Source organism: Leptopilina boulardi, unplaced genomic scaffold, assembly GCF_019393585.1.
Source record: "Leptopilina boulardi isolate dan_hultmark-lab unplaced genomic scaffold, ZJU_Lbou_2.1 LbouV2_214, whole genome shotgun sequence".
NCBI lineage: Eukaryota > Metazoa > Arthropoda > Insecta > Hymenoptera > Figitidae > Leptopilina > Leptopilina boulardi.
The window spans coordinates 5,372,963-5,619,472 of NW_026137768.1; the positions used below are offsets into that span (position 1 = coordinate 5,372,963).

Below are 246,510 nucleotides of genomic sequence, written 5' to 3' on the forward strand. Positions count from 1 at the left end.
AAATTTTATTCACTATGGGGAATTTAAAGTTTAACTATTTCCGGTTCAATTCCAGCGGGAAAATTTGAACATGGACTAAAACTTGAGATTAATTTTCAATCGTTTAATTCTAAAAATGAATTTTTAATTGATCGCATATTTTCTAAATAATTAATTTTCTTTCTCAATGTATATTTTTTATTATCATAATCATCACATCGTTAATGAATCTATCAAAATTAGTTAATTACACCACTATATATTTGCGATTGCGTAGATTTAACAAATGTAGAACAGAAAGTAGTTGTCAGGCGCCTGCGCTTGGTTAACCTATTGAGTATTTTCTCTGGCTTTCGCGACGCGTTGTTTAATTGTAAATAAATTGTTCTCTTTTCAATTAAAAACCTTTATTATATGGCTTGGGAGAAGTTAAAAAATTTATAATGAGGTACAAGAAATTGCAAACAATAATTGAATTCGAATCACTGTGTAAAATATGCCGCTACTATGGACGACTGGTACATGAAAAAAATAGATTGAACACGAAGAATGCTACGATTAGTATCTAATCGTCTTTGGATTTCATTCCATCCACTTGGCAATTATCGTTATTATTTTCATTTTTATCGATGACAAAGAGATATTAGGAAACAACAAAAGGTATAATCAAAAAAATGTTCATCGAAATGGTTCGCCTCTCTTATCAACATAGAGCATTCTATTGCTATGTCATCCTTACAGTTTGGATTTTTCTACTTGTGGCTGGTAAATTTTCTTTTTGATTACTTAATTTTATGTCTATTTATAAAAATAAATCGATCTAATTTAATGGGTAATATAATATATTCTGTCGAAACTTTGACAGACCGCCAAAACAAAATATAAGCTTGTTGTATTTATAGCAGACGACAATTTTCCTTTGTATAGGAAAATTATATTTGCGGGATATTTGAAAATTATAATAATAGGTTAATATAATTTTTCCTAATTATCTTTTTTTTAACCAAATTATTTTTTTTACAAATATTATTTATCAATCTTAAATTTTTTCATCTATGATAATTAAAATTTTATCTAATTAATAAATACAATTTTTTGTTTTATAATTCTCAGCTTTTTGAGTTTCGTTAATTAATTAATTTTTTTTTTTTTTTTGGAAGAGAAAATTAAATAAAATTTCATTTTGACAGATAAATAATTATGTAGATAAAATTATACAAAAATTTGATTCAACAATAATTGAGTTAAAAAAATTAAATTAAAATAAAAATTAAATTTTTCATCAACAGGAATGTATAAATATATCGGAGTTGATGAGAAGAGTTCGATACAAAATAGACCATCCAGTAGTGAATTATCGATAAAAGAATTTCCAAGAAATTTTAAAGTTGATCTAAAGACAAAAAAGATTTTTCGATTTTGTAACACTCCAAATGATATTACTCAAGGAAGCGAAGGTAAAAAAATAATTTATAAATTAATTTTTTCTTTCTAAAATTAAAAAAATGATTTTCTAAATGATAATAATTTTTATATGCGTGTTTTTTTAGGAAGAGTAGACGGGAATGTCACTTTGGGAGGTGTGATAATTCTCACTCGACACGGTGATCGAGGACCTTTAGCTCACGTTCGAAATATAAGTACAGTTAATTGTGCTGGAGATTTTTCTAATAATCCCGAATTAGATGGAATTTATCAAAATTATCAGAATTTTTTACAAAATGTCACACTTTATTCGCGTTCAGCGTGGGCTCAATTTTTGGGACCTTTTCATGGATTTCCAATGCTACCGTCCAATTCAAGGGACTGCAAACTTGGCCAATTAACAACACTCGGTGTTGGACAATTATTGAAAATTGGTCTCGTCCTAAGAAATGCTTATTATCATCGATTGAATTTAGCGAATAATACTGTAACATCAAAAGATGTTATTGTTTTTAGTACACGCTATCGACGAACAGTCCAAAGTGCTGTTGCACTTCTTTACGCTTTCATTGGAAACGAAAGTTTTCAAAATTTAGCCAAAATCTCACTTAAAGAAAGTCAAAGTTATGCATTTTGCTATTCGGATTGTGCTTGTGCGGCCGCTGACAAATATTCGAAACTCAATTCAAAGGTTCATATTTTATAAATGAAATAATTTTTTTTTTATTCTTTAATAATGAAACTAAATTTTTTTTTCAGGAAATAACAAATCACTTGAAATCACATCCGGCAGTGTCGGATTTAATAAAACAAGCTTCCAGTATTATTCTCGAAATGCCAGAACAAACGACAAATCCAAATACTCTTGTTGATTCACTATTAACGTATGTTTGTCACAATGCACCTCTTCCATGTATGGATTTTGAATCACAAAGATTGTGCGTTAAAACTGAACATGTGACGGGTATTTTTGCCTATACCGAATGGGAAGCGCGTCAACATGGAAAAAGTCAAGCTCGACGAAGACATGGACTATTAAGAGCTTATGGACTTCTTCGCAATATTGTCAATCATATGTTGAGAATTATATCAGAGGGAAAGCCAAAGATTGTTTTATATTCGGGTCATGATAGAACATTGGAATATTTATCAACTGCCTTGGGAATATTTGCTGATCATGCAATTTTACCACATTATGCGTCCAGATTTATCATCGAAATTTATAAAATTAATCCACGAAATGAAAATCATGTTGCCAGTGATTTTTATTTTCGTGTTGTTGTTAATGGAAAGGATTTAACGCAAAAAATTCCCTTTTGTAAGAATGCAAATTTTTACAGCGCAACATTTATTGATGATAATGTGAGGGGTAAAAAAGAAACGAAATTATGTCCAATCGAAGCAATTATACGACTTTTACATGACGATTATTTTGTTCCATTTAATGCGACAAATTTCAAAGACGCTTGCTCGAATCACAAACATTAATTATAGATGACTAATCAATTTTTACATATCAAGGGTTTCATTAAAGACTTTTATTTATAATAATTAATTATAAGATGTAGATTAGATTTCAATATTAATATATATATTCAGTATTACATGTCAAGTATCGATAGCTTTTTCTTTTATTGACTGAATTTACATTTTTTTTTTCACTTTTTTCTCGCGAAACCCTCGATATAAGACTCAGAGAAAAATGTTCCAAGCACTATGAAAAGAATCGGTAAAAATTTTTTTTTAATAAGACGGTTTACCTGCGACATTTTCCAATTAAAATATTTAACGAAATTCGTTTAATTAAAAATTAAATAAAAAAAGTTTATTATATAATAGAAATATTTCTTTGATATTTTATAAAATTATGATTTTGACGCGGGTAAACATAATTCACAGCTTAATCTATACTTTTATTTAAAGACCGACTTCCAGGCACTAAATATTGATCTCATTTGCGTTATTATTAGAAAAAGTAGAAACTAAAAATTTCCACAAGTACTTATAGAATATGCAAACGAGGTTGCAATTTTTCATTTACAATTAAAAAAAAAAAAGAAATATGCAAAACCTCTAGTTTGCATGAAAAATATTTCTTATCAAAATATATATATATATATACTTAAAAGGGAACATTGTTTAGATAATGTTCAAGATCCAATGGAGCCTTAAAAACAAAAAAAAAAAAAAAATCTAGACTGTGTAAACTCTTCGCGATAATCTCACAGATATTTAGCTTTAGATGGCCACTACGTATATTTTATCACACGATTTATTGTAAATATGTAAATAATTATCTCTCGAGACAAAAGTTAGAAGGATTTGCTAAAAGCACTGATATTGCATGTAAACTTAAAATTTGTTACACTATTAGACTATTAAAATAGTCTCCAGATCTCAGTTATTTAACTGAATTATAAAATTTTTGAATATTAAAAAAAAAAACAAAACAGAAAAACAGATTTAAAATTTACAAATGCAAGCTTTTGGTGGAAGTATGAAAATAAACTATTATAGTTGGGTATAAATGCGTAGAATCTAATATGGATTTAACCCACGACCAAGCACATCCATTTTACGAAATGAAATTCCATTAAAAAAAAGAATGGATAATTATCTCCGAATTAAATTTGTATTCTTCCTTAATATTTAAATTATCTAAATTCGAATTTTTAATCGGTTTATATTTCAGCTTTCTATATATCGTTATATATAAAAAATTATCGCATTTGTCTTTTCTAATTTTTCAAAATTTATTATATTTGAATTTCTCTTTCTTTATTGAGAAAATACAGTTATTTTTGTATTTTTTAATTATTAATTTATGGAAAAAATCGAATTTAGATAATTTTTAGATTAGGAAAATAATAATTTATAGGTGGGTGATAATCAAATGATATTCAAATTTCAAAATAGTTGTACCTTCTTCCTGGTTGCTAACAACCGCTCACTCGTTAAGAAATACGATACGCACACGAATTACTAAAAAAAAAAAAGAAACTATAGAATTTAAAAACTGTTCTCTCAAAGATTTGTTTCAATTGTTTAGCACCGCACGAACCAAAACAAAAGCTGTTTTTATGTAAAAATTTATGATGGTATTAAAGACGTTAAAACGGTCTATATGCACAGAGTACTTTTTTACTTAATTATACCTTTAATTTTCTCAAATTTTCAAAATCATGATTATATCTCGTTTACAAAAAATAAAAACAGAAAAATTGCAATAAAATTTGTACTAATTGTATAACTTACCATAAAAAGATTTTTTCGTTTAAGGAAATGTTTTCAAAACTAGATCCAAGAATTCCATTATTTAGGTTATGTTTCTTTACAGTTTCGATAAAAAAATATTTTTTTTTTGCAAAATATATTTCCAAACGTACAATCAAGTTCAAAATTTATTATATTGATTAATATCACGCTAAGAAAGTAACCTAGAAACAAAAATTAATCATTATTTAACATTATTGTTTATTCTTTTGTTCTTTTTATTTATTAACATTTTTTAACGACTCCATTTTGGAAAAATAACATTGTCGTAAATTTCAATTGTTTTTCTTCAACTATATAATTCAATTTTTTCCAACAAATTACAGAAATTACTATAGAATTCACGTAAATTTCTCGTTTTTAATGATAATAATTTAAAAGCAATAGATAAAAATTATTCAACAAACCAGACCTCATGGTGATTTTCATTTTCAAATTTGATGCAATTGTCGATCACTTTTTAACAATATTTTCATCAAATAGCAAGCTCTTATAATAAATAGATGTAACAAACAAATTTTGACGAAAAACCATGAAAAAAAACTATTTTTTATAAAAAAATAAGAAAATTATAAAGAGCGAGGCGACTAACACAGAAAAATTTTACAAGAAATGACAGGTTTGGGAATCATGAATTCTGATTGGCTAAAATATAAAAATGGCTACCAAATGTAAAAAGAGTTCTGATTGGACGATAAACTACCGCACGTTATTCAAATTTAAATTATATTACATTGAAAATTTTAATTATTTATAAAATATATTTTGATTATATCAATTTTAATTTTAATAATCGATTTATAATTATAAATGAAATGTAAATTTATTGTGTATATCAAAGTAAATTATTTTAAAATTAATTTTACTGCATTAAATTTCTAGAAACATTTAATTTTCTTTACTTCCGGTTCAATTATACCGCGGCATATTTAAATTTAGAACAATAAAAGAAGTACATAACGTACAAAGATAAATAATAAATAAATAATTTAATTTGAAATATAATTAATTAAAGGTGAAAAAAAGTAATTGAATTCTAAATAAAAATCAATTACGTACATAATTATTTATACATTTTGTATTAATTAATTTAAAATGTATATAAATTTCTAATAGAAAAAATTATTTGTACAATATTTATTTTTATGAATTAAAAAAAATATATCAGGTCATTCGTTAACACTTTATTTACAATATAAAAAACATACATTTCTGATCAACATGCTTTGGTAAATTTCGGTAAAAGGAAGAGCCCATTTAGCTAGTGTTGAACAATCGGCACATTAACATTTTTCTAAAAATATCTGAGCACCTATCTTCATCTTCCTATATAAATATAATAATTAAGAGTATAAAAAAATTCTTATAATTAATGGTAAATCACAATATCTTACAACGTGCAAAGTGGAATAACATTGACTTGCTTATTATTAAAAACTAAACAGCATTTATCGTATAGTGACTAAATTCTTTTGTAAAAAGTGTTAATTTCATTAACTAGTACTTTTTCTTTTGTTCACCAAATTAAAAAATATATAATTCCTATAAATTAAAAATTAAAAATGAGTGTGTTTATGTGACTATAAATTTTTAACAATTAGTATAAAATAATTTCTTGTTTTCATAATATCAATTTGAAATAAAATTGGAATTAAATATTAAATTAAAATAATATTAAATAATTATTTAAAAAAAAGAGTATTCTTAATAATGAATTATTTTTCTCTCTAATCTGAATGATCTGCATCAATGTCTTTTTTTAAATTCATATTGTAAGTTTTTAAAAAGCGCTGCAGGTATTCATCGAAATTGGAATTCTGGTCGCCACTGGAAAAAAAATAGACAATGTTAATTGTTTTGTTTTTTTTTAAACTAATAAAACGTCAAAAATATTGTACTATTCTGAATATTAAATGTTAATTAAAAAATTAAGAATTTAAATAAAATAAAAAGCTAAATAAACTTACTCGAGGTTTTATCAACATCATGCTTTTTGTTTTAATCACAGTCCACGATTGCAACACTAAAAAAAATTTGTACTTTCAAAACTGAAATCGATTTTATTAAGCGAACAGAAAATTAAATAATTATTTATTGACACGAGTGAAATTTTACTGTAATAAATAAAGTTTGCAAAATAAAATTTTGTTTTAATTAAAAACGTAAAAAAAAAACGATAGAAGAAAAAAAGAATACTCACTTTGCATTTTGAAAATCTCGAACCGGTGGCGAATGATTTGACGCTGACGTTGGAAGTGGAACAAAAGATTGATCACCATTTGATAATATTGCTTTTGCTCCAATTCTTCTGCCACTTCGCCATCTTGTAATTAGCCATTTTATTCGATGAACGGTGATAACAACCAGGACAACACTTCTAAAATAACTTTTGAAATTTTTTCGATTCGAACCTTTTCTCACGCATGTTCTTTCTGTTTGCGTCAATTGTGCAAGGAACGCTAAAGTATTCTCCTCAGATCGTTGATAACACGTCAATATATTTAGTAAATAACGTTTTTGATAGACAAGCGCCTTGCGTCTACTGTCCGTTCTCAGGAATTTTCCATAAAAATGCTGTAACTAAAATAATTTTTATTTATTTAAACATTTTATTAAAAGAAAATATTTTTTTAAAACAATTTTTTCTTCTTATTTATGTAAATAAATCAATAAAAAAATTAATATTGAGAAAAATTACCTTGTCTTCAGTGAGTGGATTTAAAGTACCAAGTGAAGATTTCTTTTGTGTTAATTGTGTTTCAAGAGTTCTTACACGAAGGGCAAAATTCTCTCTCTCCTCTCTGACTCTATTCAATTTTTCCAAGAGTACAGACTTATCACGATTAACTCTTTCCAAATTATCATTTAATTCCTGCGAAAAGAAAATTATTATTTTAATATGAAACATGTGTTTTCTTGAAATTTTTTTTGAATTTTAAATTTCTTTAGTAAGAATAAAAAATTATTTCAACTATTATTAAAAACTTACTTTTATCATTTCGATAAATTTGGATGGCACATTTTTCTCACTAGTGATTCTCTCTCTCTTGAGACTTTCAGAGAGTTCGACTTGTATTCTTTGATTTGTTTGAATTTCATTTTGTAAATCGGAAATCACTTCCTTTAATCTTGATTCTTTATCTTTTGCAAAACGTAATTCAGTCTTTGAATGCTCTAAATCTGTTTCCAAATCTTTTAAAACAGATTTATTACTCTCCAAATCACGTCTTAATTTCTTTAATTCACCATGTTCATTGCTCTTATGTTGTTGTCGTTTAGCTTCAGCGTCAGTCATTGTTTTCAATTTTTTCTGTAAAAATTCAAATTCCTCTTTTTTCATTTTTAATTCAGCTTTCAATCTCTTGAGATCGGTATTTAAATTTTCCTTTTCACATTCAATTAAATCTAATTTACTCGTAAAATTCTCTTGCTTTTCAATTGCAATCTCTAATTGTTCTTCACATCTCTTTTTTTCCCGTTCTATTAATTTCAAATTATCCCTCAATTCATCATTCTCAGTTTGTAAATTTTCAAATTTCTCCGATAATTCCAAATATTTTTCTTGTTCTTGTTTTAATAAATCAGATGGAATTGTTTGTTCATTATTAGTTTGCACTTTTTCTTCGCGATTAATCGAATTGATTTGAATTTCCAAATTTTTCATCAATTGTCGTGTTTGATTTAATTCTTCACGTAATTTTGATTCATTTTTCACTGATGCTGTGAGTTTTTGCCTTAGTGCCGATAAAAGTTCCGCGTCCTGTTCTTGTGAGATATCAAAATTTTTATGTTCTTTCTCAATACGAACATTTAGTGTTTTAATAATATTTCTTTGACGCAAAATTTCTTCATCTAAATTCGTGACTTTTTTTCTCTCCTCCATTAATTCGGATTTAATTTGTAGAATTCGATTCTCATACTCTTCAACTTGTGATCTTAGCATTTCTCTCTCGATTTCTAAATCATCCTTTAATCGATAGATTTCTTCTTTTTCTTTATTGCTTTGCGTTAATTTCAATTTCATTTCATTCAATTTTTCCATTAATTTTTCCTGTTGTCTATAAGCGGCTGGTTTAATATTCAATGAATTACAGGAATGTTTCTCCATTCGTCGAATCGCTGCTCCTTCTTCTGGTTCACTTTCAATGGCATCCATTATTTGTTTATCCAATTGAGCCGAGAGATTCAATTCCCTATGGACCATATCTTCAATTCCTTCTTCTTCCAATTGAATTCCCTCTTCTTTCAATCGATCGAGTTCATTTAATGCCTTATCGAGGGATTCTTTCAATTGTCCATTCATTTTTTTCTCGTCTTTTAATTTTCTCCTCAATTCAACAACATTTCCTGATTCTTTCATTTTATTTTGAATTGTTTCCAAGGCACGATGTAAACTTTTACTATCATCATTCATTTGCCTAATGACCTTGTCCTTTTCTTTGAGGTACTCCTGCAAATGATGAATCTCTTGACTTTTATTATTGTACTCTTGATTATTTTTATTACTATCACTTGGCGAAGAAGCACCAGAAAAACTATTTCTTCTAGCCATTTCCTCTAATCTTCGAATAATATCATCACGATTATTTAAACCCTGTGTCAAACGTTGTATTTCCATTTGACAACTTGCTATTTCTTCTTTAAATAATTCATATTTCGTTCTGTATTCATAGAGTTGTTTATTTTCATTTTCAATTTCAATATTTCGAGTTTCAAGTGTTTCAATTGTCACATCTTTTTGGAAAATAAGTTCTGAAAGATATTTCACTTCTTGACATTTCTCCTCCAATGTACCATCATTATTTTTATTCCTTTCAATAATTTCGATATTCTTTTTTAATTTTGAATTCTCATTTTTCAATTCCATGAGAATTTTCTCATTCACCTGAATTTTACTCTTATAATCGTCCAATTCTTCAATTTTCAATTTCATTGTATTCTCCACTTGTTCCAAATCTTTTTTCAATTTACTTTCAGCCACTTGACTCATTTCAAATTGACTCTTAAAAAGAAGTTTATCACGCGTTAGAGATTCAATTGTTTCTCTTAATTCGTAACGTAGTTTCTCAAGATTTCCTTGAAGTGTTACTAATTCAGCTTCACGTTGTCGTAATGTTGACGATTTTAAACTCAATTCATCCTTAATTGCATTCAATTGAGTGTCGAGTACTTGAATTTGTTGTCGTAATAATTCATCAGATGAAGATGATGATTTGCTTCTTCTTTGTTTAGGTGAAATTTTTGATTTACTTTTCTCTTGAGTTTTATCAAGAGATATAGAATCGACTTCACTTCGTTCAAGTTGAGTGTCAATTAAATCTTTTGGATTGGAAAAACTTGATTGTGAATTACCCAAATCCAATTCGGGGACAAAAATAGTTTTATTAACATCAATTGTAGTTGGTGTGAATTCGAGAGTATTTTTCGAAATTCCTGGCATTGGAACACGAAACGATGAAATGTTATGTGTATTTCTAGTTGAATGTTGAATTTCACGAATTCCATCAGTTTCCTGATAGGGAAAACCAGAATTTTGTAATTCTTCACATTCAGAATTAATTGATAAAATATCGCTGAGTGTTCGAGCGCTATTTTTTGTCTCCTGTTGTTTTTCTTTCATTTCATCTAAATCAAGAGCAAGATAATATTCAAGTTGTTTTTCTTTCTTTTGCAATTGTTCTTTAAGATGATCGATTTCTTCATTCTTATCGGCGAGCATTGTATCAAGAAGTTGGGGAATTTCCATTTGAACACGTTCCTGTTTACCGAGTTTCGATTCAAAATGCTTCTTCTCCTCTTCAATGATTTCTAAACGATCTTTCAATTTTTGAATGACATTACTTTCCGACTGAACAATATTTGCAATTTCCGTTTCCTTGTCCATTAATAATTGATTTGTTCTCTCGAGATGATCACGTTGCTCTTTTAATTCTAAATCCTTGTCGGCGATCATTCGTTCGAATGAATGTAATTTGGTATTAACCTCGTGTAACTGAAGTTCCAATCGTGAGGTTGCTTGCCTCTGAGCAAATGGAGCGTCTTGTTTATGTTGCTCAAGTCTACCTCGCATTGCCTCCATTTGAAACAATTGTTCAGAAGCTGTTTGCTGTAAAATCTCTTGTTCGGCTATAAGTTCTTCGTTTTGATTTTTTAATGTTGTTAGCTGAATATTCAAATCTTTGATTCTTTTCAATGCCACTTCCTCAGCTCTCGAGTGTTTCATTAATTTGTCCTTTAATTTTAACACCTGATCGAGAGGAAGTGTGGGCGGTGCATTTGGATCGTCAGGTGTTGGACAACGTGCTGCTTCAATTTGATCACGAATTGAAACATCTTCACTTGGTTGACTGATACTGAGACTTGAACCACAAACATGTAGTGCTTCCAATTCTTTGATTCGTTTATCCACATGACTGTGCATTTCACGAATTTCCATTCGAATTTGTTTCAATGTCGAAGAATTTGAATTAAAATGCTCTGAACTGACTTTATGCTTTCTCAATTCCTCCTGAAGATGACTGATGTGCTCGTTCAACTGAAGATTCTCACTTCCCGATTTAATGGACTCCAATTCAAGCGCAAGTTCCTGTTGATTACGATTTTGTGCCGATATCAATTTTTCCAATTGATCGATTCGATTTAAAAGCACATCCTCTTGTTCAAGTTTCGCCTGCATTTGTTGCTCGAGATCAGTTATGATGTCACGCAAAACCCAAATTTTATCAACTGCCGCCTTTAATTCACTTTCGGCTTCTGATTTTTTCGCCTCAGTGTCCGACATCATTGATGACATTTCCCGCATTTGTGTTTCCAATGCCTCCACCTGAAAAATGATTTATTAATTTACAAAAATCAATTTCAATTTTCTATTAAATATTAAATATCTTAAGTAGTATTTTTTAATTTTCAATATTAAAATTCAAAAATTTAACGAATAAATTTAATAAATTTTATGAATAATGTAGTATTTACAGAATTTATAGTGATCTTCAATTTATTTACAAATAGAAAAACTTGACTCACATCTGTTCGGGTGTCAGTTGTTCGAAGTACAAGGGATTCTGTCGACGGTACAGGCGATAGTGAAGACTGCATTTGTGCAACAAACAGAAAACCAAAACCACAGTGCAGAAAAACTCGTGTTAATAATTAAAATTAGCAGTGATGCGGTGTTACAAGCATAATTACTAATCATATAAAAGTTAAAATTTACTGCCAAAAATATCATTAAATTTTTTTGTTTTTTTTTTAATTTTACCCGTAATTGCATTTTATTTACAAAGCTAAAATTATACGACACCGTTAGTGAATTTTATAATCTACTTTTTTTCCTTGTTCAATCGTAAATTAATATATTTACACCAAAACTAAAGCTATCAGCGTGTAATATCAATTAATAAATAATTTTAATTACCTAAATCTAATTGAAAAACGATTTTATAAAACCAATAAAAAGAAAATTATTTTCAAAATTAATGAAAAAAAACAATTATAATTATATAAATAATTATAAAATAAAAGTTTACAAAAATTAATAAAAAAAATTCTAAATTAGTTAATTAAAAAAATATTTCTAAACCAGTTAATAAAAAAATATTTTTAAACCAGTTAATAAAAAATTATTCTATACTCAAGAGAGTTAATTAAAAAAAAAAGAGTTAATTGCCTCCTTAAAAATTTGATAATTTTAAATCAAAGAAAAATAAAAACTTAAATACAAATAAAATTTAATAAAATATGAATGAAAAGAAAATAATAGTAAAATAACGTACCTCAGATGTCATTCGCTGATCTCTTTCTTTGGTCCTTTCCAAATCTCTCAGCTGATTTTCCAAATATTCAATTTTCTTTGTTGCCTCATCAATTTCAGTTTCCCGCTCGCTGGTTTGTTCTTCAAGGAATTTTTTCATTGCCCTCAGTTGTTTATCGGCAGCGGTTATCTATAATAATTCAAAAAACATTACAAACATATCCTTTTTCATTTACTGTTTTAAAATCAAATTTTTCTTTTTTTTTTTTTGAAGGGGTAAAAATCAAAAAACTTTCAAAAAAAAGTATCATAGAAACACATTTGAAAATTTGTTGAATTTTGAAAGAATAACTACAATTTTAGTAATTTTAAAAGCATTTAAATTCAATGATTCTATAACATAATAAAATTTATTATAAAACTATAAATACAAAGGTTATAAAAATTAATAAGGTTCTTATAAATTTAGTTATTCATCGAAAATCAATTTCAAATAAAAAAAAAAACATCGATAAACATGAATTACCATGCATTATTGATTAATATATAAAAACCATGCAGGAAGCTATTTTTTTTTAATTTTATTTTTATTGAAAACACCACAATCAGAAAAAAAATTATATGTGCTATTTTCACGAATCAAGCAAGATTTCTTTTATATTTATTTTTGTTTTAAGTATACAAAACACTCATGCAATGAAAATAAAATTGCTTTTTGAAAATTAAAAGAATGATTTATATCAATAATTAATTAATTAATAATGATAATGATAATGTCAGTTGTGATAATAATGATAGAAAATAATAATTATTTAATATTTACCATTAAAATTATTGTGTATAATGAAATTAATTTATATACACCTTATTAATTAATTCAACAAAATATGAATTATACAAGAAAATGAAATGTTTTTCTTTAAATTTTAAAATGAATGAAATGAAACTCAACCATCGTAAAAATAAATAAATAAAAATAAATTAATTAACGAACACCTTTCCCATTTTTTTAAAAATATTTTTGCTCGGCAAGGAATTTCTGAACTGAATATCAGGTAGAGATTTTTTTTTTTATTTTTGCTAAAGCGGTAATAGCTGTATTCAGACATTATAGTAGTAAAAAATGTCTGATTTGTTAAATAGCTGCAAAAAAAAAAGAGAATCGAAGACGTATATTATTAAAGCTCTAATAATAGAGAAAGGATTTATAATTTGAATATTAGTAATTCTATAATTTACCTTTCGACAGCAAACCCTGTGAATGTATGAGGGAGGATTGGGTTCTAATGACACCTGCTGGCAAGACAACATAACGCCAATCAATTTATTTTAATAATCTTCTTCGTAGCCAATGAATTTTTCTTTTGATTATGAGAGATTCTTTCTTTTTCTTTCACTCAAATAAAATAATTGTAAAAATTCAATATATATTATGTGCAAAAATCCCAAAAAAAAGAACGAAAACAAAAGCTTCTTCCAACTTTTTTTTTTTAAGAGACGAAAAATTCCAAGTTCTTTTAAAAAAAGTGATATAAAAGGAAAGTGTTAAAATTAAATATATGTATATAATTACAGTAACTAATTCTATTAAGTCAAATATAATTTAACGAACTCTATCTAATTGAATTCATTCTACATAATTTGACAATTATGAGCGTCATTTTCAATGAAATGAATGTCGGTTTGATAAAATGATAAACTATATTGTCAAAATTAATATAGATGCTAAATGTGAATGTAAAAATCATTTAAGAAGTGAAATAGAAAAAAAAGATCAAACGACAGAAGATAACAAGAAAACTGTTAAGCAAAAATAAATATTATTAAAAAAAAAACGGTTCCTCATTATCAAATAAAAAAAAACATGCGATTCAAAAATGTGTCTGCGATTAGAAAATTGTTAAGGGAAATGAATATATACAAGCCCAATAATTTTCAATCTACATTTATAAACTAATAACAAAAAAAGGTAATAATTTAATAGTAACTAGTTAATTATAATTCACTAATTTTAATTAAGAAAAAAAGAAAATAATTTTTAAGAAACAGATTTTTTTGCAAATAGAAAAAATTATAAAGATTGTAAAAATAAAAAAGTAAAAATTAGTAAAATTATAATTAACTGATTACAATAATTAAACAATCAATCGGTGAGCTAATAATGAACTATAATAAATAATGAACGGAAACTTTCACTTAAAACAAAAAAAAAGACTAAAATAATGAGAAATAATTCTTCGTTTATAATGGATCTCTAATTTTCATTTCAACTATTTTATATTTAAGCGTTTTGATACATATCACACCAAAACCGAAAAAAAATATATTCTTAAATTAGGTACAAAACACCACATCTAAATAATTTGACCCATGCATTTTGTGCGCCTTTATATAAAAAAAAACAAAATCTTCGAAATAAAAACTTACCTGATTTTGTAGATCGTCTTTATCCTTTTTTGAATCATCAGCAATTTTGTCGTTGTGTCTACACAATTCCTCGACTAATTGCAAAAGATAACTGCTATCAGCACTACCATTCATAATTACAGATCTCGCTGTAAATAACAAATTTTCAAATTAAATTATATTTACAAATGTAATTAAAATTTTACAAACAAAAAATTAAAAACCTCGATCTTGAAGCTGCGAAATATCTTGCAATTCATCCTCACATGTTTGATCTTGTTCACCATATCCTTCGGAAATAATTTCTTGTTTATTTTCAATCATTGATTTTTGTATATTATGAATTTTCATTTTTAATTGTTCCATTTCCTCTTGATATCCAACAAGCATATTCTCAGCATCTAAAAGTTTTTCATTCAATTCCTCATTGTTTTTTGTCATTAATAATAATTTTTTCGAAAGTTGATCGGCTTTTAATTCATCGGGTGTAAATGAAATATCAAGAATTTGTGCAATTTCAACTTTTAAACGTGTTAGACAATCATTTAATTCACGTCGGAAATTTTTTGCAATATCTAAATCCTTTTCAATTATTTCCGAAATACTCTCATTATCACTATTGACAATTGTGGCAATTTCACCGGTATTTGGAGGAGCAAAATGAACGCGTTTTATTTGCTGTGTACTTTCCTTTTGTGTTCGATTTTCATTAGGCGAAGATAAAGAACAATCGACAATTGGTGAATTTAATTTCTTTGGTGTTCTTCTGTCGACAAATTCATTAATAAACGATTTATTCACTTCGTCCTCACAAATTGTAAAGTAATTTATTAAATCTCCAATTACATTTTTTAATGTTCTGCAAGTTTTTAATAAATTGTCTCTGGAAAAAAAAATGTGATTATTATAAGATAATAATAATAAATTGTTAATTATATTAATTTTTTTTAAAAATAATTTACCGCTCGTTGAGTAAATTGTTCCTTAAGGAAGATTTTTCTCCTTCCGAATTTGAGGATTGAATCGCTTGATTATATTGTTCTTTAATTTTCTTCATTTCTTCTTCATATCGTTTAAGTGAACGATTTGCAATATTCAAATTAGAATTATGTTCCTCTTTTAAACGTTTTAATTCCAAATCGTGTTTATCCTTCAATTCCTGAATCTCGCGTTTAGCATTACTTGTGAATTTATTTCGTAATTCTAACAATTCTAATGGCCAATTTTCTTCGACGTCCGCATCAATTGTGAGTAAAGTCTGAAGTAACAGAGAAAACTCATTTTAAAAATTACAATAAAAAGTAAATAAATATTGAAAATTTGTCAATTTCAAATGATATTTACGTTCTAATTAATTTGATTAAAGTAAAACATTTTAAAAAATAGATTTATTTCAGAATTTTCAATTAATTTATAGAATAAATAATTTATTTCAATTTTATTTAAGTTGTATTATTTTTTATGAAAATAATACCATAAATATTTGATAATTGATTAATATGAATGATTAAATAAATATTTTTATAAAATATTAATAAGAAAATGAATCCCAAAATCCAAGTTAATGAATTTAAAAAACAAAGACAAAGCACAGATGAAAATAAATGGAAGGAATTTGTTGCAATGTAGCCCATTAAAAAAGCTACCTGAATCTGGTCCTGAAGTGCATTGACAATATCGAGCCGAGCAAGTGCCACTTGTTCTTCAAGTTGATGATTATAAGCGGCTCGTAATTTCGTCAACTCACTATTTTCCAACGCTGTTTCGTCCAAATCAGTTTGACAACACTACATGCGTTTAGGAATCACGCAAAAAAGTTAATTAAACACAAAAATGAGGATTACAATGTTAGAAAGTTAAATCGAAAAAAAACCTTATTAATAATTGTTAACAAAAAAAACATAACAAAAATGTTAATCGATGAATCGTGCAAAAATTTACCTCTATACCAAAAATATGAAGCAAAATTTTTGACAAAAAAAAATCTAAAAACAAAAAACCAGACAAATAGGACAAAAGAAGAAAATAAAACAAAAAATAACAGAAAAATAAGATATTATAATCTTTTAGGAAAAGGAACCATAAAATAAAAATAAAAACAAAAAATGTTTTAAATATGTAAATAAAAATTTTTAACTGCAAAAAATGAATGTTTTTTTAATGTTAATAAAAAAATGTTAGCTAAAAAAAATATGAAATTGTTAAAAATAATATATTTACCTGATTAACAGCCTTAAGAAGAGAAGTACGAGATCCATTTTCTTTAATATTTCTCAATGTTTCTTGTAGTGATTCAATTTTTGCCTTATATTCAGCAATAGTAGTAGTCTGTTCACCATTTGTTAAAGAAGTCTCAATTTTTGAGTGACTATCAAAATTTGTCACATTCGCACCACAATCACCACCACCGCCATAATATAAATCTTCCGTTAATTCTTCAATTTCACTATCATCCGACATTTTCTTTGATTGTTGACTAAAAATCTCTTCTGAATATTGTTTCTCCATTTGAAGGCATTTTTGTTCAAAATAAGTTCTCAACTCTTCCATTTCATCCTGATGTCTCTTTTCGGTTTCATTAATTTCTCCCTTATGTTTCGCGCAAATCTCATCAATACGTTGTACAAATTTTTCATTTTCTTTATTAAGACGATCGATACATTGTTTCAATGAATCAATACTTTCAGCTTCATCTTTCAATTCAGTAATTTGATTTAATAATTTTTCATTTTCGTTTCTTAATTTTTCAAATTGTTCCTTATATTTGTCAATTATTTTCTCCATTTCTTGATAATTCTTCAATTTTACTGTCACTTCTTTTATTTCATTTACAAGACGTTCATTTTCTTTGGTGATAAATTCGAAATCCTCTTGTAATTTCATGAATTCATTATTTGAAATATTGGCAATTGTTTTTGTACTATCGTTAGTTGAACTTTTATTTCCTGATTGTTCCAAATTTGTTAAATCCAAATTATTATTTGATTCCTCAATAATGTGACTTTTTTCAGAAATCATTGAATCATCAATTCTACTTTCACCCATTAGTGTTTGATTTAATCGTTTATATTCAGCACATTCTGCCCAAGCGGCAGCTAAACCATTTTTCAATTTTTCCCTTTCAATTTCAACTTTTTTTGCACGTTCATTAATCTCTTGGAATTTATTTTTATATTCATTATTTTCATTTTCTTTTTCGTGGAGAATTTTCTTTAAATTTTCAATTTCATCATTTTTTTCATTTCTCGATGCATCTTGAATTAATTTATCACATGTATTTTTCATTTCCTTTAATTGTTTTTCATATGAACGTTTCATATTATTAGCTTGTTCTAATTCATCATTTGCTTCACGAATATTTTTCTCGAGATCTTGAATACGACTTTGAAGTTTCATTTCTAAATGTGATTTTTCCTCAAGCTCAAGAAGATGATGTTGATATTGAGTTGCAAAATCATCGAGATTTTGATAAACAGTCGCGTCAAATGGCGATGAATTTGTACTAATTCCACTGATACGCGATAGAGTTTTTTCTAAATCGTAAATTTTTGTATTAAGCGATCTCTCGTGCATTTGATTATTTTCAAGAAGAGATTGAGCGGCCGCATAACGAGCTGTAAGATCATCCATTTTAAATTTAAGAATTTCGTTCTCTTGCTTCAAAGCGGCAACATCGGATAGAGCTTGCTCCAATGAACGTTCAATACTTTCTTTTGATTCAAGAACACTTGCCGCTGCCATATATTTAGCAGTCATATCGTCTAATTGAATTTTATGTAAACGTATTTGTTCATTTAATAAATCATCCCCAAGATCATCGACTTTTGAACGTTGTAAACTTGAATTTGTTCGTGATGATTGTAATTCACTGCGATTCATTAGCTCAAGTCTTAATGCCTCAACAGTTTTTTTATAATTCACCACCTGTGCCTGAAAAACTGCCAATTCTTTTGAATGAACATTTTCCTGTTTTATTTTTTCATCTCTTATTTTCTGTATATTCTTCTCGTATGTTTCCTTAATTGATTCCAATTCATGATCGTACTTCTTTTCCAATTCCTTTAAAATAAAAAAAGTAATTAAATTGAAGTTTGAAAATTAAAAAAATATTAATAATTACCGCAAGTTCTTTTTGATGTTCCAAAGCATTTGCATTAATTTCAGCTGTGAATTTTTCCATAAGGACCTGCATTTCTTTTTTTACTTTTTCAACTCGAGCTTCGGCTAATTTTTGTTGTTCTATTGTTTCAACGCCAGCGCGAATTTCTTTATTAAGATTATTAATTTGCATTTTATAATCTCCAATTTCGGAATTTTGTAATTCTTTCTCCATCTCTAATTTTTGTATCCTCTCGTAAGAATTTTTGATTTTTTCCTTAAGATCATTAATCACATTTTTTTGTTCGCCGACATTCGACTCTAAGGCACTAATCTAAATAAAAAAAAAAAAATTAAACATTAAAGTTTAAATCTAAAATTTATAAATAATCTAAATTCACAGCGAGTAATTTTAATTATACCTTTTCTTGTGTGAGTTTCTCGACATTTGGATTTTCTAACTGTACAGCATTGAGAGCATTTAACTGTTCAACTAAATTATCACGAGCACCCAAGGCTTGCACTAAAGACGAGGTTAAATCTTCAATAAGTTTATCACGTTGCTGAACGGCTAATTCAAACTCTTGAAGCTAAAAAAACAAAAGATTGTTAAATTTTTGTAACTACATTCACATTGAACTTTTTAAATTTCTAATTGTTATGATATAATTTGTAAAATAGTAATTTTTTTACAATTTCTATTTTATTTTGCATATTTGCGAAATGGAGTTAAAAATTTCTACTCACTTTAGAATGATAAATGGCTATGATGTTTGAATTATTTTGAATACTACTAGTATGGCTACTGTTGTGAGATGAATTTGGTGAGGAATTATCACCACGAAGATGTTCTATTTCTGCTGTTAATGCTTCCACAACAGCCTCTTTTCCCTGTACTAATTCCTCTAATTCTGCTACTCTACCAGCCATTACTTCCAATTCTCCTTCTCCCTCGCCTTCACTCATACTTACACTGCTATATGTTACATCGCGAGAAAAGACACTTTCATTTGCCTATTTTTAAACAATAAATAATAATTATTTCAAAAATTATTTTTAAAATAAAAATTTATAAAATAAATTTAATTATCGCCCTTTATTTAAAAAATATATAGCAAACACTTACACTGGCACCTTCGGGTCCTAAATATTGTCTTGGTAAACTATTTCGAAAGGAATCATCGTCAGATGCTTGTGATGTTCGTGCTAATCGTTCAGCTTTAAATTTTTCAAGCTGAAACAAATTCATTTCAATATATTGCTATTTTTTCAACATTTTATTCATTATTTTTATTTCGTTAATTAAATTTTATTAACATTTAAATAAAAAAAAAATTACATAATTACATTTTTTTCTCAATTTACTATTAAGTACTTTCTAAATGAACGTATTAATAAATAATACCCTTATTTATATTAATAACAAAATTTCATTATTAATTAAACTTTAAATAGAAAAAATAATAATAATTGAAATAAAAAGATTATGTAAGTAAATTAAAAAATAAATCAAATAGCCAGAACAAAATGTAAACTATTTTTTTTTAATAAATTAAACGCTAATTGGTATAATTTTTTTTCTTCTCTAATTTTACAAGAATTCATGTGCCACACAACAATAAAAATATCAATATATATATATATATATATATATATCTAGATGTCTTTAATCAATGTGTCTCTAATGACATTGGCTTACAAACAATAAGTTTACTGTTCAAAAAGTATTATGTACAGTAAACAAATTGATAAAAGCCTTTAAAGACAAGAAACATACTTTTATTAAGAAAAGCTCAACATTAAATAGGAAACGTAAGAAATAGTTATTTCTGAATACAAGGTACGACGAACTCGATTAGAGGATTTTCTATTTTCAGCATATACCATTGAAAGGGACAAATTGTATTTATAAATAGCCAACATTTAATTAATATGGCATTATATAAATATAAAAATATATATGAATATGCTAACCATTTCTTTTCCTGCTTCCACGGCGCGTCTTCTACGTTCTTCTTCATCCATAACGTTTTAATGGTTTTTTTTTTTTTATTTTTTTTATTTTAACAAATTATAACGAAAAATTTAAACTAAAATATTTACTTGACCAGATTATTAATAATTATATATTATCTATTGTCACTAATACAACTTTCTACATTTTTAAAGATTAATTTTTATTATATATATTCTATTGACAACAAAACGTTTTTTATTATTATTATCGTCACTTCTTTTTTGTCCGTTAATAAAATTTACAAAATGCCAAGCGTCTTGTAAATGTCAAAAACTATAAGTTTATAAGAGGAGAAAAAGAGATATTTAAAAAATCGAACTACAGTGCTGACATCTGTCATTTGAATTTCCTCCGAGAAAATGTCAAAATTTTCAAAGAAAAAAGATAGAAATTTATATAAAAATATTAAAATTATGTAAATTAATTAAAAATTTTCTTAATTAATTACCTTTGTATTAATTTCTTTGTTTTATTCCCCTAAAACAAAGATTTATATTTATTTGTAAATACCTCTTAAGGATAATAGATTTCATTGTAAATGTACCTTAAATTTGACCAGTGAAATCAGTCGTTTAAATAAAAAAGTCTGTTTACCACATTGTTGAGTGTGATTATTATATTATTTTTTGATATTTATTAATTATTTAACGTTTTAAATTCAATTTGAATTTCAAAACTTAAAATGGATATGCATGATATAATTCACGTGGAAATCTGTCAGAATGATGAAAGGTAAATATTCATTTATTTTGTTTAAATGCTTTGTCGGCTACTTTGCCTTTGTTATCACGCCGCGTGTTTTTAATTATAAAATTTAACTGTTTTTCATTGAATTATTCAAGTGATTTCTTACTTTGAATTAATTTACTAAATATTACGACTAATTAAAATACAAGACAAAGAGATTTTTTGTTAAATTCTCTTGTTTTTATTGTGCAATTTTAAAATTTCATAAATTTACCATGGAGGTTAGAAACATGTATTATTAAAAATGAATTTTTTAATATTACAGTATGTTATCTCGAAATGACATAGAAGAGATAGTGAGAGCCGAATTGAGTTCTTTGGATGAAGTTACTTTAAATGTGCCGATACCTGGGGAAAAATTCTCCAAGGATATTGTTAAAGATCATGTTCAATCAGTAATTTGTTCTAGTACCAATCCTGAGGTAATTTAATTTTATAAATATTGTTTTTCAAAACAGTAGAGGCAAAATTTTATGAATAAATAAATTTTTTTAATTAATAAAAAAATTTTTAAATATTAGAATAAAATAAAAAAAAATATGTTTCTTTACAGAGAATGCACATGAAAATTCATAGCAGTAATATGAAAGTTTATGTTTATCAATTAACTGAAGAATGTGCAGCAACTGAAACAATTCAAAGTGAATCTGACGAGATGGCTGCTGCATCTCATTGGATTCTTCCATCAGTGGAATTTCACGGTCTATGGGAAAATCTTATTTACGAATCCGATATTAAAGAGCATGTAAGTGATTTCTTATTGTAAAATAAAATTTTCAAAAAGATTTATTTAAATATAATTAAAACAAAATAAATTACAGCTTTTGCACTTTGTGGAGACGACAATGTTGTTTTCGGATCGAAAAGTCGATCCAAATATAATAAGTTGGAATAAAGTGATACTTCTTCATGGACCACCTGGAACAGGAAAGACAAGTTTGTGTAAAGCTCTCGCACAAAAAGCATCAATTCGTCTTGGAAATTATTACACTCGTGGCGAACTTATTGAAATAAATAGTCATAGTTTATTTTCCAAATGGTTTTCAGAGGTTATTTTTCTTTTCGTCTAATTTTTTTTTCTTTAAAAAATAATTTACAAAAGAAAACAATTTTTTTTCTGTTAACAGAGTGGTAAGCTTGTAATGAAACTTTTCGATGAGGTAAAAAGTCTTTTAGAAGATCCAAAAGCTCTCGTTTGTGTGTTGATCGATGAAATCGAATCTCTTGCTCACGTGCGTAAATCATGTACAAATGGAACTGAACCAAGTGATGCGATTCGAGTTGTAAATGCATTATTAACACAACTGGATCAAATAAAAAAATATTCAAATGTTATAATACTCACGACAAGTAATGTGACTGAAGCAATTGATTTGGCGTTCATTGATCGTGCTGATCTTAAACAATTTATTGGACTTCCCAGTGAGCAGGCAATTTACAAAATTTATCATTCTTGCATTAAAGAATTAATGAGGGTAAGTCAATTAATTATAATAAAAATTATTATTATTAAAGTACAAAAAAAAATTTAATTTAATTTTTATTATTTAAGACTGGATTCATAGAGTCAGAAGTTTTATGTGACATTGCATATTTGAAAAAATTTGGTTATGAAGAAAACAGTGAAACGAGACACAGTTTAAAATTATTGGAATTAAGTAAACAAAGTGTGGGAATGAGTGGACGAGTTTTGAGAAAAATTCCATTTTTGGCTCATGCACTTTATACACATTCGACGAAATGTCCAGTTCCTCGTTTCTTAAGAGCAATGCATCTTGCTGTCGAGAAGCAAAAAGAAGAAGATATCGCTTAAATAACAAAAAAAGAGATTTAATTTTTTTTCTCTTCCAAGTTCTAATTTATTTTTTCTTTTTTTAAATTTCTTTTTCTTTATTTCTAATTATTTTCTTCTTTATTTTCAAGCTTTAAGTTTTTTTTTATGCTTTTGACATGATTTTGCAACTATTTTTTGAGTTCTCGTTACTAAAAATTTATAATTATAATAAGTTATGTTTAAAGTTTATTTATTTTAATATAAAAAATTCAGAATATTCTATGCAAAAAAGTAGACTAAACAAAGAAGTATTCAGTATTTTTTTAACTACAGTATTTTTCTGTACATGTAATTTTGAAAATTTCAAAACTTACATTTTTAAGAAAATTGACACTTCTAACAAGGTGCCTTATTAGTGCTTTATGTCGTCGTTTTTTTATACTGGAATTTTTAGTCATCGCAACTACTAATCATAAGCTATGATAATTTATAAAAGTTTTTTATTTATTTTGCAAAAAAAAAAGAGAACCATATTTGTAAACTGCACATTTTAAAATATATATTATTTAAACTAAATAAATTTTCTCTTTATTTTATTTACAATCGATTTAAATTATATTTCATTTTTCCCTTAATTAAGAATAGTAATAGTTTTTTAAAAAGTGAAATTTGAAATTTCGCGCCTAACAGCGCTTTTGTTTACTACGGTTGAAAATTAAACTATAGTTCGCGCGCAATTTCTCTCTCTTCATTGCTTGCTCATTGGTTAAAGTTTATTTTTCCGCTGGCGCAGGTTAAGCTCCGCAAAACGTTAATGTTTTCAGTTATTTAAAGGCGACAATACGTGATGGTTGTGTTTTCCCGGTGAAGAATTATTTGTAGTGTGTGCCGATAAAAAAAAAAAAAAAATACCGCAAGACAAAAAAACAAAATCATTGAAAATAAACTTGATTTGTTACGTGATTGACGGTCTTTCTTATGGATTTGTTTACCTATAGTGAAATAGTGTGTTTTAGTTTTGGGAGTTAAACTGTAACAGTGAATACAAAAAAGAAGACCGGAGTGATAGCGGAATAAACTATTATTTTGTCATCAAATAATGTCGCAGCGCGACACTGTAATACACCTTGTTGCCGGAGGGTGGGTCACATTTAATTATAAATAATCATATTTGATTTTGAAACATGACGATACTATTGTTTTTCAACATTAGAAATTTTGTCTTGAAAAATAGTCCTTCCAAGTAACCGGTTTTCTTTTTAATCTTGAAATTCCATTGATTTTCAAACCCTCCATCTTTCCATGGACTTTCTCTACGTTTTGCTGACATTTATTTAATATTTAGTAATCTATTACTGAAAATTGATAAGAAAATTTAAAAAAGAGGTAAACAATGATAAGTGAGAAATATAGTCAGATCGTCTCATTGTTAATGTTTTATAATTTGTCTTTAGATTTTGACATTCGTAAAATAAGTTCGCATAATTTTGCGCTGCTTATTTTTTTTTTGATTTATATGAAAGTTTAGTTGAAAAACAAAATTAAATCAATCTGTCTATAGACATTAGAATCCAAGACCTAGGCCAATACTTATAACGTAATGTGCGACACAGATTCTATTGCGCAGTGTCGAAAATATTACAATTTTTTTTTAGTTTTTACAACGTGGTCATTTCTAAACATCGATTTTCAATCAAAATTTCTATTTTTCTACGCTTTTTTTTTTTGCCAAAATTCATATAAAATAATTTTGTTATTTTTGCCTCTTGCGTTAAAGTATAATCATCATCTGATCATTATTTGGTTACATCACATGATAAAAGTGCAGTGACCTAATTTTGATTAAAAGTCAAATAGAATTTGATTTTGGAAATTTAATTATATTTGAAAAAAGAAATTCCTTTTTATATGTATTAAAAATTCAAGAAGTTGTTGTCATTTAGATGATGGAAAAAAACACTTTTAATAGACAAAAATTTCAAAAGATAATTATAATACTGAGGGAAATTGCAAAAAAAAAAAAATTTATTAATAATGTAAAAACAATTTACGATATTCTTGATGAGTAATTCTATTCGATATGAAAAAAAAAATACGCAACATATTTTTAAGTTTCTTATCTAGACTCATTTTAGAAACTATAATTTGTAATTTCTGATTATTATTAGTTAATAATATTTGGTTTGAAATAGTCGAAATTTAATTTTATCTCGAAATTAATTAATTTATTTTACTTTTTGTAAAATAAGAAAACATTTTAAATATTTTGTGATTTCTTTTTATGCGCAGTATTCTATTGTAAAAATTTGTTTTTGTTAATTTTGATATTAAATTTGTTACTTGGAGGAATAAATTTGTTAAATTTGACAGGTAAATTATGAAATTTTAAGAATTAGATGCGTTTTTTTTAAAGAGCCGGTAAACAACAACATACTATACGTTGTTTGTGTTTTGAAGTGGCAGTATGCCGACTCGACAGAGAGTATACTACAGTCAGAGACTTCCTGAGCTATATTTAGAAGTATATATACATGCGATGAATTCTAGCCGGTTCGATGTAAAAGTGTAAGTTCAATGATTGTATATAAAGACATATGCGGAATTTTTGTACACCTGTATATGTAACCGGTCTTACCTTCTCTTTCAATCTCTCGACTCAAATATATATCTCACGTGGATCGATTTTACAAAAATTATATATGAGCCTCTAATTGGAGCAAAAAAAAAACACATTTGCCAATTAACTTATTTTGTTGTTTTTCTTTGTCAATTTAATTTTTTTTTTGAGTAAAAAGTTAAGAGCGTAAAATAGAAAAAAAAAAAATAAAATTTTAATTATATGACAATATTGATGAGATAAATTTAAATTTGTCACAGAGTGGCTGGAACAGTTGGTGCTATTGCGACTTGTCCTCTTGAAGTTGTTAAAACACGATTGCAATCTTCTACCTCTGGTTTCTACCCCCCTGGAAACAAGGAATTTATTTCCGGTCATGTCACATGTAAAACCTTTCCAAATCCGCCTCAAAGACGATTATGTACTGGTGAAAATCCAAGGTATTTTTTTTTTTATTTATTAATTTCTGATCTCGAAAAATTTTTATTTACTTGAATTTTATTTAGAAAATTTTTAATTGTGAATTTAATTTAAAAAAATTTTGAAGTCTTTTTTTCTTTTTTTGTCAGGTACTCAATGGTCTTGTCTCATTATGGAACATCGGGCGGTACTCCACATTCACATACTCCGAATTTTATTCACTGTATAAAATATATCATCGACAACGAAGGATATCGGGCCTTATTTAAGGGATTAGGACCAAATCTCGTCGGTGTTGCGCCCTCAAGGGCGATTTATTTCTGCACATATTCACAAAGCAAGGGCTTCTTTAATTCTTGTCTACCTCCTGACAGTCCAGTTGTTCACGTTTGTTCCGCATCTTGTGCCGGTTAGTATAAAAAATTTTTCTTAACAATTTTTTTATGTTATTTTTTAATATTATTAATGAGAGACGCATTCTCTCAAGGAAAAACTTATAATATCCTTCCATTTATAAAATTGAATTTATTCATTAAAGTACTTAGAAACATTGTCAACATCTTCGTGTGGAAAAAACAAAATTTAAAAAAGAATTTTTAATTTAAGAATAGAAATTTTCGCTAATTTAAAAGATTTTTTTAACTTTTGCATTACGCGTTAATGTTAATATATCTAGAGCAATAATAATTATAAATCTATTGTCATTAGTTTTTGTAATCGAATTACGCGAATCATGGTGATAATAACTGTCAATGCGCGTCATAGATTTATTTTTATCAAAAGGGCTTGTTAGAGACGTTGAATTATACATATATAATATATAGACACTTATTACGATTTCTCATGCCCTCTGATCTTTTACATATACAAAAGCTGATAAAATACTCTTCACTATAGACACACTTGAGAATTTAATTATAAATCTATTGATATGTCATTATCAATTGAAAATAGTTGAGAATTACATTTGAAAAGGCGTAATAGAAAATTTGAAATTTAATTTCATACTAAATTTAATTTTAATCGAATTTTTAATATTTAATCTATATAGTGAATTTTAAATATTTTATTAAACGGAAAAAAAATAATAATAAAATATAAAAAAAGTATATACAAAAAAAAATAATTAACTACGAATTAATTAATAAAAAAAAAAAAATGATATTCATTGAAATTAAAATTGAATTTAGGAAAATTATTTGCAAAAATAAAATTAACTATTATTATAATTATTTTGTCATTCAAACTTTGAGTGAATGGATAGTACAATTTTTTTTTCTCGTACATTTCCATCTCGTTGATAAATTCATAGCATCTCCAATTACGCAATGATCATTGAAAATAGTAGATGTATTGCGCAACTTCTACATTCTTTTAGAGTTTATTAACATTTATTTGACAAATTTTTCCTCGAGGCGATTTAAAAATTGTCTTTACTTTATTTTTACTTCAAAAAAAAATTTTAATTACATTTCTTTAAATAATAATACAAATTAATGGTAAACAATCAAAAATAGCAGATGAAATTTGAAAAAACCTTTTTTTTTAAATATATACATAATTGCAAATTATTATTACTATTATTATTTGATAATAATGATAAAATATCGTAGTGATAATAAATAAGTAAATAATCAATTTGTGATAATGTATTACATTATAAAAATGTTGTTTTAAATAATTCCTGAATGAATAAATGAATATTAATTCGAGCAAAGACATTTTTCACACATGTACAATACAATAAATGTATATATATATATATATATGATTGATAATAATTTTTATATCATTGAATTAAAAACTAAGTCCAACTTGAACTCAGACAATGGGCTCGACAAAGATTTCTCTGCAGGGGAGAGAGACATTTGTCGGGTCATGCTCATCTGTTTACAACTTGTGCAACGCGAGCTCAATCATTCGTTAATGTACATATTACCTACATGCCTACATAATTTATCAGTGTATGTGTTTCATTTGCATGTATATATTGTCAGAATGAGAAAATTACACTCACACAACAATTATCGTTTAACTTATCAAATACAGTCAACGAGAAACTATTTATATCTTTTTTTTTTTTTTTAAATGTAAAGTATGAAAAAAATCTCTACATCAAAATTATATACGATTAGATCTAATTTTCTATTAAAAATTATAATTTTTTCTATTTATTTTAATCTAGTAATTATAAAAAGAAGAAAATTACAATTTTTATTTTGTAGGAAGGAAAAGAAATTCTAAAATTAATTATATATAATTAATAAAAATTGCGTGTGAGCGACCTGATTATAAATAATTCTTTTTCGAACTGTATGACTTGCTTATCAAAATGTAATTGTTGAGTTAAAAATTCATTTTCTGTCTCTCGCATAATGGTATATATATATACGTTGATGATACTTAATTTATTTTTGATGCAATTACGCGGCAAGTGCAAAACAACATTGCATTCATGACAACTATGACCTTTTTGCATAACTATTTGCTTCTAAGATTAAATCATTTTAGTTTTGAATAAAAAAAAAAACACACAAATAGTTCGAAAACATTGCGTATTTAATGATTGTTTACGTGAATGAAAATTTTCGAAAATTAAATATCTTTGTTTTTTTACGAGCAACAATGATTATTGTTTTTAACTTTCGAATTATTATTCTCGAAAAGGGAACACAGCCTTGTTCATTAAAAATCTCATACCATTGAACACAATTTCAGGTCTTTGCTCTCACAAATAAATTGCAAACCTGAGGAGAACCACGTGTTCACAGTCACGTAGGCAGTGAACTCAAGGGGGTGGATGGGAGGATTATATATTGTATACAGAGAAATCAATTTTTCATTTTCGTTATTTATCCACAACGCGATATTTGATGACAATTTATTTGTTTTTCCAATCTAATCTAAAAAATCAATTCCTCCAAATAATACAGAAAATTCGAAATTTTTATTAAAAAAAAAAACTAAATTTTTATTTATTTATAAAAAAAAATCATAAAAACATTTGTAATTACAAAATAACCGGTAATTTTTTTCAGAATTGGAAATGAAGTTGTTGTTGTTCTTTTTTTTTTTTTTTTTTTTTAACTTTTGCATGCAACTTTGGTTTGAAAAATAAATGACTATAAACATTGTTGACACACATACATGAACGTTTCATTTTCATTATTGTCCTTGAAATAAATTGCGGGAATAGTAAATACGTACATTGCACCTCTTAAGAGTGAACGATCATATCGGAAAATATACGCGGCATTTACTATTAATAGTATCCCAGTCGTTTGTAATTCATTGAAGCAATCAACATGAATTACCGGAAATCAAAATGTTAGTCATTTGTCGGTTCAGCATCTTATAACTAAGTTTAATATTTTTTTAAGCTAAAATATTTTCTAATTACATTATGATAACTATTATTAAATTAATTTTATTATTACTATTTTTAAAAATGTGTTAAAATAATTTTTTTTTCTTTAATTTTTTAATGAAACAATTATAATAATGAGAATATGATTTCAGGTTGTAAAAATGATATTTAGAAATTGAGACCAGAAAGAAAACGAGAAGGTTTGATGATCTCAGTTGTGACCAGAAATAATTGATGATTAATTAGCGATGATAAAAGATCATTACCTCATTGGGATCGTGCGATACAATTATAGAAATCATTGTCTTAAAGTCGCATTTAACATTTGGCCATATAACAGTTCTACTTTCAATTAAATTTCGTAAACAATCTTTATAGAGAGGCGTATACATAAAGAAACAAAAACAGGTGCTTTGGTATACGTGCCTCGAGTCAGGAATCGCACGTGCTGATTATTTCTTTTGTATATACAATGAATCTTCTTTTAACATCTTTTCATCTATATATTTTTTCCCTTATCTTTATAATCACTGATTGACAATAACTATTTCTGTAATTTGAAATTTTTTTTTATCGTCAATTTCCGGCACTTTTGTGCTTTATTTTTCTATATTTTTTTTTTTGTTTTTCTTCAAAAGTATATAATGAGCCTGCGTGTGTGATCATTTCAATTGCTCTTCACTATTTTTAGATTAGCTATGTAAGCGAAAATACCGATATTGTCCTTGACAATTAGTGTCAACGTAGGTCGTGAAATTCCCTGTAATATTTGTTCTCTTGAAGCTTTAAAGCTTTTGAGCAATTTATATATAAAAAAAAATGTCCTCGCGAATAAAAGTAACTTGGAACTCGACTTTCTTTAATTTTTCACTAATTAACTATCTTTAACAGCAATAAAACAAAAAAAAAATATTCGTAAAATATTGTATATTTTTAGAATTGAGAAAAATATTACAATTTTTTCCATTATCCAAAATTAAAACAGAATATGTTTTTATCTTAAATTTAAAAAAAGAAATCTCACGGTCATTTTAATTTTCTATAATGGGTCAATTTGGTAGTCTATTTTTGTCACAAAATCTCGAGAAGAAAATTAATTACAGAAATTCGAATGTTAAAGATTCAACATTTTATTTCAGGATTCTTGTTATTTTATTATTCAGAGGTAAATTTTTGTCAATATTCGTTAATTTTTAAAATCCTTATAATACAAGTGACACTAAAATAAACTGATTTTAATGCAAAAAATAAATTTCTAATTTATTTAAAATTAGAAGTTTCTTTTTTAAAATTATAGTTTAAAACTAATTAAAATAAATTAATCAAACAATTAATTAAATTAATTATTAATCTATTAATGATAAATCTGTATTAATATAGATTTATAATTATCAAATATCTAAAAATTAACAAGAACAATAATAAATTATTATCACGATTCTAACACGAGACTAACGTCACGTAAGCAAAATTTCCGAGAGAATAATTTTTTCAAATTATCATTAAACATTTTATTTTTTTTTTTGTGATTTATATAAACATTTTGCACGTCTACATTGAAAAATAATCTCTTTATCGAGGAATTTTTATTTTCTATTGATAGTTTTTTAAATTTATAAATATTGCATACTTGTATGCTGCACGTGATCAATGAGAGTCAATTTATTATTCACTCGTTGTCAATAATTAATTTTGACATCCTCTTGAATATTATATATATATATTTGCTTTCAAGAAAGTAATTTAGCGTTTAATTAACTTTTGAAACCCGCAAAACAAAAAATCAAAAATTGCTTTTCATGAACTTTATCAAGAACCATTTATTGACTGCGCACAAGGGTTTGACCCAGTTTATAAAAGTCATAGAGAAAATATCTTAAGGAAAGAAAAAAAATAAAGAGATCAATATATTTGATTACATTGACGAAATTTTAAACTGTTTTTTCTTTTTTATTTAAAAAAAAAAAATTAAATTAAAAAATTCATTTTAATAATAAATTAATATTTCTAATTAAAAAGAAAAAAATTAAATTGAATTATTTGACATGATTTAAAAATTTTAATCGATATTTTTATAACAAATATGTACGAAAGAAAAGAGAAAACGCAATAACAAATGTGTATTTTCTGCTTAAGTAAGCGCCACTCTTTTTTCTCTAATATGCACGTGACAATAATAATCTATTTTTTTTACGCTTCGTCTTATAAACAGCTTTCGATTTTCGATATTGAATATTGATTTTAAAATAGGATTTAGTTTTAAAAGGATTAAAAATTAAATTATCTGGGACTGATTTTTCCACAATGTTTAGAATTATTTTTTTAAATTCAAAAAAAAAAAAAAAAGGGAAGGAAAAATTATGAGCAAAGTTGACGAATTACGAAATAATATTGACACACGTGACTATGTTATATTTAATGAAATAATATTGGAATAGGTCGTGGGCAAAATTGTGTGATAATCAATGAATAAGGAAAAATATTTAGAATTTTTCTCTTTTTATTTAATTTTATAATTATGATTGTTGACGATGAAAAAATGGAAATTTTGTCATCTCACATTGAGAGCTTTAAAGCATAGAATAAATGAAGCGTTAAGTAACACACAAGACAAGTATAAGATGATGATGATGATGTTGTAAATAGTTTGTTCTGTTCGTGAGCACACTTACACATAGTGTCACTTATTGCAAATACACATTGCCAGGTAGAAACAGATGGGGCATTGCCCTGCAAGTCTTCCTATAAAACTGGGTCAACGGGTCCAACGAATACAACACACTACGTCATTTCACGAGCTTTTATTATGCTCAAGATAAAAAAAAAAAATTCAATCTAAAACCATATTTAGACAAAATCAAAGAAAATTTGCGAATTTAAAGAAAAAAAAATTTTTCAATCATTTCCGAAATGAAATTGAATTTTATTTATATATTTTACATTTTTAATAAGATTTCCCCTCAAAAAAATTTTCGTTTATTTCAATTATTCATAGTTTCAATATACTTTTGATTTTACATTGAAAGTTTCAAATAATTAATTTCCGAATTTTTCAATTCTAACAAGATAAAAAATATTGCGAGAAAGATTATTAATATTCATAATCGATAAAAAATTAATTTTTAGTAATATTACAATCATTTCGAATAAATCATCAACATTGATATCATCAAAAAGTTATTAATTCAGATAAAAATAATCGTTCGCTTCTGGTAAATCGATTCGTATTGATAAAAATCACTGGGGGTCATTAATTAAAATTCCTTATCTGCGTCGCGTTCGTGCATTTAAAAAAAAGAACCGAAGTCAGGATTTTTTTTTCTCTGAAATGCATTTTTTTTTTTGTAAAGAAATTCTAATTTCATTAGCTTAGAAATAATTAAATTTATTGATAATTTCTAATTAGTAATGACAAAAATTGATTTTAAATCAATTTCATAAAATGATAATATCTTAATTCATTTATTTAACTATTTAATTTTTGAAATTAAAATTTTCGTATTTCTTCTTTTTTTATTTATTGTAATTAATTTCAGGTACTTGGAGTGTATTATTTTTTTTTATTGCTTTAGTCTGTTTATTATTCTTTTTTACAAAATTAATTTAAAATCAAGCTCTGCTCAAGACCGAAGTGAAATTGTCCTATTTGAGTGAATTTTCTGTCGCATATTGATAGGACATTGATGTTACAGGTTTTGTGGCGTGTACAACGACGAACCCCATTTGGTTTGTTAAAACGAGACTTCAACTAGATCATCATTCAAATCGAGCCAGTGCCCTAGAATGTGTCCAGAGGATATATCGAAAATCGGTAAGGAATTAATTAGACTTTCGATGATGCACTGGCAAACCGATTTCAACAAAAATAATAATCCAATTTATTTTTAATTTCAGAGATTCCTGCAAAGCTTCACTAAAAAAAATGAAAATAATAAATTCACATATACAATTAAACCTCGATAATTAACGAATTACCAAAATAGTTAGAGAAAATTCGAAAATACAAAATATCGTATACAGGAATAAAAAAAAAATATATATTGAAGTTCAAATTATCGAAGTTCGACTGTATAATATTGTTCTCATCTCATTTGTTTTCTTTTTTCAATATAACTTTTTTTTAACAATTATTTTTTTTGTTGCTATTTAGTATAATTTTCATTTTCCACGAAATCAATTTGATTTAATGAAACAAACTCTCTTAATTAAAAAAAAAAGTTTAATTCATTAAATCAAAAATATAGTTACACGTGTTAATTGCATGAATATTAATTGATTTTGAAAAATGTCCGTTTATGTGTGTGTGTATGTATTAATTAACTTTTGTGTTTTGATGCAGAGCTTCGTTTATTCATCAAAAAATAAATTTCATCCGTTATATTATATATACGAATTTAATCACACAATCTAGATATTTGTACGCGATTTTTTTTTTTAAAGAGAGCTTCGATTTCTTATTGCGACAGGAATTTACAATTTTTTTTTTTTTTCTAAAATTGGCCTCATGACCTACGAATAGGAATTTATTCTAAAAATAGAAGGAAATAATGTTTTGTGTAAACATGTGCGTTATATCTTCTGAAAATGTTTCTTCGGCACTTTCATTGCCAAATGGAAGACATTTCAAATAAAATATTTTATCAACGATTTTTTGTTTGAAAAGGGAAATTTCTTTTTAAAAATTAAATATAAATTTCTGGTATTGAGAGATGAATTTCTCGAGGAAGAAAACATTTCATATTTCCAGCAGAATTATTTTTGTAACATTTTTTGTGCACGCAGATGTTTATAGTGCAGAAAAAAAAACATCTTTTAGGGATGTAGATGGATGTTGGCAAGTTTTATTTGATAAAAAGAATTTTTAGTTTTGTTAAAAAAAAGTTCCATATGCTCTCAGGATATAAATATTAATTAATCCGTTTAAATTAAAAAAAAATGTATGTTTAAATTTTGTAAAAAAATTGTTTTGATATATGATTCAATGAAACGAATAAATAGAGTCATTGACTTTTCATTTACAGGGTTTCCTCGGCTTTTACAAGGGCATCGTTGCGTCCTACTTTGGAATTAGCGAGACAGTTGTTCATTTCGTCATCTACGAGGCTGTCAAAGCTTGGCTTCTGACTCACAGGTCAACGGTGACTGAAAACGACGATTCAAAATCGTCACGCGACTTTTTGGAATTTATGGCCGCTGGAGCTTTTTCAAAAACAGTCGCATCCTGTATCGCATATCCTCATGGTTAGTATTTTAGTTTATTTTTCGAATTTCTATGAAATGATTTTTCTAATTTATTTAAATTATTAATTTAATTTGAAGTGATTTAAGCATTCAAATAATAAGCGCATAAATCATCTTTCTAAATTTACGATGCAATTATCTTTTCAAGTCATTAGTAAATTACTTTACTTGTAATAAACAATTTCATTTTCATTTAAGTAATTATTTTACTCTAGAGTAATTAAAAAATTATATTTTTAAATTAAATTTATTATTTAAATTTTCTTTGACGTAATTAACAAATCATGTAATTATAAAAAAAAAATATGAAATACTTTTTCAAATTTTGTTTATTGAATAACAAAAATTAACTTTTAGATTATGTAAGATTTGCGCTTTATAAAGGCCTTCGTGTCTATAAAATATGTCTGAAATGTTTCAAATAGCAAATTGCGTTTAAATTAAATTTTATCTGATGTTCTAGAATATCATCCTGACTCACGTGGTTTACGATCTCTTATTTTTTTTCCGTTCTCAACAAATTTTTTTTTTCTTTCAACAGAGAATATTATAGACTTCTTTTTTTTTTTCTTTGTAAAATTTTCTTCTATCGTTTGTCCTTCAACAGTTGATCTAAACATAGCGCGAGAAGAAATTCATCTCATCTGTGCCAGAATTTTCAATCTTGTTCTTGATTTTATATTTTTCGTATAATTTATTTTTTTTAATAACATTTTAATGGACAACAAAGTTTGATAATAAATATTTTTCAATTTAGTTTTTAAAAAATTGTATTTATAATTTATTTTTTAGTTGAATTCTATAATATTTGAAGACTGTGAATTTTATTTAAAAAAAAAAAATCAATATTTTAAATAGATTAAAAAATTTGTTTGCAGAGGTGGCGAGGACAAGATTACGAGAGGAGGGAACGAAATATCGTGGTTTTTGGCAAACTTTAAATACAGTTTGCACAGAGGAGGGCGTACGGGGATTATATCGTGGACTATCGACACAATTAATAAGACAAATACCAAATACCGCCATAATGATGTCAACATATGAGGCCGTTGTCTATGTTCTTTCGCGACATTTTCAACCAACGACCAATGTACCTGGCACAACACAATTTTATACCGAAACCAAAACCAAACAAGAGCTTGCTTAGGAATTGCTCACGGCTCGAGAATAAAGAGCCGTGATTTATAAATTAACTGATTATAAATATTCTACGATCAAAAATCAATCGAATATTCCAAAAAAATTCACGAAATTTTTTTTTTTTTTCTTCTGAAAACTTTTATAGCCTCCCATATTTTTTTTTTTACAATTTCTTTAATTTGCGAATTATTTTACATAAATTCTATATGAAAACTAATTGAATTAATTATTAATTTTTTTTTGCTTTTAATAATTTTTGAATTTTCATAATTTAACAAGCAAATAAATAATTTTTTTTTTAATTTTATCAGAGACTTAAAAATTTACACCAAGGAAAATTTATAAAGAAATATTAAAATATTCAAAAATTTTTAGAACTATAATGGGAGTTCTTTTTTCTATTCACAAATTTTTTTTTCTCTTCACAATTTTTTAATATTATTGACTTTAATTTTCCCAATAAATTTAAATCAGTTGATTTAAAAATTCAGAAAGATTATTTCACAGTCATTAGTTTATATTTAAAAAAAAAGAATTATTATTATTATTTTTCTAGTTCGTAAAACGCCAAGTCGATATTGTGTAAATATATTATAATACTAATTAAAAGTCAGAATCTACAAGTAGATTCGTCGCACGTTTTCTAAATAATAAGGAGATGTACATAGTTCGTATATAAAAAAAAAATTTGAATTAAGTTAAGAGAGTATTATGCTTATAAACTCCTTATTTTACATTTTAGAGGATCGTTTCGCAAATGTAAATTATACACTTTTTTTTTTGCATCAATCCTTAAACAAATGATAACATTTTTTTAGTGTTATTAAAAAAAATTTCTCTTTTTTTTGCGTTAATTCTTTTTTTAATGGTCAAATTCTTGAAAATTTACGATAATTTTTACAATTTATCTAAAAAATTAATTTGTTTATTATGTAATTACATAATATTTAAAAAATTCACTACATGTGGAAAATTAATTTCCGCCTTCCTGTATAATTGCATAAAAAAAATAATCTTTAAAACAAGATAAAATCTATAGCATTATTGTAACTTTTAATATGAATAATAAGTAAATTAACACACAAAAGCGAGACGAGTGAGCCTGTGATTTTAGTTTATTTTTGTCATTAATTTTATGTGGTTTGTAAATAATTTTATTCTCTAATTGAAAATCGTGAGATACGATTAATTAATTAGGGGATAAAAAAGAAATTCAAAGCAGAAAATATTGTAAATAGTGTATAAATTGTAATCTAAAAGAATCAAAGTAATTTTTATGATTGTAGTTGACTATATATTGACGAAAGAAGAGGAAGAAAAAGAAAAAAAAATGATACTTTCGTCCATATGAAAATTAAAAAAAAGAAACAAAAACAAAAAATATTACCGCGCTGCTTCTTATTAGTGCAAAATAGCGAAATTTTCGATTGATAAAAGGAACATAAGTGCGCATGCGAGCGAGACTGATTAAGATTTTTTGAAAGACTGAATAAATTTTATTGTACTTAGGCTCTAGAAATTCTTTTTCTTACAAAGAAAAAGTTTTTTGCGTATGTGATAAAAATAAAATTGTTGAAACAAAAAACTTAAGTTCTGAATTCAAAATTCGAATTAATATATAGTTTTTATAAGTTTTTTCTTTTTATAATTAAATTTGTTTATAAAAATATAAATTAAATGTAAAAAAAGGATTATATTTTTGCTTTTTTTTTTTCTTAAAATTTGTAGCTGAAATTTTGTAAAATGAAAGTTTTCTAATTTTTTTTTTTGAATATAAAATTTTTATTGGGAAAGTTTGTGTTGAAGTGCTTGAGTTGAAAGCATGCTAAATGTTGAAAATGTTCCTATTATGTATTATCTTCAAAACATTGGACACTAATTCCCTTAATTGTAATATTATTATTTAAAAATAAAAAAACAAAAATTAAAATTGCTTTATTATTTTCCTTGGGTATCGCTAATTAATTTTTAAATAATCTTAATTTATAAAAATGGGTTTAATTAAAAAGTTTAGAAAACTTAATATTAAAAGATCGATTTTATTTTGAGTGATGAAATTAAATAACGTCATTTGTGAACATTCAACACAGAAAAATAAACAGCAAAATCCACTGGTGGTAAATTTTAACTATCAGTAAAATTAATTAGAATTTATATAATTATAAATAATGTAACATTGACGATTTTGAATTTTGGTTTTGATAAAATTTGCTTTTACAAATCTACATGGAGATAGATACGATTATATTGTATATATACTTATTATTTTAAGATATATTTTAATCTACCATTTCTCCTAGATTGTAAAATTAAAGTGCGTTTTTGCTTTTTTCCTTTCATTTAAATATGCAGTACTAGTAAGACATTGAAATCGATTTCCAATTATAGTAAAAAAAAAATTTTTTATCTAAAAATCTAATATAGAATTAGAACACTTGATCAAAAAAAAAAAAAAAAACCAGTTGTTGGTTTTTAAAAATGAATTCGTTAAGAAGAAAAAGTTCATTCCAAGTATTTAAAAATAATGCGATATATAAACTATTATACAAATTAATTATTCTTGTTCTTGAACAAGAAAAATGATTTTTCTTAACGTACAATTACTTTTTATCAACTAAAACAATCGTAATTGTTATTTTACATAGTTATTCCTACTTAATATTAAAAACCCCAAAAACTATACCAAAAGTATGTATTCCCTTCAAAATTTGTTCTAAATGAACAAATCGCATTCGATTTGATTTGTAATTAACATATTCAACTATTAAACAATCTATAATGCAGAATCTAGCATATATAATTTAAAAAGGTTTAAGTGAACATTTAAAATTTCAAGAAAAAAAATATATATGAAAGCAACAATATTGATTGTTTTTCATTATTTTGATACACCTTTTTTTTTTCTTTTGTATTCTTCATATTTTTCGACTTTACAATTTTTCAACAGTCAATCGAAAATTGTAATTTCATTCAATTATTATTATTTTCTTTAATGGGATTGTAGTGTGTTAAATATTTTATGAAAAAGTGCGATAATTTTTTTTGTAAAAAGTCGAAAAATATTACATTATTAAATCCGATATATTAAATGGATTAAATTTTTCTTTGTTTTCAATTTGAATTCATAAATTTCGAACATGTTCAAATATTTGAATAGCGAGTCAAAATATTTCAATCCAGATAATAATTCTGTTTTCTTTTTTTTTAATCTAAAATTTCTATATCATTATGGATAATTTAATTTAAACAAATAAGGCATAAGTTGTTTTTTTTGTTACTTTTTAATCACTGATAATGCGACGGTATTTCCTGTTTGGTGGGGCAACTTCCTCATCCTCATCACCTTCGGCCGCCAGGAAAGGATCGTCATAAGCGTAATTTGGCGCCCATTTTAGTAATAATTTTTCGAAAAATTCTTCTAAATTACGGGCCTCCTGATAAATTTGCGATTCAACCTAAAGAAAACAAATAAATAAATAACATGAATTTAATTAAAGAAGAAAATTAGTAATTGATAAATGGAGTTATACTTACAGGATTATAGGTGAAAGCGTTTTTGAACATTAATCGTATGTCGGCCATAACATGTCTTAAATCTGTGTAATGCTCGGGATTATCAGTTTTCAATTTATTTCTGATGATATCCAGGGCCATTGGCTTTTTAATAATCTTATGATATTCGAGAATCTGCTAAAACAAAACATTTTTAAATATAAAAATGACATTTATATTATTTTGTAAGATAAATTGTAATAAAAAAAAATAATTAAAATTACCTCAGGTGAAACGACTTCTCTAAAAGGTAGACTTTGTTCATATTGACAATAAAGTTCGAGAACAATTCTTTGCGCTATTCTTAATTCTCGTGCTGTCATACAATTTGGACGTTTCTCACCAATTGGATCTTCCGAACAGTCCAATACATTTGTACACAACATACACTGCCAAGTTTCACTCTCACTGAAAATTTATTAATTTGTTTTTTTTAATTTCAATAATATGTTAAAGAAATATTAAATAAAAAAAAAAAGAAGAAAGTTCAAAGAAAAACTTACTCAGGAAATGTTTTTAATCCAGGTATGTGACAAAATAAATGGAAGACTTTTGGACATTTATCACAACAAAGAACCGCTTCACCTCCATCCATACAAACAGCACACCAATCTTCATTTGGATCGTCTTTTGATATTGATGTTGGCGTACTTTTAGCAGTACCTAAATAATTAATTATTATTAATAATAATAATTTACGTTAAATTTCTTTCAAACTGTTTTTTATTATAAATTTGTTAATGATTTTTAGAGGCCTTTTACAGTTAAGATGTTTATTTATTGTTTGACATAAAATTGTTACAACATGTTTCGGCTATTTAGCCCTCATCAGGTAAGTCAATGCACTTTTTTTAAATAATTACAAGTATAACGAACAAATATAAGATAAATACGTGAGTAAAACAAAATCTGTAATAAATAAAAGGATTTCGATGTTATTTATTAAATTATAGGATTAAATTATTAAAATTGAAATAGAGAATTAAATTATTAAAATAGAGAATTAAATTATTAAAATTAAAAGAATAAAAGACTTACCACGTGTTTGATCACATTATTTTAATTTATTAGTTTGATTAATTTTTTTAATTTAAATAATTAAAAAAATTAAAAATTAAAAAAATTAGAAATTTTAAAAAAAATTCAAATTTAAGAATCTATAACAGATATATTACCATGGAACACCATGAAACATTTATTCACCATGGATTCTTAAATTTGAATTTTTTTAAAAATTTCTAATTTTTTTAATTTTTAATTTTTTTAATTATTTAAATTAAAAAAATTAATCAAACTAATAAATTAAAATAATGTGATCAAACACGTGGTAAGTCTTTTATTCTTTTAATTTTAATAATTTAATTCTCTATTTTAATAATTTAATTCTCTATTTCAATTTTAATAATTTAATCCTATAATTTAATAAATAACATCGAAATCCTTTTATTTATTACAGATTTTGTTTTACTCACGTATTTATCTTATATTTGTTCGTTATACTTGTAATTATTTAAAAAAAGTGCATTGACTTACCTGATGAGGGCTAAATAGCCGAAACATGTTGTAACAACTTTATGTCAAACAATAAATAAACATCTTAACTGTAAAAGGCCTCTAAAAATCATTAACAATAATAACACAGGCCTACAAAATTTTGGATTTTGTCAGACCCAGAAACCGGAATAGTCATTTTCGATGTAATTTGTCACGCTGAATCCAAAAATGACAAGGAAATTACTCTATCACGTCAGCATTTTGAGATATTCTAACCGAAAAGCGTGAAAAATGAAGTTTTTGGTAATATTTGACACTCTATAAAACCGACAAAAATTTTTTTTAATCATTGGTCCAAATTTCAAAAGAAAGTATTATATTTCCCCCTTCAAAATTTTCTAGGTTCGATCTGATCCAATTTTTTTTCTCTGAGATACAACCATTTAAGTTTTACATTACATGAACTAAAATCCCTTTCAAAACGAAAAATAAATTGCAAAGTACTCATATCACTGAAACTTATTTCTCGGGGATTTTTGAGGTCGCTACTTACGAATCTGACGTCAGATTTTTGAATTTCAAAATGTCGGATCCCATATGGCGGACAATTTTTAAAAAATTTACCGAATTCGCTTGTCATTCATTACTTGGGGGTTTTTAGGGTCGCTGATTACGAATTAAATGTCAGATTTTTGAATCTGATATCACATTCGTAATTAGCGATTTTAAAACCCCCTGAGTAACAATTTTTAGTGCCATGAGTACTTCGCAATTTATTTTTCTTTTTTAAAGGGATTTTAGTTCATGCAATGTAAAACGCAAATGGCTGTATCTCAGAGAAAAAAAATTGGATCAGATCAAGCCAAGAAAATTTTGAAAGGGGAAATATAATACTTTCTTTTGAAATTTGGACCAATGATTAAAAAAAATTTTTGTCGATGTTATAGAGTGTCAAATATTACCAAAAACTTCATTTTTCACGCTTTTAGGTTAAAATATCTCAAAATGCTGACGTGATAGAGTAATTTCCTTGTCATTTTTGGATTTAGCGTGACAAATTACATCGAAAATGACTATTCCGATTTCTGGGTCTAAAATTTGTAGGCCTGTGTAATTTACCTTTAAAAAAAAATTCTTAAAATTGAATAAACAAAACTTGATAGAATTTAGAAAAAAGAAAACTTACTTAAAGAACTTTGAACACTCGCCGAACCAATAGAATGAACACCTTCATCAGTAGAACTATCAACTTGACTTGAGTCCAATTGATTTTTTTGTTCCTCTGGTATAACGACAATTCCATTACTATCTAATTTAGCAATAGTCATCATTAAATCATTCATATTTTTTTGACAAAATTTATCCAAATTCTTTTCCATTTCATCACATTTTTCAAGTAATGTTGGACTTGGTGTTTTTGGCATTGATGAACTTATTGTTTGTCCCGATGATGGTGAATTTGCCGATTGATTGGAAGTATGTGAATTTTGATTAATATTCGGAAATCTTTCATTATTATTATAGGCTGGTGGATTTTTTAATGTTATTTTATAACTATCATTGTGAGGAACTTGCATTGAAGGCATTGATTGTTGACGAGCAGGATGTGGAAGACAGGAATTCATATTTTGTGGAATATGCCACCGTGCTGCTTGTTGTTGTTGTTGCTGCTGTGGCTGCTGTTGTTGTTGTTGTTGTTGTTGATGGGGAGGATAATTTAAATGTTGATTGACATTTGCATTATTATAGGCTGGAAGTCGTACCATTGGTGGTGCATTTGGTTGATAGGGAAGGCCTAAAATTGACCTTTGTTGTGGTCCAGGCATTGGATAACGTCCTGCTGGCATTCGATAATGCATGGGATTTGGTTGTGGTTGTGATTGTGGACGATAGGCGAGAAGATTACGAAGATTTGCGTTTGAATTCATTTGATCGAAATGTACTTGTTGATGGGGATGGGTTGATGATGTCACCTGTTGTTGATGTGCTGTGAGGCCAGTATTTTGTGGTAACATTATATTTTGATGTTGTTGCATGCTATTTGTGAAATTTGTATTATATGTCATTCGATTTTGGGGGGATGATCGTGGTGGCATATTGTGAGATGGATAATGTTGCATGTGATTTGGTACGTGGGTTTGAAGTTGTTGTGGTGGATGTTGAGGAGGTGTTGGTTGCGATGGATGCTGAGGTGGTACTTGATGTTGAGGTATTTGATGTTGAGGTGGTTGTAATTGTTGTTGTTGTTGCTGCTGCTGCTGTTGAGGTGGAACATGATGAATCATTCGTTGATAATTTGGTGGTATATTGTTCGCGTGTGGAGGTATCGAATTCATCGGATGTTGCGCAGCATTAAGAGGAGGGGGTGGAGGTGGTAATGGTTGAGCATCTACGTGAACAGGTGGACATGGAGTTGGTTGTTTAGCTGGTTGCTCAGGCAACGGAACGGGAGTCGAAGCTTTCTCCGGCGCTGAAGTTGTTGATGGATACACTCTACCATCAACCACAATACCACCTATCGATGATAGCACTGTAAGGGAAAACAATTTTTTAAAAAAATTACATTAAACAGAAATTCATGCAATCAATTTTAATTCATTGACGCTTACCTTTTTTTAGATCTGGCAACTTTTCTAACGAAAGATTTATTCTCACAGGAATTTCCGGATTTGGAATATCCGCTCGTTTACTTTTTATCCGTTGCAAATGACTTGTAATTGATCTGAAAATACAATTTAAAAATCAAAAAATCTTCATAATAATTTAATAATAGTAATCAATAAGAATAATTTACTTTTTACTGTAGAGTAGCTCGACATCGGATCCTTTGTCCAATGCATAACTGACAAATTGAATACAATGATCCGTTAATTTTGATAATTGGTCCAAGGCAGTTTTCTTTTCGTTTAATGTATTTTGTTTTTGATCGCAAACTTCGTTTAGTCGCATTACCAATTGTTTACTTCTAACGTTGATTGCATTTGTTAATCTAAAATTCAAAAAAAAAATTAAGTACATTATTTTCGAGAAGAAAAATTATATTATTACTTACTGTACAACCATATTTGTAATATCTTGAACTAAATTTTTCTTTTTTTCCAATATTAGAACTTGTCTGTCTTCTATTACTTTCATCGCACTTTTTAACAAAACTCTTTTATAACTGAAAAAGTAAAAATTAAAATATAAATTTCAATACGAATTTCATATTCCATTAAAATATAAATTGAAAAATTGAAAATTCTTACCTAACTTCTTTTAATAATGTTGAAACTGAAGTACGCGTTGTGGCAGCAATTTCGTGAATAAAATTATATTTATGATCACGATGATCAGTAAGTTGACAATCTCGGCAGGTAAGTCGATCACATGTTTGACAAAATAACGACAATTGTTCATGAGGATGAATAAGACAATATAAATAACCTTCATTTTTCTTTTCAACTTTTTTTGTACTGTCATCGTTAGCGATTGATCCTCTTGGTTGAATTGTATGATCTTTAGTAATTTTTAACCTTTGATGCGCCTGAAAAAAAGAATATTTATTATAATTATTATTAATTATAAAACCTAATATTTATCATTGATATTAAATGTTTAATTACCATAACGCAATTTTCACAAATAAACTCCTCGCAGTCAATACAATAGCTTGTAGCTCTTGCATCTTCGCTACAGCTTGTGCATTGTTTTTCTTCTTCTCCATCTTTATTTTCTTCTTCAGGACCTGCATTGCATTCTTCTTGAGTAACCTTCGAGATGAATTGATTTTCTATCAAATTATCCGCATGGCTTGTCACATTGCAAGATGTACAAACAACATGATTCGACTCCACTGAAAACAGAATTTAATTTAATTTACTTGTCTAATTAAAATGTCCTTGAATTATTTCTATTATATAAAGTAAATAATTATCTCTATCATTCTAAAATAATATTTTAAATATTTGTTTTTAATAAGAATATATATTTATTGTTTGTTTAAGCTTCAGATTCGTAGAAAAACAGATAAACTGTAGCAGAAAAGATTTTCAAAATTTTAACAAATTTCGAAGAATTATTGACCATTTCTTTGAAAGAAAAGAATAAAGAGAGATTAGAGTATAAATTTAAAACTCATGAGAAAGAATAATATACGTATTTACTCTGTCTCCTAATTCTTTAAGACAATAAGAGATTTTTACTTTGATATAGAGTAGTAAAAATAATAGTATTGAGAATGATAAAAAAAAATTTTTTTGGCAACATTTTGAAATAATTCGACATTTTAACTATTGGAATATTTTTTTTTTGCACATAAAGGTGTGACCTTCCGTAAAAGGTCTTGCCGCGCTTTCCCTGGAGAAAGTTGATGTAAACCTTCCTTTTTCATTTGATCTCATATACATGTATAAAACCGTAGTGCATGAATATTCCCCAAATCCCACTTGACATAAAATTCATTTGCCATAAAGCTCAATTTGACATATATATCTCATTTGTCATAATTACAAATAAATCTTACTTGGCATAAATCTCATATAAGCCGCATTCACCCAGTTTTTTTAAATTAATCTTCGAAAAAATTAATTTAAAAAAAAAAAAAAACAGATACTAATTTTATGCTTTAAAATATATTAATTATGCATAAGTTTTAATTAACATTGACCTTTTCACGTGTTTTACAAATGATGTAAATAAATTCTAGTTTATATTTGAATGATATGTAATATTTTTTCGACCATGAATAAATGGTCTACATTACAGTTTTCTCTAGATAAAAACAAATATTGTCAATTTTTGTTACGTTGTATATTTGAACAAAATTACGTAAATAAAATCAAAGTATATGATTAATTTTATATCAATGATCTAATCAGCTGTTCGAATCAATTTTTTCTTATGAAATCGTATTCACAAAGACGTGTCATACATTATTGAAAATATGACAAATTTCCTTTAAATTGAGATATAAATATTTAATTTAATAACTGCAAATTGTAAATGATTTTCTTTTGTTGCACCAAAGTGCTACTTACAGAGAACTTCAGTATCCACGGATGTGTTATGGTCATTGCATTTCTCTGCGACACACGCGGAACAAATTGTATGAAGGCACTCTAAAAGTTTAAGGTTATCGTTCGAGGTAAAGGTTTTGTTGCAAACAACACATTTTGCCAATAATGCACGAATATCATTTCCATGACCTTCTGTTGTGCATTCAATTTGTTGATCATTATCGAGTTCACTGGTGCAACTTGTTTGTTGTTCAGTTATTGTTACATTTTGTTCACTCACTGTTGATAATTGATCGCTAATTTCTTCTTTCACTGTTACAGATGGTCCAGGGGTCAAGTTATCACTTCCACAGGCGTCCATTGTACGCCGTGAAAATGAAAAATTTCTTCTTCTTCTCTTTCGTTTACTCCGAAAAACATAACAGGCGTTAGAAGAAGCCTAAATAAATTGCGCACACTCCCATGTTTCGGAATTAAAAATGTCAGTTCATTCGCACCTGTCAAACGACAATTGCGCCATCTATTGAACGAACAGGGATGGGTCGTTACAATATATCCTTTTTCATTGGTTGGTTTAGTTTATCAAGTTTTGTCCACAGTGTGCGCATTTCGAAAGAGGGAAATTCGAAATTTTCAAATTGTGAATATTTTTTTTAAAAATAGTGAATTAATTAATTATATTTGAAAAATAAATACAGATTAGATTATAATTATAGATTAAAAAAATCGTGAATATATTTATTGAAGAAAATTCCATACAACATACAACATTTGCAACTAAATTGTTTTGCAATTTTTCTCTATACGAGCAAAATAAACAAAACTGAAAATATTTATAATAAATTTTGTTTTTATAAATTAAAGCGCCATTTTACGTCCTTCTATTGAGATAGTCACAGCTCGTCTTGTAGATTTCAATCTCTTGTTATCGACATAATTTTTCATGTGCTTCTCAAATCGATTCATTTGTTTTTTCGTATTCTGAAATTGTTGATAATAATTATCAAATCAAGTCATAAGTAAAAAGAAAGAGTCAAAATTATACTAAAATAATAATAATAAAAAAATGCTTACTCTGCTAATATCGATATCTGATTTCCAATCAGGTCGTACTACGTAATCTTTATTTGATGGAGTTGGAACTCTAGCTCTGCTTACCCATCCAGGATCTCCAGGTCGTAGAGGTCTAAAATAATTTAATAATTACTATTTTTTTTTAATTCTATTAATATAAACAAGAAAATGTATATTTAGATTTTGCTCTATTTTTCTTCTTTTTTCAAACAAAATTTTCCCTATCCCCCTTCCTTTTTTTTAGCAAATTTTATGCCTATATGAAAAATATTTTTTTAATTAAAATTAAAAAAAATTAATGAATTTTCAATTGATTTTTAAATGAAATTTTCTTACTTTGAATCTCCTTTGAATGCTTTATTAATGTCCTGAGACTTTTGTGATGAACCATCAGCGTCCACTTTTCTTTTTTTCTGTGGCGTTTGCTCTAAATCACGTTGCATTCTTTCCTCTTTTGATAATGCTTTAAAATCTGCCGATAAATTAAATATTGGCCTGGCCCATTCATTAATTAATTTACCAGCGCGCTCTTTATTTTCCTTTGTTTCCTTAGGATGCTTATATAAATACATAACTGCTTTTCCAATTCCCGATTGTTTTAAAGAAGACTGATCGATTTTTGGAAACTAGAAAAAAAAAATCGAAATTATTGAATTTGCCCAACAGGCAAAATAAAATGAAATTATTATTTTTCTTACCTCACAAAGTAATTTTAAAAGACTTTCTCTAATTCTCAATGAAGGTAATGATCGATCCGGCATTGGTGCCAGCCAATCCGTTAAAACAGTCAAAACATTGTGTTCCAAAAATGCTAATTGTAAATCATGTTTTTTTAATTGTGACAAAACTTTAGGAAGCATTGCTATTTTATTTGTCGCCGGTTTAGCAAGTTGATTTAATTTTCTATCCTCCTCTGATGCATTTTTCATATCTTGTAATAATTGTGCGATTATATCATCATTGTCATTAATAATATCAATATCCTTACGTTTTCTACGGCGTGATTGCTCTTCTTTTTTACGTGCCAACATACGATCAAAATCTGATATAAAATCATCACTGAAAAAAAAAAAAAATGAATTTGTATTATTTTGAAAAATAATAATTTAAAAAATATGAATACTTACGATTCCCCTGGTCTTGGTGCATCATCATCATCATCAGAATCGTCTAATTTTTGAGCTGGTGTTTCATTTAATTCATTTTTCTCACCCTCATTATCTTCATCAATAACATTGTTAGTTAAACTTTTATCAGGTTGCTCAGTATCTGAATCCGATAATTGATGAACTCTTTTTGCTTTACTGTATGTATTTTCATCTTCCGAATCAGATAATAATCGTCCTTCTCTATGATCACTTGAATCACGATTACGTTTCCTTGATATTCTTGAGGAAGATGTTGAACGTGATCTCGATTTTGCGCCTACTTTTGAAGTTGATGGCGATGGTGATCTTGACCTTGATCTCGATCTCGATCTAGATCTTGACTTTCTTGAACCTGATCGTGATCTGGATCTTGATCTTGATCTAGATTTTCTCGAACCAGATCTAGACCTTGATCCTGATTTTCTTGATCCAGATCTCGATCTTGATCGTGAATTTCTCGATCCCGACCTTGATCTTGATCCTGATTTTCTAGACCCTGACCTGGACCTCGATCTTGAACCAGATCTTGATCTTCTTGATCCAGATCTTGATCTCGATCCGGACCCTGATCTCCTCGAACCGGATCTTGATCTTCTTGAACCGGATCTTGATTTTCTGGATCCTGATCTTGACTTTCTTGAACCAGATCTTGATTTTCTGGATCCTGATCTTGACTTTCTTGAACCGGATCTTGATTTTCTGGATCCCGACCTTGACTTTCTTGAGCCAGATCTTGATTTTCTGGATCCCGACCTTGACCTTCTTGAACCAGATCTAGATTTTCTGGATCCCGACCTTGACTTTCTTGAACCGGATCTTGATTTTCTGGATCCTGATCTTGACTTTCTTGAACCGGATCTTGACTGTCTGGATCCTGATCTTGATTTTCTTGATCCGGATCTTGATTTTCTTGAACCAGACCTTGATCTTCTCGATCCGGATCGTGACTTTCTTGATCCGGACCTTGATCGCGATCGTGAGACAGAACGAGAACGCGATCTTGACACTGATCTTGATTTAGGGGAATTTGATCTTGATCTTTTTCCTGGTGATCCGGACAATGATCTTTTTCGTGATTGTGATCTCGAGTGGGAACGTGAATTACGTGAAGGTGATTTGGATTTATTTCGCGAGGGTGATTTAGAATGGGATTTATTTCTTAATGGCGATTTAGATAGTGATCTGTTACGCGAGACAGAACGTGATTGAGATCGTTTTTGTGATGACACGGATCTTTCGCGTGATCGTGATTTCGATTTTCTCTGCGAAGGAGATCTTGAACGCGACACTCTAACTGATTGTGACTTTGATCTTGATCTGGACTTTGATCTTGATTTAGATCTCGATCTCGATTTAGATCTTGACACTGATCTTGATTGTGATCTAGATTTTGACCTCGATTTTGATCTTGATCTAGACTTTGACTTGGATCTTGATTTAGAACGCGATTTGGACTTGGATTTTGATAATGATCTAGATCGGGATTTGGAACGGGACTTAGATTTTGATCTTGATCGTGATTTAGATCGAGACTTGGATCGTGATTGTGATTTAGGTGAATGGGGTGATTGAGATCGTGCTGGCGAATGCTTTGAAGTGGAACTTGCATTAGATGGACTTCGTCCATTTGATGATGCTCTTGAACCAACGCTTCTCTCTGACACTGGTGATCCGGATTTGGATCTTTCTCTACTTCTTGAACGGGACTTTCGTTTAGATTCAGAATCACTGTCTGACTTTGGTGATTTATTTCCATTTAAATTATTCGGTTCAACGGATGGTGATCTTTCTTTTGAATTTTCTCGAGAATTTATTGGTGATTCGGGCCTTGATTTATTGCAAAGCTCATCGTCAATTGATTTTGATAGATTTTTCTCATTTAAAGGCGAAACAGATCTAAAATAAATATTATTTTTTAAATAATTACAATTTTATTGTTTAGAATTAGATTATACAATAAAAAATAAATAAATAAAAAATTACCTTCGTTCAGAACTTAATTCTGTATCCATTGTTTCTTGCTCGTCACCGTCTCCGGAACTATTTTTTACTATAAACATAATTTTTCTTAAAAATAAAACAATTTTTACACACCCTTATGGAAAATTTTAGGTATAAATTATTATTCAACAAACATTTTTCAAAAAAGATTTATCGTAAAATTAAACATTTTCTCAAGGTTTAAATATTGTCTCCGGAGACTATTTTTAAATGTTTAAGATGTATGTATATAGATATAAAAGATAACAAAATTACAATAGTGGGAGAAAAAATTTCATTATTGAATTATCTTTCTTTAAGTTCAAGTACACTCTTTATAAACACTCATTTTAGGATTATTTAACAAGTTTACAAAATAACTTACAAAATCAAAAGCTACAGATTTTAAGACTCAATAATAACCTATGACAATTGACAGAATTAAGACTGTTATGCATATAGGCGTTTCATAGCATTGATTTTTCTTCTCTTTTAAAATTATTTGATATATTTGAATTTAATTGTAAAATACTGAGAAAATATGTTCACAAAATGTTGTATAAGCAAGAATTATCAAAAATACAAAAAAAGATTAGCGTTAATATGAAAAAATAAGGTTAGACTTACATTCATGTTCCATTATGCGTTGTTCCGTCTGTTATTATCATTAGGTTTAAAATAAAATATCAATAAAGGAACAAATTACACTAAATAATATATACAATAAAATCACATGTGTTTTCTATATTATTTAATATTAATAACTTTTTATGAAATATGTGCTTGCAAACAAATTCCGACACCGTGTTTTTCATATGCAAAGATGGGAAATGAAAAGTCATTTAAAGGCATCTTACGTATAATACGTAGTTTCGTTAAGGAGTTAAACGTTCAAAATGTGACGCAAAACTGTCACATTTCGAATTGTCAACTCATAGAAATGCGATACAACCTTTAGATTTCTATTTTAATCCGAAAATGAGTGTTCCTTTTTTATATACGAAGTTTACCATCTAGCTGAGCATTGAAGCCTATTTTATTCATGACTAAACAGTTTATTCATCGAAGCAACTATTTGTCGCCAGCCATTTTGATTAGTAATATGGCGTCAGCCGACATTAATATGGCGTCTTCGGACATAATAGCTGAAGTTGAAATCCAGCCCGACATTCAAGAGGTAGAAATCGAAACAATTCCTGTAGAAATTCCGTGCGAGACAGTTGAAACGACAATTGAAGGTGATGATGGACAACCGATGATAGCACTCCAGCCACTTCCAGAACCTGGTCGCGAAGAAATCATTCTGCAGACACAGGAAGAAATTGTCGGTGGTGATCCTTTAAGCGTTTATGACCAAATACCCGTTCCTGATAACGATATTTATGTTGAATCAAGTCCCGGTCCCTCGAAAAAAGTTACAAAAAAACCTAGGAAACAAGGTAACACAAGGTTTCGAGCTCCTGACCACGCTATTTTCGGCGATATGGCATCGGAAACTAAAACGAGAAAATGGGAACAGAAACAAGTGCAAATCAAGACCCTGGAAGGTGAATTTTCAGTTACGATGTGGGCATCCGGTACAGATGATGGTATGTTTTTTTGTAATTTTATTTTGTATTTTTTTTTGTTCTTTTTTCATCCTTTTTGTTTGCATGAATTTACAATTGTCAAAAACTCTTTGTGGTCTCTAGAGAAACTATGGATAGTTATATTCAAGTACTGATAAAACATCGTAATAAATGGGATTTTATAAAAAAAATGTCAATCCTGGTTTTTAAACTTCAAATTTGTGTTTGTTTTGATTAGTGAAACGCCATTTTTAATATTCAAAAAAGCAGACATCTTTTGAAAATGGCTTCTCAATTGATGGATCTTCGCCATTAAGGAACGGAACAATAGAAACAAAGTCGACTTTAAAAGTAATTTGTAGAAAGCGTTATTCTAGCTCTTTAAAGTGATTTGGTTTTCCATTTAAATTTTTTTAATATTTAAAAAATAGATAGAATCTTGTGTTTTATTTTTTTTTTTTTTTGTTAGTAAAGAAATATTAAAAATTATAATTTAACGGTCATATTTTGTAAACTAAATGACATGGGATGAAGATGTACTTGAGTTGAAATTATTTTAACACGTGAGTATTTAGTTTAGTACAGTGAAAATTATTTTACAACTTCAGCAGATAATTGTAATAATTAAAAAGAAGAGTACAATTTTTTTTTAATATTAATCATTGAAATGAGTGGGATTTTATTAAATTTAAAGTACTAGTTTACAATCAATTGAATTTTAATAATAAAATAATAATGTTTTTTAGTATTTTGATAATGTTAAAATTTTATAGGTAATTTATATAAAATTCTTTAATATATTAAATATTTGGTGTATATATTTCACAGTACTTGAAATAATTTTTTAACGTGGATAATAAAAAAATTTTGTTATTTTAAAATTGATTAAAATATTATTGAAATGAACAATTCTGAATTTAATTATTTTTTTTTTTGTTGAAAAAATTGCAGATGAAGGTTCTAATCCAGAACCTGATCCCGACTACACGGAATATATGTCAGGCAAAAATTCCACCAAATTCAATCATTCGGGAAGTTCAGTGTCCGATGGTATGCCAGGTCTCGATCTCTCTGATCCAAAACAGTTAGCTGAATTCGCTCGTCCTGGACATAAATTGAAAATTCGCAAACAACAAATGATGGATGGAGTTGAACGCACTATTGCATGTCCTCATAAGGGATGTACAAAAATGTTTCGTGATAATAGTGCAATGCGTAAGCATTTACATACACACGGACCGCGTGTTCATGTTTGTGCAGAATGTGGAAAAGCCTTTGTTGAAAGTTCAAAACTCAAAAGGCATCAATTGGTTCACACGGGAGAAAAGCCTTTTCAATGCACATTTGAAGGATGTGGTAAAAGGTTCAGTTTAGACTTTAATCTTCGAACACACGTTAGAATACACACCGGAGATAGGCCTTACGTTTGTCCATTTGATGGATGTAGTAAAAAATTCGCTCAATCTACGAATCTGAAGTCACATATTTTAACCCACGCAAAAGCCAAGTAAGAATTAATTTAATAATTCTCTTTTCTTTTTCTCCCGACGTTTTATTTCATCAAATTTTACATTTCGCAAGTGTTTTTAATTTTCATTCTTTAAATTTGTTTTTTCTTTTTTTTTGCAAACAATTTTTATTTCAACAATCTTAAAAAAAATCATTTGAACACAGAAATGTAGAATTAAAAGAAAATCGTTTCTTTACAATTGTATTTATGGTAAAATATAAAAATCAAATTTTTCAGATCGCGTAATGCCATTGGAAGACAGGTACAGCAAATTCAACTTCAACAACCACAATTCGTCCAAGTGGAAGTTGCTGATGTTGATAATCAGCAATTCATTGTTTACGCCGATTAGCCTCTTTAAGTATAAACCCATTTCGTAAATATATATATATATATTTTTTTTTTGTTTTGTTATAAATTATCATAACTACTATAAAAAAAAAGAAAAAGAAAAAAAAATATTCCTTATCACATTGTACATATTTTCAAAGAAACTGATAAAGCCAGAAACAAAGTTAATTAAAAAAAAAAAAAAAAAAAAAGTAATGTACGATTAACAATATATTTAATTGGGCTATAACTATGTGTTTAGAGTCAAGAATAGTAACAAAATTATCGCAAGGAACAAATTTTGCGAGAATTATAAAAAAAAAATCAGATTATGCGATTAAAGTGTACACTCTTTTTTTTAATTTTGCAATTTGCAAATTTTTGCACATCGCTCAAATTTATTCTGTGTAAACTTTTATCGTTTAATAAGGATATGTGCTTTTACGTGTTTAATTTAAAGAAAGAAAAAAAAAATTGATAAATAATGAAAACTGTATATATTTACACGTGAAATCAAATATTGTATACATACAACGTATTTTGAAAGTTTCTCGGCACGAATAAAGCGGGATTTAATAATTGTATTGTTTAAATAATCATATTCTTTCCATTTATGATATAGATTAACCTTTTATTGTTTAAATTATCCTAGGCATAATAACAAGTAGTAGGTATTATTATATTCGCACACGATTGTTTTTTTTTATTTTTTTATTTTTTTTTTTTTTTTTTTTTTAATTAGAAAATTGAAAAAAAAAACATTTTATATATGTACAAGAGAATATCAAGAGAAAAAAATGTTTTATATCCGGATTTATTGTTTATTTTAAGTCAATAATTTAGAGAATATCAGAATAAAAAAAAGAAAGAGCTTGTCATCGACTATTGTTTGAATTTTCTATTTTTTTAAAAGAGAATAATGAAATATCAAATTTAAAAATGTTTTTAAGTTATATTAGTCGAATGAGGGTACAAGTGTGCTGATAAAAAAAAAATAAACTATTAAGCTTTTTCTTTTTAATTCAAATTTCTTTTTTCCAGTTCGCGTTGTTTAACAACAATTCGCTAAACTTGAAAAGTGACACAATTCAATTTTTTTCCACGAATTCTTCTGTATATTGTCACTTGTATATACTTTAATATCATCAAACAAAAAAAAAAAAAAAACAAAAAAAATGATTAATAGCGATCATTTTCCTTTTTCTACATGAAAAAATAAAATGTAGTGAGACATTTTTTAATTTTACAATAACAGGTCTTTTTACCTTAACGACGAATTAAAAAAGATTCTTTTTTGTATTAATTCAAAAATTAAAATTGTTTCATTTTCAATGCTCTCGTTTATATTCTTTTTGTTCACGATTTTTTTTTTTTTTTACTTAAATGAACATTTTTCCGTGAATAACGATCGAGCATGTGGTCGCAATATTAAAAAAAAAAATTAATTATTTAATCATTTTCCAATTGTAGAAAAATAAAAACGTGATGTTTTGTAATTGATGTTTTATTACACAACCTATAATCATTTAATTAATAAGTTACAATTAATTTAAATTTAATATTAAAATATATTAGTTAACTAGAGTATTATGAATTGAAATTTAATTTTTACTTTAATAAAAATTATAAACATGTTTTAATTTAATTTATTAAAAATTTAACCACAGTAATTGGTACATTTATTATAATTTTGAGGGGTAATGTGAGAAATACAAGAATTGAGTCTCATTGAGAAAAAATTTTATTAATAGTTACATTTATTACTAATTTTTCGTGATAATTAAATTTTTTTTTTCCTACAAAAATTTATTGCTTTTATCAAGCATTGAAAAAAGAAGATATTTAAATGTAAAATGTGATTAACAGAATTCAACCCTACTTAAGTTTTTTTTTTACATAATATTTGTTAAACTGCACTGAGAGGTGATGTTTACTTGTTAGGTGTTCTATTACTTTGAATGAAGAGAGAAAAAATTGTAAATTGAAGAAGAGAAAACACTTAAACCTTGTGTTTAAGTACACTTGTAGAAGTTTTAATTTTTTTTTTCTTTTTTTTTTTTTTATACACATTTAAAGTGTCAATTAACCCTTTCGGTATTCTTATAGACTACAATTTACAGAATCCAGGATCGAATTTAAAGTTTTGTAACTTTTTTTTTTACAAAACTTTTTGAATGTGACAAATGTTTTTTTGAGAATTAAGTAATAATATTTTTTTTTTTGAGCACATGTAAATAAATTACAATCATAAAATTAATATTCTTTAAAAAAAATGTCATTATTTAAGCGACTTGTAAAATTCGATCCTGTTACAGAATAAAAAGCTCATTTTTTTCGTGTAATTGTAAGTTTTATAAATACCGTTAAATATATTGTTTGGCCTTCTTTCTTTTTTTTTACAAAACAAAAAAATGTCGTTTTCACGTTAAAAGAAACAAAAAAATTTGATTTTTCTTACAATAAAATACAAAAAGAATAATTAATACTAATTAGGTATGAAAGATGTTCAAACAATAAAGCTTGCTTTTTGATAATATATTTATATTTATATATATAGAATATGAACACACATCAATCCAAACAACGATGATTAGCAAGCTTATTAAAAATATATATATCTTTTTCTTTTTGAGAAATAAAAAAATCCACAATATGAAAGGGTTAATTTTTAATATAGAAAAATAAAAATATAATATTTCGAAGGCTGTGATATTTAAAATACTTTAAATTAAAAACCTATGGTTTTAAAAAACCTGTCTAACTTTTTTAAATTTTTTCAAATTGAAATAAAAATTTTTTTTATAACATTTTGGTTTTTTGAGTGTGTATGTGTGTGTGTGTTTTTTTTTAATGCATGAAACTGGTATATACAATGAAGTATGTATGTTTTTTTTTTTGTTTCCTAAACAATTATACCAGTTAGTGAAATAAATTGATAAATTGTCCAGGAAAAAATACTATGAGAAAAATGCACGAACATTCATAGTAACAGGTTTTCGACAAACGGCACACACAGTCATACCCGGAGCACATTTAACACAAGCCACAATGTGACCGCAGGGCAGAAATACTACACCCAATTCTTCACTGTAACAAATTTTGCACATTCTCGCATCATCAACTCGTACTTGTTCTTTATCTTTTATTATCGAATTTGAACATTCCTTTTCGGGTTGATTCAATTCGTTTTTACTCGTACCAACGAAATCTTTTTCCTTCTCGGTGATTGTATCGTGGACCTTTTGAATACAACTCGGTAGATCCATTAACATTGTTTCCTTTAAAAAAAAAAGATGAGAATAGTTAAAAGAAAATTATATATTTTTTTTTATATATAAAAATAGAAAATAAAAATTACCTCTTTCGAAGGAGGTGTCAAATGTTGACCCGTGATGTTGTTAATATAATCTTGACCCTTGACCAAGAATAGGTATATACATTTGGAGAACCATTTTGCATGTTGCTCCCAAGGATCGTCCTCTGGTTCCCAATCCTTTAAACCACCACCACAATGATAGCAAAGTGTTTGATCACCTTTGCCCGTATAATAAAATCCAGCATCCGCTAATTGTTCTTTCGTTTGTCGCATGCATTTTGGCCATGATTCAAATGTTCGTAATCTTGCATCGTAACTTGCATATTCAGTGTGAACGGGTCCCTTGGAACGACCAATTCCATAGATACCAAGTTTCGCTGAACTTGGTAAATTTGCATTTGATGTTGATGAACAATCGGGTCCCGAGCCAGAACGTATTTCAACTCCATATGGTCCGCAAACATCATGACTTCTTGGTCTTGGCGCTGGTATTGATTCGGGATCAACTCCAATTGGTACATTACCACATGGAATTTTTCTTATGAATCTACAACGTCCCGACCAACGTTGATGATCAATCATTGGATCATCATTTTCTAACCATTGACGAATTTCCACATGACACTCGAAACATTTCACTTTATCACTTTCGCCCGTGTAATAAAATCCAGCAGCGGCCAATTTCGCTGGATCCATATAATTTAACGGCCAGTTTTCATAACTCTGCAATCTCACCGCTTCAAAATGATAGTCTACGTTATCCACCTCGTCGGTATTTAATTGTGATTGTTGTGTTATTAATGAATTGACGTGTTGATTATTATCAAATGATTTCAATGGGCTCGACAGTGATTCTCGTACATCTCGATGGTCTATAATATCTGTCATTGTCTTCGTTTTGATTATGGTTTTTGTATTCAACGTGCGTTGTTTCGATGCAATTTTTTTTTTAATCTGCAAAATATGAAAAAAGAACACGTTATGAAATTTTATATCAAGAAACATTTGGAACAACATTTTTTATATAAAACAAATCCCATAATATTTAGCTAACATAACCTAAAATTTGATAATCGTTTCTCAAGTTTTAAATCTTTAACTAAATTCACCTTTTAATGTAATTAAATACGTTTAAAGTAAAATTAATCACACTTTTACTGGAAAAAAAAAATTGGTTAACCAAAAAATATAAAATTAAATTGACTTGTTTTGATTTTTTTCGACTTTTTTTTTTAATTATACTCTTCGTATTTACTTTCTGTTTATATAAATTCAACAATTAGGTTTTTCACTCAACAAGAATCAATGTTTTACCAAATAAAATGTATTTTCTTTAAAGAAAATCGAATTTGTTTGGCTACTGAAGTACTATAGATATAATAGGGTGCGCCCGGTAACATGCTTCGCGCAAATTCACGTGTAACGCCGGCAGAAAGAGGAGAGAGAGAGAGAGAGACAGAGACGACTACCCCTTCTCTACTTTCCAAAGCTGAATTAATTAAAAATAATTAATTTAATGACAAAATTTCATCACTGACTCAAATAATTATATTTCTATTAATTATTAGATAATGGGTATATAATTAAAAACTAATTAATTAATTTTAGGTTATGTCAAAATCAACAATAACATTAACTAACATGTTAGACAATTAATTATTGATATAAATTCCTAAGTTCAATTTTTTTTTAATAATTGGGGAAAAATTCAATGGGATAATATTTCAAGAATCGGAAAAAATTGAAAATAAAATAATAAATGGAATTATTATAAAAACGATTGGATATTTTTTTCATTTACAATAAATTTTCAAAAATTATATTCTTTTATTTAAAAAAAAATAAATAATTCACATTTTAAACAATTAATCGAACTTATTTCTATTAAATAAATTATTAATTATTATATTTATATGAGGCAAATACAATCCCTAATGTTCATTTCACCTAAATAATAAATTTTTTTTATTATTTTTAATCAATTACTTGATTTATCATTTAATTTAAATTAATTTTTAATAATTTCTAAATTTGATTAATAAAATCTTGTAAATAGAGATTTTTTTCAACACCCGGTATGTATTAAAATAAGGTAACTTGAGAATTACGTAATAAAATGAAAATTGTAGCAAGTTATATTAATCGATAATTCGAATTTAGACGTAATGAACAGAACGGAATGTAGAATTGCTAATAATCATGCGCCTCATTAATGTGTTTTAATATTATAATAATATTAAATATTCTTAATATAATTTGTAGACTCTGACAAAAAATGATATATAGACGTCAGTATTGATCGCAGCTTTTAATTTAATTAACTTATTTCTAAAAAATATAGCACTGAATTATATAATTAATACATTATTTTAATTTATATTAATTATAATAACATAATTATTAAGATTATAATTAAATTTAAATATAACTTATAATTACAAATATTACTTCTGTTGTCCTGCGTAAATGATGGTCCATAGAAATCTTGATTGGAGTATTCTTTCCTTAAAAATGACGAAGAGACTCCAATATTATGAATTTCACGATTGAAATTAATATCGAAAACTTTCCTTTCGTTATTTTATTAATAATATGCAGATATTATGCTTCAGATGTTCAAAGTCCATGTTGATTGAAGTTGAATTCTCCGCAATGCGATGATTCATTTTTTCAGTATGAAGATATAAAATATTGTTTTCAGTGTATATATTATAAATTTTTATATGTATGCAAAATAATACGCGAAAGAATATTAGAAGCTTTATATAAAAAAAAAATTCAACCGCAAGTTAGAAGCAATTAAATGAATACTTTTTATGGATACCTTTTACACTTCATTATGTTTTATCTTCATTAAGTCTTGTTTGTTCAATTTCCGTCGGATTTCCCCGCGATATTTTCTTTCTTCTTCTATACGTTTCAGCATTGTTGTTGACAATTATTTTTCTTATATTATGCTGAAATTTCTTGATCATGTTTTTCATGAATATCAAATCAATGATATAATATATATTCCAATGGCATTATTCTTCAAATGCCATTGAATTAATTCAATTATTTAAAAATATTATAGAAATACTCGTTGAATAAATTAATATCAAATTTCAGTACAGAGTATTTCATTGAATAAATAATGAGAAAGTTCTTTTATGAAGACGTTCACTTAACTTTCTAAACGGGAATTCTTGATTTAATATATGGCTCCAAAAAAAATTATCAAAAATTTTTAAATGCAAAAAAGATGTAGAAAAAATTGGATGATTCTGGAACTTGAATTTTCTCGATTTTCTCGTGGAGAAAATTTTTATTTACTGAATTCTGTTTTGTAATATTTTTTCATAATTAGGTACTATTTTATAGAATTCTTTCAATCAATACTATTTCATAGTATTTTTTTCCATATAAATACCATATTTTTCACAATGAATATAAATAGCATTTTGTCAATACAATGCAATATAAAATTTTTTTATTTCAATGATTAAACATTTCTATTCATAGTATATTGTTAACAATAAACATCTGAATAATAAAAGAAACTCACCGAAAATAGAAATCGTCTTTTTCATAAAGAAGCACACGAAGATAAACACAAAACCGAAAAATTATGCCGAGAATTATTTTAAGGAAAAAAAAAAAATGCCACCAAAAATTAAAAAACAAAAACACTTTTTTTTTATATAAACAGTGGATGAAAATAAAATGACTCGTGCAGAGCAGAGTCATAAAAGACAATTAAGAAGAAAATTAAGTATCACATTATTGTTTCTGAATAAAACTTAGGTCATTATATTCTCGGGAACTCCACGATGTTTATCACTCTTTAATTCTATTTAAATTCAATCACGCTTTATGTCCGTGTATGAAGCAATAACTGATAAAATATTGACCAAGTTATCTGGCAACAATAAGAAAGTGGATCAGGACTGAGAGTATCAAAGGAACAAGAATTGCAAAAGTTACATTGAAAATGTTGGTACTTTTAGAAGGAAATAAAAATATATCCATTAAATGCACATAGCAACCTATACGTATAACAACAGGAAAAACAAAACAGTAAATTAAAGAGGGGAATTTTAATGGGCAATAATGAATTAAATGCCCATTAAAATGTATAAAATTAAATACATTTGAAAATTATTTATTTGTTACACGAAATATGGCAACGCTGTAAACCAGTAAAAAGAGACGGGCACACGGGGCAGTTAGATAGGAATGCGTGAACAGGAGGAACTTTGCTTTGCTCGAGAGTTTGTGGTTGTAGGCTTTCAGACATATATACGTATATGTAATTTTTGAAAGAGTATTGTATCAACACTACTTTAAACTTAACATCCGCTCTTTAGGCTACATATGGGAGGGATAATGCAAGGTTTTAGACTGTACATCATTCCTATTTTTGGCACTCCTACGTTCAAAAAAAGAACATATATAGATCACACATATGACAATAATTAATATAAAAACAATAAAACAAAAAAAATTACCATAATTTGATAAAATTAAATTGAAATTCAATAAAAAAATTTTTTTTTGTTTTACGCTTTAAGAAACGTTTAGCAATAAATCAATATTTGGTTTTTCATTTCTTTGTAAAAAAAAAACATGTAAACATACAAACCTTGAATTGTCGATTTTTGAAGAATTTTTTTTGTTTCTATTTTTAACACTTTTTTTTTCACTTGAATATTTGTGACAAAATTAATTATAATTGAAATTGAATGTAATTTTTAAATTATATGTATATGATAGTGCACACATTTATTGAAATAATTAAATAAAAAATTAGGAAAATGAAAATTTCGAGAAATAAATAAAAGAATAAAAAAACACGATGCAAATTTTGTCACACAAGTGCACACATAATAAATAATCACTTTTTAATAATTTAACATCTCCAAATTTTATACACTCATACCAAAATAACTAGAGCTTTTGCTCTAACTCTTAAATTTACAATTTACGTTGATAAAGAAGTACTTTGGAAAAGAGTAAGGAAATAGCAAAATGGCGTTTCTCTCCACACGAAATACAATTCGAGTGAAAGGAATGTGGTCGGAGCACAATGGTTGGGAATGTAAATTGTAAACGATAATTGTGTATCGACCTTGTCTAATGTAATGCAATGGAAAAGGATGGCAACTAGTTACCGTGAGATACGTATACTGTGTCACGTCTTAATGTAAGCAGATGGGAAAATACATACATGGTTGCCAAACAGAAATTCCATTGTATTCAGGTACCAGGGGCGGCTCCTATCAGTCATCTGTTTACGATTTCGATCAGTCATCCTTCTTCAATTCATTGAAATAGAAAAGGAGGTCCATTCCAGTCGGCAACTGATTAATCCCTCCCCCTGGGATGGAAGGGGTGGGAATTTTGTCACGTGACTTCATTCACATAGTTTTACATTATTTATAAAAATAAAAAAAATTGTACTTCTTGCATAAACTTAAACTATAGTATTTCCTATTAATACATGACCAAGCTGATATTGTTTCCTCATCATTGAGATGATTACATTTTTTTTTTGAGAAAAAATTTATTTCTCTTTCTCTCTATCTCTCTTTATTCCTGATTTTGAAACCGCCCTTCACTGATAAACCTGATTACAATTTATAACATATTTTTTAAAAAAGTCATTTTTTCATGAAAAATCGAATAATTATTATTAAAAATTTACTAAGAATTAAAAATGACTTTCTGAAGTTAGTTTTTTTTATTACAATGTAATTGTAAATTACTTTTGTAAAAAAAATATTGAAAAAAAATTGTGTAATAACATTTATCTTACGTATCTTGTGGTAAGGAGTTACGGAAATTACATATGCAGTGAACATAACCTATAATCGATTTAAAAACATTGAAGAGGAAAGAAAAAGAATTAAATTTAAAATAGAAAAATGGTATTTCAAACTACAAAATTGCTTACAAGATGCAGAGGTCCTGATGAATTTTGGCGAAAAAGGAAAATTTTTAAACTTGCAGCAGTATGTATTTTTTTTTAATCAATTTAAGTTTGTTTTATACCGGAACATAATTTTCGTATTTAATTTGTTTAAAAACAAAATAATTCGAAATGACATTTAAATTTGATTTTAGAATAATTATTTATAAATAGGGGCAATTTTCATTGTTATTAAACATAACTTTGTTTTGTTAATAGTGTAATTTTAAATTATATCTTTAAAATCGTGTTTCACACACGTGTGAAGAAAATTGTTTTATGTAATACATTATTTATTTTTCAGCATTTCAGAGGTCGAATAAGAAATTGTTATAGTCTTACAATTCGAGCAGTTCATCGTGCTATGCAATATGCAACTGTTGGACGAGAAGTAAAGCGACAAGATTTGAGACAGGTAATAAATTTTTAATTAAAAAAAAAAAATAAAATAATTAACTAAACACTTGACATGTTTCAGCTTTGGGAGACACGTATAGATGCGGCATGTGAACAACACAGTATTTCCAAATATCATTTAAGAGACAGTCTTTATAAATATGATGTTCATCTTAATCGTAAATCACTAGCTGATGTTTCAATATGGGAACCTCGTACATTCAAAGCATTAGCAAATATTGCGGCTTTAAAACACAATAAGATCTCAGACACTGAAGTAAAACACATTTTTCTTACAGATAATTCTGATGATTATGTGCGAACTACAAAAAGAAATCTATAAAAGAAACTTTAAATAATTCAGTAACTTTGTATTTACATTAGATGTAATTTTTAAATAAATTTCAAATATACAACAAATTTTTAAGTAATTCATTGATAAAAAAATAATAAATTGGATTCGTCACAAGTAAATCATTGAAACAAAGTTTTTTTTTTTAAAATAAATATAAAATTTATTTAAAAAAAGAAATAAAATATTTCAATATACAACTTTTGAAAATTGTTGACAAAGATCGTCATAGCCAACGTGTTGTATCAATTTTGATTTATAAAATGGATCTAAAATATCTTTTAATTTACCCTCAAGAGAAGGAATTCGATTTTTACAATTAATAATAAGTTCTTGAAATGTATTCATTTCACTGAATTGCAAATTCAATCGTTCATTCAACCAATTTTTGATAATTTCTGGAATTATTTCACTGACACTACACTGTTCAAAAATTAATTGTATATAATTAATACACTGTTTTGATATTCCCATTGGTTCGAAATATTCATAAATATTCGATTTATTAAATACCTGAAAAAGAATTATTAAATTATTATTAAGTTAAATTTTTTTTCCTTTTTTATAATTACTTCTGTTTCATCCATTTCAAGCTCCTCATCATCCATTAATGTAACGATCCAACAAATAAGAGCGGCAAGTCCAATTGTGGGATTTTTACTACCAATGGTGTTGAAAAATTTATTGAAAAAAATTTCCATAATTACAGAATGGCATCCCAATTTTGTATTGGGTTTTATATCACAGATTACAATTGATGCATATTGACGAACAATCATATTATCGTCTAATAATAAATGCAATAATGTTGTCCACCAATTTAAAACTAAATCTAAAAAATAATAGACAACAAGTTAAAAATTAAAATAAAAACAATTATTTAAATAAGAAAAACTTACAACTATCATTTATATCGACAGATTCTACATAAAGATCATAAAGATTTTTTGCGATTCCAATTCGACAATCTATGTCCGCAGAACACATCCAAGAATTATTGACTATTAATTTATACACATCGTTTCGGCTCATAGGTGTCTTGGAATTATCCTGTAATTAAAAATTTCGTTAATTTCAAAATAATTTTTCCATTTCCAAAAAAAAAATACATACCTTAGAAATAGATGAAAAACATGCAAACATTTTCTCCATTAATTGTAGAAAAATGCCTCTTTCGTAAAAACAATTTTTCCTCATATGAGATGTGAGCATTTTACCAATAATTGTACAAAATTCATAAATTACATTTGTCTTTTCTAATTCATTATTTACAATTAAATTTTTTTCATTTGATTCTTGTAAATGTGACAAAGTAAGATATAAAAATTCATAAATTGCATCGTGTACTTCAACATTATCAATAAATTCAAATTTCGTATTAAAAGCAATAAATAATGCTTGATGAAGAAATTTGGAATTACCAATTTTTTCAATAATTGGAAAAATATTTTTCCAACTTATTATTTGAATATTCTCATTGACATGTATTAAAATAGATAGCCAAAAATTATTTTCCTCATTTACATTAAATAATTCATGGCAAAATGAATTTTTCACACATAATATAATAAAATTCATTGCTTCCATTTCATAAACTTCTTTTCCTGGTTTTTTCTTTAATAATTTACAATTAGCTAGATGCATTTTTAATCTTACTATAATGCTGTCCAAAAGATGATTTTCAAAAAGTTTCCTAAAAAAATTTAAGTTTTTAAAATTTTAGTTTGTCGGTAAAAATAAATAAATAAATAAATTACCTGCTTAAGGGCTGTTTTTGAAGTTTGGATAAAATAATAACAAATGAAGCAGCTGCCGGAAAGCATGCAGAATTTTCATTTCCTTCTTCTAAACTTTGGAGAATTGTCTTTTCCATATTTAGTAAGAAGTCAAGAAATTTGGTCTTTGACATAATATCCGTAGATAATTCAAAAACACTTACTATTTCATGTAGCTAAAAAGTATAAACAATTTATGACAATTATTCAAATTTATATATTTTTAGATAATTAAATACCTGTAACATATATCCATGAAGTGCATTTAAATTTTCTTTAGTCTCCATTATATTTTTTATCAGAAATTCCAATGTTTCGCAAATATTATTTTCTGTTAATAACGATACTAATGCTCTTGCTGCAAGTTCACGAGTTTTTTGCACTCGATTCGTTCCACATTGCGATACAAGATTAATAAATTTATCAACCTTGAAAAATTGTTCTATTAATAATTTAATTTTAAAATTTATATTTCTTTTTTGTAAATTATATTTACCTGCCAGAAAGAATTTGAATTTTCCATATCATTACCAACATATAATCGTGATATAATCAATAGAATTGTTTGCATTTTACAATCAATCATTTCATCTCGTTCTGTAATAAAAGTATTCAATTTTTCTAACATAAATGGCAATAGTTGTCCATATTTTTCGAAAAACACTTTTCCCGTCATTTTATTGTGTGTCGTTAAATTTATATGATCCCTCGTTCTTAATACACCAAACGTTCTTGTTACTAAAGTGCCAATCAATAAAGTTGCTGCATTCCGTTCCTAAAGGAAAACAAAATTATAAAATGAATATTTATTTTAAAAATTTCAAATTATAATTTTTTTAATTACCGCCCAAGATTGTCCATCGTAACTTTTCATTGCAGCAGTGAAACCTTCCGAAATATATGGTTTCACTAAATCTTTAAGTCGATAATGTTTAAAAAGTGCTCTCAATATATTCAATGTATGTGTTTTAATTTCCGCCAAATCATTAATTTCAACTTTTTCTCCATTATTAATTGAATTAAAATTTTCTTCAAATTGACAAAATATTGTATTATTGTACATTATAGATTTAATGTCATTAAACAAATTTTCCACATCTGTTAGCTGTGTAAAACCAAGTAGAATTCTCATTACTGAATGAAAAATTGAATGATCAAGATTACGCTTGGTTGTACAACATGTAATTGCCTAGAAAATAAAAAATTAAATTAAATTACAAAAAAAAAAATTATTGTATTATTTAATTTAATAACTAAATAATTGTACCTGAACCATAAATGGAACACCAGCACTTCTTCTCGTCCAGCATAATTTAAAATTACCACTTTTTAATCCAATCATATCTAAAAATAGATAATGCAACCAAGTTACAGGTAATTGTCGAAATGAAGAATCTTTTAGAGAAAATAATTTATTGCACATTTGTTGAAAGCCAATGTGCGCTTGATCGATGGCTCCTCGATGTTTTGTTCCACATAATAACATAACAAATTGCTCTCCAATTTTTATTATCTAAAATTTAAATTATTTTCAAATATTTAAATTAGATAAATATTTAAGATTAAGATAAATATTTTATTAAAAAAAAATAAACCTGTTCTTTAGATATAAGCCCAGGATTAGATTCTGTCAAATAAATAGGACTTCTTGATGTGATATCTCCTAATAAAAGACTAGTTTCTTTTATTAAACGCCATGAACAAAGAAGAACCATTTGTGATGTCACTAAAGTTGTTTTAGCATCTATCAACAAATCACTATTTTGTACTCTTAAATCCATTGGCAAATGTCCTTCGGGAGATGAATTATTAACAATTTCCGAGGCAATGTAAATTAATTGAAAACACATATCGACTATTTCGGCAATTAATTTTCGCCATGAATTTTCAGACTGTAGTTTCCTGAATAACAAATCAAATTAACTTCTGTAAAATTTAATTTAAAAGTTGTTGAACATTACCTCAAATCGAGTGTTTGCAATAAACTCAAAATACAATAAAGATATCCATATAAAGAATGTTTACTACACGCAGCAACAATATTTTCCTTTGCTAATTGTATAGGATTCTAAAAAAAATACAAAAAGTTAATTATCTCCTTTAAATTCCAAAAATATAATTATTACATTCGAAATTAAAATACCGTTAAACGATTCGTTAGAATTTTGATCATTATCAGCAATGTCTTTTCTGTGAGACAATTTGATATTTCTTCATTATTAATGTAAGTGAGTAAAACATCATCAATAATCGGTGATAAAACAACAATTTTAAACATAAATGACGCTGTTATTGAATCAGTTGGTCTCATACTATTTGCTAAACTCAATGCAGTGTCAATTATTTCATTGACAATTTTCACATCATTTATATATAAAGTATTTGAATCAATACTCTGTTTTATCACTGTAAATGCTAATTGTTTATTTGCTTCAAATGAATCTGTATAAATGCATTGTACTAAAAGTTGTGTATCATCATGTGTCCATAAATTAATTGTAAGTTCTTTTTTTAAAAATTCTTGCATTAAAATTAATATTTGCAATGCCGAAAGTGAACGACAATGTACAGCTGCTGGATAAATATTTTTTAAACATAAATCTTTAAGTGATGAAAAAAATGAATAATAAGATTTAATGGCAGTTTTCATTAAATTAATACGTTCATCAATTTTTAAACCACCTTCCTCTAAATCTAATTCACCATTTTCCAATGATTTTTCTTCAATATTCAATTGTCTTTGCAAAGCAACAATACTAACGTCAGCACGTTTTAAAACCTGTAAATTTACATAAAAAATTATAAAATTGAAATTGGAATATTAAAAATAAAATCACTACCTTTTTAATAAACGGTACGAATTCCATTTTTTCCTCTAAATTATATTTTAAAAATAGAAGAATTAAATCAAATTCCGTGGGTGTAAATGGCTGTGTACTTCTTTTTGATTCGCATATTAAAGCTAGAGCGTTTAATCTCACCTGTAATATATTATAATTAAATAAATTCTCTAATTTCTATTTAATTTATTAAATATTAATATTTAATATTATTATTAAAAATGACACATCCAATTAGTAAATATTGTAAAGCTATAAACACTTATTTATTGCTTTAAATACAATATTTACGTTTTTAAAAAATCCTAATTTTCATGCAATTATAAAAAAATTAATATTTCATACATTAAAATTATTAATATTATATTAAATTAGTCATGATGACACAAAAACATAACCTCAAAATTCATTTTGATATTATACATGAAAATAATCTAAATTTTGTAATAAACAAGTAGGAAAATAATAAAATATGTATTACAAATAACTATTTCAATACATTTAATTAATTATAAATTATTAAACATTATTTAAACATAAATACTTACTAAATGGCAGTGGTGTTTCAACCATGACTCTATTACAGAGTATTTCAAAATATTTCGCCACTTAGTATTTTGATAAAGAAAATATTTATCTTCATCGAGATCTCCATTTTTTTTTAATAATTTTAAAACTGAAATAACTTTTAATAAATTATCATTTTGTACAAGTGCCATTTTTATGGCATTTAAATTTCACACTGTAAACCAGGGATGAGATGTTAATATTTATAAATTTTGACATTTTTTCCAACAAATCGAAATGTAAACGCGCCTTAACATAATCGATTATCTATGTAAACGATTATTTACTCTCGTTTAGCCACCTACCGTACCCTGCTACCACGAACTGGAGAAAACTTGTCCGCTCGCTCATTGGTTCGCGCTTAGCCAATAGGATGTAGTAAGGGTGGGAGCGATGACTGGTGGCGACGCGCGCAGCGTCAGTATATGTCCATATTTTGTCCGGAACGGTACTTTCGTTTGTAAATAAATTATTTTAGTTTTAATGTTAAAATCGAAATGGTATCGATGTATCATTGTTATTTAACATCGTTAATCTATAGTTGTGTATTTCTATTCCAGAAAAGTGTTTGTTGAAATGTGAAGTGAAATGTAATAAAATTGTGTTGTTTTTTCAAGTTACGTTGATTGAAGTTGTACAACGTCTGAAATTTAAATCTTTTGCTATAAATCATTGTAGTTGATAAATTTAGCAATTAAGTTGTAAATTACAAGAGTGTTGGGATTCGATATTAATATATACATTAGGTACACATATGTATATATTAATTAGTCGTGTAGATAAAGTGTTGTGTGTGATTTTTTTCTTCAAAATAAGGAGTTTGTTGCGGAGCAGCTCCTGGAGGAAATCTTGTATGGCTGCATCCAGTTAATTGTAAGTTTATTATTATTATGTTTATTATTTTAAAAAAATAGGGTGCAGTTCCGAATAGCACATACCTCTGATTTCGATAAAACTTGGTATCCCTACGTAATTTGGTGCGCTGATTACGAAAATCATAGTGAAAATTGGCGGAAATTTAATTATCATGGTAAAAACCATAAAAAACACCATAAAATCATGGTTTTTTTCGATTATCTCGTAAAAAACAAAAAACTTCGAAAAAAGTTTTAGACGAAAGTTGTAGATCTCTAAAAAACACACATTTCATGTTTTATGCATTTTTTACCAAAAGTCATTATTTTTCGAGAAAAACGCAAAATAGTAAACACGGCCTTCGGCCGCGTAAGGTACTGCTCGCTTCTCTTTTTAAGAAATCTTGGCGAGAGGGGGTGGATGTGTCCGAAAGTAATTTGCAGAAATTATCATATTCACCATTACTCAGGATCCAACGAATTCCGCAAAATACTTTCGGCCATATCCACCCCCTCTCGCCAAGGTTTTTTTAAAAAGAAAAGCGAGCAGTACCTTACGCGGCCGAAGGCCGTGTTTACTATTTTGCGTTTTTCTCGAAAAATAATGACTTTTGGTAAAAAATGCATAAAACATGAAATGTGTGTTTTTTAGAGATCTACAACTTTCGTCTAAAACTTTTTTCGAAGTTTTTTGTTTTTTACGAGATAATCGAAAAAAACCATGATTTTATGGTGTTTTTTATGGTTTTTACCATGATAATTAAATTTCCGCCAATTTTCACTATGATTTTGGTAATCAGCGCACCAAATTACGTAGGGATACTAAGTTTTATTGAAATCGGAGGTATGTGCTATTCGGAACTATATCCAAAAAATATTCCAAAATATGTGATGGATATTTTCTATTTTCTTAAGGTTATAAATTGAATAATTAGATTTTTTTAATTATTTAAATTTTTGAAAGAAATTAATTTTCATTTAAAGTTATTATTTTGAAAATACAGTATTACTTCTCGATGAATATACTGTTATTAAATTTTAATTGTGAATAGTGAAGTGAACAGTGTTTTTGAGTAATGGAAAAATTATATAAAAATAGGTAAGTTTTTTAAATAGGTAGGTATTTTAATTTTAAAATATTTTTTTAATATTTTTAAAAAATTTATTTATTTATAACATAAAGTTAAATATTCATTTTTTTTCTATTTGGTAGCGCCACGGTGGTGATTTTTAGAAACAATGTTGATTTCAAAATGCGAGACATTTCTAAATCGTAAATTACATAAAGGAGAGTCTTCAAAAAATTGAGTTATGAACGCACCTTTAGATTTTAAAAAACAAATAAACATACTCATCCCTGCTTTTTGGATATGTTTTCGCCATCTCGTAGAAAGTCAGTGAATTACAAACAACTGGAAAGATCAACTGAGGTTAAAACACGTCACCAAAGATCAATGCATTTTGAGTAAACAGCTGTAAAAGATCTGTTATTATTTTCCTAATGTTCACAAAGTGAATGACTGGCGGAATTTACAAATGTTGATTTACAAAGATTACTATGTGTTCAGGAAATTTAACCCACATTGGAGAAACGTGGACTTTATGTTAACCTAACCTCTATTTTCAACAAAAAAAAAGTTTTAGGTAAATATTCCGACTCTTTTTAAATTTATACGATATTTAATTAATTTCATTGATGTTTGTTTATAAGTACAAAATCATTATTTTTCAATAATCATTAAAATATAAATTTCAAAAATCGTCATCTCAATTCAAGTCAAATATCAAGGGTGAAAGTTTCTTATAATTTCATAACAGTATCAATGAATAATTTCTTTAGTTCTATTATTATTTCAATACAATAAAAATAAATTTTACTGAAATTAGTTAAAAATTAGTTTATTAAAATTATCTCCTTGTTTCGTATGTTATAACAAAAATTAATTAATTGAAATAATTTGTTTAAATTGTGAATAAAGCGCTGGGTTAATAATATAATTATAATTCATGACATATTTCTTTATTTGATAATTTTATTTATCTGTCAATAACTGGGTTTTTTTATTTATCCAGCGAAAATCATCCAGACCGAGTGGCATCATTTTTAAAAAATCTGTAATTGAAACATTCCTTTATGGAATATTATTATTATTTTTTTAATCTTATTTATTTTCTTACAAAATAAAGGATATTTTACCAAATTAACTCTTGAATAATAATTTACTGATTTTTAAAAAAATAATGAAGGAACTGATGATTTTCGATAAATTTTATTTAAACCCTACTATTTATATTCTAAAAAATTGTTGAATTTTGAATAGAATTTTTCTTTTAGAATCGAAAAATGATGTCGAACGGTGTACAAAGTCATACGACAGAAGATAAGGAAACTGCTTCAAAAAGCAGTTTTTCATCGACAAATTCAACATTAAATTCGCCATTAATGAAGCTATCATCATATTTTCTGGCGGTTCGACCCTGGTCATTGAGCGCATCATTAATGCCAACACTATTGGGTTCGGCACTCGCCTATCGAACAACGGGAATAACAAGTTTTAGCTGGATTTCCTTTGTCCTAACACTCTATACAATAATATCAGTTCACGGCGCTGGTAACGTTGTAAACACATATTTCGACTATATAAAAGGTGTGGATAGTCGTAAAAGTGATGACAGAATATTAGTTGATCAATTGCTCTCAAAAGATGAATTGGTATCATTGGGAGCTTTACTTTATGCGGCAGGATGTTTAGGTTTTGTTTTATTAACAACCATATCGCCTGCAAAAATGGAGCATCTTGCTCTTGTTTATTTCGGTGGTCTTTCATCGTCATTCTTATATACAGGTGGAATTGGCCTTAAGTATATTGCACTTGGGGACGTAATTATTTTAGTAATATTCGGTCCAATATCGGTACTATTTGCTTATATGGCACAAACTGGATTTATTGCCTGGGAAACAATTTATTTTGCCGTTCCACTTGCGTTAAATACAGAGGCTATTTTACATAGCAACAATACAAGAGACTTGGAGAGTGACAAAAAGGCTGGAATAGTGACACTTGCAATTTTAATCGGTCACACGGCATCGCACGTTTTATATGCATTTTTACTATTTACGCCGTATATTATATTCGCAGTTCTTGCTCTGAGATACTCAATTTGGTTTCTACTGCCATTGATTACAGTACCAACTGCTTTTAAAATTGAAAAGCAATTTCGTGATCAGAGTATGATTCAGAGTGTTCCTAAACAAACAGCAAGGCTTAATATGTATCTGGGGATGCTCTACGTTATCGCCTGTCTCGCCGCTGAGCCACTTCCTTATTTATAATTGAAATAAAAAATACGAACAAATAAATTAAAGTGGACATTGAACATTTTTTAAATGGGAATTAAGTCCTAGGGAGATTTAGCTACAAGCGGAGTCAGTGGCTTAGGATTAGAGAAGAATTTTTAATTGCTATCGACAGACTGGTAGATCTGTAGACAATGAGAAGTGGTGATGTTTCTATTTTACCACTTTCATCTGCGGAAATGAAAAAAAAAAACTTTGCTAATTATTGTAAGAACTCACTAATTTTTCGGGAATGAGATTTTCATTTTCGAATTATCTCATGTTTAAGCATAAAAAAAAAATTTATATATTTTTTCAGACTAATTCACACTACATTTGTAAAGTAATCTTATACAAATATTTGGCGTTGGGCTTAAAAAAAATTATGTATTCATTGTAAAAAAAAACATAATAATAGAAGAATAACCGGACTGCAGTTTTCTATCGTTAAATCAAAAGTAGATTTGTAGATTTAGTCAATTCGTATTAAAATAAGATATATATCAATTTAGAGACTGATTTATAAAAAAAAAAAATTCAGAAAAAATTTTCAAGTCTTAATTTAAAATAAAATTAATTTGCTCTCTAACTGCAGAATTTTAGGTTTTTTCTTCTATTGAAAAACTTTGTTTATACATACATATATATATATAAAAAATAAATGGTAAAAAAAATTGTTATGTAATAAAACTAATTTAAAAATCTTCAAGATTAAGCGTTGAGCCTTTACATGTTACTTAACAAATGTAAATGATATTTTATATAATTTATAAGAATATCAGGTATTTCGTTTTAAAAAATCTTGATTTCTGTTATTTATAATTAATTTATTTACTACTTAAATAAAAAAAAAAAGTAGGGTTGGCTTTAAATGGTGCAACATCATTTTTTGAAATAAAAACTAATTTGCCCTTATTTTTGACTTATTCGTTTTAAAAATATAGAAAGAAAGAAAATTTTGACAATTTTTTTATTTCTCAAAATGAAAATTACATTGATTACATTAACCCTAGTCATAGTTCTAAGATCTATCAATAATATATCTTAATTTTAATGGATAAATCATTCATCATAATTTCTGTTTTACAGTTGTTTTTTTTTTTTTTTTGTTGGTTGAATTTTTTTTTTAAACCTTACATTCATGATAATATGTACAAGATTTAAAACAGAAGCGAAGAAATATTATATCGAATTACATATTTAATGTTGCACACTGCGAATAATAATTCCCTTTTAAGATGGAAGGGAAATCGCACAGGAAAATATATACAGCAGTTTTACTGGAATTGAAAATGATTAATTTTTTTTTAATTTCTCTAAGAAGTCGTGTTTAAATTATAAATTAAATTGTAAACAAGGAATTCTATGATTGGTTCAGTTGTGCAATAAAATGAACCAATTTATTTATTTCTTTTAATTTTATTTACACATTATTGAAACTTTTCGATATTTTCTTTTTTTGACAAATTTAAATTTTTTTTATTCTGCTGCATTAGTGTCTATTATTGTAAATTTGAATCTCTAAAAATCTAATCATTTCGATAAAAATTAAAAATTAGTTCAAAAATATTTTTTCAAAAATAAATGCGCTTTTTAACTGAACCGCTTAAAAGTCGGGTTAGATAGGCTGAAAAAATCCTGGAATGTCAAAAGAACTTACAATTGATTATTAGAAGTTAGTTTTACACATTTCACCCATAATAGGGCAATTGAAATCAAAAGAAAAACCAATAAAAAAAATTTGTAACGAAAAAAAATAATAACTATATACCCTGCAGAGGTATTAAATGTAAATTTATCTAAATATTTTTAAACATTTCAAGAAAATTGAAAATTATTTTTAATAAACACTTTTCTTGGCTACGAGCTTTTTTCTTTTTTGTAGGCATTATTCAATCCAATTGATTGAAATTATTTTCATCACTAATGCAGCTTCTAATGTGGATATGACAGTTAAACAACATACCTTTCAGGATATATAAAATATTCACAAAAAAAAAAAAAAATGTCACCAGCATTTTTTCAAAAGTCATTAACATTATAGAGACAGCTGTTTTTCTAATTCATTTAGGTATTATTATATTGATATTAATATTTTTATCCTACAATTTGTAAGTATCTGAAGAAGAGAAATTATGCTTCTTAATGAGCAAGATATAATAAAATTTCCGATACCTATGATTAGATTGCGCTTAATATTTACAATATTCTCACGTCCGATGATAATTTAAATTTATATACTGGCAGTTTCGCATCAGCAGTCTCTTCACCATCTATGTATATATAAAACTGTAAATTTATTGAGCGCAACAATTTTTCACAAATAGAGTGAGATCTTTTTTTTTTTTTTTTTTTTTTGCACTGCGACTGTTTCGAATTTTGTAGTTATATTTTATATCAGATGACAAAATATTCACCATTCACTACTCACGAGACAATTCAAGATTTTATTTTTTTTTTCAACTCGTTTTTATTTTCTAGAAGACAATTATATGTTTTCTGATTTCTGCTTTTGCTGCTTCCAAGCTGATATTCTCTCTTTTAAATCGCGATCTGTAATAAATAATTCTTCATTAAGTTTTTTGTTATTTAAAAAATCGACTTTCTTGTAACTTAAAGACGATCTGATAATAATTAAATTGTAAATTTTAATTATTCATTTACCTGGTGTGAGCATATCTTCGCTGAGAGGCTGACGACTGAATGGATCAGTAGCACTGTTTAACAAGTGTCTAATGATAACTGCCTTGTCCATAACAATTCCCGAGGGAAGTTTAACGGGATCTTCCATAAGCGTATCCATTAGAGGATCTCTAAATTCCTCAGGAGCATCACCATAATCAACATCACGTGCTCGATTATCTCTTGCAATAATTGCAGCTCGTTCGGCCAATCCTCTAAAATGCTCAATCTCAGTCGTTGTTTTTATTGCCGATTTTTGCAGTCTGTTTGCTGCGTCCGCAAACAATTCTTTGCAAAATGAACGCTAGAAAATAAAAATTAAATTTATTATTTTAATTCATTTTTAAAATAAAAATTTATAAATATTTTTGTTTCTATTAACTTACTTCATCACTAGCTAACGCCGCAGCAAAATTATCACAGTCTAGATGTAGGTAAATATCAACCAACTGACTAAGCAAATTTCTTGGCTCCCAACCATACTTTTGTGGATTTCTCACTTTTAAATTCTTACATTTAGGACCACAAAGTTGTTGCAAATTAAAATTCAGCATGGCACTGAGTCTTGCAACAAGTTCTGGTCGCAGGAAAGGTTCTTTTATATCTACAGTAAGATAATGAAACATGGCAACAGTTTCTTTTGCTAATGTCAAATATGATTTCGCTTGACGTTCATCAGCAGTTAATTGTCTTGTGCGAGACTGTTGTTGTTCCTGTGTAAATGCCGACCAACCAGCTTCATCTAACATTAATTCTTGAACTTCATGAATTCGTTTAAGAGACTCGAGACTTTCGTCCAGCAAAAAGGTCGTGTCATTCATTAACATGTTAATAAATTTAACAAATTGTTTTCCATTGTTACTTTCGTTAACGATAGACGCACGATGAATTGGACTATCCCACATTGATTTTAATATCACACTTATGTGATAGCGAATTGAGAATTTATCGTAGAATTCTGAACTCGATCCAGTTGTTTCCACGTCTGTGTAAAATTTCATTAAATAAGATGCTAAATGTGTTCTTGATATTGGATGAGACATTATTTGCTCGTGAAGTGCTTCAGTTCGTCCCTATAAGAAAAAATTTCATCAGAATACAAAATCAACATATTTTCTATAAATTTTTTTTAATATCACAATTTTTTTTTAAATTTATTATTACCTGTACAACTGGAGTAATGATGAATATAACTCCAATGACCTTTGCGATTAGATAGGGGTTTCTAATGCAATGTGGTGTACAAACCATAACAAGAAGCCACGTGATCAATGAATTATCCATATTATTTACTACCACTGCGGGGCTAAATCTGAAAGACGACATAATTTAATTAATTTCATTTTGAATATGTACTTGTAAAATAAGTTCAGTTTTAATATTACATATAATAATCGTGAATATCTTTCGTTCATTCTGTCCACACCTGAAGTTAGTATTTTTTATAGGTCTTTTGTTTTTTTTAAATGTATTGTTTGACATTATTTTGTGTTGGTTAAAATTTTTCAATGTTTTTTTGGCATTGTTTCGATAATTAATTTTGAATCGAAATTTTAAAAAATAATTGAATTTTATTTTATTTTAAATTGAAAACTTGGTAAATAATTGAATTTTAAATTGAAAATTTGAAAATAATTTAATTTTAGTTGATTGTTGATTGAAAATTTGAAAATAATTAATTTTAGTTAATTGCTGATTGAAAATTTTGATAATAATTAATTTTGACTCGAAATTTTAATTAAAATTTTGGATAATAATTTAATTTAAGTTCATTTTTAATTGAAAATTTCGATAATTAATTTTGAATAGAAATTTTAAAAAATAATTGAATTTTATTTTATTTTAAATTGAAAACTTGGTAAATAATTGAATTTTAAATTGAAAATTTGAAAATAATTTAATTTTAGTTGATTGTTGATTGAAAATTTGAAAATAATTAATTTTAGTTGATTGCTGATTGAAAATTTTGATAATAATTAATTTTGACTCGAAATTTTGGAAAATAATAAAATTTTAATTGAAATTTTGGATAATAATTTAATTTAAGTTGATTTTGGATTAAAATTTCGGGTAATAATTGAATTTTAATTGAAATTTTCGATAATAATTTAATTTAAGTTCATTTTTAATTGAAAATTTCGATAATTAATTTTGAATAAAAATTTTAAAAAATAATTGAATTTTATTTCATTTTAAATTGAAAACTTGGCAAATAATTGAATTTTAAATTGAAAATTTTGAAAATAATTTAATCTTAGTTGATTGAAAATTTTGATAATAATTAATTTTAGTTGATTCTTGATTGAAAATTTTGATAATAATTAATTTTGACTCGAAATTTTGGAAAATAATTGAATTTTAATTGAAATTTTGGATAATAATTTAATTTAAGTTGATGTTGAATTAAAATTTCGGGTAATATTTGAATTTTATTTAATTTTAAATTGAAAACTTGGTAAATAATTGAATTTTAAATTGAAAATTTGGAAAATAATTCAATTTTATATATAATTTAATAACATATAATAATAATTTTCATTATTATCATTTAATATGAAATAATATTCTAATAAATTTAAATTATTATTGATAATATTAATCTTTAATTTCTTTATAACAAACAATTAAATACTCAATTTGGCGCGCGTTTAATATTGCTAGTTTTCTAATATTTTAGAAAATCTAATTTTATTTCGTCACTACATTTGAAAGCAAAAGTAAAATTACGAAAGTAATTTGATTCTGCTCCATAAAATCAATTACTAACTAGTATTGATTATTAAATTAATTAATTCTTTAATAAAAGAATAATTTTAAAAAAATCGCTTTACGAACGAGAATTTTCAATAATAAAAAGATTTAAGGAGATAAAAAAAGTATTAAAAAATAGAAATTGAAAAAATAATCGAAAAATTTTCGAGTTCCAAAAGAATTATAATTTTATAGTAAAAAAATTGAGTTCTTTGTTCCGTTTTAAAAATAAATTAGAAATTTTGAAAAATGTTTTTTTTAATGATTGCAATTTTTTTGCCAGTCTAACAAATTATTTTCAAGTTTTTGATATTTCAATGAATTTCATGTTTGAAAAAAAAAATTCAAGCACTTGGATTAAATAAAATAGAATATTCAGAATACTTACTGCAGAGTAAAAAGCAAAAATTCAGCGATATCTTCAACATACCACTCGGGAAGAGCAGTAAAAACATTAGGTACCTCCTGTGGAAGTGGAAGTTCAGGAAGTGCGCTGTTGGGATCAGTTTGTGTCAAAAGTCCCAATAAAATTGAAGCAACAGATGCATAAAAATGAAGTGTACGACTAAGCAAAACTGGATCAATTAATCCAGCATCGGCGCATGATTTAGATTTACCAAGATGTTTTAATTGTTGTTTCCAACGTTTTATAAATTCCTTATTGCGACTAGCGAAAGGACCATCTTTCCATTGTGCTTCGCTCGATTGCAATTCATCCAACATTTTTTGTAAATCACGAAGCGCTCTCAATCGCCTTTGATATTTTTGCAATACCGGAAGTAGAGCTATATGATGACAATGTAAAGTCAAAAACCAACATTGAGTGGGAAATTTCGCCTCTGTCCATTTATGTGTCTTACTCGTTTCTTTAAGCCAATCCTCAACTTCCTGCGAGGACAATTTTAATCGTGTCTCATTACTGACGTCAACTAAACTATTTGGATGAAATGGATACATTGAATCAATTGTATCCAATTTAATTTTCACCGAGAGCATTTGTAGAACAGACAATAAATTGAGCATAAAACCATCGCCAGCGAGGGAAAATTCTTCTGCTTGAATTTGTGTTCGTTTCTCATTGTGTTTTAATAATGCTGCGAGATAATCTAATGTTGTTTTACGACAATTACCATTTGCCAAAATTGCATGTAAAATTTTATGTAATGACGTTCTAATACTTTCCAATTCCTGTTGAAGTGTTAAATTCATTGATTTGTCAGTCGATGGATTTCCACTGAAGAATTTTTCAGCAACTTTTGGCTGATCTTCGGCAAATACTGAAACTGAAAAGAATGGTCCAAGAAATGATGTTCTCGCTAATTCTCTACCAACTGCGCTTGTCATCACATCAGGAAGAAATTGTATTTGCTGTGTTAAAAGTCGACATATGGGTCGTGCGGTACCATTTGTTCCAACGCGAATATCAATTAATTCCTCTAAAGCCTCGATGGGTCGACGATGTGTATTCCCAACTAAACTACCCTGTTGCATCGCTAAATAAAGGGCTTGAAGAAGAGGTGTGAATATTTTATTAAATGTTTGCGATTGTGTGTGCGTTCTTGCAACGAGTTCATGAAGAAAACCACGTGGTAATTTTTGTGATAGAAGAGGATAAATCATAATCGAGGAATTTGAAGATGGAGTTGTATTAAGTGAGAGACCAACTAGTCCTTGGAGAACAAGATTTGTATGTTGAATACACTGTGCACGAAGAATGGCTAATACTTCCGAAAGAGGTGGACTGCTCGATCTTTTTGGATGATTTCTCTCTTCAATTGCAACTCGAGTATAGCAATCTAGTAAATAAGTAAGACTTTTTGGTACCGATTTTTCGCTGAAGATCAGAGGAAGAGGACTGTTGGGAAGTGTCATTATTGGACTTAATAAAGGACTCGTTTGACTATTGGGACTATCCTCTAGGTCAAGTGAAACGTCCATTGTGATTTCCTTCAAAGGATCTTCATCGCGTGAAAACATATAGAGAACTTCCATTAATGCTTCACTTATTATATCCGAGGAATCCATTTGTTTTTGTTCCTGAACAGTTTTTGCAGTGTCAGGTAAAAATATAAAACCCTCCGTTGATTCTTTCCAAGTGACGCAAAGCACTCGCGATATTACAGCATGAACTTGATCCAGAGTTACTTCGATACTGGAACTAGTAGTCTGAAATTCAAAAATTTATTTCTTATATTAAAAATTCAATTTTATTAATTTATTAACTCCTTAATAAGAATAATTCTATAAGAATATTATCAGGATAATTTATTTGGAATTTTACAAAATTTTAATTAACCAGAACAAATTGAACTGATAAATAATAAATAAACCTACTCGTGATCTGGGTGTTGCTTCTTTCCTATCAGATTCTTCAACTTCCATATTTTCAATTCCTGAATCAACATCAATACCGGATGTACTGCACTGTTTTTCACTGTTTTCCTCAACATCCATTGTCACTTGTTGCTGTTGTGGTAGAAGTGGTGCAGTTGAATTTGGTGAAATATTTGAAGGTCCTGGTGTATCAGGAGAAGTGGGTACAGAACTACTGTTTGTACTCGGTGAAGCATTGCTTGATCCTAAACCCGCTAAGCGAGCTAACCTTCTTCGTCTTATCTAAAATAAAAAAAAATAATCATTAAAAAAGTACACAAATTCAAATGATTTTGTAAAAATAAAATTTTAATTTATAGAAATTTAATTCAAATTGGAGATAAATAATAAAACCCTAATATTAATTTTTGTTAAATACACAAAAGAGCATTATACTAATAATTAAAGAAGAGAGCATGTGTAAAATTAAAATATACGATGTTACAAAAATAAGTTGGCAAACTGTTGAAACAAAGAAAGTTATATTAGTGACTTTTTGTTCCAGCCTGATGGTTACTTTGTAAGTGAAAAATAAGCTTGAAATTATAAGAAAATTTTAAACTTTCAATTTTGTAATTTTCAACTCATTATAAAAAAAATGTATTTTTCTTCAATTTTCGGAGAAATATTATGCAGTCGAATCGATCGTATTTAACCTTCAACTCATTGATTTTTACTTTACTTTTGACAGACTATAACTCAATTCAGACAAATAAAAAAATTTCTTTCCTCTAGTCTATTAAAAAAAAAAAAGTTTAAAGAATTGCTTCAAACGAACTTGATTAATAATATTATTTTTGGATTATTCTGTTAAAAAATTCAAATGACTATAAAATGCATTTAAAAAACAAAACTTTTTTTTACTTCTTTTTGATGAAAATACAAAATACAAGGATAATAAATATAATTTATAATTGGAATTTAATTAGTTATATAATTTTTTTGTGTAGAAAATTACAAATAGTAATATTTTTTTCACGCAAAAGAACGAGGCAAACAAAGAAAACGAAAATGCAAAATTTATAGTGGTTTCTAATTATATTTTAATTTTTATATGTTCCTGAGTATTCATAAAAGATAAGGGTTAAAATAGTCTTACGAAAGTGGTATTGTTAACAAGATTAAAAGAGAAAGTTAGAATTCATAATCATTAGTGAAATAGAATAAATGAGCACGCAGCAGAATGAAAATTAAAGTCATGAACTCGATACTTACTTCCTCTTGAGTTAATTCATTCATAGTTGTTATTTCTTGAGTAACGATGCCAAGTTTGATAATTTGCTTTCTTTTCTAAAAGTCTCTAACTTTAGAAAATATATAAAAAGCTCCGTTAGAAAATTGTGGCACAGATATGTCAGAAATTTGGGCAGTCACTCCACATCTGCCTTGGTTTTGACGGGAAGATAGCAAGCTCTGAAAAATCACGGAAACTCTGTCTGTCAACGTCAAGCCAGTGGATCGACGATTCATCAAAACAGCTGAGCAACAAACTATCGACCTTTAAATTTTCTACAATGATCTTGGAATCGCAACGTCATCCATGCTATTGTAGAAAGGGCTTTACACATGGTGAAACCTCCGAAATCCGACACATCTATCCTTGTTTTCTGGACAAGAACATGTGCGCAAGACAAGGATGTAAAAGGTGCGCACAACGCTCTCTCTCTTTTGCTTCTGCGCATTACACAATAATTCGAAAATATATTTTCAATTATTCTTAAAATAAATTTAAATTCTTGAAAAAAAATTTCATATTTTTACAATTGAATAAATTTAGAGTCAAAATAAGAAAATCAACAAGATAGTTTATTATTATTTATTAATTTTGATACAGTTTTTGATGAAGCAATTAGTTTTTTGAGTATAACCAATCAGAATACATGAAAACAAGATACGATTGGTTTTTCTTTTGATCTCAATGTTAATTCTTTTGGTATTGTGTCCAAAATTTACTCCAATTAAATGGTAGATTTGCCATTTATTAGAACGCAAGCGCTTTGGCAGTCTGCCATAAGATACCTGCTGATCAATTTTGATCTTAGATTTTGACATTATCCTCGAATTTCTCGCAGGAACGGTGAAATCTATTTAAACATGGTAAATAAGTATATTATTCAACGTTAATTCTAATGATTAATGATTCTTTATACTTCATGTTCATACAAAAATAACTATTTCTAATGCCCTGTATGGAATGAAAACAATTCGTAGTTTGTTTCTGTTTTGATGAAAAAAAAAAAAAACTTTTCCTTTTACTATTCATGTCTATAATATCGGTAATTTATTTTATTTTCAGGGTAACGAAAGCTCTCTACCCATGGAGTTATGCTCAAACTGTAAGTTTTTATTTGTTAATTTATTCAAACTCAAAACATAAATAACCTATTCGTGATATTTATATATGACATTTTTTTCAAAAAAGAAAACTCGATCTATTTACTTGACCTGAAAAATTTTACCCATTAAAATCTATAAACAGTGGCATAGTATTTAGGTAGAAATCTATTTTGATTATATTTTTTCTCGCAAGTATTGATTTCCAAATATGTATGTTGAATAGCCTTATTACTATTTTCTAAATAGGATTTCTTAGGGTATTTATATTTAGAAATTATTGTTGTAGGAGACTCTATTCCTGAGAAGTTATTAGTAGTGTTAATACATTCATTTATTCAACATGACACGTCGTAATTCTTCCATTGTTAAGAGACAATTTATTGGTGTTCATGTTTTGCTGTTACGTTTCGTCAACAATCTTAAATTAATATTAACTTAATAAATTAGAAATTTATTGAAATAATTTTTTATTTCTTTTCATAATGTGAGAATTAATTTTTCTGAATTTTGGTATAAAATAGATTTCAACAGATTTATTAATAGATAAAGTTAAGGTTCAAATAAAAACATATGTTAATGGAAAATTATCATTATTAGACAGTTAAAATTTGGGAAATGTAAGATAATATGATTAATTAAATTTTTCTTGAAATTTATTCAAGATTCAATTTTTTTTTTTTATATTAAATTTGAGAAAATTAAAAAAAAATATTTATCATTATAGTCGATGCCGATGAAATCAAAAGATTGGGCAAACGATTTCGAAAATTAGATCTTGACAACAGTGGTGCTCTCAGTACCGAAGAATTTATGTCTCTACCAGAATTGCAACAAAATCCTTTGGTGCAACGTGTCATAGATATATTTGATGCAGATGGCAATGGAGAAGTAGATTTTAAAGAGTTTATTCGTGGTGTTTCACAATTTAGTGTAAAGGTTAGTAATTATTATTTATAATTAATAAAAATTGATAAACAAAAATAATTTATTTACAATTTTTCTACAAAACAAGAAATTAGAATTTTCTTGCATAACAAAAATTATAATATTCAAATGTAGTTACTTATTTTAAAAAGTAAATAATTCACTCCTTATCGAACGTTGCTTTTGTTGAAATATCAAATATTTATTCTGTGTCAACAAAGATTTGCGAGACAATAAATTCATTGTTGTGTTAGTTTTTTGTTGAATAAGTAAACATTTGAATGAAAAGTAATTTATTGTTTTTAATTTATATCTTTTTAGGTCGATAATCTTGATCTAAATTCAATATTATTTTAAATTTTCTATATTTCCTTTTTTTACAGGGTGATAAAGAAAGTAAATTAAGATTTGCATTTAGAATTTATGACATGGATAATGATGGATTCATTAGTAATGGCGAATTGTTTCAAGTATTAAAAATGATGGTAGGAAATAATTTAAAGGATACACAATTGCAGCAAATTGTCGACAAAACAATATTATTTGCAGACAAAGATGAGGATGGAAAAATTAGTTTTGAAGAATTTTGTTCAGTGAGTATGAAAATATTTCATATTGTTCTTTTTTTTATTTTATTTATTAGTCAACAATATTAAATTAAACTTCAATTTATGTTTTTTTAACAGAAGTTATATTAGTAAAAATTGTTAATTTTAAGATTCATTAAAGTTATTGAACATTCATGAAAAAAGTTTCATAAGAAATTTTAATAAATATATTCGAAACATTTATACATTTTACTGACTCTAAAAACAGATTCAAATTATATAATAATTTTTACATTTTAATATGAGAAATATTTGTTTTTTATTAATTTAAAATAATGAATTTTAATGTAATTTTTTAGAATTTTAAATTTGACTTTCAAAATTATGTAAAATTAACACAGATTTTCATTAAGTTATTTATAGTAGATAGTATATTATAATTATCAATTCTCAGGTAAATTAATTATTTATTTTAAATTAACAATGATGTGAATTAAAAAATAGCGACTAGTTTAATTAATTTCTAACAGTCATTTTTATATAATTTTGTAAAATATAAATTATTTTATAAAATTATAATTTAGAACAACTGTTTTACAAATAAAAGTGAACAGAAACTGCACTGAACACGTCATTGTAGGTAAACTTATAATTTTTTAAATGTCCCTTGTTTTAAACTTTGAAATGAATGAAATTTTTCCTTCTTTTAATTTATTAAATTAAAATTTTATTTATAATTAATGTGTAAAGCAATTTTCAGGCCTCGGATTATACTTTTTCGACTTTTTAAATCTTTTTTTAATGTAAATCAACTAAACCAAATTTTGCGCCTTAAAGTTGATCCGAGGCTTAAATTTTTTATAGCAAAATTGAAAAAATAATTCTAAAAAAATTTTGTTCATTAGTTTAGAATTTCAGGGACCTGATTTAATAATAGCTAATTAAAAAAAAATTCCTTTCAGGTTGTCGGCAACACGGATATTCATAAGAAAATGGTGGTTGACGTTTAAGTAATCAAACTCTATTCGACATGTAAAAACTTTAAACGATGCTAAACGGTAATGTAATTTCAATTTCATGAATTCATTACTAATCATAGCTTTATCGGATAGTTTATAAGTAAAAATAAAGATCTGTCTCGTACTAGGGTGAATTAAAATGATCCCCGTTCAGACGTTAATCATCGATATCAATTGATTTGTACCATAGCACATAGAATTGCTTAAGTTCTCGATAGTACTAATTTATAATCTTTTTTAACCAGTAATACTGGTTAAGTTCTTCGATAGTACAATTGTTACTCTATTTATAACTTTTTCTCCTTCTTTCGAATCAAGGGCGGATCAAGATTTTTTTTCTCTCTCAATTAACAAAGAAATAAATTTTTTAAACAGGCATTATATAGTAAGGGAGAAGATAAAATTGTTTTTTTTCTGGCTTTTTTTCTTTTATTTTGCCATTAATAATTTTTATTTTTTGTTTTGTTCGTTTAGAGAAACTTCTCCCTAAAATCCGCCATTGTTTCGAGTTAGACAATCTTATTCAATTTTACAGCTTCAACGTATATATTGTAAATCCATCTGGATTATTATCTTTACCTCTTCGCAATTTACTCATTATCCCACCAAATGATCAGTGATTTATACATACATCTCGATATAATACATTACATACATATATACGAGCATAGAATCAGTTTGAAACTTTTTATAATTCCGTAAGTTATTTAAGAATACGTAAAGCGACTTATAAGTAACAGAACTGTCTTTGAAATACGCGCAAAATGCAAGTTTTTTGCATTAGCATGTGCCTGGGAAAGGGTTTTTAAATGTATGACTCGCTAATTCCACTAATACACTCGAATTCAAAACAAAACAAAAACTATTAATGCTTAAAAAAAAAAAAAAAAATGGACGTTGATGCAAATGCAAAACGTGTGCAATATATAATGGAGTGTTCGCCTTGTCAAATTCTTCGCATAATATAGGACACCTCCTCTTTTTTCAAATAGGAACTATAGTTCTTGGATGGCATATCATGAAATTTCTGTTTCGCGAAGATTTATTAACTCTTAACTTGTAGCTAGAAAAAAGCAAATTTGTTATTTTATATCTTGCGAGAGTAATTGAAAAAAAAATTTTGTCAGGAACATTTTTCTATGTCCCTGCATTTTTTTCTTTTCATTTTCTATTTATTTGTTGTTGTTTTTATTTTTATTGCCCACCAATGTATTTAAATTTAATATATTTAATATATTTTCATTGTAACTTCGGAAGAAACGGATCAAGGCCAAATATCACATTAATAGAGGCACAATGATTTTTTTTTTCTCAAGAATTATTGTGAGTCGATCCAAGTTTTTTTTTTTTTTTTTAAAAAAAAAAAAAAGAGAACTAGTTGTAAGAATTATGCGTCTAGATATCTACGTCTTGCCATGTTTCGTGCAAAAGACTGAAAAACATCTCGGTTCTCTGCGTCTTTCGAATGTACAATATTGCATTGGTTGCGTATTACTTAAAGTGTGGTTATTTAAGTGAAAGTATATATTATAAATATACATAATATAATTATAAAGAAAAACTTATTCTAACGTTTTAACTGTTTCTATATGTAAATGTTATGTGCTCTCGCTAAATGTCCAATCAAAGTTCAGAATTTAAAAAAATATATTGCAATGAATCTCTACAATTGATTTGTTTTTAATTCTTATTTTATTTTCATAAACATTTTTACACTGTGGCAACAATTTTTTTTAGTTAAAAAGCATAAATTAAAAATTATTCAACAAAAAAGGTATTTTAAAATTTTTGTGTAAAAAACAAAAAAACCAGTAATTACTAAATTATATTTTATTATTTAGCCTTATAATTATTATTGTATGTTATATATTTTATTTAATTATAATATTAAGTACAGAATATATGGAATATAAAAAAAAATCAATTTTATTATAATACATTTAACAGTACCAATTAAAAATGAAAGTAGCTCTATTTTGGATTGGGATGATATATAAATGAAAAATGGATTTGACAATTAATGATTATTACTTAATTGCTTAAAGCTTTTAATTGGTTGCGTATTATTTTCCCTGCAGGATTCCTGGGAATTGCATCAATAAAGGAAACGCCTCCCACTAATTTTTTGTACGTCGCTACCTGTAATTTTTGCAAAAAAAAAAAATTTTTTTAGCAAATTCATATTTTAACATTTAAAATTTTTTATTTAATTATTACCTTAGGTGTTAAGAAATTTTGTATTATTTCTGCGCTCAAGTCAGCGTTCGGTTTTTTAACAACAAAAGCTTTTGGCACTTCACCGGCAAAATTATCCGGTATACCAACAACGGCCACATCTGCAACACCTGGTATTTCTAAAATAATTGATTCCAATTCTGTCGGAGATACCTGTAAAAATAAAAATTTCTATTTAATTACAATTTAAAAATATTTTTTCATATTTTTATAATTATTAATTAAACACAAAATAGAAAAAAAAATCGAATTGCATAATATTGCCTAATCTAGAAATCAAAATTTTTTTATCTATTTTAGATAACAAATTCAAACTGAAAAGAAACTTCAATACAATTTAAAATGACAAATAAATTCCCGCGTCTTTTGTTCAGCCAATGAGCGAAGATTAGTTTCAAAGTTGGAAGGTTGGCAGCACTTGTTAATCCCCCTTCACTCCCCTGTAGCGACGGCTGTTTAGGCCATGTTTAGTGTGTCTGTCTGTCTGTCTGGTTTAGGTTGTTAGTCTCCCGGTGTTAAACAATATTTTTGTCGTGGTGTTGTAAACTCAATCCTGGTGTTCTCGTAAAAGGTGCGCGTCGAGAACTGCCTCATTTTGTGTCGGGCTGAGCGCCAAAAGAACACCGTAATTATGGAAAATCCCGAGGAAGTGTTGCAAGCACTCGATGAGTTTCAGAAAATGCGACCAACAGAGATCCCGCGGGAACTCGAGGAATATCTCTGTTGGGTTGCAAAGACCGGCGACCCCGTTTATCAATGGTCATTGGTCAAGGTTCTTTTTCGCGAAAAACTCACTCGAGTTATGACTGATTTCTACGAAAGCTGTCCAAGTCTTGATTTGGCACCATGCCCAAACGTTGAAACATTTAATTATGACACAATGAAAAGCAGCCTCCTGGAACGACTCGATTCATTTATAAATGCACCATTTACTGTTCAACGAATTTGTGAACTTCTAACCACATCGCGAAAAGAATATAATCGAGTGGACAAATTTATGCGCGCTATTGAAAAAAATATTCTAGTTATTTCGGCAAGGGAACCAGGTTCGACAATAAGAAGAAATGAAAATGGTGATGGTATGGTTAACGGTTCCATGGAAGACGATGCACCAGGTGGTGAGTCACACGACGTTGAAATGGATTCCTGGGTTAAAGATTGTGCCACTTCGACAGTTGGAATGTCGGCACAAACTATGGATGCCGAAACACGATTGTTGGACGATGTTACAACCAATTTTCCTAAAACTTCGCCTGTAGCCAATGGAGGAAATCTTCTTTCACAAGAAAAGGCTGATCATTCAACAATTAATACCTGCGAATCTGGCTTAAACTTTGTACCATCAACGTCAGAATTTTCGGGTCACGGTCTCGAGAGCAGGGATTCAATTGGACTTGGTACACAAGGTTTGGGTACATCGGTTGTACATGAGACACCAAGCATCGCCAGGGAGGTTCCTGACGCAATTATGAATGAAGACACCAGCTCACAACCAAGTTTGGATATCGATAGTCCTGAAAGCGAACCTGCTGATCCTAATCGAAAACTCCAAACGACCTTTCAGGTGCGTTTTTTTTATTTATGTACAAGATTTTTTTTCTCATTTTTAAATAATTATTAATTTCAGTTAGAATTTACTTACGAAACTAAACTTTTTTGAAATAATCTAACCTCAAAATTTTATAGAAAACTTCCTTTTGTTTTTAATATTTTTGCTTTACTGAATTAGTCTATTTCAGAATTTTTTTTAGTTTGTTTTCAATACTATTAATTAATTGTTTTAGTACTATTAATTCGGAATGTAAATATTTAATTTAAACAAAAATTACAGGTAAATAAACAAAATTAACTTGTATTGTTTACAAAAAAAAGTAATTCTACTTCAAAGTCGAAACCTTGAGTAAGAAATTTTTTTTGCTATATTTTACATAAACCATTTTTTAAATTCTTGCAATTTAAATATTTAAAGAAATATTTTTTTTTTAATTGAAATAGATTTTCAATCGTGCTGAAGTCCACAATGTTTATGATTAACGATTAGAAAACAAATTATTTTTTAAAACGGAAAATTATCAAATTTGTTATCTTAAAAAATGTTTTCAGGTCTCGGATTATATTTTATATTTATTTATATATATTTTTTTTAATATTTAACAAATTTTTAGCTAAAATTCTTCTCTAAATTAATTATTTTCAATAATTTTAATGAAACTCTTTTAAAATACAGATAATATTAATTTGGAATTTAAAAGTTTAATTAAAACAAAAATTACAGGTAAACAAACAAAATCAACAACTTGTATTATTTACAAAAAAAAGTAATTTACCTACTTCAAGGTCGAAAATCTTTTTAAAAATAAAATTTTCTTTTTGCTATATTTTACATAAATTTTTTAAATTCTTTTAATTTAAATATTAAAAGAAATAATGTTGAAAATTAAAAAAGATTTCTAATTTTTTTCATTTAATGAATGATTTTATTTAACTTTTCTTGTTTTTTTTTTTTTTTTATTTATTTATTTTATATTTATAATTAAAATTTTTTTTATTAAATTACATTTTATATTTTTTGAAACAATAGCGAATGTTGACTAAAGAAAATAATTAATTTTCAGGCAAAAGATTTCATTACTCATGAAAAATCTCCAGAGCCTTACGAGGACACCAAAGTTGCGGTACAAACTGATTCCGATTTAGAAGCGGCCAACGAAATTCCATCTGTTGAAAGTAGTTCTGAATCATTGGATGCATGTGCAAAATCAGATATTAACGAGCGAGGATCAGTTCTTCCAAATATAGAAAATTTCCTGCACACAAGATTAGAAAATTCAGTGATAACATCGGAAGGAACATCAAATCAAAAATCCGCGTCTGAAATTGAGGAAAACACTTCTTCAAAAGAAGATAAGGATCTTGTACCGGAAAATTCGACGTGTCAGGAACAATCTTCAAATAGCAATTCTTCAGAGTCATTTTCAGAAGACAATATTCCGAAGGATAAAGCGGAAGAAATTTCTAAAGAAGTTGAGAATGAAGAAGTTTCCATGAATACGGATCCTGTTCAAGAAAAAGATGAAGAAGAAGAAGAAAAACCAACAGAACCAATTGCAGAAACAAAAGAAGAATCAACAAATCCAGTAACAGAAACAGAAGATAAGACAAATGATGAAACTCCAAATAAAGAGAAATCCGAAATTATTAATGAAGAAGAGAAAATTGATGAGTCAACTTCCGAGAAATGCGATTCAAATGATGATTCACAAAATTCGGAAAACAGCAGTTTGACAATTGAAGAAACAACGGAAGACGATTCATCGGAAACAAAATCCATTGTACCTGATCCTATTCCAATTGTCGAAGAACCCAAAGAAGAAGAATTTGTCGTTAAAAGCAGTGACAATGAAACGTCGATTGAAGAAATCGATTCAAAAACAATGCCAACTGAAACTGAGGATTTGCCAAAGAATGAGCCAACTATTATCGAAAATTTAGAAAATAATGATAATATCATTGCATCTGAGAAAAAAGAAGAAGAAGAAGAAAATGTTCCATGCGAAGAAACAAAGACTGACGTCTCAATTTCAGATGAGAAAAAAGAAGTTCCTGAATCATCAATTGCTGAGACTATTCCTGAAAAAGTGACAAAATCCGAAGAATCAATGGAAGTAGACGGAGAGGGAACAGCAACGACTAATTTACAAGATGAACCAATGGAGGAGGAAACGCATCAAGTTGCAAGTTAATAAATTCTTCAATTTCGGTTATGGGAACAATGAGAAAAATTATCAGGTTTCAGAAAAAATATGCGCAAACGACTGCTAGAAATTGTGATTCTTCTTTGCGATTTCTAGACGTTTTCTTGTAAAAAGTAAATACAGGGATCAAAAACTATAATTGTAATCAACTTTCAAAACAAAGGGAAAAATATTTATAACCCAGTTCGTTTTCTATGATCCATAATTGACAAACTGAGAAATATTTAATTTTACCAAGAAGATAATGTAGAAACACTTCAAATTGTTTCAAAATCAAGATCACTGCCTGTTCCGAAATATAAGATTGACTAGGTAATTAAAAATTTACATCTTTCATTTTTACGTTTATCATTACCGTGCTGACTTGGACATTAAGGTTTCTTTTTTTTTTTTTTTTTTTGCATCAAAAATTTAAATTCATTTCACATTCCTTCAAAATTGAACCTCATTTGTCAACATGTAGAATAATAATGCATTAAAATTATGTTTGTAATTGAAAAAAAAAATTTGTAGTGAAATATTGACTTTCTTAAAAGCATTGTGTAACAAGTGCACTTTACTGTTCTTTGTAAATTTATTTTTAACATATCAAAATTAATAAAACTGTCCAAAGAAATAAAACGAGAGCTTAATTAGCAGACAAAATAATAAGAAAGCAGTGTGCGTTTAATGTCAATTTAATTAGTATTTTTTTTTTTTTTTATTTTTTTTTTTGCAAATTAGAAATTAAAATTGTTTTTAGAAAACTTAAAAGAGGTAAAGAGTTTAATTACCGCTGAAAATTGCTAACATAAGAAAAATGTTCTTTTTTTTCTTAATGATTGAACAATTTTCGTTTTTTGTTTTTGTTTTTTTTTTTTTAATACAACTTTGTATGTATTGGATTTTTGTAAGATAATTTGTAATGTCTTCAGTATTTTCAAATTGTTATCAAATCAATGTTGATTGATCTTTAACCCGAAGGAAATACGGAAAAATGTATGTACTCATTTTGTAAATATTCAAATATCAACATTTAGACGCATAAATAAAATTTATATATAAATATATATATATATATAAAAGAATCTTGCGAACTAAAGATAACAAATATGTAAACTATTACCTTTTCAAAGTTAAATGTTTCAGAAAATTTGTGATAGGATGAAAATAGAGCATTTAAATTAACGTAAAGAAGAATAATTGTATTCTCTGTTTTGTGTTTATTTTTTTTTGTGTCTGAATTTTTTTTTTCTCTTTCTCAAAGAGGCGCGGTAGTGTCAATTATATATAAATATATTTTTTTTTTAAATTTAATTGTCTTTTGTTAGTAAAATTGGAATAATATGTAATTATTTTCATAAATTTGTGATGCCAGAAAAGCACACTTTTTCACACATGTTAAGCTTTTATCTATACGTAAAAAACAAATTGTATTTAATTTACAAGTTAAGACGCAGATCTACCAAGTGAAGAATAAAGATTAAGAGGTGAGACATTTAATTTAAAAATTAACGGAGATTGTAAACCAGTAATTATATTAATTATTTAAGGTCACTGTGTATATTATTTTATAGTAAAATACACAAAGATAATTAACAATAGAAAATCTTGTCATTACCAAAAAAAAAAAAAATCCTCGAATTGTCTTGGAAATGATTTAATTTATTCCACATTTGAAATAATAATATTATTGATTAAATTTAACTCTAATTAGTTTGATCTACTTTAATAGATATAAAATTCCTCATTCTAAAAGCATTTTCTTGAAACGATTTATCGATTTAATTAAGAAACATAACGAGGACATGAAAAATAATCTTAACATTGATAATCTTGAGAAATTGATAAAAAAAAATTAAATTTTCAAAATTATTTTTACTACTCAGTTTTGTTAATAAAATTTTTTTAATCTTTTAATTTATTGTAATTATATTTGTTAATTAATTTAAAAGGTCAATTTTTAAATGTGCATAATTTGAAAAATAAAAATTTTCATAAATATGAAAGTCATGGAAATGATACCAATTTTTTTTTTTTTTTTTGAATTTTAATCTACAATAATCGTGTTAATCATTATTCCTCATTCAATTAAAATTCAACTAATTACAAAAAAAAAAAAAATTATATCTGCCTCGGAACGAACCGACGTTTATCGCGTACAATGATTCAGCTTTATCTTTCAATTTGATGTTTCAAATTAAACCATTATCGTAAAATAATAATTAATAATAGTATTAATCGAAAACTTTGAACTTTAAGAAATAACAAAATAAAATCTTACCTTTTTCAATTTGTTACCTAAATCGATTTTTAAAAAATGAAAAAATTTACTTTCACAGCCAGCTAAATTTAATGATTAGTTATTTTAATTTAAATGCAAACTAATAATTCCAAAACAAAATCAATGAATAATTTATTGATTTTTGTTTTGTTACTTTAATTATAGATAACTGTTTTACATACCTGATTTCCTTTAACTTTGATAAGTTCCTTCGTGCGATCAACAACATAAAAATATTCATCTTTGTCAAAATAAACAACATCGCCCGTATGAAGCCAACCATCAGAATCCAAAATATCTTTTGTTGATGCAGAATCATTTAAATATCCTTTCATAACTTGTGGTCCTCTAACAAGTAATTCGCCCGGTGTTTCTGGTGTAACTATGTCTTTTCCAGAGAAAAGATCTATTAATCTAGCTTCCGTTGATGGAAGAAGCTGTCCACAACTTCCTGTTTTCGATTCTGGCATTGTTTTTGGAGTATAAATTGTCGCTGGACTCGTTTCTGTCATTCCGTAGCCTACAAAAAAAAATTTTTATTTTCAAAATTTAATTTAATAATATAATTAATTAATTAATTAAAAAGAAATACCTTGAGACAATAAACAATTGTCTCGGCCAATTTTCTCTTTGAATTTATCAAGAAGACTTTTAGTTGCAGGAGCAGCGCCGCAAATCACTTTTGTTATTGATGATAAATGATCACGCGTTACTTCTGGATGAGTTATTAAAAATAATAATAACGACGGAACAACAAAAATGGAATCTGGACGATATTTTTCTAAACATTTGACATAATCCTCGACGGTGAATCTTGGCAATGTGACAACGTGTCCACCAAGATAACAAAGAAAATTCAATATTCCATTGAATCCATAAATATGGAAAAATGGCAAAACTGATAATGTTACTTCCTGTGTTGTTTCAGTTGTTGGAATGTTATTTACACATGCTGGATTATTGCATTGCAAAAGATTGGAAATTAAATTTTTATGCGTAAGCATTACACCTTTTGGCAAACCAGTTGTTCCTGAACTGTATGGCAAAACTGCAACATCATTATTATTTATTTCGGGCAATTTGACGCTGTATTTTTCTTTGAGAATAGTTTCCAAACCCAAAACTCTGAAAAAAGAAATGATTAAAATTTCATTTTACCTTGAATTTGTAATTTAAAAATTACAAATTCTAAAACTAATTTTATTTCACTATTGTCTGGGGGAAAATTTATTTGTCAAAAGGTTATATGCAAATTCTGTTTTTGAAAAATTGCTTTGAAATTCCGCTTTTCTTTTTGTAATCAGAAATGACCTTAGGGAAAATCCAATTTACATTGTAAAAATCAGTAGACAGATTTTATGTAATCACTGCGACTGAGACAAGTATGCAAAAAGTGTTGATAAGAGAAATGCATAAAAATGATTCACGATAATTAATCAAGAAGACGAGAATTGTAATGTCGAAATAATTGATAATTAATGCCTTTAATTATAAATCTTATCTTTTTCTCTTTCTAGAGACAGAAGAAAATATTCACTTACTTTTTATCATCTTGGTTGCCTCCGCCAATATTAATAGTATATGTATAATTATTCAATTCCTTGGCAACATTAAGGGCTGTTTCAAGAAGTTGAGGTACTGTCATAATACATCGGACACCAGCATTTTTAAATTGTCTTGCAACTTCTTCAGCTGTGTATAATGGATTGGCAAATGTGACAATTAATCCTGCTTTTAAACTTCCATGAACGGCTATTAAATACTCGGGTATGTTTGGCAAAAGTAATCCAATTTTATCACCTTGTTTCAATCCAACTTTTTCCAAAAGTGCTTGAGCTGTTAGAAAATTTAGCTTTTTCGCTAAATTATACGTGTATGTTCTTCCGGTGAGACCACATGTCTAGATAACAAAAATTTCATTTTACATCCTCACATTATCATAAAATTTATAATCGCAAAAATCTTTTCGATCCCAGGTCAAAAATTAATAATTATTTTTATCATTATATGGAATGCGAGATTAAAATTATGTAATAATTCAAAATGAGTTCCTCAATGAAAGTTGTTTAAATTTTTTATTTATAATTAAGAAATTTTTGCTTATTAAAGTGTAATTTATTTTTTTAACTTCAAAAAATTGATGTTATTTTTAAAAATTACTATTAAATGCAACGTAAATAAAATATTAATTAAAACTTGAATAAATTTTGTATTTCACATTTTATAACTTTAATTTGGAGGAAATGATAAATTTACCTATATGCAAATTTAGGTTGTTTTTTGGTATTTCCATAGAAAATTTATTTGTCATCAGTAGCGACTTAATAATAATTAAATAATTCATTGGCAAATTAAAATTAAATTAAATTAAAATTAATTTAGGAAATAAAAATTAAATTACAATTTAGCGGTAATTAAATTACCATTTAAAAGAAAATACTGATGAAATGTCTAATTTATTATTTATTTAATAATATAATGGGGAAAAATTATTACAAATCAAATAAGGCATAAAAAATCAATTTGAAAAGTAAAATTATTAAATTACAAAATTAATTAATTTAATCTATTAAATTAAAAAATAATATTTATTTTATTATTTGTATTAAATTATTTATTAAAAAAAGAATTTAAATAAATAAAACACAAAAAAATAACAATTTATGTAATTTCTAAATTAAAAATTATTATTAGATTAATTATTTACATTAAATTCTCTAGTATTAAAAAAAATTTTTTTTTTATTCTACTGTAAACATTTACTTTTAGATATTTTTATCGATTTTATTCTCAATAATTGATATAAACAATCTTAATAAATTTCTTATTTCTTATTGAATTTCAATTTACGATTCTAAACAAAACGGCATTATTATTTAAATGATGTTTAATTTACTTTCAATTGAATTTTCATGATACAAATTTGTAACGACATTCACATATGAATTTAATGTTATTTATTATCACAAACGTCATAATATTGAATGTGCCTTTGAACTTTGGAACCAATGGAATTTCAAATCCTTTGAAATTCACTTTCATTTTGGAACGGAAGCAACGTGTTTGAAAAATGAAAAACTTAAAATTTTATATTAGAATTAACAAAATTAAATATATAAAATAAAATTTAAAAATTAAGTTCAAAAATAAAATTAACAGAAAAATAAATTTATTAAAGAAGGAGAAATTGAAATGTTAGAAAAGAAAATTATAGAGTTCAAGAATAGAAAATTAGAAGCAAAATAGAAGAAATAAAAGAAAATAATAAATTTCATTACCAGGGAAGGTTTATTTTCCCATGCCGTGGAATTGGAGAAAACAAAATCAGTGAAAGATTGATCCGGAATTTGGATTTGTCCAAGCGGGCTTTTCAAGACTGCCGAACTATATTTCTTCAAGCATTGTTTTTTAAATTGATTGGTCAATTTAACATTACGCGTGACAATTGTACGAAGTAAAGACATAGCCCGATTTTTTTTTTGAAATAAATGTAAAATAACAAAAATAATATAAACAAAAAGCAAAAGAATTCAAAGAAAAAAAAAAGAGATAACTTTTCACTCACTTATTAAGTACACAGAATAAATGAAAAGTTTATGTAGATAAATGTTTTATTATACCTCTTCCAAAAAAAAAAAAAATAATAATAATAATAATAACTATCACACAGTAGACTTACACGTATATACAATTATAAATTTGCGTCTGTATTCCTCAACGAATTCGAACACACTGGTGAAGCGCTGCAACTCGTAGTATCTCATAAACATGCACACATGTACTAATCAACATTAAATACTTGTGTGAGAAATAACAAATTGCACGCACCGGGCTTCAGTATTATCAGAAAGATCTTAACTCGCGTAATAATCTCAATCAAAGTCCAAAGTTTAGCGTAAAACTCGATTTCCCGCTCGTAGAATGAGATTTTCAAAAGGAGATCCAGAAAGAATAAAGCGAAAGAAAGAGAGGGAGGAAAAAAAAAGTAAAAGAGGGATGAGAGAAAGTATGAGATGACAATTTTTTATCTCGATTTTTATATAAATTATCGATTTTACCCTTTGATTTAAAAAATAAAATTCAGTTTTAATTTCTCAAAAGCCGGTTTTTCAAACGGTTTTTCGAGATAAATGCAAATAAAACAAGTTTAACGCTCCTCGATTTGAGAATCACTTTGTATGCTGCTAGAGGGGGAAAGTTCATAAGTAGTCGATGTCACTGACTTTTACGAGAGATTCTCCCCCCTTCATCGTTAGGCGCCAAACTTATTTTTTGCTTTAATTTTAAATACCAATGGACATTGCAATTAAATTATTACAAGGCTCCGCCTTTCGAGCAGAGGTTCACATTTTGATTTTTCTCAAATACTTTCTGTTTGCAAAAAAAAAAAAAAAAAAAAAGAAAAATGCAAACGTAGGCGGACCGGTTGTGCGTCAGAGGGCAAAGTCCAGTTTTATACAACACAGATTATTCAGTAGTCAACGTTATCTGCTCGCGAGCCTCCCAGACAAATGTGTGTGAATGATGCTAAAACTAACTGAACGTCTGATGCTTGATCAATTTTTTGAAAAATCCTTCCTCAAGTGCTATCAGTTCGTTGTACGTTCCAGTTTCAATAATTCGACCTTGATCTAAGACGGCTATCTGGTCAGCATTTTTTATTGTACTGAGCCTGTGCGCTATCGTCAATACTGTTCTACCCCGAGATGCTCGCTCTAATGCTTCTTGCACCAAATGTTCACTTTCCGCATCTAAGGCACTTGTTGCCTCGTCCAATATCAAAATCCTCGGATTCTAGAATCGAACAAAATTTATTAAATTAATGACAATTAAATTTATATTGGTATATAGATTAGAAATTTATAAATATTTTATTTTATAAATCAATAAAGTACCATTTTTAGAATTTTTTTGAAGTCTGATTTAAGTAATTTATTTAAATTTAAAAATTTTCGCACAGTTTTAATGGTCAAAAAAATTTTTAGACAATAATTAAATTTTACAGATTTTTGAATTAAATAATTAAATTGCAAACGATTTTTTACATTTGAAATAAATATTCTGCAAATTTAAACTGCTGTAGTTTTTTTTTTAATTTCTGCCAACAATTTTAGTTTTAATTTGAAATTTGAAAATAATATATCACATAATTTTAGATAACATTTTTTTAAAAGGAATTGAATTTTCAAAGATTGACAATTCAGATTTTTGAAAAAAATTAAACTTCAAGTAATTTTTAATTGAAATTTTCGATAATTTCTATTGATGAAGAATTTATAAGAAATTATAGACAAGAATTGAATTTCAAGTTTTTAATTATTAATTATTAATTATTAATTATAATAGTAATAATAATAATATTAGTCACAATTATAATAATAATTGTAAATAAAAGATCAAAAAATTTACAGCTATATAATTATATTTTTATGTAATTTTTAAATATTTTAAAGTAGCTAAAAAGTTTAGAGAAAAAAAAATGACAAGTTTATTTGATTAATGTTAATAACAACGATAAGAATGTTTGCAAAGAAGGTAAATTTATTCACCTTCAATAATAGCTAAAATTAACCTACCAGCAATTTCTGCGATAATCAAAACTGTATCGCAGTCTTCTTTAAACTTTATAAAAATGAATATTATTTTATGTTCTTAAAAAAAATTTCATTTTTAAAAAAAGAAAGTCAAGAAGACGCTTGACTTTTAAAATATTTTTTATAGTTATTATATTTATACTGTTATTTATTATAATTTGCATTTTCTATCAGCTTATTTTGAAAATAGAAATAGTAAATTAAAAAAAAATTCTAATATTTAATGAATACACGAGCATAAAATTTTTCTAAACAAAATTACACAAGAGATTATTATAAATATTCTTTCACAAATTATGTAATGTAATTATCTTAAGTGAGATAGAAAATGTTATTAATTATTTCTTAAAAAAACTGTATTGTTCAGAAAATTTTATCAGTGAAAACAAACATGACGGTAATTTTGCTTCCTCATGAACGAAGTATTAGAATATAAATCATTTTTAAATTCGATTTTTGAATATAATGATAATTAAAGTTTTATAAATAATTTGATCTCAGGAATCAAAAAATTATTTTATTACTCTTTAATCATTTCAATAAAATTTAATTGCTGAAAATATGAAATATATACCTTAATTAAAGCTCTCGCAATAGCAACCCTTTGACGTTGACCTCCACTGAGAGTGATACCTCTTTCTCCAACAAGAGTATCCAGGCCTTTTGGCAATCTATTTACAAATTCGAAAACATTTGAAATTTTCGAAGCTTCCAGCACATCATTTTCAGTAACATCCTTTGTCCCATAAATAATATTTTCACGAATAGTCTCATTAAAAAGTGTTGGTTCCTGTGGTACAACTGAGAGAAAAGACTTGACCCAAATGGGATCAAGATCCCTAAGATCATGGCCATCCATTAAAATAGAACCTTTATTTGGATCATAAAGTCTGAGGAGTAATAAAGCCAAAGTCGATTTTCCCGAACCAGATGGACCAACAACTGCCGTTATCGATGATTTTGGTAGATGTAAATTAAAATCATTCAAAATCCAAGAATCTTTTCTCGTTGGATAAGCAAAGCTAATATTTTCAAATCTCACATCACCGGATAAATCAGAATTGAGAATTTTTCCACCTTCAATTGGAATTGTTGGACGACGTTCAATTAATTCAAAAAGTCGTGTACTCGCTCCAAGTGCTTTATTAAGTTCCGAGTAAAAGCTCGAAACTCCACTTATGGAAAATCCAACATAACCGGCGTAAATCAAAAAAGCACTAAGGCTACCAACAGTAATTCGTGCATCTGACAGCATAAAACCACCATAATAAAGAACTGAAAGAATAATTATATTGCCGGAAAAATTTGTCATTCCAAAAAATAATCCTCTGTATAAACTTTCCTTATAGCAAAGTGTTAATAAATCCTGTAATTTTCGATTGTATTTTTCAATTTCATTAACTTCTTGAGCAAATGCCTTCACTGTTCTAATGTTACTGATTTTCTCCTCAGCCGTTGTGCTCAATGATGCTAAATTGTCCTGTACATCTTTAGAATTTTTTTTTACAAAACCATTGTAGACAATTGCTAATCCAGCAACTGGAGGAATTACAAGTAAACCAACCAATGATAATTGAGGCGATACATAAACCATCATTGATATTCCCACTGTCGTCATTATTGTTGATCGCAATCCGTCCGAAACATTACTGGTTATCGATGAACTCACTAATTGAGCATCACCTAAAAATAATACAAATAGAATAGAATTAAAATAGAATTTCAATTTCATTAATTATTTAATTTTAAATAATTAATTTTTAAAGAAATTACAAGATTTTTAAAAATAATTGAATTTTAGACGATTTTTAATTTAAAAAGATTTTAAATTGATTTTTTTTTATAAATTCATGAAAATTATTATAAATAAATCATTTCGTCAAGAATTTTATTTCAAAATGTAAAAATAATTGTATATTAATTTTTAAAATCTGAAAATTATCAAATATTAATGATATTCAAAATTTTAAAAACATAATTTTCGTTCTAATTTAAAAAATAAATTACCTGCCAATCTTCCAACAAGTTCGCCAGTGCTAACTTTATCAAACATTGCCGTTTCTTGACGAATAATTGCCGAATAGACTTTTTTTCTTAAACTACGTGTAATTCTATGTCCCGATGTTGACATAAGATAAATACGACTAAAATTACATATTGCACCAATAATAAATACACCCAATAATGTAAGACACACGCGGTTTAAATTTTCTTTTGTTTTTTCCCTATCGGGTGAATAAATAAGGTCAATAATCTTTCCTAAACAAAAAGGTACAACCATTGTTACACTTGATGATACAAGTAAAAAAGCCACAGCACTTGCAAGTCTCCATTTTTCTGGTACCGCTAAAGCGAATAATTTTTTTAATTCAGAATCACGTTTTTTATTAATATTTTTTGTTGTATTTTCAATAACTTTTGTTTTTATTGTATTGGTCGTGTAATGTCGTAAACTTGGCCACGTACATTTTCTTCGTGAAAGATGAATCGAGCGAAAAAGGCATGATGAACTCAAACATATTCGATTAGAATTCTGAATTATTGTGTTGTTAATTATACACTTGTACAATAATGTCATTTTTTCATTTGTTCTACTTTTAATAAAATATAATTGTGATGATGATTGAAAAAACCTAACCTCAAGATAAGTATATTTTCATGACAGCATTACCTGAATATCACACGTTGATAATTACTTATTTTTCAAAAGAATTTTGTTTTTCTAATACTTATTTCCATTTATAAAAGAGAATTAGAATAATTTTCTCGACAATTATTCACAATTTCATGATTTTTAATCACCTGACGACGACCTCAATTTGCAAGACAGTGGTGCCAACGGAAAACTGAAAAATCAAAATATACAATATACAAAATATAATTTAAATACTATAGCAATGTATTTAATAATAAATAATTATTAATTTTAATAATCTGGTGATAAGTAAAAACAATTACTTTATTTTATTTTTTGCAGGAATAAAGTTTTATTCAAGTTTTCCGCTATGGGAAACGGAAGTTACTTTATAAATTGCATATCCGTTTGTTTCATTTTGGACAAACACGTTACCAGTACCGTAGGTATCAAAACTTAAGACCCGGGTTGTAAAACAAATGTATAAAGTTTTATTTTGAACATAAATAAAACAAAATGGTTCATTAATTTTGTATTTTATTAACTTTTCAAGGTTAATAACATTTATATATTAATAAATCATGGATTAAAAGCTTAAAAATCATGTTAAATTTTGAATTTCGAGCTGTTTTTCCAGTTAAGCCAATATTATGAAAAAAAAATATTTCTTCTCAAAAGCAATTAAATATTAAATAATATAATTCTTTTTTTTAATACCAATAAAGTTTATCAATGTTTTGATATAAAAATTTGGTGTAAATTAACAGTTTAAATATAATTATGAAATATTTTATTTTCTTGGTAGGCGTGTAAACAAATTTTAAAAGTGCCCTCTGGGGGAAAATTAAATAATTTTTTAATTGTACACATTCTTCTTGTATGTATGTGCGTGTGGTAATGTGTCCGATATAACCTTAATATATAAAATTGAATCACATTATGTGTGACTTGTGAATATATATATATCAAAACATTATTTTTAAGTTCCATTTTCGAAAATTTTCTAATTATCTCCTCGCCTATTACGATATGGCGATTCTACAAATTCTAAAACGACCGGACTTAAAACGATTTTTTGGAGTCAAAGTAAGTTGAATTTAACATTTTTAATATTTATATACTGTTTCTCCTTACAAAATTGGTGTGAAATTTAAGCATTGTTTATTTCATTACCAGTTAAATATAGTAATCAACTCCCCCGTCAAATTCTCTGTCTCACTGTTCAAAGTACAGTATCTTTAATAAAGCATTTAATCAAATGACAAGACTATGTCAAGTCATAAATTTCCAAATTTCTTTAAATTGATTCTCATCTTTTTTTTTGACAGATTCTTATACAGTTTAAAAAAAGAATAAATTAATGATTTTTAAATGTCATTAAAAAATGTTATAAACAATACAATGGATATGTCAATTTTTTTGTTTCCTATTTTCTATATTTTTGTGTTCGCAAATAGAGTTGTCGAACAGGATAAAAATATAAATACCCTTGTACCTTCTATATAGCTACAAGGCAAATGTATTTTTACTTTGACTTTGACAAGACCAAGTACAATATCATGTGACTTATATTTATGCTTTTTAAAAAAATTTTATGTCATGAAAATTGAAACAATAGTTTTTTTAATATGAGAAATCGAATTTTATTTTGAATAAAGAAAAACAATGTAAAAAGACTTTGTTTTTATATTTCGATTTGAAATTTGTTTCCTTTTTTTTAGCATTTGAGTAACAAATCAAAATTTGGCCTTCTCTTTGACATTGATGGCGTGATTGTTCGAGGAAAAAATGTCCTGCCACCAGTTCGTGAATCCTTTAGTCGTCTCAAAGGTCCCGATGGGAAATTTCGTGTACCCACTGTTTTTGTGACAAACAGCGGTAATGCCTTACGCAGTGAAAAGGCAGCCGATTTAACAAAATGGACTGGAATCGAAGTGTCCGAGGATCAAGTGATAATGGCACATTCACCATTACAAATGTTTCATCAGTTTCGTGATAAACAAGTTTTAATATCGGGACAGGGAAAAATTCGTGAAATTGCTAAAGAATTAGGTTTCATGAAAACAGTAACAATAGATGAATTAGTGAGAAATTATCCAAATTTAGATTATGTAAATAAAGATAAACGTGTGGCAACAAGTGGTCCTATTGATTCAAATTTTCCAACGATAGAAGGCCTACTTCTTCTTAGCGAGCCAATAACATGGGAAACACCATTGCAATTAATGGTTGATCTTTTAATGACAAATGGAAAACCAGCATCAATGCCACCGGCAATTCCATATCCACATATTCCCGTATTGGCGTGTAATATGGATTTATTGTGGGTTTCTGAAGCGCCAATTCCACGTTATGGACATGGAGCATTTTTGCTATGTTTGGAAAATTTATATAAAAAAGTCACGGGAAAAGATATGGTTTACACAGCACTCGTTGGAAAGCCTAGTGAAATAACTTATTATCATGCAAATCATAAAATTCTCGATCATGCAGAGACAATTGGAATTAGACATAATGTAGATACTATTTATGCCATAGGGTAAGTGAGAACAAAATCACTTTTTTTTAAAAATTATTTTCACGATTTTATGATCAATGATTAGAAAACAAATTATTTTCTAAGACAGAAAACTATAAAATTTAACAAAATGTTTTTTTCAAATTTTTTTATCAATAATTGCAAAATAATTTATAATTTTTAACTATTTAAATTCTTATTCATTAAAATAAAATTCTAAAATATTTCTAATCAATTTCTTTTGCAAAATTAAAATCTTTTTTTAAAATAAATAATCAAAAAAAAAATTGTGCTGTAAAAAATATTTTTATTTTATGGTTTTCAGATACTTTAAATTTAATTTTCTCTTTAACAATATTCTACATTTTTAGATAAATTTATTTTGTAATATTTTGAAAAATTGTGAAACATTATTTTTAAATATATATTTTTGTGTAATTTTTAAATGATTTAAGATAAGTTTGAATTCACATTATCTTAATGATTTTTTAATGTTTCGAGAAAAGAATATTCTTCTACTTTTGGTTTTAAGAAACAAATAAAAAAAAATTACATTTTGAACACAAATTAAAGAAATTATAAATAAAACATGAACTTAATATTCCATTGATCTTACAAATTAAAAGCACTTTTTTCAACAAAAAAAAATATTCCTATTCCGAATTTAAGAAAATGTTATGTTAAAATATAAAATTAATTTATTTAAAAATGAAATTAGTACAGTTTCCTAAATTATTTTTTAATAATTAAAAAATTGAATTGAATTTTTTAAATAATTAATTAGTATTTCCTATTTATTATGCAGTTTTAAAAATTTTTTTTTAAAACAAAATTACTTTAAAAAAATGATAAAGGAAAAATTTTGGATTCAATTTTAATTGGTAATAAATAAATTAAAAAAACCTGTCGAATTTGACAAATTTTTTTTAAGAATGTTTAATTTCTAATTTTGAAAGAGTTATATAAATTTAAAATTAATGAATAATTCTTTAATTTTTGAAAAATACTTTGAAGAAACGAAATAAAAAGAATTTGAAAAATTTCTCTATTCCAGTGACAATATTAACACAGACGTATTCGGTGCTAATTTATATGACAAGTATTTGGCGCGCTATACAAAAGGAAAAGGAACGAAAACACGAACTCTCGAAAGCCTATTAGGAAAAAATATCACGGGACCTAGTGCAAAGGCTTGCATCAGTATTTTAGTTGAAACTGGAGTTCATAAACGAGATTCCGATTTCATAATTGATCATTGTCCGAGGGATTTTTTGCCAGTTGAGGAAGGTTTGTGTAAACCAGCTTTTATCGTAAACGACGTAGGCTGTGCAATAGATTTAGCTTTCAAAGAAGAAAATTTTAAATAAGGCCTAAATTCGTATAGCATAGAGTACTATTTTTAATTTTTTTTTTTTGTTCTTCTTCAGCAAGATATAATAATATGTGATAAAAGAAAAGAAAAAGAAGATGTAAAATTCATTTATTGAATTTGAAAATCAAAAAATCTTCTTTACTTTTTCAAGACTCTTATCTTTTTTTTAATTATAGATTAAAATTCTTCGCTTTTTGAAAATGAAAATTAATTTTTCAGTAAAAATAGAATTCAGAAATTTTTTTTACAGCAATATTAAAGACTTATTTAAAAGAAGTATATTTAAAAAACTAATTTAATATAGTTTTCAATTTTAAACAAAATTTTTAAATTATGAATTTTAAATAAAATATTTTGACGAAAGATATTGCCAGATAATTTTCTAAAAATAATTTTGAAATTAAAGTTTTTAACAATTAAATAGATAGTAAAAATTTTTTAAGATTATAATTAATCGATTGAAATTGTAATTGTCAATATTGAAAAAGAAAATTTCTGGCAAATTCGTTAATAAATATCTAGTCCATATAGCTACAATACTGCAATAAAATAAATCGCAAAAAAGTGATAAAAGTCATGACATAGAAAACTTTTCGATTTTTTTTTTTTAATCAATACTGTGAAATAGTCGACACGTACATTTTTGTTAATGTTTACAACCAGAGTATCTTTATTTTTGTATTAGTTTATTTTTTATTAGACAATTTGCTTGCAATTTTAATGAAAATAATGTTAATATTATTTCAATCATAATTATTATATCTATTGTAATAGATTTTTTTAAGAAATTTTATGTAAAAGCGTACAAAAATTAAAAATAGGACATAAATTGTTTATAAATAGAAAAAAAAACGAGAATAATATAATAATTCTATGTGGCTAATCCGTAGAATTTTAGAAATATTTTTAAATACATTTTTGTGTTTAAAGTGCACGTGACTTTTACAAAGTTTCGGATATAATTTTTTTTTTTTTGTAAAGAAACTATTAGCACTCGAAATAATGAGGCTCTATAATAATAATTGTCGACTGGAAGTAATTTGTCACTTCCTATAATAAAATAATAATGTCAATTCTTAATTGTTATGAAAATTATCGATTTTTAGAATTTAAATATTTAATTAGTTAAAATTTCAAAGGCAAAAACATTTTCAGAGTACTTAAAAAATTTGAATTTTCTGAAATTATAAGATTATTCAAATTCAAAAATTTTGAAAATGATTTGTTAAAAAAAAAAAACCTGACGAATAAGATTAAAAAGTACGATGATCGGAGAAATTGTAATTTTCTATTTTACATTGAATATTTAATAAAATTGAAAAATAGTTGAAAAGTTTAAAATCCGATCCTCGAAGCTTTTAGACACATTAGGATTTTAGAAAATGTACAAAACAAAGTTGAATTGTAAAATATAATGTATATATATATAATGATACTCGTGAAGATTGCAGATGATGAATAATTTAATGATCCTTCGCTAAATATATATATATAAAAAAATAATTAATAATAAAAATTGTACAAAAACGTGCTTAATATAAATATTTTACTATACAAGTGCGTTGTGTATATGAAAGTAATTATAGGATAAGGTTTTAATGAGCAGTATGCACGTGAGAAAGTAACAGTGGATGATCTTCAAAACGAGACAGTGTAGTTAATTATAGTAAATATAATATAAAACGATGATAATCGAAAAAAATCAAGTTTTAGAAAAATTATTTTCTAAATTACCATTTCAAAAAATTTCCTCTAAAGTTGACATTCAAATTAATAAATGAATTATATTTAATTTTAAAAATTATAGTTATTATAAATTATATTAATATATATTTCTAATAATTTTGAATCTTTTTTTGTATCAAATTTCTGATTTAAATTGAAATTTGAAATTAATAAATTTAAAAAATAAATTATAGAAAATTTTTTTAAATAAATGAATTTGAGAATTTTTTTGAATCCCGTTTATTGGGAGCTGAAGAAAAGAAATTATCAACTGTCGCCTTGGGCGTAAAAATCAACCACAACTCTAGGTCAAGAAACTTACATTTTTCTTTCACTTTTCGCACGCGTGAACCACTTGATCTTGAATGTCAAGGCCAGAAAGTGTTAATCACATTGTGTTGATCAAAGTGCATTAATTAATTAATAAAAAGTCCCATAGAAAACGAGAGTAGATCACGAAAAATGAAATTAAGGTAATTTAATTAAATATTCATATTTACAGTGAAAAAGAATATATTTTATTTATTTTTCATTTTATACGTAAATTTACTGTATTGTACTTTTTAAAAATTTTCTTTCCTTTTTTATGGATGCAAATTGCCTGAAGGCGAATACCTTTTTGTTAAATGGAACAAATTTTAGATGAAAGATCCGGGAGTGTATAAGAGTGTTAAGAATAGTAATAAATAATGATGAGTGAGTATTATTGGAATTGTATAAAAAAAAGTATACGGGAAAATGACAACTGTGCAATTTCTTAGATTGAAATTAATAGATTGTAGATGACAAGAAAATTGTCGTTGAATTTCAGATATTAGACGAAGCACCTTAAGAATCACAAGGTTGCGCTCTTGAACGATTGTAGCCGGTTTTACCGTTAAATCATCTCTACCTATCTCTTTGACATTAACGATATTTCCTTTAGAAGAACTAAGTTTCATTCTCGCGACCTGTAAGTCATTAATTATATTTACATCATTAATGCAGTTCTGTTCCGATTTAAAATCGAGTTCAAAATTTTGGTATTTTATTTCAATTTTCGCTTCTTTTTTTTTACTATCTTTTATTCAGTAGCTATTGGTATTTTTTGATATTAACTTCTTTTCAATTTAATTAATTATTCTTTTTTTGGTTTTTTATTAGATAAATTCAATTAGTTTATTTTTTAGTTTTTTTTCCAAATTGTAATTTTTTATTTTATTTATTATTATTTATTTAATTAAATATTTTACAATTTAGTTTGTAAACATTTTTTTATATTAATATTTATAGGAATTATTTTTATAGTTGTTTTGATAGACTCATCTTTAAAAAATTTGTTTGTCACTATCATACCTAATCTCCGAAAATCTTTTCAGGTGGTCCTATCAAATTTACAATCCAGTCTTTTTGAGATTTATAAATATTTATTTTTTTTGTAATTTTCATGTTTACGGTTGAAATTAAATTTAAATAATCGATTCCGTTTAAAAAAAAAAATCTAAAATTTTAAATTCACCATAAATTATTATTTTGATAAACAAAAATTTAATATATTTGAATTTTCTAAAATTACTTAAGACAATTGATTTTATTATTTAATTCATTTACCTCTTTTTTAAATTTCAGCTCAATCAAAATTAGGTCAATATCTCATTAATAATAATATAGGTAACGAATTACGGAAGTAGTTTGACCAGTTATCACATCCGTCGAACGATTCTTGAACCATCTCTCATACTAGTTCATTGATTACTACTTATCATAAATTCACGCGATAATTAGATCACCCAGTAATCGACTTTATATTTTCTATTTGTCGAAATTCTTCACGCATCACACAACTTTGTTTACTTTGTATAAAATCTGAAAGTACAAATTATTCGAAATCCTGTAATTATATTTTATTTTCAATTTCTTTTAAAAAAAACATTATTTGGAAAATTTTATTTTTAAATCAGTTAATCATCCAAAGGAAAAAAAAAATGTTTGAACTATTTTCGTTAACTTTCAATTTTTTGTATTTTTTCTGAAATCCTATTTAAGTAAATTAAAGATCATGTTCAATATAACGACTTAGAAAAGGAAAGTTTTCGTGATAATTTAAACGCTATTTGACCCTCGATCCTTTGAGGATTTCGTTATTAAGAAAATAAATTGAGGACTTAAAGCAACGGTAACGTTGATTATCTTAATGTTCGCAATCATAAAATGCCTATAAATTTATATAATTTTTGTGGTTTTATTTACGGGATTTGCAAAGGTTTGAAAATTGACAATAATTAAATAGTGCTAACTAATTATTAATTAACATTGATAAGTATAATAATAACAACATAGTAATTTAAAAATTTTCATTTAAAAAATCGAAAATTAAAAAAATAATTCTATGTAACATTATAAAAAAATTTTTTAATAAATATTTCTAGAATATTTTTTTAATAATAATTATAATTATGAAAAAAAAAGTAATTGAGAAATAATTCTTAGAACGAAAAAGCAATGATTAATACACGTGTATATATTTTTCCAGCTAGCTGGAGCATACATGAAATAAATATTTTAATTCTTTATAGAAGAGATTGTTAGTAAATTATATGGTAAGACCTCAATAATCGAGCCTGTGACGATTTAGTGGAAGTTATTATTCAAATTAACAAGTTTTTTTTTTTTTTTTTAAAAAAAAGCTAAAATATAAAACCAACTTTAATGGATTTTTGATTTAAATTTGAAAATCAAGAAACATTAAAATTTAAATACATGATTTTCTCGTTTCTTTTTGTCTTCCATTAAATCAATCAATTTAGTGAAAAAATAAAAATTCGAAATTCCTAGATTCGATTTGGAATTCAAATGATATTCGCAATGGAGAAAGGACGAAGAAGGACAAAGGTGATTGACCGAGGAATTTCTTTTTGACTTTTAAAAACTATACTGATACTCTCATTTCTTAGTTCGATTTTACTGTCGCCTTTTCTGAACAATTATTTCTTTTTTTGCCAAAGTCCTACTTCAATGAATTTATCAATTGCGTCTTAAAAGAAAAAAAACAAAATTAATGATCTAATATTTAAAAATCAAAGATAAAAAAAAATTGAGTTTGAAAATTATTTTTTCAGAAATACATTAAAAATTTGTTGGAAGAAAATTTACATTTTTCTATAAAGAAAATTTCTATAGAATTAATTTCTATAATTTAAGACTGAATGACAACATTTGTGATGAGTTCTAAGAAAATATTAACGGTGTGATGATAGTTTGCAAAAATTGTTTTATTTGCTTTTCCTAGTTCTTATTGCAAAAAGCATGATCGTGCAAATCTGTTCTCATTTAAATCGCTTACGAGCAACCTCCGCTTCAGAAACCTCAATTCTCACTCAACTTTAAATATTTTATAAAAAATAATTATTAATTTCCCTTTTTACGATATTGTGAAAATTATTTTTAAAATTCGATTCCTTTTTACGTAAAAAATGGTTTTTTTTTTCTAAATTATTGACACAACAGAAGAAAAACAAAGAATAAATTTTTAAATTATTTAATAATTAACATAATATGTAAATATTTGGATACAGTAAGAAATTTCTATAATTTACACGAAAAATGTTTTTTCTACAAATATAAAGAAATGCCAAAGCATTTTCACCTTTTCTCTTTCTTAGAAAGATTTCTGCATTATTTATCATGTTTAAAAAAAAATGATTAATTATAAAATGCTTTATCAAGATTTTTTATTCATAAGTTTTTCGATTTATAGAATAAATTTTTTACAAAAACTTTTTATTCTATTAAATATTTTTTTTTGCTCTACTGGCGTCTTCGTTGAAAAATTTTTGGACGGAAGAAAGTTAATTCTGTATAAAGTTCACGTACAAACAATAAAATGAAAGAAAGTTCAGATTTCAATCTCAGATCTGGATGGAATATTTAAAGAAAAGCTTTTAAGAACTTTTTGTTTTTTTTAAATAACATGTAATTAGACTCATAGAAATTGTTTTTAATAAGGAATAAAAACTTTATCACCTACTTTTTAGTAGAAAGTTGATTAAAATGAATATCCCTTGAAAATGATGATTTAAAAAGTTTATATAAAGAAAACTGTAAAATACTTTTTTTTAGAGTTTATAATAAATAATAAAGTGTGAAATAACATTGAAATGGAAGTTAATATAGAAAATAATTATTTGGTAGAATAAATTGTAGTAAAGGAAAAACTCATTTTAAACTGAGTCATTTTGAGAATAATCTAAGGAAATACATCATTATTATTTTGAACTACATAAACCAATAATTATAATATTTATAATTTTTTTTTTCTATACAAAAAAAAATTCAATTCACTTTTTATTCTAATTTTTCATTAGAAAGCAATATGACACATAAAAGATTGAAAATTGTACTTTGGAGAATAAAATATTTCTTTTTAGAGGGAAAAAAATTTTTCCTAATTATGTTTTTTTTTAATCCAAAGTTTAAAAAATTTTGATTATTAAATTATTCAAGAAAAAGCATTTTAAACTACTTAAAGCGTATTTTTTTTATGAAACAACTTTAAATGAGTATTAATGTACTTTGTACAAATTCCGTTTCATTTTAAATTTTGTACAAAATGAACAGAAATCGGTTATTAGAATTCAATTTTCCCGAATTTTCGTGTAATATAAAAATAATTTTTTTGTTTTTTACATCGTACGAATTGAAAATATTTTTTTTCTACTCACTATTAAAATTTTCATTTTATATATTTAAATATAATTTTCATTATATTAAAATTAATATTCACTGTAAATATTATTTCAATGTTTTTAATGTAATCAAATTAATTTTTTATTACCATCACAATATTTGTGAATTGAAAAAAATTATCCCAAATTTTAAACAACAAAATATTTGAATTCAAAAAATTTCTTTTATACAAACTAATTTATAAAAATTGTATTAAACGAAAATTGGAGAAAATAATTCCAAATTATTAGGGAATATAATATTAATTTTAGTGTTAATTCGCCTTTTCTATATTCTACAAAATATCTTGCCTCGTCTCATTCACAGTTAAATACACATCAAGTTCAAAAAATGAATTCCATCACACAAAACTCAATAAATAATGATTCTTCCTTGTCGTGTGACACTAAAAAAAAAACAAAATTCATTCACAGAAAAAAAACTTTCACCGCCAGCATCGATCGTCAGTCGGCACTTTTAAATTTCGATAGCACTCTAAAGATCTCTTAAGTCTTTCAACATATTCATGAATTTCATCCTCATTTAATGACCTAGAATCGGAACGTGCAAGAGATCTTTTTTGCACAAGAGCAGTGAGCATGAATGTCAAGGCTGGTATTGTCATACCAAGTAAAAATGTTGGATTCATAATATTTTTCATACCATGTTTTGTGAAACCACGAAAAAGTTCAGCTAAAATACCATCATCTTCTTTAATTTCATTATTTAATTTACCATATAAATGGGGCTTTATTTTGCCAGTTTTTGCAATATAATTATAATAATGTGGATCGTATGATTGTGCATACAATTGTGAATAATAAATATCTTTGGACGGTGGTTTATGTTCAACTTCAGGAAACCAGGGACTTGCGTCCTCATAATAAATTGGTGGATTGCTTACAATTGGCGCGCCACGTGCATAATTAGGTGGCCTTGAATATATCACTTCAACGGGTGGTTTCATCATTTTTCCTGGATAAATTGGTGCCGACATTGGTGGCGGTGGTCCTTTATATAATGGAGGACCAATTCGCGATTGAAAAGATTGACGATAATTGATTCTTTTCATTGGTCGACGATACATGGGCATCATTGGATAATCGTTTCGCGATTGAATTAATGGAATTCGCTGTGATAAATGTGGCTGATAATATCCACCAATTGGTTGACTTTGAAACTGATTTTGATTTAAATTTTGAAATTGATTTTGTCCTTTAATCTGTTGGATATTCAATTGATTTTGTTGAATTTGATTATTTAAATGCTGCGATTGAATATTTTGAAATTGTTGGGATTGATCTTGATGATTTTGTGCCAATATTTGATTTTCTTGCTCCTGAAGAAGTAAATGTTCCTGTTGTAATTGTTGTTGCTTCTGTCTCTGTAACAATTGCTCCTGCTGTCGTAAATATTGTTCCTGCTGTAATTCCTTCTCTCTGATTTGCTGTTGTTTTTGTAATTCCAATTGTTCGTTTAAACCTTGACCACCTTGGAGATAATAATTTAAAGCCATTTCCGATTCTTGTGGGGTTTTTGAATTCATAAATATATGTAGTGCTAAATCAGCAGGACTTTGTCCTGAATTTTGTTCCTGTTGAACGGGATTTATATTTATGTAATTATCATGAAGCTGACGAGATTGTTGTCTTGTTGTTGGAACAAGTTTAACAACTTGAATTGTATTTTTATTTTCTAGATTTAATTGTGAACTATTATTCACAATTGATTTTTCATGAGAAATATTTTTTGCATCATTATTATAAACGGGATAAAGTTTTTGTGGTTGATTTATTTCATTGTTAGTGATACTTTTTTCAAGATTATTTTGTCGTGATGTTCTTGTTGAGATTTGTGATTCTTCTGCTAAATAGTCAGTGTTCTCGGTCAATGGATTGCCTTCGAAATTTAATTGTCCACATGTTAGATGAATGAATAGAAGGAAAATAAATTTCCACGAGAGCTTCATGTTTCTGAAATTGGGATTTATTGCAAAATAAATTTTTTTTTCTTTCTTTTTTGTTAAATATTTTAAATAAAAAAAAGTTAAATATTAAAAGGATAAATAGAATTTTTTTTAATAATTTGATATGTAAATAAATAAAACTCACTTTTGGACCATTTTTTAATTTATAAAAAAAGACACTTTTTTTTTGTTAATTAGAATTTATTAACGAATGGCAAATAATGGACCACGAGTTGCGTGACGAGAACACGCGAAACACGTCCATCGAATTGAGAGGAAGTAAAAGCACTGGTGCTAGTTTTCTGATGAGAAAGAAGCATTCACTTTGGTAACCTCCCTACCTTGTCTGACCCGCACCTGTAAATCCCACGCATGGGATTATAACTAAAGGCTTCCTCAAAAGCCAACATTCCATTGTCGGCATTATTATTTTCAAATCTATCTCATAATTTTCATCAATTTATCACTCGCATACATTTCTACTTTCTCAGACAAGAGACTCTCACTTTTTTTTTAAAAATATTCAATTCTTTATTGTAGTAAATAGAAAATATCGTTTTCTTTTTTAATTTTATTTTCAATTGACAATTTTCAAAAATAACTAAGATTCCATTAATCTTTAAACTAAAAGTTAAAAAGTAAAAATAATTACGGAATAAATTAAAACAAATAAATCTCTTTTTTTTCAAGTGATCTATTCTCATTATTTTTCACTTTAAAAACCTAGAATGCTTGAAAATCCGTTAGGTTATAAATAATCATAATAAAATACGTAAAGAATTTTCTTGTATAAAGATAATTAATATGTCAATTTTAATGTGAAAAATAATATTTACTACAAAAATAACGAATTATTTTTTTTCAATACACCTAACGCATTAAATAATAATAGAAAATAAGGTTAATATTTGTAGGTAATTGCGATGGGTGGACATGGCGATTACACTTCTACTTCTGCGAGTAAAGCCGTCGACGGCTTTGAGCAGAGTCCAAAATGCTAACAAGTCACAGAAAGGAAAAAAAACTAAGCCTCTCGTACCTCCTGAGGTAAACGAGATGATATCTAACAAACTTGAACGCCAAGTCGTTGTTGGGGAGCTCTCGAAACGGAGACTAACTTCCAACAGCAAACGGCTGCACTTATTACAGATCATCGTGGAAGGGGAGAGGAGCAGAAGAGGCAGTACGTCGATGAAGTACTCGGGAAGCCAGGAAGCAGGAACGTGACGGTCCTTGGACCCAATAAGCGAGGGATGAAGTTCGCAGTGGTAGTCACTGACCAAAACGAGGCGGACAGGCTGGAGGAAATAGCACGAGTTAAAATTGGGTTCATGTCGTGCCCAATTAAAAGAAGGCCCAGACAGCGGCGCATGCGGAGTCTTTAGAACGGCCCTCGAGGAAGCAAAGAAGACTCTCGCACGAACCAAGAGCAAATAGGCCAGGAAGATTGGGAACGCAAGGGTCGCGCGCGCGACGAAAGGGAACCTCATCCATGAAGACAGAGAAGCTTAACAGCAGTTCCGTGGATCGATCTTCAACAACATCTGTAAGGGTTCAAAAATACAAAAGGGTTTTTAGTATGGTATAGCTGACATAAGTCCTTCGCATTCAATGCAAGGCCATCAGTTGAGTCCTACATGATTCAATTTATGCTTCACATGAATTGTTTCTCCATAAAGGATTTTAAGCTGTCATAACCTTTCTAGCCAAATGATTAGTCATTCGGCTGTAAAGGTAATGGCAGTCACCCTTACAGTAAGCAAAAAAAATAATAGAAAATAAATTCTATTCAGTTTTATAAAATGTAATTTATAAATAATAAAAAAAAACTTGCCAAAATTATCTTTTTCGTCGTGTTTTAACAGTAGTCCATTCATCTTCGACCTCCATTTGATCGTTCGTTGCTTCGTCACTCTCAGAAGACGAATCATTTTGTCGTGATGACCGTTGTGATAATGAATTTCTTGAAATTTCAGCTCTTAACCAAGATTGAAGAGGAGGTAATTTTTCAAGTTCTGTTAAACTATTCTCACTATTAGAAACGCATAAACGATAAAATCGTACTAATTCTTCTGCAACTTGAATTGCACTATCATCTTCAAGTTCCGTGTTAAATGTAGTGTCCATATAGTCTTCTAATTCATTCGCAACTTCGGATGGTGTCAAATTTTCTAAACAACAAAACTTCCTGATTAACAAAATTTAATTCGTTATTTATATTAATTTACAATAATATGTATTTAATTTACATTCTTTAATTTTAACAGGAAATAAATAACATTAATTACATAAATACTAAATATTTAATACACTAAAGTGTAAATAATTTTGGAAACTATTTTTAAGGCCTTAAAGTATTTAAATAATTTTTATCATTTACATTTTTGTCAACAACCTTTTATTAAGAAAGGAATATTAAAATTTTAATTAATCCATACCTAATTATAATATATAATTAATTATCCTCATTTAATTATTGAATATATCAAATCAAATCTTACCATTCATGAAAAAAACCTCTGTAATATAAGGACCGAATTCTTGTGCATGTTCTTTCGAACCCATTCCATGTTCTACAGCGATCTATAACAAATATAACGAATGTTAATTATTTGCAAAATAAATCAAATATTGATAAAAAAAAAGAGATACAAAAATTAGGTAGCGAAAATTTGATTCGAATAAATAAATCCTATTGAAATTATAATAATTTTTGTTATTAATAAAGAGAACTTTTCGATTAGACATAACCTCAATTAACAGTTATGATGTATAGAAATAATAAACATGTTTTTGGAATTACTCACTTTTAAAGCTGTCCAATTACTTAAAATTCTCTCAGTTATTGATAAGAAAAAATCTTTTTGATTTGACATTTTTCTATAATTAAATTTTATTTTCTGCACCAAATATAAAAACACGAAAAAAACGTGTAACAATCACTTCCCTTAAGACTAAATAATTATTGGTGGAAATTTCTTCTGTATTTTAAAAAATTGAACCAATCGTATCGAGTTTATGACATATTTGGACAAGATGAAAGTTTGCAGCCAAGTTCAAGTCATACGCGTCATTAAACGGCACTTTAATATAACCTTAAAATTATTGCATTTTATTGTTTTATTGTTGTATTATTATGTTTAAGTGAGAAAATTATTATTTTGTATTGTGTTTCTTATTTCGGATAAACCGCAGGTAATTTCTATTCTAAAAATAGTTTAAATCGTAAATTTGTATACTTTAAAATTTTTAATAACAAATTGTTTTTTTTTTTTATTTTTTATCAATAATTATCATTTAATTTGCAATTAAAAGCATTGTAAATGCAATATTATACCAAAGTAATAATTGTTTGTTTTTTAGTATTTATTCTGTGAGAGATAAGAAATTACACGACAGCAATGTCATCATATTTTGACACGTATGAATATAAATTAATGAAAAAGTTTTTATATAAAAGGTATGATATATAAGAATGTCAGAAAAATTTTTACTATCCAAAACAGAAATTGGAGTAAATATGAATTTTCAAAGACAACCACGATGTTTTCGAAGCAGTCAATTTTGTATAATGATAAATGTAATAGCCATTACACTCATTTGTTTATACGGTAAGTTTTATATTAATATTTGATTTTTTATATTAATAATCGTGAATATCTTTCGTTCATTCTGTCCACACCTGAAGTTAGTATTTATTATAGGTCTTTTGTTTTTTTTAAATGTGTTGTTTGACATTATTTTGTGTTGGTTAAAATTTTTCAATGTTTTGAAATTGTCATTTGTGCGGGCGTATTTTAATTATTAAAAATTATAAAATTGTTAGAATCGTGCAAAAAAATTGTGAGGATTGTGAGAAAAATTCATTCGATTGCTGTTAGAGTAAGCTGCATAAGTTGATAATTTTATCAAATTTCAAAAATTTATTTAATTAAATCACAATAATTTAATTAATTTTAAAAATAATAAAAAAAATTTTATATTATTTATTTATTTATATTATATATACATATTAATTTTTAATTTTGTCTAAATATTAATTTTTTTTAATAATTTTTATTTTTAAATATTAACTTAATATAAAATTTTTTTAAAATAATTTTTATTTAAAATAAAATTTAAATTATTATATTTGATATATATTTATATATGTTACATTAATTAATTAATTAGGAATATTGAATAATATATATTAAATATTAATTTTTTATAATTTATAAATTATTTATTTATTATTAATTTAAATTTATTAATAATAATAATTATTATTTATTATTATATAATAATAAAAAATTTCCTTTAATAACAAATATTTTTATTATTTTTTGGTTATAATTTTTTTTTGCAAAATATTTTTTTTTTATTATAGGCAATTGAAAATTTATATATTTCATATAATAGATTAATAATAATTATTATTTATTATTATATAATAAAAAATAAAAAATTTTATTTAATGTTAAATATTTTGATGATAAGAAATTTTTACAAGACCTTTACCGATATATGTTATATTAAAAATTATCAATTTAAATGAAAAATTATCGACAGATAATCAAAAAAAACATCAAGAAATATTTTTTTTTATTTGATAAAAATTAAGGAATTATTATTAACAATGTAATAATATTATAATAAATTAAAAATATTATTGATAATATTAATTTTAATTTCTTTATAAGAAACAATTAAATCCTCAATTTCGCGCGTTTAATTTTGCTAGTTTTATATTAATTTAAAATAAAAATACTTCTTCTATGGATGAGCAATAATTGACTTATTTGAATTATAATGAACTAGAATTAACTTTTTTTTACGTTTATTTTAATTCATCAAAGAATAGTTTATTAAATAGTTTATTAAATTTAATAATTGATAAAATTCTAAATTTTTACTAATTTAATTTAATTTCAGTATGGCAATTAGAGGACGACAAATGTAAAAGTAAATTGTCGTCAATGTTGGAAAATATAAAATCATTAGGTTTATGTGAGAGATCGATAATAAATGAGAAAACATTTCGAGATTTAACGAGACTTAAATTATATAAATTAGATTTAGGAATATCGAGACGAAATGAAGTAATTTTATCAACTTGTCTCGATAAAGTTGAAGAGTTATTGAATTCTTATTATAAAGATACACCAACAATATATGCGATTACACCAACATTTGCAAGGCCAGTGCAAAAAGCAGAATTAACACGTTTGGCACAATCATTTATTCTTGTTCCAAAATTCCATTGGATTGTCATCGAAGATGCTGTTAATAAGACAAAATTAGTTAGTAATTTATTGGCTTCCAGTTTATTGTCCTATACACATCTAAATGTTGCAACACCAACAAATTACAAACTTGGAAAACGCGATCCACATTGGAAAAAGCCACGGGGTGTTGAGCAACGAAACGCAGCTCTTCGATGGATCAGAGAAAATTTGGATTCTAGTCACAATGGAATTGTATTTTTTGCTGATGACGATAATACTTATTCCATTCAAATTTTTGCTGAGGTAAATTTTAATTATTTATTTAAGTTGTAAACAGAAGAATCTATTGAATAATTGAAATTTGATTTAAAATTGTGTTAAATAAAAAATTACTCGCAGATGAGCAGAATTAAAAAGGTCGGCGTCTGGCCAGTGGGTTTAGTTGGAGGTTTAATGGTAGAGAAGCCACTTTGCGATAAGGTCACAAAGAAAGTAACTGGATTTAATTCAATGTGGAAACCAGATAGACCATTTCCAGTCGATATGGCAGGATTTGCAATAAATTTAAAACTAATACTCGAGCATAAAGATAGTTGGTTTTCGTTTGATGTTCAAGGTGGATATCAAGAAAGTGAAATTTTAAGGAAAATGATTACGAAAGATGATTTGGAACCATTGGCTGATTTTTGCACGAAGGTATGTATTTGAAAAGAATATTTTAATTTTAAATTTTGATTGCCTATTAATATCACTTTCTAATCTAATCTTATTTAAGACAAGTTAAATCCAAAGTTTCCATGTTAAGAGAATTGTCACTTAAGTCAAAATATAGTTTACAAAATTAATATTTTCTAATAAAATAATTATTATTTGCAATTTTCAGGTTTATGTTTGGCATACAAGAACCGAGCATCCTCTCCTTCGTACCGAACAAATGCTAATAAAACAAGGAAAGCCATCAAATTTTGGCATTGAAGTGTAATTTCCGAGTTTTTTTTTCTTTAAAAAACGCCAGGTATTTTAATCTACATTTTTTTAACAAAAAAAAAAAAATCATGGACAATACTGTAAATACATTTGCGATATGTGCCACAAGTATTATAGTTAAGAAATATTTTTAATTAGTCAAAATATCAGAAAAATAATGAACACATTATCTAAAATAGTTTTAATATAAAAAATTATGTCATCAAAATCCAGTGATTTCCAGATTTTTATATATTTTTCTTTTTAAAAAAGAAAAAAGAATTTTGTAAAACAAAAATTGTTTTTTCAACATAAGAAAATTGAAAATTTTATTTATGCATATTTTTATAAATGTAACATTTAAAAAAAAAAGTCTTTTTATTCAAAATAATGGAATAAGTCAATGGAGAAATAAAAAAACAATAACATTTTCAAAATGTCTTCCTGTTTATTTAGTTTTGACTTTTTCGCATACAGAAAAAGCAATACATAAAAAAAATTCCTTATCTAATAAACATGACCATAAATCGAAAAACATTCTCGAAATTGGAAGATGTATTTAATACTTTGTTTTTTTTTTTTAATTTTCATACAGAAGTTCGTTTTGTTATCTTTTTCTTGGCAACGGGTATAAAATAGTGTTGATTTTTTTCCCCATTTTTTTTTTCTATTAACTGTCTTTCCCAATATCGTGATAATAATTCTTGTCAATAATAATAATAATTATAATAATAGTAATGTAATACCTTATGAGCTAATAAGTACTATAATATTTGGCAAACTTCTCGTCACATTACGTATAAAAGCTACTTGCGTAGAAAAAGCATTCGAATAATATTAAATTGTGCAGAAAACCTTTTTTTTTATATTTTTTCCATTTTAAGGAAAAAAAAATGATGTAAATGTTATATTTTGGCAGTCGTTTTTTTTTAAAATATTAAATAGCGAAAAATTGTGCAATTTGTGAATAATACTCTAAACGGATGTTTTTTCCACGCCGGGGTAAAATGTTTTCTAAATATTTAATTACCAAGAATGTTCTTTTTTTTAAAGATTATTTAACTTACACACTAAAGGGAACGTTTACAAGCATTTACAAAAACTTATCACATTTTAAATGTCTCCTTGCAAAAAAGCCTTCGATTTTTTTCTTCAAAAGTAAAGAATATTATACACACAGAACATGAAGTGTTTAAATTTCTTTCAAGCATTAAGTCGTAGATACTATTTTGCAAGGTGTACCTGAAATGCCTTTATCTTTTTTTCTGCAATATACAAAACTTGTATAATATATGTAGAAAGAGAGAGAGACTGTGCGATTCAAAAAGAGAAAACGATAAAAAAAAAAAATTCTAATCGAATCGTATTTTTCTCTCTTTCGAGAAACTACTGATATTTTCGCAGAAGTCCACTTTCAGTAGTGCGTACTTATTTTTTTAACATCAGTGCATGACTAATACCAAAAGCAGGCTTCGAATTTAAGTGGATTTTTTACACACTCAAATTTTTCACTTATTTTTTTCTTTTGAAACTAAGAAATGCATAGATTCGTTTAAAACATTCACATAATAAAATAATTGAAATTCAAGGATAAAATAATAAATTATATTCAGAAGATTAAAAAAAAAGGTTTTTTTTCTAAGTAAACTAAAACGAAAAATAAAATAATTTTTGTTCTGTGTTTTGAATTTCAATAAAATTCGCTCTCTTAATTAAAAAATGTCCTTAAAAGCTAAAGTGTCTCTGTCACTCGAGAACACATTTCATAAGATTTTAAACGCAATCTTTGAATCACATTTTCGACGGGATATATTCATTTTCTTTTACGAGTTAAATTAATTAACACACATTTTTTTCAAGAAGATTCTGTGCAACGAGAAACACATCAATATTACCCAAAAATTTTTTCAAGATAATTATCCACAAATTGTCAAACATAAAAATTATTTTACAAATTTTTGAATATTAAAAAATTGTTCTTTTAAAATTTGTCAATAAAAAATTTGAATTAAAATCTTTCAAAATATTAATATTTAATATTAATTATTATCATAACTGAGAGTGGATCAATTAATAATATTTTTTTTTTTTTTTAAAAAAAGGAAAAATTTTCGGGAATATTGAATTGTGCTTTTGTAATGAAATATTTGGGATCGGGCGAGTCGAACGTATGACTGTAATGATAAACTATTTAATATACAAAACATTCGACTCTATGACTAAAAGGAAAAAAAAAAATTTGAATCAGTCTTTGAAAACAAGTGATAAAAACCCGATCGATGACACTGAAGAACGTTTAAGCTGAATAGTGGCTGAATCTTAATATTTATATAAGCATTAATTATATGCGCAACAACGAACAATTATCATAATTGTTTTTTCTTTTTTTTTTGCGAAAAAAAAAACAAGAAAAATAATAAAAATGAAAAAGTGCAATACCTATTTACAAAAAAAGTGCCAACAAAATTTCATTTGCGAAAAATTCACTTGGTATATATTTTTTTTGATATCTGATACTAATAATAATACTAATAATAATAATAATTTTCATGTGTATTTTTCGCAAATAATTTTTTGTCGTGACACACGCTCCAAAGCCGGCGTACTAGATCATCGCAATCATTGTGTAAATGATGTTTGTTATTTTTTTATTTTCATCTTTTTTTTTCCCCAAGCAGAGTGACCACTAACAATTATTTTTTTTTTTATCGATACACTTACGGTGTGCTAAATTTTGTACATTTCCTTTCTCTCGCTTTTAGAACGGCCTAACTACGTTTATTTCTCTTTCTAGTTCTTCTCTTCACTAAAATGTGTGCTACGCTGCGATACTTTTACAGGCTTTTTCACGAAAGCAATTTACTAAGGGGCTTTTCCCTCAAAAAATTGAGCGAAGAAAATATGATTTCAATTTTTTTTTTCTTTTTTCGAATAGGAAAAAAATATAAATATATTTTTTAACTATTTTTTGCTCAATTTTTTAGGAGAATCAACATTCAAGTTTCTTTTTTGCAAGTTTCCAAAAAACTAATAATAATAGTTTATCTATTATCAATAATTTTAATTGTTTATTAAATTATTTGTTTTATACTAAATCATTAGTAGAAATGTGGAATAAAAATTATAAAATTTAAAAAATTTCCATTTTTAAAGAAACCAAAAACAAATTCTTGAAAAAAAGGACATTAAAATTCATAAGAATACAAAGTTTAAAAATTTTTAATTTCGAGAGGTTAAAAAAAACTCTTAACTTGATATGCATTTCTCATATGAAGCTCTCCTAAGAGAATTTAAACACTTGATTAAACTTTTGTTTAATTGTGCAAAATTCATGTCACTTACTGCACTGAGAGAAATTAAAAAATTTTACCAAAACTATTTTAAAATAGTTTAGAGAACATTTGACTTCTTTTAATTTTTATTTTCGAAGTAGTTTTTCGAATTTTTAAATATAAATTAGTTTTCAATGTAATTCATAATTTTTTATATGAATATTTTGTATTTTTAAAAATACTTTAATTGTAAAATATTTTAGTAAAATTTAATAATAAATTTTTCAGTGTGGAAAGCATTGTTTTTATTATTTGACATTTAATTTAATTAAATCTTAATTAGAACTTTACTCGGAAATGAAAAATTCCACAACTTTTAGTATAATTTATTTTATACTCAATATTTTTCTTTTTTTTTTTTTGAAAACTTGCAAAAAAATTTTATAATTTTTTTTTTTATTTGTGCTGGGAGAGACTAGCTGCCGTCTTTGTGAAGTTTTACCTAATCACTTTTACTTTACATACAATATTACACGAAACGATTTTAAGTTTTTGTATCAGGATCAATTCGATTTTTAAAATCGAAATTTCCAAAAACCTGCATCAAATCGATTAATAATTTAAAAAAAATAAAAAAAGATGCAGGTAATTTTTTTTTTTTGATACATGAGTCAACGTGCACAAAACGCCAGATTAGAAAGGTAAACAAACGTGTAATATTACAATCCGAAACTCTTTTGTTGACTCGAGTAATTCAAAAGCAAAGGAATAGAAAGGCCACTTCGTTAACGATCTCATTTAGTTCAATCCGGATGAGTTTTGAAAAAATGTGTAAACATTTCTTTTAATTTTTTCTTTCACATTAAATTTGATAGAGAGCTTTTGTTTTATTTTTTTTTTTTTCGTTCATAAACTTCATCCGGAGATCGCGATCTGAACCATTTACAATCTAGTACGCCGGAAGAATATCTAGACGGCTGAGTCCTTGCCGACGAAACCGGTCTTAGAGATGGATCTTTTACCATCGAATGTGATGGACGTTTCTCGTCGTAGTCCAGAGTCAATGATTGGTGTAATTTTCTTCTCCTCTCGAAGTGGTTCCTTTTCATCTCTAAGAGAACAAAATTTATTTAAATTTCAGTAAACAAAATAATTTTTTTTATTTTTTTTCTTTGAGCGAAAATGCGACGCTGATTGTACAATACAAAACATATTAGACATGCTATAGTTGATAAGAAAAAATTTATTCGTGACAAGTACATTAATTTTAAAATTCAAAACTTAATTAAAAAAAAAAAATTAATCTTGATATTTTTAATTAATTTAAGACGACTTTGATAACGACTTTTTATGATTTCTTTTTCTCATAATTGTCAATTATAAAATTCTAAATCTCTTTTTTAAATTCTTACAAATTAAAGATAAAATAAATTTCCATCTTTAATATTCTAATTTTTAAAAGAAAATCTCATTAATTTGGCATAATTAAAGGAATTTTAGAAATATATTCAAGAAGAAATTGGGTTAAATTTGTTCAATTATCACTCGAATTGAAAATGAAATAATTACATTAGAATATAATCATATAAAATAATTATCTTTCGCCGAGAAAGAAAATCTAGAATAATTTAATTAGTTAATTTTCCCAACAAAAATATACTGTCATTCAATAGCATTATAAAATTTGCTTTCGAAAAAATTATAATAGTCACATGATTTGAAATAAAGAAAAAAGAATTTAATATATTTGATGAAAATTGTGAAACATGCAACATAGCCAAAGCAGAGCGAATAAATGTACATGTCCTAAGCGAGTACAGAAAGTATAAAAAAAATAAGTTTGTGTGTAGATAATGATTGTCGAAACACAAAAAATACTAAGGGAAAAGTAATGAAGAAATTGAAAATCACATGCTCATCTTTCTTTGCTTTTCTCTTTTATTTCAAGTGCACACATTTAATTATTTTTCTTGACCCTCAATTTTGCATTTTGCTTTAACTTCATGAAAAATTTATTTTATTTTTCACTAACATTTTTATTTATTTACAAAATTCATTTTATTCTAAAAGGTACAAATTTTTTCCCCACAAATTCGTTATATCAATTATTTTCAAAAATGCGAGTTCTCAAATTTCAGTTATATTTTTGGAAATATTAAAAAGTTTTTCAGAAAAAAAAACAGAATGCAAATGAAACAGTCTTGTTAACAGTTATATATGTGATGCACATTTAATTAATATTAAACAAAAAGTTTTGGAAGAAAAAAGAGTAGGTAGCACAAAAAAAAACAAAGAATAATATATAATCTTCATGCCAAGTAAAAAGCAGTGTTCAATTAGTGTTTCCTCAGAGAGGCGAGCCATGCTTCTTACAAGATTTGAATTAAATTTTTTTTTAAATCTATTTTTTCTTTTTGAAAAATTTCTCTTACATGGCAGTGTGTTTGACCAGTCTAATGGTACTTTTACCACTACCCGAATCTTGAATTGCCGTAACCCCGGCAACATTGGCCATTTTTTGGTCGCAATATGGAAGTGGAAACCGCCAACCGTAAAGACTATATTAATAAGAAACAATAGAAAAGAAAGAGAGTATGAGAATTTTCTTCTTCGACCATTGCCATAAAAAAAATTCATCTAAATTCTAAACAATTAACTATTGTTATTCCCATTTCCAATTAGTTTGATTAATTTACAAATCATCCGACTACCGTTTAAAATGTCCGACCGAAATTTTAATTCTTTTTATTATTATAATAAATTTTAAAAACATTTTTAATAAACTATTATTTGAATTATTAAAATCAAATTTTCAATCGGACAATTTTTTTTGGAGAAAAATATTTTAAAAAATTTTAAAAATTGAATGAGAATTTTTTTTTTAGTTTCAGAAAGAAGGAATGCATTCTAATGAAAATGATGAAGTATTGAATACCTATATGAGATGATAAATCGTTCTAAATCTAAGGAAGTCATTAATATATATGTGAATGTGTGAAAAAATGACAAAACGCGATCTAAATGAGTTTTGTTTCGTAATTTAAAATTAAAAAATCGTGTGATCAAGTGCGATATTTGATGACATGACAGCGCCAGACTTGCCAAAGCACAAAATATCAAATATGTATAATATAGGAACAAAATACACGAGATTGGAAATATCAAAAAAAAAAATCTCATCGATTTTTTTTCTTTTTTCATTCTTCAAAATTCAAAAAAAATTATTATTTATTTATGGTAATTGGAAAATCTTACCTTCCAAGTTTCACGTCTTCCTCATCCATTGGTTTTCTTCGTGACCTTTCGCACACGTAAAATATGATACCTGAAATTTTTATTTCATCAATAAATATTTTGGTACTATAATTTCATATTATTGAAAATAAAAAATTATTTTAAATCAAAATTTACTGCATTGAAAAAAATACTGATAAAATGAAATAAAATAAAAATATCAATAAAAATGTATAGAAATTTTTGTATTAAAAAAAAAAAATATTTACCTGTCTTTTGGGCGCAACAGCAGATAACATCAATAATAATTATGATGACGACTAGAATGGCGATCACAATACCAATTATGGCACCGCTGGAAATAAGCGCTCCGCGATGATGTACCACAGGAGAATCGTTACCTTGAAAAAGAGACAAAAAATTTCAATTTACGAGTTTTTTTCAAAAAAAAAAAAAATATTTGGTTATTATAGGTTAGTGCGAAAAGCCAGTATTTGAAAAATGTTTGGTGATGATCTACCACCGTGAAAAAACCGCGGATTTCACCAAAAAAATAAATATAATCTCCACATATAAAATAAAGCAAAAAAGAACAATAACCTGAAAGAATCTTAAATTTTAGTTTCAAACAATTTATATAAAGCTTACAAAAACAGTAAATTTTCCTTTTCTCTATTTAATTTTGTATTTCTTTATCTCAATTTCGAAAAATGTTTCCTTTTAATTTCACAAATAACTTTTCGCGTAAAAATCAATTTGTCCAAATTTATTGTACTGGTACGTTTCCTGTATAGAAAAAGATTGGCAATAATATTAAAACTTTTCTTAAAGAAAATTTTCTTTTTTTACAAAAATCGAAGTGTTCATTTTCTATAAATAAAAATAAGATAACATCACCAAACACATTTTCACGCAAAAATTTGTTAATTTCCTGAAAAAGAAAAAAAGGTGCGCCAAAAATCCGTCTTTATCGGAAGCGTATGTATGTACAAACAAACAAACAAAAAAGAAAAAAAAAACAGTAACAAAGGAAAAAAAGGAAATCCAAATCAAAGATTTGAGCGATACAAACACGAGCGAAATTTCAAAGGGAGATAGTTAGTGAACATTTTTTTTTTTAATGCAGCCACGAGAGGAAAGAGGAAAGAGGAGAATATTCGATAGAGTGCCAAAGAAGCCCAAGAAAAGGAGAAAAGCCCATTTGCTTTATGGTGTTAGTTCTAGCGCTACTACTCTACGTAATTGCTTCACACCACACAAGCGTTTTTATTTATTTTTATTTTTTTTTTTTTTTAGTGTGCCCTCTTTTTTTTCTCTCTTTCTCCACTAGCAAAAAACAGAAAAAGTAGGATTTACACAGTCTACGATGTTTAGCAGTGCTTTCATTGGTCGTATATTTACCAGTTTTCTTTCGGCTTGAGTTGCTTTTCCGCAGGGCAAAAAGCAGTAGGCGAGAAGCGAAAAATAAATTGAGTTGGTTATGCGGAGGGAATCATCTCAAATTTCCACTTTTATTCATATCAAAAATCCAATTATACTCAATGTTCTCTTCGTGAATATCGTTTTTAGTTTATTTCATTTTAAACTGCGAGAGCAAAACAAATTCATAACAAGCAATTTTGAATAATTTTTTCATAATTCATTTATATTAATTAAGAAATTATAATAATAAATGTTTAAAAATTGTTTTTAAATATAAAAGTGAAAAAGAATTTAATTCAATTACTGTAAATTTAAATATTCGAATTATATTTAAAATATATAAATTAAATTTTGTAAAAAATGAAATTGGAATAATTTGAAATTGATTTCTCCACAAAACCTATCATTCTCGTTTTTTTTTTTTTATTTCTTGGACATTCCATGTATTTCTTCGTATTTCTTCAATTATTTACAATATTTCTGTTTCACAGGTGACAAGTAATCCTTGCTCATAAATATATATCATCGTAGAATGCTAATTACGAGTTAATTAAATCTACACGTAAATGTATACATATCTTATCAATTTTATCTAGATCTATATAGAAATAATTTCGATGTTTCTTTTTTCGTCGCCATGAAAAGAAATTAACGAAAAAAAAAAAAAAAAAATCCTGACTGTCGCTCTATTTACATAATTCAGAGAAAGATATATTCTTTTTCGAGATTCCAAATTTTGGTTTTTCTTTCTTTAATTCTAACTGGGCACTCATCGACAGTGATTAATAATTATTAGTCTCATGTTTAATGGCATCCCACGACTATTTATATAATGAGTTTTCTTTAGAGGTGCAATCCTCTTTCTTTTTTTTCCCTCTCTCTCTCTTTTTTTTTTTTCTCTTATCGCACTGTATCTCATTCTATTTTCCATCTCCCTTCGAATCTCCTCTTAGATTGCCGAGTGAGATTCGAGAAAATGAACTCGATGGTGCAAAACTATCTCTCTTTCTTCTTCTCCTTTTGTCGTCGTTCAATTCAACTCTTCTTATTAGAAAGCTATTTGTAGCAGTTCGCGCACAGAAAGCTCTTCTTCAAGTGACACTCTCCGGGTATTATCATTAGTGATACGCGCGTTAAAGAAATTCTTTTTAATTTCCCACAATTCTCACTGACACAAAATTCCAATCGAAAATTAATATTTTTCAAAATATTCGAAAACAAATATAAAATTCATAATTAAATATTGAAGAAACATTTTTCAAAATTCAAGAATTTTAATATTAAAATTAATATTTTTCAAGAAATTCAAAAGAATTAAATTTTTTAAATTTAAAAATTACTAAGAACATTTTCTTTGTAAAATGAAGTTACAAATTAAGATTATTGAATCATAATATAAAAAAGGAACGTCATAATAAATTACTAGACGTACTTACAGGTACTTTTTTTTATCTCTGAAAGAGAATTTAAATTCTGAACTTGTTTGGAATTAATAACGATTATACGGAGAAAAAAAATTGTCACTTGAAAAGTTACTTGTGTCAAACTTTGAAAAAATTTGAACGGGAAGAACAATAATTCGTTGCGCGCAATGTAAAAGAAACCCTCTCTCACAATAATTTTCACCCTCTTATTCTTTAACCTTTTTTTTTTTTTTGTCAGTCCTCTCGTCATTATCTGTCGACTATTGTCTTCGAAATAGAGGAGTCTCACACCAACGAGTTCATCCCTTTTTCCCCTCGTAATACTGTCCATTTTAAAATGCAATCTCAGAAAGCACCTCACCAGCCTCCTTCTTCTATAATAGCTTCCCCGTTATTTCAAGTTTCTCTTAATTTATCGCTCTCTTCATTCATACAATATATACGAGACAAGAAAATTAGTTATACAAATGACATCTTTCTTTTTTTCTTTATTGTCTCGGAAACAGATTTCTTAATCGCAAAAATATTTCTTAAAAAAAAAAAAGAAATTAAAGAATCATTGTTAATTAAAAAAATGTTTTTGTACAATTTTCCAGTCTTTAAAGAACGATACTAAATTAACATTATTAAATACGAGGTTATTAAAAATTCTCGCTTAACAGAATAAATTGTCATCAAAAAGCATTATCTAGTGTTTAAATATTTAACGGTTGTCTTTATTATTGTTGCTTTTTTTTTTTTTTTTGAAAAAAAAGTGCTGCGATTTTAGAAATAATTTTAACGTTGGAATCCACAACCCGTTCGTTAAAAAACAGAAGAGATTCGCTTGAGAGAGACAGAGAGGAAACAGCGTATGATGCTAATTAAAAATAAATATTTTAAGAGAGAAAAAATAAAAAAAAAAATTAAATTAAGCACATGCCATGCGATGTGAAAATAAGTAAATAACCCAGATATTTTTAGTCTCAATCTCGAAATTGTATTAAAAAATTGAAAATATTACATTTTTCATGAAAAATTCGTTGTTTTTCGACAACTTGATAAAAAAAATTCGTTGTTTTCACTATTTTTTTTTTTTTATACGTAAACAATATTGAATGAATGACAATGAAAATTTATAAACTTATTGACAGCGACTATAAAGAAAAATAAAATATAATATTCTAAAAATAATATTAATAATAACTAATGCTTAATAATACATGATTGTAATAATAATACAATGATAGTAACAATATAAACTTAAGATTCATAATTCTATGATTCACACAACATGCGCACTAAAAAACGATTCTCCGAAACTAATCAAGCAGGACTGAATTTCAAATCCCTCGTAAAAATATATCGAATAGAAATTTAATCAGTTTTGTTCTATATTCAAAAAATGAAATTTCTTCCAGAGAATTTTTGATGAATTCAATTTTTATTCCAAATGAAAAAGAATTTAAAAAAAAGGAATTTTCATTTAAAAACAATTTTGAAAATAAAATTCTTCTTTTTTATTCATTTGTCGATCAATTTGAAAAAAATGATCGATTTAGAAGAAAAAATTGTATTCAGACAAAAATTTTTCTTCATGAAAAATAAATTCAAAATAGAACTGAATTAAATGTCAATTCGAAACTATTGTCGGGGAAAAATACTATAAAAAAAAGAAAATAAAATAATTTCTTTTCGTTAAAAAACTAAAATGAAACAATGAAGAAAAATAATTGAAATTAGCCCAGTTACTTGGTCAGATTTGTATCTTTCATGCAGTTATAGTTTTAAAACTATGCTATGTGTTATTTTCAGTTTTTCGTTTTTTTTTTTTTTTTTTTCTTTTAAAGAAACAGAGTCGGATTCTTTGGCTTTAAACATAATTGCATGGACCAGAATACGACGTAAACCTGTGAAGATTCATCTACTAATTCTACTTTGTATGCGTTCTTTTAGTATTTAATACAACGAAAAAAAGTCCTTTTTATTTCAATAATAAACGATAAAAACGGATTTTGCACAGGATTGGACGCTGGCCCAAAGAAAAGAAGAAATAGAATAAGAAGAAAAAAAAATGGAAAAACTATACGATTTTCAAGAATACTTTCGCCTCGAAACTTTTTCTTTTCTGTTATTTATTTTTTTTTTTGTTTTTGTAAACGATTATCTAAAAATACATTTCATCTGCTAACTCGCTAAAGACAGAAGCGAATATATCTCCGGGTTGATTTTTTTTAGAGAAAAAAAAAATTTTTCTTTTTAACGAATTTGATAAAGATTTTAATCTTCAGTTTCGTTTCTTTTTCTTTTACCTATAAATCGCTAACAGGTATTTGGCAATTATTAGGCAGTAAGTTTTCGACTTAATGCGCACCAAACACTAAATGCAACGTCATCCACACCAAAATATTGAATGTCTAAAAAAAAAAATACAGTTCCATTTTTCAAAAGAAAATAAAATTAAAACGAAAAAAATAATTTTTATCATACATTGAAAAAAAATACGATTTTAAATTTACTTTTAATAAAAAAAAAAAAATAACTAAAAAAGTAAAATTAATCAATAGTGGAAATCTGGTGTGGAGTGACGCGTAATCTGATGTCGCGCTAAAGGAAGTCAAGACATTCATACAAAAATGAAGGAGGACTTTAGCTTATTGTAAAAGGAAACGTACCAGTACGTTTTCAACAATGAGCATTCAACAACGAGTATAAATACATTTTTTTTCCAAAAAAAAAAAAAGAAATTGAGGAGGACAATCAGATCTATAAGAAATCTCTTAATGAGATATTTTCAATAAATAATTAGAGATTCACGATTAATAAAGAAATCGGAGAAACAATTTTTCTACCAATTCTTCGATTCTTTCTTAAAACACTAAAAGTTGTAAATTTTTAATGAAATAACTAAAAAAAATGAGATTCAAACCAAAAAATGATTTCTTTTTTCGATTTTCTTACGCGATATAAAGAAAATATTAAATTCTTTTATGAGATTCAAAAATTACATTATTTTTGAACAGATCATTTCTTTTTCAAAAAAGATTTTGAAATAGACAATTTTCAAAAGAGAAAAAAAAATAAACAAAAATTCTAACTAAATTTTTCAATAAATATAAAGACACAATGAGATGTTCTCCTCACTTTCTCAGATCTAATCTATCACTGGTCTAAAGATGAAGCCAAGAATCTCACTTGATGGATGTTCTTTTTTTTTTTTTATCAAAGACTCTTAACTTCGGAATGTACCGCTCGATCTGGTCGTAATTCGTCTACAATCTAGATAATGAAATATCGATGGACTAACAAAAGCACTTCGGCTCACTTTATGATTTCCTCGAAGTCCTTTTGATTTTCGCGGTTCGAGACTAGAGTCGACGATATTGTCTTTGTTCTCTTGCATCTCGATTAATGAACGCTAAACAAATCACATTTCTTTATTTATATTTTTTTCTAAATAGTTTTTTTTTTGTCGTCTTTTAAATATTAATTTTTTTTCTCGTTCGTACGTTCGTTTGTTTTTTTTTTTTAGAATCGGTGCGTGATTCTGATAACGCAGGGAAAAAAACACTCTTAGATATCGACGCGAATCTCGGTGTGTGTGTGTGAGTGTGTGTGTCTGATGTTTGCGAATATACAAACAGTAATAAACAGTTAAAGTCGAGTAATGTGTAAACGATCGCAGTTATAGTCCCCTTTTTGCACTTGTTGAAAAAGTCGATTTTTTTTTCGCACATTTCATTGACGGCTCTAAATGGCTAATGATAGAATCGTTATTGCTGAGGTAAAGGCGATCAGGACGCCGAGCCTGGTAGTATCCCCAGAAGATACTATCGAGTAGTCCACAGTGATGCCGGAAGATTCTAAATGATAATAAAAGTGTTTTCTTGTAGATACGTCGGTGCTGGTTTTTTTTTTCTATTATACACACGGCTTAAAGGACCTAAGGTCTTTTTTTTGTGACTAGTATTAAAAAAAAATTAAACAAAAAAAAAAACTCAACTAGTACTAGAAGAGAGCTAAAAAGCCTTTGCGTATCTTGAGTTTTGTATAACTATAGCTTTTGGAATAAATTGTGAAAAAGCTGGTGCTTTAACAAAAATTATAGCAAGAAAAAAAAAACGTCAAAAGGAATAACTAAAAAGACAGATTCTTCAAGAAAGAAGGATTAACTCCTTCCTCCTTCGAGTTTCATATATTTTTTTTAAAATTTTACTCGAAAAAAAATTAAACATATCCGAGGAATTATTTACTGCAAACCGAGAATAATTTTTGCTTGAGATTTTTCTCTTATTTGGAGATTTATTGAGTGGAGAAAAAATCGTAAATGGAAAAAAGTAATTAAAATTTTCATAAAAAAATTCAGTTAAATTACAAATTTTTGTTAAATGTAATTTTTTTTTGTAATTATTTTTTACTACTATTAAATTATTTCTCAATAAATCTCCAATAAATTTACCTAAATATTTCTTCAACAATTAAAAACAAAAAATTGAATTGAAAAAAAAGACTTACCTCGATTGGTTTTAATTTTTATTTCCCCAGGATCACTGAGACCGTAGAAATTTCTTGCTCTCACTTCAACCTTGTAATATGTATCCGAATAAAGATGTTTCAGCCAATAAGTTGTTCTCTTACCACGTTCCTCCTCATTTCGACACGTTCCAGACACTTCCTCCCAATCACCAGAAATTCTTTTCAATTGACAATATTTAATTTCATAATTTGTTATTTGCTCGCCATTATCGACGGGTACCACCCACGAGACTTCATATTGATTTGAGAATGGTGACGTTTCATATTCCATTCCCCGTGAAATTTGTGAACGTATTTTCGGTACTCCAGGTCGTGATCTATCAAGAGTTGATTCGGTCAATTCATTTCCCCAAGTGGCAAGGCCAGCGTCGTTCGAAGCAGCAAAACGAAATTCATAAGTTGTTTGCGGTCTTAAATTCTCAATAATGTACGTTGAATCTGAAAGAAGTATTTTTAAAATCAGTAATTGATTTTTTATGAAAAACTAAGAGAAAATTTTTTTTTTTTCAATTTTTCACTTACTGACTGCCCATGTTCTATTTAAGGCGTGAGTCCACGATTGATCAGCGAGTTTATATTGAATATTAACCGTTTTAATTGGTAATTCATCATTGTAGGCTGGCAGTAATATTTCGAAAGTTGCAGTTGTTGCGGTCATTTCGGAAATTCGTACTTGAAGAAGAAAACCAGGCCTTTTGCCTTCTTTGACGACAAATGGATATTCACTTGAGCCATGAATATTTGTGGCAACACATCGATAAGTCGTGAAGTATCGTTGATCCCTTGGCTCAACAATTAAAGTTGAAATTGGTCCCTTGCCAATAATATTATGTGGTGCATTTGATTCAAGTCGAATATTTCCATACGCTCTCCATTCGATTGTTGCATTAGGAATACTCGTTGCTATACATGTCAAATTTCCCGGATGATTGTTCCAAGCGAAAATTGTCCGATTATCCATCACTTCAAACGTAGGAGGGAATTCTACTGTTAAATGTCCATTTTTAATACTCTCACCACCTTTATTTATGCCAATACACTCGTATAAACCATCGTCGGATCTGTAATATAACAAAAAACGATTATCAATTGTGAAATTTAATTAAATAATTTGTAATTTTATAAATTTAACGAACCTTATAACATTGTCGATAATAAGAACGCCAACTGTCTCACCATTGCGATCGTCTTTTCGATTTTCAAGTTTAATTCTATCCATGTCACGTTGTGCGCCAAGTTCAAAACGTTTATCGGACGTATGTTTGCGAAAAACAATTTCCGGTGGTGGACGACCAAATGCACGGCATTCAATTCTCACTTGTTTCATTACGGGACTTGTTTTATTGATAAATTCCATTATTTTTGGCTTAACAATAACATTAAGTCTAATATTCCAATCGGCTCTACCGGCGGCATTTTGTGCTGAACAACGATATTCTCCATCATCCTCACGATTCACATTTTTGATTGTCATAACACCCGTGTAATTATTAACTCCAAATCGATCGGCTTTCGATAAATCCTCATATGTTATTGTTTTCACCCAACTAAATTCCGGTGGTGGTTTGCCTCTCGCTTTACATACAATGTCAGCCGTGTCGCCTTCAATTGCTTCAATTGTCGTCTCCTCTGAATCTTCAATTTGTGGTTTTATGTGCACCTGGAAAAAAAATATTCAAATATTAGAATATAATAAAAAAATAAAATAATTCATTAAATTAGAGAATAGAATAAAACATTTTCCTTTGAATAATAATTACCTCAACTCGAATATTTCTTTCTTTAAGTTCACCGGTGGTAGCGACAAATGCCCTGCAAGTGTAAATACCATCGTCGAGTTCTGTGACTTTTTTGAGCTTGAGGGAATGTGTCTCGATAATGTAGTGCTCGTTAGTTTCTATCAATTCTCCATTAAAGAGCCAGTCGACCGTTGGTGAAGGTTGTGCAACAACTTTACACCTGACGTTGAAGTCCTCTCCAAGAATTGGATACTGATTTTCCGGAGCGTCACTCCACGTTATTGCAACTAATTGCAAGAAAAATAAATATTTTTTTTAACAATTAAACATTTTTTTAAAATACAATTTAATATTTTCTTAACAATTAAACATTTTCTTTAGAAAACAACAAAAAAAAAAAAGTTGATTTTGAATTTTTCCATAAAAAATGAATTTTAAAATAGTAAAATAAATAATTTTTAATTACCTATGGTTACAATTGATACTTCTTTCACTAATTCCTCGTTATTGGCAAAAGTTGCTCGACATTTGTACATTCCGCCTTGTTGTGTTTGAAGATTTGTGAACAACAGAGCCAATGTTTGTCCATGTCGTTTTTCCGTGTACATTGTCGATTTCACACTGCCCTGCCTACTTTTTGAACAAAATGTTTAACAATTAAAATCAATTACTTTTTCTCCATCAAAAAAAAAATAGTTTGTAAAAAATTTTTCACAAAAAGAGATTGAAAAACTATGTATTCTAAATAAAAGCGTTTAAAAATCAAAACTTCATTAGAATAATAATTTTCAGTTTACATTTTTTGTTTTAAAAGTTGTATCCTATTTTCAATTCTTAATTTACAATTATCTATACAAAAAAAAATTTATTTTAATTTTGCAAAAATCTTATAAAAATACAAAAATGTAAGGAATTTATTTTTTGAAACGAATCTTTTGATTTTTATTTCAAGGAACCCTTTTTTTTTTATTATTTAACATTCAATGTTTGAAACTTGTCTTTTTGAATTGAAGAAAATATTTCGTTGAACGTGCTCGGAAATTGCTAACAGTGTCGCATTCAACTAAATTATTTCCTTCAATCATAAATGCTTGGAAATGTTTTTTTTTTTTTTTTTTTAAACAAAGGCAGCAACTCACTTTTATTTATTGACAACTTTCGACAAGTGTTTTGTTACACTGAGTTTGTATTGTTTTTTTTCTCTCACTCTCTCTCTTTCCGCATACGGCGGAAGTGATCGTCAGGTTTTCGAGAGTGCGTGATTTATTGTATAAATATCTCGTGTAACAAAGATAAAACAAAACATATTGTTGCTGCGTTTGCAAAATAGGAAAAATAAAATAACATAAAAAAAAATTTCGTGCTACAAACAATGAGTGTGGCAATGGGTAAGTAACAAGTGACAGGCAAATATTGTAAAAAAAAAAAAAAAATTTTATGTATTTTTTTGTAAATTAAAATTGACATAAATATTTGAAATCTGAAAAAACAAAAAATAAATTTAAAATAATTTAAAAATATTTAAAAATCTTTAGAAAATTATAATTAAACTTTGTGAATATAAGGTTTACGTACACTTTTAGCAAATTAAAAATTGTTATTTTTTTTCTATTATAAAAACTTTCGAAATTATTGAAAATTAATAAATAATTCAATGCTCATTCGAAATGCTGAGAAAACAAAATAAATTTTAACATTTAAAAAACGTGCAAAAAAAAAAAAAATTAAAAAAAGAAGATAATGAAAATGTGAAAAAATGAACTTTATGTGTGTAAGCATTATTATACTCGCCCTTCCAATTGCTGGACCTGAAGTCTGTGTGCAAAATAAATGAAAATTTGTTAAATTAGTGCTGCGAGTGTTTGAGTGCAGTGTACTTATTTTTTTGTAGGTGTTATGATTTTTTTTTCTTTTTTTTAATGAAAAGCGAATACTTATTTCACAAGTATTACACAATTTCTATCTTAATGAGAAAAAGTTTTAATTTTTTTGCCAATAATAATTATTATATAATCGATTTTTCTGCAATTTTTCCTGACATTTAATTTTTTTAAATTATTTAATTTTATTCTTATTAAAGAATTCAGAAAGGAAAAAAAAATTCAAATTTGGAAATAATAATTAACATAATTTAATTTAAAAACATAATTATGGAATTTATTTTCAGTTTACTATGAATTTTTTACTTTCAATTTTTGAAATTATTTTTGGAATTATTTTGAAAATACTTTTTTTTATTGAATTTTATAATTTGGAATTTTGTTAATTCAATGTTAATGTGGAAATTTTAGCATTCAATTAAAAAAAGAAAAATCAAATTCAAGGGAAAAAAGAAATCAACTTACTTTAGCGAGTCAATGACACGACCATTATGATCAATCCATTCCATGTTTGAAATTAACTCGGGATTTGTGACATTTGGTTTGCATGTTAGAATAATACTTGAACCAACGGGTTTCGATTGAACCTCTCCATTTGGCAAAATTTCCAGTCTTGACTCCCCATTGCTGTAACCTGTAATGAGAAAAAAAATAGATCATGTTTAAATTTATCATTAAAATAATTTTCTTTTTTTCTGTGATACAATAATATATAAATATGAAATTATCACAATGAAAATAAGGTGATGAATTTTTTATTGATCGAGGGCGATCGAGCGTCAAATTGCCAAATGCAATTAAGGACGTCGACATTGTGAACGATCAACAGGTAGTAGGTGCGCTCTCTCAGAGGTGCTTAACGACGTTGAAATTCCATCGGATTACAAGGATAATTTCGTAAATTATCGCTAACAACCAGCTTTCTTCGCACCTTGTTAAATTTAAGAAGATCTCTTATTTTCGGCTTCTCCCCTTTTTATATATACATATATATATACATAACTTATGTTTATACACGAGGGGGAGAGATGATTTTCTTTTTTTATAAATTTAATTTATGAAAACAAAAAATTTTAACTCAGAAAATTATTCTACACAAACGGAGCGGGTTAAAAATTTAAAAACATTCTCAATTTTAAAATCGGAAAAATAATTTTTGGTAGTGAAAAAGTGAAAAAAAATTTAATTTTTCTAGAATTAAACATTCAAGCAAATATTACAAAATTTAGGTGCAATAATTTAGCAACGCTTTTTTGTTTAAAAAATAATTTTTGTATCTATTTGTGCTGGAAAAAAATTTTTGGAAAAATAATAATTTGGACTTTAAAAAAAATTATTTTCTCACTAATGAACATGCAAGACAAAAATAAAACGAAATTCTTGTATCAAATTTTTAATTAATAATAATTTATTCAAGGTAATTTTAATTTAAATTCGAAAAACAATTTTTTAACTCAGAAATATTGAAAATAGTTTCCAAAAATTTAAATTTTGTGAGGAATTTTCCATATCCAGCATAATTTAGTACAAAATTCGTTTTTGAAAAATATTAATTTTTAAATATGTCTGAGTAAAAAAAAATATATTTTTGAATTTTAAAATTGAATTATTTTCTAAAAAAAATTTTTATTATTCTAAAAAATTTTTAAGTTATCGAAAATTTTACAGTTGATTCTTCTTGTATTAGACGAACACAATACAGGACAAAAAAAAAATAATTTTTTAATTTTATTGGATAAAAAAATGAGTTTTTGAATATTAAAATAAAAAAATGAAAATTTTTCTATTTTTCATGAATGTTATGATTGTTTCTTCTTGTGTTGGACTTACTGAATTTAGCACAACATTTTTTGTGATAAAATAATAATTTTTGAATTCTTTCTTGATAAAAAAATGTTTTTTTTTTAAATATTAAAGTTAAATTATTTTTTGAAAAATTTTCCATTTTTCGTGAATGTTATAATTGTTTCATTTTGTCTTGGACTTGCAGAATTTAGCACAAAATTTTTTTGTTATAAAATAATATTTTCAATTTTGTTTGGAATATTTCTGAGAAAAAATACAAAAAAATTTTTGACTGAAACTTTTTTTTGTAAATTTAAAAATTGAAAAATATTATTAAAAGATTTTGAAAATTGTAAGAACTTCTTTTTGTCCTGCTGAATTTTTTTTTTAATTTTTTTAATTTGAGTCCTAATAATTATTTTTTCAAACGAAATTTTTGCAGCACAAATTATAAAAAAAATAATAAAACAAGATACTAACTTCTTGCACGTAAATTTAGTTTCTCAAAAATCATTTCCGCATTGTGAGAATAAAATATGTACCTAGAAAAAGAGAAAGATCACGAAAATTGAGAAATCTTTGGTTCACACCCAGCTTGATATCTGCTTATATATATAGGATATTGAGATTTATTCAGATCGAAGGAGAGAGATAAAAAAAAGAGAAAAAAAAAAAAAACGTCAAGCACGACACTACTTTGAATTTCTTACTGAGTCGCTGAGACGTTGGTGCCCTCAGCACGTAAATGCAAAGGAAAGAGATGCAAATAGACGCTTCGGCGACGTTCATGATGCGATCATGATGCGTCACGACTAAAGACGATTGGCGACTATATTATAGTGAAAAATGTGCGTCAGAGAATTTTTGCGAACCCTATATATGTTTACATTATTTTATCCCCAACGATAAAAAGCAGGAAATGAAGAATTGAGCTTAATTAATTGTCGCAATGCGCAAAAAAAAAAAAAAATGCAAAAATATTGTGACCTAACTATTGCGTGAATAAAAGGAAACGTAAAACCTCTCACGCTCTCACGTGAGTTTAGAAGCGATAATACTCGCGTTTTAGTATGCGTAACAATTACTGGAGAGAGAGAAAAAAAACATCATTGAAGTTCCGTATATCGTGGGAAGAATGACCATGGTTTATATATATAGATATATGTCTTGAAATGGGAGATTTAACGAAGCGTGAAAGTTTATGGTAAACTATACTAACGAGTAAGTCGTCATACGAGTCATTCTTTATATGTGAAGAAACAAGATCTACGTTTATGGCGATTCACGTTTACTCTACTTTTTTTTTTAGAGGGGGCAATTTATACGTCTACTTTTCATGTTCGTTTTTTTGAAAAATTTACAGCAAAAAGTCTTTTTTTATATTTTATTTTTTTTATTCACGGTGTTCAGCGGAAAAAATCAAGAAATTTTAATTTTCTTTCTTTTGCTTAATTTATAAAAAATTATCTAAAATTTTGAGGGGTGAAAATTGGCCACTAATTTCAATTAGTGAAAACTGGTGCTAATTTGAATTGAAAGAGAAAATCAAGTTATTGAAATAGAGAGAGAGAGAGTGAGAGAGATGAAAAAAGGGGGAATCATTATTATATAGGAAAGAGGGAATAAGTCCTGTAATGAAGTTAACAAGGGATGAGAATTTTACTAGCGAGAATTTATCGAAATTGCAGCAAATATGAGATGGTTTCGAGCAAAGTCAACTAATCGACCCCGTAGGACCTCGCTTCGATGAACTCTACACCAATTAGGGAAGTTTCACCTCGGAAGATTTCGAAGTGAAGTTGAGCCTCCTCTCGCTTAGCTTTACGCATCCTTGCACGACGCGGTAAACCGGAAACAACATGTCTATGAGAATTTTCGGCCCTTATATATATATAGATACTCCAAAACCAAATCGCTTTTATGTTATAATATTGTCATGCCCACTGAATAAATTGTGTTCCTAAATTTTACTGACCATTTTGAATTTTTGTTTTATCTTCTTGGTAATTTTTATCATTGCGAAGAAAAATAATTCACTGATTTAATAAGATTTTTATTTATTTTCGAAAACGGATTTTTCATCTTCATTTATACTGAAAAAATTAATAATTTTTCATTAATTCAAATTTAGAGTTTCCTTTTCAAAAATAGTAAATTTTTTTAAAGTTATAATATTACGGAAGTGATATAAATTGTTGAATTATTGCAAATAATAATTCTCATATATGCCCATATGGCGAACGAATTTCATTGATTTAATAAATTCTAGAGCCAGCTTCCTTCCTCTCTTTGAAAGTGCATTTGTAAATACTTCCTCTTTAAATTCGCGCTTTATTGAATAAACTCCGTTAAGTGAAAATATTTTCCACCAAGAAATATTCTTCGCCGAATGGAAAAAGATTTTTAACAAGGGAGAATATATTTTCAATATTGGAAAATAGTTTCTACAAATTGTATATATATGTATATTGCGAAAGTACGGGAAATATTTCTAGATTAAATATTTTACACTTTTCAACATTTTATTTCTATAAAAAATTTTAAAACTTAAAAAAAGAAATAATATATAAAAATGAAATAAATAATATTTAAATACAAAAATAGAAAATAAAAATAATGGGAAAAAATTTAAAAAAAATAAATTGTACATTTAAATAAAAATATAAAAAAGAAATGAATAAACGAAATAAATAATATAGAACATTTAATTAGTTGGGGTGAAATGAAGTAATAATTGTCAATTGGGGTTGAAAGATCTTTTCTCAAGAGGAACAATTATTTATCCTCGTGTGGGCGCGCGCAACGAAACTAATTTTTGGGAATTGAATCGTTTCGCAGTGTCATTCGTGCGCAGTGATTGCAATAGAGTGAAGAGAGAATGAAGGAGGAAAACGTGTAGGATTTTTATCACGAAGGAAGGAAGGACGAAATAAGAAAGGCCCTTTGCGATATAATCGAAAGGGGGCTATTAAATTTGATATTGCCGAGGGGTTTGACTCCAATAGAAAATCATTTACTACTTTTCTATTTTCTTACACACACGTGCGTGTCTTATCATCATCGATTTGCCCTTATAGCAAATAAAAAGCAAAAAAAAAAAAAAAAATTCATGTATATATTCATTACTATTATAATATTTCTATATATTATCTGATTCCTCTATTCACTATATTTTATTGATATTCGATGAACTGGATTTTGATTAGTGAACGAATTCGCACGATGCGAATTTTTTTTTATATATATATAATATTTGACACATAAATTCATAACGCGCTTTTCATATTGCAATATTTCTATGAACGTTGACATGTAAATCCGGAAAATAATCCAGGACTTACATATGGCTTTGGAATACATATAAATGATCCGCAATGACTAGGGTGAAAATAGATCTCGCAATTCATGCGATGATATGCGTGAAATTCGCTTCATTAAACAAGAAATGGTTTTTTATAAAAAAAAAAAACAAACTTTTTCTGTCTCCAAGCTAATTATAACTTGTATTTTTCAACTATTTTTTAATTATTTGGTGTAATAAATATTAGTAGATGTACAGGGAGCTTTTTAACAGATTCCTGTTACCGACATGTTACCGACACTTGAGAAAAAATGCCTTTGATCCGTTCTAACAGATTCCTGTTACCGACATGTTACCGATACTTGAGAAAAAAATGGTTCTGATCCGTGCTAAATGTAAAAAGTCATAAAAATTAAAGGTAGGCGAATAATTAGCGTTTTTTCTTTACAAAACAGGGCTAAATATTCGCCTCCTTTTAATATTTATGGCTCTTTACATTTAGCACGGATCATTACCATTTTTTTCTCAAGTGTCGATAACATGTCGGTAACAGGAATCTGTTTTGTAAAGAAAAAACGCTAAATATTCGCCTACCTTTAATTTTTATGGCTTTTTACATTTAGCATGGATCAGAACCATTTTTTTCTCAAGTGTCGGTAACATGTCGGTAACAGGAATCTGTTAGAACGGATCAGAACCATTTTTTTCTCAAGTGTCGGTAACATGTCGGTAACAGGAATCTGTTTTGTAAAGAAAAAACGCTAAATATTCGCCTACCTTTAATTTTTATGGCTTTTTACATTTAGCACGGATCAGAACCATTTTTTCTCAAGTGTCGGTAACATGTCGGTAACAGGAATCTGTTAGAACACTTCCTGTATATCTACTAATATTTAGCAGATTTTTCTCACCTAGAAACACCTAGTTTACCTATAGAAATTTTTCCACACAGAGGGAAACAGAATAAGAAATAAAATATAAATCCTAAACCACTTATTTTGCTCTGTTGTACAGCAAAGAGAATGTGGTTTCAAGGTCCCTATACCCCCCACAGACTCTGCAAAAGCTATTTTTGGGGGTTCCCAAATGACTCTCAAGGAAAATTCGCAAATTCATCGTATATTTTCGCCGCACCCGCGGTGTGCGTATATCTCAGGGATAAGGAAGGGAAGAAATATACTAAAGTCACGTATATATTAGTGTATGTATATAATACATATATATAGAGAAGAGGTAACGTAATATACCACCAGGGAGAGAGAGAATAGATCTTTACTAAGAAACAACGTAATTGGCCTGGAGGTTCATCAGGGCCGTGTGTCTTTATCGTGGCGCCCAGGGTACACTACTCTCTTAGGACATCTTATTTACGTTAGTTAGGGTTTGTTGACGCAGTCACCCCAGGGACCATTCGATAGCCAGCCCTTGAATATATACATTCAAAGCCTTATCTTTCCCCCCCACCTTCACCCCCATCACCTCGGTTTATTCGCCCATCCCGATTCCTCTTGCTCGTTTGGCGAAACACCCTCATCATCCCCCTTTTGCTCGTACAAAACCCGTCAACCCAAGAAACCCCACCTGTACGTGCTCGACACAACAAATTTCTCTCCTACGAAGATGAGACGTGAAATTCTTCAAGAATACCTTGTAGGCTTTTTGCTGGTCGATAAAACGTCAAGTGCTAAGGTGAATTTCAATAGAGATTGAAGAGGGTGGGGGGGGAGGGGTTGAGTTGTATAGAAATAAATTTATGGAACGAAGATTAATGTTATTGAAAATATTTCTTTTTCCTCACCAAGTTTTGTATTTTTTCGCCGCGCGGAGGAAAAATGATAGGAAATATATTAGTGGGAAAAAAATTTCATTTTATAAATCGAATATTATTTTATATATTTTTAATAATTGTTGATAATAGAAGACTGTTTTTACCGCGTGGGTTAAATTTAATCTTCTGAGATTTTAATGGCAGTAGCGTCTGCGTTTGCGCAGAAGCTGTATGCAAATATTCTGCGCAGACGTAGAGTATATCTACTGCGTTTGCGCCTGCGTAGAATATTTGTATACAGCTTCTGCGCAGACGCAGAACTCTCGGAAGATTAAATTTAACCTACTCTTAAAGAGCAGCTTTCTAAAATCTTTATAGTAGAAATAATAAAATTCTTTTTTGAAAATTTTAATTCTTTTTTAGGAATGCGATATTATTTTTTTTAAATGCTCCCGATTATAAATTCACGAGTCACTGGAGAGTCTTTCATTATCTCTCCAGACGCAACATCTGAGCCCTTAATTGGGAGATTATGAACTTAGTGGATTATTGTTGAACTGGGATGGTCGCCAAAGTGCAATTGAGTTGCCTAAGATGCAAATAATGGTGAAAGTTTTGTTAGAATATTCAAAATATTTCAGAGAGGGCGCATTTTGCACAACCCCTTATTTGTGGCTCTCTATATATATCCTCTCTCTTTGCCTTGAATCTAGCCAATTCGATATCGGAATTTGATCAAATCCTCTATCTCTATCTCTCTCATTCTTTATCTGTTCACCTCCCACGCAGTCAACCCCCTTCATCCAGTTCAACCCTCTTAGATCGAATACTTCCAGCTCGAATGACATGTCGCCAAGTTTACTCGGCTTCTCTCTTTGGGTACAAAAAAAAGGAAAAAAAAAAAAAAAAAACTTTTACTTTTTAGGCTCTATAAAATATAACGGGTGTATGGGAATGTTTGCGCAGAGATATATTCAATTTTATAAGGAGAAAAAACAGGGGTTGACATTGAAATGCGATTAAGGATCACGTGAAGAGTAAAATAGATTGATCGTAATAAAAAATATATATGTATGATTTTATTAAAATGCTGGATTAGTTTTTTTTATTGGAAATTTCAGTTCGAGTATTTTAATAAAGTTTACGATATGGTCTGCGTTAGAAGCTAATTCTCGTGTAGAAATTGCTATATTAGGACCCTAGTAGGGAATGAAACGCCACACCTGATCAGGGCTAAATGTGGATTTCCTAATTAGGGCCACATCAGACGCGGCGTTTTATTCCCTAATAGGGCATATAACACGGGTTATAAACTCTTAAAATTTAAATTAGTTAAAAATAACCCGAGTGGAAATATTTAACAGTTACATTATTTTCTAATCCTTGACTTTTGAGGTTATGTTTGAACTAAGGCTTAGAATTGTGGAAACCTATGCCTTAAAATTTTTGAGGTTATGTTTGAACTATGACCTCGAATCCTAGGGACCTAGAACTTTGAATTTTTAGGTTATGTTCGTTTTAACGTATGTATTTGACATAGTTAATACAATTCTAGAGACCGCGGCGAAATCTTTTTATAAATATAGAAAATTTATATATATTTTTATATTTCTGGTTTGTTGTATGTCTCATTTTCAGAGTCAAACATATTCTTTATAGAAAAGGGCAAAAGCATCGCGATACACGCGCAGAAATTAATCAACGGAAATCAAGATTAATGCCCCAAGAGGGAAGGCAATTTAAAAATTTAATATTTAACCAGAGTAAATATACTTGGGAGAAAAAGTTCTTATGGATGATTCTTTAAGACGAAAAAAAAATCACTTTTACTTCCCTGCTTATAGTAACTCGCAAAAAAAAAAAAAAAAAAAAAAAATGTTTAAAAATACATTCTTCACAACTGTCCAGATATCTTTAATATTATATTTATTATTAATACCAAAAAGCATATTTTGAATATTTCATTTTTTAACCGTAAAAAATATTTTATTTAGTTTTAAATAAATAATGCAATTTGATTGCGAAAAAAAAATAATGTCACATTTTTATGCTAAAAAATTTATAAAAATGAATTCTCTTTTAAAAAGAGAAAAAAAATATCTATCGCAATAAATTGATATGCAAAAATGGTCGGTAAATAAAACTGTATATGAAAGTCATGTATGAAAGTGCAATAAATCTATAAATATAAAATTGAATAGAATCCATAAATAAACATATATATATATATATATATATATATATATATATATGTGTGTGTGTGTGTTACAAAAGAAATGAAAAATCCTTAATTAAAAATTTAAAATATATGAATAAATAAATAAAATATATATTTTTGCGGTAAATTTAAAAAAAGTATACCTATAATAAATATAAAAAGAAACTAAAATAAAAATAAAATAAAAATTGTAATAAAAAAAAGCAAAACAATACAGCAATACACTGGAGACTCCATCCACTGGACGGCTCGAGTCTTAGTCCAGTCGATGGAGTTCGTACTTGACGCAACCTCTACGCCGAAAACTGTAAATATTCAGGGCTGTACTACCAATAAAAAAGATGGGGTCTTTCACTGATACCGTAAAATATTAATAAATTTTATTTATTAATAAATATTTTTTATTCCATTAATAAATATTTTAGTTTCTGATGAGGACAGCAGTGCTGTTGAAACGTCAAAAATAATTTTTTTATTTTATTGACCATTTTGACTTTGGACTTGTCAATGATACACTTTAAACAGACGCTACTGAATATTATTTTCTGAGTTTAGTCACGCCCACTTTTCCCCCTCCGACGTTTTACCGCGCCGCGCCACCAACGTGTCCAATGGATGGAGTCACATTGGATGGAGTCTCCAGTGTAGTAAATTTTGAGAAAATAAGCTCCCTTAATCTGAATTAGCAAAAAGTGAGCTACTAATTTAAATTAGTAAGAAGTTTTACTAATTTTTAGTAACTTTTACTAAAACTTTAGTAACAAATTTAAAACTACTAAATCAAATAGTAATAACTAAAAATTAGTAAAAATTCTTACTAATGTGAATTAGTAGCTCACTTTTCACTAATTCAAATTTAGAGAGAGAGTCTAATGTCCTAATGTTTCGTTTATTTTCACGTCTCTTAAAATAAAATTTCAAATTTAATTCCAATATTTTGGAACATATTATTTTAGAACAAAAAACGTGAACAATTTTTCTGAAATGATTCTGTCTAAAAATCTAAAGAGAAAAGTGATGAGAGAGAAAGAGAGAAACAGAAGGAGATAATACTCACTTTATCTTCTCTAAAGATTTGAATCAAACTTATATATCCTCTCGCAATCTTCTTTTTTAAAATCCCTATATTCTTTTCAGAGGGGAAATCCATTTCAATACAATAGAAAAATCAGGAAGTGCCGGACAATCTTTTCTTGATAAATTTCCGATATATCTTTCCACTCTTTCTCTCTATATAATGAACGAAAAAAAAAGAGAGAGAGAAAGAGAGAAAAGTTGAAACTACAGAGAGCTGTTTTGGTGAAGAAAGTCTTTTTTCCCGCTCTCGATTCTTGGGATATATCTACCTCGCAAGACAATGAAAGACAACGATTCACCCAACGACTTTTTTCGAATACAAATGGTTCATCGTACAGAGGTATATAGATATACAAATACATATAGAGAGAAGGGTCTTGTCGACGTCGTCGTCTCAGGAAAAGAGGGAAAGCGTTGAAGAACCTCGGGAGAATTTGATCGAATCTCGACATCGAGTTATCGGAAGAGAGCGAAAAGAGGGTTCAACTTGGAAAACGTTGAAGGCATCGGCGGAAAGTTTCACGATATTGGATAACCAACGTCACTACATACATATATATATATATATATATAAACAAGATTGAAAGAGAGAGAGAGAGAGAGGAGGAAGAAGTGATAAGCTGTCGCGATTAAACTAGCAAATTGACGTGATATTTCATGTCTCGATATACGACTCAGTCGCAGGAATATTACCATTATAAATGTCATAGTTTATGATCCTCAGAAGTAGAGTAGGAAATCATCATTTTTATTGAGGTCGGTTTCGTACTTTTTATTATATTTAATAATTTATTTTTGAATTGTGACGCGATCTGAAGAAAGGGACCTTAGATGCAAAAAAATTATAGGTTATGTTTTGAAATTTGAAAATATACAAAGACGTTCAACTTGTAATGCAAATTTATTTTGGTCTTTATTACATCCAAAATAAAAACTGTTTTACAAAAACAAAAATAGACTTTTAGTTCAAGTAAAACTGTCGTAAACATAACCTATAATTCATTTGCTTTTAGGGCCCCTTTCTTCAGATGGCGTCACAATTTTGATTATTATAAAAAATAAATACGATTCCCTACCAAATTTTCAAAAATTGACGCTCCATACGAAAAGAGAGACCTTATGGTAAATAAATTTTAGGTTATGTTTAGTGATAGTTTTACCTTGATAAAAAAGTTTCTAAGGTAAAATCAAAAATAGATTTTAGTGAATTTTTCCGAATTTAATAAAGACTTTTTGTATTGATTCTTTTCCTGTATATCTTCACTTGAAAAATCACAAAAATAACCTAAAATTTTTTTTTACCATAAGGTCCCTTTTCTCATGGGCCGCCACAAATAATTTTCGAAAATGAAAATTTCTAGCCAAACGGCAGTACTTTCTTAAACCTTTTTTTCTAATTTCCTAATGATTTTAATATTTTTTTTTTTAAATATTTCGGAACAGTTCCGAAAATTACGAAGCTGAAGTACGCAACGTTTATGTAAACGATTTTTAAAGAAATAATTTTTTTGCCTAAAAAATATTTTTTTATAATTTGTTGATTAATGAAAACTACAAGAAATAGTTTTTAGGCAAAAAATTATTTCTTTAAAAATCGTTTATATAAACGTTGCGTACTTCAGCTTCGTCGGAAATTGGTTTTCGCCAAATGGAACACGGAGAAAAAAGATTTCTTTTATAAAGTAACTTTTACTACTTTCAGAGTAAAACTGGACCAACTCGAAGTTTCTGCGCATCTCTGGCAATTTTTACTCCAAAAATAGTAAAATTTACTCTAGAAATAGTAAAACTTACTACGGAAACAGTAAAATTTACTACAGAAATAATAAATTTTACTATTTTTGGAGTAAAAATTGCCAGAGATGCGCAGAAACTTCGAGTTGGTCCAGTTTTACTCTGAAAGTAGTAAAAATTACTTTTTCTTTTTCTCCGTGAATAAATTAAAAATAACGAATGAAAAATCGAATTTTTTCTTTTCAAAATTCAATATTTTTAATTAAGAGATTAACGAAGGCAGAATGACATATTTTTTTTCGTCCCTTTTTCCCTTTTTCCCCCGCGTTGCGAATAAAAAGGAAAATAAAATGCGATTATACAAGGCGGGAGGGCATTATATCCAAGTTTCTTAGCGCAGAGATTGTCGGTACCTTGTATAGGACAAAGGGGTCAGATAAGTCGGTTTAATTAAAGGTCCAATAAAAGACTTGTGTGTGTGCCTTCCAAGTGTAACCATATAGAGAAAAGAAGCTCGAGGACAACGACGACGCGCGCGACATATAATCCAGTTTTAGTTTGGATAGCAGTGCAAATAAACAGGAGTGAAACTGTCATTTACACAAGACGCACAGAACGTGCTTCAGATCAATCTTTTATCCAAATAAACATTTATCACAAAAATAATAATAATAATGAACAAAAAAAAATTCCAATTTATTAGGATTCGGAATTTTCAGAATTCAAAAAAATAAAAATTATTTGGTTCAAGTAAATATTTATTTGATAATCAAGTAACCGATTATTTGAATCAAATAAATTTTTTTTAGTTACAGGGGAATAAAATGTTTACCTGGAACAGCGATATGTTTTACTAAAAGCAGTGAAAGTTTTCGCTATTCCTAGAGAAATATATCGCTGTTCTAGATAAAGATTTTTTTTCCCCCTGTATCAATGGGGGGCGTCGATATATTTTCTTTTTTATTATTATTAACCTTCTGGACAATTCGTGTATTTCAATTTATTTGTTTCCTCGAGAAATGCAATTTGAAACTCGCCCGTCTGGTGAACCGCACTTCCGGTTATACCTGATCACGTTACGTCCCATCGGTGGTGGAGAACGGAAATTACATTGTTCGTCCAAGTTTCACGAGTTGCTTAATGTCGGGTTTTGGTTTCCGGATGACTTGACACGGACAAAATCTACCTGTGGCTCTTTAAAAAAAAGAAAAAAAAAAGAAAAATTTCCTTATATGCTCCCGGAAATTTAGAAAGTTGAAGAAATGCTTATCTTTTGCTATTTACGTCAAAAAAAGAAGAAATTGTTATATTTCATTCAATCGTCTATAAATCTTTTCAATCTTTCTATAAAAACAATATTCGTAAATTCTCCCCGTCAATATTACTTTTCAGCTTAAATATATATTCTTGTAAAATTGAACATATAAAATAGAAATTTAAAAATAAAAATTCCGACATAAAAATCAACATTCTAAAATAGAAAATAAAATTGAATTTTCTGATATTCAATTATTTCGTGATATAATGAAGTTCAGTTAGTTTACGCTTTCAATCCAAAAGCATCATCCCGAGTTCAATATAACTCCAATAACTCCTATATTATAATTCGAGTGATACAGTTGTAAATTATAATAAAAGTTTAATTTAATGTTGAATATTATACGTTCCATGTAATATACAAAGATAAAATTTATAAAGGGTCGTTATAGTTTATTGTTACTGCATTGTTACAACATTTACAACCGCTTTTAATCAATTCGTATTATAGAAAGACATTTACAATGTGTAATTAAAATTAGTTTCCAAAATTTTGTAATACGAACATAACAAAATTTTTAATAAACTCTTTTAGTGTAGAATTTTATATTAAATTAGAATTTTTTAAAAATAAATGTTTAACTTTTTATTGAATTTCTTTTTAAATTTTTAATTAACTCGTTTTATATGTTTATTCAATTTCTTTTTTTAATTTTATAAAAATTTTTATTAAAAATAAATAAATGATAAAAGCGTATAAAAAACAATTTTGTTTATTAAACGATTTTAAGTATTCAGTTGTCAAATAAAATTTGAATATCCATATAAATGACAATAAATTATAACGATAATACTGAAAAGTAGAAAATATATTTAATTATTTTTTTTTTATTGGATTCTATTAATAATAATTAGATACTGAAAGTTTTATTATTGTATATAAATATATAAACGATATAGAGTCATAAAAATAAAAAAAGTTAACCAACCAGGTCATAAAATATAGAAAAAACCAATCAAATCACAAAGCGAAACAAATAATCAACTCGTAAAAAATAAAAAAAACATTCAATTTTTCGAAAAAATAATAATTATAATAAAAATTAAAATAATAATTATTATATTCTAATTACAATTAATAATAATTTAAATATTTATTAATCGATTTCTCGAAAAATAATTATTTTCTTTTCTGAAAATATATTTATCTGATACAGCGATAAAGGTTTGACTGGAATAGCAAAAAATTTTAAATGATTCAACTATTCTATAGTGAAACTTTTCGTTGCTTCAGATGAAATTTTTTTTCATTTTTTTTTTTCTTATAATAGAGAAAATTGGAAAAATATATGAACCGCAGAAATATATTCGTTAACTCAACACACTGTGTATATTCACTATCAAAATTGATAGAACAATTACAGCAAAAGTTACTTAGCGGTTATTCTGTGATCCTTGGACCGAGAATTAATCAAGGCTCCTTGATCTCAGAGATCAAACATTTTGGTACTTGAAACTCGAGCATCTCTCTCTCATTCAATGTTGCTTCGGTGAATCCGAGTAATTATTGCCAAGGCGTTAGTGCGTGTAGCAAGCTTATGGTTGCGCGCAAAGAGCAAGGGGCCAATAAGTCGATCTAATTAAACGAATTGAATTTCCTAGTTCTCTCTCTGTTGCACACTACTGCTTCGATATATATATATATATAACATCAAATCAATTCTGTTAATTTCAAAATTACTTTGCGACTTGAAAGTCAGTTGAATAACTTCAATAAAAAGCGTGCGGAGCAAAAGCGAAAAACACAATATAACAACATGTGTTTAACAAAAAGCGAATAATGTTTGCACGTGCCCTAACAATTATACCAGTTTTCAAATTGCTAATGCGTTACTGTCTTTTTGTGCATAGTGCATGAATAAAATGACATTTGCACATTTATAGCCGTTTGACTGAAAGTGGAGCACGACTTTCTTTCATAAAGAGTGTTGACAAAATATAATATAAAGGAAAAGTGTTTTTCGAAGAAGATATTACAAATTAATTTTTTTTTTAGCTGGAAGTTCATTTTTTCATTATTTATAAATAACAATAGTTGCTGAAGGTATTATTCTTTAGAATTGACAATATTGTTGAAAAATAACAATTATCATAACTATAATTAAAAATACAGTAAAAAAAAATAACTACCTTCACTAATATTTAACTTTATTTATCTACATCTGCTAATATTTAAGCTATTTATCTATTTTAGTTAATATTACTCTACATTAACTAATATCTAGCAACCTTAGTTAATATTAAATTACATTAACTAACATTTAAGTTAATATTTAGTAACATTAGTTCATATTTAGCCACTATTTAGCAACCTTAGTTTATATTTAGCCACTGTTTAGCAACCTTAGTTAATATTTAGCCACTACTTAGCAACCTTAGTTAATATTAAGCTACATAAACTAATATTTAGCTACTATTTAGAAAACTTAATTATTATTTAGCTACTATAGTTACTATTTAGCAATCTCAGCTAATAGTTGGCTATTATTTAGCTGCTACTTAGTAATAATAACTAATATTTAGCAATTTTAGCTTCTATTTAATGACATAACCTAATATTTGGCTAATATTTAGCAACCATTTGGTGACCTTAACTCATAATTAGATGTAATTTAGTTACCTTTACTAATATTTAGCTACTATAGCTACAATTTAGTAACCTTATCTATTAATTAGCTTCTATAACTTATATTTAGCTACTATTTAAATATTATTTAGCTATAATAGCTAATATTTAGCTACGTCAGCTAATAAGCAGCTATTATTTAGCAATCTTAACTAATATTTAGCAACTTTAGCTACTATTTAGCGACATAACGTAATAATTAGTTATTATTTAGCTACCTTAGCTACTTATCTAATATTTAGCCAGCTTTGCTCATATTTATCAACTATTTAGCGGCAGTAACTAATATTTAGCTACTATTTAGCTAACATTTAGCTATTATTTAGCTACCTGAATTAATATTTGACTACTTTAGCTACTCTCTAAATTTGAATTAGTAAAAATGTTTACTAATTTGAATTAGTGACTCACTTTTTGCTTCTGAATTAGTTAAATTTTACTAATTGTTAGTAAGAGTTACTAATAATTAGTAAAATTTTACTAATTGAGAAGCAAAAAGTGAGTCACTAATTCAAATTAGTAAACATTTTTACTAATTCAGATTTAGAGAGTAATTTCGATTGTTATAATATGTACAGCAATTATTGTTAGTTTATACACAATAACTAGTTTTCATAGCTAATTCGTATTTACCATGATATTCAAATTGTTAGCCATAGTATGACCAATAATAAAAATAAATTTGCTAATTTTTAGTCAATAACGAAAAATTACTCTCTAAATTTGAATTAGTGAAAAGTGAGCTACTAATTAATATTAGTAAGAATTTTTACTAATTTTTAGTAAAATATTACTATTTGATTCAGTAGTTTAAAATTTTTTTTTACTAAAGTTTTAGTAAAAAAAACGACTAAAAATAGTGAAAATTTTTACTAATTTAAATTAAGCTCACTTTTCACTAATTCAGAATTAGAGAGTAGGAAATTTATTTTTCTTGTAAAATAATTTTGATAAAGAAAAAAAAATAATAAAAATTAACCATTCGATTAAAGTTAAAATACACACCTTTATAATAAAATTCCTTCCACATCTTGAGTTTCAATCGAAGAAAGAAAATAGTTGAAGCATAATAAAAAGACTTAGTTCATTTGAGCGTTAAAAGCTGCAAGTACACGTTTTGAGGTAGAAAATTGTATCGAAAAAGACTATAGAGAATCTTGAAAAATATATAGGACTTCCATTTTATTACTGAAAATAGGTGAAACTCTGCTGGTAGCTGTATTATTGCTTTTTGTCTACAAAACTTCTAATTTAAAAAGAGCTTCGTGTGGAACAAAAGGATATATATATATATATATAAAACAGTGATGTAGAAAAATGTGTAGTGTTCTTGTCGGAGCTGAATTGTCCTGAAGATGCAACTATACACAGGGAAGTAGTTTCACGTTACACACACTTGAAATGTAAAACTTGCTTTGTATTCAAAGAAACGCGCATTTACAATTCTGGAAAAATATTTTCTATTAAAAAAAAGAACTCAAAAAAAAACTTAATTGAAAAATACGTCATCAATTTTTCCAAGAAAAAAAATTATTCCATCACTTTATTAATTGGCCAATTTTTCTTGTTCAAAAAAGTTTCTTTTTAAAGGGAAAGAAGAATCTGAGAAAAAAAACTTTAAGAACTTACGCGCGTGAATATTTTGAACAAAGCTGCCTATAAATCCTGATAATGAAGCGATAAAGCTCAAAAGTTATATAGATGATGTAAGTTAATGACGAAATAAGGCCAATATCTTTTGGATAAAATAAGGAGGGTTTATGTGAAGGAGCATCATATATAGATATATAGATATATACTCCCTTGGTAATAAAGTGTCATGTTAAAGGGGTGCCACTCACACTCTGTGAGACATATACTTGACGGTGAATAATTGATACCACCGAAAGTGGACTACCCTGTATATATATATAGAATTTCGCCTAATTTTACGACCCCATCGACGATCCTTTTCTGTGGACGCACATATTCACCGCACCACTCACTGACGTGTCATTATCAATTATGAGCGAAAATCGCAAATTAAATTAACCTGAAATTCTTTTTTATAAATTCCGACACTATATGAAACGTAAAACAAAAAAAAAAAAAAAAAATTTAATGCACTTCTTCAATTGATTTCAAGGAACGTCCATTAACCACAAAACACATTACACCGCGATAAATGATAAATTGTTGCATGCTTTCAGAGCTTATATCTCGATAATTCTCGATTAATGAGGCCATCGACTTTGAAATTAACACACCCTTTCGATCACAAAATTTCAAATCAATTACTTCCGCCTAGTGTGTGTGTATATATAAAAGCTACCCAAATAATGGAGGGATTGAGTATTAGTCAAAAGCATCCAACGTCCTTGTTGATCTGTATATGGACAATAGGAGATTGGATATGCAGCTAGTGAAATACGACATACGCATTAGAGGAAAATTGATGAAAAGCGGTCTACGCATTCCATTCACTTTACAATTTCCCATATATATATATATAAACTATTCCCATTCAATGAACATAGAAATAAACATAATGCATGTAACCTAGTCGAAAAATTTCTTGGTAAACTGTTATCAAGAACTGTTCGCAGTAAACGTCTCGTGTAACTATTAAATATAGCTAATTATTAGTTATTGTATAACTAAATACTAAATTAGTTATTGTATAATTAATAATTAAATATCACTGCAAATATGCGTTAGCTGTGAAAAATAATTGAACCAACTAACACTAATTGCTATTCATATTATAACAATGGGATTTAGCAAAAAGTGGCTAAATAGCAGATAAAATAACTAAATACTAGTTAAAATGGCTAAACATAAAATGTAGTAGATAAGTTAGTTAAATAGTAACTACAAATTACGTAAAGTAGCTAAATTATAACTCAATAATAGTTGAGGTGGATAAATATTAGATAAAGTAGCTAAAAAGTAACTAAATATTAGCTGTCATGGTTAAATATTATATAAAGTAGCTAAACATTATCTTAAGTAGCTAAATAGTAGCAAAATATTATTTAGGGTCGATAAATATTTGCTCGTTTAGTAAATAACAGTTGAATAATAGTTAAAGTAACAAAAAAGCAGCTAAATTTTAGATAAAATAGCTAAATAGTAGCTAAATATTAGCTAAGACTGCTAAACATACGATATAGGTACCTAAGGTAGCTAAATGACCTATATACGTATACCTATATCGTACTTTGTCTACAAAGTAGCCGAATAGTAACTAAATATTAGCTAAGTAGAATAAATGTTATATAAAGTAGCTAAACATTAGCTAAATATTAGTAAAAGGCGCTAACTATTTGCTAAGTCAGTTAAATAATAGCTTATATTAGCTAAATAGTAGCTAAGATGGCTAAATATTTTATATAAAGTAACTAAACATTAGCTAAATATTAGTAAAAGGCGCTAACTATTTGCTAAGTCAGTTAAATAATAGCTTATATTAGCTAAATAGTAGCTAAGATGGTTAAATATTAGATATAATGTGTAATATAACTAAATAGCAACTAAATATTAGATAAAATAGATCAATAGCGAATAAATATTAGTTAAAATAGCTAAATAGTAACTACATATTAGATAAGATAGTAAAATAGTTGCTAAATATCAGACAAATTTAATGTTATGTTACTAAATCGTAACTACAATTGCTAATAATTGGTTAAGATAGCTATTACCTAACGTAGCTATGTACATTAGCTGATGTAGTGAAATAGAAGTTAAATGGTAGATACAGAAACAAATGTTGCTAAATATTAGCTAAAGAAGCTAAATAGTGTTTAAATAGTATAACTAAAAATTGGCTAAAGTAGCTAAGTAGTTGCTAAATATTAAGTAGGAGTCGCTAAATATTTGTTCAGTTATCAAATAATAGTTAAATATTAGTTAAAGTAAGAATATACTAGCTAAATTTTAGATAAAATAGCTGAATAGTAGCTAAATATTAGCTAAGACTGCTAAATATAAAATACAGGTACCTAAGTTAGCTAAATAGTAACTAAATATTAGATAAAATAACTAAATAGTAACCAAATATTAGATAAGGTAGAAAAATAGAAGTTAAATAATAGCTAAAGTAACTCAAGTAGATAAATTTTAGCGAATATTATTTAAATAGTATAATTGGCTAAAGTAGCTAATATATATTATTAGTAGTATATATATATTAGTAGAAGGCGCTAAATATTTGCTTATTCAGTTAAATAATAGCTTATATTAGCTAAAGTAGGTAAATAGTGGCTAAATATCAGTTAAGATGGCTAAATATTAGATATAGTAGCTAATTTAGCTAAATAGCAAATACATATTATTTAAAATAGCTAAATAGTAACTAAATATTAGATAAGGTAGCAAAATAGTTGCTAAATATCTGCTGAATTTAACGTTATGTTGCTAAATAGTAGCTAAAGTTGCTAATAATTGGTTAAGATAACTAAATAATAACTAAATATTAGTTGATGTAGCTAGATAGTAGCTAAAGTAACTAAAGTTGCTAAATATTAACTAACATAGCTAAATAGTATTTAAATAATAGCTAAAAATGAACTGTAGTAGTAAAGTAGTTGCTAAATATTAGTATAAGTTGCTAAATATTTGCCAAGTCAGTTAAATAATAACCTGTATTAGCTAATTTGCTAAATAGAAGGTGAATAATGCCTACAATACCGGTCAGAACATCACACGAAATTTTTTTTTAACTTTTTCCCCCAAAATCGGTATAAAAATTAACTGCTATATTATATTTATATTTATAATATATTTATATTATAAACCTAACCTCTACAGAAACATGAAATATTCCCACAATTGTGAAGTTTTAAACTAATTTAAATATTTATGGAAGTTCATTGAACAGATAAATAAACACGTAAACAATAGAGGACATCGATTTCGGAAAATTAGTGGTGGTGGAAAATAGCTTTTAGCTGAGATCGTCATCAGGTGCGGATACGACTGTCGGGTTTGTGCGTATGGCAAAACCCTTTTACCGAAATTGCTGAATCGCTTTCGTATGCAGGATAACTGCTTCTCAGGACTATCTTCCTCTAGGGATGAAGCAACACACACACACACAACGCACTTCAGAAACGATATATAAAGTGCACCCTGGGTAAAATTGGTTTATCGCTCACGACATGACTCCTCTCCTCAAGTACCATCTCTCTCTCTCTCACACACTTTAAGTAGAGTAATAATTTTATGAGATACATTCACGCTTTCAGCGAGAAAAAAAAAAATTTTTAAAAAGCCTTTCATCATTTCTGTAATTATATTAATAACATATACCACAAATTTCATGTCTTCAAAAGAGTCTTTTAAAATTTTTTTTTTTTACTCTCTTTTTAATTCTTTAGATCGGCTAACTATTTTAGGAAATTTAATTAGGAAAATAGTCTTTAATCAAAAAAAAACCATAATTGTAAAATGATTTCAATTTCCTACTATTACGCAGGGTTTTTCCTATAATATTCCTCTTTTTTATGAAAATAATAAGGACGGAAGTCTCGAGATCCTCGGGAGATGATTTAATAGCAAGCGTTCGGCCAATTAGAGTCGGGTTTTTTTTTTCTCTCTCATGACCAGGGGTTTGGCTTTTTCACTCAGGGGAGAAATTAAATTTTCTTTAGAATCCAAGAGTGGATGTCTTGTGTTATTTTTGGAGGGTTTTGGAGTATAACGAGTGAGAGAGAAAGAGAGAGGGGAGGGGAAACCAGTATATCTCAAGTTAAATAATTTAAAACGCGTGTGCTTTCGCGGGCACTCTCTCTCTCTCTCTCTCTCCGTCATTTTGCATTCAAGTCGTATTCTACAGTTCCCCTCTTTCTATGAACAACGCAAATTCAACAAGGAGGAAAGAGAAATCCCCATAGTTGTGTCATCAACATAGGAAAATTGTCGCAGATGAGAGAGAAAGAGAGAGAGAGAGAGCCTTGTCGATATTTTCCTGGTTTTGCACGTGGCGTCCCCATAGCGACGAAAACGAAGGAAAACATCAAATTTTATTTGCCCATTCGCACAGGCAGACATTTTGCTTGTGTGTACGTTGCTTTAGTTCTCTCTATATATATACTGAGAACTCAATTTCAAGTGCGATCATAAAACTTTGGAAGCTGACTCGACGATACGTACACATTTATTGACGCAATATTTGTCTTTTCTCCTTTGAAACAACCTTTTTTCCAGAAACAAATTCTTTTATCCTCATATTTCATAAATAACATTTTCGAAAAGGCTTGTAAAAAATAAATCGCTCAATATTGTCAACAATCGAATAAAGCGCTAGTGGCAAATTGTATCAAAAAAAAAAAAAATTTCTAAAAATTGTCTACAAAAATGATTTTGAAATTGCAAAATCATTCTATTTTATGTAATTTTAAAATGCAGATATTTTCTACTATCACAGAAAATTAAAAGGCATTAAAATAAGCTGCAACGCTTATTATTTTAATCCATTTTGGTATTAAAATAAACAAAATTGGATTAAAATTATAAGCATTGCAGCTTCTTTTAATGCCTTTTAATTTTCTGCGATATTTTTATATTTAAAAAAAAAATTTAATACAAAAATCAAAGAGGAACTATACCAATAAAAAGTTTCTTGAAATTTTACAACAGATTTAACGATGCTAAAGTACGTTTATGATAAACAAGTTGGAAAGCATACACGCAAAAAAAATCTTCATCTAGAACAGCGATATATGTTTCAATAAAACAGCGAAAGTTTTCGCTACTCTAAAGAAATATATCGCTGTTCCAAAAAAACTTATCGCTGTTCCAGGTGAAGATTTTTTGCTTGTACAGATTTTACAGAAACCGTTAAAAAAATTATGGAACCACATTTTCGATGTAAAAATATCCAATAAATTTCCCTTTTCTCGCAAACTCAAACAAAAAAAAAATTCTGTATATTTTACACACCTTTTTGACAATATCTTGAATAAGTATCAAATATTTTATCTCTCTCTCTCTCTCTGTGAAAACGAAAATCAGTTTTCGGGTGAAAATGAACGGATGGCAAAATATGGGATCTCGTATTACCATTTCCGACACCTGTTCGCCACTTTATATTCTATAGTTATCGATTTTACAACGAAATTCGTAATTCCAAGTGATAAGCGAGTCAAGAAGAATTATGATCATCGCCTCTCAAAATTTACATTCGAATAAAAATGCATTTCAAATGTCGGAAATTCATCCGCATTTCCAAAAAGAAGAAAAAAAATTTTTTTTTAACATATATTTTGAACAGGTTTCATATGTGGGAAAATATTCGAATTATGAATATACCTGTCATAAGTAACACGCGTTTGAAAATATTTTTTTTTTCGAAACCGATAATCCTCTTTTGTAAATATAACTTTCACATTTAAAACAAAAATTTAAGCTGAGAATAATAAAATATAATAATAATTTCTATTAATAAAAAATTGTTTTATAATTATATAATTATAATAGGTATTATATAATAATAATTATAATATTATTATTATTAATTATAAAATTGATAGTTTCAGTTTTTGGGTGAAACAGCAATTTGCAAACTGGATTTTGCAACCCCTCTTGAGGGTTATGTGTTATATAAATTATATATAGGAAGAGACATGTATATAGCTTGTAGTATTAATTCTCTCATGGAATTGGGGGTAAGAAGGCATATAGGAAGCGACGTAAATTGAGCGCGGGCCCAAACAAACTCAATTTCTCCCGGTAATTCTGTGCTTCCGTTTTATAAGGGGTTCTCCACAACACACGCTTCTCCGACTTTTCGAACTCCAGAGACCTATAACCTATATTTAATGGTGACAACTCAGTGTCTGTGACGATGCATTACCTCTTGTCTTTCATAAATTATTCTCACGCTCTCACGTCCGGAAAGTTCAACAATTTTCTTTTTTTAAAAAAAAAATCAAATTGATGTGAAAATTACATTCTAAAACTTGTAAACATTGGATTAGACTTTCAAACGTCTACATAATTTTTTTTTTTTTCCCCCTATGAAACTGAAAATAAAAACAAAGCCTTTAATCCTTTAGCTTGAGTGGTGTGATTAATTTCCCATAGTTTCTAAAAATTTTGTTTTGTATAACAATTTTTTTTCACCGCAATTTGTGGTTTTGTTAGCTAAGGTGCAGGATTTAAAGAAACGAAAAGATATTTTTAAACATATTTTGTATTTTAAAATAAATTTTCTTTTAAGTATTTAATTAACGAAAATATGTTTCTATTTTAATTGAGAAAATATGGTTTCTGAAAAATCCTGTAGGAACGTTTTTACAGCAATGTTTTACAACTTCCGGCTGTTAACGAATTATTTGCCAGTGACAGAAAAACACTTCCTCGGAGGCAACGATATTTCCTTTTCGAATATAATATTAACCAAAAACCCTCCAAACAGTTAAAAGTTATTTCTCTAAATTGGTTCACATAATTTGTTTTTCCAAAATATGAAAATAATATACAGGAAACGATTCAAACAGAAAAATTTCGACCCGATTTTTTAGTTGTTCGGTCATTTGCAATTTCGAACAAATAAAAAGTTCAGCTAAAAACTCTACTCTTTACAAAAAATTCTATTCTCAAATGCTAATTCGAAAATTAGTAAATTATCACTAAAAATTTAGAGTATTTTTTTTTTCGGCAAAATAGTACAGGGTGTCTAACAAGGATTGAGAAAAAAATTCCCTGACTTTTCCCTGACCACGGTACGCCAGAAGGTGGTTTAAATAAAAATGAATTGGCACTTAAAAATTCTCTTTGATTATGATTCTTAGATGAATAACAAACATTTCTCAATAGTTTTTAAAATCAGTTTACGTGCCCGATTTAAATAAAATTGAGTTTTTATATAAAAACAGTGTTATATGGGGAATCAGAATTTATTTAATCTAATAAATACTGTAATAAATGATAAAATAATTACTTATTTTCAATTTTACATATAAATAATTATATTGCTGTAGTGTTTGTGTCCAATTTAAAAAAATTAAATTATAATGTTAAAAGAACGATTTTAAGAGTGACAAAATTTATTTAAGAGAGTCGAATGGTCTCTGAAATTTTTTGGCAAAAAGAGACCTTTAATTATCGCTCTACAAAAACGGCACTAAACGTGAAAATGATAAACATTGATTTTAAAATACTTTCTTTTCGAAAGACGGACACTTTTTAAAAAATCAGCCAAAATCCTCATCTTATAAATTTCCTAAATCCTAAAGATTATACGAATCCATACAAAAACACGATTGCAAAACGAAAAGTAATATAATGACAGGTTCATTACCTCCTGCCGCCGTCAGATGGCAGCAGCATGCAGGGCGCACAAAGTCGCAGCTGTTATTAGATTACTTTTTTACTTTTTGTTTTGCAACCATGTTTTTCTATGGATTCGTACAGTCTTTTGGATTTAGGAAATTTATAAGATGAGGATTTTGGCTGATTTTGTTAAAAGTGTTCGTGTTTCGAGAAAAAAGTATTTTAAAATCAATACTATTTCACGTTCAGAGCGATAATTAAAGCTCTCTTCTTGCAAAAAGAATTTCAGATACCGTTCGACACACTGAAAGAAAATTCATACTACTAAGTATTAAACTCATATTAGAGTTTAATATAAATGTTACAATTTAGGGAAAAAGTGCACCTATATTGATTACTATTACAGTTTTTATGAAAATATATAATGAATTTAAGAGTAACTATTATTTTAAGAAATAAAAATTAGTATATTTATTTTAAAAATTAGTATTTTCTTTATGAATTCACAGAATACGAAATATTATAATAAATAATTTCACAAAATAGTAAGAAAAATAACATATATCCGTATACTTATTTCACATTTTGTAAAACTTTATATTAAAAGTCACGGATTTTCCCGAGAGACTACGAATTTAACCGAAGTTCTGTCTGTTTGCGGCTTCGTGTCCTACTCGAACTTCTACGACTTGATCCGATTTGATCCGATTTTCGAAAGTGTTGTTAACCAGCAGAACGTACCTATCAACTGTCAACACACGTGTTTCAAATGTTTATAGTGCCACAGAAAACATTTATAATTATTAAATTTATTATTATTTTTATTAATTATTATTTTTTGATGTCATCTTTACAATTATTTGATTTTTATTTGCAATAAAAATTTTTATAACAATCATAATTTTTAATCTGAAAAAAAAGAAAAATCTATATAAACAATTAATAATAAAAATGAACCCAGCGTAACCTCTATAAAATTACACCATTGGCACTAGTAAACTATTTTTTATTATTAAGTTATTATAAGTAAACTTCTTTCTCGCAAGTGGTAAAAATATTCAGTAGTTAGTATATAAGAAAACGATATATGCCGACCCCCAGCGAAATTTATCGTTATGCGTATAGAATTGTAAGTGTAGGTTTCGTTGCGATCGTGTAATGTCTATGTATAAGCGAAATGAACGTGCGTGTTCATTAGTATGTGTGTTAACCTGTATCGTAAGTGTGAATGTGTTGTTCCTAGTCTCACTCCTCTTCCTCCCGAGAATTAACGGAAACGTCCGAGTTTCCACTTTTTTTCCCTTTTCTTCCGACATTCTGAATTTTTCGTATAAAGTTTTACAAATATTAGAACGCTACATTCCATATAATGCAACAACTCTATGAGAATTTAATATAATATTTTCAAATATTGGTAATCTTTTTACGTTCTTTCTACAATAATTATTAATATTTGAAAAAAGATTTTAAGTTGGAACTTTAATATAAAGTATATTGAATTTTAATAAAAAGTACACTTTTCCCTAAATTCTAAAAGAATATATTAAAATGTAATACGTATTTTGTTATTTTTTCCTATGAAATTTCTTTCAGTGCACTCTTAATGCATAAATATAAAAACGAAACAAGAAAATAACTTCATTGTTAATAAATTTATATGAACCCAAATCGAAAACATTTATTATCTATACGCATATAAGTATACATTAAATAAATTCTGGTTCCTCATAAAACACTATTTTTAAATATTTAAAACTCAATTTATTTTAAATTGGGCACGTAAGCTGATTTTAAAACCTATTGAGAAAAGTTTTTTATTCATCTTAGAACCATAATCAAAAAGAATTTTTAAGTGCCAATTCATTTTTATTTAAACATCCTTCAGGCGCACCGTGTGACTCCTCACTGACATTTTTTGATTTTTCCCTGACTTTTTAATAACGCTTATTTCTGCTTTCTTTGGACAAAAATATAGTTACTGACATATTTAACAATAAATTAATTTCTAATGGTAGTAACAAATGGTAATAAAAACAATTCAAGTTTTTTTAGATTAAAAAATTTTTAAATTCATAAAAAATTTTAATTTTTTTAGAAATTTACAGAAATTTCCATGACTTTTCCTTGACATTTCCCTGACTACCAAAATTCCCTGACGTTTCCCTGACCGTTAGACACCCTGTAGTACCATCCGAAATATTTTTATTTTACTAAAAATTCTGGAAGGAAAAAATTGCCCCAATTTGCGAAACCTTTTAGCGATATTGTTAAACAAAAAAAAAAGAATATTTAACATTAGGATTAATTTGTCGAACGCTCCCTATTTCAGAAACGCAACGCAAAGCCCATAATCTGATTGATTTTGTTGATTGAATTTTCTGGTGGAAAATTTGTTCAGCCGTTTTATTCTATACTTGTCGCGTGTAATTCGAATACCCCTTGAAATTCGGCCCCCGTATAGGAAATTTGTGGTTTTCAACTGTAACCATATATATATATATCCATTCATATCCATCAATTTTATATGTATGCCCATTGTCCAGTGAGCTTGTCACATTCAATAATATTCCTTTTTTAAAAACGGAAAAAAGGGCTTGTAAGATGATGGATGACAATTAAAGAAGATTCTCGAAACTTTTTTGGATTCATTTTACTTTTATTGCATTTGAGATGCAAAAAAAAGAGAGAGGAAGGAGAATATGTCAGGCTTAATATGACTGATCACGCCTGCAGCTTCTTTTTTTCATTGAGGAATATAAGTTTGGAAAAAAAACGTCGAATGTAACACGCGTTACCAAATGGTGAGACAGGAGTGCCGGGTGCCTGTAACATTCCCTGGTTTTATAATTGACAGGTCCGTACTGGATAGAGAAAGAGAGAGAGAGAGAGAGAAAGATAGAAAAGGGAGAATCGAAAGCGAGGGAGAAATTGAGATTGACAGTTAATTTCGCTGTCGTATAGTCATCCCGGTTTTTGGGGTTAGGTCACCCCAACATAGAGAAATTTCGGGTCGCAGAATTGGCCTTCCGCTTGGATGGAAATGCCGCGACCTTGATAAATGTTCTCACTATATATAGAGTGCGAGAACTTCATGAAAATAATTATACATTTGTTATCTATATGAGAGGTGAGGGAAAAATTTTTTTTTCTCGACTTTGCGAAAAATATATTCAATGTTCCCAGGGAGGAAAAAAAAGTTATATAAATTATATAAGTTTTTTAATCAGGCGCCAAAAGGAGGGGGAGTTTAATAACTTGAAACTTTAGTGCACCTAAGAGGGATTTAAAGTTCAAATATTAAATAAAATAGTTTATTTATTTGAATTAAATATTGAAAATCATTTTTTCTGACTTATCTCTTAATCTGAATTAATTAAAATTTTGCTAGTAGCATTTTTTTGTTACAGATGCTAACTAATGTTTGCTATCGGATCTATCAAAATTAGTAACCACAGCTAAATTCTTTGCTATGATAAACAATATCAGTCTTAATTTTTAAAATTTCAATGTCACAGCAAACATTTTTGACCCCACAGCAAATTTGTTCGCTGTCCCTATATTAGCTAACATAATTTGATGTGACAGTAAATACGTATAGAAAAAATTTGCTGTGGCAGCGAATTGTTTACTGTCACGTTAGCTATAATAGAGACAGCAAACAAATTTGCTGTAGGGTCAAAAAAGTTTGCTGGGATGGTAAATTTTTTAAAATTAACACTGATATCGTTTATCATAGCAAACTTTTTCGTTGTCATAGCAAAAAATTTAGTTGTAGTTACTAATTTTGATAGATCTGATGAATCATGAATAATTCGCTGCCACAGCAAATTTTTTGTGCAGCATCATATTTGACCGTCTATTTTTAATCTAAACAAACATTACATTAAAAACTCTTTGGAAAAAAAAAATCTGTCAAAACAAATCGAAATAAATTCTCGAAAATCGAATTCGTCCGCGTATATATAGCTTCCTGTTAATTTCACACTCGAGACAACAAAGGGAAGAACCCCACAGAATCTGACAGTATTTTCCTCTTTATCTGTATATATATATATATTTATACAAAAAAAGTCTATACGTCAGTTGAAATTAATCTATATAGAAGAAAAAAGAAATATTTATATATCAGTTTTGACTATCTTCATTATCTCAATATCCGTGAAAAGAAGCGAGGATTTCCTATTGTTACAGATTTTTGCGTGATAAGAGCGGGTAAAATTGTGACGAATTCTTCACAGACTGAAATATCCAATAGGGAAGGGAAAAGATCATTCATGAAGAAAGGTTAATATTCTGTGAGGAATCCGAAAAAATGAGGGGATCAAGTAAAGCGATCTATCGCGCGTCATGGAACGTTTCGAAAAAACCCGCCGATTGTTGTCGTCGTCACTCGCAACAATTCACACACATATATATGCATATATAGAAAACGTTGCCCACGAACGTCAAAGAGCCTTCAATAGAATTGAAAATCGATCTTTGTGAGCGTTCAATTCCTCTTTAAAATCTCGTTTCTGATCAGATTACCGCAGCTTTTCAGACGAAAAGAAAAAAAAACGAAAAAAAAAAAAAAAAAAAAATGATCGAAAATGTAAAAAAAGACCGCCATTGAAACTTCCGAAAATTAAGAGACCCTTGAAAAAGAGAATTGTGAGCAACAAAAGACTTATTGTCGCGGTTCAACCACAGAGATTATCGACATATTTATATAATAATGTTATAGAGGAAAAAAAAAGTGTGCGGTTAATTTGAAACCAATATTTCCGCTTACTGTTTGGAAATATACTTTATATTCAATTAGTGTCTTGTTAAAAATTTACGTGAACCATATTAAAACTTTTCTTTTTCTATTCTTTTCATTTTTGCTATCGTTTATTGTTATTTTAATTAATTTATCGTATTTATTATTTACCAATTTATTACTTATTTAAATTCAATTTTAAGAATTTTTGGAGAAATTATATTTAATATAAAAATTTTGAAAATGAAAAAAAAATAAAAAATCAGAAAATACACTGAAAAAAAGAAAAATTTATTTGATTCAAATACACGATTATTTGACTATTATCAAATAAATATTTACTTGAATCAAATAATTTTTTTTTCAGTGTAAAAAATTACAAGAATAGTCAAAAATTATTTATTAATTTTTTGAATCGATTATTTAAATAAAGAAGTATTATCTTTGAATTATAAAAAGATTTTTCAAATCTTAAAAAACTTTGTTAAATATATAATAATAAAAAGTTGAATTACTTCTTAATTTTTTTTTTGGATAAAATATTTTCTTACCTTACACAGGAAAAGTGGAGATAAAAAAGTTTTACTAGTGATATCAAACGCTTACCTGCAAAAAAAAACAGAAAGAAAAATTATTAGAAAAATTATAAACGAAAAGGACAATTTTTTAAAATCAAACTGTTACACGTAAAAAATCTTTACTTGGAACAGAGATATATTTCTTTAGAATAGAAATAACTTTCGCTGTTTTAGTGAAACATAATGGAGGTAAAGATTTTTTTGCATATATTGTTAAAAAATTCAATAAAAATAATAATAGTAATAGTAATAATAATAATTTGGTCCTATTTAATTTTTTTTTTGAATAAAACAAATAACAATTAAAATTGTAATTTTTATTCAAATGCAACAAATTGTCTATCCGATTCTTCCTTGTTTTTTTAATTCATAAATTTTTTTTTATTTAAACTTTAGAACAAAAAAAATTCACAAAATGAAAAATACATATTCAATTTTCCTTTATTATTATTTTTTTTAAATTCAAAAATTATACAACACAAAAAAACAATTCCGAACGATTATACATATATAGATACATATTTCAAAACGTAATCTTTATATCTTTTCTCGCATGATTCAACATTTTATTTTCCCATTGGCATTGGAAAAATCGCATACACAATCGTCTATACAGTATGTATATATCGTGTCTCTTGACACCAGAAAATAAATGGAAATTCTATCAGTGACGTAAGTTAAAAAAAAAAAAAGGAAAAAGAAAAGAAAAAAAAAAAAAAAGAATAGTCCTAAAGAAACCTGACGTAACACAAACCTCCATTTGAGGGGGTTGCATAGAAGCGGACATGCGGAAAACTCGATAAACTATGTAAGAGAAAAATGTCGTGATTGAATGGAAAAACAAGACACTAATAGAATTCTGGTGACTCGCAAATACCTATACGCGGTTCGCGTAATATATTCCATTTGGAATTGTATATTGTCACATGAGAATTTCGTGGAATTTGACCAAAAATTTCACAATAGGACAAAAAAAGAGATTGAGGAGGGGAGGGGGGGGTAAATTTTTGACTAAAAGAAAATAATACCCCCCCCCATCACCCTCTTTTTTGCAACCGTAAAATACCCGTTGGCGATTGAAATAAAAGGCCAAGCTATTCAATTTAGTGTTCTCTATTTTTCAACTATATATATATTTAAACGGAAATTCAGATGAAAAATAGTGAGAGGAAAAAATATAGGCGCGATACAAAGCGAAAAATGCTTTTTTTTTATTATTTTGTTTGTTTTATTGTCTCGTCGAAATATCACCACAAGCGTTCGACAAACTCAGGAAGTTGAAAAATGCACAAAAATATTAGACGCGCCAAAAATAAAAAGTTTACGTCAAGGATTTTTAATAATGGATTTTGTCCGGTATCCGCGGGGCAATATGGAGTTTTTTTCTTTCTTTTGTTTTTGCTTTTTAAATTTCAAGAATCTATAAAAGAGGCAATAATAATAACCAAATAATTTTCATTTGAATCAAATAAATTTTTTTTCAGTATTAATAAATAGTAATTTTAATAATTAATTTAATTACTTCGAAAGACACCTAGAAAAATACGTTTTACCCCGTGTCCAGGGTCAAAACAGCATAATAATTTTCCAATACGGTATAAAATAATAAAATATTAATAATAATTCTTCTTATTATTATTCTCACTATTATTATTGTAATTATTACTATATTATTATTTTAGCGTATTGGGAAATTATTTTGTAGTTTTGCCCCTGGATTCGGGGTAAAATGACTTTTCCATATTTTTAAAATTAATGAAATTAATTTAATTATTATTTTGATAGAAAATTATCTAATTGAATAACCTTTTATTTCTCCCGTTCGATGAGCGTTAAAATAATTTTTTTTAAAATACCACACGCTACTTTACTCCAAACACAAAATAAAATCGAAATAATTGGAAAAATTCTATTTGTAAAAAAATAAAAATGAAAGATTTTATTGCAAAACGAGAGAGCTTTTGTTGCATAAATAGGTGCATAAATGATTGGAAATCCCCTGGATTAGAAGAGCATGAAAGATTATAAAGTACAAAGCAGACGAAAAATCTGTTGCACACATGAAAGCCAGACATCCGCGTGTAATTAAAAAAAAAAAAAAAAAAAGAAAAAAAAAAGTGAAAGAGAGATTTGAAAATCAGAGAGGTGGAAAATGATTTTAATTAAGGAAAAAGGAGGATAAAATTGTGTGGCGTGAGTAAGAGAGAGGGAATAGAAACAGTGAAGCGGAAGGAAGGAAGAGGAGTCCGAGTTTCATCCCCGGTGGAGTAATATTATCGGGAAAATGCCCTTCTCCAAATGGCAACAACCCTGGTGGTGCATCAATATATCAAAATTACTCGTCCACGCGATATATCGGAAAGAGCGAAATCACCCTCTTCATTGAACGCCGAAGGCTCGGACATTAAACTCCCAGACGGGGGAATTACGAGAGAGAGAGAGAGTATTATAACATTACCCAACGACGACGACGACGACGGGATGATCACGTTTAGGAATTAGAACCAGAATCTCTCGTACTGAAATATAACGGATAAGGTTATAGCCAATTGTGTTTGTCTCTGTGTTAGAGGCTTTTATTTGTTTGCTAAAGAATCATCGTTTTAACATGGCAGAGATCGATTGCCTCGCACATAATATAATATTATATCAAGTATACTCGAGTGTTCAACAAACACAATTTCTGAAAATACATATGAAAAATACGGAAATATTTTCTCATCTCCTTCGCTTTTATTTTTTTATTCAATGAATTTTAAATAAGATCCACTTTTTTTTCAAGAATTATACAATATTCCTTAATAAGGACTTTACAGAATTTTTATTTAAGATAATAATTAATGAATTTTTATTAGATAGAATTTCATTGCATAGAATTTTTTTTAAAGATAAATTTCAATTTTTTTTTTAATTATTATTTGATGAAATTTTTATGTAATCGATTTTTCATATACAACAGAATTTATATATACTTAACCGAAAAATTATTTAACAGAATATCTATAATTAATTGAATTTTCATTTGTCCGAAATAGCAAATGACCGAACAAACAATCGACAGGCAGATTTTGGCGCGATTTTCAAAATTAACCAATCAACAATCATCTCAAAAAAAAACGAAGCTGAAGTACGCAACGTTTATATAAACGATTTTTAAAGAAATAATTTTTTAAAATGAAAAATTCTATAATTTTTTTCCTAAAAAATATTTCTTGTAGTTTTCATTAATCAACAAATTATAAAAAAATATTTTTTAGGCAAAAAATTATAGAATTTTTCATTTTAAAAAATTATTTCTTTAAAAATCGTTTATATAAACGTTGCGTACTTCAGCTTCGTCAAAAAATGGTGATTGGTGAATTTTAAAAATCGCGCCAAAATCTTTCTGTCGATTGTTTGTTCGGTCATTTGCAATTTCGGACAAATAAAAATTCTATATTAATTAGAAATTCTGTTAAATAATTTTTCGGTTAAGTATATAAATTCTGTCTATCAAATATAATATAATTCGAACAAATGAAAATTCATCTAATAAAAATTCATTTAAATGTCTATATTATGTTAAATAAAAATTCTGACAAATGCATTTGTCGCACGAAAAAAAATCTTTGCCTGGAACAGCGATATATTTCTCTCGAATAGCGAAAACTTTCGCTGTTTTAATGAAACATATCGCTGTTCTAGATAAAATAAAATTTTTTTGTGTTTTCAAAATCAAACTCTTTTTCCAAAAGCCAATGCTGTATTTGCTTTTTTTTGTTTTTACACTCTAAATCTGAATCAGTGAAAATTTCTATTAATTCAAATCAGTGGCTCAGTTTTCTTTAATTCACCAGTGGAATTTCACTGGGAATCAGTAAAAACCACTGATTCTCAGTGAAATTCCACTGATGAATTAAAGAAAACTGAGCCACTGATTTGAATTCAGTGAAATTTTCACTGATTCAGATTTAGAGTGTAGTATAATTAATTTTAATGATTTTTTTTTAAATTAAAAAATTGAAAATAAGAGACAGTCAATATTTTTTTTTGGCAAAACTGTATATATATATATGCAGAAGACGAGATTAAATTCAAAACATACTAAGGAATTTAATTAAAAATATTCCAATGAAAAGTGAAATTAATGAAACAAGATCTCTCTCGAAACATCCCAAGTCGTTTAAGTCTTTTATGTCTGTCGGCCCATTTTCGGGTATTATATGAATATATATATATATATATATATATATGTATATATAAGAGCCCAAGAAACAAAATTAATAATGACGCTCACATAAATATCAAGAGAAAAATAAAATGTATTTCGGCGGCACATATAGAAAACGCATTTCAAGATAATGGTTTTCGGCTTTTCGACCAAAATAAAAAAAAAAGAGGAGGAAGGCTGTAAGAGGGAAAGAGACAGAATCAAATGGACTTTATTGTACCAAGAAAGGAAACGCATTAACGTTTTATAAAAAACGATCGTCAAAACGAAAATTATTTGAAATTTCCTTCAATAAACCTTGGGAGTTTGTGTGTCACGCCTTCACAATTATAATCATCATTATAAATATTTCTTGTTTTATATGTGAAATAAAAATAAAATTTACGATCAATATATTTTTTTTAAAGGGCATATGGAAGGCAAGAAATTAGAAAAATTCCATTTTCCAAATTGCTCGTAAAATGTTAAAATGAATTTTCCATATACTTTTATTATTCTTTTTTTTAGACATTTTATGACGATTTAGAAAAAACATAGTTTTTAATTGGTTTTCAAATTATAAAAAATTAGTTTCGAGGTTCTAGAAGTAAAAATTTTTTTTTCGAAATATTTATATTTTTTTATAATCCCTAATTAATTTTTCCTAAATCACTTTGTTACTCTTCATTATTCAATAGAATTTCTTCAGTATGAAGAGCACATAACAAAAATGAAGTACTAATGTGAGCAATTAAAACATGTTGCTTTTTAAATTTCATTTCGAGCTAAATGAAGAAAGAAGAGATTAAAAACTCAATTAAAAACTTTTCTAATAAAAGAAACGCGAATTCCTGCGTGTCTTCATAAAATGAACTTCGCAGAATGAGAGAGGAATATAAATTTAAGAGAAAAGAGGTATATATATATATATTCCGATTTGTCGAAAAGATAGTTGAATTAATTTTGAAAATCGAGGGGGGAAAATTAAATCGTAAAAGGGGGAGGGATATCTATATTGCCCCCCTCCCTCACCCTTGTATATTAAGTAAAGATCTGCCAATTTTCAAAGACGATATTATATAGGTATATATAGTTGGTTTAACCCCACTTTATTTATGCTTAACGGGTACTCTCGGTCTTGAATTAGTCCTGGGCAAAACCACGCCCTTACATAAACAGCATAATTGCGGGGGCGTTCGCGCACATAGCACACCAAAAAGGGGGGCTTTTGCCTGACGCTTCTGCTCCATGCTGGTTGCTGCTCGCTTTTATCACTATTGTGACAAAACGACTTTACTTGCCTTATGGTGTGTTGGGGTGAAACACACAAAGTACGAGGGAATATCTCTCTCCCTCTCCCCCAGTTAAGTTTTAAGAGGAGTGAGTATGCTCATTTCTTGGTATTTTCCAGGAGAGAAAAAGGTGTGTTAGTCAGAGAAATAATTCCAATTTATACGAGAGTGTATATTTTCTCAGTGTGCATAAAATACACTATCACAGAAGTTGCAATTTTTTTTTAAATCGTAAAAAACTCTAAAAAATCAAAACTAAACGATATTTTAAAAAAAACTTATTAAAAAGAAAGTCATTCAAAATTTTGAAATATATGAACTTCGATAAATAGGAAATGCTTGTCCTCTTATCGAGGATTCACTGCATTGAAAAAAATTGAAAGTTTTTGTTTATTTTAATTTATTTACATTTTCAATACACTAGAACCTCGATAACAAAAAAATTGACTACTGGCGCAGTACTGGAACGATAATGGTACCAGAAATGCGCCAGTATTGAACTATGGCAAAACAAAGACGAACCTTGATAATAAGTATGCAGAGTCTGTTCTCTTATCTAGGTTTTACTGTATTTAAAATTTTTTAATACACACGAACCTCGATAAAAGAAAAGATAAAGTTTGTTCTCTTATCGAGGTTTCAGTGTATATTTTTCTACTATTTTATACAATTATTTAAAAACTTTTTAATACAGACAAACCTCGATAAAAGATTATAGCTAAAAGTTTGTTCTCTTATCGAGATTTCACTGTATTAAAAGAAGAAAAGGATTCAAATTTTGAAATACATGAACTTCGATAAATAGGAAAATCTTGTCCTCTTATCGAGGATTCACTGCATTAAAAAAAATTGAAAGTTTTTGTTTATTTTAATTTATTTACATTTTTAATACACTAGAACCTCGATAAGCGAGCCTAACAAAAAAAATTGACTACTGGCGCAGTACTGGAACGATAATGGTACCAGAAGTGCTCCAGTATTGAACTCTGGCAAAATAAAAACGAACCTCGATAATAGGTATGCAGAGTCTGTTCTCTTATCTAGGTTTTACTGTATTTAAAATTTTTTAATACAGACGAATCTCGATAAAAGAAATAAAGATAAAGTTTGTTCTCTTATCGAGGTTTCAGTGTATATTTTTCTACTATTTTATACAATTGTTTAAAAACTTTTTAATACAGACGAACCTCGATAAAAGATTATAGCTAAAAGTTTGTTCTCTTATCGAGATTTCACTGTATTAAAAGAAGAAAAGGAATTTAATATTAATTGGGAAAATCCTCGATTCTCGTTGTATTTTTACATGTATTTCCAAAAGAAGAAGAAAATTGGCCTCTTGAAAAAACTATTTTGATATGTATCTATTTATTATTATAATTATAATTGAATGAAATTTGCTTTTTCAACATCAAAAAAAAAAACTAGAAATGTAATTTTATTTATTGAACTGAAACTTTTCAAAAGATTTGATAACATCGCTAACATCAATAAAGATTAATCCGATAAAACCATAAAAACGTAACTGAGTCAACAATATACATATATATGAAAATTGCCCGTCTATCTTGTATACAAATAGGTTAAGCAGATGCGTTCTTACATCATATTTCTTTTATATTTTTTTGACCTAGTTTCTTCAAAAAATGTATCAAATTCCAAAGAAAGCTTTTTCATTTTTTCTCTTTCAACATTAAATATTTTTTTAAATTTTTCTATATTAAATAGCAAATAATAATAATAATAATAATAATAATAATAATAATAATAATAATAATAATAATTATTATTATTATTATTATTAATATTATTATTAAATTTGGATATTTTTCTCAATTAGTAAATTAGTTATGAGTAAATTTAAATGTAATACACAAAAAGTATAATTGTGTAGTTTATTAGGAATTCAATTTATAGTGCGGGGAACTCTTGCTATTATCTTGATTGCGGCGACATTGCTTTAATTACAATCACTATTCAAATAGTTTCAACAACTATCTCTGGTAGCTTTGACTAATAAACGAGCAACTCTAATGTAAGTAATGAAAATAGCAATAAAATAGTTTAACAAACTGCATTATATTCGAACTAACTAACCTTTTTTTTTTGTTCCGAAAGAATAATTGAAAACAATTACACGATGGAAATAGAAATATTAAAAAAACAAATTATTACTCCGACAATTATTTATTATTATTGTTGTTGTTATTAAATTAAAATTTAATTTTCCAATCAATTTAACGTGAAGAATTAATTATTCTCAAACAAATCAGTTACTATATTAGATAATAAAAATTTGTTCAAAGTTATTTAAGTTTAAAATCAAATAGATTTTTAATTTAGAAATATTCAATTTTTTTTTTTAGAAAAAGTGTACCCCAAAACATGTATTAAATAATTAGTTTTTTTTTTAATACAAAAAAAAACCAAAATATTTTATAATAAAATTTGAACAAATTTTTCGCGTTCATGTTCAGAACTTACCGAAACTAAAACAAAAAGAATAAAAACGAATTCAAAGAGTAAACGAAATTTTCTAAATTTAAAGTTTGTTAATAATTTCGCTTTGAGTTCAACTTTGAAAGTTTCACAACGGTGTTTCTGATTAATAATATATTATTATGCTCTTATTATTATTTAATGAAACTCTAGAAAAGTGTATATTTACGGACTATAAAGGGGCAGTGACCAGTTCGTGACGATTTCCATAAATACTTGTGTATCGCGTCTCTGTTTTCTTTTTGTTTGTAAAAAAAAATAAAGTTACGTCTATAGTTGTTGTTACTATTGTCAAGTTATAAACATACCTCTCTATTGGATCAATTCAATGAATAATTTCGTTTTAATATACATCCTTTTCTCTAGACTCATAGGTATTTTTATTTTAAAAGTACCCTTTTTTCTCCCTCAAAAATATCTCTTTTTTATACCAATGTTTATAAAACTGTGAGTGTTAAATCCACGTGAAACATTCCATTCGCCGTTATCAGGCAATAAAATCGGTAATTACGCGTTATTTTCTCTCTCGCGGTATATAGGAGGTGGTGTATTTTTTTCAAGTTCGCATTTCCTTTTAGTGCACACACACAGCAATTTCTATTTCCTTTCTTTTTTTTTTTTACAAAACTATTTCTTTTTTCACACACAAAAATTGTGGGATAAATAACGTCGAACGATAATTGAGAGAGTGTTTCTCGAGATCAGTCAATGTGACCCCGAGACTATCCAGGGGTTAACGAGACGGAGGGTCAGTTTTATGGGGATCTCTCTCTCTCTCCAGAAAATCGGACTGGCCAGTTAATTTGGAACGATGAGCCTTGACTTGAAAATAAAATCAAAAAAAAAAAAAAAAAGAGGAAAGAAAGAAAAAAAAGAATTACATTCGGGGTTGAGGTTGACGGATGAGCATTTAATTTGAAATGAGTTGTGCACTGGAACTGGCACTCGCACTCTCTTGTTCGGTGTGTATGGAAAAGGGCGTCGACTCGAGGATAAACCTTCTCCTATACACACGCTTCTGGCCAACGACCCTTTAACGTTTACAGCCTTATCGGAAGAGCAAGTGGCGTCCTTTGATTTCAACTTGAGATGTATATATATAGATATATAGCCGGCATCTTGCCTTGCACATCAGATAATGCGAAATCGGGTCGGATTCGAGGCTCTTTAATTTCCTGCTTCGTTCTTCCGCTATTTCCGGTCTAGAGAACGCGAAATTAAGATGGTCGCCCGTGCAGAAGTAAATCCTTCCAATACGCGCTCATCATTCGAAGATAACTTCTCGAACGAGTTGTGCCATTCCTCATTTTAATTATTTTATATACTTGCGGACTTTTCTCTTTTTCGAAAATCTATTACAATCGTTGTACTCGCGGAGAGAAAATAAATATTTAATTTTATAAAAGTATTTTCAAGCCGTGGAAAGTAGGCTAAAAAAGCATAATTTTCACACAAAAGAAATTCTAAATTTTAGAAAAAGTATTGGGTGTATTTCCGAAGTAGGGGTACCTTTGATTTTAATAAAACTTGGTTTATTCTCGATCTCATTATACAACTTTTACTACTTTAAAAGTAAAACCGGAATTGTCAGCAGTTTCTGCGCATTTCTGTTAATTTTTACTTTAGAAATAGTAAAATTTTACTCCTGAAATAGCACAGAAAATTAAAAGGCATTAAAATAAGCTGCAACGCTTATTATTTTAATCCATTTTGGTAGTAAAATATGCAAAATTGGATTAAAATATAATAAGCGTTGCAGCTTATTTTAATGCCATTTAATTTTCTGTGAATGGTGCTAGAACCTTCTACTCGGTTTCAAATTAAAAATTGAACTTCCATAACTACAATCCCTGAAAAGAAACTACCTGTACTTTGAACTGAAAATTATTGGTAGCCATTTTTCGAACTACAAAAAATGATTTTAACAAAGTGTAATAAATGTTTCTGGCTGTTCATTCACTGCTATGGTAATATAATTTTCAGATATTGCAGTGCAACTAATTTCTTTTCACGAAGTGTAACCAAAAGTGTAAGCTTTAATTTGAGACCCATACTAGAAGGTTTTAGCACCTTTTGTTTCATTGGTAAAGGTACTCAAGCATTGACAAAAATTTTGTCGTTGACCCTGTTTTTCTTAAAAACTATATAGTTGATGCAAACTTTTTATGCTAACGGATTCACAAAAAATTAAAAGGCATTAAAATAAGCTGCAACGCTTATTATTTTAATCCAATTTTGCTTATTTTAATACCAAAATGGATTAAAATAAGCAAAATTTGATTAAAATAATAAGCATTGCAGCTTATTTTAATGCCTTTTAATTTTCGGTGAGTAAAAATTATTACGGAATTAGTAAATTTTACTATTTCTGGAGTAAAAATTGACAGAAATGAGCAGAACCAGCGGACAGTTCTGGTTTCACTATTTAAATCAGTAATAATTCGACTGAATTTCAGTGAAAATTTTACTGAAGCGATTTTAGTCAATTAAATATTAGCTGAGATAGGTAACTTTATTCCTCGTGCATTATACAGAAATTTAATAACTTTATATACAATAACGGTATACTAAGTTATAACCTAACTCAACTAATACTAATAATTATATATAAGGCACTCACATGATATAAATTCAAAGTCGCTATACATCATCTCAAAATGTTGAAAGTCATTAGTAAAGAAAATACCCTTTTTTAGGGAAGGTCTTCATTTTCGAGGCACGAGAATGTTAATATCTACAAACAAAAAGGTCACTAGAAGAGGCAGGCAAGATTCCTCGGTAAGGGTCTTGGGTATCCCTAAGAGGTTGGGGGAATTAATAACATAACTCGTAATTACCATTAATCGTCCTTTACGTAAATTATGGGGCTATTAAGGTTTATTCCCAGGCGCCAGAGTGTACGAGGCGTGGTGTGTTTCAAATGAAAGTGTGCGGCAGGAAACTTGCATGGTTTTACTTGAGTGAGAGAGAAGGAGAAAAAAAAGAGAATCGTGCATATGTTATATACAGAAATGTCAGTATTACGTAAATAGTATAATCGATTTATAAATCTACTATGTCTGATAATACACTTATTCCCACAGACGCTACACTCCATTTACTTTTCTCTCTCTCTCTCTCTCTCTCTCTCTCTCTCTCTCTCTCTCTCTCTCTCTATATATACTTAAAAGTCTTTTCAGGGCTTTATGTATATTTTCTCACCTGATCTCGATATTTACTTATCAATTGCAAAATATATACTTCGAAACAATAGAATTCCCCACGATTGAAATTTCGATTTTAAAAATATGTACCGCAAATTTTAAGTATATAATTAAATTTAAATGAAAATTTGTTAATTTCGTTATTGTGGGAAAAAATATTGCATAATATATTATTATTATTGTTATTATATTAATTTAGCAATTTTGAATACATGAGGACGTACAAACAACAGGCTACCTCATGATGTAATAACATACATTTGAATGTGAGTGAAAACAAAGCATCTTGTAAACAGAGAGCACTAACATTGAATTTTCAATTTTCATATATGAATAATATTTAAAAACCAAACATTACATTGCTCTGCATTTTATAAATAAAAAACAAACTGTATTTTAATGTCAATAATTCAGGTCACTAAGTTTTCACCGAATATATTTCTCTCGAAATTTTGATCCTTCAGAATGTGCTTTTATTTCCAATTCTGTTACTTAAAGGATCAAGAAAGGATTTTTATTCTTTTCTTGATCCTCTGTTGAAATTCAAGTGAAAAGTAAAATAGGAATATAATTTTGAAAGTACATTGCGAAAAAGGGATTTTAGTTATAAAACATTTTGATTAATGCATTATTTGCAAAAATTGAATTATTTACAAAGACTAAATTTTAATTTTTTTCCCCCACTTTTGATGAAACATAAAAAGTCTCAATTTTCCAAATATATATATAAAAAGCTTCTTTTTCGTGGCTTGAGAGAAAAAACTAGGGAGAATAAAAAAAAGTAGCGAAATGTGGTTTTTGAGGTTGAAAAGTAGACGACAGATTGCAGTAGGAAGTCTTGACTAAAATGTTGCATTTGCCTTTAAATTAGAGGGATTTTCTTCTCTCTTTTTTTTTTTGGGTATGAAGGACGCTAAAATCAAGGACGCTTAGGATCAAAGTGAACTTTAATTAAAAACAAGCACTGTCTCGTCGCGTGTAACGAAGTTAAGTTCAAAAAAGGAACAAGATGTCCGGGGGATCAAGAGCGCACTCTGTGACCAAGGGGCGTTTAATACGCACAACATGGAACGGATGCATAACTTAATTTTTCCTGCATTTCCATAAAAGCCTTTGTCGACATGCGAATTTGGCTGATCTAATTTCCCGCGGCATTTAATCAACATTTCGTTATAATCCCCACCGGATTTGTGTGTTTGTAAATAATCACATTGATGGGACTCCATACATTCGAGAGAAATGGATCATTTGAATATCAACAGCCATATATATATGTATACATTTGCATCTGATTCTAAAATTAATTCAACATTCAAAGTGAATTAAAATTCCCTATGAAATTGAAATAATCCATTAATTCATAAAATATATAGACAATTACTGTCTTTTCTTAATGTTGGTTATAATAAAATTAAAACCGAGTACAAGATAATTTAAATTCTAATATAAGATAAAGTTTCATGAAACTTTTCAAAATGTTAAACATTGCACATTAACTCGTGAAATTCGAGTGTAGCAAGTTTTGAAGTGAGAGTTAGAGATAAAAGCTCTGGAAATAGAGCTGAGTTTCATTCTTTTTTCTTTTTTTTTTTGTGTCTTAATTTCGAGAGATATCTGTTTTAAAAGTTCTCGACAGGTGATGTTCTACGAGTCGTGTAGCTTCATTTTGCGCTCCGTTCGCCCAGAACTTTAAAATCAGATATCTTACGAATGAAAAATGGGGTCGCGGTACTTTGTCACGCGTCATTGACTTTCTGTCTGCGCGGTCTACAATTTCAAACAATATAAATTACACGTTGCAAATGAAAATTGATTTTTTTTTGCCCTCCCCCCCATTTCCAAATCGAATGCGGCGATCACACACACCCAAAAAAAAAAAAAAGTACAAAAGGCCCTTCCTTTCAATCATCGATTTCATGTTTCAATAGCCGATCGAACCGAAAATATTTTTTAAGCAATGGCCAAAGAAGAGAAAGATTGGAGATAAAAAAAAAGGACAATTACGAATTGGTAATAGGCCTCAATGAACACCTTGGTTCAAGAAATTCGATCAAATTATTTTATTTTTGATAACCAATTACCAATTTCGACTATACTATATATAACTGGTAATTTTTGTTATGCTACAATTTTTTATTTAATAATTTTGTTAGCAAATTATTTTCTATTTTTGTAACATACGAATTTTTTATGGCAACAAAAGTGTTTTTATTTTTAAAAATCAAAAAAGAATCACAGAAAATTAAAAGGCATTAAAATAATAAGCGTTGCAGCTTATTTTAATGCCTTTTAATTTTCTGTGATTTAATAAAAAAAAAATTCTACTTAATTTTGACCAACGACCTGTTAAAATAATACCGAGATTTAAATAACCTTAGTGTACATTAGAGAGAACTGTATTAAATGGAAAAAAAATCAGAAAAATAAATCGACCCACCGAGATTCGAACCTCGAACCCGTAGCGAGAAGATTAATGGCGCCTTACGCACCGCGGCTACAATACAAATGGAAATAATTACTTGAAAAACAAAATTCTAGTTAATTTTTTGACCAAATACAAGGTTTTTCGCAAATATTTCTAACCTAAAATCGTCCACCCTGCAACTACCGTTAAAAATGAACAATTTTTGAAAAAAAAAAAATCGAAAAACACTGCAACCAACAGCTGAGTAAGTATAAACAGTGGCATCAATAGCGGTATTGTTATCAAGAGACAAAGTTTTCCCTCTGCAACTCTCGGTGTGGATTTAAATAGAGTGAATGTAACCTGGCCTAATTGCCGAAGGCGAAGTCCAGTTTCCGGAAGGGCATTGCTTTTGAAAGGAACTCGTTCGGAAGGCCGAGTTTTCCCGCGCGTGGAGACCGGCGCTTAACGGAGGAGAGACACTAGAAAAGTAGAGTGGAAATGTAATATAGAGCCTTTGTGTCTGCGCCACTCAGACGACGGACCTCTTCTCTTCGTTCCAACAACAATGACACTATAGAAAACCACGGGGATAATATGGCCGGTACGAGAGAGAGAGAGAGAGAGAGAGAGAGAGAGAGAGAGAGAAAGAGAGACCCTAGACGAAATCGATTTCTCCCTTGTCCATAGGACTTAACCCACCCCCAACCCCATTCCCACTTGAGATCCCTCTGTCACCTTTGATTCAGCGAAATTCGAGACGTCTTTCCACGCCACTCCGCCATTGTTTCATGCGTCATTGTGGTGGGGGAGTTGTGTGTGCGAGATTTATCGAGAAATTCAAAACGAGATCTTCCTCTTTCCTTTTTTTTTTTTTTTTGTTTCCTTTCCTGTCATCCTAAAAATATGTTCCCGGTAATTCTCTTGTCCAAAAGGATCTAGGTCGTCGGATCGAGAGATATCGAATTTCCTTCCAGATCTTTATTCTTTTCTGCAATTATTGTCCGCTGGTTACTTTTCTTTATATGACAAACAATAACGATGATTATATTTAGGATGAAAAGTATTTTTTTCCTTCCTCTGGCGGTTACTTGAAGATTGACGGCTTTGTGACACAGGAAACCGTCAACAGAGGAGAGGGGGGAAAAATTAATCCTTTTCCGTATATCGATCGGAATGTATAGAAAAGAAAAGAATAAAAAAAAAAAGAACCCGTCCTAATAGTATCATATTTCCCGCACTTTATTTCCTTGAGGTTAAACACTAATGGAGTATATATGAAAGTTATAAATTTCACTAGAGGGGCTTTTTTAATAAATAATTTTCATTTTCTAAAGTAAAAAATATAAAGCTCAAGAAATATATATATACAGAAAGCAATTTTCTCTTCGCGAGAGCGGATATATCTAGTTAAAAAATAATTAATTGAGACTCGGTATAATAAATTTCAGTGAGAAACTAAAAATTAAATTTAAAACAGTGCATTAGATAAAACTCAGAGGGAAAAAGAAGTTGTAAATAAAAAGTAACGTTTTCTTATACAATGAATTCAATAAAATGTCAACAACATATGTAATCACATTTGCCCACCATGTGTTTTTGGAGCGCAAGGTTATGTGAAACAATAAAAATTCCAAGCTATACCCTTTTTTTTATGTTTCTAACGATATTTGATTTACAATTCCTTAACTCGTTAGCAAATTGTAAATCACAATTTCTTTACAACTTAAGAAAAAAAAAAAACTACCTCTCATATTTCAAAACTAAATAAGGGTTATAAAACCCCATCTGCTTTGAGAAAAAATCTTTACTATTATTTCCTTGAGTTTTAAAAATAGTAAACATACAATAATGGACCTCAAAAGTCACATTTTGACAGAAATTAAACCCTAAAAAAGCAAAGCAATAAAATTTTATCTATACTTTGGGGTGAAAAAAAAATTATGACTGACATATTTTCACGCTGTGTGCATTTTAGTAATTTGCTATTGATTGAAAAATATTGTTATATCGAGTAATAATTTTCCTTTTTTTTTTTTTAAGTACACCCACAGGATGTCGTAGAAATTGAGAAACAACCTATTTTTTCAATATACACAGAGAGCACGAAAACTATTTCACAGGAGGCTTTTATGACACCATTAGATTCCCATGTTTTCTCTTGGTGTCTCGTAAAAAATGTCTCTCTCGCGGAAGATAAAGAGGGTATTCAAGAGAGCGAGGACAGTTATTTTTAATGTCTAAAACTGCCGAAGCTATACACACGCATATACGAGTTAAGTAATAGTAGTAAAAAGTTTACATTACGCTTTTTCATATTTTATAAACGTGCACGTGTGTTACTCAACTATACACATATGTATATATATATACCTGTGTGGTATATTTGCATTCCAAGTTCTACAAAATATCGCAAGCTGTTCATATACCAGATAATATAGAATTTTTGTGAGTGTGATGAAATAATACACGAAACTTTTCAACAATGTTTAATGGATTATTGCAGATGTTGAAGAAATAAATTATCAAGTGTTTTTACTGACGAACAAATAGTATTCGTTTATTCTATCCAATTTTGCTATTCTTTCGATTCAGGTTATATTTGTTGATACAGACAAGAGAGTGGAACGATTAAATTTAATGCTACATACTTTTATATGGAGAGAGAACAATTTTGAAACGCGTGAATAATTTCTAAAATTAGGTAGAATTTTTATTTAACGGAATTTTATTTTCTAAAATTTACTTTTTTTAGTTAAATAACCTACATCCGAAATGATGAAGATTCAAATTGTAAATGATGAAATTAAAAATCCTAAAATGTAAACCTTAATTGAAACATTCTAAATCTGAAATGATGCAGATTCAGACCCTAAATGATAAAATGCAGACAAAAGTGATGCAGATTTAGACCTTAAATGATAAAATTCTAAATGCTGCATGCAAACCAAAATTGAAAAACCCTAAATCCTAAATGATGAACATTCAAACCCTAAATGATAAAAAATACTAAAATGCAAACCTAAATTAAAAAACCCAAAATGATGAAAATTAAAACCCCAAAATGGTACAATTCGGACTATACGATAAAACCACATTAATAGTAAATATTACAATTCAAATAGTAAACGGCACACACAATACAGACAACAACTGATAGTATGTAAATGAATCGGAAATGATACAAACCTCTCCATCCTCAGAATAATATTGATGCATCAATATAACAACAATGTCGAGACTTCATGATTTCCCCTAATGGCCCATTATTAGACAACATTGCCATATCATCATTGACTTCCAAATATAGGATCATTAATGTTCCACTGTTTGATTGTACATTTTTGAAAAGAAGAACATTTTCATTGCGAATGAAAACTAAAGTTATTATAATAAATAATAGACGAGGAAAAATAGAGGCAATTCAACTGACTTTTAACGTCACTCCCAAACGTTGAAATCGACAATATCAACTTTGTTTTTTTTTTCCTATGCCAAGTATTGTCATTAATCTTTACATTTTGAACAACGTTGGCAACACCGACACTTTTTCAAGTGTGTAATGAAACAAAAAAAAAAAAAAAAACGTCATAAATCGTTACTTTCCAACATATTTGGACATGCATTTTTTTTTAAACAGAAAACATTTTTTTTTTCAAAATCAAATAATGATTTGATTCGGCTTAATGATTAACGACACATAACAAGAGTATTAGAAATAATCCGTAAATCTGAAAATCCTGACAAATAACAATGTAACTTTCGAGAGGTGAATTCGATTCAATGATTTTTGTGATACCCCTCATACCATTGAATGGTAAATCCTCTTTCTCTTTCTCTCGAGTCTGAATTAGACCTCAATGATCCAGAGTATTAGGAATTAGACCTCCGGAAGAAAGAGGGTAATCGAGACCGGTGTGTGTGTGTATATATGCGATGATCCTGGATAAGAACCCTTGAATGGAAAAAGGGCATCTGTCGACTCTACTGTGTATATAAAGAGACTAACCTCTCCTGGTTTTCGAGATTATCGCGCAAAGAGAGGAAATCAGTATACTATACGTGAGAGACCAGAGAAAAATTGCATTCATTTTCACTTCGTTATGAGAGGGACGTACAAGGGTTTCTCCCCTTCAATTAACGTAATTTTGTTCGTAGAAATTTTTAGAAGAGGAAAATTCCAGCCTATACCCCTCCCTCTCTCTCTCTTTTTTGGCAATAGTAGGCTTCCCTCCCTGGGGATCCGGGCTCTCGCCGAATTATATCCTTTGAATCTACAATTATGGAGTCCCACAGGCATGCGGGACACGTTTTCGCGAAAGTTTGCACGCGGAATACTAAAGTCACGTGGGTGGCAAACAGGATCAATACAAGAGTTATATAGAAGAAGAAAGAGAAAATAGCATCGGCTATACTACCAAAGTCTCATTTCTTGTCGGACGGCTTTTTTGCGGTCGTCGCGCGTCTCTCTCGCCTTTCACTATGTTTCCTTCGACACAACCCTGACATTGAAACCAACCCTTGTCGCCTCATTCACCCTTGAATTGACCTTGCTCGAAAATATATATATATATATATATTGAGTTTAAAATTAGAAAGTTAAACCTCTTCTTCTAAAATTAGCACTTTGTGTATATTCTTCATCAAGAAAAAAAAAATATAAATCAAAAACTTTCTTTCAGAGATAAATTTACATTGTATTTTTAAAACACTTCTTCGAAGGAAAAAGAAAACATAAATCACAATTTGTGTCAATGATTAAGCAATATGCTCTTTATGAGAATATTGAAATATATATGCAAACGAATCGAAAATTGATGACAATAAATAATTGCCTAACAATTATTATTTTAAATCATCGAATGAAAGAAAACAAATCGTGTGAAATGTTGAAATTAAAAGATTTCGACTAAATGGCGTTATTCTGTTAATGTATGTTTATAAATATATTTATATTTAGAAAATGAATGTAAGTTGATAGGGCTCTTAATGTATAGTTTGAACGTATATAGTTAATTATAGCTCCCCGTTTTCGAACCAATAATAAGCTTTCAAAACATTACCAAAGGATCAATACACTCATATTTGTACAATATACACGGAGAAAAAAATTAGCTACTTTAGTTAATATTAAACTCAAATAAATCGAATTATTTTTAATAAATTTTTATTTTAAAAAAATTATTGTAAAAAAAATGATTAGAAAAATTTACTTCACATTGATCAAGTACTTTTTTGTTCAATTATTTTCATTTTAGAAATTTTTTTCATAGCAATTTTATAAAAACTCACCGAATCATTGCGAGTTAAGACAATCGAAAACATAAATTTGTTTACGTACCTGCAACAAAGAATAGAAAATTTTATTAATTTTCATTTTCAAATAACATATAAACAATGAAAGGAAAAAAATTTATTTGAAAATAATTAAGTAACAGATTATTAAATATTATTAAACATAAATTTTTTCCAGTGAAAATTCTTAAAAGAAATCTTCATAAAAATAAAAAAGTGTCTTAAAAAATATTGTATCTTGTTAAAAAAAAAAAAAAAAAATTAAGAATTTGCCCCAGGCGTCAGTTTGTCTAAAGCTGACACTGATAATGAGCATAAACTACAGTTTCTCTTGTTAGAAAAAAAAAAATATAATTCCAAGGAGTATGACGAGAATATAAAACAAGCTTAACTAGTTCCTTCTTTTACAAAGAATTACATACAAATTGCATATAAAAAAAGTCGTTTTCAAATTATTATTGTCCACTTCGCTTCTCATATATATATATATATATATACATTTGAAACACGAACATGTCCGACACATTCATTCGTTCATTCATCCGGTAATCTGGAAATCCTATAATTGAGGTACAGGCCACAGGGCCACACAACACACGAGATCGCCTTGTGGCAGGCGTTAGGCGACAATTTCGTCGTTTTGCTAACCGTTGGTGTGTGTGTGTGCGGGGGGGGGGTCAGCGTGTGAGTTTAATCGGCGATTCAACGGGGGGTTTGGGAAACCGCGGAAGCCGCGTTCACATGAAGAGACAGCTTGTCTCTCTCTCTCTCTATGTGTTCAGATTGCACAACGTCAACAGGCATCCCAGACATAAATACACATAAACTCTCCGAGAAATGTCTTTTTATTATATACATATATGCGCAAAGTACGATTTCATGTTACTTATTATTTAAATCATTTTTTTATTATTTCATATAATTTTTTTTCTATCAGCAAACTTTTTGCTAATATCGTCTGCTAAATACAAAACGCATGCGCAGATCTATGCGGTTCGCCATTTGTAATACTCTCACCTGAGTTGCAACAGTTTCACCGCAAGAGCGCTAGTGTCGCTAAGGACACTAAGAAAAGAAAAATTTTTCGAATAGAGAAAAATATTCCATAAAAACTGATTTTGATTTTAAATAAAAAGAAACTTTTACCCTGGGTAAAACTATCGTAAACATAACCTATAACTCGTTTGCTTCTTATCTCTCTATTTTCAGAGCACGTCACATTTAAATCGTACAATACCGTAGATTTACCCACAAGACAATTCTTAGTCGTGAGCTAACTTTAAGGCGTGGCACGTCGAAAATAACACAAGAATGGGAATATCAGCCTTATTTTACTTCTTCGGCTATTTGCCAACCCGGTAGTCATTCCAAATAACAGAACGAAAAAGTACAGTATTAGATTAGACGAGAGAAGTAAAAGAAGAAAATTGGGAATGAGAAGAGGGGGGGGGGGTGATGAAGAAAAAGAAAAGGGATATATATATATACTTCACTCGGATTCATGACAAAGGATTTAAAACTCGACTCTACGGGATATTCCAAAGACTCAATTGATTACGTCTCTTTTTTAGATTCGCCTTTTGTAGGTTAAACGAATCCTCGAGATTTTCCATTTTCCTCAATTTTTTATTCCCGATTCTCAATTCCCATGCAGATTGGATTAATTTAAAAAATTCTTTGTACTACCACTAAAGCGTGTAATATAAAAAAGGAAATTATCGAAATTACTATTTTATTTTATTTTCCATTACGTATAAACGGTAATTAAAACCAAATATTTTTTTACAAAATAAACGTTTGCTTTGTTTTTAATGAAATTTCACCAAAATCCAGTATTTAATGTACTTACAAATTTATAATTAGCTCCATTGCAAAATATATTCGCCACTTGTTTCGTAAATGAGAAATATTTTGTAAAACGAATCCTATCATAATTCAACAGATTAAAATAAATATCGTTTTATAATTACAGTATATAAATGACGAAAGGGAGAATGATATATATATATAAATATCAAAATATTATGACTATCCCAAATGGTTCACCGGATATCACATATATGCCATCAGTGTCATTTTTGCCATCTGTTTTAATGAGTAAGACATCGTCATGAGAATATGCGAATTTGTCGTTTTAATGAAACATTTTTCTTTTCTCAAAATTATATTATATTTATACGCTTACTGTATAAAAAGAAATATAGTATGTTTTGTTTTAATTTAATGTCAAGGGAAAATATTTAAATTTCGAGCGGCAAACAATGTATATACGTTTGTTGAATAAACTTGAGGTAGAAATTCTAAAGCTCAGATGATATAATTAGATATAATGTCCTCTAAAGCCTGGGAAAGATCTTGAAAGGAATGGGGAATTTATTCAGCTCTTTCGTATATGTCTCTCAAACATAGAGAGATAGAGAGAGAGAGAGAGTGAAGAGAAATTTTGCAAATCTTCAGCCATTTTCTTCTAGATTAGGAGAAATCCACTTAATTTTAAAGGAATTTAAGAGAAATTTCAAAAAGTACAATTCTCCAATATGAATTCAGGTAAAACTTTTTCACCACTCCTAAAACTTTCCTTTCTAAAAATTATTCCTATTACCAACCGAGTGTTAAAATCATTATTATACCGGTAACAAAAAAAAAAAAAAAAACAAGAACAATTTTTGCAAACGAAGCAAAATAACAATTGTATTATAATGAAATTTCTGGGTCAGTTTAATTTCAGCATCAGCGACCACATGTTAGGTTAAAGTAAAGGGTTACAAAGCATCAAGATTTCCTGAATCTCATATTTCCTTCGGCTTTGTTTCGCTTAAATCCAAGTGGTTAGTGTCATGTTATAGAAATGTGATGTCAACTTCTCTTTCTATCTCTCTGTATGTATTTCTCTGACGACCAGTTTCAGATTAACGTTTTGTGTTCCAAGAGATCCCTTTTACTTTCAGTTTTGCTACCGTTAAAGGAATTGCAAGTGGGTTTCACCACCTGTGAAATAACATTAAATTCTTATGGATCTTGTTCCTGTATTTGGATCTCTATTCGTTTGTGAAAACAAAACAATATAATATAATACAATAAATTTAAAGAACTATCAATTCTGTTTCAATGCTCTTCGCTATATATTGACTATATATATGTGAGTCAGCTGAAATTCCACCACCCAACGTGACACACGACTCTTGACTGATGATTCCGATACTATTAATTATTCATTAAGCCCCTCGCGCGCGTACACTGCAGACGTATTGTTGTTTGGCGAACCTCGAATGATAAAAAGTCTCCTAACGACTTACGCGACATCGACCATTGAAAAATTGCTTTTTCCAACATTTACCCATCGTCGCTTGTCTCGTTCATTAATTTACCACAATTTTTTGACAATCTCCAAAATTATAAATTATTTTTAATCTCAGTCTTTAAAATTGAATCAGGGGAAAAGTCACTAATCTTCAGTAAATACCACTAATTCTGGTGGTTTTGAGGTGACAACAAAACATTTTGTTTAATAGAAGTGCAACCAAAATTTTGGTTATCCCAATCATACAATTTTGGTACAATCAATTTTTGCACAAGTAAAATTTGGTTGACATAAGCAAATAGGAAAAAATAAAGGACCATTTTTGTTGCAAATGGCCGAACAAACAATCAACAGAATGATTTTATCGCGATTTTTAAAATTGACCATTCAGAAATGTCAAGAAAATCGTAAATTTTATAAATGGTACCAAAATCTTTCTGTTGATTGTTTGTTCGGCCATTTGCAATTTCGGCGTTTTAAGAATTGTGATGAATGGGATACGCTCTCCTCTCCTTTCATAAAAAAAAGCACCAGAATTAATAGTTTTTAGTGAAGATGAATGAAACTAGAATAAAGTAACTTTTACTGCTTCCGTAGTAAATCCTAATCTGTTCGTAATTTCTGCACATTTCTGGCAACGTTTGTTCCGTAAATAGTAAAAACTACTATTTCCAGAATAAACTCTTTACTATTTTAGTAGTAATTTTACAGAAAATTAAAAGGCATTAAAATAAGCTGCAACGCTTATTATTTTAATCCAATTTTGCTTATTTTAATCCATTTTGTTATTAAAATAATAAGCGTTGCAGCTTATTTTAATACCTTATAATTTTCTGTGTTTTTCTATTTCCGAGACAAAAGTTGACAGAAATTTGCAAAAGTTCCGGATAATTTAGATTTTACTTTGTAAATAGTAAAAGTTACTTTATACTATTTTGCGTGTGATTCAAATAGCTGTAATTTAGCAACTGATTCTTTAGAGAATATATTGTCATTAATTTTCAAGGACCGTTTGAATTTTAAACGCTTGCACTTTGATGTAACTATTTATGCAGAAGAAACCTTGCTTTTCAATTGCTGTATTAATTGAAACAAACTTTATTTCCAGTTACACACTCGACTAGAACCATTAGCGAAAAAAATTCAATCTCTTTGAAAATGGAATAATAGCCGAGGTCATAAAAATATAATTATACACGTACTATTTTTTTTGCTAAAGACAGAAAGTAGTAAACACCTTATTAGGAATTGTTCAAGACCCTATATAGTGATTAAAATACGGAGATAATTCACAATCCGCTTGTTATTTTAGCGCAAATCCATTCCCTGGTGTATTCCCTTTAGATTTATGACCATCTCGCTTCCCTCTCTCTCTCTCTAAATTTCCCTCTTTTCTATCTCTCTCAAGAGTCAGCACTTCATGGGTGAATCGATCATTTATGCATATACGCAGGTGCTTGATAGGGTTACATTCGAGCTTTCCTAGAGCTATTGTACTTAGGGGTGGTTTTCAATGATGGAACGGGAAGATTTCAAGCATCAAATCCCCTAGAGGTTTAATTTCATGAAACAAGTTTTCGCGTGTAACCTTCAGAGTTTCGATGCAGCAAAGCCAAACTTTCTCTCTATGTGCTCTCTCTCTCTCTCTTGCCCCCCACAAGTTAACAACTCGCTTCAAACAATTAAACAAGTCAAGTAGATTTGCAGTCACTTCAATTTTGGCTCTGCACTCCAAAAGTTTTACACGCGCAAAAATTTGTTCCCCTTAATTTTGATTTAATCATGCAATATTTTAGGTTCAAAAAAAAGTACTCTTTTTAAACTAAAGCTCTATAAGGAAGAAGATTTTTACAAGCAAAGTTTAAGGAATAATTTTATCGTCAATTTTTTTGATATGACTTATCAGAAAATTTTTCTCATTAAACAATAATAGACACTTGAATTTCTTCCTGTGGGCGTATATATACTATATATGAAAGTTGAAACTATGCGGTTGCAAAAGTCAAAGTACTTCCAAGTCGTGAGAGCGTATTTCTCCTCGAGTCTGCTCGGGGGTTAATTTCACGCGATTCGATTATCGATTACCATCCACCTTCACTCTCTGGTAATTACTTTTGATGTATTCGCTCGTGGTAATTTGCCACTCACGTGTGTGATGCTAAACGAAAGCTTTCCGCACACTGCCATGCCTAGTGGGAAAATAATGATGAAGAAGGAAAAAAAAATCGCCTAATGAATGACTACCACATATAATATATAATGGCTGCATATCCTCTTTTTGATGCATTAATTACGCCATTGATATGCCCAAGAGTATTAAAAACAGTTCCGCACAATCGCCTTTATACTTTATTATATATATATGTACATATTGAGACACGAGCCGCTGCAATAAATGCTGACAATATAAAAAAAATTTTAATACCTCTCCTTATTTTCCAGTGCTCCATATATGTAAAATAATATCCGTGAGCAATTTCAAATAATAACACAGAGGAATGAAAGCTTTATTGCACAGCTATTTTCACGACAGAAATGCAAAATTACATATTATATATGCAAACATAAGAAGCGTGTATCCTCCATTTCTCTCCCAAGAAGAATGGAAAATTACTAAATAAGAAAATATCTTTTGGAGATTTTATCTCCTTTGTAGCTTAGGAATTTTCATAAAGCGAATATATGAAACAGTAAATATTTTTTCAGAAAAAATTTTTTCTTAATAATAAAAAAAATATTTTCAAATTAAATAACACAAATCACTAATATTCAATCCTTTTGTTTTAATAAAAAAAAAAGAAGCTTTTATCGTTGACAATGGAAATGAAAATTGTCAGACAAAACAATACGAAATCATCCTCTCATGTTTTTCCAAGCAGCGAAGACTTATAAGGGATGAGACTTGTCCCACAGGGGAAGTGATAGGAGAGAGAGAAAGAGAGAGGAGAGAGGGGAGGGAGAGAGAAGCCTCACAAATTAATTGAAGAGTCTGGTGATGGTTGAAGAACCGTTCAAGGGGGAAGGGGTTCTCGATATGAAAGAAGAGGGGAGGGTGTAGACGTCGTCATGAAGCAGCCCTTCAATCTAAATTCAATTATTTACTTGCCACCCTGATGTAGCTTCGACACTTCAAAATCCTTTTGTTAAAGGCATACTTAAACATATACGTAATTGTTAGTCTAGACAATCAAAATCTTTTAATTGTAATTGAAAGATTAATAAAATTTGTTTTCTAAGTTACAACAGTCATTTCAACGTATGAAGTAAGGGATGTTAAATCGAGTACGTGTCCTGATTTTTTAAAAATGATCTTAATGCGGTAGACAGTTTCTATACAGTTAAGTAACTAGAAACTATTTAGTATGACTGTACCGACTATCACTATCTTGACCTTTCGAAATAATCTAGCTAGATAGTTTCCATGCAGTTTCAGAATCTAGAAACTAGATAGATTAACTATCCTGACCTATCCAGATGCAATAAATAGTTTCTATACAGTTTAAATATCTAGAAACTATATAATATAAAAAGATATCTTTCAAATAGTATAACTATCTTGATCTATCTAAATATAGAAGATAATTTCAACACTGTTTAAGTATCTAGAACCTAGACAGTTTAACTATCCTGATCTTTCTAGATACTTGAACTATATTGAAACTATCCAGTCCATTTAGATTATTTAAAATTTTCAAAAAAGTTAAACTATCAAGTTATACTTGTATTTAGTTTCTAGATGTTTAAACTACATAGAAACTATCTAGTGCATCTGGATAGAACAGTAAAGTTAAACTATCTAGTATCTAGATACTAAAACTAGCTAATTTTCATGTAGTTCAAGTACCTAGAAACTAGATAGTTTTACTGTCCTGACCTATCCAGATGCAATAGATAGTTTCTAAATAGTTTAAATATCGAGAAACTATATAGTATAACAAGATAGTTTCCATATAGTATAACTATTCTGACTTAACTAGATGCACTAGATAGTTTCCGCACAGTTTAAGTATTTAGAAACTAGATAATTTAACTATTATAACCTATGGAGATGTACTAGATAGTTTTCATAAAGATAGCGCTTCTGGATAGGTCAGCATAGTTATACTATATGGAAACTATTGACTCGTGTAGAAGTTGCCCTATCAGGGCCTTAGTAGGGAATGAAACGCCACACCTGATCAGGGCCAAATCAGGGCGACCAGAAAATGTGCATTTCCTAATCAGGGCCACATCAGACACAGCGTTTCATTCCCCAATAGGACAGTTTGATCCGGCCCCGGTCTGGGCCCTGGCAAAATTTTTACACGGGGGGTTATACTATCTAGTTTCTAGATATGTAAACTAACTAGTTTCCATATAGTTTAGGTATTGAAAAACCAGTTGGTCTTAGCATTAGTTTTCCAGCTAGTTTCAATATATCCTAACTATACAGTGTCTATAAAGAAAATAGTATGTAACTATATAGAAACGTGAAATATTTTTATGAGTTTATTCAATTATTTTGAATAACCTTGATAATAATAATAATAATAATAATAATAATAATAATAGTATAATAATAATAATAATAATAATAATAATAATAATAATAATAATAAATAATTAAGGGTCAATGACTTTTCGAGTAAAGCTAATAATTGGAAAGCACGCGTCATATGGCTTGCATCAGTTTGTCGGCTAACTATTTCACTTCAAGCAACGTAAATATCCTTAGGAACTGTAAACAGAAACACGTGTGTCGAGTCGATTGGGGGCTCTATATAGTGAAACTAACAGATTCCATATGCCAAGTCACACTAAAGTAAATCCAACAAAGTGCGATATAGAAGTAAATAAATCCTGTCAATTTGTCACCAAGAAGTTGTTGAAGAAGAGGAAGGAATATATATTGAATTCTTTGATGAGACTTTTCTTCTTGAAACTGACTAATGTCTAATTACGACGGATCACCCTCTCTTGAGGATTGAAAGATTTGTCAGAGTGGATTTCCGTCAAGATAAAGATGACAATAAGATTGTGACGATGAAAGATTTAAGTTTTGTTTTAACCAATATTTCTTCACGCAGAGATTATTATAGCTCTCAGACTTCATATTCTTTAATCTGGTAATTATTTTTTCGATATTAAAATATTATAAAAATAAATAAATAGAAATTCAATTTTTCACCTCCAATTTTAATTAGAAATTTGTTTTTTAAATCAATTTTAACATAATTAATAAAAAACAAATTTTTTCCCAAGAATATAAATTTTACTATATGGAAAAAGTATAGAAATATATTTCTGGAAGAATCTTTTCAATACGAAAATTGGTCAATTTTTCAGGACGAGAAAATTCTTTCTCCTTTTGAAAAGAGTGAAGAGAGAGATAGAGAGTGGGAGGAAAGTGAGAAAAGAATCTTGAAATTGCGGTCGGTGATTATCAATCAGTATCAATCTTTCTATCTTTTTTTTCGTCAGCGTGTGTGACAAGACGTCAGTATTATATGTCACGCGCCACCAGAACAGAAATTAGAGTCTATTCAATACATATAGTATATATAGTAACGATGGTCGCGCACCTGAATTACGATCCATTCAACAAAATGACAACTATAGCGTTTTGACGTTCAGGTCACAGTTGCTGTGTTATTAATTATAACTTACACGAGCTACCACCCATATTCGCCATCACGAGTTTTGAAAATCGACAACCAGAAATCAGCCCTTATATAGACAGGGTGGGCGTATATAGGCATACGACGACAAACCCTTGCGATTTAACCCGTCAGAGAGACCTTCAATGGTAAACATTTGAGTCAAGTAAATAAATCATCCTTTGATATAAAAGAGAGAGAGAGAGAGAGAGGACTCATGCCCGTTTACCCATCGAAAGCAGAGAAATGGAGTCACTCGCAAAGATAAACATACCGAGTACTTTGCGGATTCAAGCAAAGCGCATTTCCTTTCATATATAAATACTTCATCGATAAAAAGAAAAAAATCACTGCTTTTTTTTCAATTCAAAATGTCAGAAATTCTTTGATATATTTGGAAAAAGTTCTCGTCAAAGAAATTTTTTTTTTCATTTTAATAACAAGGGATGAAAAAAACATAACATTTTTTTAAATTCAGTTGGGGTTTTTTTTATATATAGAGTTTAATTTTTAAGTCTATAAATCGTTATGTATCGTTAATTTTTAAAAAGTGTGTTTAGATCATTTAACTAATCGATTGCCCGTGAGAATGGAAAGTTCCGGGAGGTATAATGAAAGAAAAAAAAAAAAAGAAGGAATTGAAAGTTAATAGTAGAGCAGAAAAAAATCGAACAACCGATTCAAATACAAAATGTAGAACAATTGCAGTGAAAGATCAGTCGTGTAAAGTTCAGTCGGATCGTGATCGGCAATGATCAAACGCCTTCATTTAACTGTTATGAATTACCAGAGCGTATCTCCGGAAACTCCTTCGCATGTACATGTATATATTTCTTCATTTATTCGCAACTAATAAATTTCAACTATATATATATATCTAAAAAATTGTGTGTGAAAATTTATATAATTTTTACACAATTTCTGATTTTAATTTCTTATATGGTAAAAGAACTGAAATTGTTTATTACAAATGCCTTTCAAAATTTTGTAACTTATTTCTTTCTTTCACTGAAAAAAAAAATTCTGGTTAGGCTATATTTAACATTACTTTCTAGTTATGTTAACCAGAATTTAAGTTGAATTAACTAGAATTCTCGTTAAAATAACTAGAATTCTGGTTAACCTAACCAGAATCAAAACGTTAAATATACCCGCAAAAAAATCTTTATCTGAAACATCGATAAGTTTCTCTGAGACAGCGATATATTTCTCTAGAATAGCGAAAACTTTCGCTGTTTTAGTAAAACATATCGCTGATCTAGATAAAGATTTTTTAGCGTGTACCCTAATCAGAATTCTGGTTATTCTAACTAGAATTTGTTTTCAGTGTTGTATTTTTATATTAATCAAATAGAAAAAATTAATTCGAGTAGTTTTTTAAAAAAATAATTCCTTTTTTTTGTTTACATATAATTTAATTTTTATATATAATTTTAAAAAATAACGGTTTTTTTAATTTCCTATACCCGAAAAAATTTTTAAGTCAATAAAATTTTCAAAAAAAACTCACCAGATGTATTTGACTAATTTGAGAAAATATTCATAGTAGTAATTGTTTACATACCTGTAACAGAAAAAGAACAATATTTAAAAAAAAAAATTTCATTCACATTTCAATAATAATAAAATATATATATATAGGTCTGTATAAATTACAGTTATTATATATGGTATTAAAGTACCGGTTATGTTATTTTAAGCCTGGAAAAAAAGAGAAGTACTACTATATGAAAAAAGCAAAGAAAAAAAAAAGAAAAAAGTAAAGTACATCATTCTCAGTTAATAAAAGCATCTAGATTATTTCTGTCAAGATGATGGTGAGGACATTATAGCAACGAGGTTCTCATTCATGCTTTTCAAGTGTGTACTCTTTCGTTCGTTGCGCGAGTAAAAATACTTTTTACAAGAGAGAGAGAGAAATATATATCCCACTCGACTTTAACACATAATGCAGCCGGTTTTCGAAGAGCGCCGCACGCACTCGCTCGCGCAATGCAAGCGAGACTAAACAAACACATCATTTTTCATAGTGTACTCAACAAGCCCTGCAAGCGTGAGATTTTATTTCACCAAAGAATAATAATCCTAATTGAATAATAAAGCGCTGTTTTTTTATGCCCTCGATATCCACACACTGCGTGTTCTTTTATCAAAATATTCATAACCTCAAAAAAAAGAAGAAAAAAAAATAATAATGTCCACCTATTTCAAAAATTAAATTTTTTTATTCTATTGATGAAATTTCTATTTTTTCCTGTTTTTTTTTTTTTTTTTGTAAAAAAATTAAGAAAAAAATTTTATAGTAAATAATTGTTATTATAACTGTAATAATAAATTGTCTAACTGTAAATTGTCTACTACAATATTATATATATATATATGAAAGAGCAGAAAATGAAAAAGGTATCAAAATATATAATCCAAATCATGTGAAATTTTTTAAGGTTGTGACCCAGGAAGATACAAGAAATTATGGATTACAGATTACATATATATATATGTCTATATGTAGTTCTTGATAGTTATTGGAACGAATCGATCAGATCAAGTCTCCATTAATCATATCGCTACATGATCGGACACGATCAAGCCACTCACGATTCCGAACGAATGCCAGTAATTACAATTTGTTTCATTTGAGAGTTGCAGCCAACGTTACTCGCTAATTATTAATCGCATTTATCCCAGTACTCAAAACCCGTGTGTTTGCGCAATATCGCGTTGGTGGTTTTTTTTTCATACAAGGTGTTCCAATAAAAATTTCAACGATAAAAAAAAAACCATTTTACATCCAACTATTTCAATGTTAATACTATAAAAAAAAAAATTGTTTCATTTTGCTCGTGTGGGAAAATTAATCGGGAAATTTCACAAAAAAAAATGAAAATAAAATATAGGAAAAAATCGACGGAAAAATATTGAATGTAAATTTTGAATGTAAATTTTTTTAATTGAATGTTCATGTTTGTAATGTATTTTTAAAGTCTTTAATTATTAAGTTTAATCAATTAGACTAATTGCATAATAGATAAAAAATGCAATAATTTTCATTTAATTATAAATGTTCTAAACGTTCACTAAAAAATAAAACTATTTGATTCAAGTAATCGGTTACTTGGCTATTATCAAATAAATATTTAGTGCGGAACCAAATAAATATTTAGTAGAACCAAATAAATATTTACTTAAACCAAATTAATTTTTATTTGAATTAAATAAATTTATATTTGATTAAAATATTTATTTGTATTAAATAATTATTAATTGAGTCAATTAAATGGTATTTAACTTAATTAATATTCGTTTCAATAACAAATCATATTGGTCTAAATAAAATTTATTTAATTCAAATAAAAAATATTTGGTTCTAGTACAAATTTATTTGATAATAGTCAAGTAAATTTAATCTTCCAAGAGGTTAAAGGCAGTCTGCTGTATGCGTCTGCGCAGAATGTTCGTTTGCGCAGACGCAGAATATATCTACTTAGATTAAATTTATCCACACGGTGAAAACAGGCTAATAATAAAAATTCAAATAAAATCACAGAATGTAAAGAATTTTCATCGAAATATTCGTAACCTATTTTTAAAAATATGAAACAAAATTTAAAATAAAGAATTCCTGCATTTTTCGAACGTTTAGAACAAGAAATATTACATTTTCTGTCCCAAAAAAAAAACTATTTTCTCCCCTCGTTGAATTGGAAAAGAATATTTGACGCATGAATATTCATATTATATATGATATTCGACATATATACATATATATATATAGAAAGAGGAATGATCAATTTTCATTATTGGGAATATCTTTTCCGCGCGATTTGGAAAATGTAATTAAGTGTAGCCAAATGGGAATATAGAAATGATGAATTTTATTTGTCGATGTTGGCTTATAACAAGAGTTGCAAATAATTGGCGGAACACCCTGTGTACAAAACCAACGACGAGAGAGGGAGAGAGAGAGAAGGAGAGTGGCAACTGAACATGAGCTTCCGTGCGACTGAACATTGCAATTTTCCGCGAGCGCCGCGCCGTGCGAAAACCCTGGGTTCTATATATGCAAATCTCGCCAGTGAACGATAATAAATTACTTGCACGAGTGAACGCACACAGATATAAACGAGGATCACCTGTATTATGCGCTTCTCTTTTGACATTCATCCTCTCGATTCTAGATAATATTGCTGTGTATCGTTTGCTTTTCCCTCTCTTCAAACTTTCAATCTATATATATATATATATATATATATATTTCATGCGCACTATTTTAATTACACAAATGACAATTAACAAATTATACTTGTCAATGAGAAACAAATTATTATAACATATTATACTCAAATTTTAATTCGAGTAACAAAAATAATTTTGTCGATGTTAAGAGAGGACGTAACATAACCTCAAAACTGAAAAATCGTTTTTAGCGCAAACGAAACTTTAATAACAATTAATTTCAAACAATTTTGGAATATCTTATACATCTTTCGAAAAAAATATAAAAACATAACTAGATCTTGTAAAATTGTTTGAAATTAATTTTTATTAAAGTTTTGTTTGCGTTAAAAAATATTTTTCAATTTTGAGGTTATAATAGAGCCTCCTTCCTCCTTAAGGGTTAACATAACCTCAAACTAAAATGTGTTTCGAATGAAGTTTTTTCTCCCTTTACCTTAATAATTTTAAATTAAAAACTAAGAAGCCGTTTTCATCGTGTGGATAAATTAAATCTTCCGAGAGGTTAAAGATATATTCTGCGTCTGCGCATTTACAGTTTTTGCGCAGGCGCATAATATATCTTTAACCTCTTGGAAGATTTAATTTATCCACACGGTGAAAACGGTATCTATGAATATAATTCCCTCATTTAAAAAAGTGAAATCAAAGAAACTACACATACAAGAATAAATTAAATGAAAAAAAAAGGGAAACTTTTCTTCATCGCGTGCATGGCCAGTTTAATGAGGGAAAAAAAAAAAAAAAAAAAAAAATTTCCTGCGAAGCAGATTTGCTCGCGATTTGAAAAGAAAAAAGTTTTTGAGAAACAATAAAACTGGTGATAATAATGAAGCTGCCTGTTAATGAGAAGGGAGTGAGGATGAAGAAAATAGCGAGTATGCGAATTCCTGACCTCGATTTGCAATTTGTCGATGGTTAAATGATATATACGGTCTCTAGTGAGTGAAACAAGCGTTATATTACGTTGTATAGCAAATACGAGAATGACTAACAAACTATATAGAAATTCCAGTGGATTCCTGGCTCGTGACTAATCTACGGGGTGCATGGCTTGATTATGAAATTATTTCATTATTCAACCAGTACTCTGGTGATTTCGAGCGTATATAACCCGCGTGTGTGGCGGTGGCTCAGGAGAGAGGCGGTTTGCCGATCATCGTCATTGAAATCACATATATTGCTCATTTTGGTATTTGCTTTTTTGAATATATATATATATATATATATATATATATATAGAAACCCATTGAAATTAGCAGTACAGTTACGTGATAGCGAATACATATACATATTATTAAATTTCATATTAATTAATATTCATCATTTCTGAATCTATTTGATTATTAATTTTAATAATTGTACATTCACTGTAAAAAGAAAGTACTAAAATAGTACCGATTTTAGGAACTGAAATAGAACCAAATGACAATTTAGTACCTAAAGTTGGTATTATAAATGACTCTCTAAATCTGAATTAGTAAAAATGTTTACTAATTTGAATTAGTGACTCACTTTTTGCTTCTGAATTAGTTAAATTTTACTAATTGTTAGTAAAAGTTGCTAATAATTAGTAAAATTTTACTAATTCAGAAGCAAAAAGTGAGTCACTAATTCAAATTAGTAAACATTTTTACTAATTCAGATTTAGAGAGTAATACCTTTTGTTGTACACTGTTTTTTTCACTTTAGAAATTATTTATCAAAATAAACGATTAAATATTTGGCTAAAAATTTTTTTATGTATATTTTTATGAGTCCGTTTTCACCGTGATGGATAAATTTAATCTTCCGAGAGGTTTAAGACAGTAGATGTACTCGGCGTCTGCGCAGACAAACATTCTGCGCAGACGCAAAATTGCCTTTAACCTCTCTGAAGATTAAATTTAACCCACACGGTGAAAACGGGCTCATAGAAATTAATCACTAATTGAATTAATTAATATTAGTTTCACTAAAATTTCAGTTCATTTGCTACAACCTAAAAATAAAAACCAATTAGTTATTTTTAAATAATTCATATTTAGAGAGTATTTAAATAATTTTAATCTCAATTTTCATCACATGTAACAGAATATTGTTCAAATACCAGCAAATTAACGAAATATTCGATACGATTTTGAAAATTAATACCATTTGCGAATAATATATCATTAAATGAAGAAAATCCATTTTTCTGGATAAAATTACACATGGCGAGTTATTTGTATAAAAGAACATATATATATATATATATATATATATATATATATATATGTGACAAAAATGAAAGTGAGAGATTATATAGGGTTGGATTATTCTCGTTAGATATGAGGAAAGCCGATACAAAGGTGGTCATCTGTGAAAATAATGTGATTATCGTTTCTTTATTTAGATTAACTATGGGTGAAAGCTTCCGGTCATCTTTGCACTTACACTATATATGTATATACTACTATCGTACTCCACTTCCCACGTGCGATTTTATGGTCGAGGCCAAGTTCGTTCTAATCCAGTTCCCGTGAAAACGAATATAACGGAAATACGTGCAATGAAGAAAAGGGAGACACGCCTCAACTCTCCAAACTTTAATAATGAACCCTACACTTCGATAATCCATGTAATGTCGACCAAAAAAAAAAAAAGGGGAAACTTTTGCAAAAAACAAATTACAAGAAATAAAGTTCCCCAAAAAAAATTCTCCTTTTTACGAGTTCGAGGAAAAATAATTACTAACGTTTCAATTGACAGTCGACATTTCCTGTCACTCCCTTCATTTTCATCGATTGTTGATCATTGCCACCCCCTCCCTGAAATGAATTCTTTTCTATTTTCTATTCCGGAAATGTTTCTTCCGGTAAATCATTTTTCTATCGGCCATATTGAATATTGACATTTCTAAATATTGGAAACAGAATGAAACCGCAAATTTACACCGAAAGAAATGTTTTATTTGAACCAAATTCATTTGATTCAAATATAATAGATTTGAGTCAAATAAATGTATATTTGTCTCAGTCCATTTATTTCGCGTAAATAAAAATTATTTGTAAAATTTTGTCATAAATAAAATTCTAACAAATATTTATCTAGAAACAAATATATAATTTCTTTAGACGTAGTTCATAAATAAAATTTTTTATTTAAATCGAATAAGATTGTATTAAAGAAAAGTAGATAAAATAGAATAGCTAAAACAAACACCGAAATTGGAAATCGTGTCTATAAAACGAAAATTGGAGAATTCATCACGAAATAATAATGGGGAGAACATCTTGAAACTGTAAATCGAGGAAGGAAATCTTAATGGTTAATTTTCACTGTAATTTTCTCGCTTTGATGAGTTCATTCAAGCATTGTCGCGCGCGACAGATCGAAATTAGAAGCGGTGGAATGAAAAGCTAAAGACGGAATCCTTTGTCCACCCAGGTGTGTGAAGCAAGTTCCTGACAGGTTGTTGGCAGAAATCCAAAACAGGTTCCCACAAAACCTATGCTACATATATATATATATATATATGTATATATTTCTCTTCTACACACACGTCGTTGCTTCCACTTTGACGAAACATTCTCCCTTTCATTCGCCAATTCTCTCCATCTTCGTCTCTCTCACTTCTTGCTCGCGGCAAACGTTTTCGTATGACGGTTGAACTAGATTTTTTTTCTCTTACTCTTTTCTCTCTTTCTCTCGTTATTTTCTATTCCGGCTCGCAATCTCCGGGCATATCCTACGTCAATTTGACGAGTATTCAAAGCCGGCGAGACCAAAGCCGAGCATAAAACAGGTGCATCTGTTAACACCGATATCTCTGATATATGCTACCTCTCTCTCTCTCTGTCTCTCTTTCTCACAAAAGAAAACATTTTTGTAATATTTATTTTTTCAACAAAAGATACAAAAAGCCACCGGCATTCTATGATAATTATCACGATTTTTCTTTAATGAGAAATTAAAATAAACTAGGAAACTGTTTTAGAAAATTAAATTTCGAAATAAAATTTAACACTGTCAAATATTTTAAAAAGAATATTGCCTTGGTTCTTATTTAAGAATAACAGAAAAAACGCGAGTTTATCTGAAAAAAATATTTACTTTCGAACCCAATAATTTTTATTTGCATTAACTTCCAAATTTTATTAGAAATTATTGCTTTTCAGGCATATTAAAAAGAATATAATTTTTTTTCCAGTAAATAGTATTAAAAATATCATGTGTATGTGTTCTAAGAAAAAGTTCAAAGCGCCTTTCTCAAGGCGCGACTCAATAAACCAATTTTGGAGAATTGTTTTGAAACTAAGAAAGCAAGAAAAAATAAAAGAACTAGGAAGAAAGGGGGGAACGTTAATTAATTTTTGTCGCCTCTGACACCATTTTTACGAGCTCGTAAATATAGTTTCTCATGCAGGAATTGAGAATTTGAAAGCAAGTCCCAGTATTATATTCTCTGAGGTTAATCCCCAAACAAACAAAATCATTTCCCAAATAGATTTTTCTTCAAGTTTTACGAGCCGTCGCGTGCTTATTTGAGATACGGTTTTACGACCTCCTAAAAGAAAAAAAAAAAAAAAAACAAAACAAAAATGAAAAGAGACCAAATTCCAAGGAGGGATAAACACTTGACCACTTTTGTCGGACCTTCAATTATTTTTTTTTTCCCTTCCTAAATCTATATGAACCTCACAATATGACAAAAAACAGATGCTTTTGGAACTGAAATCAAGGAATTTTTCACTAAACACCAAAAAGAAAAACAAACTCCAAATTCACTTTTCATTTCCCGTCTTTATCATTCATATTATGGGAATGCTAAAAAAAACATTTCACTGTCTACAGAATTTTTCGTGCAAAAAGTTTGATTATGAAACTTTAAAAAGTTATCCAAAATCGTGTATATACCAGAGAAGAAAGTCAGTTTTATTCAACAATATAAAAACTTTTTTATTAAATGACTTTTTTGTAGAATGTGAGTAATCTAATAAAAAACTATATTCCTTTGAAAGAATATATCTCTGCAAAAACTTTTACATTTCTCTTTTATTATTATACTACTTCTTTGATTGAAGTAGAAATAATATTTCCCTTTAAAGCCTAAAAAAGTATTTCTCCCCTTTTCGCAAAATCATGAAAAAAATATCTTTCAATTATTACGTTGAAAAAAAAAAACCTCGTGATTTAAAAAGATTTATTTTTCCATTCAAAGTTATATAGTGACGTAAAACTTACTTTTCTCTCTGGCTATATAAATGACGTGCCTCTTAAACATACAAAAAAAAAAATCTGGTATTATTTTAGTAAGTTCATAATCAGCCCTTCAACGAATCAGTGGGTGGGCGTGAACTTAATTCTTCTCGAGTATTTAGCCAGTTAATCCTACGGGTCGACTAGATACGTCACGATTCCTTCAGATCGTTAAGACGTCTGTCAATTTTCATTTGGAAAAAAAGCAATTTTATACGCCTGATAAGTGAAAAAAAAAAATTTGTTTCAAATCCAAACAATAAAAGCCACTAGAAAAATAGGGGTGAAACGGTAACGAAATGATTAATGTAATTTTTTTTCCATAATACAACGCATGAGAAAAAAATATATATTTATCTCACACAAATATATTTCAGAGTTAAATAAATATTTGTTTTCTTCAAATAAAATTTTAATTGGTACAAATAAAAACTATTTGCGTAAAGTAAAATTTTATTTCTGTCAAATAAAAAATTGAAAAACTACTGACAAAAACTACCATTACTAAATACGAGACTAAATAGTATAAAAAAATTTATTTCATTCAAATATGTAATAGGTTACTTATCAAGTAAATAAATTTTTGTATTCAAAACAAATACAATTTAATTGACTCAAAAATTATTTGTTTCAAGTAAATATTTATTTGTCAAGTAACCGATAATCAAGTAACTTTTTTTTTAACGTTAATACTTAACTTAAATAAAAACTAAAGATATTTTAAAAAATGCCTTTAACACTAAAAGATCAAAATCTACACATGTAAAACACAATTCAGATAAATATTGTAAATATATACTAAAATTTACAAGAGACTATATACGAATGATAGAGAAAAAAAAACTGTTATCCAAGCAGACTATGAAATGAAAACACTACATTTTTCCAGCAATGTATTTCCTCTTCGCAGTTTAATACTCGGAATTTTACAACGACAAGAGATAAAAAAAAAAAAACATTTCAAAAATTGTCAACAATGTTTATCCTTTACAAATTGCATTTTCCAGAAAAGTGTAAAAAAAAGAACAAAAAATATTCAACATTCTCATTCACCGTTATTCTAAATTTAAGAATACAATAATTCCTACCCCTTTTCTTGAAAGTTAGAATAAAATATTTCTTAAAAGAAAATATTTTTAAAAGAACAAAATATTCTTAAAAGAATAAAAAAGAATCTAAGAAATATTATTCTGATTTTTCTTTCAACAATATTATTTCTATAAGTCTATGATTTTTTTTAAGTCTATATTATTCTTATTTTAAGAATATTCCAACTGGAAGAATAAATTTCATTCTTAAATGGAATAGTTTTTAAATTTAGAACAGTATTTTATCTCTCGATGTTTTTGAATTATCAACAGTCAATAAAAACACAATAAAAAAAAAGGAAAAAAAAATTGCCAACATTTTTTTCTTGTTTTCAAAAAAGAAAATTCCGTTGTTCATTTTTATATTTGGTTGCGTTAAAATCGATGTCACTTTATCGAGTCTGCATAAAAATTTCATGTTTGCATGGAATACGCGTGATATGAAACGGGAGTTTTGTACAAGGGAGTCTATCGATATTCTGGTCATTATCTGGCATGCTAACGCAAAACGTGAGTGCACATATAGATTTTGTGCAAAATAAATATATATATATATATATAACAAAGGGTAAAACACCCGAGAAAATAACGACAAAAGTACATTTATATATATAAGACATATATCACTATATAAAATACAGACGGTTAAAATCGCCGGAAATTTATCGAATTTGATCCCATTCGTGATAAGACATTATCTTAGATAAGATATATATGTTTATATACAGTGAAACCTATGCCCGCTTTCATTTAATACCAAGTCAGTCATATGTCGAATTATTTTCTGACTCAGACAAGAGCACACCTCATTACTAATTTAATAAATTTGACCAACAAAAAAAGTCACAATGGCACGTGACTATTTTCAAAATGCTTTTAATTTAATTACGATTAGAAAAAAAAAACCTATCTAATCATTACAAATTAATTAAGGGATGTTTGAAAAAACCTAAGATTGTAAAACTTTGATAATTTTTTACATTCCATTTCCAATTACAATAAATCTAAATCTGAATTTGTAAAAATTTTGAATTAGTGACTAACTTTTAGCTAGTTAATTAGTAAAATTTAACTAATTAAACAGCAAAAAGTGAGTCACTGTAATTAGTTAAAAATTTTTACTAATTCAAATATAAAGAGTATGAACGGGAAAAAAATGCCTGGACTTCGAAGCGTTTAAATAAAATTATTCTCTTATGAAAAAACACATTTTTCATTGTAAAAAATTGTAAAAAAAAATATTCGAGAATGCGGAATATTCAATATAATCAGAAAATACTGAAGAAATTTATCAGCACTTACTTTTCATGGAAAAGAATTTAGATTATTTTTGAAAGGAATTCAAAACACTTATATATCTAGAAGCATTTAAAGCAGATATAATTATATATGTATGTTACAGATTCCTTAGAAAATTATATTTTGTATTTACAAAAAGGAAATAATTTTTTTTTAATTTTAAATTAAAAAACTTTACATAAAAAAACTAGTCAATATTTTATTGATAATTATTTTTGATACAATTTTCATGCAGAGAGAAAACTTGAAAAAATATACTACTACTATCTTTTATTTTCGTTTATTTGAATCGAATAAAATTTATTTAAATCGAATAAAAATTTATTTGTCTCATATATAGTCCAATAACTTTTTATTTGTTTTAAATAAAAATATTTAAGACAAATAAAATTTTATTCAGCACAAATAAAGATTTATTTAGCGTTTAAATAAATAAATACATATATCGTTTTGGCTTTAACACAAATTTATTTTTTTCTCTATGTGTAAAAAAATTCTCTATTTTATAAATATTCACTTGTTTAGAATAAATTTTATATGTACCAAACAAAATGTTTTAATTGAAACAAATAAATAGATGTATAAATATTATTTATCTATTTTAACAGTGTACGGGTTAACAATGAAAAATAACTATTCGTTATGCACTAAAATGAGAATGTGAAAAAAAGAATAGAGAAAAAAATTGCTATTTTTGTTTAATACAATAATTATAATAAAATCATACACACAGAGAAATGTATTATTGGAACCAAATATAATGTATTTGACTTAAATAAATGTATATTTGTCTCAGCCAATTTATTTGGCGTAAATAAAAAAATAAAAAAATTAAAATAAAAGTTAATCTCTATAAAAAAAATTTCTTTATTATTAATAAAAAAAATTATTCATGTTGATAAAAATAAATTGCGTTGAAAGTAACATATACATATATTTACTCTGGGTAAATGAAGAAATAAATTGAGTAGCTGCATATAGTCGGGGCAGTGAACGAGTAAATCAGTGCTGTTAAAATAATGCAGTGCATTCACTTGGCAATATTTCATATTGGGATTGATGAATAAAGGGAGCATAGGAGGAGTGTATTTATAAGGCAATAAAGGGGGAGAGGGGGGGAGGGGCACATTAAAGAGAACGTAGGCGCGGGAAATATAAATTCGCGGCTCGCCACAACGAGTACAATGGCTTACATTGCGCTCCTATCATCCGCACGCTCTGCAAAAACATGGACGAAGTACCCGCGCGGCAAGGACTCTCGGGCATTGTTAGTTAAACAGCTATACCAAGATAATGGCCAAACTTCCCGGTACGCTTGGCAATAATCTCTTCCTATATAAGTACCTATCTGTATATATATATATATATATATAGCACCTTGATGCAGCGCGATTTCCACAATTCCTATTTGTTCATAACATTGTTCTACAATTCCAGCGAGACCTACTTCTCTAACATCCAAACTTGTTTCAAGTACCATCAAATAATTTCCTTCCACTTCTTCATTCACACGCAGTATATATAAGAATATTTATAATCGCTTTGCAATTATTTTAAATATACCAAAAAAAAAACTTTCCTTTTCAATCTCATTCAAAAAACTTTCAATAAAATTAAAAATTCTATAGAAAACGCCAAGCTGCGATTATAAATGAACTTAATCCAGTCTTTCTTCAAATGCTCGAAATTAGTCTCGTCATTCATTCAAATCTCGGATATTCTTTAATAAAACTTTTTTTTTTTAGAAAGCGAGATTGATGCGTGGGTTTTAATAAGTCTATAAATTTAAAGGTACAATGACACATTTCTCGTCCCACTTCAATTAAAATTGAACTAAAAAGCACTGCTTCTGGTATTTCAAATTCACTAGAGGCATCATTCATTTTGTCAGTTGACAATGCGTCCGTGTCATTGTAGAGAATTTTTCAAACGAGAGAGAGAGAGAGAAACCATCACAAGTGACAAAATCATTGACCCGAATAACACGAAAAATAAAATATAACTGTATATATATATATTTTGTTGTTGTTGAAATGATTTTAAGTGCAGAGAGAAAAGTGGGATTTAAAAAAATAAGCCCTTTTTTATCATCATTATTATCATTCTCTGACGGTTTACCTTTACTTGAACACATTTTTTTTCCGGACACACTGCAATAACTGTTATTACGCTTTTCTTGTGAATAATAACGCTCTTAGTTCGCTTGTCTTATTACCCTAGAGATTCTGTGTGTCTCTTCCTGTTATTACGTCATTTCCGTCCTTTTTCTAAATTCGTCCCTTTGAGACTATACAAAAGTCTTCATACATATATATATACGTCATTGTAAAAAAAAATTGTATACGAAACTTTTACATAATTTAAATTATGTCATACTTATAATTTTCTCTAAAGTTAACATATGTGGAATTTTTTCACTTCGAAAAAGACGATTTTCTTTCAAAGCCTGTTTTTACTAATGTATTCTGTGACTCAAGTTCTCAACGTTCAAACGAACGAAATCAATTTTTTTGCATCAATAAAAATTTTTAAAATTACTACACGGAGAAAAATGGAAAAATGAATAAAGTAACTTTTACTATTTTAAAAGTGAAATCGCAACTGTCCGCAGTTTATACGCATTTCTGGCAATTTTTACTCCAGAAATAGTAAAATTTACTTCTGTAATAGTAAAAATTATTCCGGAAATAGTAAATTTTACTATTTTTCTGGATTAAATATTGACAGTAATGCGACAGTTCCGGTTTTACTTTTAAAAGTTAGGGCGTTAATGGCACTAGGAGTTGGGAGTTAAATTTTTCGAGTTGAAAATCAACTCCAAAAGGGAGATAATAATTAAATTAAGTCCTTAAAACTAACTCCCTAGGCACAAAATTAACTCTTAAATCATTAACTCCCTTCGCTTCAACTCCAAAAGGGTGGGACTTTTATAGCATCCCTTAGGGAGTTGAAATTCAACTTCTTTTTTTACAATGTAATGAAAAATAAAAACAAGTTGAATATTTACTAAATTCAATTTTTTCATACAGAAAGCAATATTTTATAATAAATTTCGAATTCAAAGATAAACAAATTTTTTCGTTCATTTGAACGTTCAAAGAAAAACATAAAATTCTAGCGAAAGATTTAATAAATTTACGTATTCACTTATAAGACAATTTACTTATTCTCCACGTGTTGAAATAAAAATTTAACTTCAATACATTCAATTTTCGTTCAATATATTGCCGCAATCATATATATAAAATATTCAAATGCAAAAACACGTTTTCATATATTTCAAAGCACGCGTGGAATTGAATAAAAGTAAATATCTCATTTCGCATCATCCTAATAAAACTATATCCTTCCTCTTCCCCCCTCACTCCTTCTCATCTGTCTGAACAGTATAAAATCCAAAGTCTTTCAACAAAGAACGAAAATAGTCTTTGCGCGCTTTTTCTTTGTAGAAAAGCAAAATGATGAATAAAAGACTACAATGCGAGAAAAAATGCAGTCTGCATTGCTCAATGGTTTCAAGAATAGCGGAAAAGATACACACACTACTAGAAAAGAAATGCGCAAAAAAAATAAAAAAAAACAAAAATTAGAAAAGAAAGCTCCTTTTTGCATATAGAGTTAAACCTAACAATAAGTCGCGACGTAAAAATAAAACGAGAAAGAGAGAAAAAAAAGACCTCGAGTCGATGACCTCATCACCCCAACGACTGTAGTCAAAAGTGGTAAAAAAAAGGGTCACACATTTATTTACAAGAGAAAAGAAGAACGACATTCTTTATCTCCTCCGTCAAGTATACCTGGACCAATCCTTTCTTTAGTATTAAAGCATTAAGCAAACTGATTGCGCGAAGAATTGTAGATAAGCAACTCAAATACCTTTACTGAATATAAAGACTTATATATATATATGTATACACATAGTTCTCAAAGCTTCTCAATGTTCTACTTCGGTGGTTAGCCGCTTTTATATTATACAACCGAGCATGTCATCTTGCTAAGAGAGAGAGAGAAGGACCTCTCATCTTTTTAAAACCTCCGGTAAAGTGATATGAAGAATGTTTCAAGTTCTTTGTACGTCAAATGAAGAGGAATGGTGAATTGTCCGAATTATAATAGAAGCATTGTTGATCCTATGGAAAGATAGTGAGCGCGGAAACGGCTTTGCTGAAATTCGAAACTCTACTTGTCGAACTTGGATGAAGAGGCTTAAAGAGGGTCTTATGAATATTCACGAGAACACATTATACTAAACGATATTGACACCTCAACCGTAATTACACTGCGGCATTCATTAGCATCAGAATTGTATTGGACAATTATCATCATGTCTTCTTTATTATGTGAATATTTTTTTATATCTCTTTATAGAACAAAATCCTTTAAATTCAATTAAATACCAATTTTATAATTAAGTCTGATATTATTTTTACATATTTTTTCTTAACAATTTTCATAATATATAATCGGTGATCAAGGCTGCAATAATTTTTTTTTTAAATCCGATTTTCTTTTATTTAAAACGAATATTTATTTACGTAACATTTCTCAAAAGTTCATTTTTAAGTATACGCACCTAGAGAAAAAATAAACTTGTCACAGAGCCAAATAAATTTTATTTGAGTTAAATAAAAATTTTATTTGCGTTCAATAAAACTTTTATTTGTGCGTTATATAAAATTTTTTAATTAAATAAAATGAAATGTTAACAAAGACAAATATATTTTTATTTATTTCAAATAAATTTTTTATTGTAAAATATTAAAAAAACAACTTTTGATTTAAAAATTAAATCTGTTCAACAATTCATATTTTCTAAAATTGTTGATTTTTTAAAAGTCAATAATTCAGTATTAAAGTTTGAATATAACAATAAATAACGTTGGTAAAATTCACAACGTTATGATCAACGATTAAAAAAAAATATTTTTTTTCATCTCGAAAATAATTTTTTGTTTACAAATTATTTTTATTCAAAAATTGTTGGTTATTAAAAAATTTTAGATAAAAATAATAATTTTCATATAAATTATAAATAATACAACTAAATATATATTTTATTTAAATCGTTGACCATAAATATTGTGAATTTCACAAACGTTAACTATATAAGTTTTTTTTAGAATGTATCAGAAATTATATAAAAATTTTAAACTAAAATTATCAAAAAAGAAATGTTTTGATTTTTAAAAAGTCATCATCAAACTATCATACAAAGTAAAATTTTATAAATAAATCCATTCATATATGTTTTTAAATATTCAACTAATTGGTTATGACAGTTTTGACATAAAGATTATTTAAGTTAAAAATTTTTATTTCTAAAGGGATAAATTATTTTTTGACAAAAAATCAGTAGATTTTATTCCCCAATAAAGATGAATATTAAAATTTGATATAAATAAAATTGAATGTTAAAAATACATTAACTCCTTGATTGACAAGATTTAAATATAAATATAAATTGAAGAACATTATCACCAATTGTATAATTTATGACAATTGTCACGAAAATTTTTGTGTAAAAATAATATCGACCCTTTTTTTGAAAAAATTAAAGGTTTTTTTTTTCTATTCTATTTTTCTATTTTTTTTAAATTTATTTCTTAAATTTGTCAAACAAAATTTTTAAAAACTCACCAGATGTATTTCATTAATTCGAGAAGACGTTTATCGAAAATGGTAGAAAAATGTTTACATACCTGTAACAAAAAAAGAACAATATTTTAAAAAATGTCCATTCAATAATAAAACGACTTTTTTTTATTTAATAATTTCTTATTTTTTGATTTTTGAAAAAATTAAATTGTAAATAATTTATAATATAAAATTCTGTTCAATTTTTTTAATTTTGGAAAATGACGACTTTATTGTAGTCATTTCATTGATTTAACGATAAGAAGCATTTTTTTTAATCTATAGATCGCTTCGATAATCAAACAATTACTGTATTCAAAAATAAATGTTCGTAACAAAATATGCTGTAAAATTTAATTACAGCCCCTAAGGATAAACATTTAAAATATAATGTGTTCGAAATTAGTGACTATTATAGAGTAAAAGGGGCGTTATTAAAGTATAATATATTTTTTTCCTATGATGATATAGACCTGTTTCGAATCATTAACAATAATATTAAAAAAAAAAAAGAAAAAATTAATTACAAATGGTAAATCTGAGAGAAAACCAGTTTTCTAAAATGCCTGGGAAACCTAGTCTTCTATTACATAGTCTCTTAGTTAATTACAGTAATTACATATAATTTTCTAAATACCACATATATATATATACCTTTTGCAAAAAAATTAAATTCCACAAATATTTTTCATATAAAAAAAAAATATATACATTCATTTTCTTTTTTATTTTTTTAAAAAATATTTTCCAGATCTCTTAGTATTATTGAATGTTCATGGCTCGTCGCCTGGGTTTGCGTTTGAAAGTGAAACGGCCCAGGAAACGGTTCATGTTCCCCTCTTTACTCTTTTATGAATTACGAACTAGTGAGCAAGCACGCTTTTTTTAATAGAAAAAAAAAAAAAAAAGAAAGAAAGGTCACCAGGCGAGAAAAAAAGTATAATAAGGAGATGGGTAAATATTGCGTAAAAACCAAGTAAAACACAGAAAAGGAAAAAATCAGAAAAAAAAAACTGGTGAATAATTCTTCAAAGGCCAAGTCACAATTTTTGCTAACAAATATAAATGTATTAATGAATTTCAATAATTATTTTACTAATAATTAGTTACTTTTAGTAATAAGAGCATGTTTTCACCGTGTGGATAAATTTAATCTTCCGAAAGATTAAAGGCAGTAGATATGTATATTCTGCGTCTGCGCAGACAAAACATTCTGCGCAGACGCAGAATTTATCTACTACCTTTAAACTCTCATTAAATTTATCCTGAAAACGGACTAATTAGTTTTTTTTACTAATTAATGAAACAAATCAGCCATAATTTTCTATGAGTTATTTTTAACTAATTCATAAAATACACCTAAAAATTCCTAATTCGATATTGAAAAAAAATTACGAGATTACGTTGAACGGACATAAAAGTACAAGCATACAATTGTGCAGACAACCTTGCAATAATAACCGATAATTGAAAAATTAATCACAAAGGAATTCGAAATAAAAGTTTTCTTTTTTTTTTTATTCAAACGCATATATAACCTTGCGCTAACAAATAATTGAAGATTATTGGAAGAGAAACTTTCTTTTGGTTCGCCTTTTTCCATAAATCACAAGGTAAGAAGATAAAAGAGATGCTGAAACGTTAAAAGAAGCGTGTAAAGACACCTAAAGAGAAGAAGATTGAGTCGCCAATTCTCGTGTACTGTTTGTCACGCTAATCGACATTCCAGCATTCGACGAAAGATAGTTTGTCAAAAGAGCAAAAAAAAAAAAAAAAAAATTCTCTTTTGCTACATTTTACAAACAGGTATCTATATGTAGATCGTTTCGTCTCAACCAAAGATTCATGGAGAGTCCTTGGCAGCAGGCTGGTATGCATATATACAAAAGAGAGGGTAACACTCAGGTAACTTATTTCTCGGGTCCCCTTTCGCGGTTACAGGGAGTCGGAAGAACCTCAATCTATTGTTAGACGTAACAGAGGAGAGGCTCTTAAGAGTAAGGTGCATCTCGACGCCTCAGCAGCAGCAGCAGCAGGTGAATGAGAGGGAGGGGGAAAACAACGTTTGCTCTTACTAAACTTTTTTTTTTCCCAGTCGACAATTTTCTCTCTCTTTATCCTCAAGTCACTTTCTGAGGCGTGACACGAGCAGCCTTTTTTCCCTTAAAAAAAAAAAAAAAAAAAAAAAAAATTTTTTCTCTATACACGACTTCCGTTAATGACCAAGCGGTACTGAAACCGCGGGGTTTCAAGTTTGAATTCTGTATACATTTTACGAACTGAAGAAAATATAATTTAAAGAGAGAAAAAAAATGCGCTGCTTTCCAAGGAAACGTTTATGAAGATTTACGATTTAAAAAAAAATGAACCTATAGGCACTTGAGAGATGAGAGGAACATAGCGGTTTCTGTCGTAAATTAAAAATCAAGTTTTATTTCTAGAAAATCGAATTTAGCTCACAATCAGTGTAAAACGTTAAGTCATTAACAGTTTCGAGAAAGATTTACCTGACGTTCTTGGCTAACATTCTGTTGCAACAATTAATGAAGCGAAGTGAGGAATCACTGTCATGTCAAAAAATAACGGAATAGTCAAGATTTGTATATTTTTCAAATCTAGAATGAAAAAGTTATGTTATTATTTTGTGCAATAATTTTTAAGAAGCCAAATTTTTAAAATTAACCAATCACGATTTTTTTGATAATCTATAATTGGTCAATTTTTAAAAAATGCGCCGAAATCTTTCAGTTTGTTTATAGTTGCTTCTAAATTCGTACAAATGAAAATTAAGCGTCTTAAAATTCGTACACGGAAAAAAATGTTCTGGTAATTCTTTAACATCGATTTAGAGATTTTACATGTTCCTAAATCTGTTAATTCTACAGATATTTTCTGTAAGGATTTAACGCATGCGCGAAAACAATGTAGTGATTCGACTAAGGCTGAGTACGATTGAGTGCGAGAGGTTAAGGCGAATTTAGTGTTTTTATTATTATCATAGTGTCGTCAAGAAAGTTTAATTAAAAAGGAAACGTCTTAAGTATATAAACATTATTATAGAAATAAATTATTACAAATTTTTTATTTTAAAATTAACTGTAGTGATTAAGTGAGAAAAGCCGTTTGTTTCAATTTCTCGACATAAGAAAAAGTGGATTTATCATAAGTTTTGAAAACTTGCTCTTCATTTTTTTTGTTAGAAAATTATTGAAGGATGAATTTATTTACATAGAAGTTATACTAATTTATACAATAATGTTCCGCGAATTTAATGTATTCGGAGGAAAATATAACCTATAAGAAATACTCTACCAAATATATATTATCCCCATATAGTATACATAATTTGGTCACTCAACAGGTTTTAAGAACTGTAGCTCAAACTTGTAGAATTAACAGATTTTAATGCCAATGATTCAACATATTTCTCTATTTGGAGAAACATCAGTAGATGGCGCAGGAGTTTCTGTAAATTCTACAGAAAATTTTTTTCCGTGTACAAATAAAAAATTCGGTGAATTAGAATTTCATCAGTCATTTAAAAATTCGAGTCACATAAAAATAGGAGATATTTTATAATAATTGAATTTCCATTTACTCATAGAATTGCAAAAGAAGAAAATTTAATAAAACCGTAACGTCTTGTAATAATATTTACCGGAGAGAAATTTTTAATGAGTTGTATATTGTTTCGGCAATATTCATTTTCAAGATTTATGCTAATCTTTCGTGTCTTAATGGATGCTAAAATATATTCACCCCTTTTTGCACTTGCTCTCTCTCTCTCTCTCTCTCTCTCTCTCTCTCTTACTCTATCTCTGGATTCTCTTGTGAAAATAACATTCTTTTATTTACTCACGTTTCTCTCTATATAGTATAGGAAATAAGAAGAGAGAACAAGACGAAGAAAGATTGAAGAACCCTCGAAAACGCAACCAAGAGAAATAGTATTTAGTATACACGAGAAAACGATTCATATTGATGAGACGAGATCCCTAATTAAAATTAATTACTCCTCCGTTTCTACGTAAATAAGAACTGGATGAACGATTAAAAGGAAAAGGTCTGTGAGCATAATAACAGACAACCCATTCGTATACACTTTGACACTGAATAATATTCTCAAAGTAGTAAAGAGAGAGTTTCATGGAAATAAAGAAAAAAAGAACAATTTCAATTATTTCTCGAAAATCGATATTTAATTTATTTAAATATCTAAGACTTCGTCTGAAAATTTCTTCAATCTTTAAGCATTTCCTGGAGAAAAGGAAATACGCATTTCCCTCTCAAGTTTCGATAATGTATATAAATAAAAATTGCATACACTGTTGTCATTGTTGAGAAATATCGAAAAACTACATATACAAAGAAAATAAAAATAAATTACATGATATAAATTTAAATGAAATATTTAGAAACGATCAATTTCATAAAAATAGATAATAATAAAATAAAATCCTAAAATATGAGAAAAGATTTGATACAGAAATTCGTATATATAAAATGGTAAATAAAAAAGAAAAAGTAATAAAAATCTCCCATTTTTTGTGACGAGAGAGGCGGACTTGCATTTAAATAGCCCTAAGGGGGAACTCATTTTATGGAATATTTTAGAGATGAAGATCGGGAAAAATGTCTGGTGCATTTTCGTTTATTTTCTACCGGCAAGTAACTAAGATAATAATTTAGAGAACAGGTTGTTTCTACGCTCACCACCTGCTTCTCCATCAGCGACGGAACTATACTGTATATATAGGTATACCCATAGGGATGTTCTAACTCCTAACGCACCAAAGCAAGCACCTCCAAATTAATTAAATTCCTCCCTCCAAACTAACACACAAGTATCATCGTCGTCCTTATGGCTATACGGTGTCACAGGTGCAATAGTCACTAACCCCAGCAGCAGCAGGTATCATTAACCTTTCTTCTCCTGATGAGACTCTCTCTATATCTATATCTATAGATATATAATCTCCCTTATCTTTTTGTCATTTGTCCTAGACGATGATAAATTTCTCTTTTCAACAATAACAAATTCTAACAATTATTTAAAAATATATAGGGTTATTATTATTATATTATTTAGATAATAATGTAAAATATGTTCAATGTATGTTCTTGAAATGAAATTTTCTTTCAATTTTGAAGTTATGATTAATTTTAATTTTTTTATGTACCTGAATTTCTGAGCGTTCAAATGAAGGAAAAATATCACTACTTTTTTAACTTCAAAATTTTATTATAAAATATTTGCTTTCTGCATCCAAATATACATAATTTATTAAATTAATGTACTTCATTATTTATCATTGCTGTAGTAATTTTTTTAAACCGTCGAAAAAAAAATGATTTCATTCATTTGAAAATTCAGAACTTCAGGCACATAAATATTATTTTAATTGAAAATTTTCTACGTATTTTTGTATCAAAAATATTTCTTTCAATGTTTTTTGATTACAAAATTATGAATTTTTTTTTTTTAATATACACTGTAAAAAGAAAGTACTAACATTGTACCGATTTTAGGTATAAAAATAGAACACACTAAAAAATAATACTTACTTTCAGTTCACTTTTGACTAAAACCGTTAACATTAGAACCATTTTTACTGAATTTCAGCCTTGAGTGTATAATTTTAAGTCCTAAAATTGACTTAATCTAGTTTTAAGATTAAAATTACACTAGTTTTAAGGCATTTTGATTTTAAGATGTTAATGGTTTCAGTATTTGTTTTTTGTGTGAACCAAATGACAATTTTGTATCTAAAGTCAGTATTAAATTAAAACCTTTCGTTTTACAGTGTAAATAGAAGTATTCCTAAAAATAATAATTTTTTTTTGCATATCTAAATATATTTTGAAAATTTACTTTTCCAATGTAGAAACTATATTGGTTTTATTCAGATGAATATTCAGAATATTAAGAATGCAAAAATTAAAATACGTATTTATATATTCTTAAATGTTTTATAAATATTATTCGATTCAATAAAATTTCTATAAATATAAATTTTCTACTGAATCAGTTTTTTTTAGGGCAAAAAGGGAAACTTTAAAGATAAAATTATAATTTCTCTATTAATTACTATACTACTATTAATTGACCTAATTGGTCAATAATAAATAAATAACATTCTCCAAAAAAGATATTCCATTTCCTTAATTACCAACAATTACTTTAATTACAGGACAAATAAAAATACAATTTAGATAGTTCAAAATTGCGTGAAACACGCAAATTCTAATATTTTTTAGCTACATTACAAATCATTAAATTAAATTAATGTAGAGCTCTAATATTTATTTTATTTCTAATATTAATTATTAAGTACCAATATTTTGTTTCTAAACATTGGAAAAGCTCATAATTAAAAATAAATCAAAACAAACTCGCAAACTTTAGAAATAGATTCAAATAAATTTCAATAAATCATTCCAATAGAAATATAAACTTTATCCACTTTTCATCGAAAATTTTCGATTCATTATTTTCACCAAGAAGATTATTCATTAAAAAAATATTTTTTGAAAAAATATCGTCAATTTTTATACTTAAAAAATCTAAAGCAAAAACAGATGGATTCCGAGAGAAAAATAATAAAAAAAAAAGATATATTCGGTGAACGCGAAATGTATATTTTAAGAGAGTGAGAAAGAAAGAGAGAGAGAAAGCGCGTCTAGATTTGAATGCCAAGGTTCGAGTGTGCCGCCGCCGGTTGCGAAAATTCAAATCTCTAACCGTTTACAAACAATCAACCGATATATTTTCAAACTACAATTTTCGAACACAAAAAAAAATATCTTTTCTCATTAATGTCACTAACTTGAATAGAGAATAATTTTCCACATCGATGCTAATCCCTTGACTTTTTCCCCCCCATACAAACATAATCCGCTATTCAAAATACACATTTTACCTGCGTTCGAAACCGGTCTTTGCCGAAATTCCCTTTTTTAATGTTCCTATCAATAAAAGATTAAATCTCACCATGAAATATTCTTCGAAATCCCTATAATTGAATAAATAAATAATCAACATTCTAGAAAAAAAGAGTTTTCAACTTGTTTCCATTGACTTTGAAAACTTGGAAATATTTAAAGCATTCTGCAACCACCTGCTGGAGCGTCGAGACTATAGAGAGTGAGTGAGAGAGAGAGGAAAACCGGAGAGATAAATTTTCCGTTCTACACGGATAAGGATAAGAGGCATGAAAATCGAACATTCAATGACGCATGTTAAGATTGTATAAAGTTTTTTTTTTCACTCACCTGTTAGGTGTAACAGCACAAGAATCACAGCAGCAGCCGGATACCAAAAGACTGCCATGATGTGTGAGGAAAAACACAATTTTTTTTAAACGTTTTTAGTCCTTTTTGGATTTTTTTTTTCAAATTTCAATAAAATGTCACTTTGAAAAACACTACACGCACGAAGGAAAATTTTATCTAAACGAGGTTATTTAAAAACTAGGTGTGACAAGACATTTGTTCTTTAACTTCACTACTACGCTTGCATATACGTCGTAACGTCACGCTGGCCGATTTTCAACTGTGGCGGGGAGAATGCCATTCCCGCTCGGATCAAACTTCGTACGTGTTCGTACAAGTTCGTACTGGTTCGGTTCGCTCGGTTCTCCACAGAAATGAAGGTACACATATACTCTTCTCTTCTTCAAAACACTAAAGTGGTGAACCGCACCCGCACGTTTTTATTATTTTTTTTTCTTTCTCTTTCCTTCTCTCTCTCTCTTGACGAATTTAACATTTAAGAGAGGTTACTTTTATTATGTATACTAAAGTCCTGACACTTCTTTAAACCTTGAGTGTTAATTGGAGGATCTGCCAGAAAAATAGCCTCAGGAAAAGTGTCTTAAAGGATGAAAGGATTATGCATAGGGAAAAATGGTAGCAGTTCATTTTAAAATATCCGTTATGGGTTTTATAATTTGAATATTGTTCCAATTATAGGAGTTTTGAATAGAAATTTTCATTTTAAACCTTTATGTGACGCTTCACGAGAAAAAGGACCTTATTGTAAAGAAATTTTTAGGTTATGTTTAGTGACACTCTTTTTGTGTATTTTCGCTTCAAAAATTAAACATAACCTAAATTTTTTTTTAAACCATAAGGTCCCTTTTCTCGTGTAGTGTCTCTGCTTCTCAAATACTTAACACATAAAACATATACTAAATTCAAAATTAAATGCTATTGAAATCATATTAACATTCATGTTGAGCGGTATTCAATAAATTTTCAATATTGAGACAATAAACATTAATATGTTTCGCATATTTACACCAATGAAGGCAACGATATATCCAATACCTATACTCTATTCATATATCCACTAAATACAGACTGCATTGAAATTAATTCAAAAACAATACTTAATTATTTCCTCAACAAATGGAAATTTAATAAGTATTGTTTAACTCATGCTCATGTGAATTTTCGACAAATTAATATCAAATGAATATTAATTTACCATAAATTATTCTAAATGCAATAAAAAAAAAAATTTATATTATATATGAGGCAAAATTCCTGAAATGTCCGAACAAAAAATTAAAAGTTCTCGAATTTAATCCATACTTTTCTAAAATGTTGTTATTGTTGGTGAAAGTCTAAAAATCAATTATTATTGAATTTAATAAAATAGTTTTTGAATTACAACGTTTTTAATTTTTGACTTTTGAAAAAAAAAATTTTTTTCAATGTACAATATTTATAAGTAGAATGCATAAAAGTTAACATATATATAATGATTTTTGAAGCTTTTTTGACGAGCTACACGCTGTTAATAAAAATTTTTTTTTTTAAATAACATTTGACCTTGAAATTCAAGGTCAAAATGTTAATTTACGTTTATCTCAAAATCGGATTTTTTAAAATTATTTTTAACTATCTCAATGGAAAGCTTGACTAATTTCCTACAAAACATGTAATTTTCAGAGTGGGATCTTTTAAAGTTTTTGAGTTATTAATTAATTAATTAATTAATGTTTATAACAAATGAAATATTTTACAAACGAATAAAGTTACCGTAATTCTGAAGTTAGTAATTGAAAGTTAACGTAATTCCGCATCCAACGAGCCCTATATGAAGTATTTTGGATAAGTAGATTGTTAATAAACAATTAGTTAACATTGCAATTGTTTATTAACAATCTACTTATCGAAAATACTTCATATAGGGCTCGTTGGATGCGGAATTACCTTAACTTTCAATTGGTAAGTTCAGCATTACCATAACTTTATTTGTTTGTAAAATATTTAATTTTTTACTAACAACAAGCATCCAAAAGCCCTATATGAAGTATTTTTGTTCAATTTTAGTTAAATAACAATAAAAAATGAAATATCTTACAAACAAATAAAGTTATTGTAAATCTAAACTAACCAATTGAAAGTTAAGCTAATTCCGCATCCAACGAGCCCTATATGAAGTATTTTCGATAAGTAGATTGTTAATAAACAATTGCAATGTTAACTAATTGTTTATTAACAATCTACTTATCCAAAATACTTCATATAGGGCTCGTTGGATGCGGAATTACGTTAACTTTCAATTACTAACTTCAGAATTACGGTAACTTTATTCGTTTGTAAAATATTTCATTTGTTATAAACATTAATTAATTAATTAATTAATAACTCAAAAACTTTAAAAGATCCCACTCTGAAAATTACATGTTTTGTAGGAAATTAGTCAAGCTTTCCATTGAGATAGTTAAAAATAATTTTAAAAAATCCGATTTTGAGATAAACGTAAATTAACATTTTGACCTTGAATTTCAAGGTCAAATGTTATTTAAAAAAAAAAATTTTTATTAACAGCGTGTAGCTCGTCAAAAAAGCTTCAAAAATCATTATATATATGTTAACTTTTATGCATTCTACTTATAAATATTGTATATTGAAAAAAATTTTTTTTTTCAAAAGTCAAAAATTAAAAACGTTGTAATTCAAAAACTATTTTATTAAATTCAATAATAATTGATTTTTAGACTTTCACCAACAATAACAACATTTTAGAAAAGTATGGATTAAATTCGAGAACTTTTAATTTTTTGTTCGGACATTTCAGGAATTTTGCCTCATATATATATTGGATTTTTTTCATAGAGAACAATATCATGTTTCAAGTTTTTTTTTTTTGCGTGAATACATAAAATGCACTGTAAACGTGCAGTTTACTTATTAACCACTTTATCCCATCCCCTGAACTTCATATAGTTCTTATTTATGGGGTGACGTAATTATCTCTTGTCACGCAATTTGTATTGCTCACATCGTCATGTTTGTAAAAATTATTTTTCAATTCAAAATTATTGATCTACAAATATACTCGTGAGAATGTAATTGTATAACGATCGTTAATTTTTCCGCAAATTAAACTCAAACATTTTTTTTTTTATAAAATGAAATCACATATTTTTTTAGCGAAAAATTATATTCTGAAATTGAGAATGTAAATACTTGGCATCTATATTTGAGAATTTTTTTTTTTATTATTTCTATTTATTTATTAAATATATAAAAAAATTAAATTTAATAACCAGATTGTTAATATATATTAACAAAACTGGTTTGTCGTGTAAATTAACCCTTTGAGGATCAAATTATTTCTTAAAAAAATCATAATTTTTGATTTTTAAACAAGTTTTTCAGCGAAACTTATTAAGGTTTTTTGTCTCAAAACCAGAGTTTAGAATTTGAAAATTAAACTAAATGAAAAACATTGGTCTAATATTTAGTTTTAAAAATTAAGGCACTTATGCTTAAGATAACAAAAAAATTTTCATATTGCCTGAAAGTAACACTTGTTCTCAAAGAGTTAAAAAAAAGAATCTAATTAAAAGTTAATAAAAATCTCATCATTTTAAATTTACTTTAGAATTTAGAGTATATTCTTATTATAAGAGAATTATTATTATAGTTGTCAAGGATATTCTTAATTTCAGAATTTTTATTTTTTTGCACTCAGAAAAAAATTCGTTTGAAGCAACAAAATTTTGGTTAAATCAACAAAATAAATGCATTGATATACATAGTTAACCAAACATTTGGTTGCATAAACCAAACGTTTATTTAGCTCAATTAAATTTTTTCTTTGTTCCAAAAATTTATTAAAATAAACCAAACAGTTATTTAGATCAAATAAATATTTATTTGAATTAAACAAATTTTGTATGAACTAACCAAAAAATTGGGTAAATATAAAAAAATTCTACATTTGGTTCAAACATATCTTTTTTCTGAGTGTGATAACAGTAATAATAATCAATAATAAAATTAGAACAGTAATCCTACGATTAATTATTATTATTATACTATATTTAACAAAAAAAAATTTTTGAAATATTAGATAAAATTCCTGTAATTAACCGCAGAACATTTATGAAATGTCAAGTATTCAATTCCACAGATTTCTTAATAGATATATCAACAGATAAATCAAGAAGACATAAGGTGAATTGAAATATTCATATCAAAGAAGGGGGCTTGAAAAGTGGTTTATGAGAGAATCCTGATGGTATTTTGAATGACTTGAAATATTTTTCATATATTTTAATTTTTTTTCTCCACTATTTTTTTTTTTTTTTTTTGTTCGTTGGTCGTCATCTTGCAGTGACAGAAACGATTAATAAGTGGATGACAAATGTGCGTCGATTCAAAGGGATATACATATATATATGTATATGGAGAAAATGAAGAGATGCCGCGACGACTCTTTGACTATAAAAGAGAACAAAAGAAAAAGTCAAGAGAAATCCGTGACAAAATAAGAATGATGCTCGAGAAGCTTGTATCTACTTTTTCCCTTGGGAGGGTCGTTATTAAACACTTAAATCTTTTCTCGTTGCATAAAATGGTTGCGCAGTTGCGAGTTTTTATGAGAAAATAAATAATAAAAAAAAAGACACAAGAGAAAATGAGATGACATTACGCATTTTACTTTCAACTAAATCTATGAGAAATACGAAATCCTGACTTTATTAGATATTTAAATGACCCTTGAAGAAGTTACTCATATAAATCAAGGGTACAATAATGTTGAACTAAATTCAAAAATTATGTGCTCCACCAATTTTTCAAACAAATTTTAAAAAATTATTTTATATTTAAAATAATAGTTAAAATTTTTACTATAATTCAAATTTACACGTATAGAGAAAATTTATATTTGTCTCAGAGTAAAATAAATATTTATTTGTTTCAAATAAATTTTATTTGAGTTAAATTAAAATTTTATTTGCGATAAATACAATTTTATTTTCCCTAAATACAATTTTATTTGTGCTAAATAATTTCTTTTATATAAAATAAATAAAAAGTTATTAGACTTGAGACAAATATAATTTTATTTGCTTCAAATAAATTTTATTTGTCTCAAATAAACGCCAATAAAATATTTCACAGGGTGTAGAGAGTGTGGGGTGCTATTTTAATAGCAAAAGGGATTAAAATAAGATGCAACGCTTTAAATCCATCGAAGATTAAAATAATCCATTCACAGATTAAAGTTGCAAATTTGCAAGTTGCGAATTTTTATTTTTACCAAAAATTTTTTATTTGTTTAAAATAAAAATTTTTTATTTACCCCAAATAAAATTGTTATTTAAATCAATGAAAGTTTTTATTTAAATCAAAATTTATTTAAACCTAATAGAATTTATTCAAAATGTATATTTTTTTTAGCTGTAAGACAAATATTTTTTTTCTCTAGGTTTGTAAAATATTAAAATTTTACTGATTCGATAGAAAAATAATTCGATAATGTTAATGTTATTGTTCTTTGATATATATATTTTATGGAGAAAAAGCTGCTTTTGCGAATAGTGCGCTAATTGATGCAGTTAAAACTGTGCCAGCTTGAATCGATAACGCTGACCCCATTCATAAAGCAAAAGCTTTAAGTTCTAAGAGAGTTAGCAAATAGAAACAGTCTTATAATTCAATTAAAAGTTATTAACATTGTAACCTATCTTTAGTGAATAATTATTATAACTTTAAAATTATCCCCACAAGTTTCAAGTATTTTTTATGTTATATTAACAATAGAATTAAAATTTAATTTATAAATAAAAACTTTTCCCCTAATACTAATAATACCAAATTTAATAATTATAAAATTAGTATTTATTTCTAAATCCTTTTTTAAAAATAAAAAAATGAAAATTTAAATATGGCTAACAGAGTGGAAATAATCGCACCTATATGATAAAAAATATGTGGAACGAAAGTATGTAAACACAATTAAAAGTCATTTGAAGTGTAAAAATTGAATGATAAAAAAAATGGAGAAGAATTAACAGGATTATAAGGGTCGTCGTCGTCGTCGTCAGTATATGCGACAAGCACTGTGCACCGATTCCGTGTATTGGACCAGGACTAGTGGCGCCTGTAAGGCAGGCAGCCTGGCGGGCGCCCGTGGTTGAAAGGGTTTCACGTTTATAGAAGCGAGACAGACAACATTAAATTCCTTTTAGATAAAGAGAGATAGTTTTCAGTGAAACAGAATCAGCATCACAGCTACTGTACCAAGGGGCTAAAAGTGGAAGGAGAATCAGAAGTTCACTGTGAGGGGTATGGAAGAGGGGCAAGGTGCCGAGGGGGTTTTTTGGGGGGAGATGAGGGAGAAAAAAAACGACAAGCGAAGCTCCTTTACGGAAAGCTCGACTTCGAAAATCGTCCGAGAGGCAACAGCCTGCAAGGCGACAAAGGCCAAAGGCCCTACTTTAGAATATCGGAAAAGAAAAATATGCGATAATGAAATTTCCAGTGCGACACCTTTTTATTCGTTTATTGTATCCCCCGCATCGTATAAAGCAGAAAAGTGGAAATAGAAGTCCTAGGAAAAAGTTCCCGCTTTTTCGCTTCACTTAGAGAAGATTTATTACGTATTTTATGCATTTTTTTTCCCTTTTTGAAATAATATTAAAAATATTTCGAATATTGGTTTTTTGAAATATATTAAAAAAATATTTAAAATTTGTACAAAAATTAGAAATTGAATTTAGATAAAAAATATCTAATTCGTAAATGATTATACAGAATGTGAATTAATTTGTAAATAATCCCTTTTTTACCGTCAGGGGAAATTAGAATAATTCTTATTTTTCGTACGTGACAATATGGATCGATGGTAAAGAAACAGTAAGGGAAAGAGTCAAGTGTCGCGAAAAGGTTGCTTGCGTCTTTTCCCCAAGAGTATCGAGGGAATTGGCTGCTCTTATTGAAGGAGGCACTAGAGAGAGGGGAGGAAAAAAAAAGGCGAAAAGAGAAAAAGCTACATTTACCCAAACACCAGTCGAAGGATATATACTGCGTATTTTTCTTTAAGGAAAACTTTTAGAGAGACAGTGACCTCTTTTCATTTTGAAAAGAGAAAAGTTGCAAATGTCTTGAGGCATTGCTCTTAAAAGTACAAACACTTCAGTCAACGATAGGAAATCAAAAGTTTATACATACTTGAATATTTATTTCTTTGGAAAAAATAATCGCGAATAAAGTGTGGTTTACAAATTCATTTATTAAATTTACTTTATTAAATGTTTACGAACGCAGTGTATATATGAAACATTATTTTTAGATTTCTGGAATGCACTTATAGGTTTATGAGAAAGTGTGTATATACTTTTGTCTTCATGGTATTTTCCTTCAATTTGCGGGAGGAAGTCAAAGAAATAAGCAAAGAAACATAAAGTGGATTGACTGAAAGTGAAAATCCGCGGGAGTTCCAGTACGTCAAGCAGGGAATAATGAGTTCTTTGAATCGAATTAATTGAAATTACGACGAACGATTCTTATATAGTCACAGCAGGAACCGTAGACAATCAACAATTGCAATTGTAACAATGTTGATTTCATTTTGTGACTGTACGAATTTCGTATATCAATAAACTATTTTTAGTCATATCATTTATCTCAAGATTAAACATAAGGAAATAGAAAATTTTATTAATCTGCATTACAATATCTGAATTGGAACCAAATCTCTCCTTTGAATTCATTAAATACCTTTAGAATACGGTCAATTGCTTTGCATTCTTTGTGACAAAAGATTTATTGGCTCGAAACAAACGTTTAAAATGTGTTTAACTAAATGCATCCGATAAATTTTATTTAAACCAGTTTCAATTAAAATAAAACATTGTAAAGAAGAATTCTCAAATCCTCTTTTAAGTCCACCATTACATTTATATTGTTTAAATTTAAGAATTAAAATATATTTGAGTGATAAAGAATATGGTTTTTCCTGAAATCAGAATACACGAAAAAATAAGACAATTTCCTTTAAGTAAAATACATTCAATAATATTGTAATTATTCAAAGGAAAACAATGTGATATTTTGTTTAGCACTTTCCCTATATTTATCTAGGAGATAACGGAGCTTTGTAGTAAAATAACAGATCTGGATAAGTACTCTTAAGACCACAAAGCATCGAATATAAATGCTTGGAGTTTGTTTTCCAGATGGTTTAATTTGCGCTGGAAGCAAATAGATGAGCGGATAGCGTTCGAGGAAGAATAGACCACTCCTTCAACATACATATATAGACGCCTGCACGCACAACTACAAATTCCAAAACCCCTTTTCAGATTATACGATTGTAACGAGATGAAGATGGGATTCACGTGATTTCGATCGTTGCGGTTCGACTCGCTTCGCGCGCGCCAGACACACGATCACCTATACTTATACCAACCCTATATGCGATCAGAACCTGGAAAATTCACCAGATGGAATTGGCGTGGAACGTTACACATTCTAGGCGGACGCATTGTGTTGATCCTAATCCGATTACACGTCCCATTGAAGTCAGAAGTGCGATCTTTTAAAAGAGGGCTAGCGTAATGCGTTTGTTAAATGTTGGCCAGAAAAAGAGAGAAAGGAGATAAAGAGAATGAGAGAAGGGGTGATAAAATGAGAAGATGCGAATGGAAGAGAAGAGGATGGAAAGTTGGCGAGGGAGAAAGAAAGAGAGAGAGATCAATATTTTCCGCGGAGAGAGCAGACGATACCACTGCCAAAGACCCCTCTCTCAGTGCTGTCGGGAGTACGCACACAACTTTACAGAATAGTTATCTAAAATTTTCCCAGACTAATTTGTTAAATTTTCCGTAATTCAAAATTAACGTAAAATTATTATTAGTTTAATTATAAGAATTATTAGTATAATTATATGGTTACTATTGCAATTTAAATTTCTCTATATGAAACTGAAACTGGCATTCTCTGACTTGCATATATGCTAATCTAATAATCGCTATAGAAGAATTCTCTTATATCACAAAGAGATTACTTTCTGTATATACGTATTCAAATGGAATAATATTGCTACGTCAATATAAAATTTAAATGACTTACCAATCCTAGATCCCCTTGTCGAAAGAATGTATGATGCAGCATAGCTTCATTTGGATCTTCCCATCAACTATAGATTAACAGGCACATGTTTGAGAAATTCGAACACTCCTGATATCACGTTTAAACCGAAAAAAATGACTTTGGATAAGCTTTAAATTAACGATCGCGGTTTTAAGAAATTCGAACACTCCCGAAATCACTTTAAAATTTAAAGAATAACATTTTGGATAAATTAGGAATTAACGATCGCGATTTTAAAATTTCGAACAAAACCATTTTGGACGTCTATTCTTCTGCTTGTACCTCTGGTATTGTGACGAGATCTGAAATTAAAAATTTATTAATTAAACCTCTTTCTGATAATATACATAATTTGAATTATTTGATTTTACTATTCTGATAAATTATTCTGCCATAAAAATTAACTATATAGGTATTGACACCACTAGTTTCATCATTTTAGATTTATTGATAGAAAACTTTTAAATCTTTAGTATTTTACGAGATATTTATAAATGAAAAAAAGTTTTTCTAGTGTACATAATCAAGTTCACTTAAGATCCACTTAAGAATAATATTTTTTTTCATCACCTCTCTATCTCTCTTCCTAGACATTTGCCACCTAAATGTTTCGCTATGAACTTATAAAAGAAATTTGTTATTTACTCTTGTTGTGTTAAAAATTTACCCTTTAATTACTCAAAGTTATTTTCGTCATGAACTTTTCCAGAAAGCACTTAGAAACTTTTAGACGTTCCATTAATCACATCAAAGTTGATAAAACCGAAGTCTAATAAACTTCGTTAACTTGTTAAATCTTAACTAATATACAGAAGACAGGTATCGTAAGGCAGTTGTTTTTAAATATTTAATGATAAGTTTTCATCAAAGATTTTATACCAGAATAATGTTTTTCTTAATGAAACAAAAACATAAGTAATTAAATGCTTTTTAGAATTTACATTATACAGAAAGTAAATTTAATTCAGAAAAGTCTGAGTACCTATTCCTTTAAAAATCTCGCAATTTGTAAGTTATATTTTAAATAATTTTACGACATTCTTTTACCCATGGTGTAAGATGAGTGCCTCAAATATTTTTTTCCGATTTGATTATAAAAAATTTTAATCTAGATTTCTGATTTACCGACAGAAAGAAAACAAATTTTAATAACCATTTCCGATAAGTCAGATGTGTATATAATTTTTTTTTTAAACTGGAGACAATAGTTTAAATTTGTCTCGACCACAAATGTCTCCTGTTTCAAATGACAATTATATTTTTGTAACTGTTATTAGTGGGAAGGATTTGTGAAGTCGATTGGTCGCGGTTGGTAGAGCGGGAGTGACAGGGACGGAAGCACTTAAATAAAGGGACCCTTCGCGGTGCATAGACAACAAAATAGATGGCCAACGGTATCTTGAATTATGTGAGCCAATGTAGAACTAACGTAATTATTGCTTTTAGAGTATTGGCTCCATTTGCGTATTAAAATTTAATTTAAATTCTTCTGCGTCTGTGGTGTCGATTAAATGAAATTTAATCTGTTTAAGAGCTTTAAAAGAGCTGCGAAAATGATTTAGTAAAACGAACATTTTTATACACACGAGTGTATTACATTTTTTGCAAATTTAACATTTTCCAATATCCATATCACACTAATTGGCATATCGAAAATTTAAAACGATTATTAAAATTATAATAAAAAAATTTTTTTTAATAAAGGCTTGAAAAATTCTTTCGACTCTATACTTTTTGTTTTGTTTTTCGACATAAACTTGTTTTTCTCCAAATACAGGAAATAATATTTGAAAACTTGTCTCCAGTAATAACGAAAAATCATTGCAGAAATGAAGAAAAATTCACAAAATTTTGGCAGCGGTAGCGCTTTAAATCTGGAATAATTCCAAGAATCATCTAGGTTAACTCTGGAAAATCGCAAAGCCGACACGATTTTGGTTTTGACAAATTGTCTTTGCACCAATTTTCGAATCAATACAGAAAAAAAAAACTTCTAAAGCAGAACTATCATTAGCATAATTTTTAAATATCAAAATGAAAAAGTAAAATTTTTTCTAAATCAATTTTTCAAAATGCAAGTTTAAATATTATTTCAACAGAAATAATGATCGTATATAGTATATAAGCGAAAAAAAAGGAAATTATTCCTTTGATATATTTCAGTGAAATATTTTGACGTTGAAAGTCTCGAACGAAGATTATGTACGTGGGTTGAATGCAAGGTAGAGATTGATTTCCTTGGAATAATAATCTTTATGTATTCACAGAGCATTTTTACATTATGTGGCTTTTATTATTCAAGAGAAAAACTGTCTCAAGACCAAGATAATGAGATATATTAGAGTAAAAATTGCAGTAAATAATGAATGAAACAAGAAAAAAAGCGTACCAAAAATATTGAAAAACCGCACATGAAAGAAAAAAGAAACAATATTAGTATAATTAGATGTCATATGAATATTCAAACTGAAGAATTTTTTGATATTAGTTGGGATGACAATACCATAAAGAAAAGGAATTGTCTGCAGTAATATATAAATTACTTTTTGTTTTTAATTTGCGAAAGATAAATATAGCGATTAAAGATAATTTTGTTACAAAAATGACTGTTTCGTAATTTCAGAACTAAAATTAGTGGATAACATTTAAACAATAGTAAAGTAACAGATGAAAGGAGAGATGTACTCTTTAGACAAGGGAAATGTAGCGGCAAGGAGAAATGGTGCCATAAGGTGTGGTTACTGTCCATCGTACATATATGTATATATACACATATGTACGTATATGTGAAGCACTTAAACTAAAGTACGTGTTTGTTATTTATTACATTTGTTCAGGACTGATACACGTAATTCGATGTAGCGTTATAATTCTCTTCTTGTATGGCAATACGGTTCCGTATATATTGTTTGTTATAATAGGGGTACAGTTTTCGTCCGGATGGAATCATGCAGAGAGCCCAACTTGTGCTCCGGAAGGGTAATTTTGACAGATGCACCATTAATATCGATTGGAAAAGCATCCCCATTTGCAAACGACAACTGTTATTAGCACACAGCAGACTCGTTTGCTCTTTAAAAAATTTAAATAGTAAAACCGTCAAATCCGAAAAGCCAAGGCCAAAAAGCGCGCACATCACTGATGGGAGGGGATCATTTTACTTTTTTAAAAGAAAACGCGCTGCAAAAATGGCATTATTGCAATTGTATACTCTAAAAAAGCATTGCAGATTAAATTAATACCATAAGAGATTAAAATAATCCCTTTTTTGGATAAACATTTTTTTTCGCTAAAAATAAACAAAAAGTTAATTTCTTGAAAGTTTGTTATTTTAATCTTTGGATAAATTGGTATTAAAATAATACCCTACAAAATTACCATGTAACACACACGGAATTCACTATAATATATCTCGCTACGAAGATACAAATTTCTTTCTGCAAATGAAAACCAAAGTTTAATTACATACAAACGTTTCCAATTATTGTAAACCGTAATGCATTATTCTTCTTGTGTATAATTGTTTCTCTACTATATGCAATTTGCCGCAACATGTGCATATTTTAAAGAGGACAAAAACGAGAACAAATGTTGATTTTAAGAATTTATTATTATATGAAATTTTTTATAACTATGAGGCATTAAAATAATCCATCTAAATTACAAACTTTCAAAAATTGAATTTAGAAACCAAAACTAAAAAATATTATTTGATTCTTTTATAATATATAATTTTCTGTAGCTTAAAAATGAGACGCTATTGAAAATATTTTTAAAAAAAAATTCAAACTAACTCAACTGAAAAATTTGTTGTATAACAGCCTTTCCGTATAAAATCGATCATGCCAATATAATAAATACACTGTTTACCCTTAAGCATAAAGGCCATTGTTTATTTTCACTGTTTCAGTTTAATAATAAAGCATTATTTATGTGCTATGTAATAAATTTCTTTTTTCATTTTCAAAAAACAATTTTCAACAATGAAAAATTCAATTGCAATATCATAATGAAACGAGAAAAATAACGAACAAAATAATAATGATAATAATAATATGTATGACCTAAAAAATTGCGTGTGATATATCAAAAAAACTCTCGGCATAATTATCACGTCATTAAAAAGCAATGGAATATATATATATAGTCTTTTGAATATTTTACGTGGAATATATTAACAAGTGAGAAGTACACTCGATGTCATCAAACTGGATATAAATCATGATGCGGGTCATATATAGTATACAAAATTCGAAAAGGGTGTTCAGCATTTTGTCAAGCCTCCCTATAAAATCGATCACCAATAATTCACACTTTACGCTTATTGGTTGCAATAACCCGCAAATGAAGGGTAACTTGCTTTCAGTACACTCTGACTTATTAAATGTCATTATCAAAAAAAATTTTTTTTTCCGTTCGTCAAAATATTTTCGATATTTGATAGAATTTTTTTTTTTATATATTTATAAATGAATACATGTTATATGATCTTTATATTATGGTATTGGAGCAAAAAATGCACACGTGCACTCAACCATCATTTGTGCACGTGCGCGCATCGCTTGTCAAAAATTATATCCAACACCTTTCCAACAACACTTGAAGCGTTTTGAAAGGCGCCAAAAAAAAAAAAAATTCTAGTCGGCAACTGTCAAAGCTTTTATATCTCTTTTGTCAGAAATCACGTGAAAACGATTCTTTTTATTTTCACTCCCTATAAGGTGAATTTAATGTAAAAAATCGAAAAAAATAGATATTTCATTGAATAAGTTACTATATCAGTGTAAATATTTTGATTTAGAAAATGAAGTTTCGAGCATTAATCAAATTTGACTGAGGGGCGAATGATTATACCCATATAAAAATCATTAATTAGAATTTTTATTTTAAAGAATTTTATTAGCTCTCTAAATCTGAATTAGTAAAAATGTTTACTAATTTGAATTAGTGACTCACTTTTTGCTTTTGAATTAGTAAAATTTTACTAATTGTTAGTAAAAGTTACTAATAATTAGTAAAATTTTACTAATTCAGAAGCAAAAAGTGAGTCACTAATTCAAATTAGTAAACATTTTTACTAATTCAGATTTAGAGAGAGAATTATTAATTTTTTAAATAAATTTTCATTTTTTGAATTATCATTTGACAGAATTTCTTTTTATACGAATTTAATTTGTCCGAAATTACAAATGGCCGAACAAACAATTGACAGAAAGATTTCGGCACAATTTTAAAAATTGACAAATTAAAAATCATCAAGAAAATCGTGATTGGTCAATTTTGAAAATTGCGCCGAAATCTTTCTGTTGATTGTTTGTTCGGTCATTTGTAATTTCGGTGTCTTAAAAGTTCTATGCGAATTAAAAATTCGGATAAATTAAAATTCGGTGAATTGGAATTTTTGCCATTTAAAAATTCGAATCACATAAAATTCGATTGAGTGAAAATTCTGTTAAATTAAAATTCTTTAAAAAAATGTCATGTAAAGAAAATGACTGTAAAATAAAAATTCTGCCAAAGAAAAATTCGTTAGCTAAAAATGCTATATAAAAATTAGTATAAAAAGAAAATATGCCAAATTTTAATTTAAAAATTCATCTAAAAAATAATTATTTCTAATGAAATACTTTAGAAAAAAATTCTAATTAATGATTTTTATGAGAAATTCATGCGCTTTTTTGTTGTCAAAGGATCTTTAATTTAAAAAACGGCTGACTAATTCTGTAAAAATTATTTAATTCTCTATAAAAATCTGTGTTTCATAATAATAATAATTTCTCTGTTATTTATATTTAAAAAATTCTCAACGAGTTTGTGTGTAACAAAATAAACGTTCAGTGTGTTAAAAGTGGACAATATATACAATGTAGAAAATAAAATTAGCTACTGTTTACAAGGTGGAAAGTAGAGAGAGAGAGAGAGAAAAAAAAAAAGTTAATTAAAAGCAATAAAACAAAGGAAGACGAAGGAAAGGTTTATTTTCGTGGAAATTCGAAATATATAGGGAGTGGACTTTTGGGTCGAGAGGAGAGGATGTTATGAGGGTAGTTTGTACTGCTATAAAACAAAGCATTAAACGCCGTGTGGAATTTTTCATTCTAATATAGAGTCTGTCGTTTCTGTGGGGTTTTCCATCGCTCAGACACTCGTATCGTGGAAAATATGCATAATTCATGGACTCAAGAATCTTCCGCATATATGACGTATGTGTATACATATACATATTATAATATTTTGTGTGAAGGTTCTCACTAACTTTTTTGAGTTCGACCAAATAATCTGGGCTATATATACGAAAATTAATTCCTGCGTTCAGAGTTTCACGCATCGTTGCAAATTTTAGGGATTGTAATACACATATACTATATATGTATATGTGCGTTAAACTGAAATGTAATGTTGAACGCATTTGTCTAGAAGAATTACTACAAAATACCTTGCTACTGTTACTCGTGAATACCTTTGTTAATAATTCATGCGAATTTCATTGAAATGAACGAGATTAATTCTCCGAGATGTGAAGAATATTATTTTCAATATTCGTATAATATATAAAATCAAAAGGTGTTTATGAATTTAAAAGAGTTTCATTAACAATTTTAGTTTTTTTAAAATTTAACTTCAATCCTATATCGATTTATTGCAGTAATTATAAGATTTACTTTTATATTTTTGTTATTTAATCTGACAAAGAACAAAATTTATTTCACGAGTTCAAATTGATTTTACTTTTATGAAAGCACATCTAAAATCTGTTTTTTTTTTTTAAAAAGCAGACATTTGTTACAGTTTTCAAATCCGCAACTCAGGGAAATATTGATTTAATCTGACAGGTTACAGTTCAATCAATCAAAAACAAAATACAGAATTTAATGGCAAAAAAAAGAAGCGTATGTACGCGTAGAATTTCTGAGTTTTAGTTCAATATGCGACATATGATGGAATTGTGATTATGGTACGTTTTATATATTGGTTACGCAGTTAATTACCAGTAAAAAAAAAATACGTAGACACACTTTGTAAATTTTAAACTATTCATTATTGTATATAAAATTTCTGTATGCACAGTAAAACGACTTCTTTCTAATTAGAATGAAAAGTAATGTATTTTAAGCTCATAAAATGACTTGAAATTACACTTGTGATTATACCTTTAAATGTAACGGAGATATATTGAAACAAATGCCAATTGGCATATAATGTGCAGTTAGGGTAATTATTTGTTTATTCTTTTCCGTAAAGAAAATGAGACTTCTTTCTTTGAAAAGCTCTTAACGGTTGAAATTTGAAAAAAAAAAAAATTGTAAAACGACCTTCGCTGTTTTTTTTTATGATCATATATAAATTTTACTTTTTAACTGGATTTCAAGGACACAAATTATAATAAAATAAAATGTTTTTTTTTTTTTTTAGAGTTCCATATGCATACGTAGAATAACCCCATCCCAACCCTTATTCCACAAGATTTTCCTTTGTTCAACTATACAATCATTCAGAATGTTTTATGTTTATTGTACCTCGTTTGAATTTTTCCAGCACATTTTCTTTTTTTTTCTGAGTTTCACCAGCAGTGACTATTTGTTGGATTTTTAACAGGCACTCAAAAAGATTCAGGATTCCAAGATTAATATCTACTCGTAAAGGGGAAAGGCAGGTAAATTTTCTATCCTTTTTTTCTCCCCCCAGCAAACTGACTACACGTTGTAAATTATCAACTACCATGTTGAAAAAAAACAACATTTTAAATTTAAAGAAAAAACCAGTAGTTTAAATTTTATTTAAATTATTTTTTTATTATTGTTTATATTTCTTGAAAATTATTCAAAATTTACATTTTCAATATTTTCTTGAGAGGAAAAAGAATATATATGTATTTCTTTAACAAGGAATCAAATTCTGCAATAAATCGATATTGAACATCAAACTCTATTTTGCGAATTTTATATACATACTAGATAACCAAAACCATATTAAGTTTCACTATTTCGGAATAATCAGTATACTTCCTGGATAATTTGATTCAAAGGTATATTTTTCTATTAACCTTTAATCTGCTAGGTGCTAAAAAATTAGGTTTAGTACTTTTCCTTTTTTATGTTTTTCTAGTGATTTTAAATTATAAGAACAATGTCAGCCGGTCTGAGAGACCGCCACAGTAGTTTAAAGGTTAAACAAGAGAAATGGTATGGAAATAGAATTTTATCAAAAGTGACATAAAATTTTGAAATGAAATTTTTCACATTATATAATTGGAAAAATACGAAGAAACGAGTGAAAATATTGTCTAAGTAAGGTCTACTCTAAGAATACTCAGTGGTGTGAAAAGAGAAAATTCTCGTCAAAAAAGTAATTCAAGCTGCTAGTACGCGAAGCACGAGTCAAGTGCAATTCACAAAAGAGAAGAGAAAGAGAGGGAAAGAGAAAGAGAGAGAGAACGTTGTTGTCCAGCTGGCGACGTCGAGGCGTCGTCGTCAGGGTCAACGATACTCCCGATGTCGTGGCGTTCTCGTCGGTCTATGGAATCCGCATGGGGAAATGCGCCACAGACACTGCACACGGTTCGATACGGTTTGCCATAGGTATATATATATACATATACAACGCTTTACCCCGTGTAATACCGTTCAGATCCTCCTCTTCGTAAACAACGTATCAAACAACCCCTCTTCATGCGATGCGACATTATCAACGAGCTGGGAATAAGCGCGTCATGTTTCATCTTCTTTAAAAATAATCTCGAGGACCTTCATTTCATTATAATTTTCTTCAAAGAAAATTCCTTTATAATAGACTTAAAATATTTGCATACTCTCCTTGCATAACAACACCAGATTTTTATCAGTTTTATCCTATACTATGGAAAAAATCTTTTTCTCATTTTACATTGCATAATCTTTCTATATATAATTCTTGGATGATTAAGTTTTACTAAAAAATTATATTAAAATTTTATAAAATGTTTTATTATTTTGTGAAAGAGTAATTGGAAAAATAGAATTGAATTAATGAAGAAAGATGAGTGATAAATTCAGATGAAAGAAGAACTTGTTTATCAAAATCACTGATTTTCCTAGATCACTAAGAGAGAACTCCATATAGAAACGAGACTTTAAATTTGATTAATGCGTTATTGTTTGGTATAACCGTTGATTATTTGCGCCTAATAGTACCCCAAGTGAAAATTCATCTATTACGATCTCATATATGGCTACCCTATTCAATGTACGGACCATTATGTACAATTAATCAAAAATTAACATATTATATCTAAAGATAATCTTACGAAACTTTTTGTTTTGGACAAAAAAAAAATTTTCCAATAAAATGAAATATTTACCTTAATGACGAATTTTCATCTTCACGGAGATTCTTTCAAACTAAATAGCTCTCGGAGATCCCTACTTTCAAGTTAAATTTCCATTCAGAAAATGTGAAAAATAACCGTAAAAATAGACCGAGTTCTATAAAGTCCGAAACTGGAGAATTCTGCGAAAGATAAGATACCCTTTTTTACTTTCGTCCTTATCTTTGAAGTACGTGACACCACAACCCATCCAGTATAGAATCTGCAAAAACAAAAATTAATTACAATTTATTTTATAAGATTTTTATTTAGTATTTATTTTGTACTTAAACATAAAATTCGGCAACCATGTTTATTTTCGCCATTATACATATATAAGTATAGTGAATTCTGTCAGCAGTCAGCGCTGTACTAACATGTAGTTAAATCTTTAACCGGTCGGTAATATAGAAAACTATAAAAAAAATTAATTTCCAAATTTGACAAAAATAAGCGGTTACTTGACTAATATCAAATAAATATTTATTTGAACCATATAATTTTTATTTAAATTAAATAAACTGTATTTGCAACAATAATTTCTAAATTTAAAACAAATACTATTTAATTAAATCAAATAAATTGTATTTTCAGAGTAAGATTAATAAATTAAAAAACTATTTTATACAAATAAAAAGTTAAATTACAAAACCAATTGTTATTCTTTATCCATATTTGCCATATCAGAATGACTACTAGAATATTTCTTCAGTATTTTGGTAAAATCATCGTGTGTTTTTTTCAGAATTTCTTTCACTGCCATATTATTTTGATTTCTTTCAAGAAATGTTTTCTTTGGTATTTTTGCAACAGAACTATCATAACACACACACACGCATACAAAGTCTGCGGGAAATTGATTAAAAACTATACCATAAAAGAAATCAAAAAGAATAAACAGGAAAGGTATAATTTATCAAAGTTTCCTATCTCTCCACATGGCGTCGTCATACACGCGCAGAAAGTTGAAAAGAGGAAAAGTCGCAAAGGAAAAAAAAGTGAAAAAAGAAAGAAAAAAAATCTCGTCAGATGAATTGAGAGCGGATCTGTTTTTCGTTTTTTTTGTCTTCTTTTCTCTCTCTTTTTTTTGGGATAAGTCGCATCTAATGACCCTCGCCATGCATTGGACCCCGTATTTTACTCGTTTAACTCGCTTCTTGAACGACCATAGAGGTAAAATAAAATTTTCCCTGGGTCTTTATGCTATCAAGAGTCGCGTAAAGCGTATAAAGTATACATCAAAGTAAGAGTGAAAAGAGTCCAGAAAGGAAAATTGTATACATATATATATATATATATATATATACCTGGGATGAGATCAAATGTAGCACATAATTTAAGCTGTGACAGATGTACCACATGACCAACCTAATTCACCACATCAATCTGCGGACAGGGGGGTTTACAAACTTTTCCTAACGAGAAATAGTTAGAGGAATTAAGTATCACCAGAGATAATTTTTTATTCAACAGGACTCATTGCATACTGTCATTAGTCACCATTCATTCCATTCTCTCTCTATCAGTTTCTACTACATTTACCATAGAACAGTGATTTGTGTAATTTTTTATATAAAAACAATAAAAACTGTTCTTGATAATATTGTGAAAAATAATTAAAAGTCCTATTTCCAAAAATGAACAAAAAATAATTAAACGACATTTCTGAATTAGAATTATGATGACAATTATAATAATGAAATTTAACTATATCATTCGCTTAAATTAATGACAAATTTTTATATACTTAATTAAATGTTTGTCAAGTAAAACGAATCAATAATATCATTATCAAAGGCGATGTCATATTCTTTAATTTCTTGTTCAATTATCATTTATGGAATACACTGAAGATCATTGAATGATTCTCACTTTTGAAGACAAGGCCTCTTTAAGAACATTTAGCAGGTTCATTGTGCCAATAATAATTTCGAAAGAAAGGAGGCTCAGATTTTATTGGAAAAAAAAAATAATGAAAACATTGTATAAGTGAAAGATATGAAAAGAAAAAAAAAAAACTTTCAATGTGTTAATAAGAACATGAAACGTGACTTTAACGTGTTGTGAAGCCTAAACATTTAGTACAAGAAACTTCACTCTCCACGGCTTCGTCATATGTTATGGTAAACTTATTGACGTCACGAGGGAAAACAACATTTTTTTTTATTTTATTTGAAATTTATGTTTCCATAAAATTTAAAAATAACGCTTTCAGTCATACTCGGAAAAATGTAATAAAAGAAGAAAATTTATTACAACCCTTCAAAGTTTTATTTTTGTATTTTTTAAAAATACATGGCTTTCTCTTTAATAGAGCTAGTTGTATTAAAATTAAAAATATCCAAAATGATATAACATTTTGATGTAATATTAAGTAATATCAATATAAAAAGAACATTAAAAATATATATATAATTGTTTAAAAAATAATATTGAGCTGAATATTAAAAATTCTCTCTCCGAGTTCTTTTCGACTTAACGAATAAACCCTAATTGGTCAGACAGATTCTCTTAACTCAAATGATCGTGCGAAAAAGCGTCTCGCAGCATTTCGAGAAAAGAAAATAGAGAAAAGTACTTAGTGGATTCTACCCCTTTTGTAAACTCTTGGAGAAACTCGTCGTTGGAAGTGTCGACAAAGTTTTTCCAGCTATTGTAAATTGTTGTAACGATTCAAGGATTAGGGGAGAAATATATAAGAGGAAAATGAATGAAAGTGAAACAAGATTCAAGAATACGAGAAATTCAACTTGTTACGATAATTATTTCTTTCATTCGATTAGAAAAAAAAAAAAATAACGAATATAACAAAAACAATATTATATTATATGTAAGAAAATAATTATATTATATAAATAAATAATTATAATAAAGCTTTAATAATATCGAATACTAAACAGATTGGATTTTTTAAAACCAGTGATAATCCAAGCCCGAGTAGTGCTCGGAATTTCAATTCAATTTAATTAACTTTCAACTATTTCAATGAATTTTCAACTACTTTACATATGAATTTTCATGAAATATCGAACTATGTTTATTAAGGAAAGAATGTTATAAAATCAACTAATTTTTTCAATTGAATTGAATATGATGGTTGCGAATTACTACAAAAAAAATTATCCATAAGAAAAGGATAATTAATCAATCCTTTTTTCATTTTAAAATACAAAAAATTAAATTCAAATTTACCAAAATCAAAATTTAATGCATTTATTCATGAAATTGCCCGTCTAACATAAAAAAAATTGTCTAAAAATAGATATCCGTGGATGAAAATACTTTCAAGAATGTGTACAATGCGTTCCGAAATTCAAGTAGGACAGGAATGCAAATGGAGTTCAAGAAGTGAGGTGAACGAGCAGCCAACCATTTTCCCTCTTTTTCAACTTTATTTTATTTTTTCGACATCGTCTTTCTCATCCTGATGCCCTCATCCTCTTTGGGTTATTGAAATTTTTGTCATACGCCTTTCGAATACGCGCACGCAAGGAGACACGAGACGTATAAACCGTCGAGCGGTTTTCGAATAAAAATAAAAAAAAAAAGAATAGAAAAGAAAAGAAAACGATCTGCAAAGAAACGCGAGGAACATGTGAGGTGTATATCCTGTCTTGGCATACATATATAGAAGAAAACGGAAAAATCATATTACATAAGAAATGCAGAAGGTGCTTGTTTTCCTTTTATGGGGTGCGTGCGACTGCCAATGAAATAAACATGAGAAAATTGTAAGGGAGAGAGAGAATTCGATGCTTTATAGTGACGGTAACTCGATTTATACTTATATGTACCGCAGCAACGATGCGATATATGCTAGTTGGAACCTTCTCAAATAAATGTGCCTCTGGGGGACTAGCACCCTGTCTTACAAAAGACTTGTTAGCCTCTTAATTTTCTACTATTAGGTTTCTCGTAGAAAGAAAATTTATTTCCTCACCAAAACTACGGGAAAAGTTAAATAGGATGTCTATTTGGGAAACTTATTTTCAAATAGTGTGGGTCATTTTTCAAAACAGACTTTTCTTGTTTCAATGACATAGAATTACTAGTAATGATTATAAAATTTAGTAACTGGTTGCATTTGGTACAAAAACCACTCAAAATTATCCGCATAAGAATTTGTACACGGAAAAACTTTGTTCAAGAATCATTCCTGAATTTGTTCAGGAACTGAGGACGCGAGAAAAATTCTGCAAAATTTACAGAAAAATACAAAAATCATTCAACAAAATACTTGTATTTTTATTATGACATTGGAAGACTTCTTGTTAATGCCGCGATCGGAATATCTCAGTCACTGGGCGTTGAAAGTTTCTTGAACTGTTTTAGAAGACACGGTACAGTAACCAAGCACTAGGCAGGGATTGGTTGCGTCAAATATGTTTCCAATGCATAATACCATAAGCTGCTAAGGTAGCTGAGAGATGTAAAACGAAGTTTTTGGACTCTCGAGAACGTGGGATCGAGTCCTCCCAAAGTAAATTTTTTTTCTCGCAAACGTAAAAATTTATTCTAAAACAAGTTCAAGACTTTCTGTAGTGAGTTTAGGAAGTTGTCTTGAATTTCTCTACAATTCTTATAGAAATACTGCTTAGAATTTTTCAAAGAAAATATAAATAAGATTTCTTAAATTATTCTCATATCCTCAGTTCCTGAACAAATTTAGGAATGATTCTTGCACAAAGTTTTTCCGTGTAGATTAGGAATTTAGTGAATAGTGCCAACCTTGTAATACAAAACTATACACATTGGCGCGAAATTTAAAATTGTTTGAAACAAATGGTTACTCACTCATATTAATTCCGGTGATTCCTTGATTCTCGTCAGTCCTTTGGATCTCTTAGAAGTTCATAAGTATTCTCTTCGAATTTTTTTTTATTTTAGTCTGTTATCTTTTACTTCGGTCTTCCTGGGTTCTGAAACTAAATCGAAATTAAATTAAAAATCGAAAATAAATTCGTATAACAAAATAAATTACATGATGCTGAAGTCCGCAACGTTTTCAAAAACGAAAAATTAAAATAGAATTATTTTTTCATGTCAATTTATCTCTAATTTTGATTTGCACAAACTTTCAAGAAATTAATACTTTTACAAAAACCCCCGAATAACTTTAATTTTAACCCAAAGTAATAGATATTGTCTAATTATTTTTTCGTTTTCGTTTATAAAAACGAAAAGCATCATATAAATTACTACATTAAAGGCTAACGTTTCGGCCATTTTTCAATTTTTGCAGTCAAGTATATATGGCAAATATTTGTTTTTATAAGCTATATATTTTTTTAAACTAATGAAAAATTGGATTGACAAAATACAATTTGAAACACAGTCTGAAAAGGGCTTTTTATAAAATTAATTTGTATATATTATACATACGTGGTTATATGTATATAATAGCGTATAATGTTTACAAAGTTGAATTTGTAATTTGTGCATGAACAAACTAGAAATGATTGGATGGTACAAAGGTATGAATTGTAGGGACGTGTATGGGCTTGGTGAAGCGGTGAGAGTACTCTTTTCACGAGCAATTGTGCTTGGCGAGGACTCTCGACGATTATTACAGGGTTAATGAGGGAACGGTAATTGGCTACGGCAAGTAGAAACACGCCAGACCGCGGTCCGATCTACCACTCATCAGCTCTTTTCCTTTTATGCTGTATTGGCGTTTAACTTTACAACAAAAAAATACACGCACGCTTATAAGATATCGATGTTCAACATAAAAGAAGCTTGACTTTTTATTTTTTTCTTGTCTTTTCGAGTGCCAATTAAAATAAGATTAATAACTCACTTTGCATAAAGACTATATACAGATAAAAATGGTTATTTTTAATTAATTATTTTTTTAAAAGATAAAAATGACCAAACTTTGAATTAAATTAAGAAACAAATTTACAGAAAATGGAAACGAAAACTAGTTTTATTATGTACAACCTGCATCGTTTGACTAATACCAGTGCAAGATCCACTGCATAATTTCAACCTTATTGGATGATTTGTTTAGGATTTGCATTTAGTATATCACTATTCAAATTAAACTTCCAATTTGAAATCATGAATAATAAATAAAGTTTTAAGGGGTGTAGCTATATAATGTACACAAAGGTGGATTCAGTTCTAAAGGGGATTCAATTGCATCGAAACTTCAAAAGCCCATCGTGCAATATCATTATTAAAGAAGACATATCAATATCACAGAAAACAGAAGTCAAAATAAAAATAAAATATATTCTTTATATTTTGAATAAGTGAAAATTCTTTTAAAATATTATAGCATTACCTTTGTAAAATCTAATTGGGATATTTTTGTTCAATGGGCTGAAGCATATGTTGTGACTGTAAGAGGATAATAGAATCTTGCAGTAATCCTTAATTAAGAGGATTAATAAGAGATCGCTAATTGGCTGTGGCGAGATCGTGCGGCAACCATTGGTTCTATTGGTGAATATACATATATCCTACAAGTGGACATTATCGACCTACCGCATTCAATCTTCCTCATTGTTTAATTAAATTCATTGAAATTTAATGAGTCAAGGAAATTATAATTTATAACAAACTCATAAATATTGAAATAATAATTAGTATATGTTTAATATTCAGAATTGAGACTGAACAAATTATTTTTGATCACAATTGCTTGAATATACATATATACAAAATATTATATTTTCATCACGTGACTACGCATTCATTCAAGAATTTAGTGT

At 27.8% G+C, this 246,510-nt stretch overlaps 21 protein-coding genes across 38 annotated transcripts; 10 read left to right on the forward strand and 11 right to left on the reverse strand.

Annotated features, from left to right (window-relative positions):
• Positions 1-292: 292 nt before the first annotated feature.
• LOC127279273 (2-phosphoxylose phosphatase 1) lies at positions 293-4,404 on the forward strand. Its single transcript, XM_051301533.1, has 4 exons — positions 293-744; positions 1,269-1,436; positions 1,530-2,095; positions 2,164-4,404. The coding sequence occupies exons 1-4, from the start codon at positions 654-656 to the stop codon at positions 2,890-2,892; spliced, it is 1,554 nt and encodes a 517-aa protein (XP_051157490.1). The 5' UTR covers positions 293-653; the 3' UTR covers positions 2,893-4,404.
• Positions 4,405-5,841: 1,437 nt separating this feature from the next.
• LOC127279265 (pericentrin-like) lies at positions 5,842-21,206 on the reverse strand. Of its 5 annotated transcripts, XM_051301512.1 has the most exons (18): positions 20,906-21,206; positions 20,058-20,165; positions 19,679-19,945; positions 19,354-19,521; positions 18,954-19,265; positions 17,054-18,892; positions 16,480-16,620; positions 15,796-16,091; positions 15,058-15,716; positions 14,855-14,982; positions 13,667-13,723; positions 12,450-12,617; positions 11,701-11,766; positions 7,667-11,500; positions 7,376-7,549; positions 6,878-7,257; positions 6,645-6,700; positions 5,842-6,504 (listed from the first exon to the last, which is right to left on the reverse strand). In XM_051301512.1, exons 1-17 carry the CDS (start codon positions 20,954-20,956, stop codon positions 6,676-6,678), a joined length of 8,673 nt encoding a protein of 2,890 aa, XP_051157469.1. In that variant the 5' UTR covers positions 20,957-21,206; the 3' UTR covers positions 5,842-6,504; positions 6,645-6,675. The 5 variants fall into 5 exon arrangements, with proteins under 5 accessions (XP_051157469.1, XP_051157466.1, XP_051157471.1 ...); XM_051301509.1 differs by lacking the exon at positions 6,645-6,700; XM_051301514.1 differs by lacking the exons at positions 6,645-6,700; positions 16,480-16,620.
• A 288-nt stretch (positions 21,207-21,494) lies between these two features.
• On the forward strand, positions 21,495-24,049 carry LOC127279283 (pachytene checkpoint protein 2 homolog). Its single transcript, XM_051301547.1, has 6 exons — positions 21,495-21,680; positions 21,961-22,117; positions 22,249-22,440; positions 22,517-22,744; positions 22,823-23,170; positions 23,248-24,049. The coding sequence occupies exons 1-6, from the start codon at positions 21,631-21,633 to the stop codon at positions 23,506-23,508; spliced, it is 1,236 nt and encodes a 411-aa protein (XP_051157504.1). The 5' UTR covers positions 21,495-21,630; the 3' UTR covers positions 23,509-24,049.
• A 207-nt stretch (positions 24,050-24,256) lies between these two features.
• On the forward strand, positions 24,257-37,767 carry LOC127279296 (mitochondrial carrier protein Rim2). 3 transcript variants are annotated; one of them, XM_051301577.1, is made up of 7 exons: positions 24,257-24,609; positions 25,883-26,034; positions 26,347-26,526; positions 26,656-26,915; positions 33,566-33,684; positions 34,895-35,114; positions 35,973-36,108. In XM_051301577.1, the coding sequence occupies exons 2-7, from the start codon at positions 25,934-25,936 to the stop codon at positions 35,975-35,977; spliced, it is 885 nt and encodes a 294-aa protein (XP_051157534.1). In that variant the 5' UTR covers positions 24,257-24,609; positions 25,883-25,933; the 3' UTR covers positions 35,978-36,108. The 3 variants fall into 3 exon arrangements, with proteins under 3 accessions (XP_051157534.1, XP_051157532.1, XP_051157533.1); XM_051301575.1 differs by having other exon boundaries at positions 24,260-24,609; positions 35,993-37,767; XM_051301576.1 differs by lacking the exon at positions 25,883-26,034 and having other exon boundaries at positions 24,261-24,609; positions 35,993-37,767.
• LOC127279286 (E3 ubiquitin-protein ligase TRIM33-like) lies at positions 37,548-46,861 on the reverse strand. 2 transcript variants are annotated; one of them, XM_051301551.1, is made up of 11 exons: positions 46,319-46,861; positions 44,906-45,135; positions 44,549-44,826; positions 44,353-44,463; positions 44,095-44,289; positions 43,910-44,022; positions 42,487-43,830; positions 40,310-40,469; positions 40,031-40,214; positions 39,789-39,941; positions 37,548-39,709 (listed from the first exon to the last, which is right to left on the reverse strand). In XM_051301551.1, exons 1-11 carry the CDS (start codon positions 46,656-46,658, stop codon positions 39,536-39,538), a joined length of 3,282 nt encoding a protein of 1,093 aa, XP_051157508.1. In that variant the 5' UTR covers positions 46,659-46,861; the 3' UTR covers positions 37,548-39,535. The 2 variants fall into 2 exon arrangements, with proteins under 2 accessions (XP_051157508.1, XP_051157507.1); XM_051301550.1 differs by having other exon boundaries at positions 39,789-39,944.
• A 146-nt stretch (positions 46,862-47,007) lies between these two features.
• LOC127279287 (IWS1-like protein) lies at positions 47,008-51,332 on the reverse strand. Of its 4 annotated transcripts, none has more exons than XM_051301556.1 (8): positions 51,127-51,332; positions 50,503-50,569; positions 49,315-50,415; positions 48,499-49,146; positions 48,070-48,430; positions 47,708-47,997; positions 47,372-47,483; positions 47,008-47,278 (listed from the first exon to the last, which is right to left on the reverse strand). In XM_051301556.1, exons 1-8 carry the CDS (start codon positions 51,137-51,139, stop codon positions 47,156-47,158), a joined length of 2,715 nt encoding a protein of 904 aa, XP_051157513.1. In that variant the 5' UTR covers positions 51,140-51,332; the 3' UTR covers positions 47,008-47,155. The 4 variants fall into 4 exon arrangements, with proteins under 4 accessions (XP_051157513.1, XP_051157512.1, XP_051157510.1 ...); XM_051301555.1 differs by having other exon boundaries at positions 48,499-49,188; XM_051301553.1 differs by having other exon boundaries at positions 48,499-49,230.
• Positions 51,333-51,570: 238 nt separating this feature from the next.
• LOC127279294 (transcriptional repressor protein YY1-like) lies at positions 51,571-54,526 on the forward strand. Its single transcript, XM_051301572.1, has 3 exons — positions 51,571-52,088; positions 53,019-53,574; positions 53,815-54,526. Exons 1-3 carry the CDS (start codon positions 51,602-51,604, stop codon positions 53,927-53,929), a joined length of 1,158 nt encoding a protein of 385 aa, XP_051157529.1. The 5' UTR covers positions 51,571-51,601; the 3' UTR covers positions 53,930-54,526.
• A 1,104-nt stretch (positions 54,527-55,630) lies between these two features.
• Positions 55,631-62,260, reverse strand: LOC127279293 (baculoviral IAP repeat-containing protein 3-like). Of its 4 annotated transcripts, none has more exons than XM_051301569.1 (3): positions 61,845-62,260; positions 57,266-58,177; positions 55,631-57,185 (listed from the first exon to the last, which is right to left on the reverse strand). In XM_051301569.1, exons 2-3 carry the CDS (start codon positions 58,109-58,111, stop codon positions 56,865-56,867), a joined length of 1,167 nt encoding a protein of 388 aa, XP_051157526.1. In that variant the 5' UTR covers positions 58,112-58,177; positions 61,845-62,260; the 3' UTR covers positions 55,631-56,864. The 4 variants fall into 4 exon arrangements, with proteins under 4 accessions (XP_051157526.1, XP_051157528.1, XP_051157525.1 ...); XM_051301571.1 differs by lacking the exon at positions 61,845-62,260 and adding an exon at positions 60,768-61,250; XM_051301568.1 differs by lacking the exon at positions 61,845-62,260 and adding an exon at positions 59,672-59,808.
• Positions 62,261-63,040: 780 nt separating this feature from the next.
• On the forward strand, positions 63,041-63,986 carry LOC127279301 (39S ribosomal protein L20, mitochondrial). Its single transcript, XM_051301583.1, has 3 exons — positions 63,041-63,213; positions 63,475-63,585; positions 63,649-63,986. Exons 1-3 carry the CDS (start codon positions 63,127-63,129, stop codon positions 63,907-63,909), a joined length of 459 nt encoding a protein of 152 aa, XP_051157540.1. The 5' UTR covers positions 63,041-63,126; the 3' UTR covers positions 63,910-63,986.
• Positions 63,987-63,993: 7 nt separating this feature from the next.
• Positions 63,994-69,280, reverse strand: LOC127279284 (thyroid adenoma-associated protein homolog). Its single transcript, XM_051301548.1, has 14 exons — positions 69,082-69,280; positions 68,534-68,674; positions 67,837-68,472; positions 67,655-67,761; positions 67,289-67,595; positions 66,961-67,206; positions 66,538-66,882; positions 66,190-66,468; positions 65,933-66,121; positions 65,676-65,869; positions 65,032-65,611; positions 64,818-64,968; positions 64,491-64,750; positions 63,994-64,431 (listed from the first exon to the last, which is right to left on the reverse strand). The coding sequence occupies exons 1-14, from the start codon at positions 69,250-69,252 to the stop codon at positions 64,108-64,110; spliced, it is 3,930 nt and encodes a 1,309-aa protein (XP_051157505.1). The 5' UTR covers positions 69,253-69,280; the 3' UTR covers positions 63,994-64,107.
• Positions 69,281-71,336: 2,056 nt separating this feature from the next.
• LOC127279298 (ubiA prenyltransferase domain-containing protein 1 homolog) lies at positions 71,337-74,694 on the forward strand. Its single transcript, XM_051301579.1, has 2 exons — positions 71,337-71,598; positions 72,290-74,694. Exon 2 carries the CDS (start codon positions 72,299-72,301, stop codon positions 73,286-73,288), a length of 990 nt encoding a protein of 329 aa, XP_051157536.1. The 5' UTR covers positions 71,337-71,598; positions 72,290-72,298; the 3' UTR covers positions 73,289-74,694.
• A 787-nt stretch (positions 74,695-75,481) lies between these two features.
• Positions 75,482-82,582, reverse strand: LOC127279285 (ubiquitin conjugation factor E4 B). Its single transcript, XM_051301549.1, has 7 exons — positions 82,313-82,582; positions 81,059-81,340; positions 79,113-80,890; positions 77,138-77,285; positions 76,360-77,046; positions 75,956-76,277; positions 75,482-75,844 (listed from the first exon to the last, which is right to left on the reverse strand). The coding sequence occupies exons 1-7, from the start codon at positions 82,334-82,336 to the stop codon at positions 75,780-75,782; spliced, it is 3,306 nt and encodes a 1,101-aa protein (XP_051157506.1). The 5' UTR covers positions 82,337-82,582; the 3' UTR covers positions 75,482-75,779.
• Positions 82,583-83,051: 469 nt separating this feature from the next.
• On the forward strand, positions 83,052-87,594 carry LOC127279299 (calcineurin subunit B type 2). Its single transcript, XM_051301580.1, has 5 exons — positions 83,052-83,194; positions 83,394-83,433; positions 84,159-84,370; positions 84,742-84,951; positions 85,869-87,594. The coding sequence occupies exons 1-5, from the start codon at positions 83,192-83,194 to the stop codon at positions 85,914-85,916; spliced, it is 513 nt and encodes a 170-aa protein (XP_051157537.1). The 5' UTR covers positions 83,052-83,191; the 3' UTR covers positions 85,917-87,594.
• On the reverse strand, positions 86,370-98,611 carry LOC127279291 (uncharacterized). The gene is made up of 6 exons (XM_051301566.1): positions 97,457-98,611; positions 95,720-96,078; positions 94,771-95,303; positions 94,361-94,698; positions 88,143-88,313; positions 86,370-88,064 (listed from the first exon to the last, which is right to left on the reverse strand). Exons 1-6 carry the CDS (start codon positions 97,640-97,642, stop codon positions 87,957-87,959), a joined length of 1,695 nt encoding a protein of 564 aa, XP_051157523.1. The 5' UTR covers positions 97,643-98,611; the 3' UTR covers positions 86,370-87,956.
• Positions 88,406-92,536, forward strand: LOC127279289 (serine/threonine-protein phosphatase 4 regulatory subunit 2-like). Its single transcript, XM_051301562.1, has 2 exons — positions 88,406-89,724; positions 90,776-92,536. The coding sequence occupies exons 1-2, from the start codon at positions 88,792-88,794 to the stop codon at positions 91,901-91,903; spliced, it is 2,061 nt and encodes a 686-aa protein (XP_051157519.1). The 5' UTR covers positions 88,406-88,791; the 3' UTR covers positions 91,904-92,536.
• LOC127279290 (ATP-binding cassette sub-family B member 10, mitochondrial-like) lies at positions 97,772-102,782 on the reverse strand. The gene is made up of 4 exons (XM_051301565.1): positions 102,731-102,782; positions 101,780-102,618; positions 100,347-101,455; positions 97,772-98,972 (listed from the first exon to the last, which is right to left on the reverse strand). The coding sequence occupies exons 2-4, from the start codon at positions 102,348-102,350 to the stop codon at positions 98,712-98,714; spliced, it is 1,941 nt and encodes a 646-aa protein (XP_051157522.1). The 5' UTR covers positions 102,351-102,618; positions 102,731-102,782; the 3' UTR covers positions 97,772-98,711.
• Positions 102,783-103,278: 496 nt separating this feature from the next.
• On the forward strand, positions 103,279-107,305 carry LOC127279295 (haloacid dehalogenase-like hydrolase domain-containing 5). Its single transcript, XM_051301574.1, has 3 exons — positions 103,279-103,493; positions 104,129-104,946; positions 105,980-107,305. Exons 1-3 carry the CDS (start codon positions 103,437-103,439, stop codon positions 106,290-106,292), a joined length of 1,188 nt encoding a protein of 395 aa, XP_051157531.1. The 5' UTR covers positions 103,279-103,436; the 3' UTR covers positions 106,293-107,305.
• A 4,218-nt stretch (positions 107,306-111,523) lies between these two features.
• Positions 111,524-115,826, reverse strand: LOC127279292 (bromodomain-containing protein DDB_G0280777-like). Its single transcript, XM_051301567.1, has 2 exons — positions 114,838-115,826; positions 111,524-114,699 (listed from the first exon to the last, which is right to left on the reverse strand). Exons 1-2 carry the CDS (start codon positions 114,846-114,848, stop codon positions 113,172-113,174), a joined length of 1,539 nt encoding a protein of 512 aa, XP_051157524.1. The 5' UTR covers positions 114,849-115,826; the 3' UTR covers positions 111,524-113,171.
• Positions 115,827-115,993: 167 nt separating this feature from the next.
• Positions 115,994-117,663, reverse strand: LOC127279300 (uncharacterized). The gene is made up of 4 exons (XM_051301582.1): positions 117,500-117,663; positions 117,194-117,275; positions 116,527-116,863; positions 115,994-116,236 (listed from the first exon to the last, which is right to left on the reverse strand). Exons 1-3 carry the CDS (start codon positions 117,566-117,568, stop codon positions 116,532-116,534), a joined length of 483 nt encoding a protein of 160 aa, XP_051157539.1. The 5' UTR covers positions 117,569-117,663; the 3' UTR covers positions 115,994-116,236; positions 116,527-116,531.
• Positions 117,664-117,724: 61 nt separating this feature from the next.
• Positions 117,725-121,302, forward strand: LOC127279297 (galactosylgalactosylxylosylprotein 3-beta-glucuronosyltransferase I). Its single transcript, XM_051301578.1, has 5 exons — positions 117,725-117,887; positions 118,056-118,303; positions 119,607-120,202; positions 120,299-120,595; positions 120,783-121,302. Exons 2-5 carry the CDS (start codon positions 118,168-118,170, stop codon positions 120,879-120,881), a joined length of 1,128 nt encoding a protein of 375 aa, XP_051157535.1. The 5' UTR covers positions 117,725-117,887; positions 118,056-118,167; the 3' UTR covers positions 120,882-121,302.
• LOC127279288 (fasciclin-2) lies at positions 121,294-221,620 on the reverse strand. Of its 5 annotated transcripts, XM_051301557.1 has the most exons (12): positions 221,320-221,620; positions 138,817-138,985; positions 138,263-138,286; positions 136,938-137,101; positions 136,493-136,758; positions 135,869-136,392; positions 135,255-135,793; positions 134,712-135,170; positions 127,641-127,772; positions 127,393-127,462; positions 126,570-126,695; positions 121,294-125,248 (listed from the first exon to the last, which is right to left on the reverse strand). In XM_051301557.1, exons 1-12 carry the CDS (start codon positions 221,375-221,377, stop codon positions 125,107-125,109), a joined length of 2,673 nt encoding a protein of 890 aa, XP_051157514.1. In that variant the 5' UTR covers positions 221,378-221,620; the 3' UTR covers positions 121,294-125,106. The 5 variants fall into 5 exon arrangements, with proteins under 5 accessions (XP_051157514.1, XP_051157516.1, XP_051157515.1 ...); XM_051301559.1 differs by lacking the exon at positions 138,263-138,286; XM_051301558.1 differs by lacking the exon at positions 138,263-138,286 and having other exon boundaries at positions 136,938-137,104.
• Between the last annotated feature and the right edge of the window lie 24,890 nt (positions 221,621-246,510).

Bases quoted from the DNA above. Each gene is read 5' to 3' on its own strand.
- LOC127279273 (XM_051301533.1), top strand. From the start codon at position 654: ATGTTCATCGAAATGGTTCGCCTCTCTTATCAACATAGAGCATTCTAT. The intron at 1,437-1,529 runs GTAAAAAAATAA...GTGTTTTTTTAG, and splicing joins TATTACTCAAGGAAGCGAAG to GAAGAGTAGACGGGAATGTC. The intron at 2,096-2,163 runs GTTCATATTTTA...TTTTTTTTTCAG, and splicing joins ATTCGAAACTCAATTCAAAG to GAAATAACAAATCACTTGAA.
- LOC127279265 (XM_051301509.1), bottom strand. From the start codon at position 20,956: ATGGATGAAGAAGAACGTAGAAGACGCGCCGTGGAAGCAGGAAAAGAA. The intron at 11,501-11,700 runs GTGAGTCAAGTT...ATCATTTTTCAG, and splicing joins CAACTGACACCCGAACAGAT to GTGGAGGCATTGGAAACACA. The intron at 7,258-7,375 runs GTAATTTTTCTC...AAATTATTTTAG, and splicing joins ATCCACTCACTGAAGACAAG to TTACAGCATTTTTATGGAAA.
- LOC127279283 (XM_051301547.1), top strand. From the start codon at position 21,631: ATGGATATGCATGATATAATTCACGTGGAAATCTGTCAGAATGATGAA. The intron at 21,681-21,960 runs GTAAATATTCAT...TTAATATTACAG, and splicing joins ATCTGTCAGAATGATGAAAG to TATGTTATCTCGAAATGACA. The intron at 23,171-23,247 runs GTAAGTCAATTA...TTATTATTTAAG, and splicing joins GCATTAAAGAATTAATGAGG to ACTGGATTCATAGAGTCAGA.
- LOC127279296 (XM_051301575.1), top strand. From the start codon at position 25,934: ATGCCGACTCGACAGAGAGTATACTACAGTCAGAGACTTCCTGAGCTA. The intron at 26,916-33,565 runs GTTAGTATAAAA...TTGATGTTACAG, and splicing joins TTGTTCCGCATCTTGTGCCG to GTTTTGTGGCGTGTACAACG. The intron at 35,115-35,992 runs GTTAGTATTTTA...ATTTGTTTGCAG, and splicing joins CTGTATCGCATATCCTCATG to AGGTGGCGAGGACAAGATTA.
- LOC127279286 (XM_051301550.1), bottom strand. From the start codon at position 46,658: ATGGACGCCTGTGGAAGTGATAACTTGACCCCTGGACCATCTGTAACA. The intron at 44,827-44,905 runs GTAATTAAACAT...TCTTTTTTTCAG, and splicing joins TTTGTGAAAATTGCGTTATG to GCGCATCAAAGGTTAAAAAT. The intron at 39,710-39,788 runs GTAAGTATAACT...TGTTTTCTTTAG, and splicing joins ACGCTTTCACCTATAATCCT to GTTGAATCGCAAATTTATCA.
- LOC127279287 (XM_051301552.1), bottom strand. The intron at 49,273-49,314 runs GTCGGGATCCAG...AAGAAGGTCAAG, and splicing joins TCCGGTTCAAGAAAGTCAAG to GTCGGGATCCAGAAAATCAA. The intron at 47,484-47,707 runs GTAAGAAAATTT...AAATTATTTTAG, and splicing joins GCATTCAAAGGAGATTCAAA to ACCTCTACGACCTGGAGATC.
- LOC127279294 (XM_051301572.1), top strand. From the start codon at position 51,602: ATGGCGTCAGCCGACATTAATATGGCGTCTTCGGACATAATAGCTGAA. The intron at 52,089-53,018 runs GTATGTTTTTTT...AAAAAATTGCAG, and splicing joins GGCATCCGGTACAGATGATG to ATGAAGGTTCTAATCCAGAA. The intron at 53,575-53,814 runs GTAAGAATTAAT...CAAATTTTTCAG, and splicing joins TTAACCCACGCAAAAGCCAA to ATCGCGTAATGCCATTGGAA.
- LOC127279293 (XM_051301568.1), bottom strand. From the start codon at position 59,701: ATGGACCATCATTTACGCAGGACAACAGAA. The intron at 58,178-59,671 runs GTAATATTTGTA...CATATTTTGCAG, and splicing joins ATTTACGCAGGACAACAGAA to ATTAAAAAAAAAATTGCATC. The intron at 57,186-57,265 runs GTAATTTTTATT...TTTTTTTTAAAG, and splicing joins TGACACCTCCTTCGAAAGAG to GAAACAATGTTAATGGATCT.
- LOC127279301 (XM_051301583.1), top strand. From the start codon at position 63,127: ATGGTATTTCAAACTACAAAATTGCTTACAAGATGCAGAGGTCCTGAT. The intron at 63,214-63,474 runs GTATGTATTTTT...TTTATTTTTCAG, and splicing joins AAATTTTTAAACTTGCAGCA to CATTTCAGAGGTCGAATAAG. The intron at 63,586-63,648 runs GTAATAAATTTT...GACATGTTTCAG, and splicing joins AGCGACAAGATTTGAGACAG to CTTTGGGAGACACGTATAGA.
- LOC127279284 (XM_051301548.1), bottom strand. From the start codon at position 69,252: ATGGCACTTGTACAAAATGATAATTTATTAAAAGTTATTTCAGTTTTA. The intron at 68,473-68,533 runs GTAGTGATTTTA...GTAAATTTACAG, and splicing joins TCGTACCGTTTATTAAAAAG to GTTTTAAAACGTGCTGACGT. The intron at 67,207-67,288 runs GTTTATTTTTTT...TTTAAATTTTAG, and splicing joins GGCTTATATCTAAAGAACAG to ATAATAAAAATTGGAGAGCA.
- LOC127279298 (XM_051301579.1), top strand. From the start codon at position 72,299: ATGATGTCGAACGGTGTACAAAGTCATACGACAGAAGATAAGGAAACT.
- LOC127279285 (XM_051301549.1), bottom strand. From the start codon at position 82,336: ATGAATGAATTAACTCAAGAGGAA. The intron at 77,047-77,137 runs GTAATAATAAAT...TTTTTCTTATAG, and splicing joins TCATTACTCCAGTTGTACAG to GGACGAACTGAAGCACTTCA. The intron at 76,278-76,359 runs GTAAGTTAATAG...TTTATTTTCTAG, and splicing joins CGGCGTTAGCTAGTGATGAA to CGTTCATTTTGCAAAGAATT.
- LOC127279299 (XM_051301580.1), top strand. The intron at 84,371-84,741 runs GTTAGTAATTAT...CTTTTTTTACAG, and splicing joins TTTCACAATTTAGTGTAAAG to GGTGATAAAGAAAGTAAATT. The intron at 84,952-85,868 runs GTGAGTATGAAA...AATTCCTTTCAG, and splicing joins GTTTTGAAGAATTTTGTTCA to GTTGTCGGCAACACGGATAT.
- LOC127279289 (XM_051301562.1), top strand. From the start codon at position 88,792: ATGGAAAATCCCGAGGAAGTGTTGCAAGCACTCGATGAGTTTCAGAAA. The intron at 89,725-90,775 runs GTGCGTTTTTTT...ATTAATTTTCAG, and splicing joins AACTCCAAACGACCTTTCAG to GCAAAAGATTTCATTACTCA.
- LOC127279291 (XM_051301566.1), bottom strand. From the start codon at position 97,642: ATGTCTTTACTTCGTACAATTGTCACGCGTAATGTTAAATTGACCAAT. The intron at 95,304-95,719 runs GTAAGTGAATAT...TTCTTTTTTCAG, and splicing joins GGCAACCAAGATGATAAAAA to AGTTTTGGGTTTGGAAACTA. The intron at 88,065-88,142 runs GTAATAATTAAA...CAAAAATTACAG, and splicing joins AAAATTTCTTAACACCTAAG to GTAGCGACGTACAAAAAATT.
- LOC127279290 (XM_051301565.1), bottom strand. From the start codon at position 102,350: ATGACATTATTGTACAAGTGTATAATTAACAACACAATAATTCAGAAT. The intron at 101,456-101,779 runs GTAATTTATTTT...TATTATTTTTAG, and splicing joins ACTTGTTGGAAGATTGGCAG to GTGATGCTCAATTAGTGAGT. The intron at 98,973-100,346 runs GTATATATTTCA...GTTCGATTCTAG, and splicing joins TTGCGAGAGCTTTAATTAAG to AATCCGAGGATTTTGATATT.
- LOC127279295 (XM_051301574.1), top strand. From the start codon at position 103,437: ATGGCGATTCTACAAATTCTAAAACGACCGGACTTAAAACGATTTTTT. The intron at 103,494-104,128 runs GTAAGTTGAATT...CCTTTTTTTTAG, and splicing joins AACGATTTTTTGGAGTCAAA to CATTTGAGTAACAAATCAAA. The intron at 104,947-105,979 runs GTAAGTGAGAAC...TCTCTATTCCAG, and splicing joins GATACTATTTATGCCATAGG to TGACAATATTAACACAGACG.
- LOC127279300 (XM_051301582.1), bottom strand. From the start codon at position 117,568: ATGTCAAATCAAAAAGATTTTTTCTTATCAATAACTGAGAGAATTTTA. The intron at 117,276-117,499 runs GTGAGTAATTCC...TATTTGTTATAG, and splicing joins GTAATTGGACAGCTTTAAAA to ATCGCTGTAGAACATGGAAT. The intron at 116,864-117,193 runs GTAAGATTTGAT...TTTGTTGTTTAG, and splicing joins AGAGGTTTTTTTCATGAATG to AAAATTTGACACCATCCGAA.
- LOC127279297 (XM_051301578.1), top strand. From the start codon at position 118,168: ATGTCAGAAAAATTTTTACTATCCAAAACAGAAATTGGAGTAAATATG. The intron at 118,304-119,606 runs GTAAGTTTTATA...ATTTAATTTCAG, and splicing joins TACACTCATTTGTTTATACG to TATGGCAATTAGAGGACGAC. The intron at 120,203-120,298 runs GTAAATTTTAAT...AATTACTCGCAG, and splicing joins CCATTCAAATTTTTGCTGAG to ATGAGCAGAATTAAAAAGGT.
- LOC127279288 (XM_051301557.1), bottom strand. From the start codon at position 221,377: ATGGCAGTCTTTTGGTATCCGGCTGCTGCTGTGATTCTTGTGCTGTTA. The intron at 135,171-135,254 runs GTAAGTGAAAAA...TACTTCTTTCAG, and splicing joins AAATAGAACATGGGCAGTCA to ATTCAACGTACATTATTGAG. The intron at 126,696-127,392 runs GTAAGATTTTCC...TTATTAATATAG, and splicing joins GAAGACGTGAAACTTGGAAG to TCTTTACGGTTGGCGGTTTC.